At 37.6% G+C, this 259,902-nt stretch overlaps 1 long non-coding RNA gene and 2 pseudogenes across 4 annotated transcripts; 1 reads left to right on the top strand and 2 right to left on the bottom strand.

The window, feature by feature from the left end:
• Nucleotides 1-9,101: 9,101 nt before the first annotated feature.
• On the bottom strand, nucleotides 9,102-24,094 carry LOC144308217 (large ribosomal subunit protein eL33 pseudogene; annotated as a pseudogene).
• Nucleotides 24,095-50,684: 26,590 nt separating this feature from the next.
• LOC144308367 (uncharacterized) lies at nucleotides 50,685-191,730 on the bottom strand. Of its 4 annotated transcripts, none has more exons than XR_013374837.1 (4): nucleotides 191,564-191,730; nucleotides 143,251-143,366; nucleotides 103,410-103,527; nucleotides 50,685-50,859 (listed from the first exon to the last, which is right to left on the bottom strand). It is a non-coding gene; the product is annotated as an uncharacterized LOC144308367 (long non-coding RNA). The 4 variants fall into 4 exon arrangements; XR_013374836.1 differs by lacking the exon at nucleotides 191,564-191,730 and adding an exon at nucleotides 190,036-190,118; XR_013374839.1 differs by lacking the exon at nucleotides 103,410-103,527.
• LOC144308134 (small ribosomal subunit protein uS8 pseudogene) lies at nucleotides 111,119-111,511 on the top strand (annotated as a pseudogene).
• Nucleotides 191,731-259,902: the final 68,172 nt, after the last annotated feature.

Raw genomic sequence — 259,902 nt, 5'->3', positions numbered from 1 at the left:
CCAAATATTTTGCAAAATAAATCTAAGGAGTTTGGATGACATTGGGTGGGCCCCTAAGCAATTAAAAGCAGATTCAAAATATTGAATTGGACACTCATCCTTGAACACCATATTGCAATTGGAAACTGCATTGAAAACTAATTGATGAGAAAGAATAATCCAGACATATTGAAGACAACTGTTTAAATTTGCGTATGCAATTAGTTGTGTTGTGTATATTAGACATTTAATAATGGATATAAATATATGTATTTGCAGCATACTAGCTTTAAAAAAATACAGAAATGGAGCCACACTACTTTAAAATCTACTTTTTCTTTTAAAACACTTACTAGCTTGTGACCTTAGACAAAATATCCATGCCTCAGTTTCCTCATGTGTAAGGATAATATCAGTACTTCCCTCATAAAGTTGTAAAAATAAAATGAGCTAATAGAGATAAAAGTGCTTAGAAAAATTTTCAGCACACAATAAGCTTTCAGTATTTGTTGGTTATAATAGCTATTATTGTTGCCCTGAAGCAATACCATTTATTGAGCATATATCATGTATAAAATGCTCTACATAACATCACCTTGCTTAATCTTCATAACAACCATGATGAGGTAACTATTATATTAAACCTACATTATTAATAAGTTGTTTGTGGCCCCATAGTTAGTCGGAGAATAAATCAAGGATTTATACAAATGCCTCCCTAACACCAAAAACCCACACTCATCCTATTGAGTATTTCTCAAAATATAGTCTATACCATCTTCATTAGAATCACCTAGGTAAAAAAAAAAAAAAAAAAAAAATCACCTAGGTGCTTGTTAAAATGCAAATTTGCAGTCTTTATGAAATGCTTACTAGGGCAGCCCGGGTGGCTCAGTTGTTTAGCGCCACCTTCAGCCCAGGGCATGATCCTGGAGACCTGGGATCGAGTCCCACATCAGGCTCCCTGCATGGAGCCTGCTTCTCCCTCTGCCTATGTCTCTGCCTCTCTCTCTCTCTCTCGAATAAATAAAATCCTAAAAAAAAAGAAATGCTTACTGATTCAGAATCTCTGACCCTTTTTTTTAATTTAAAAGACTTATTGCTACTTTATTTTTACTTTTTATTTCCCAAGATATTAATTTTTTATTAAACTATAATTGACATGTTACATTAGCTTCAGGTATACAACATAGTAATTTGACAATTCTATGTTATGCTATGCTCACCACAAGTGTAGCTACTCTCTGTCACCACAACACTATTCCAATACTATTAAATCTATTCCCTATGCTATACCTTTCATCTTTGTAACTTATTCATTCCACAACTGGAAGCCCAAACCTCCCACTCCTCTTCATGCATTTTGCCCATACCTCCAACTCCCTTCTCCTTTGGCAACCATCAGTTTAGTTTCGGTATTTATGGGTCTATTTCCGCTTTTCTTTGTGTTTTTTTAGATTCCATATAAAGGGTAATCATATGGTATTTGTCTTTCCCTGTCTGGTTTATTTCACTTAGCATAATACTCTCTAGGTCCATCCATGTTGTTGCAACAAATGTCATCACATTTTTTTTATGGTTGAGTAATATTCCTGTGTGTGTGTGTGTGTGTGTGTGTGTGTGTGTGTGTTTACACCAGATCTTCTTTATCCATTCATTGATCAATGGACACTTGGGATGCTTCCATATCTTGGCGATTGTAAAAAATGCTGTAATGAACATAAGGGTGCATATACCCCTTTGAATTAGTGTTTTTTTTAATATTCTTTAGGCAATTACCTAGTAGTGCAACTGCCAGATCATATTGTACTTCTATTTGCAATTTTTTGAGGAACCTCCATACTATGTTCCAGGGGCTGCACCAGTTTGCATTCCCACCAACAATGCAGGAGAGGTCTGTTTTCTCTAAACTCTTGCCAACACTTCTTATATCTTTTTGATACTAGCCAGTCTGACAGGTATACAGTGATATTTCATTGTGGTTTTGATTCACATTTCCCTGATGAGAAAAATGTTACTTTTTGACCAGTTCTTTAGATGATGCTTGCACACATTAATGGTTGACTAACAATGCATTGCGTCATGTTGGCTACACTCTAACTTTCCCACTGGAACATTTTACCATTAACACCAATGCAAAAAGTCTACAAGATATGGTTCTGGCAGTATCAACCAAAGGACTACTGATTATTTTTTCTCTCCTCAGTTCTCAAGGCATTTATACTTACAATCATTTAGACAAATTATCAGGTAATAATTAAAACTCTATTTGCTCACTATAAGTTAAAAGTAATTTTATCTTTTTCAAAGACAGCAGATTGATACTCAGGTCCATCCAATAATATGATTCCCCTTCTGCTTTATGAAATAGTAGATGATGAATTACTACACTATAAATAAATAAATCTGATTAATAAAATGTGGGCTGCTTCTGTTAGTGTGGTTAGTATCAGGCTACCTAGCACTTTCAGAAACTACTACACTAAAATACAGAACCTGCTCTGTGTGTGTGTGTGCCCACACATGCAATATTTGGAAGAGAAAAATTTAGAAAACTAAATTGTTCTCAAAGTCACTTCCAAATACACTCATTATTATGTGTAGTGTTTAAATATATATACTCATTTCTTGGCTATTTCTAAACACTTTTGAACATAATCATTTTTAACATATTTATCATTGTATTTTACATACAATTTTATAGTCCTTTTTATTTACCTATATACATTTTTTGTTATGAAAGCCTTCATATACATTTTTCAGTGACTGATAATGTTGCACCTATAATAAGTTGAGCACTATAATATACCCAATTATTATAGAATTGCACATTTAGATCAATTATTTTATCAATTGTAAAGTCTAAAATACCAAATTGTTAATAATTATTATCTTTGAGTATAACAATTGTGTGTAGTTATTTTTGAGTTTTTCAAAATGCCTACCACTAACATATAAAAATTTAACAGAAAATGTTATTCAAAATAAAATTAATTGGGGATCCCTGGGTGGCACAGCGGTTTGGCGCCTGCCTTTGGCCCGGGGCGCGATCCTGGAGACCCGGGATCGAATCCCACGTCGGGCTCCCTGCATGGAGCCTGCTTCTCCCTCTGCCTGTGTCTCTGCCTCTCTGTCTCTCTCTGTGTGACTATCATGAATAAATAAATAAAATCTTCAAAATAAAATTAATTGTATAACAGGTTATTATACAATAATAATACAGATGTTACTATACAATAATACAGATTTAAAAAACTACAAATCTCAGACTGAATTTAAGGTGTCTCTAGGAAAAACCAAAGACAACAGGTAAGACAAAAGTAAGGATACTAGAGGAAATTTTAGACTCCAACGTATCAGCTACAACAACTAGTACACACAGTCTAGTTCCTACTCAGATAAAATAAAACCTAATACTAAGGCCTATTTATCATAGTTCCCTTTACCTTATACATCATGCATGGCATTCAACAACAAAAAAACATAAGACATGCTAAAAGGCAAAAAACACATTGTGATAAGTAAAAGCAAGCATCAGAATCAAACTTGGATATGACAGAGAGTTTGGAATTATCAAACCAGGAATTTAAAATAATTATAATTAATATGCTACAGGCTCTAACTTTTAAAATGGACAATATGTAAGAACAGATGTGTAATATAAGTTGATAGATTGAAACTCTAAAAATCTCAAGAGAAAATCTAGAATTCAAAAACTATGTAACAGATATTTTAAAATGTCTTTGATAGGCTCAATCAGTAGACTAGACATGGCCAAAGAATCAGAGAGCTTAAAGATATGTCAATTGAAACTTCCCAAATTGAAAAGAAAAGGGGAAAAGGAGTTTTAAAATATGGGATGGAATATCCCTACAAATATCCTTATGAAAGGATAACATATACATAATGGGAATATCAGAAGGATGAGATAGGAAAGGAACAGAATAAATGAATAAAGTAATAATAGCTGAGATTTTTCCAAAATTAATGATTGACACCAAAATAAAAATCCAGGAAACTCAGAGAACATCAAGGATGATACTCCAAAAGAATCTACAACTAGACATATTATACCCAAACTAAAGAAAACTAAAGACAAAGAAAATCTTAAATAAAATCGGAAGGGAGAAAACCCACATTACCTATAGGGGAATAAGGATAACAATTCTATCACACTTTTTTTCAAACACCATGCAAACAAGAAGAGAGTACAGTGAAATATATTAAGCACTGAAAGGAAAAGAAAAAACTCACTAACCTAGAATTCTGTATTCAGTGAAAATATCCTTCAAGAGTAAAGGAAAATAAAGACTGTCTCCAAAAAAATTAAACAGTGAGAATTTGTTAACAGTAGACCTGCCTTGGGATGCCTGAGTGGCTCAGTGGTTGAGCGTCTGCCTTAGGCTCAGGGCATGATCCCAGGGTCCTGGGATCGAATCCCACGTTGGGCTCCCTGCAGGGACCCTGCTTCTCCCTCTGCCTGTGTCTCTGCCTCTCTCTCTCTCTCTCTCTCTCATAAATAAATAAATAAATAAAATCTTTAAAAAAGAAAAGAAATGAAGGGTATTAGAGAAGAAATAAATGAAGGAAAAATATTTTTCTTATTCTTAATCTAACAAAAAATAATTTATTCAAAATAAAAATAGACACAACTTTTGGGATGATCATAGATCATGAATAAATGAAATGAATGGCATCAAAGTTATGGGAGACAGAGGGAGGAACTGGGAATACTCTACACTAAGGTACATACACTATATGTGAAGGGAAAGTGGACTCAGATTGGTTGTAAATGTATACTGCAATCAAGGGTAGCACTAAAAATATAAAAAGTATAACTGTTACTATGCTAAGAAAGACAATGGAATCATAAAATGGTCAATTAAAGCAAGGACAGGAAGAAAAATAAATTAATACACTAAAAATTGTTTAAATTATTTTTTTCTTATTGCTTGCAAACTTGAAATGATAACTGCATTTCGAAGACTTAGAGAAAAAATGTAAAAGCTGATAATAAAAATAGTAATAACCTGTTAAAGTTTCCTATTAAAAAAGTTTTCCTAAAGATTGCAAAAAAAAGAGTAATACAAAAAGAAACAAAGCATTGAGTCATGCATTGAAAATAATAACAAATATTAAAATATTGTAGACATAAATCAAACTATATAAATACTCACTATAAATACCAATGGTATTGATGCACTGATTAAAAGACAGATGTCAAAGTGAATCGAAAAACACAACCCAGCTATATGTTGCCTTCAAGAAACTCACTTTAATATAAAAATACAGATAGATCAAAGTAAAAGAATAGAGAAAAATATGCCATTGTATGGGCGCTAACCAAAAGAGGTTGGAATAGGGATCCCTGGGTGGCGCAGTGGTTTGGCGCCTGCCTTTGGCCCAGGGCGCGATCCTGGAAACCCCGGATCGAATCCCACGTCAGGCTCCCGGTGCATGGAGCCTGCTTCTCCCTCTGCCTATGTCTCTGCCTCTCTCTCTCTCTCTCTCTCTCTATGTGACTATCATAAATAAATAAAATTAAAAAAAAATTAAAAAAAAAGAGGTTGGAATAGTTATATTAATTTCAGACAAAGCAAACTTCAGAGCAAAGTAAATCATGAAAAATAAATAAAGGCATTACTAATAATAGGGTTAATTACCTAAGAAGACATAAGAATCCTTAATGTATATATACCAACTATCAAGTGTCAAGATACCAATATATATGCAGCAAAAACTGACAGAACTGCAAAAAGAAATACATGGATGCACTTTTAAAGTTTCAGAGTTCAATACCCCTCTATCGGTAATTCATAGATCTAGTAGGCAGAAAATAAGTAAAGATATAGTTGAACTGAACCACACCATCAATCATCTGGATCTAATTGACATTTATGGACTACTTCCTTCATCCAACAACAGAAGAATACACATTCATCTCAAACTTACACAGAACGTTTACCAAGACAGATGAAATTCTGGGCCATAAAACTCACCTTAACAAATTTTTAAAAAATAGACATCATATAAAGCATGCTCTCAAATAACAATGGAATTAAACTAGAAATCAATAAGAGTAAGACTTCCCCAAATATTTGGAGATTTAAAAACATACTTCTAAATGGCACAGGGATCAAAGAAGTCTCAGGAGAAAAATTAAAATATTCTGAATGAAATTAAATTGAAACTACAACTTAAATTTGTTACGGCAGTAAAAGCTGTGCTTAAAGCGAAGTGTAATGCATTAAGTGCATATACCAGAAAATAAGGAAGAAATGTGTAAAATCAATATAAGGTTCTACCTCAGTAAACTAGAAAAATAGGGATAAATTCAATCTAAATTAGCCAGAATAAATTAAATAATAAATATTAGGACAACAATCAATGAAGTTTTAAACAGGAAAACAATAGAGAAATTCAACAAAATCAAAAGCTGGGTTTTTAAGAGATCAGTAAAATTGATAAATCTCTATCCAGTCTAACCAAGAAAAAAGAGATAAAAATTATTTTTTAAACTTTTTTTATTGTAGTAAAATACACATAATAAAATTTACCATCTTAACCATTTTTAAGTGTACAGTTAAATACATTCACATTGTTGTGCAACCATCTATCTCCAGGAGTCTTTTCACCTTATAAAACTGAAACTCTGTACCCACAAAACAATGACTCCTCATTTCTCCCTCCATTGGCCCAAGGCAACCATCACCAATATAAGCACTGTACCCATTAAACAATCATTCCTTCTTCTCCTCTCCTCCCATATCCCTAGTAACCTCTAATATATTTTCTGTATCTATGAATTTGACAATTCTAGGTACCTCATAAAAGTAGAATCATACAATATTTCTTTTGTGACTGGCTTCTTTCACTTAGCATAATGTCCTCAAGGTTCATTCATGTTGTAGTATGTGTCAGAATTTCCTTTTTTAAGGCTGAATGATATCCCATTGTATGTATATACCACATTTTGCTTATCCTTTCATCCACAGAGGGACACCTGGGTTCTTTCTACCTTTTGATTATTGTGAATAATTCTGCTATGATCATGGGTGCACAAATATCTGTTTGAGTTGCTCCTTTCTTTTGGGGGGGAGGGGGAGATGCACTTCCCTGAGAGGCCTTTAAAAGGGAGGAGACAAATTATTAATATCAGAATGAAAAGGGCTAACACTGCTGATCCCTTAAATACTAAAAGAAAAATAAGGAAATAGTAGGGACAAATCTATGCCCACATATTTGACAACCAGGTGAAATAGACCAATTCTTTGAAAGATACAAACTATAGAGCCTCACAAAAGGAGAAACATATAACCTGAAAAGACTATGTATATTAAAGAAATTGAATCAATAATTAATAGCCATCCTACAAAGAAAGTAGCAGGCTTAGACAGTTTCACTAGTATATTCTAACAAATATTTGAGAAAGTAGCGATCAATTCTCTCCAATATGTTCTGAAAAATACAGAAGCAGAGGGCACACTTCCCAACTTATCCTGTAAAGCCAGCATTACCTTAATACCAAAAAAGACAAAGACATTACAAAAAAGAAAAACAATAGGCCAATGTCTCTCATAAACATAAATGCAAAAATCCTCAACAGAATATTAGTAAATAGAATCCAACAATGTATAAAAAGAGGTATACGCTATGACCAAGTGGGATTTATCCCAGGTATGTAAGGCTGGTTCAATACTCCAAAATCAATTAATGCAATTTTTCATATCAACTGGCTAAATAAAGTCATATATCCATACATGCATAAAAACATTTACAAAATCCAACACCCATTTGTGATAAAAATTCTCAGCCAACTTAAAGGAGAAATTCCTCAATCTCATAAAAAGCACATACAAAAAACCTACAGGTAACATTATACCTAATTATAAAAACTAGATGCTTTCCCTCTAATTTTAGGAACAATGTAAGCATTTTCTCTCTGTTCCTATTCAAAATTGTACTGGAAATCTTAACTAATGCAATAAGATAAAGAATGGAAATAAAATATATGTAAATTGAGAAGGAAGAAATAAACTGTTCAGACTTCATTATTGTCTTCATAAAAAATCTCAAAAAATTAGCAATAACAAAAAATGGGGACTCAAAAGCAATTAAAACAAGGTTGCAGGATACAGGTTAATATATATAAATCAACTGCTTTCCTACATACCAGCAGCGAACAATTGTAATTTGGAATTTAAAACATAACACCATTTACATTAGTATGAAAAAAGGAAATACTTAGGTATAAATCTAACAATATATGTACAAGATCTATATGAGCAAAAGTACAAAACTCTGATGAAAGAAATTAGAGATTTATATAAATGGGAAGATATTCCATGTTCACAGATAGGAATATTCAATATTATTAACATGTTGGTTCTTCCTAAATGATCTACAGATTTAATGCAATGCCAGTAATAATCTCACCAATCTACTTGTGGATACTTACTGATTCTAAAGTTTCTATAGAAAAGCAAAGGACCAGAATAGCCCATATAATATTGAAGAAGATCAAAGTTGGAGAACTAACAATCCAACTTCGAGGCTCATTTGGTTTATTTCTTTTATTGAAGTATAATTAACACACTGTGTTATATTAGTTTCAGGTGTACAATATAATGATTCAACAATTCTATACATTTCTTGGTGCTCATCTTGATGTGTGTACTTTATATATTTCACCATCCCTCTGCCGACCTCTCCTCTGGCAGCCACCAGTTTGTTCTCTACTTAAATGCCTGGGGTTTTTTTTTGTTGTTGTTGTTTTGTTTTGTTGGTTAGTTTCTTTTCTTTAACAAGAGAACAAATCTACACCTGTATTTATTTACCTTTTTTAAAAATTTTTCATAAGTTAGTAATTTTTTTATAAATTTAATTTTTATTGGTGTTCAATTTGCCAACATATAGAATAACACCCAGTGCTCATCCCATCAAGTGCCCCCTCAGTGCCCGTCACCCAGTCACCCCCACCCCCCACCCACCTCCCCTTCCACCACCCATAGTTCGTTTCCCAGAGTTAGGAGACTGTCATGTTCTGTCTCCCTTTCTGATATTTCCCACTCATTTTTTTCTCCTTTCCCCTTTATTCCCTTTCACTATTTTTTATATTAAGTTTAAATCCTTGACGGATACAGCATCACACAGATTCTGTGGCCAATGGCTGTAACAGGAAGGCTCCTTCAGAATTTGGCATGAACCATGTCACTGTTTCCAGGAGCAGGAGTTTCTTTTCCCCAGATCACTCTGGTTTTATTTGGTTTGCCACCAGGAGTCACTGTGTTGTTCTTTACTTTGTATGCATAAGCACATCTCTTGCCTAGATAGAATTCAATTTTATCTCGAGCATAAACATCTACAATTTTAAGAAGAGCTGTGTGCTCCCTCTGGTTCTGGAGACCTCGCTTAGAGCCAGCAAAAATGGCCTTTGAGACATGTTGTTTCAGGAGCCTATTCCCAGCAGGCTCCCACAGGTTGGCAGAAAGAGAAGTTTTGTTTCTTTAATTCCACATATGAGTCAAATCATATGGTATTTATCTTTCTATGACTGACTTATTTCACATAGCATAATACCACCTAGTTCCATCCATGTCATTACAAATGGAAAGATTTCATTCTTTTGGGTTGTTTCCATATCTTAGATATTATAAATAATGCTGCAATAAGCAAAGGGGTGCATATATGTTTTTTAATCAGTGTTTTTGTTTTATCTGGGTAAATACCCAGTAGTGGAACTACTGGATCATATGGTAATTCCATTTTTAATTTTTTGAGAACCTCCATACTGTTTTCCACAGTGGCTACACCAAATTGCATTCCTACCAATAGGGCTCAAGGGTTCCTATTTCTCTGCATCCTTGGCAACACTTGTTATTTCTTGTGTTTTCAATTTTCACCATTCTGATTGTTGTAAAGTGATATCTCATTGCTGTTTTGATTTGCATTTCCCTGGTGTTCAGTGATGTTGAGTATCTTTTCATGTGTCTGTTGGCCATCTGTATGTCTTCTTTGGAAAAATGTCTACTCAGGTCAGGACTTATTTTAAAACTACAATAATCAAGACAGTGTGATATTGGTGAAATAATAGAGACATAGATCAGTGGAATATACTAAAGAGTCCAGAAATACATCCAAACAAATATAGTCAATTGATCTTTGACAAAGAAGAAAAGGCAACACAATGGAGGAAAAATAAAGTCTTTTCAACACATGGTGCCAGAAAAATTAGATATCCACATGTAAAAAATAATGATTCTAGACACAGACCTTATACCTCTTACACTTTTCACAAGAATTAACACAAAATGGATCATAGGCCTAAATATAAAACACAAAACTATAAAATTCTAGAAGACAATATTGGAGAAAATCCAGGTGAACTTGAGTTTGGCAATAAATTTTTAGATGTAACTCCTTTTTTAAAAATATTGTATTTATTTATTCATGAGAGGCACAGAGAGAGAAAGAGAGAAGCAGAGACATAGGCAGAGGGAGAAGCAGGCTTCCTACAGGGAGCCTGATGTGGGACTTGATTCCAGGACCCCGGGATCTCGCCCTGAGCCAAAGGCAGACGCTAAACCACTCAGCCATGCAGGCGTCCCTAGATGTAATTCTAAAAGCAGAATCCATAAAAGAAAAAAAATCAATAAGTTGGACTTCATTAGAACTAAAACCTCCTGCTCTGGGAAAGACAATGTTAGCAGAATGGAAAAAAAAATCCACAAATTGGGATACAATATTTTCAAAACACATAACTGATAAAAGACATGTATCCAAAATATTTGAAGAACTCTTAAAACTCACCAGTATGGAAACAAACAACCCAATTAAGATGTGGGTGAAATATCTAAACAGACACCTCAACAAAGAGATACACATATGGCAAATAAGCTGTGTAAAGATGCTCAACACCATATGTTAGGGATTTGTAAGTTAAAACAATGAGATACTATTACACACCTATTATAATGGCTAAAATCCAAAACACTGACAACACAAATGCTGACAAGGATATAGAACAGTAGGAACTCTCTTTCACTGCTGGTGGGAATGCAAATGGAAGACAGCTTGGCAGTTTCTTACAAAACTAAGCATATTCTTACCATATAACATTTGTACTCTTTTTGTACCCAAAAGGGTACAATCATTTGTACCCAATTGATTTGAAATCTTAAATGCAGACAAAAACTGTACACAAGTATTTATAGCAGCCTTATCAACAAATGCTCCCAAATTTCCAGGAACCAAGTTGTTCTTCAATAGCTGAACGGCTAAACAAACTGAGGTACATCTATATAATAGAATATTATTCAGCAATAGAGTGAAATGAGCTATTAAGCCACAAAAAGAAATGGAGGAACATTAAATTCATATTGCTAAGTGAAAAAAAGCAAATCTTTAAAAGGTACTATATTATTCCCACTATATGGCATTCTGTAATGGCAAAACTATATAGACAGTAAAAAGATCAGTGATCACCAGGGATTGAGGGGTGAGAAGCAAAGGGATAAATAGGTGGAGCACAGGGATTTTTACAACAGTGAAACTATTTTGCATGATACTACAATGGCGGCTACATGACATTATGAGTTTGTCAAAACCCACAGACCTGCAGAATACCAAGTGTGAATCTTAATATAAAATAAAAGTACATTGAACATCACTGTAATAGCCCTGATTGCATTTCTTTTTTTTTTTTTTTTGCATTTCTATTTTCATAAGATAGAGTTCCATAAGTAAACCCAGTCAATATGTATGGTTATATTTAAGATGCTTGTTACAAATGAATCAATTTCCTAAAGTGTTTGCTCACACCAGTGACCAGTGTGACATCTTAGAGTCTCACAGTAGATTTTACATTTATCAGTCTGGCTCTTCCCTAATCCTGGCAAGTCAACTCACAAAAGAGTAAATGTTGGTCATAACAAAGAAAAATCTTGAGGATACAGACAGATTAGCTAAAGGCATCACTCTTGGGAAACAAGAGTAGTAGTTATTTGTCACTTTTTGGCTGCTCAGCATCCAAGCCCATTTGAACACTTAGCTGTACCAAGACAATGAATAATTTTCTTCCCCTATCTTTGTTAAGTTAAATTTATCAGTAAAAAACCCCAATAATTTAGTATATATATAAAATAGCAGACCCTTATTGTGTTTATCAGTTGTTTGTGTATTTCATTGCTGAGATGTATTCCACTGTATGAGTGTAACAGTTCTTTTATCTTTTAACTAATTGATGGGCATTTGGATTGTTTCCAGTTTGGGGCTATTTTGAATAATGCTGACATAAATAATTACATACAAGTCTTTGTTGATCAATCTTGAAAGGGTTATGCTAAGTGGAAAAAAACCTCAGATACTGTAAAATTTTATTTATATGATATTACGGAAGAGGCAAAATCACAGTGACAAAAATCTGATCCATAGGGAAGAGATAAATTGAAAAGAGCACAAGAAAACTTGGGAGGTTATGAAAATGTCCTGTATCTTGATTTTGGTACGAGTCACATAATTATATTCATTTATTGAAGCTCATCAAATTGTACACTTAAATTTGGTGAAACTTATTGTATGTAAGCTATACCTTAGTAAAACCAACTAAAAAATGAAAAAAAAAAAACCAGTAATTCTCAAGGACAGCACAGTCCAACCTATCAACTGCAGGATAGCCCCTGCCACACTGTTAGTTTATTATACTATGCAGAGAAGTGTTAGTTCCTTCTCTTTATCTCCTTAATACCTTCTTCCCTTTCAGATTTTTTTAGCTGATTTTGAGTGGAAAATAACGTGATTGCTGAGCCATACACTTCTTTCTGGCCTTTCCCTCAACTACAGAAAGATACAACTGAAGCCTTAAAAATAATGTTTATAATGACTAAATTCTAAGTCAAGGATGTTTCTAATTCACAGTCTCCATCTGGCAGGACTGAAGGGGATGGTTTTATACTTTCAATTGTGTAGTGTTTATGGTTGTATCCATGGTGCCCATCATAGTGCCTGGAGTAGTAAACATTCCATAAATATTTATTGTCTGAAAAAATATAGTTAAACGGTTCATTCTGTTTTAAGTGTTCTATTGAAAAACTATTTAAGCTTGAAAAGAAAACCTTCTTAACTGCAATACAATCCATAATCACAGGCTTTAGAAATCGTAGTACATGGTGCAGTCTCTAGCCAGATATCCCCATCAGGATCAAGCCACTCTCCCTCATTTGCAGGAGTGGGGTCTTCTAATGGCTCACAGCCACATCCCTCTCTGGGACTTGACCTTGACCTAAAAAAGCCACCTTGCCCAAAATTATGGCCCCTCCCTGGCGGCAGTCAGCAGCCAGAGGACTTCCAAGGCAGCATATAAAAAAAACTGCAGCTAGAGGGCAGACTTAATTATAAAAGGGGAGGAGCTAGAGAAGCTGGAATTCTTGATACTATATCAAAGGGCAATCACAAGGAAGAAAAGGGACTCTGATTCTGGAGATAAGGACATCTGCATCAATATACTTGAAATTCTTCAATCCTCAGATTCCCTTGAACCCACCAGGGGTCCACTGCTCTCTGTTAAAGTAGCATTCACCCTTATTCAGCCATAAAGAACGAAATCTTGCCATTTGCAACATGGATGGAGCTAGAGGGTATTATGTAAAGTGAAATAAGTCATACAGAGAAAGACAAACACCATGTGATTTCACTTACATGTGCAATCTAAAAAACAAAATGAACAAACAAACAGAAACAGATTCACAGATACAGAGAACAAACCGGTAGTTGCCAGAGCGGGGGTGGGGGAGGGGTTCAGGAACAGGTGAAATACATGAAGGGTGTTAAGAGATACAAACTTCTAGTTATAAAATAAGTCATAATGATTTAAATGAAGTACAGCATAGGGAATATAGTCAATAATACTATTATAACTTTGCACGGTGACAGATGATAACTATACCTATCATGGTTATAATTTCATAATATACAAAAATATTGAATCACTACCTTGCATATCTAAAACTAATATAATATTGTATGTCAATTATAATCCAATAAAAATAAAATAGTATTCACCCTTTGCTTAAAGACAATGCACAGGCCTCTGCCTTGCAAGGCAATTCAGGATCCTCTCTCAATTCCCACCTCCCTTTCTGGCCAACATGTGTCTTTAACTAAGGTAAAGTCACAACATAACCTGGCTGGGGAAAGTATTGATCTGGCCAAAAGAAGGAAAAGTAACTATACACTGAATGAACTAGAGGATCTAGCAGGGGGTATATATGGGGCTAGACCCTGAAGACACTGAATCAAGGAGAACAGAATATAGTTGGAAGTGGTGAGTTTATCAATATGGGAGAAATTCCCCATTATGAAGGGTTTAATAATCTAGCAAAAGCAGGGGAAAGTGATGACATGCTACTAGGATGGCTTCTGGAAACATGGAAAAAGTGACCACTCTAACTGAAAAATACATGCCAGGATTGCCATGGTAGATGGTAGGGGAAGGAATCAAAAAGCTCGAGAAGCAGGCATGCTAGAGTAGATTTACTATATAAGGCCAGAAAACTCAGTAACTCATTATATTTTGCAGAAAGGTCCAAAGGATAATCTATCTACCAAAACAATCTGCAGCAATGGAACTAGCAGTTTTGAGAAACCTACAGGGTGACTATATTCATTTCATAATTCTCTGTAACAAATAGCCATAAGCTTAGTGCTCAAAACAATACACATTTATTCAACCACAGTTTCCATGGGTTAGGAATCAAGACATGGTTCAAATGGGTCCTCTGCTTCAGGACCTCTCACAGGGTACAATCAAGGTGCCAACCAGGCAGCATTCCTTCCTGGGGCTCAAGATTTTCTCCAAGCTTGCGTATTTCTTTGGAGGATTTTATTCCAAGCTTGCATGGTTGTTGGAAGAATTCATCTCTTGTAAAAGCAAGATCTTCTTACTATCAACTAGAGACCATCCTGAGGTGATAGAGGCTGTCTCTCCATATAAAGTTTATAATCAGTTTGTTGGTATCCATAAAATAACTTGCTGGGATTTTGAGTGGGATTGCATTAAATCTACAGATCAAATTGGGAAGAAATGACATCTTGATAATATTCTGTATTCCTACCCATGAATATGGTATATCTATTTAATTCATCAGAGTTTTGCAGTTTTGCAGTTTTCCTCCTTTAAATCTTGTACATATTTGGTTAGATTTACATTTAAGTATTTCATTCATTTGGATGCTAATGTTTTCGGTGCTAGCATTGTTTTAATTTGAAGCTCCACTTGTACATTGTTGGCAAAGAGGAAAGTATATTAACCTTGTATCCTGCAGCCTTGCTGTAATTGCTTAATAATTTCATAAGCTTTTTGTCAATTCTTTCAGATTTTCTACATAGTTATATCATCTGAAAACAAAGAGTTTTACATATACACACACACATATTTCCTTTTCTTGCCTTATTGAATTAGCAAGGACTTCAGTATGATGTTGAAAAGGAGTGGTAAGTGGGTACACCCTTGCTTTGTACCTATCTTAGTGGGAAAACTTCCAGTTTCCCACTATTAATTATGATGTTAGCTGTAGGGTTTTTGTAGATATTCTTTATCAAGTTTAGAAAGTTCCCCTCTATTTCTAATTTTCTGAGAGTTTTTATCATGAATGAGTGTTGGATTTTGTCAAATGCTTTCTCTGCATCTAATTAATAAAAACCATGTGATTTTTCTTTCTTAGCCTGTTGATGTGATAGATTACATTAATTAATTTTTAAATACTGAACCAGCCTTGCATACCTGGGATAAACCTCATTTTGTCATGTATAATTCTTTTTATGTAATTTAAAAATTTTGATTTGCTAATGTTTTGTTGAGGACTTTTGCATCTATGCTCATGGGAGGTATTAGCCCCTAGTTTTCTTTTCTGGTAATGTCTTTGTCTGGCTTTGGTGTAAGAGTAACACTGCCCTCATAGAATTAGTTAAGAAGTATCCCCTCTGCTTCCATCCTCTGAAAGAGACTATAGATAAGTGGTATAATTTCTTCCTTAACTATCTGGTAAGACTCACCAGTAAGATTATCTGGGTGCAGTGATTTTACTTTTGGAAGGATATTAATTATTGATTCAATTTCTTTAACATACATAGGCCTATTCAGATTGCCTATTTCTTCCACTGTGAGAGTCTGAAGATTCCGTCATTCAAGGAATTGGTCCATTTCACCTGGTTGACAAATTTGTGAGCACTGAGTTGTTCACAGTATTCATTATTATCCTTTTAATTTCCATGGTTTCTATAATGATGTCTTTCTTCTCTTTCATTTCTGATATTAGTAATCTGTAATCTTTCTTTTTTTTATAAGTGGACTGGCTATTGGCTTATTGACTTTATTGATCTTTACGAAGATCCAGCATTTGGTTTCATTGATTTTTCTCTATTAATTGTCTGTTTCAAATGTTATTGGTCATTGCTATAATTTTTTAAACTGAGCACTCCACAGTCTCTCATTCTCCAGAAAGAGACAGAAGTAAAACTGAGATTCACAAATGATTAAACACAACAGTAAAATCTGCAGTGCCTTTTTCATAAGCCTAGCAGATGTTTTGCTGAAATATTCTTGTTTCTATGGCCTGCTGAGATAAAAGTTTCTAGATCCTATAATCGTACAATGAGGAAAATAGCCATAGCAACTCAATAAAGTTGTTGTTTAACACAGAATACATATAAAGCACAAGACATAGTGCCAGATATATATAGGAACTCAGTAAATAGTCGTCATTAACTTCAACTTGACATTTTGGTAGAGGAATGCTTCAGACCAGGCTCCTATTGAGTCTGGAGACAAGAAATCAGTTACATAAACAAAACTTTTCTGTTCTTCAATCTTCTTGTGCTTTTTAGAATAATAAAGGGGTTTTAAATTTTTCTTTATAGTAATATTTTCACTACCTTGTCTATCTATACTTAATCTTGTATTGCACTTACGATAGTTTCAAGAAATGTCTAATAAGAACATGAGACTTGGGCAGCCCGGGTGGCTCAGTGGTTTAGCACTGCCTTCAGCCCAGGGCCTGATCCTGGGGAGCCGGGATCAAGTCCCACATCGGGCTTCCTGCATGGAGCCTGCTTCTTCCTCTGCCTGTGTCTCTGCCTCTGTGTGTGTGTGTGTGTGTGTGTGTGTGTCTCATGAATAAATAAAATCTTTTAAAAAAAGAACATGAGACTTTAATTATAAAACATCTAGTTTTGGGCAGCCTTGGTGGTGCAGCGGTTTAGTGCTGCCTGCAGTCCAGGGTGTGATCCTGGAGACCCTGGATCGAGTCCCACGTCAGGCTCTCTGCACGGTGCCTGCTTCTCCTTCTGCCTGTATCTCTGCCTCTCTCTCTCATTCTGTGTCTCTATGAATAAAGAAATAAATAAAATAAAATAAAATAAAATAAAATAAAATAAAATAAAATAAAATAAAATAAAATAAAATAAAACATCTAGTTTTATGTGTACTTTATATAATTGTCATTTACTCTTGGATCTGCAGAACTTTTCTTTTCTTCTGCTTACTTTGGATTTAATTTGCTCTTTTTCTAGTTTCCTAAGGTGAAAATTTAGATTATTGATTTTAGACCTTTCTTCTTTTTAAAATATGAATTCAATGCTAGAAATCTCCCTCTAGGAACTGCTCTCACTGCATCCCACAAATTTTGATAAATTGTGTTTTCATTTTAGGGGCACCTGGGTGGCACAGTTGGTTGAGCGTCCAACTCTTGGTTTTGCCTCAGGTCATGATCCCAGGGATGTGGGACTGAGCCCCACATTGGGCACTGCAGTGAGTGGGGAGTCTGCTTGAGATTCTCTCTCTCCCTCTCCATCTGCCCCTCCCCCCACTCTCTCACATAAGTGGATAAATCTTTCAAAAATGCATCTTCATTTTAATTTAATTCAAGATATTTTTTATTTTTTCTTTAGATTTCTTTGACCTAGATGTTTTTAGATGTGTTTGATTTATCTCCACATATTTGGGGATTTTTCAGTTGTCCTCTTGCTATCAGTTCCATTGTGCCAGTTTAATTCCATTGTGCTCAGAGAGCAGACATTGTAAAATTTCTACTCTTTTAAATTTGTTAGGATGTATGTTATGGCCCTGGAATGACTTTCCAAGGGTAAAGCTGAAACTAGAGCTTGGAGTTGACACTCTAAATCGCTGACCATTAAATGGTGCTGTATTACCAAAAGGTAGAATTGATGAGTCTAGGAACCAATGGGTGATATTAGGAATGGCTCTGCTAATAATTACTTCCTGTGACCCACTAAGAAATTTGTGCTTCCCATCCCTGAAATTTCTTTATTCTAGTTCTAGGGGGTCTTGGCTTCTATATAAGGAATGCTTTCACCAAGGTAATAGTAACACTACTACTAAACTTAAAATTTATGATGCTGCAGTTTCTTTGAGTCTTTCATACTAAGAGAGCAACAGGTACAAAAAGAACTCAGCATCACAATAGGGGTAATTGAACCTGATAATCAGTATGAGATTGGGCTGCTGTTAAATAATGGGGGCAGAGAAGAATATGCTCAGCACCCAGTAATCCAATGATGTGTCTTTTGCTGCTACTTTACCCAATTATGATAAATAGACAAGCAGAACAGCCAAGAGGCTTAAAGATAAGTGTCTGCATCACACCTCCAAGAAAGACATCTAGTCCAGAATACATGCTTAGTCTAAGAAAATCTAGAATGGGTAGTGGAAGATGGAAAAAATGAATATCAGTTGTATTTCTGAGATAAATTACAGCAGCAGGGGCTATTTATTAGACCACTAACCTTCCTTTTGTAAGTTTTCCCAGGAAAATAGACCAATCAGAATCTAGGAGAGGCTATTCTAATATCATGTGAACATGCAGTAAGTGGATCTGGATGGGAAAAGGGGTGGATTGTAGTGGATGGAGTGATGTGCTGCTTATAGCCCCCCTTCAATGCACTCATTTTCATAGGTTCCAAGATGGCTAGCTGCTGCAGGCTCAATGTGAGACCCTATCTGGGACTAGCCCTTGGCAAAAGAGAACCACTTTGTTCACAGTTATGGCCCCTTCTTAAGGGCAAAGTATACACAATGAGTAGTCAGTGTGGGAATAAAAAGGTCCAATTCCTTTGTCTCAATTAAAGACTGTTCTGAAGAGTCATCCAAGTTCTATAGTTCCCTATGGGGTTGGCTCTGTTGCGACTGCACTGTGCTTCACCTTCTTGCTGTGCCCAATTCTGCTTTATTCAGTCTTCCATGTATGTTGAACCTGGGAGCATTCAATAAACATCCAACATAAAATATTTACTTCTGAGTCCGGTTTTCAGGAGAATCTGACCTAAAATAGACATCAAGTAAGAAAAATTATGTGTGTGTATAATATATGCATATATACACACATATACGAAGTCTATAACATATACATGTGTGATGGTTAATTTTATGTGTCAATTTGTGGACCACATGGTACCAAGATATTTGGTCAAACTTTCTGAGTATTTCTGTGAGGATCTTTTTAGATGAAGTTAACATTTGAATTGGGAGACTGAGTAAAGCATGTTGTCCTCCCTAATGTGATTGGCCCTCATCCAGTCAATTGAAGACCTAAATAGAACAAAAAGGCTAAGTAAGAAGGAATTTTGCTGCCTGAGTGGTTTGAGCTGGGACATTGGCTTTTTTTCCTGCCTTTGAAAGTGAACTGAAAAATTGATTCTTCCTGAGTCTCAGGCCTGCTGAGCTTTGGACAAGAACTATGCCATTGGTTCTCCTGATTCTCATTCCTTTGGTATAGACTCTAACTATAACACCAGTTCTCCTAGGTCTCCAGCCTGCCAACTGCATATCCTGAGGCTTTTCAACCACCATAATCATGTGATCCAATACCTTATAATAAAATATTATACACACGCAAAACACACAAGTACAAACATACATATACACATATCCTATTGGTTCTGTTTCTGTGGAGAATCATAACTAATATGTACATATATTTTAACACATATATGCAAGTGGGTATATGATCAATTGCTATTTGACTACTTATGATGAATAAATATGTAAATCAGAGAAAATATAATATAAATAAAATATCAAATATATATAAAAGCCCAATGAGTTATTAAAACATAATTCTCTTTCCACTGAAATATTGGTCTCATTAATTTCAAAAATGGATTGTAATTCTCATAATAGCAGCTACTGGGACACCTGAGTGGCTCAGCGGTTGAACATCTGCCTTCGGCCCAGGGCCTGATCCTGGGTCTGGGGATTGAGTCCCTCATCAGACTCCCTGTGAGCAGCCTGCTTCTCCCTCTGTCTATGTCTCTGCCTCTGTGTCTCTCATGAATAAATAAATAAAATATTTAAAAAGCAATAGCAGCTATTATTTAGCTGTTACAACTTCTCAACGTTTATAATACATTTTATTAAATCTTGCTCTTATGGAAATATATTGTTCAATTCGTAATTGACTATTCCATTCTGTATTTCCAGAAGATAAGGATTCTGTCATTAAAAATTACCATTGTGCCACTATATCCTAGAAAAAAAGTAATAATTCTTTATCATCATGAAATACCACTTCAAACTCCTTAGTTATCTTCTATTTTTTTAATGTATTTGTTTGAATCAGGATCAAGTTCCATATATTGAAATTGGTTTGTATATATCTGAAATCTTTTATAATCTATAGTTCACCTTTCTATCCTTTCCCTCTTTTTAAAAAGATTTTATTTATTTATTCATGAGAGAGAGAGAGAGAGGCAGAGACACAGGCAGAGGGAGAAGCAGGCTCCCTGCGGGGAGCGCAACATGGGACTTGATCCCCAGTCTCCAGGATCACGCCCTGGGCCAAAGGCAGGCGCTCAACCGCTGAGCCACCCAGGCTTCCCCTTTCCCTCTTTTTTTTTTTTTTAAAAAAGATCTTATTTATTTATTCATGACAGACACACACAGAGAGAGGCAGAGACACAGGCAGAGGGAGAAGCAGGCTCCATGCAGGGAGCCCAATGTGGGACTCAATCCCGGGACTCTGGGGTCATGCCCTGGGCCGAAGGCAGATGCTCAACGCTGAGCCATCTAGGCATCCCTCTTTCCCTTTTTTTAATAGAAAACTGGATTGTTTTCTGTGGTAGGCTGGAAAATACCTCCTCTCAAAGATATGCACATCCTAATCTGTGGAAACCTAGAATGTAAGCTTATATGGCAAAAGGAGGGGGTGTAGATATTGTTAAATTAAGGATTCTGCAAAAGGGAGATTATCCTCGATTATCTGGGCAACCCCTATGTGCAATCACAAAGATCTTTACAAGTGAGAGGCAGAGAGAGGTTTACACCTCTCATACATAAAAGAATCCAATATGATCAGGGGCACAGAGATGTAGTGCTCCTGAAGTGGGCCACAAAACAAGGAATGCTGGCAGCCACCAGAAGATGGAGGAGACAAGGAACAGAATCTTTTCTAGAAGCTTTGGGGAGACGGTGGCCCTGCTGACACTCTGATTTCAGCCTAGTGATTCTTATTTCAAACTTCTGGCCTTCAGAATTGCAAGAGAATAAATTTCTGCTTTTTAAAAAAGATTTTATTTATTCATGAGAGACACACACACACAGAGAGGCAGAGACAGGCAGAGGGAGAAGCAGGTTCCATGCAGGGAGCCCGATGTGGGACTCGATCCCAGGACCCCGGGGTTAACGACCTGAGCTGAAGGCAGACGCTCAACCACTGAACCAGCCAGACGCCCAATTTCTGCTTTTTTAATACTACAATTATCCAGACTTTTGTTACAGCAGCCACAGGAAACTAGCATAATTTCCCTGAACAACTTTCGAGTGTCTGGGTTTTGCTGATTTCATCTATTTGATTTTCATTAATATGTTCTTCTGTCTTCTGTATTTCCTGTTCATTGGTATTTCTTTCACAAGAGGATTTTATAGGAGCTTTGTGTACTGCTATGTGAGGGTATATTCTCTCAGGTTGTTTCTCTTTTGTAATTTTTTAGCACCTACTGTTAAATGTTGCCTAGATCCATTTATTCATTAAAGATGACCAAACAGTTAAAATCCCTGTGATAAGTACCTTATATATAATCCTCAATCTTAGCAACTACATTGTATTTTGGTATTATATGATCAGAAAACTAATAAACAAATTTTGAAAGCAGAGGATTAAAATCCAAAGTCTGAAGTATGTCTATAATGCTTCAGTTTTATCAGGAAGCTTGAGTGAAACAGAGGTGAGATTTAGACATGTTTAGATGACAGCACCCCCACCACTGTCCTCAGTATCTATATTATCCACTGATTTAGATGGAAACTAGGAGTCTCTATGGGAAAAAAAAAAAAAAACATTTCTCAAAAAAAAAAGGAAAAACATTTCTCATGTAGATGTTATAAATAAAATATGTGCTTTAGAGATCCTTAGATTTTAATATATTTTTTAAAGGCTGTCTTAACCCAGTTTTGAGGCTCTGGCTAGATGCCAGTTCATCTTCTTGAACAGCTAATTAAGTCCATATTCCAACTACTTTGCTTCTCAGGCTCACACACTCTGTATCTGCCCTAACTGCCCCAAGGGCCAGGTACCAGACAACTAGGAAAAGCCCCCAGGAATACAAGAATTTATTCAAATTAGCCAATCCACAGGGAGCCCACAAAACCTAGCTAGCCCTATCCCACTTGTGATACATAAGCTGCCCTCTATAGCTCCAAGCTTGCTGTTACCCTATCCCCAAATACAACCTGCTGTGTGGCCCTGCCTTGCAGCCTTTTCTCATTCAGAGCTATAATAACAGAAGTCTGCCTTTCATCTATCCCAGCATCAGTGCGTTGTGTCCCACTATCAAAAGAATTTTTAAATCTTGTAAAAAAGACTATTCTAGCTTTACATAGAAATGATAAAGTTAGGTCATTCTTTGACTTGCTTTTCTTTTTTAATCACCCATAACTTTGCAAAGACCATTAAAAGTATTTTTTAAATCTCACAGCTATTATTTTATTTTGATCTTTTTCTTTGCACTAATCCACTGAGGAAAGCAGAATAAGGATTATTGTTTCTACTTTATAATTGAGAAACTAAGACTTCAAACAGTGAAGTGACTTGCTCAAAATCAAGCAGTTAATAATAGATAGAACTGGGAATTACATCCAGATATTGTAATTCCAAGTCACTGTTCCATCACGTTATTTCCAATAATCATCTACCCTATCCAACCATTTATCCATCCATCCAACATTTATTGAGTATATACTCTAAACCATGTAGACACTAGGCTTTGGGGGGTACAGAGATGAATATGGCACAATCCCTGTACCAAAAGGATCATAAGAAACAGAGATAGAAAAGAAAATTATAATAAAATACATTAGGTTCTATTAGGAAGTATTTGGGGTCACAGATGGGGTCTTTACCCCAAGTCAAAGGAAACTTTTCTATTACCATTGAAGACTGAACATGTCACAGTTATGTGACAGAGAGAGCAACACTCAATTCATTTCCCAAAACATTTCATACTAACCATGCTAGGCACTCAGCTTCAAAGACTACCACCAAAGCTCCTTCCTTCAAAGAGTATATTAGTTACAAGGAGAGATGAGGATGTAAAGAAACATGTTACAAGAAAGCACGCTAAGTTCAATGACATAGGAATGTACATGTTATAGTTGGGCCACAAAAAAGGGATGACAAGCTCTACCTAGGAGAAAAGAATCACAGCCTCCCAGCATTAATGACTGGGGTGATAGCCTGAAGAATGAGTAAGGGCCCACTGCCAGGACTGTGGGAGAAAAGGCATACAGGAGGAAAAGGATATTCAAAAGCAAACGTAAGTATACATACATAAATACAAAGAACTGCTAGCCAGTGAGAGTACCATTCCACACCACACTAACTAACTGCATGTAGATCACACTCTATAAGTAGCAAAATGGTGTAACAAGTACTTTTAGCTCTTGGCACAGGTCTTTGACAACCTCCTCAGAGATTCCCCTGGTAAAAGTTTGATTAGATTCACTGTCGATGGCCTACCTCTTTAAGGCCACATGGGATTCCCTACCAAGGTTGGTACACTTGTCACTTGGTAAGGCATGATACCATTCAGCTATTCTCTTTCGTGACATGAACACAAGGGAAGAACTAAACAAGTCACAATACAATTTTGGAAACAGCAGTACAAATGATGATTTGAAAAGCAATGTACACGTTTCCAGATCACAACCCAGGTAATTCAAATTTCTAGAGAGGTAAAAAGCCAAACCCTCAGCTCAGGTTCATTTTACTACATTATCACTCCAATCTTTTTCTTGTCAGTGGCCCTGACCTTGACTCACTCTCTCATTGGTGCACACTGCCTGATAGGACTATGAATCATGCTAGGAATCAGATGGGTCCAAAGGGAACACTGCCATTTCTCATAAAAGTCATTTGGGAAGCGCATGTACAATGACCGTAACATTAATGCTAAGGGGTGTGGAACACTTTTTTTCATATTAAGACCAAGTTTCCTCAGGCACCAGAAAAATCCCTCCAGTTATGTAAATGATGTAGGACTTCAAAAAAAGGACAAGTTATAAAGGGACAAGGGGAGTTGGGAAGTGTATGATATGTGCAGACATATAATGAATAAGTATGATTGAAAGTGGACTTTGATGTTTTTGCCCTCTAACTACTTCAGCGTCCTGATTTTCATACAGCACACACATATTCCTGTCACTCATTCTAGAGATTTTCAAAAGCATTCTTTTTTTTCTTTCAAATATAAAAAGACACTTTAATTTTTTTAAGTTTTCATTTAAAGCTTTATGTCTGCAATTTTCCTCACCTGAAATTACCTCCACCACTCACACATCTGTCCAAAACCTAACCTATCCTCAACATCTTCCCATACTCAGAGCTATCCTTTCATAGAATTTCTAGAACATTTTTAACCAGCTCCATATAGTTGTATCTAAGATGATTTTGCTTCAAATCTTTCAGGACTCAGCTCCAGCTTCTGGTAAGCCTTTCCTGACCCTAGAGTTATTATTTAGTTATCCTTCTTGTCTTTTCATAGGATCCAACCTATGCTGTTCTCATACCATAACTAGAGGTTTGCAAATCTGTGTCCTGCAATTAGCTCAGAGATTCATTTTGGTAAGGGACTTGTTTGATCCACATGGCATAGTATTAATACTTGGTAAGAAACAGGAAGTGACTTTGTGAAATTAAAAAAAAAGAATGAGTAATATTCCATTGTATACATGAACTACATCTTCTTTATCCATTAGAAATGACAAATACCCACCATTTGCTTCAACGTGGATGGAACTGGAGGGTATTATGCTGAGTGAAATGAGTCAATCGGAGAAGGACAAACATTCTATGTTCTCATTCATTTGGGGAATATAAATAATAGTGAAAGGGAATAGAAGGGAAGGGAGAAGAAATGGGTAGGAAATATCAGAAAGGGAGACAGAACATAAAGACTCCTAACTCTGGGAAACGAACTAGGGATGGTAGAAGGGGAGGAGGACAGGGGGGTGGGGGTGAATGGGTGACGGGCACTGAGGGGGGCACTTGACGGGATGAGCACTGGGTGTTATTCTGTATGTTGGCAAATTGAACACCAATAAAAAATAAATTTATTATTAAAAAAAGAATGATATATAGACAAACCTCTGGCAAAGGTAAAACAAAAAATATTCAAAAACAAAAAATGGGAAGAGGAAAGATTATATTCATTAAATAAATGGGTTTGTGAGAATATCAAAGATATCAGAATTGGCACAAAAAGTAAAAAACTTTGGAAGACTAAAAATCATGAAAAAGATAAGAAATACTCTCAAAGCTCCTTAAAAAGGCTCCAGGCACAAACAGTGGTAGAGTTCCTTTATACCAAGGATTCTCAGCTGGTGAGTGTGTATGTGGAGGAGTTGCCACCCACCCCCCAGGACATTTGGCAAGGTCTGGAGACATTGTGGCTTGTCACAGTTGAGGGGCAGGGGACCTACTGATATTTCATGTGTAGAGACCAGGGATGCTGCTAAACATACTACAGAACACAGGACAGATCACCACAACAAAGAGGTATCCAATCCAAAATGTCAACTGTGCCAGAGTTGAGAAGCCACTTTTAAAGAAAATGTAATTCCATGCTACATAAAACATTCTAACACATACGAAGGAAAGCTCCTCAAAGCAGCTTCTAATGCAAGCATTACTCTGATACCCAGAGATGAGAAAGATGATACCAAAGATATAAACTGATACATATATATATATAATATATGTGTGTGTGTATCATACACAATAGGCTGATATATGCACCATCTACAAAAATACCAAGTAAAACAATGACAAAACAAATCTAGCAGTATATATAATATATTCAATAATGAATTTTATTAATTGTGGTAAGAACACTTAATATGAGATCTAACCTCTTCCATTTTTAAGTGCACAATACAGTATGGTTACCTACAGGCAAAATGTCCTACAGTAGATTTCTAGAACTTATTCATTTTGTCTAACTGAAACTTTATGCCTATTGAACAGCAACTCTTCATTTCCCCCTCGTCCCAGCCCCTGGAAACCACCATTCTCTTTAGTTTCTAAGAGTGTGACAACTTTAGACACCTCATGTAAGTAGAATCATGTAGTATTTGTCCTTCAGTATCTGGCTTATTTCACTTAACAAAATGTTCTCCAGGTTCATCCATATTATTGCAAATGGCAGGATTTCCTTTTTTAATGCTGAATAATATTCCATTGTGTGCAAATTCATTCATCAATGAACATTTAAGTTGCTTCCATATCTTAGGTATTGTGAATAATGCTGCAATGAACATAGGAGTACAGATAGCTCTTTGAAATCCTGATTTCAATTATTTTGGATACATACCCAGAAGTGAGATTACTGGATGATATGGTAGGTATAGGTTTACTTTCTATACTGGTCTATACTCTTATCCATAGTGGTTGTACCATTTTACATTCCCACTAGTAACATAAAATTGTTCCAATTTCTCACCAACACTTTTTTTTTTTAAATAATAACCACACTGGGGCACCTGAATGGCTCAGTCAGTTGAGTGTCCGTCTTCGGCTTGGGTCATGATCCCAGGTTCCTCGTTTCAAGCCCCATGTCAGGCTCCTTACTCAGCAGGTAGCCTGCTTCTCCCTCTGCCTGCTGCTCCTCCTGCTTGGGCTCTTTCACGCTTTCTCTCTCTCTCTCTGTCAAATAAATAAACAAAATCTTAAAAAGAAATAACCACACTAACAGGTGTGAGGTGATTGATCGCTGTGGTTTTGATTTGAATAAAAATGTTTTTTAAATCCCTGAAATGCAAACAAGGATCATATAATATTTGAAATTTATTAATATAATTAATTCACTAGGAAAATTTTTCAGGTTTATTATGGTAAAAATATAACAATATTAAATGTATTTATTATTAAGTGTACATTTTAAGTGTACAGTTCAGTGGTGTTAAGTATATTCATATTGTTGTGCAACAGATCTCTAAAACTTTTTTCATTTTATAAAACTGAGTCTCCATACCCATTAAACACAAATTCTCTTAGCAACTTTCAAATATATAATACAGTATTGTTAACTATAATCACCATGTTGCACATTAGATCTCCAGAACTTATTCATCTTGTAAATGGAAGTTTGTACCCTTTGACCAACCTTTCCCCATTTCCCCTACACCTTCAGTCCCTGGAAACCACCATTCTATGCTTTTAATGTGGGAGGGAGGGTTCTTGATGGATTCCAAGACACAGCAGATCCATATCCCTATAAGGCCCTTCAAGAGTGGTTGAGCATCTGCCTTCGGCTCATGGCGTGATTTCGGGGTTCCAGGATCAAGTCCCACATTGGGATCCCTGTGAGAAGCCTGCTTCTCCCTCTGCCTGTGTCTCTGCCTCTCTCTCTGTGTCTCTCATGAATAAATAAATAAAATATTTTTTAAAAAAAGAATTCCATTTGCTGTTCTTCCATCCTCTTCCCACCTGCCTGGTCTACTGCTATTATGTTCTTAAAGGGTCTTATTCCACCAGTCCAGACATCATACTGATGAGAGTTAGCCTCTTGAAATACAGAAGCATCCTTGTGTTTCAAAAACTTCAACGACTAATGCTTCATTATGAAATCCAAACTCTTTAACCTAACATATAAGACCTTCTTGACCCTTGCTTACCTTTATTGCCTCACTTCTCTTTTCATAGCAAAGATGTCAAACCCTTCATTGAACTAATGTCTATTATTTCAAACACTTCCTGTTGTGCCCTGCCTCTGGTTCTTTGCTTGTTTTGGTACCTTAACCTCTCTCTAGGACTGACTTTTGGATTGATGATTTCTTAATATGTTTTCCTATTTTTGTAAACATCAAGGAGTGTAGCATCTCTAAAATGTGCTAAGAAAGCCTGTTTCATGGTATATGACAAGAAAAATATACTCGGTTCTTAAATATTTTGGGAAACACTGAAATAAAGAAAGCAACTTTCTCTGTTGTAAAACCTTTCAAAGATTTTAACATATATTGATAATATGAAGAAGAGGGTACTGAACACACAATTTTCTACATAAACAATGGAATCATTAAAACTATGGAACCATGAAACCATTTTTTTAATGAAATAATATGTAGAACTAGTGTTTCATGGGTGAAATACAGAAAAGGTGATTTCTTATTCTCTAAAATGAATCAAAGTTCCTATGTATTTAAATCTACTCTGTGAAATGATAAGCTTCAACAAAACTACAGCCATCTTTAAGATTTTGAAGTCACCAGAATTCAGATTTCATTTGAGAGGATGCCATTTTATAGCTCTCAACAAATTCAGCAAAAAAGCAATGTCAGACAGTAGTCATCTATCAGATTTACCCAAAAACTCACCAGAAGATACTTATAATGAAATATGCAATGTGTTAATGTTGCTACGGAGAATAAGCTCAGAAGTATAATACCACAATGCATGATTTCCATTTCTTTCTTCAAATATATACAACAATCCACTTCAGGCTGGGTACCATGTTTCTTCAGACTGAACACAGGCTTCCCTTGACACTACTCACACAAATGAGGTTCTCAGAGCCATATGAAATTCATACAGAGAAGAACAATGGATCACATAATTATTTGGCCCCAACATATTCCTACACGTCAATAAGTATCTCCAAACAAGAACAAGACTAACTCCCCTCCAAAACTGTGTGTGTGTGTGTGTGTGTGTGAGGGAGAGAGAGACAGAGAGAGATGGAGAGAGACAGAGAGAGAGAGAGAGAGAGAGAGAATACATCTTGGCATCTTTCCCGCCCAACCAGACTTTAACTGGTATCCATTAAAATAAACCTGCCACTGGTATCCATTAAAATAAACCTGCCACCTGGCTGAACCATTTCCTGTGAATTCTCTGTATACGAGGACATGTCTTTTATCACTCTTTGTTCATAATACACATGCACTTGTGACGTTTAGTTAGCAGTTTTGCCAACTTATACAAAACTCAGTACCCGACACTCTGTAATAACTGGCTTGGCTCCTTGCCAATGCCACCTCAGTCATCTCTTGGACAAAGTAATCCAAATTCTGAGACCAAACTGTTCCCACGCAGCAAAAATATAGTTACATCCTTATCTTTTTAAGCTTAACCTGAAGTTAGTCAGGTTGGGCAAATCCCTCTGATATTCATCCCCTCTTCCTTTACCAAAGATATGCAATGGCGATGTACAGGTCCCAGGCAATGAAACATGATCTAAGACAATAACGTTGCTCCATACCTCTACCTCTCTGACAGTGATTAATGCAGAGGTTGGCATATAACTTAGTTCCAGCCAGTGAAACATAAGGAAAGTCTGCTGGGGCTGAGGGGGGCAGCTTCCAGAAAATATTTTTTTTACTGAGTTTTTCTGAGAATAGACCAGTTCAGATTCAATTTCTCCTTTCTTCCTCCTTTTGTATGCAACTGTGTGAAGACAGAATGCTGAGAGCTGTGGCAGGCATCTTGGGAGCATGAAGGGAAAGCAAAGAGAATCACAGACTAGAAGAGCCAATCTTCAGCCCTGATGTCATTCAGCTGGATTAACCTGAAACTGCCTACTCCAAAATTCTCGTTATGAAATTGATTAACATCCTCTTATTAAGCGACTTTTAGTTGGGTATTCTATCACCTGCATCCAAATCATCTTAAGTATTAAAATCTAATTTTACAACGTGGGCTTTTGCCTTGTTCTCATGCCAACTCCCCTCCATCTCATACCTCCTTTGGGACCGCGATGCAATATGATTTGTGTCAGAGCGCCCTCTTCTGTTCACTATCAAGTATTTCAGTTCCTCCAGGCATCAGATTCTACTGTCTCATTTATTTCACATTGATTGTCTTCTATGTATCAGGCATTTTTCAAAGTCCTTTACTCCAAGAATTTTCAGAGTCTTGAAGACTGACATAAATTGTATGCAAAACCTAAGTCACCACAACTTTCTGCTAGTCTACTCTGGTTTCAAGTGAAACCTGATTATACTTCCTGCTGCTTCAATTTATCAACGGCATACCTGTCGATTTATAGAACAAATGCCCATTATGACCTGGCCAGGTGTAGACCGTAGAACACAGAATTTCAATCTGAGGGAGTAGGTTTATATTGTGGATGAATATTAAGGTCACCCCGGGAACTTAAAAATTATCCAGTGCCTGGGCCACACCCAAGAACAATTACATTAGAAACCCTCCGGGTGGGACCCAGGCATCAGTTTTTGCTTTTTAAAAAATATTTTATTTATTCATGAGTGACATACAGAGAGAGAGGCATAGACATAGGCAGAGGGAGAAGCAGGCTCCCTGCACGGAGCCCAATGAGGGACTCCATTCCAGGACCCGGGATCACAACCTGAGCTGAAGGCAGAGGCTCAACAACTGAGCTGCCAGATGCACCCAGGCATCAGTTTTTAAACTACCCAGATAAGGGCAGCCCGGGTGGCTCAGCGGTTTAGCGCCACCCTCAGCCAAGGACGTGATCCTGGAGACCCAGGATCGAGTCCCACGTCAGGCTCCCTGCATGGAGCCTGCTTCTCCCTCTGCCTGTGTCTCTGCCTCTGTGTGTGTGTGTGTGTGTGTGTGTGTGTGTGTGTCTGTCTCATGAATAAAAAAATAAACTACTCAGACAATTCCATGTGCAACCAACAAATGAGAAGCACTGATTTAGAAGTACTAAAATGCACATTAAAAGCACCTGGAAATTCCTTTCAACTACAATACAACTGGTCCTCAGTCATGTTGAAAACCATTGCCTTGTAAGTCTCTATCCTCCTACCCCCACAAACAACCTGAGAAAGTTTGTTCTGTTACTTACTACACTTTGCCTACCATGTCCACTTCTGATTAAAGAGTTTTGGGCCTGCCACATCCCTCTCCTCCCTGCTCATGCTCTCTCTCTTGCTCTCTCAAATAAATAAAATCTTTTAAAAGGCGGGGGGGGGGGGGGGCGGGCACCTGGGTGGCTCAGTCAGTTAAGCATCTGCCTTCAGCTTAGGTCACGATCCCAGGGTCCTGGGATAGACCCCCGCCTCGGGCTCCCTGCTAGTGGTGAGCCTGCTTCTCCCTCTGTCTCTTCCCCCTACCTCATGCTCTCTCTTCAGCTCTCTCTCAAATAAATAAATAAAACCTTTAAAAAAAGTCTTGGGCCTGCCTTGTCAGAACTAGACAGCTGAAAATTGTTCTCTCTCTAAACTCAGGGAAATTTGAACATCAAACAGAAAGTCAAACCCAGGTTCCTTAGACTATATTGAGTGTACTCTTATAACTACTCTTAAAACTCTTATCCAAAATTGCCTGAAAATAAGAATCACCTAGTGTACCTATTCAGAGTCCTGGGCCCCAACCCAGAACTATTCAAGTAGAATGTCTTGGAGGAAAGGTCTGGTAATTTATGTAGTTACAAGTTGTCCCAAGTGATTCTTAGCAAGAACATTTTGAAAACACTGCATTACTGCAAATTTTCCCATTTTTATCTGTTCTAGATGACAGGATGCAGCTTATCTGGAGGATGACCAATCCCCAAAAGGTAGCACTGAATTCTGAGAATGGAAAGAGGCCCTGAAAGCAATCAGAAAATTAATCCCTCTGATTCAAAGCTATATTTTGTTATGTTCTTCCTGAATCCTCTCTGAAAAAAATCCTAGTCTTATTTGAAAAACTTGTCCATTAAAGTACATGTATCTATCCTCACCATCTGCCAGACCTGAAAGAGTCTAAACCACAGCTGCCTGAGCTGTTTCTGAGTACACACATACCCCTTGGTTGGAAAGATCCTGCGCCATCTGAGTCATAGTGCTGGTTGACCCAGACATAGCACTGAAAATCACTATGTTCTGGTCAATGGACTGCGAGCCAGTGGTGCATCAAAACTATGGAGGTGGAAGCAATCTACCAGGGTGCATATAATAAAGATGCATGGTCTGTAGAGAATTTAAAACCAACCTATTTTCACATCATTCTGGCAATCCTAAACAAGGTCAGTAATACATCATTACTCTCTGAAAAAAAATATTTCAGTATTCTTAAAGTTGGAAATAAACAGTGATTACTGTGTCTTAATAGCATGTATCTTAGTCTCAAATCAGCACTTTGTTATTATTCTTTAAGAAACATTATATTCCACATAGAAGTTAATTTGGAGAAATGGTAGGTATACAGTCAGCCCTGACACAGATTCAGCTATACAAGTTTAAGAGTTTGTCAGAATCTGGAGTCATTTGGGGGTTTTTTTGTATATTTTTTATCGGAGTTCGATTTGCCAACATATAGTATAACACCCAGTGTTTATCCCGTCAAGTGTCCCCCTCAGTGGCTGTCACCCAGTAGAATCTGGAGTTATTTGAGCCCCTTAGAACACACTTCCTGTCTCCAGCCCCTGTGGCACTACATATCCTTGTGTTTAAACAGTGAATACAAAATAAACCATGACAACACAGTGACTATGAAGACAAAGACTTAGAATTTAAGTTACCTCCAATCTCGTTCTATGTCAATATTTAGCATTTTGATTTGTGATTTTAAAAGTTTTTTGACTGCAGAAATACATAAAGGCCACTGGAATCAATCCCAAAGAGACAAATACATGGATAGTATTATAATTCCTAGAATTTATTGTGAAACTGGATTAAGTCTCTACCAAACTTTTCCTTATGTTTAAGATGTTTTCTAATTATGGGGATCCCTGGGTGGCTCAACGGTTTAGCGCCTGCCTTCAGCCCAGGGCATGATCTTGGAGTCCCAGGATCGAGTCCGGCATCAGGCTCCCTGCATGGAGCCTGCTTCTCCCTCTGCCTGTGTCTGCTTCTCTCTTTCTGTGTCTCTCATGAATAAATAAATAAAATCTTAAAAAATATGTTTTCTAATTATGTATAAATCTGTCATTGCATATTGTTAAAAGGTCTAAAATTGAACTTAATAAATGTATTCTTTGATCAATGACAAGTGAACATGAATATGAGACTGATTTTGATGAATCATTGACAAATGTGTAGCACTCTTAAAGTCAGCAATGTAATCTTACTTTTTAGTTATTATTTATTAGTGGGTCATGCCAATATGTGGTTGGTAATATGTGGTAATTTCTCCCTCTTTTCAAAAACCACCTTTATATAAATATGAAGTATTAATCCATTACTTTTTTCTTTTTTGCACTAACATTTATTTTACTTTTTGTTTTTTACTTTTATTGGCTTGATATGAAAATCACAAAGAAAATTTTCACTGACTTTGCGTGGCCATTTTTATTATTCACTTCATGCCATGATCATTACTGAAATAATTTTGTTACATAGAGAAGGAGTGCATTACAAAATTATCCAGTGCAGGCATCAAATACACTGGGTAAACCACTCTGAGCACAAGTAAAGTGCACTGTCTCCTTTGAGTTGTGGAAGTGAAAAGCCCTTGCTGAATTTTAACCTTCAGTGTGATCAAAGAGGCTTCCTGTTGTGATGACAGAGCCATCAGATGGAAACAACCTGGCTTGGGGCACCTGGGTGGCACAGTTGGTTAAGTGAGTGCACAACTCTTTGTTTCAGCTCAGGTCATGAACTCAGAGTCGTGAGACTGAGCCCCGCATTGGGCTCCATGATCTGTGTGGAGTCTGCTTAAGATACTGTCTCCCTCTACTCTTCTCCTTCTGCCTGTCAAGCTCATGTTCTCTCCTTCTCTCTCTCTCTCTCTCTCTCTCTCCCTCTCTCTCACAAATAAATAAATCTTAAAAAAACAACAACAAAAAAGAAACAACCTGGCTTTCTGAGGCACCCTTGGAAGGAAACCAGCCTGCAGAGTGAGCAGAGCAGTGGTGGTCTGTTTCATGTGCAAATGAGAATATTTCTATGTATTAAGCCACTGAGATTCCAAAATTTGTTTGTTACCACAGCAAAGCCCACACAATCCTGAATGCTACAGAGCTGAAGCATGGTTAATCACTTTCTTGTGTAGAAAGATACTGTCAAGTTCAATGCATCAAAACGAGGAGAGCAATCTTTTCTTTTTCTGGACATTTTGGTCTTCAAGCAAGTCTGGAGGAGAAAGTACTATGCAAAGAATATACTTACATTACGTTGGTATGTTCTATGCTCAGGAGCTGGTAAGTCCTTGCTTCATTTTAACTCTCGGTTTTGTGTTGGCCTGATACAGTGATGCCTCATTCATTCAGAATCATTATGGAATGGGGAGTTCCACCTTGGGAGCAAGGAATGGAGTATGCATCCAGCTAGAGACCAGATTGGTGATTAGGAGACTGTCACCTTGTCAAGTTTCTATCATTCACTGTGTGACATTGAGCAAATCACTTTCACTTTCTGAGACTATCACTTAAGCAGTTTTGTTGCAAACAAAAGAAACCAAGTCGGACTAACTTAAGCAATGATGATTTATTGAAAAGATACTGAGATAATTCACCAAATTAAAGGAAGAGCTAGCTAATCAAACCTTGGGAAGGATGAGAATCAGAGCAGTCCTGGAGATTAGTGCAAAAAGAACTCATGAATTTCCTCTCCAGGGTACTGCTTCCAAACATTTTCAGTTTCTGTTTATCTCTGTGCAGAATTTAAATTCCTGGGATAGGGGAATCTCCTTGGTCCATCTTGAGTCATACACCTAGTCTAGGGATCTTAAGAACTAGTCTAATGATCCTGTCTAGTAACCCCAGGGAAAGAGGGGCTGGGTGAAAGGCTTACAGGAAAACAGAAGGTAGTTGAATCATATTGCTGTTGAGATGGATGGATGGATGGATGGATGGATGGATGGATGGATAGACAGGTAGGTAGACAGGTGGATAGATATGTAGCATATATACCATATATAATATATATGACATATAGGCATACATACATTGCACGTTATATACACATATACGGAACTCTTTTGTCAAAAGAAACTTTTTATGGAAGCTGAAGCTGTAGTCAGTGGCCTCTCAGGCACTTTTGTAAAAAGAGCAGTTGAAAACAACTTTGCTACATGTTTTCTAATAATCTTTTCCACTGTCATGTCACTTTAACCACTTTAATGAAAATCTTTCTGACTTAGAGGGTTTTTTTTAATATGTTCTACTTTATTTTTAGGAGGTCATCATTGTGAACATGAGATACTGTCATGAACTATAATCATGTAGTGTTTCTGCTTCCTCCCTTAAGCCCTGAATGTCAACTGTCACTATTGCTGTCAGTACGCCCGACTCACGTACTGTCCAGGTACCTCCAATATGCTGTTTCTGTGGACTCATGAGCTAAATAACAAATTGTTAAGTTTCGGGGAAGAAGAGATGGAAGTAGTGTCATGAAAAGTGCCTGAACTTATTAGAAAACCTTTATCTTTGAGTCACTGTCATTATATATTAACCATATGACCATAAGCAAACCACTTCCCTTCCTTGCCTTCCGTCTCTTGTAGAGTAGATCATCTGTGCCTGGCACAGTGCCTGTCATGTTATAGGTCCTCAAAGCATGTTATTAAATTGAATGGGTAGGAAATATCAGAAAGGGAGACAGAACATAAAGACTCCTAACTCTGGGAAACGAACTAGGGGTGGTGGAAGGGGAGGAGGGCGGGGGATGGGGGTGAGTGGGTGACGGGCACTAAGGGGGGCACTTGATGGGATGAGCACTGGGTGTTATTCTGTATGTTGGCAAATTGAAGACCAATAAAAAATAAATTTATTATTAAAAAAATAAACTGAATCTCAGATCCCTCTAGTTTATGAGTCAATGTTTTCATATGGCAAAATGTTTACTTTAGCTATTATGACTCTCATGTCTAAAACTGACAATATAGTTTGCTAAATTCTTCACTTAAATATCTATTAATGAGGGTAACTAACATCTAGTGATCACACACAGTATGCAATACATTCTAAATATGCTATCTTATTTAAACCCAAAACTGATGTGGTGAGCACTGGGTGTTGAACACAACTGATAAATTATTGAGCACTCTCTGTGGCACATCTGAAACTAATGATGTACTATATGTTGCAAATTGAATTTAAACTAAAAAAACACAAAAAAACTTTTAAAAAATTTAAGACCCCAAAACTCTATGAGAAAAGTGGTAGCATTCACATTACACGATAAGAGGAAGGTACAGGGATATGTACTAATCACAGTGACCAAGGTCTCAAAGGAGAAAAGATGGATTACCATCTTTAACTTGCAGAAAGTTGATAGAAATGAAAATAATACAAGTGAAAGGAATTTTGAAAATAAAAATTAGAAGCAGAAGGTAAGATCATCCTCATTATTTTTATATGTGGGTATGTAAATTAAAAAAGGAAAAGTTCTTGAGTGACAGCCTGAGGGCTTCTACTATGTAATAAAAGAAAAAGGACTGACATCTGTCAGAGTTTCTTGGATTCTTTTTTTTTTTAATCTAGACTGCTCTAAAAGCCAGTTTATGAAAGACCTCAGTTTATGAAAGACCACATACAAATATACAATGTATGCCTACAACATAGTTATTCCAGTCATGCACCCTTTATCTAGGAGACACCTCAGCAATAAGAAGAAAATGACAAATCATGCTCTATCCTCTGCCAACAGCCTCTTACAGATATTGTGATACTGTGCTTAAATGATAACTAATCAAATTCACTGGAATGGAGTTCACTTGAAGTTTGCAATAAAATCACCTCTGACAAAAATTAATTTTGTAAAACTACTCCACATTGCAATTATCTGCAAGTAGGCCTAACTTAGCCACTTGTTGTCCCCCTTAAGAGATCTCCCTAACATCTGGATTTTGGAGAGCAGCAACTGGACTAAACATCTTCCTCCACCAGCTGGTCTGGGTTATTTATATGAATGAGTGCACTTCTCCACTAGTGACCTGTTTGCATGTCAAGGCTGGAAATACTTTTTACAAAATAATTTTTTAAAGCCTACCTTTTTTTTATAGCCTGCAGTATCCAATATGATAGCCACAGACTATTGAAATGAGGCTAATCCAAACCAAAATGTGCTCCAAGTATAAAATTTACACTAGACATGAACCCAGGGTCCTGGAATCAAGCCTGGCATCAGGCTCCCCACTTGGTGGGGAACCTGCTTCTCCCTCTCCCTCTGCTTCTGCCACTCACCCTGCTTGTACTCTCTCTCCACCTCTCAAATAAACTAAATCTTTAAAACAAAATTTATGCCAGACTTCAAAGACTAAGAAAAAAGAATGCAAACTATCTCACTATTTTTTGTAATATTAATTATATGTTATAATGGTAATGTTTTAGATATATTGTGTTAAAGAAAATAAAATTACTTTCATTCATGTCTTTTTAAATTTTAATGACTATTAGAAAATTTTAAATTGCATATGTAGTTCACATTATCTTTTTACTGGACAATGTTGCTCTAGAATAATGGGTACTTAATTGTCTTGCTTCTTTTGAAGACAATTTTATTACTTGTTTATTACTTTTGAAGGGCAAATATAGACTTCCTTTTAGAAGAACAAAACCCCAAAGTCAAACGAAAGTTTATCCCAGCTTTCTCAGTGTACACAAAACAGCTTGGAACAAGAAAGCAAATAGGCTGGTGGTTTTGGAAACTGAAACCCTGCACATGATATTTTGTACCATAAAGAATACTTAAAAATCATGAACCTGCTGTTAGTTTGACCCTCCTCTTAATTGTGTTCATCCTATCTAAATGTAGCCAAAAGAAAATGAAAAAAAATATTTGGCATACAGCAATTGTCCATAAAAAACACTGATTTAAAATGGCTTTTATGCCAAGATTCTGGAATCATTTTTACCTTATTTTATAAAAAATGAAGGGACCTTGTTAGTAGAGAATGGTTGATCCTCAGAGATGATCTGATGTCAACCCATTCCTTTTTATATTAGATGGAGATCTAGGATAGATTAAGCAACTAGCTCAACAACAGGTAGTTAAAAACTGATAGAGACACAATCTGAATTCAGTTCTATCACCTGATCTGAATTTCTTACTAACATAGCACATTTAAAACCTATTGTTAAGTCCATCCTTTTCTTACCATAGAAATATAAACTTTAATTGTTTTAAGAACATCAAACACTTGAAAATGGGCTAGTTAAGCTCCTCTTACAAAATTCATGTCTAAAAAAGGTCTCCTTACTGTATAATATATGGATAGGACATAAAATAGGAGAAATTTTCACACAATTAGACATAGACTTGGAAGTAGCCTGGATCGCACTCTTTCCTGCTGATTCGTAGCCTGAAATTCTAATGGGAACAGTGCAAATGTAGTACATCTGTTTTGCTGGCCTTTTAAAATTTAAATGCAGCTTTCTCCCCAAACTGCTGAGATTGTCAAGGTGTATGACCCTTTGTCTGCTTGACATTCAAATGAATTTAAAATGTTTGCACAGATAAAAGCATGCATTGTTTCAGCTTCCAAATCATTTGAGTGGATTTGGGTTGCTTTAATTAATTAATTTTTTTAAGATTTATTTATTTATTTATGATAGACAGAGAGAGAGAGGCAGAGACACAGGCAGAGGGAGAAGCAGGCTCCATGCCAGGAGCCCAATGCAGGACTCGATCTCAGGACTCCAGGATCGCGCCCTGGGCCAAAGGCAGGCGCCAAACTGCTGAGCCGCCCAGGGATCCCCTAATTCATTAATTTTAATATTTAATGCAATACACTGTGATATCATTGGCAAGTGAATTAATGAACTTCCTATATCCAGAAATCTTAAACCCTCCCAAGATATTTTTCTCTTTCTTTAATAGTATACGCTTTTCTTCTGAATAAATCCACCATGGAATTATTTCAAGAATTAAAAAAATACAAATAATACAGAACCATGTGTCTATCATTTAAATATTAAAATATTAATATTTAGGGATCCCTGGGTGGCGCAGCGGTTTGGCGCCTGCCTTTGGCCCAGGGCGCGATCCCGGAGACCCGGGATCGAATCCCACGTCGGGCTCCCGGTGCATGGAGCCTGCTTCTCCCTCTGCCTGTGTCTCTGCCTCTCTCTCTCTCTCTCTCTGTGACTATCATAAATTAAAAAAAAAATAAAAAAACAGAAAAAAAAATAAAAAAAATAAAATATTAATATTTAGCCATAGTTGTCTCAGAATTTAAAATACTGTGGTAAAATATATATAACATAAAATATGCAATTTAAACCTATTTTAAGTGTACAGTTCAGTGGCATTAATTACATTGTTGTGCAACCATTATTACCCTCTATTTCTAAAATGTTTTTTATCCCAAACAGAAACTCTGTACCCACTAAGTAATAACTTCCCATTCCCCTGCCCTTTGGTATCATCTTATCTACTTACTGTCCCTATGACCTAGTCTAGGTACCTCACGTAAGGGAAGTCATACAATATTTGATCTTTTGTTCTGGCTTCTTTCATTAGCATAATGTATTCAAGGTTCATCCCGGTTTTTGCATGCATCAGAATTTATTTTTTATGACTTAATATTCCACTGTATGTATATACCACATTTCATTTATCCACTCATTTTGTAATTTAAATTCAGTTAGCCAACATATAGTGCATCATTAGTTTTCAATGTAGAGTTCAATAATTCATCAGTAGTGTATAACACCTAGGACTCATCACATCACATGCCCTCCTTAATGCCCATCACCCATTCATTTGTTGATGGACATTTGTGTTATTTCCACTTTTTGGCTGTTGTAATGTAGCGATAAATATTGTCCTACAAGTAAAAAAAAAAATATTGTCCTACAAGTATCTGTTTGAGTCTCTGTTTTCCATTAGAAGTGGACTTCCTTCCTTCATATAATTATATGTTCAGTTTTTGAGGAACCACCAAACTGTTTTTCACAGTGGTCACACTATTTACCTTCTCATCAGCAATGTACAAAGGTTCTTATTTCCCTACATCCTTACCAACATCCTAGGATAGTCATTCTAGTTGGTAAAAAGAGGAATTGATTTGAACGTGGCTTTGATTTGCATTTCCCTAATGACCCATGATGTTGAACATCTTTTCATGTGCTTGTTGTCTACGTATAGATCTGCTATGGAGAAATGTCTATTCAAGTCCTTTGTCCCTTTTTAAAATTAGGGTTATTTTTTGTTGTTGGCTTTTAAGAATTTGCCTTTAATTTTTACAGAAATAAAATGTTACAAATTTAGTGGAAGTCCCCTTTATATTCCTCCCTAATCCTATAATTTCACTTCCTAAACTCATCCCGAAGTGACCACTATTTCAGAGTGAGTATATACCACTTCCGTCCATAAATTCATATTTTATTAAATATGCTTATGTTCATATCTACAAGTATTGTTTTGGAAATTACACAAAGAATGTATGAGTCCTTCTGCATTTTTTATCACACAATTTTATGTTTTAAGACCTGTAATACATATAGATCCACTTAATCATTTATTTTAACTGGCATGTGGAATTCTATCATATGAAGAGTAACAACTTCTTCAGCCATTTTACAATAAAGAACTCTTAGGTAATTTTATGAATAATAATTATTATTTTGTTATTACCAACAAAATTGAATCAAACTTTTATATATGAATGATATGATGGTGCTAGCTAAGAAAGCAGTCTCTGGAGCCGGACTGTGTTTCAATCTCAAGTCTTTTGCTTATTACCTACATATACCCAGGTAAGTTATTAAATCTCTTTCTGCCCTGGTTCATTGTCTATAAAATGAGAACAATAACAGTGTCTATCTCATACACTAGCACTGAAGGTTCAGTAAGACAATTCATTAAGCACTTGACACATAATCATTCCTCAATAAATTTTTACATGTAGGAGATATTCTCTATACCTAGAAGTAGAATTGCTGAGGCATATGATATGCACATCTTCATCTTTACATGAAACTGGCATGTTGCCCTTCAAAGTAGTTACAAACCAATTTATCTTCCTACCAGGAGTGAATGAGATGGCTCACTTCTACACAATTTCTCAAACTGCTGGAAGTATCAGATCTTCTAATTTTACCAATCTAATGAATATGAAGTGGTACTGCATTGATTTAATTTGCTTAGCATTGCTCATAAATACTGACAAATAGAAATCGAGGAAAATGGGCAGCTCGGGTGGCTCAGCTGTTTAGTGCCACCTTCGGCCCGGGGCCTGCTCCTGAGACCCGGGATCGAGTCCCATGTCAGGCTCCCTGCATGGGGTCTGCTTCTTCCTCTGCCTGTGTCTCTGCCTCTCTCTTTCTCTCCGTGTGTCTCTCATGAATAAATAAATAAGATCTAAAAAAAAAAAGAAATTGAGGAAGACACAAAGAGATGGAAAAATATTCCATGCTCATGGATTGGAAGAATATTGTGACAATGTCAATGCTACCCAGGGCAATTTACACATTTAATGCAATCCCTATCAAAATACCATGGACTTTCTTCAGAGTTGGAACAAATCATCTTAAGATTTGTGTGGAATCAGAAAAGACCCCAAATAGCCAGGGGAATATTAAAAAAGAAAACCATAGCTGGGGGCATCACAATGCCAGATTTCAGGTTGTACTACAAAGCTGTGGTCATCAAGACAGTGTGGTACTGGCACAAAACAGACACATAGATCAATGGAACAGAAAAGAGAATCCAGAAATTGGCCCTTAACTCTATGGTCAACTAATATTCAACAAAGCAGGACAGACTATCCATTGGTAAAAGGACAGTCTCTTCAATAAATGGTGCTGGGAAAATTGGACACCCATGTGCAGAAGAATGAAACTAGACCATTCTCTTACACTATACACAAAGAGAAACTCAAAATGGATAAAAGATCTAAATGTGAGACAAGAATCCATCAAAATCCTAGAGGAGAACACAGGCAACACCCTTTTTGACCTGGGCCACAGCAACTTCTTGCAAGATACACCTATGAAGGCAAGGGAAACAAAAGCAAAAAGGAACTATTGGGACTTCATCAAGATAAGAAGCTTCTGCACAGCAAAAGAAACAGTCAACACAACTAAAAGACAACCTACAGAATGGGAGAAGATATTTGCAAATGATGTATCAGATAAAGGGCTAGTAATCCAAGATCTATAAAGAACTTATTAAACTCAACAGCAAAGAAACAATCCAATCATGAAATGGGCAAAAGACATGAACAGAAATCTCACAGAGGAAGACACAGACATGGCCAACAAGCACATGAGAAAATGCTCCACATCACTGGCCATCAGGGAAATACAAATCAAAACCACAATGAGATACCACCTCACACTAGTGAGAATGGGGAAAATTAACAAGATAGGAAACAGCAAATGTTGGAGAGGATGTGGAGAAAGGGGAACCCTCTTGCACCCTTGGTGGGAATGTGAACTGGTGCAGCCACTCTGGAAAACTGTGTGGAGGTTCCTCAAAGAGTTACAAATAGACCTGCCCTACGACCCAGCAATTGCACTGCTGGGGATTTACCCCAAAGATACAGATGCAATGAAATGCCGGCGCACCTGCACCCCGATGTTTCTAGCAGCAATGTCCACAATAGCCAAACTGTGGAAGGAGCCTTGGTGTCCATCGAAAGATGAATGGATAAAGAAGCTGTGGTCTCTGTATACAATGGAATATTCCTCAGCCGTTAGAAACAACAAATACCCACCATTTGCTTCAACTTGGATGGAACTGGAGGGTATTATGCTGAGTGAAGTAAGTCACTTGGAGAAGGACGAACATTATATGGTCTCATTAATTTGGGGAATATAAAAATAGTTAAAGGGAATAAAGGGGAAAGGAGAGAAAATGAATGGGAAATATCAGTGAGGGTGACAGAACATGAGAGACTTCTAACTCTGGAAAATGAACAAGAGGTAGTGGAAGGGGAGGTAGGTGGGGTGGTGGGGTGACTGGGTGATGGGCACTGAGGGGACACTTGACAAGATGAGCACTGGGTGATATGCTATATGTTGGCAAATTGAACTCCAATAAAAATGAATAAAATAAAAAATACTGACAAATACTTTTTTTTTCTAGTACCTAGTTCTATCTTTTCTTCTCCCATCTTATTTTGAGTTGACTTTTTCTTATTTATTTGTAGGAGTTCTTTATGAATTGTGGTTACTAATTTTTATTGGTACTGTGCTTTGCACATTTCTTTTCCAAGTTTGTGGTTTAACTTTTTATTTTCTCACAGTGTTTTTATTTAATTGGTAGAAGGTTTCAAATTTTATGTGGTCAAATTACCATCTTTTCCTTGGTAGTCTGTGTTTATTCTGCTTAAGAAATTCTTTCATACCTGGAGGTAACAGATATTCTCTTAGATTTTTATGTATTGACTTTAAAGTTCACTTCTTTAAAAATTTTTTTCTATCTTTAATACATCTGAAATTTATCTTTGAGCGTGTTGTGATTTATCTTTGAATATACTGTGAAGCAGATAGGATTTTTTTTTCCAAATGGGAAACCAATTGTCCCAGCATCATTTCCTGACAATCTTGATTTTTCCCCTCTGAGTTTTACTGCAACCTCTGTCATATGCCTAGTTCTCTGGTGGGTTTCCATCAGGTGCTGGGTTATTTCTATCGCACTGGTCTGTCTATTCCTGCATCAATAATACATGGTCTTACTACCATTCTGTAATAATCTGTGGTATGTAGTAAGACTCCATATATTCATCTTAAAAATTATCTTGGATCTTATTGGTTCCTGTTAATATGTTAATATATCTTTAACAAACACAATGAACTTAATATATGATAGGTTCTATTCAATGTCCTTTAAAAACAACAACTCATTTATTCTTTACAATAAACACAATGAGGTACTACAATAGGTACTACTATTATCATCTGCAATTTACGGATGAAGAGACTAAAGTACAGAGTGGTTAATTAATTTCCCAAGGTCACACAGCTTGTAAGTGTCAGAGCCTGGATCTGAAGTCAATCAGTCTGGCTCCAGAGTTTGTAATCCTAATCACTATGCTGTGTTCCTTCTCATGTGAATTTTTCAATATCCATGAAAGTGATATTGCACTGAATCCATATACTAATTAGGGTAGAATCAATATCATTTTGATAGTGAATCTTCACATGTATAAACTAGGAATAGCTTGCCAATTACTGAGCATGGCAATAGACTGCTGGTTTCCTGTATAATAACCGAACTGCCTTCTTCTAAGTAACAAAACTCCAATTTTCTTCAGAGTAGCAATATCCTCATGAGGAAAGGTACATTTCACAGCCTCCTTACAGGTAGAGAGACCATGTGACATATTTCTGGCCAATAAAATATAAGTGCAAGTTGCTGGGCAGAACTTCCAGGACAGCTGTTTACAAAGAGTTGGAATCGACCAGCATCAACTTTTTTTGCCCTTCACCCTTCCCCTTCTTCAAGCTTGTAATGCTTCCTACTATGCTGGACAAGCCCTCCCTTTGATGAAGATGATAAAAGTCACACGCTAAGGATGGTAGAGTGAAAGTTCAAGAAAACCTAGGTCCCTGAGAGCATTATATAGTCACTGCACTAACTTTAACCTCCTCCATGGTTCATTTTACATGAGAGAAGTAAAACATGTTTTAATTAGTCCACTTTTAGTGTTTCCTGTTATAAGCACCTGAACACGATGTCTGATACAATAACGTCTTCTTTATGGCCTGTGATAAATTTTTCTGTCAACTTCACTGGGCTAAGCGATGCCCCAATAGTTGGTAAAACATATTCCAAAGTGTGTCTGTGAAGATGTTTCTGGAAAAAGATTAGCATTTGAATTAGTACACTGAGTAAAGAAGAATGTCCTCACTGATATGGACAGGAACCTTGAGATCCTGAATAGGACAAAAAGATGAATGAAAGGTAAATTTGCTCTCTGCTTGAGCTGGAACCTCCATCTTCTGCTTCCCTTAGACATCATTTCTCCTGGTTCTCAAGCTTTTGGACTCATACAAGGAATTACACTATTGCATACCCTGTTTCCCAGGCCCTAAGCTTTGGACTAGAACTATACCACCAGTTTTCCTAGACATCCAGCTTGTAAACTGCAGATAGTAGGAATTAGCCTCCATAATCATGTGAGCTAAGTGCGTATACTAGATCTCTTTCTATATGTACTATCATTTTTATCTCTCTGGAGAACCCTAATACATCACTTTCAATAATCTTTGCATTTTATCCACAAAATTTTCTACAACTTTAAATTTTTTTTACTAGGTGCTTAGAGTTTATTGCTGATAAGATCTTTCTGTTTATTATAATTTCAAGTTGGCTATTGCTACTTTGTTATACAGAAGGGTTATAGATTACTTCACAGCAATCGTTTACTCCAAAACATAGTCACTTTCTTAGTTCTATTAGTTGGTAGGGGTCATTGAAGTTTCTGTGTAGATAACCATCATGTGCAAATAAAGACAATTTTCTTTTTTTCTGTTCTCTTATATTTTAAAAACGTTTGCTTCTCTTATCACAAAGGTTGAGCCTTTTATTATAGTATTGAATCAAATATTTTGGTATCATTCTTTTATTAGGCTAAGAAAATCTGCAGTATACTAAGAGCTTTTTTAAAAATCATGAATGGGCATTATGCTTGATTACCTACATTTTCTATATATATTGAGTTTATAATGTGTTTTTTTCTCTCTTAATCCTTTGTTAGTGTAGCAAATTAAAACTATAGCTTTTGTTTTATATAGTCAGTTAATCTAAGACAAAGGGGTCAAGAATATATGATGGGGAAAATACAGTCTCTTCAACAAAAGGTGTCGGGAAACTGTACAGCTACATGCACAAGAATGAAACTGGACCAGTTTCTTACACCATACATAATAATAAACTCAAAATGGATTAAAGACCTAAATGTGAGACCTGAAACCATTAAACCCCTAGAAAAAAATATAAGCAGCAATTTCTTCAACATCATCCATAAAAACATTTTTCTAGATATGTCTCCTGAAGCAAGGAAAACAAAAGCAAAAATAAACTATTGGGACTACAACAAAATAAAAAGTTCCTTCAGAGCAAAGGAAATCATCAACAAAATAAAAAGGCACCTACTAAATGAGAGAAGATATTTGCAAATGACATATCTGATAAGATAATATCCAAAATATAGAAAGAATTTATACAACTCTGGGGTGCCTGGGTGGGTCAGTCAGTTAAGCCACTGACTCTTAATTTTGGCTCAGGTCATGATCTCAGGGTTGTGAGATTGAGCCCCATGATGAGCTCCATGCTGAGCATGGAGCCTGCTTAAGGTTCTCTTACTCCCTCTCCCTCTGTTCCTCTCCCCCCAGCACATGAGCTCTTGAGCTCTCTCTCTCTCTCAAAAAGAAAATTTATACAATGCCAAAAAAAAAAAAAAGAAACATCTGATCAAAAAACGTGTAGAGGAAGACCTGAGTAGACATTTTTCCAAAGATATATAGCTGGCACACAGACACATGAAAAGACTCTCAAAGTCACTCATCATCAGGGAAATACGAATCAAAACTACAATGAGATATCGCTCTATACCGATCAGAATGGCTAGAATCAAGAAGACAAGAAATAATAAGTGCTGGTAAGGATACAGGGAAAAAGGAACACTCATGCACTGTTGGTGGGAATGCACATTGCTGTAGCCACTATGGAAAACAGTATGAAGGTTCCCCCAAAAATTAAAAATAGAAATATCATAATATCCAGTAATTCCACTACTGGGTATTTACCTAAAGAAAACAAAAACATGAATTTGAAAAAATACATGCACCTCTATGTTTATTGTAGCATTATTTACAATAGCCAAGGTATGAAAGCAACCCCAAATGCTATTTATAGATGAATGGATAAAAAAGATGTGTGGAGTGGGTATGGGTGGTGGAATATCACTCTGTAATGAAAAATAATTAGATCTTGCCATTTGCAACAACGTGGATAGATCTAGAGGATATAATGCTAAGTTAAATGAGTTAGTCAGAGAAAGACAAATAACATAATTTCACTCATGTGGAATTTAAGAAACTAAACAATGAACAGAAAATAAAAGAAAAAAAGATACAAACCAAAAAAGACCTTAGGGGGCACCTGGGTGGTTCAGTCAGTTAAGCATCTGACTTCAGTTCAGGTCGTGATCCTGGGCTTGTGGCCCAAGTTGGGCTCTCTTCTCTGCAGGGAGTCTGCTTCTCCCTCTGCCACTTCCCCTGACTTGTGCTCTCTCTTGTGTGCTCTCTCTCAAAAATAAAATCTTAAAAAAAAGAAAAGACTCTTAAACACAGAGAGCAAACTGGTAGTTAGCAGAGGGGAGATAGGTAGGGGGATGGGTGAAATAGGTAATGAGAATTAAGAGTACACTTAATATGATGAGCACTGAATAATGTATAGAATTGCTGAATCATTATATTATACACCTGAAACTAATATAATACTGTATGTTAATTATATGTCAATTAAAAAAATAGATTGGAGGCTAAACCATACCAAAGGCCTTGGTCAGATTCATATGGCAAACTTCTTCACAATATCCTCAGGGCATTATTGAAAGATGTTGTAGTCTCTTTGTAGTCTCTCATGTCAGATGAGACAGCTCTTGAAGGAATTTTGCTTTATGTAAGAACTGTAGTTTCTCTTCCTCCTGTAGATTCTGGGTCACATGTCTTGTCCCTATTTGTGTTAGAAACTGATCTTTCTTCCTACTAAAGCATACCTGGAACATTGAAACTTTATGGGCCATTGCAATATGAGCTCTTATACAATGTCAAACTTTCAAATTCTCTCTTAATTTCTAGAGACTTCTTAAAAAGCTTATCTACATAACAAAACTTTTATTTTGATATATTTAATCCCATCTATGTATATGTTTCTACAAGAATCTGACTATGTTGCTGGACCCTAATTTACTCTATATTTAGTTAGATAGAAAATCAATACATGTCCTGTTAAAAATACTACTTAGAAATAGGGAGAAGTAGAAATTTTGTCTAATATTTCTGTATGTTATGGGTATTGAACTGGTGAGATGCAAACAAAATGCACAGGCTTTGTTTAGTCAGTATAGTGTTTCCTTTAAAAATGTATTGGGAAACCCTCAATTGGAAATCTTTTCCCAGGTCTCTACAGGCTCAACTCCCTCCTGTATTATACACTGCCAGTTCAAGCATTTATTTCGATCCACTTCACCACCAAAAACATTTCAGTACATGGGATTTTCAAATCTAGCCCATCTTTGTAATATTATTTTCTAGAAACTACTAAGTGCCTATTACACATTAGTAAGTCCATGTCAAATCTTTTAAGAGCATTATCTCTTAATTCTAATAAAAACCCATGTAAAGTAGATATTATCTCATGTGATAAGGAAGCTATCAAAAAGATCCAACTGAAAAAATCAAAAAGACCCAACTACCTACCTGACAAACCCAGATCTGTCTTCAAAACATGTGTTCTAATAAATAGATGTTGCAGTGTGAAATTTTTCTTGTTATATTTCATCTTATGCTTAAACCACCCAGGAACTGTTATAAGTCCCTTTAAGTGGAGTTGGAAGCCATTATTCCTCCATTATGTCTTTCACCAAGTTTCATGAAGTACTTTCATGATTATAATTTGCTAAGTGCATAAGTCCTGCTTGTGATGGTCTTTGATATCTTCTCCCATAAAGTAAGGGAATGGATGGGATGCAAATCATATTCCTGGATGTCCATGATGTGTAGTCAACAGTCAAGCTTCTAAGGAGGATTCATAGTTTAATTCCTAGCCAAGTCCGCCCAAATCACTACTGGGTTAATTAGTGTTTGAAGACTACAATAATGACTCTCTGGTACTAAGGCATGAAGGCTCTGGGGAGTGGTCCTCAGAGGGGAACTTTGCCCTTTCTTTGCTCAGAGCTAGATTCTGTCTGCAAAGTCAAATAGAAAGGCAAAGAATACAGAGCAGCGATAGGATGAAAATTATCTTTCAGATAGGATTTTGTCTTTTCAGAAACTTCAAATGAAATAACTTTTCATGATTTTTAGAAAGACATGACACCTAAGATGTATTTTTAATTAGGGAACAGAACTATACAAAGAAAAGAATGCCAATGTTAATTTAAGTTGTAGAGAGAAGGAGAAACTTGGAAAAAATGAAAGCGATGCCAATTTTTAAAATAAACATTAAGGAAAATAAATGTAATCAAGAATATGGCATGGAGATTTGATGGCAGAGTAAATAGGTTTATAGTGACTCAAGTATAAATCTAAATGTTGCCTCTTGTACATGTTAGCTGTGACTCTGAGCTAGCTTCAGGAACCTCAGCTAACTCCATTGTTCTGTGGTTTAGTAACACCAGCATCAACTCCAAAGGATCCTTATATGTGCATGGCACTTTTGTTTACTCCATTGTAAGCAACTGATAAATGCTTTTTAAGTTTCCTTTTCCTCTCCTTAGTAAAAAAAATCCATATAAATAGGACAGCATAATATAGTTGAGAGAACACCTGATTTGAATTTATAATTAGGACATGACCTTGGGCAAGTCAGTTCACCTCTTTGGCTTTTCGATCACTTATCTGCAAAAAATGAGTATTGGTTCATTTGGTCTTTGTTCAAAGCTACATAGCTAGCAAGTGTTCGATCCATATATAGGTCTGACACATAATCTGGGCTCTTTTTTTGCTCTAAACTTGCTGTTTTATGAGATTCTTTGTAATTCACAAAAAAGAAAACATACTCTCTAAATGCAAGCCCTATCCTCAACTCCTTCCTATCTACCACCAACAAAAAAGAGGATGAAATATTATAGGATAGACTACAGCAGAGCTTAACAGTGTTTTTCTAGAACTCTTGCTATTTATTATCAGTGAATAAAGTTAATGAAGATCCATCAGTATTTTCCTATGAGCATCTACCCATAGATACATACATGGTTTCTTTTCTCCAAAGAATAGATTACAGGTGCAAAACTTTGAAGGAGTACATTTATAAGATAACAAGCAGGGCAGCCCCAGTGGCTTAGTTGTTTAGTGCCACCTTCGGCCCAGGGCACGATCCTGGAGACCCAGGATGGAGTCCTACATCAGACTCCCTGCATGGAGCCTGCTTCTCCGTCTCTCTCTCTCTCTCTCAAATAAATAAAAAATCTTTAAAAAGGTAACAAGCAAACCTTGGGGTTTGACAATCCAACTTCCATGTGACCGTAACAAGTCACTTTACCAATTGGTTTGCTCTAGTTATCTATTGCTTCAAAACAAACCCCTTCAAACTTAGTGATATAACAAATGACAACTGTCATTTATTATTTCTCACAATGCTGGGGATTTACTGTGCTCAGCTGGAGGGTTCTCACCTGTGATCTCTCACACACCTGCCATCAGATGACAAGTGGGATTGGAATCGCCTTGCTGGCTTCTTCACTCACACATCTAGCAGTTAGTATGGGATGCTCGCTGGGACCACAGAGGAGTCTGTTAGCTGGAACACCCACAGGTGTTTCTTCACGTGGCCTAGAATTCCTCACAGTCTGGCAGCTGGATTCCAAGGGTGAGAAGAGAAAGAGAGGAGAGAATGAGAGTGAAGGAGAGAGAATATGAAGTGAGCCAGCACCAGGTGGAAGTTGTATCATCTTTTATGATAGTCTCAGAAGTCACAGAGTATTACTTATGCCATACCCAATTAAAATACAGCAGTCACAAGAGCCCACCCAGTTTCAAGGAGAAGGGACATAGTTTTCTGCCTTGCGATAGAGTGACAAGATTCTCTGAAGAGCACTCAAGCACACATCTAGCAGTAAATAGCATATTTACCACCCCTCACGGAATCATACATACAAAATATCAACATAAGAGGATGCATTTAAAAAGCATCCAATTGACTCTACCTGACTCTTGTCATAGAATAAACAAAGACATCTTGTACACCCATATACCTGGTGTCTTTGAAATGCCAACTAGGTAATGGCAAGTTTTCAATCCCTCTTGGCACATTAATTTAGAAGGCTATGCTTCATTTTCCTTCACTGAAGATACTGCTCAAAAGCAGTGTTTATGCAGACCTCTTAGACAAAACAAAAGAGAACATGTTCATTTGTAACTGTCAAATTAATTGCAAATTATTTTTCATTCAACGGAGAACAAAGGAATCTCACAATGACAGTGAAAATTTTCTACATAGAAAAGTCATGGTGAAAAAAGGCAAGAGTGGATTAGTTGAACCAGGTGCCATGTTCTGACAAATTTACCAAGGAAATGGACAGGATGGTTGGCTAAATATATTTTTTAAGGGGGAAAACTTTAAAAAGAAATTATCCACAAATAAATCAATAGGCCTGTTTTAAAAATCTCAGAAATGACTAATGATGCTTTAAGATCCAATCTTTTTCTATCAATCTGTCTTCCTTTTGTATATGGCAAAAACAAGTTTTTCAATCAGTAAGAAACAATATAGAAAATATTCATCTGGGGATCCCTGGGTGGCGCAGCGGTTTGGCACCTGCCTTTGGCCCAGGGCGTGATCCTGGAGACCCAGGATCGAATCCCACATGGGGCTTCCGGTGCATGGAGCCTGCTTCTCCCTCTGCCTATGTCTCTGCCTCTCTCTCTTTCTCTCTCTGTGACTATCATAAATAAATAAAAATTAAAAAAAAAAAGAAAATATTCATCTGGACTCGAGTTCATGTTTTTATGTTACACCATATAAGATAGTCAATATGTTTACTCAATCAGGTGGCCTATACTAAGGTTTTCGAGTTTTCAGCAAATATAAACTCATTAGCCATACCAACCAATATTCCAGTACAAACAATCCTAGGATCATAGGGATTATTTTCACCAATGATTTAACTATTGGAAATTTTATAGTCAAGATATATCAGGGTATACTTCAGCAATATAAACTCACCAAATCTCAGTAATTTAAGAAATATTTAAGTGCATATTATGTGTCCAATATAAACTAACTGGGCTCTGTGTACATTTTAGTTGCTCAGATATTAAGGCAAAAGGAGCAAGCATTAAAACTTGCGACTATTGTGTCAGATGGAAAAAGCAGCTTTAGAGGTCTTGCACTTCCAAAGAAGGGTCAGACACATTGGCCAGTTCAAGTCAGTCCCATTAAACCCAAAGGAAGCCAGAAAATGATTCTGTGTACCGAGAATGGCAAGAAGCAGAAATACTTGGTGAATAGCACTAATGACCAGCATAGAATTTAACGATTAAGATTTTTAAAATTAGAGCAAAAAGCCAGGGAAAGGAGAGCTGAAAAGCAGGAGTTCTTAGATAAATTCATCAGATGGAAGCTACTTCCCACCTGAAACTCTTTGCAATATAGGTAAGTAGATAGATTTGGAGTGCCAGCAGTGGAACAAGATAAACTCTTAAAAGACAGTTAGCCAGGTAGTGAATCACTCTTCTGCAGGCCCATACAGTTCCCTGCATTTGTAAAACAAATACCAGAATGATGTTATGGTCAAGAAAAGATAAGTCATTATATTTTTATTGTGGAGATAATTTTTTAATGTTTCATATTTTCATATTAAATTACTTTGGAACTCGGTATTAGAGAATACTTTTGATTTGGTTTTTGGAATTAAATGCAGAGAGTTGAGGTATTTGTAGTACCATATGGTACACAGCAAGGCCCCTATTCTATTTATTTTTCCATCTTATTTGCATTTGCGTTTCCCATTCCCTTTCCTCCATATGGAACCATTCTAATCTGTTTAATACGTATCCTTTGTATGATTTTGCCAAATGTGTACATGCATTTTGAATTTATGAAGATGGTATTTCACTATGTTTCATTTTGTTTCTTCCTTTACTCAGTGCTATATTTTCTGAACCATCCATGTATTATATTTATATCTAGTTGAATACTTGCATAGTACTACAGATGTGTAGGTACCACATTTTACCTAACCATTGGTCCAGCAAAAAATATTGAGATTGCCTCCAAGTCCCCACCCCTCAAAATAAGACTGCAAGGTATATCCATGCATGTTTCTTTATGGAATTTGTTTGGGTACACACACACGCACACACACCAGCATGTGTGAGAATGCTGGTATAAAGGGTGTGTATACCTAATTTGACAAATTGCAGATTTTAGAATGCCTATACTTTAGCATACCCAACCTCCTCTTCCCACCCTCCTCTCTGGATAGAGTATGTCTGTTATTCATGTACCCATATGTATATGAAAGCATCCAGCATATTAAAAGTAATATTTTAAAAGCAGTATAACCTTGTTGGGGGGGCTGGAGTCAGACTGCCTCCATTCAAATTTCCATTCTGCCAATCACTGCTTGTATGCCATTAGGACATTACTTACTTCTTCTTCTTCTTTTTTTTTAAGTTTCCTCATCTGTAAAATGTGACTGTATCAGCAGATAGGATGGCTACATGGGTTTAAAGGAATGCTTGATAGAGTTGTCCATACTAAACACTCCTTATCGACTCTTATTGTTGCTGTTTTTATTCCTACTTATTAATAAATCTCTGATTGTGATATCAATTATATTACTATCTTCCTGTTTCAACTCCAAAAAGTTTATGACATAGATATTCCTGCCCTGGCCAGCTATATATAAATTGGATGATGCAGAGAACACAGGATCTCCTTCACATATTCTGGACTCTCTGGGCTTGCCAGCAGCACAAAAGACTTTCTAGGTTTGCCTACTTTTAAACTAGGAAAATAATATGTATTCTATTATAGGCCTGATTGGAATTTGTTTCCCCAAACATTTTAAATGCCCTTTCCTGATCTTTCAACTACAAATACTCCAGACTGTGAAAACTGAAGTAAAGAAATGCTTTCTTGGGATCAACTGACACATGGCTCTGAAACTTTAAGACTCTGTTAAGGATATTCCACCATTGGGCTGAGGTTATACTTCCTTCAGGAACAACACATTAATTAGAATCTTAGTTCTTATTCCAGTGCCAGGAACAATAAAGATGGCCAATAAATGCCAGCCGATTGAAGACTGTTGAGGCAAAGACTGAGTTCACCTCTAAGAGCCACAATGTTAAAAATGGACTAGGTCACTGAGGAGAATTAAGATTCAAGTCCACATGTGGATCCTGTTTCTATTCTCTTGTATTTAAAGAGTTTACTCTGAAGACCATGGAGCATTGAGACTAGGGCAATAACTCTAGAGAAGTGATCTCCACTGGGAGCGATTTTGCTCACCAGGAAACATTTGAAAATGTCTGGAGACATTTGTAGTTGTCACAATTGGGAGATGCTATTGGCATGTAGTGCATGGAGGCCAGGGAAGCTGCTCAACATCCTGGGATGCACAGAACAACCTTCATGACAATGTATTTCCTAGCCTAGAATGTCAATATTGCCAAAGTTGAGGAAATCTGTTCTAGGGCCTGAGATGCCTGGGTTTAAATCCCAGCCACTACTAATGAGCTGTGTGACCTTGATGAGCTACTCAACTTTTTCATCTATACAATTTGGTTAATCATTGTAATGTTATGTCTGGCATATTGATGGTGTTCAGTGAATGATAACTTCTGTTGCTTATTATTATTGTTGTTATTATTAATTATAGTAATTCAAGCATATGAATAATCTCTTGAAGGCCATGGATTAAATATGCATTAAGGGAATGCATAACACATCAACTACTATGTAAGAATTACAAAAAAAAATATTCTTCTCTTTTATAATCCTGAATTATACATGGATGTTTTTGGCATTATGCTATTGGTCTAAGGATTTTATTTTTTTTAAAAGATTTTCTTTATATATTCCTGACAGACAAAGAGAGAGACAGAGAAAGAGAGACAGAGACACAGGCAAAGGGAGAAGCAGGCTCCATGCAGGAAGCCTGACCTGGGACTCGATCCCGGATCTCCAGGATCACACCCTGGGCTGAAGGTGGTGCTAAACCGCTGAGCCACCCAGGCTGCCCCGGTCTAAGGATTTTAATATTCTTATTCTGACATAGCAGAAACAAGCCTAACATATTGAACAAAAATAAGAAGTGATCATAACATAGCACAGATACACTAAGAAACTTGCAAGTGAGTCTAAGTTTCCCATTAGTTTTCTCTGCAAATAAGATCGTGTTCTTATTTTCCCATTCAACCTTTTATCATGAAAAGGAAATTTGGAAAATGAACCTAAAACCTTATTTTATTTGATCGGATATATTCTGGTGTTTCTTTGCAGAGTAACTCCTCAGAATTATGAGTTAGCTTCATCTGCCATGTCTCCTTACAGTTTATCACAATAGCATAGACCAATATGACAGAAGCAGCCCACTCAGTAACATTTACTGTGTGGACATTCCTCAAGCCATAAGATTAATCAATCATCTTTAATATGTGGCTCTTTGATTTTTTTAAGGCAGTGCTCTGTTTCATTTATAATTCTCAGGGCTGCTTCAGAATGCTGAATGATCAACCTAACACTTTTCAAAGGGTACAATTGTCTTGAATTGCAAAGAGGTATTTTGCCAAGGAATATGAAAAATATGAAAGATCAGTGCCTTTCATTCACTTTTTACTTCTTTCGATGCCTGTTTACTGTGAGCCTAACAAGTAGTTAAAGACGCTGAGCTAAAATAAACAGCCTAGTTTCAAGGAGCTCACTACCAAGGGAGAAAGGTACACAGCTATAACGTGTTCAGTTTAATATAAATACTTTGCATTGAAAATGGTAAGAACTAGGAGCTGTGGGGGCATAAGACATCTAGGTTTTAGGAGTAAGGTCAAGATTACTAGAGGATATTGGCCAGTTAACATTCTCAAATGTGTAGCTTTCACCCTCACCAGGCTTCCCAAAACTTCTTCCTGTAGTTTCCAGTGAACTCCAGTTACTATGTGCAGTGGACCGACCAGTAGCAATTGCCACATATGTCCCACTTCCTTCCTGCTTCCTTTCTTCACTTGCCTTTGAGAATACTATACCCTCTGGGTTTTTTCTCCCATTTCAATTTGACTGTCTTCCCTATCTCAGTCCCCCTGTTGACCCAATCAATGTTATGGCTTCAAATATCATCTACTATGTTGGTGATACCCAAACTCCTACATCTATCTAATCTGCACCTGTATAATTTTAAAGTTATTTGATCACCTTTAATTGTCATATATCTTAGAGAATTTTCCTGAACTTATTTCTCATTTTAAATTACAACTGCAACTCTAGTATTTCTATTCTCTTCTCTGATTTGTTTTACTCGACAACTTACTATACCTTATGTGCATGTGTATACTTACATATAACATGTATCTATATATACACACATATGTATGCAATGTATACAATACATACTTATATACACACATACTATATTATATATGTGTGTGTGCATATATGTAATTTTTTGTGATGATCCTTACCTTTTAGAATGTAATCTACTTAAAGGCAGGGATTTTAACTGCTTTTCTTTGCTGTTGTATTACTAGAACTTCTCAGGTACTTGGTACTTGATAAATATTTGTTGAATGGCTGAAACAGGTGTTTTCTAAGAGTGATTTTTTTTTTTTTTGGAGTTCAACTTGCCAACATATAGCATAACACCCAGTGCTCATCCCATCAAGTGCCCCCCTCAGTGCTTGTCACCCAGTCACTCCCATCCCCCGCCCACCTCCCTTTCTACCACCCCTTGTTCATTTCCCAGAGTTAGGAGTCTCTCATGTTCTGTCTCTAAGAGTGATTTTATTTACTTTGTTTTCTAGACAAAACAGGCTTTTTCTTTCTTTTTTTTTTTTTAAACAGGCTTTTTTGAGGAAATTTTACATGTAACATTGTTCAAGTTTAAGGTGTATAACAGGGGACCCCCTGAGTGGCTCGGTGGTTTAGCGCCTGCCTTTGGCCCAGGGCGCGATCCTAGAGTCCCGGGATTGAGTCCCGAGTCGGGCTCCCGGCGTGGAGCCTGCTTCTCCCTCCTACTGTGTCTCCGCCTCTCTCTCTCTCTATGTCTATCATAAATAAATAAATAAACAAACAAACAAATAAATAAATAAATAAATCTTTAAAAAGTGTATAACATATTACTTTGATAAATTTTTTATATGATTGATGTAGCAATATTGATGGGATTGTATAATTACAGTACAATAGTATTGTATTTATTATACTATATCTTACATCTCTATGGCTTATTCACTATTCATTACAAATTTGTTCCTTTATACAACATCACTCTTATTTATCCTGCCCCTATCCTCTGGTAGCTACCATTTTACTGTTTTTTAAAGGTTTACATTTTTTTATATTCCACATGTAAGTGATACCATATGGTACTTGACTTTCTCTGACTTCTCTTGCATACCATAATGCACTCAAGGTCCATCAATGTCACAAATGAGAGGATATTTTTCCTTTCTCAAGGCTGAATAATATTCCATTGTGTGTATATACTGCATCTTTTTTATTCATTCATCTCTTATGGGCTTTTGGGTTGCTTCCACATCTTGCCTATTGTAAAGAATGCTGTAATAAATATGGGAGTGAAGATGTCTTGTCAAAACCCTGTTTTCCTTTCTTTGGGCATATACCCAGAAGTGGAGTTGTTTTATTGGTATGGTAGATCAAGTTTTAATTTTTTGAGGAACCCCCATATTGTTTTCCATAGTGGCTGGATCAGTTTACATTCTCATCAAAAATGTGTAAGAAAAAAATGCATAAGGGTTCCCTTTTCATCACACCCTTGCTAGCACCTGTTGTCTTTTCTTGATGTCAGCCATTTTGACAGGTGTGAGGTGATACCTCCTTGTGGTTTTGATTTGCATTTCCTTGATGATTAGTGATGTTGAGCATCATTTTATGTGTCTGTTAGGCATTTTGATGGTCCTTCTAAGAATGATTTTAAAGTGGGTTTTTGTGTGACAAATGTTCTGAGGCTTGTGTGCCTGAGAAAAATCTTATTACATGCTTATATTGAAATGATAAATAGGCTGGATATACATTTCTACATCTAATATTATTTTCTCTCAATATTTTAAAAATATTGCATTCTTCTGAATTCAGTTGCAGTGAGAAATCTCACATCAATCCGATTTTTATTATATTTGTATTTCATCTGCTCTTTCTTTTTAGAAGTTTTTAGACTTTTTGCTTTTGATGATTCTAAGTTTTATTTTAATGCATACAGTGGGGTTTCCTTTATATTTGCTGTTTTGTACACTATTAACTCTATTAAATGGCCTTTAATTTTCATTTCTGAGAAGCTTATCTTTATAATTTCTTCGTATTTTTCTGTGACAAAGAATGTTAGTATTTATACTATAAATGTTTCTTTTCTCTTTGCACACTGCTAAACTACAACTTCTGGACTTCTGATGGTTTGCTGAGTTCTGGCTAATGGAATACAGGCAGAAGGGATATGCCATCTCCAGGCCTAGCCTCAAAAATATCTCACATGAATCTCCTTGTACTCTCTCTTCACTCACTGCTTGGCTAGAAAGGACCCAGTGGCAGCTTTGAATGTCTAGAAAGTAACAGAACCACTGAATGGTGGGAGCCTGAGTCCCTAAATGACTCTGACCTATAGTTTTGTGACCTTTACTGTGTTAGACCACTGAGGATTGGGATGGTTTGTTATAAGAGGATACCGTTACTTTCCCTACTTAATACAATCTCCATCTCTTTTTTTCTTCTTTTGGTACACCTATCAGCAATTCTGTATTCTTCGTATCTCTTTACCCTTCTTATGTGTTTTCTACTTCTTTATATTTTCCTGCTGTTTTCTGGGAAAACTTGTCAGGAATGATTTCCCACATTATCAAATTATTTTTCAGCTATAGTCATCCTTCTATTTATTCTACTCATTGTGCTTATGATTAAAATATTATATTCTCCTAACATTTCTACTTGGATCTTTTAAGAAGAATTTGCTAAGAATAGCAAATTCATTCATTCATCATCTAAGAATATTTTAATGTGCATATCTGTATATTAATATATATAAATAAATAAAATGTTTGGTATTTCTGTTATAATAATTCTATTTCAGCTGGTATATGTTCAGCTCCTACATGGTGAGTTTAAAAAGAAAGGCGAGGATATGCCCCAGGAGAATTCAAGGCACTCTAAAATTGTTGTTTTCTACTTCTTTGCTGCCACTCTGTCAGGAAGCTTTTCTGTTCACAAAAGCAGTGTTGGAAAGGGGCAGTTTCTACCTGCCCTGGGAGCTTAGAAGTGGAGGAGGATGGGAGGTGTGCAAGAAATCAACTCAGGAGAACTCTCTAAGATATATGACAATTAAAGATGATCAGATAACTTTAAAATTTTCTGCCTAACAAAGCTAGGACCAAAGAATATTTAGAAAATATATTTATAGCACACTAGGGCTAAATTGTAGTACAATATTAATAAGGTAAAGAATAGGGGAAGGATTAAAGATGTATGAGAGCATATTCATATCATTAAGGAGCATATAGATGTTGATAAGTTTATGAAATCAATAGAGGAAAATGAACATGAGTGTGGGCTTTATGCTACATGAGCCATATGAACAAAAGTAAAAAGTAAAACATTAAATCAGAATAAAAAGTGTTACATTTGGTGGAATTTATGAAGTAAAAAAAAGTATCTAAGATAGAAAATGTGAAATAAGATGGCAAATATAAGCCTTGTTAAAACTGTAAAAAAGTAAATATAAGTTGGTTAATTCTAGCAATTAAAAGATAGAAATGCTCAGTCTGGATAAAAAAATGTATTCCAAAAATAACCCCCAAAATCCTTAAAATTAAGACATATAAAGACTTTTTAAACTGGGAAAAGATGTGCTAGCCACATATGAACCAAAATAAAGCTAAGATAGAAATCTTAATATGCAATAAATATAAATTGAGCCAAAACATCATAAGAAATAAAGATATGATACATTGATACAAGAGGAAATTAAGAAGACCATTAATAACATGTAAGGATCTAACAATACTATCTCAAAACACAGTTATTGCCTTTTTATAAAGAACTGACAGAGGGAGTTTGTCAGTAGGGAGATTTTAAACATCCTTGTCAGACCCTGAGAGATCAAGCAGAAAAGAAAAAGGGAAAGCACAAAAAAAGGAAAGCACAAATACTGAAGTTATGAAAAACACAATTGCATTGGTTACAGATGGCAACATCAGCAGCAATTTCAACAGCATTAATAGGAGTGCGGGTCCTAAGTTCCTGCTAAGCAGCAGTGGTGTGACAGTGACAATCTCCATCAGGCTACTGGGGAGTGAGTTGTGGGATCCAGTCCAAAGGTAGCTGCATCTTCCTGAAATGTGGGAAACCCTCTCATTTCCTTTGCTCTTCCAGTCCTCCTAGACTTTTGTAACTAATTTCTCACTTACAATCTCCAGTAGATATATGTATAGTGGCTTTCCTGACTACAAACACTGACTAAGACAGCATTTGTGTCTACACCCTTGGCCAAACTCAGTCCCCATCATATCTGAAGGAAAGACTAGGAAATACAGCCTTTCTATGGTGGATGTAGAACTCTACTTCCTAGGAGGTGGAAGTGGTAGGGTGAACACATGGTATTAACTGTCACAGTCTGTCCTTCTGGTAATGAAACTTCAATTTTTCTTCCTACACATAGAAAATACTCATTCCCTTCCCAAGGGAGACAATCTGCAATCCAAAAAGTCATTGCATCTTGGTACAAGGTCTAGGATGTGGCTTCTCTTATTCTAGGGACCTATGTACTAAAAAGACAAATCATCTGCTTTGCACCCCTTATATACCCAATTTACAACAGCGGAGCAGGAGCAGATGACTACAATAATAATACTCATTCAAAGAAGGGGGAAATAGGAGACACACAAAAGTTAATGGCTGTCAAACAGCTTCTGAAAGACTGACGGCAAATATGGGGAAGATCTGTCTCCTAACTTTGGGGCTAAAGCAATTGCTTAGTTAGACCTGGATTCTGTTTTCTGGGAGAATTTCCCTGTCCACTCTTCTCAGTGGATTTACTTTCTGGGAGATTCTTTTACATTTTCTCTCTTTTTTGCCTGGCCACACCTAAAGTTGGTGTTGGAGAACATGCTGAAATTGAACCACACACCCTTCTCAGCAAGTTTGTCAATTCTGCTAGGTTAAAGGTTGAAGGATTCTTTTTAAAGTCTGGAACTATAGAAAACTTTGTCAATAATTGTGGTTGTTTTGGACAATAAAATTATCTTAATATTTCATTTCTAAACCTATTTCATAAATATGGTTTATTCCTCCTTTCTCATCTTCATGCTTACTCCCTTCAACTTAGCAAATAAAAATGCAGGTCACCCAGTTAAATTTGAATTTCAGATAAACAATGATTTTTTTTTGTATAAGTATGTATCACACAACATTTAGGCTAAGCTTATACTGAAAATACCTGATATTTACCTGAAATTCAAATTTAACTGATTATCCCATATTTGGCAATCCTACACAACTCAACAAAAAAAGGGGAAAAAAAACAAAAACAAAAACAAACAAAACAGGCAAAAGACTGTCACTTTAAAAAAAAAAAAAACTGATATCCAGGGCACCTGAGTGGTTCAGTCAGTTAAGTGTCAGACTCTTGATTTTGGCTCAGGTCATGATCTCAGGGTTGTGAGATCCAGTCCTGCAACGGGCTCCAGGCTCTGGGCTGAGTCTGCTTGAGACCCTCTCTCTCCTTTTCCCTCTGTCCCTCCCTCACATGTGCTCTCTTGCTTTCAAATAAATAAAATCTTTAAAAAATAGATATTCAGGGGCGCCTGGGTGGCTCAGTGGTTGATGTCTGCCTTTGGCTCAGGGCATGAGCCTGGGGTCCCAGGATCGAGTCCCACATCAGGCTTCCTGCATAGAGCCTGCTTCTCTCTCTGCCTATGTATGTCTCTGCCTCTCTCTCTGTCTCTCTCATGAATAAATAAACAAAAAATCTTTAAAAATAATTTAAAAATAACTATATACTAGATAATAGTATTGTATCAATGTTAAATTCTTTGGATGTGATAATGTTCTGTGGTTGTGTAGGAGAATGCTCTTGCTCTTAGGAGATATATGTTGAAGTATTTGGACGAAACAATTTTAATTGGTTTGTTTGCCTCTCTCAAAAGTTGCAAAATGCATGTCAATGACTGCTGAATCTTAAGGAAAGCCAAATATAGGTGATCATTGGGTTATTATTTAAGCTTTCCAATGTATCTGAAACTTTCAAAAATAAGTTGGGAAACAAAACTTCCCTGTTTGAGGAAAAAATGTATATGGTATACCCCATTATATCTACATTTATAATTATATGCAGATGGGACCATATATGGTCATATATATGATAGAAATACATCAAATCATAAATAATGTTTGCTTCTGGGCAGAGTTCATGGGTTAAATTTTTTTCTTATTGTCTTATAAATTTAAATCAAATTAATAATAAATTTAAATTTTTTTCTATATGGTCTTTAAATTAAATTAAATAATATATTTAAATTAAATTAAATTTCTTATTTTTTCTATATTGTCTTATAATAAGCATGTATTACTTTAAAATGGAATAAAACAAACAGGGGCACCTGGGTGGCTCAGTCAGATGAGCATCTGACTCTTGGTTTTGGCTCAGATCATTATCTCGTGGATCATGGGATGGAGGCCCTCCCTTCATGCTTAGAGCAGATCTGCTTGGGATTCTTTCCCTCTTCCTCTCTTTCCCTCTACCCCTCCCCCTACTCACACATGCTCTCTCCTCACTCACTCTCTTAAATAGGTAAATAAATCTTTAAAAAATAGAATAAAACAGACATTTTAAAAATTAAGCAATCAACCCTAGTAATTGGAAGAAATATCAACAGAGTAAACCCAAAAAAGAAAAAAATAAAATAATAAAAATAAGGACAGAAATTAGTGATGATAATAAACAAAAACTGATAGAGAAGACTAACAAAAGAGAAGGATGGTTCTCTGAAAAAATTAATTATGGACAGATTTCTAGCAAAGTTGATTCCTATAAAAATGATAAAATATAAATAACATAAAACTACATATGCAAGGATTTAAAAACAATGATAAAATATTAAAAAACCTAGAGTAAATATTTAAATTATAAATCACTGATATCAGTGTCCATGTAAGAGGGGAAAAAATTAAATAAATCAACAGTCATTAATAGAAATGGTGGTAGTCAAAGAACTCCCTTTGAAATTAATGGCAGACTAAGAGTAGGAGTAGGATAATTTTACAAGTGAATTATACCAAAGTATAGAAGAATAAGTTTTAACCATATACAATTTTCCCCCACAGAGAACAGAAAGAAAAAGCTGCCAAACAAATTTTACTAGACGTTGTTTTCTTGATTCTACAATCAGATGATGATTAAATAAAAGGAAAATTTAAGTCCTGTTCAGATACAAATGCAGATGCAAAGATCCTAAATAAAATAGGAGCTAAATAAGTTCAACAGTATAAGATGAATACAATACAAAATGATTAAGTAGGATTTTCCCCCCAGGAATAAAATAATGATTTTTTAAAAAGATTTTAATTATTCATTCATGAGAGACACACACACACACACAGAGGCAGAGACACAGGCAGAGGGAGAAGCAGGCTCCATGCAGGGAGCCCGATGTGGGACTCAATCCCAGGTCTCCAGGACCACACCCTGGGCTGAAGGCAGCGCTAAACCACTGAGCCACCCGGGCTGCCCAAAAACAATGATTTTAATATCAAAAATAAGTGCAATTAAGAGCATTAAAAGACTGAAGGAAAAAAATCATACATTCATCCCTACCCAAATAGTTTCAATATCAATCTATGATGAAAACAAAACTCTTAGTAATATGGGAAATCATAGAAACTTCCTACCTTGGTAAAATTTACATGCCAAATGCCTACAGCAAACATTATATATAACAGAGAAACATTATATGTAACCCCTTAAGATCTGGGACAATGCATATGTTTAGTCTAAAGTGTTACTTTTTAACATATCATCTGAAGTATTGGTCTATTCTAGAAGGAAAGAAAACAAGTGAAAGGTATAAGGGAATAAATATAACTTAAAAGTTTGAATCTGATATAAACTTCTACTCAGAAAAAAAGAAACCCAAGGGGTACAATATATACTAGATACAAAATCATAGTTAAAAAAAACCAAGATCTCAGCACCCATTTACTTTATTATATAAAGAAAGACAGTAATTATAGTATGTCCTGTGGTGTTAAGCGGTATAAAAAATACCAAGCAGAGTAAGGGGATATAAAACATGGTGAGTGGGTCCTATTTATAGCAGAGTAGCCAGAGAAGGTCATATTTGAAAAGAGACTTGAAGGAGGTATAGATTGGGGACAAGGAGGGGGCATTTCAGGCAGAGTGAACAGCTAATACAAAGGTCCTAAGCTGGAAGTTTTCCTGTTGTACTCCAGGAAAAGCCAAGAAGCAAGTAAATATGGGTTAGAATAACTGAAGATTAATAATGATAGGAAATGAAGTTGGAAATATATTTTAAATTAGAACTTATAGATTTAATTATATATTGGATGAAGAATATGAGAGAAATTATCAAGGAAAGTTCCAAATTTTGTGGTTGCTAAGAGGATAAATGTGGTGGTTTAGTTTACCAAGATGGGTAACAGTTGGGTAATTCCAAGTTTGGAGGCCAAAGAATTGTTCTGAACAGGTTAGATTTTATATATTTATTACAACTCCAAGAAAATAAGTCAACTAGTCAGGTGGATATCGTGATGTGGAGTTTAGGGGAAAGACTGGACCTATAAACAAACTGCAGAGGTCATTGGTGAGCTTGATAGCTTGATAAGAGCAGTTTCAGTAGAGTGGTAGAGAGTCAAAAGCCTGACAAGACTGTGCTCATGAAGAAATGAGGGGAGAAGGAACCAAGAAGTATTAGAAATAATGAAGGGTCAATGGAGGATTTTTTTGGTTCATGTTTGATGAGTGTTATACAGCATATATGTAATATGCTGGATACTGACCAGTAGTAAAGGGTTACTGATGATGACTGACCAATAATCAATAAGCCCTTTGCTTATAGTAGGACTATGACAAGCTTTTGTTCTCTGGTGGTAATTTGATTTTCAGCCATGGTTATTCTGTGTCTTAATATGATAGTAATGTATCTAGATACAGATATAAATATAGACATATTGTCCACCTACCTCTTCCCTTATCCGACTCATTGTGATGATTTACCATCTTTGGTATTTGCTTTGATGAATTCTTATTCCTATTTTATAGTGAGAGGCGCTTGCCGAGAATGTTCTTTAATTGGAAACTAGTGTTTTCCATCCTCAGGTGGTTTCCATTTGCATAGTTTTCATGAATATATATTTTACTCACATGTAGGCATCTCTGTCTAGACCTTCTATAATTTTTAATATTTTGCCCTTTCTTATTAACACATTTCACCATACATATTACCTGCCTAGATCCTGAAGACATTTGAGTCTCCTAATCCTAGCATAATGTAGCTATTTCAAATGGTTAGAGAATAACCTCAAGACCATTGAAATAATCCATCAAAACAATAAAAAATGCTACCTTCTTCTAGATGAAACCCTCATACATACTTGGTTCTTTATGTTACTCTTTTCAGGTCATTTCTCTGCCTTCCTTACCCTAGCACCAAACCTTCAGGATTGTTTTATTACTAAGTTATTTTTAAATATCTGCTAATATAAGTCATCATTTGTTACTGTTCAATTTTATGGTTTTATTGGCTAATTTCACATGAATATTTTTTAGAGGATTTCGAAATCATTTTGTCAAGTTTTAAAAATACTGTTGGAATTTTAATTGGAATTACATAAAATCTGTAGTTAATTTGGGGAGATCTGACACCTTATTAATTTCTATTCCTGGAGTTGTTCTCACTTTATTTTTTTGAATTAGAGTTACTAGAAATTTTAGTCAGTCATTTCCAAAAAACAGTTCTTGTATTCATTTAACCAATCTGCTGAAGAACTGTTATTTTATTCTCCACTTAATATCTTTTTTGTGCCTTCCCTAGATTTATATTTTTGCTACATTTTCAGTTTCTTGAGTTAAATAATTAGCTAATTTATTTCCATTCTTTGTGTTTGATATTAAAACATTTGAGGATATAAGATACCTTCTGAGTACCTCTTTATTTTTTTCCAATCCATAACTGTCTAAGAGAACCTAAAAAACTAACGTGGATGGTATGAGCACCTGTTTTGCTAGAAAAGGTCTATTTCCAAGGAAACGGTAACATGAGAGACTTAAAGCAAGAAGCCAAGAAATCTAGGTCAGGTTTAGTTCAAAATGATGTCTGGCAAACAAATCAAGAGGCAGCCTCTCCTAGTTATCTAGAAAAGTAACAAGGAAAAAATATGAACAAGTACAAATTAACAGCCCGAAAAACTACAACTGACACACCATTACCAGTATCTTTACAGAATTTCCAACTGAGTGACTGGAAAGAGATGGGGAGGGATCTCACTGGTCTTTCGTATTTTATCTTGGGAAACAAGGGAGAACATCACATCTCAAAGAAGACAGAAAGGAATTTTACATCTTCATGATGCTATGTACTCTTATTCCCAAACCTCAGATTCATACCTACCAGAAAACTAAACAGCTAACCTTGGTTTTTAAAGCAGATAATTTCAAAATAAAAATGGGTTCATTGTTCTAAAGACTTAGGAAGTACTTAAATTTGTAGAAAAAGGAACCAGAAGAATTATTTTTTAGATCAAATTAGATCTCACTTCATTTGGACCTCCCATATTGTCAGACTGCTAAGAAATTTAATTTCCTTCTTTCCTGGGAACATCTATCTTCTTAGAGCTTAACCAGAACACAGGATTCTTTTGTGATGCCTCTAAAATGGGCAAAACCACAGTTGCCATCATTTTTATGCCCACAATGGTCCTTTTTATGTCCAAATCCTTTTTATGTCCTTCCCATGCTGAGATAAAAGCATAGTCCTTGGGTCCAGTCTCCCTAATTGTTCCAACTATTTCCCCCAGGGCTCTGTAACTAAGTTGTGTGCAACCCCCAGCTCTAACAGGCTAGTCCCTCTCTCTTCCCAAATTTAGGGGAGGTTTTCATCTCAAATACACTCTCTCCACTTCCCCATCTGCCTCTCTTCATTGTTATTTTGAATATACTTTGGCTTTTATGAAAGATACTTACTTTAGGGTATTTGTCTTTAGTCCTATAAAAACATTTGAACTTGAGGGGTGCTTGGATGGCTCAGTCAGTTAAAGCATTAGACTCTTGATTTGGGTTCAGGTCATGAGATAGAGCCCACCTCGGCCTGCTTAAGATTCTCTCTCTCCCTCCTCCCCTTCCCCACCCCTGCACATGCACACTCACAGAAGCGCTCTCTCTCTCTCTCTCTGTCCCTCTAAAATAAAAACAAACAAACAAAAAACATTTGAACTTAAGAATTATGAAGGGAGGGGATCCCTGGGTGGCTCAGCGGTTTAGCACCTGCCTTTGGCTCAGGGTGCGATCCTGGAGTCCTGGGATCGAGTCCCACATCAGGCTCCCTGCATGGAGCCTGCTTCTCCCTCTGCCTGTGTCTCTGCCTCTCTCTCTCTCTCTCTATGTCTATCATAAATAAATAAATAAATAAATAAATAAATAAATAAATAAATCTTTAAAAAAAAGAATTATGAAGGGAGAGATTCTGGATTCCTGCATAGTACAGAGAGAAAGGTAAAATATGAAAAAGACAAACACAAATATAAGCAACACATGGTATAAATTCAAACAATGGAATGCTATAGAGAAATAAGGAAAGAGTGAAGCACAATTACACACCTCAGTCTGGATACCTCTCAGAGAGACATAATGTTGAGCAAAAGAAGTCAAACACAAAAGACTACATGCTATATGATTATAGCTATGTAAATAAAAAGACAGGCAAACTAATCCATACTGTTAGAAGTCAGGATAGTGTGCATAAGTGACTGAAAGGGGGTCCTAGGATACTGATGATCTGCTGAATCTTTAGCTGGGTGCTTGTTATGCAAATGTGTTCCACTTCTAAAACTTCTTTGAGATGTACAATTATGCACTGTATATTTTTCTGTATTTATATCATACTTCAAGAAAAAAATTTAAAAGACTAATGCATATTCATTACAAATTTAGAGAATGAAGAAAATATATAGAAATTTTAAATTTAAAAAGCCATAATCCTGCCACTAGGGATAACTACTAAGATATTTTTATTTGATTCCTTCCAGTATCCTTTAGATTCACACACATACACGCAAACTCACGTGCGAATGTGTATAGAGATTTATTTGTCTGTGTGCACATGTATTATAGACATATAAATTCATTCAAGAAGTATGTATTGAGTACCAACCAGCTAATGTTCTAGACCAGGTGTTGGCAAACTATGACCTGTATGTCAAATCCAACCTGCCACCTATTTTGTAAATAAAGTTTTATTTTGCCTTTTCTAAAGACTTTGATTATTTATTTGAGAGAGAGAGGGGAAAGAAAGAGAATGAGAGTGAGCACAAGCAGGGGGAGGGGCAGCAGGAGAGGGAGAAAGAGACTTCCCACTGAGCAGGGAGCTTAATTCAGGGCTCAAACCCAGGACCTTGGGATCATGATCTGAGCCAAAGGCCGATGCTTAACTGACTGAGCCACCCAGGAGCCCCCTATTTTTGTAAATAAAGTTTTACTGAAACACAACCTTCTCATTTTCATACTCATTGATTTATATATTGTCCATGACTGCTTTTGCTACTATGGAAAAGTAACTGTGGCAGAGACTATACGGCTTGCAAAGCTTAAATTATTTAATATCAGGCTCTATTAGAAAAAAAGGCTAACTTCTAATCTAGACTCCAAGGACACAATAGTGAACAAAGCAGTTGGCTTCCTCAGACTTACAGTCTGATGAGGAATATAGACAACAAACAAGTAAGTTAATAATGTAACATCTGGTTGTAATACATACTGTGAATAAAGACAAATAGGAGCAGAGAGTGTGCTGAAGGCCACAATTTTAGATATGGGAGTCTGAGAAAGAGTGGAGCCTGAAGGAAGTGGAGTTAGCCATGCAAATATCCGGGGCAAAAGCAATCAAGACAAAGGAAAAAGCACATGCATTGTCCTGAAGGTGATGTGCACCTGGTGTGCTTAGAATGGAGCAAGAGGTATGTATGGCTGGAGTGCAGCTAAGAGAAGAGTAGCAAGAGAGGAGGATGGAGAGGAAGGCAGGATCCAGGACATGAAGGGCTCTACAGGCCATAGAGGTAAGTTTGGGTTTAATTCCAAGTATGGTAAGAAGTAAAGGGTTGGATTAGAGAAGCAATGTGATCAGATTTACAAATATTTGTGTATATATATATGTCAATATTTTTGCACTAGCGTGACACAGCACTGAAAAGCATGAAGTCTTGGAGTATAACACAACCTTATTCAAATCCTGGCTTTGCCACTGGCTATATGAATGACCATGGACATGCTATATAAACTCTTTAGGCCTCGTTTTCCTCAAATGCATAATGGAATTAACAATGTCTACCTCATATGATTGTTATAAAATGCTTAGTCCAATGTTTGGTATATAATTGTTATATAAATGGTGGCAATGGATATAACTTGTTTGTATCTATGAGATATAGTGAAAACATATACACATTCTCAAAACTACAAACCTATAAGGCAGTACGCACAGTGGTTAAAAGGGAAGACATTACAGTCAGGCTTTTAGAGTTCAACTTTGGCTCCACCTTTTATTAGTTGTTTGATCTTTTACAAGTCACTTAACCTCTCTGCAGGCACAGGTTCTTCAAATATAAAATACAGAAAATTATGATGTTGGCCTCAAAGAGTTTGTTCTGAAGATTAAAGGAATGAACACATGTAAAGTTCCTAAGAACATTACCGGGCATAATGGAAGTGCTATACATATGGCAGCCACTAGCAAATATAGTACCTTGGCATACAGTAGTAAAAGGTGGTCCTTCTTCAAGATAATTTTCTGACAGTAGAAAGAAAAGTACTCTGAAACACTGATTTTGCTAGAACAAGACACTTTATTATTTTTTAAATTGTTATTTGAAATGAAGTGAAACATGCTATTTTAATTTGTATTTAACTATTCATGAAATTATTTTTCTTTATATCCTGGCTGCTTATCAATAATTTGTTGTCACATCTGTTAATTATCTTTCATGCTTTTTTTATCTATTTTTCTACTGTGGTTTCTCTTGTGTTCCCTACTAATTTGTAACACCTCTTTCTATATTAGGGTATTAACTCTTAGTCATGTTCCTGACAAATATTTCCCCCAGATTTCTTGTAACTTAATATGCTAATCTCTGCATAATAATTAAAGCATCAATCATTCCAAGCAGAGGTTTTTTTTAAAAAAAGTATTTTGGCAGAGCTAAAGCAAAGAGTTTTTTGTAGGTTGGGGGACTGGGAGGCAGGGATGGAGACACTGGATAGAGAATGGATAGAGAAAATTATGCAAAATATTGTAACATGTTAAACCCTGTATGCTTAGTGCAGAGGTTTGGATTTTATTCTGCAGGGGATGAGAGACCAAGGAAGAGTGCTAAACCAGGAAATGACATGCTTAGATTGAGATCATCCTGGCAGCAGTGTGGAAGATAGATTGGTAGGGGGGCTAAAACGTTCCCGGCATAGGTTAATCTGTCTCTCTGTACAGCAGCTGTTCACAGTAGCAAAAACAACCAATAAACAAGAGAGCATCCCCCAGGTGGCAGCTAATGAACGGAGTAGGGCCAGAGAAGAACTCTGCTTCCTGTCAGCCACCATATTCAGCAGTGCCAGTAATGCCTATAGTAGCAATTGCGCTAGCATCAGTGGCACCTACACCAAGAACAGCAATTACAGCAACAAGCAGTCAGGCAAGATGTGACACGGGGTCATCTCTGCACTAGCCGGTGCAAGAGCAGAAAGTGCCAAAGTAACAAGAAAATTCTTGTTAGGCTCTTGAAATATGATGATAGAGATTCTGAGGTCAAATGACTTTGGTGAACTCTCCTAACACAGCCTCTGATATAGCTTTGACCACATCCTATAATTCGTATATGTACGGATATCAACATTATTTTTTTACAAATGGTCTGTATTAGACTTTTGATTTTCTTGTCTCGATTTTCCTAGGAATGCCTTTAAAATTTGTCATTTTCATAGTTTATTGGTTTGCTGACAAGAATGCAGTCTACACTATTTGTATTTGTAACTTACCAGTTTTGTGGCTTAATAAATGATCAATTTTGCCAAGATTCTATGGTTGCTTGAGAAGAAAGGATGTTTTCTACTTGTCAGATGAGCCTGTTGTATCTGATATCAATATAGCAAATCCAGTAACTCATTTTGAATTAAATATCCAACTTTATACTTTCAATCTTCATTAATCACTTTATTTGGGAGTATGCTTTTGTAAATAGCATGTAGCTGGATTTTATATCCTGACCTAGCCTAATAAATTGTAATTTTAATTAGTGAATGTATCTAGTGTATATTGTATTATCAAGTATTTCCTGTTTTTTAGTGCTTTCCCACTCATTCTTTTGTCTTCAACCATTTGCTTGTATGGTATGTTTTCTTTTACAGTCCTCTATAACCCTCAATTAATTTAGAAGGTAGACAGCGACCTTTTAGTTCAACTAGCTCTTATTTTAGCTTTTGAAATGCATATTTAAGCCTCTATTTCTCTAATTATAAAAATTAATAAAAAGGTACTTCTAATGATTTCTCTAGGTAAGTTGAGGAAATTAGCACATTCATTTTTCACCAATCCCCTCCCCACCAAGATCTTATACTTCCCAGTTTTGGTTGCTCTAATCTGGAAATTCTGTCCCAGTTACAGATTATTATTATATTATTATATTATTTTCCCATTATATTTTTCTCTTTCAAGCATTATATTTGCATTGTTTTATAACCATATTTACATATTAATTTGGATCTAAACCCCTATATTTATCATTTCTCATTTAGCTAGTTTATTTCTTCAAACAAATTTTTCTCCAAGAAGCACATATCCTGACTTTTTTCCAACCTGCAAGTAACCTGATTTTTTGCTTAGATGCCTGTAGGAGTCTTTCTTCATTCTCAAATATCAGAATTTTCACCAAGTATATATTAGATGTGGGGTGTATTTCATTAATTATATCCCATCTATGGTTAGCCCTTTAGAACCCCAATGCATTCTTCTGTTCAATAAAAAGGTCTTTAATTACATCCTTACAATGTAACTCAAGTGTCCAAATTTTATCCTCCTTAAATATGAATAAAGTCAAATTTATTTTAGCTCTAACTCTTTTTGTTTTAAAGATTTTATTTATTTATTTATTTATTTATTTATTTATTTATTTATTTATTTATTTATGGGGGGGGAGAGAGAGAGAGAGAGAGAGAGAGAGCGCACAGCCTGGGGAGGTAGAGGGGCAGAGAAAGAGGGAGAAGCATCAATGTTTACCAACACAGAGCTACCAGTTTATACAGCCTCTCTCTCCTGTTTCACAATGGCAAGCACAACACTAGGTCACCAGTAGTCTTCCTTACAGCTCACCACCTGGATTCTGAGTCTTTTAGAAATGACTGTATGTATCTAACCTATCCTATTCCATGTGCCAAAGACTACAAATATATATCTCTAGCCTAGACCTCTTCACTGAACTTCGGATATCTAGATCTAGCTGTATACTTGATATCACAACCAAATCCAAGAATATAGAAGCTAGAGATGTACTTGGAGATCAAACTTAATTTTATAGAAAAAGAAGCTTAAATAGGTAAGGGGAAATTCTGCTAAACCGTATTGCCTGGCATATGACTTTCATGTCTGAGAAGATCTTAGAGAAATATCAAGTAGAAGAACCACTTAAGAAAGAGATAAGAGGGCAGCCCAGGTGCCTCCTTCGGCCCAGGGTGTGATCCTGGAGACCCAGGATCGAGTCCCATGTCGGGCTCCCTGCATGGAGCCTGCTTCTCCCTCTGCCTGTGTCTCTGCCTCTCTCTCTCTGTGTTTCTCATGAATAAATAAATAAATGATTTAAAAAAAAGAGATAAGAAAAATGAATACAGGTATCTGCTGTAGTAGTCTGGAAAATGATCCCAAAAGATATCAGTTCCTTATCCATGGTTCTATATGTGTTATCTTATTCAGAAAAAGGTCTTTTCAGATGTGATTAAGTTAAAGATCTATCCTGGGAGAGACCAGTTAGATTTATTTAGTTCTATGATACATTTTACTATGGTAAGAAATTACCAAGAGTATGGAAAGGGACTCTACCATAAATACCTTGGTATGGGCTGAAAGTGTCCTATGATGACTGTGCTATGACTCTAATTGACTGCCAAGTACAACTGCTACAGACTGAATGTCTATGCCCTCACAAAATTCATGTATGGAAGCCTAATTCCTAATGTCATGGTAGTTGGAAGTGGGGCCTTTGGGTAGAGCCTTCAAAATGAATGCCCTTAAACAAGAGGAAGAAATGCAATATTTCTCTCATTGCTCTCTAAGATATGAGGATACAAATAGAAGACAGCCACCTGTAAACCAGGGTGCGTCCTTAACTGGATCTGCCAGCACCCTGATCTTGGGACTTCTCAGCATTCATAACTGTTAAGAAATAGACGCTTGTTGTTTAAGTCACCAGTCTATGGTAATTTGTTATAGCAGCCTGAATTAAGACAACTAATGACCACATGCTATAGTACAAATGAAACAACAAGGCAGCAGGGAATTAGGTTGCTGGACATGAAATTTTGGAAAACATGGAAATAGTTATGGGAAATTGGAATCCATTAAATCTTCTGGTTTCACCCCAGTATGCACCAATTTACACTTCAGAAGTCAAAGTACTTTTCTGAAATGTAACCTAAAATCCAATTAATACAGAATTATAGAATGTTGGCTCTTGAAAGCACTACTGGAGATGGTTTAGCCTACCATGTCACTTTAAAATTGGGAAGCTGAGGTTTGTCAGAGCAAAATAATTTGTCTAATATCACCTATTTAGCTAATTGCATATCTGGAGAGAATAATTTAGGTCTTGTGACTTATAGCTCAGTGTTTTGATGACCTCATTCTAAAATATGGAAAGACAAGGAATTTGAGAAATGGTCTCATAAATGTTCTATGTCACTGGATCTCATTATGTCATCTTATTTTGAATTCAGTTTCCTCATTTTGTTTCAGATATGTACAGCTCTATGAGCTCCCATTCCAATATGGTAGAAGAAGGATAAGATTCACAAGAGAGTCAACTTACTGGATACTGAAAAGCCTTCTCTCCACTAGACACAATTACAGCCTGCTAATTCAGCTATCTATTCAATTCAAATTTTGGCAACTAGGTTGCTATACAGTATTTTACATCATTTATAAGTTTTGGTATAGTATTTATTTGCCAAAAACAAGGTATTATGGAAAATATGATTTTTTCCCTTGGTGGTACACCAGGTGTCAAATTTCCAGCCTTTAGAGAAGAATGCTATAATTTTATAGCAATTAATCCACAGACAAAAATAGACAAGCAGAAATTTTGCCATAAAATTATAAATCCTGTGGACTATTCATATAGTAAGTTTACTATAGAATCCCAAGATGAAGCACAGATAAATCGAATCCACAGAAAGGTAGCACAGCAAAAATAATTGTTTTACTCAACAGCTGAACACATTTGGTTGTCAAGAAAAAAAAACCTATGCTTCCCCTAAGTTCTGACTACCATGTGACTAAATTCTATACAGCCTTACATATATTAACTATCCAGGGGTATTCAGCCTTTAGGCAAAATTCTCTATGTCTTCATATACTTGGATATTTCCTAGAAAAACTCTTTATCTCCTCTACTTTTCACTTTCTTCTTTACCTTGCCCAGAGCTGAAGTAGGACAGGACTGAGAATAAAGGACTGATCATGAAGTAGGGAAAACCATGAACTACCACAGATGCCACTTTCTAGTCAAAATCAGAAGCAAGTCCATCCCAGGTCCAACTCTTCACTCCACTCTCCTTTCCCTCACTTCCAGACCAGTCAATTCCAATCATGATATTTACCTTAAAACCCAAATTCCTTTCTTAAAAAAAGTCCCTAAGTCATCAGGGCCAGTTTTAATAATAGCAGTTATTATAAAGATATTTACCATTATAAAGACAGTTACCATATATGAGATATCTAGTATATTCCTGGCTCTGTTAAAAACTTATAAATATATTACCTGATTTAATATTCACTATGATACTCTGAGGTATATATCATCTTTATTTGGTATTATTAAACAATGTAAATTAGTTTCCTGTGCCTCTTATAACAAATTACCACAAAAGTGGTGGCTTAAAATAACAAAACTTTAATCTCTCACAATTCTGGGGACCAAAAGTCTGAAGTCAGTATCACTAGAATGGAATCAAGGTGTTGGCAGGGCCATGTTCTCTTTGAAGTATGTACTGGAGAATTTACTTATCGTTTCCAGTTTCTCTTGGCTACCAGTACTCTTTGGCTTTGTGCCCACATCACTCAATCTCTATTTCCATGTTACATTTCCTTTTCTTCTTCTGTCTGTCATCAAATATTCCTCTGCCTATGTTTTATAAGGATACATGTGGTTGTATTAAGGGCCTACCTGGGTAATCCAGGATAATCTTCCTGTCTCTAGAGCCTTTATTTAAACACATCTGCAAAGTTAGTAGTTATGGGGAGGGAAGTAGGTAGTAAAGTTCCTGGACTTAGCAGCATATACCAAAAAGACTTATACTTGGAAGTAGAAGAGTAAAAAAGTAGAGGGTTTCATCCTTCTAGAATCAATCCTTCTTGTACCTGATCCTAGCCTCCACCCTGCTGCAAACCTATGCTTTACAACCTAGGAAACACATCCAGTATTTTATAGCCAGAAGTGTACATACCTTCGCAAGCTGTTTTTCAAGAAGCTTTTGGTTAGTAAGTGTTATAGGTTGAATTGTGCTCCAGAAAAGTCTATGTTGAAGTCCTAAACCCCAGAATCTCAGAATCTAACCCTATTTTGAAATAGGGTTATTGCAGATATAACGATAAATTAAGATGAGGTATTATTGAAGTACATTGGCCCTAATCCAAAATGACTGGTGTCCTTACAAAAAGAACATAAATGTAAAGAGAAAGAGATACAAATAGAGAAAAGATAATGTGAAGACACAGAGGGAATACCATCTACAAACCAATGAATACCAAAGATTGCCAGATAACTATCAGAAGCTAGGAGAGAAGAAGAGCTTTTGACTCACAACCCTCAGAAGAAACCAACCCTGCTGATACCCTTATCTCAGATCGTTAGTCTTCAGAACTGTGAGACGATAAATTTCTATGGTTAAGCCACCCAATTTACAGTACTTTGTCATAGCAGCCAGAGCAAACTAACATAGTGTAGTTTGATTCATTCTATTCATAAAGAATTTCTGAGCATCTACCATTGGTTAGGCAATGAAGACACAGCCAAGAACAAGATAAAGTTCTTGACTCCATGGACTTTACATTCTAATGACTGGAGAGAAAATAAACCAATAAAAATAGATTGTCAGATGGTGATAAATACTGTGTAGGAAAAAAACAAGTAAAAAAGATGGGGGAATGATAGAATGCTATTTTTTAAATGCTTTTATTTTATTTTTTTAAAGATTTATTTATTTATTTATGATAGACAGAGAGAGAGAGAGAGAGAGGGAGAGGCAGAGACACAGGAGGAGGGAGAAGCAGGCTCCATGCCGGGAACCTGATGTGGGACTCGACCCCGGGACTCCAGGATCGCGCCCTGGGCCAAAGCCAGGCGCCAAACCACTGAGCCACCCAGGGATCCCCCGATAGAATGCTATTTTATATATGTTGGTCATTAAAGTTGTCCCTGGCAGAATGTCTGATGAAAACAAAGTGAACCAAGTAGATACTGTGAAGAACATTTCAGCTAAAAGAAAACTACATACAGAAACATGATAAGTGAGTGTGCTTAGGATGCTTGAGGAACAGTAAAGAACTAGAGTAGAATAAATAAGAGAAAGAGATATAGGGGATGAGGTCAGAGAAATAAATAGAAGCCAGACCAACAAAGATCAAGATGTAGTAGGAAGCTATTGATGATCTCTGGGTTGAAAGATGGCATGTACTTACATATTTTAGAAAGGTATTTCAAAATATTGTGGGGAGAAAAAATAGCAAAGGTACAAGGATGTAAGCTGAAAGACCACTTAAGAAGGCTATGGCAATAAGCCAGGTGAGATATGATGATGGATTAAGACAGGACAGTAATAGGGGACCTGGTGCGAAGTGGTTGCATTTGGGTCATGTTTTCAAAGTACAGCGTAATGGATACTAAAGTGTTCTACCCAAATCCCCTCTTCAGAGCCAATGCACTCATTTCCCAGTTACTAGGAATATAAACTGCTAAAGGCTAATAATTGCTTCCCCTACAGAAAATTTCCCTCAGTTTCATGGAATTACTTTGCCCAGGGTTACACCCTTCCAGGGGCCAATCTGCAGACAATACCTGGGAGATACAGAGATACAAGGCCCTATTCATTCTTCTACTGATAAATATCCAAATTGCTTCAAATTCCCCACTGATATAAAAAGTATAGTGGTGAGTTGCCTTGAATACCCTGTGTGAGAAATACTTTGGGATACATAACCAGAAGCTGAATTTCTATATTAGATTAGACTTAATTCAAATTAGCCAGATTGGGGAGAAAGATGGCAGAGGAATGGGGGACCCTAGTAAATTATGCCAGATTGCTTTACAGAATGACAATAAATGACCTTCACATCAGCAATGCTTGAGGGATCCCATATTTATGTATTTCTGTCAATAATTAGTATTATGCTGCTTTCTATTTTTTGCAAGGGTAACAGGTATAAAATGACATATCATTATTGTATTCTAATTACCACAAGTTTTTTTTTCAAAAGATTCAAGATGAATTTTAAGTAGGACTAAAATTTATAGATTGAGATTTGATTGGTCAACATTGTTCCATGCCACAGAGTCTCTAAAAGTAGGCAAAAACTGGGACACCTGGGAGGCTCGGTTGCTTAAGTGTCCGAGTCTTGATTTCAGTTCAAGTCATGATCTCAGGGTCAGGGGACTGAGCTGCACATGCAGCTCTGTGCTCAGTGTGGAGTGTGCTTGGGATTCACTCTCTCCTCTTCTCTCTCTGTCCCCACCCCCTGCTCACATGCATGTACTCTCTCACTCTCTCAAATAAATAAATCAATCTTTAATAAAGAGTAGGTAAAACTGAGGAATTAGTCCAGTAAAAGTAAAAAAAAAAAAGAATACAAGTATTAAAAGGATCTAAATTTATAAATGGTTCATTAATAATAAAAGAGAAAAAATGGATAGTTGATATCATCGTATGAAAGGTAGAAAACAATGAAGAGAATATCTGAGGAAAACTAAAAGTGCTAATTGGTTAGAAACACTTTGTCATTTGGATAGGTCAAGTGAAGACAAAACCTAACAGCTGAGAACCATTTGAAATGAAAGAAAGTGCATGGCTTATCAGGATAAATACCAAGAACTGGATGGACTTCATTCATTTTTAGATGGATTTAAAGCTTTACTAATGCTAAATTTATTACTTCAAAATAATATTTCAATAAAATCATAGCATTGTTGTGGTAATGTGTCTAATATTCTTGCTATTGGATTCATGACTACAACTCTTCAATAAGTACTCTGACCTCTTCTGATCACAGGCATGCAGAAGGTGGGGGAAAAAACAACCAAATAAGCTCTTGCCATTTCTGTGTCACATAGTTCTTCTGTAGGATAAATCCCTATGAAGACCTGAGAGTCTCACAGGTTATTTACAGGAAAGTGTGTGGCACTATCCACTAAAATAAACCTTCCCAACTTTAAATACCCTTGGGGCTAGTTATATTTTTAGTAAGTGTTTTGTGATTATTTTCTAGAAAACAAAAACGTTACCACTTACTAGGTATAAAAATTATAAGTCATTTTCTTTACTGTTCTAAACATACTTCAGTAAAAATGCCATGAGAATGAAAATTAATATTCTGGAGAAAAAACTGGGGACTCCCCATTGTATTCCTTTTCTAAAACTTGCTTTTAAGCTACATTTATTTTTACTAATGGAAAGAAATACTGATAGACCAATTAAAGTTATAAAGAAGTCTATTTCCTAGTTCCAAAATCCACATTGATTAACGATAGGAGACCTAAAATTATTCATGGGAGCCTGATTACTTCAGGTAGCAGAATTAATTTCCTAGGATTTTAAAAAATCATTATCAAAAGTCTATGCACAGGACTAAAAAGAAAAAGCCAAATATATTTTCCAAACCAATTATATAGTATGTCCTAATTCTAGTTAGCCCACTTCCAGCTTCTCTATGCCAAGAAACTCTAATCAAAACATACCTGAAGTCTTCCCTTTTTTCTACTATAAAGCTTTCCCACTGCCTTGACTGCCTTTGGATTTCTGCCAAATGCAAGTGATGATGGCTGACTTTCCAGCTATAGCAAGCTCTGGAACAAAAATGCCCTCTGCTTATTCTCATTTGTGTGGTTTCTGTTATTTCCACAAAGCAACAAGTCTTGACTTGGTCCCCCACATCAAGTAAGACACTTGTAATTTAATGCCTTTTACCCCAAGAGAAAAGAAATCTGTACACCCCAGTCCACTTCAAAACCAGATACTTGGTTCAGCTTCACTTACAGAGAAATACTTATTACTGAGCACATCTATATAGTTTTAATTTTTCTCTTTTATCTCTTATTTATTCTGTATATGTGTCAGGAATAGAGCACTTCAATGCATAAACACGTGATACCATCGTAAATAAAGGTTCCATTCTTTATCTATAATATCTTTTAACATCTGACAGTAACAGATAATAAGCAAAGTTCATGGTTGCCCTGTTTATATAAGAGAACACATGATAATCCTCAGACTAATGAAGGTACAAAATGCTGACATTTTGTTAATAACTATTACATCAGTGATAATCGCCATGAAATAACAGCTTATAGTATGTGTTCAATGAGCACTTTAATACGGGAGAGGAGGATTTTTGCCAATTGACCAAATGAGGAAAAAAGGTGAAATATAGAGCTGTGAATAAATAACCTACACAAGATAATTATTGTATAAAAGTCAATGTAAAACTTACTTGCAATCAGTTTCGGTCATAAAAGGCTGACAGTTTCAACACAAAGATTTATATAAAGACCTTAAAGATGGCTCAACTACAGGAAAGGAGCAAACAATACCCTGACATTGAAAGATATCAGTGGGAATATTAGTCCTTATATGCTTTATATTTTACAGGGCATTTAGCAAATTCCCTGCAAAAATTAAAAGAAAATCTCTCAAAATATTCTAGCCACAGTCTTGTAGACTAATATAGTTACACATGTAAGAAAAATGTGTCTGTGTATGTGTGTATATATATGCATGTGTATGTATAATGTATATGGAGGATTGTGTAAGGAGAGAGAGAACAACAGATAAAACTATTAAAAGAGATTCAGTACACATGGATGATTTTTCTTGCAAACTCCTTATTGGTATCTCCTACCACTAAAGAAACCAGCTGTTTAATTTGACAATCACTTTTCCCACAAGTTCACTGAAGCCTGAAAAAATCACAATGAGAAATGAATTCCTATGTCCTAAGGTTTTGTTCACTGCTCAAATGCAAGCCCCAGAAAATCTCACTGTGAAGGCAGGAAGAAAACCTTGGGCAAGTTACTTAACCCCTCTGAGCCTCAGTTTCCTAAATTATAAAACAGAAATTGTGCTACCTGCCTGGCAAGAAGTTGTGAATACTAAATGAGACACTGTATGTGTTCATGTTGTGTGTGCGTGTGTGCATGTGTCTAAAACATACGTGCTGTAGACTCCCCAAATTCACATGTTGAAATCTAATCCCCAATGTGCTGGTATTTGGAGGTGCCTTTGGGGGTGATCAGATCATATAAGTTATTATTTGGTTATAGAACTACCCTTATAGAAATGACCCCAGAGAGCTCCCTTGTTCCTTCTGTTGTGTGAAGACAGAGGGAAAAGACAGCCATTTATGAACAAGGAAGTGGGCCATCACCAAATATGTTGGTGCCTTGCTCTTGAACTTCCAGCTTCCAGAACGGTGAGATATAAATTTCTGTTGTTTAGCAGCCTAAAAAGACTAAGAGGATATCCTTCCCAGACATCTTCAAATATGTAAATACTCTTGGTGCTTAGCACACAAGTTCTGATCTTGCTCCCACCTTCTCTGCTCTATTATTAACCCATTATTTTGTAGTTCATCAAATCCTTTTTTTAAATACCTGTTTTGATGAGAGAGGAAGATCGAGAGAACACTGATAGTCTTCAGGGATGAAGGAGGGCTATCAAGTGGTAGAAGAGTTACTGGATGAAAGGCTAGGCAATATAAAGGTTATGTGCTCATGACAAGTTTGCCTTGTAATGCAGGAAAAAACTCAGGTGTTTTTGTTTTCTTTCCATATGACTACTATCTAATTACATGGCTTGCTTTATATTTTCTGTAACAGAAATTTTAATGTATCCAGTATAACTGTCATCTACACAATAAAGGTAGTTAGTTAGCTTATGATGTACCCTAATCAGGAATTCACACTCTAGAGGAGGTTTATTCAGCACTACCAATATGGATATAAATATCCATACCCTGAGGGCATGCTAATCAGCATAAGGGATGTTAGAGATAATTTTTTCATTGGTGAAATAAATGATGTTCAAGATATGTAGGTGGTTAGGACATTGCTTAGGTCCCACTGTCCTTGCATGAACAAGGTCTAAGAATCTGGCAAGCCCAGCAGCCTAATACTTTTGATGCAGTTCTTAAGGTCTAAAGTCCCATTGGTTCTGTGTCACTTTATTTCATGTAAGACTCTTCCCTGAACTATCCAAAAGCTGGCTGATCCAGCCATCAAGTAATAGTGGAGCGGCTAAGGGCAGAGAACTAGACTCTTTCTAAACTACAAAAACAGGTAGTATAATTGTTTCTGCCTACTTTTGTGGACAAGTGTATCTTTGGCAAATTGGATCTAAGATTTGCTTTCATATTATCTGACAAAAAGATTATGGGGAAGCAAACATGAAGCAGCAGCTATTTCTAATTTCCAAAAGCTAGTGAAAAATGCCAGAAGAACTAACAATTGCTGAATAGCTAAATTAACTTAGGTCAGTTTGTAATACCTGGTGCAACCCACTGGGTAGTTTTTACCTAGGTATAAAGCAAAAGGAGGAAACAAATCACTTCCTAAAAGAGAAAAAATTTGGAAGTTACTAAGGTAGCATGAGTTTCTTGCCATTTCTTTTTTTAAGATCTTATTTATTTATTCATGAGACAGAGTGAGTGAGAGAGAGAGAGAGGCAGAGACAGAAGCAGGCTCCATGCAGGGAGCCTGACATGGGACTCGATCCCAGGCCTCCAGGATCATGCCCTGGGCTGAAGACAGGTGCTAAACCGCTGAGCCACCTGGGCTGCCTGCCATTCCTTTTCTAAGTTTTCATGTTATATAAAGGGGGAAAGAATCATGAAAGATATTTCTAAATAAGTCCACATTACCACATTCCAAAAAAGTTGGAAGAAAAATGGAAAGCAGAAAGCCAGCTTAACATAGAGGACAATTGGGATCCCTGGGTGGCGCAGTGGTTTAGCGCCTGCCTTTGGCCCAGGGCGCGATCCTGGAGATCCGGGATCGAATCCCACGTCGGGCTCCCGGTGCATGGAGCCTGCTTCTCCCTCTGCCTGTGTCTCTGCCTCTCTCTCACTGTGTGCTTATCATAAATAAATAAAAAAATTAAAAAAAAAACATAGAGGACAATTATCATCCTTCTGCTGGAGGTTTTTGACTTGACTTTAAGATTTTGAGGGGTAGGAAGTAAAGGCTTACACCCTGATCAAGTTACTAATCATTAGAAAGAATTTGTCAAAGAGAGGAAAAGGAGTTCTGGCTTGGTTACTATAAACTAAAGAAGTAAGCACAATATATTAGTAAAATAAAATTAGAAGCTTGGGAAGTCTCCCTAGTCAGGAAGACTTGGAACATACTTAAAAGAGCCTAGAGTCCCCTTCAAGGATGAAGAAGCCGTGTCCTGCTCCCCATGAAATAAATAGTTATAGCCTGGTAAAGCAGAGGGATCCCAGGTAAAACAACACATTTAGTGGAAAATGAAAGAAGTTATTATTGAAGCCAAAGATGAAGCTGGCCATGAACAGATGTGTTTATCAAGATGCACCCAGCCCCACTGGAACTAGAGAGTCAGTATATGCTAACAATTGTTTATAATGAAGGAAATGGAACTCAAAGCACCTCTCACCCAGAGGACTGCTCTCTCTCTAAAAGACTGATTTGATTGTTTGTTTGTTTATTTATTTATTTATTTATTTATTTATTTATTTATGAGAGAGAGCGCGCACACACACGCATGCATGAGCAGGGGAGGAGAGGCAGAGAGAGGGAGAAGCAGACTTGCCAGTGCAGGGAACCCAATGTGGAAATCGATCCCAGGACCCTGATATCATGACCTGAGATGAGGACCTGAGCCAAAGGCAAATGCTTAACCAACTGAGCCACCCAGGTGTCCCAACAGTTCTCTGACATATTAGAGAGCTTAGAAAGGACAGTAGATGCTCTACAATTAGTAGGTGAATGTTCATGTGAGAGTAGGTTTACTTTAGTCACTCAACTATAGGAATTAGTAAGTTAGCTAGAAAAGAACAGGGATATTTTTTTGTGAAAACAATGGGTCCTGAAGGATAAAATTTATAGGTAGCCAGATCAGGTAGTTAGAGAAGTACCAAGAAAACAACCTTAGGTTCCAGGGGCAATTCATGATTAAACCGTCCTAAAGGGCAGTGAGTCTTGGAGATAAGGTCCCTCAAGGCCAAATAAACCAAGCTGAGCTTGACCCTAAATATCTCAGGCTGAAAGAGTAGCAGCCCTCTATAACTACAGAGTTAATAAGGCATCCACAAAACTAGTCTGAGGGTGAAGTAGGCCCTGATCATTCTGTAAGATTCAAAAGGTCAGTGGGAGGAGAATTGGTATGAACTAACAGTTCTAAAGTGAAGACTGCTATGAGAAAGACAGTGTTGTTTAAAAGTGTGGGTAATACAGACACACTGATAATGAAAGCTCAGATTAAAACTGGAAACAGGCAACCAAAGAAATTGAACTGGTAGTAGCCAGAACTTCAAAGGAATATTTGGAATAGATAGATTATCAGAATCAAATACCTTTCACTACCCTAAACAAATTCAGTATTTTATGATTATGGTCAGAAAACTAAATGGCAATGTGTAAAACTGCCAATTTCAAAGTATATATTTAATGCAGTTGCTGTGGAAAACAGTATGGCATTTTCTTAACAAAATTAAACAGAATTATTATATGATCCAGAAATCCCACTTCTGGGTATTTCCTCCAAATAATTTAAAGCAGAGCCCAGAGAGATATTTGCACATCCATGCTCACAGAAGCATTATTCACAACAGCCAAATGGTAGAAGCAATCCAATTGACTATCAAAGAATGAATGGATAAACAAAATGTGGTCTATCCACCCAATGGAATATTATTAAACCTTAGAAAGGAAGGAAATTTTGACATATTCATTCATATTCATGTATGAACCTTGAGGATACACTAAGTGAAATTAGCCACTCACAAAAGGACAAATACCATGATTCCCCTTATGAGCTACCTAGAGTCAAATTCATAGAAGCAAAATGGGGAATGTAGTTGCCAGGGCTTGGGGGGTAGGGGAAAATGGGGAGTTGTTTAACAAGTACAGAGTTTCAGTTATATAAGATAGAATATTTCTGGAGATCTGTTGCACAACAATATGAATATACTTAACACTGTTGAACTGTTGCACTTATAAATGGTTAAGATGGTAAGATTTTTTAAAAATATTTACTTGAGAGAGTGCATGTGAGTGTGCAAGGGTGGGGGGCAGAGAGAGAGGAATAGAATCCTCAAGCAGACTCCCTGCTGAGCATGGTTCTCCTCCACCCCAAGCCCCAACTCAAGGGGCCCTAGGACCCTCAGATCATGACTGGAGTGGAAATCAAGAGTCACCACTTAAACGACTGAGCCACCCAGGTACCTCAAATGTTAAGTTTTATACTATGTATATTTTATTACAATTAAAATGAAACTCAAGGGATAATGACAAACTGAACATTTGTATACTTACCATACAAATCTAGAAATAAAATGTCACCAATGGAAAAAAAAAAAGAAAACAGTAGTTAATAATCCACAAAAATGATTTAGAGGAGAAACAAGCCAAAACCTCCCCAAATATAAAACATTTGAAAAAGACGGAGGTGATTTGCAAAACCATATCTCCATTTAATTCTATAGGATAAGTGTTAAAGCCTTATATCAAACATTAAGGCAGTGGGAATACTGACCATCCTGTCCAAATCACTAATAAATTAAAGTCCTTGAAAAATATTTAGATGTAATTGACTCACCTATTTTGTTTATCAATATACCAAGTGAAAAAGAATATAAGTTAACCTGCCACCAATTTTCAAGGAGTGCAATATACTTTTGTCTTCCTCAGTAGAATTGTATCAGCTTTAAAAAGCAAGTACTTTGAGGCACCTAGGTGGCTCAGTTGGTTAACGTCTGACTCTTGATTTTGGTTCATTTCAGGGTGGTGAGATCAAGCCCCACACTGGGCTCCATGCTGGCCATGGAGCCTGCTTATGATTCTCTCTCTTCCTCTCTCACTGCTCCTCCCCATCCCTCCAAAAATTCAAGTATTTTGTCAGGGAGAGAAGGTAAAGGAAGGAGGAAACAACTGTGTAGACTTATTTAAGATAGCTGTCAAGTATACTATTAGTGACAACCCAGTAGACAAGCATTTACTTCAGACATATCAATCACCAGGCATCAGGAAGTCTGGAAGTGGTCCCTGCAGAGTCAAGAAAGGACCAGCTGTGTATCAGTCAGAATTAAGTGGCAGATAACAGAAATCTATCTAGCTATGAAAAAACAAAATGGTATTTACTACAGAAAATTAAGTGTTTATGGAACTGTGGGAGGGCCACAAAAGCAGACTCTAGACTGAGTCTTGAATGAATTCCCAGTATACCACCACAAAACTAACCTGTCAAGGAAACTGCTTATCTCTGGGTCAGTCAGGAAGGTGGTGAATCAAGAAGCTGACATAGGAGGCCACCGTATAAGCTGCAAGATCCAGGCACACACCACCTTTGCCATATCCAGGAATAAGCAAGCTGCTGAAGCAATCGTGGTCTTCAGTTGTGCCTTTACTGTGCACTGGAGGATAATGAAGGTCATTATGACCCATGCCACATCTGCTGGATCTGCATGAGCAAAATGGAAACATAATTGGCTGCACCCTCTCTCCCATTTAACAAAATTCCTAATTAAGATCTAATCTGAAAAACCTAAATCTCATCAAAAACAAGAGGGTCTAGGAAGTATACTTTTTGACTTTCTAGTCCCTATGGGATAAGGAGGTTAGGATCAATGTTGAACGAACCCATCTGTGGTATCATCCAAAAGCCAGCAAGACTTCGGTGAAAGAAATCCCAAGGGGCAAAGGCAACTTATAACCACACTAGAAAATCAAATACTTGTCACTTCCTTGAGTTTATTTGAAGCTAAGAACTTAATTCTTAATTCTTGTTTTGGGGACAGGTCCTCAAAACCTCAAAACCTTTTTATTACCATAGAAAGGGCTTCCAGTTATGCCATGGGTCCAAACAAATCAGGGAGAGTTCAGACCATCCAATTGAAATTGCAAGAACAGAGGCCCCTGGGTGACTCAGTTGGTTAAGTGTCCAGCTGTGTCAGCCTACTGAAAAGGTGAAGGAGCAGTCTTAGAGTAGAGATGCCAAAGGTATATCGCCTTTAAAATTTTAAACAGCACAGTTGGGACAATAGAATTTCCAGTATCTGATCCTTTCATAGATATGCTTAAAAGGTAGGCTCACAAGATATTTGCATCTGTGGTCATTGCTCTTTTAAGTGAGTGGAGCGCATCAAAGAGAATTAGGATCACCTGTCCTGCAGGTAAACTCACTCAGATTTAAGAATAACTCTCAAGGAAGAGTACCCTGAGGACTGGTGTGGTGTCTGGGCAACACTGGCAGGTTGACAACAGTACTTCTAAAAAAGCACCAAGGGATCCCTGGGTGGCGCAGCAGTTTGGCGCCTGCCTTTGGCCCAGGGTGCCATCCTGGAGACCCAGGATCTAATCCCACGTCGGGCTCCCGGTGCATGGAGCCTGCTTCTCCCTCTGCCTATGTCTCTGCCTCTCTCTCTCTCTCTTTCTCTCTCTGTGTGTGATTATCATAAATAAATGAAAAAAAATTTTTTAAAAAATAAAAAAAGCACCAATATACAGTTTGGGTTTACTACTGTTTACTTGCATTTGGAGTTTGGAATTGCATTTGTTCCTTTATGACGATTAGTTGAACCAAAATTAAAGTGTTGGAGAAACTGCACAAAAAATATGAGCCTGTGAAACTTTTTATTCAGATCAGAAAATATGACAAAAATACTGTGGGAACATGCAAATAACATGGATAAACAATGGCGTTTTCAAATTCCATTCTATTTGACTTCATCTGGAATAGGAGAAAGATGACATGATCTCTTTAAAAAGATAATTATAAAAGCAACTATCTCAGCACTAACAGAAAATGGGCAAAAAATATTAGTGCACCATGTTAGGGAATCAAATGAGAGATACATGAAAGTGGGGAGCACTACAGCTCCAGAGAGACTCAGAAACAATTTAATGCTGCTACAGTAATGATTCCCAGAGCAAGGTCAAGAGAGATAGATCCCTATCAGAAGTAAAGAATAGAAAAAATTAGCTTAATCTCCACAAAGTCAAATGACAGTCATCATCTGGAAAATGCAAAATGAAGGCTCTTAGTAATATTAAAGATATCTTGTACTCAGCCAATATGACAGGATGTGACTTTTCTTCAGGATGCTGGGTTACCAAGAGTGGTCCTATGATGTTACAATTAACCCATTCATAGGGATGCAGACTACATACGGTATGATATATCTCTCTTTAAAGTGGTTCTCAATTCTCACTGCACATTACAAACCCCTGTAAAAAATTAACCCCCATTCTATATCCTTGCAACAATCAAATCAGAATCTTTGGATGTGGAGCTTGGACATCATTGGTTTAAAAAGCTTCCCAAGTGTTTCTAATGTGTGGTGGTGGCTGAGGTCCACTGCATGAGTGCCTCACCTAAGTAAACTGATGGTTATATGATCTCATGTTCATCAATATTTAGTTTTGTATATTTTCAAAGCAATATTGTTTGCCAAGTCCTCAAAACAGCAGTCACAGGCATTAAAAACAGATTGTTAGAGGACGCTTCCTTATTCTCTAAATTATGCCATTTTTCAAAAATCCTGATTCATTTATATGAGCTAACTAAGTGAGGTATTGGGAAATAATATTTGATCCCTGTCTCAGGGGTTCCCCCAAGATTGCCTTCAGGATCAATGATTTGCAAGGACTCACAGAATTCAAAAAAGCTGTCATACTCATGGCTACAGCTATGGTCCTTGAAAACAGGAGCCCAGATGATTATTTATATAAATAAAGTAATATTCAATAGTCTTATTAATTGGGAGTGAGTCTCAAATGTTCTAAGCCAGTGATTCCCAAGATATGTACATAATACAGATGGCCAAACATGTGGCTTTCCAACATTTGAGAATACTTAATAAAAACATATCAAAAAATTCACAAAAACATATGTCAACATAAGAACTTCTAAAAGAATGTTCATAGGATTATTTATAATAGCCAAAAAGTAGAGATATCCCAATGTCTATCACCTGGTCAATGAATAAACAAAATGCAGTATAGTATGTCCATACAATAAAGTATTATTCATCAACAAAAAGTAATAACTCCTGATACATGTTACATTATGGAAGAACCTTGAAAACATTATGCTAAGTAAAGAAGCCAATCACAAAAGTCCATGTGTTATATTGTTCCATTTGTACAAAACATCCAGAACAGACAAATCCATAGGGACAGAAAATAATTAGTGGTTGCCTAGGGCTGTGGGGAAGAAGAGGGTATGTGGGGCACGGAGTGACTACAAATGGGCACAAGGAGTCTTTTAGAGTAATATAAATATTCTAAAACTGGCTTATGGTGACGGTTGTACAGGTCTGTAAATTTACTGAAAGCCAATGAACTGTATACTTAAAACAGATAAATTTTATGGAGTGTAAATTATATCTCAATAAAGCTATTGAAGAATAAAATAAATAAAGTGTTCATATATTGCTAATAAACATGAGTCACTCGAAGATTCCAGGGACTAGGGCACTAAATGTATCAAGTGGTGATATTTCATAACTCATACTAGCAAATTAACATAAGGGAAATAGGACCATCTCCATTACCTTGATTTGATGGTATTTTACTAAAAAGTCTTCGTAGAAAATACAATTATCTGTACCAGTCCATACAAAACCTTGAGTAGACAAGGGCCAGAAAACTGAGGCTTTCCATCCTTAATACATTAAAAAAAAAGATGATATGGGACACTTGAGTCCCCAAATTAAACAGTTTTGGTCTCATTCCAATTGTACAGGTCCATTTTATCCCTCATTTTAAGACATGATCACTGCAAAACACTTAGGATAATTTGAACCAGGCACATATAATGGAAAAGCTGATCAGTTCCTCTTGAGTTATGGTAAAGATTATGCCCATGAATGGAATAAAAACCAGAGGCCTGCCCATTTATTCATAAGCTGGTATGTCAAATTATTTCTGTTTTCAGTACACCACCAATCAATAAGCTGGTAGTGACTAATACATAGTAACATTTAATTCTTAGCTGCAGACCTCTTTCAAAGAAGAATTCCTCTCAATTTATATAATGCCATTTGTAGTAAGGATATTTTAAGATCAGAGTGAGCTGCCACCATTTTGTAGCACCCAATGTGGATATGGAAACCAGTTCCCAATGTAGCAAGAAGTATCAAACCTGAAGCCTAACTCTTTATTCACCTGGCAAGAAAAGTTACTAGGTTAGCTCATGGAAAACACTCTTTCTGGGAGGGGGAGACAAGAAGGTCACTTCCTAGTTAGTTAAACTACTTATTAATAAACACACATATATTGTTTCCGTAGTTAAGGTACCCAGTTATACAACTATACAACTTTACTATAAACAAGTATCCTTTCAAGACATGATACTTCTTCTTTACCCAACTCCAACTGATACAATGACCAAGTTGATCTTGACACTAATATCTTATGGATATTTATTGTGATTTTAATAACAAAAATAACAGGGCAATGATGTGTTCAAGACCAATGCCTGGGTGGCTCAGCGGTTGAGCCTTTGGCTCAGGGCATGATACTGGAGTCCCGGGATCGAGTCCCACAACAGGCTTTCTGCATGGAGCTTGTTTCTCCCTCTGCCTATGTCTCTGCCCCTCTCTCTCTGTGTCTCTCATGAATAAATAAACTAAAATCTTTTTTAAAAAGACCCAGTACACATCCAAGTCTCCTGTGAAGTACTATATAATTAATCCAAGACTCCCTCTTTCTTTTTTTTTATAAATTTATTTTTTATTGGTGTTCAATTTGCCAACATATAGAATAACACCCAGGGCTCATCCCGTCAAGTGCCCACCTCAGTGCCCGTCACCCACTCACCCCCACCCCCAGCCCTCCTCCCCTTCCACCACCCCTAGTTCGTTTCCCAGAGTTAGGAGTCTTTCATGTTCTGTCTCCCTTTCTGATATTTCCCACTCATTTTTTCTCCTTAAGACACCCTCTTTCATACACTGTCTATCCACTTATGCTGACTTTATTAAACAGACTCTGCCTGTCAAAATATGGTATATTTCAAGCTGGTATGTTAAATTAGTTCTGTTTCCAGCACAATATAAAACTATAAACTGATGGGAACCTAAACTGACAAATTATTATTATCTGATTTAGGGCAGTTTTACTCAGAGTCCCATAAAGTTCTATAATAAGGATTTCACAGAAGGTGTAGTAAACACTAGGTATTAACTCTGAAAGGAACATCAGTCACTGAAATTATTTCTAAGGTCAACACAACTCTCTGGACGGACACAGTCCCAGTGTTAACGGGTGGACATAGCAAAGGTGATTCAGGATTAGGCTATGGCTAACTGACCACTTAATAAATGATACAACTGAAGTATTCAAAACACAACCTAAGGTATGGAATGTCACAGAAATATCCTGGCAGAAACAGGGATATATGAGAGACAATAACAGGAGTAATTAAGACATCTTCAGATATTAAAGAGAGCTAATACCAAAGACAACAGGCAAAAAAAGGAAGAAACAAAATAGAACTATTATTCCCAGAAAGCAATGATTTCCTGGCATAGTGGGACTATTTCTTGGGTGTTATAGACTGTAAAATTTTGAAATCAACCCAAGCCCTATAATTACTAAGGCCTCCCTTATTTACCTAAGACAAAGCCACACACAGATACTGCAAGTTCCCTTCTTTGCCTCATAAGCAATTCATCAAACTCTTCTGTCCAATGATCAAGGGGAACAAAATGCGTATTAACCAAACTTTGGTTAAGATTCTCTCCTTTCCCCAGGACCCTAAATCCTGGCCCACCCACAGTCTGAGCCAACATACAACCTTAACAGCCCCTTCTGAGAACAGGCTCCCCTAAGTGTAAAACATTCTCTAATCTACGGTCTGATCATACTATTCACATTCATCTGCTTCCTTATACCTGGTTCTTTCTAGATTTATTTATTCCTTCCTATAAGAGAAGAAAAGTCCTTCTCTGCCTGCCCACTTAGACATTTGCAGATCTCATGATCAAAACCTTCTCCTCTTCACCCTCTTGTAATAATCCTTTCAAATATAGTCTCCCCTTATTGAAGTCCAGATTTGTTTTTTATTTGAGAGCTGTTAAAAAAAAAATTCCCTGCCTCCAGAGCAAGAGGAATTGGTACCAATTGATCAGCTAGATTTCAGAACTGCTATGAGCCAGTAAATGCTCAGTATTTATTGCCTCCCATCTTATCCCTTTTTGGGAAGACAGTGTCTATTGTGATTATCATGATCTGGTCTTGACACTGTGTGTTGGGTCTGTGGAAGGAAGGTTATTTACAGAGTTCACAGTTCTCTCGATTTGAGGAGATGCAACCAAGGAACCTCATTTTCACTGGGATGAGATCTAGATAAAAAAGATTCCAGGCTCAAACCTAAGCCCAGATTGCATAAGATGCCTTGCAGGAAGTACATGAATCACAAGGAAAAAGATAGCAATCTGGTAGACTGTTACACTGTTGGTCTCCTATCAACCACACCTCTCGGTACTCCTACCATTTTCTAGCCTTTTCTCACATTGACTCTGGAACTTGGTCATGCAACTTGCTTTGATTAGTTTCCTAGGGTTTCTGTAACAAACTACCACAACTGGTTGGCCTAAAACTGAAATTTAGTCTCTCACGGAAACAAGGTATCAACAGGGCCATGCTCCCTCTGAAAGCTCTAGGGAAAAATCCTTTCTTGCCTATTTCTTTTTTTAAAGAATCTATTTATTTGAGAGAGAGAGAGTGAATGAGTGCATGACAGCAGTGGGAGTGGGGTGGGGAGGAGCAGAGGGAGAGGGAGACAGAGAATTTCAAGTAGGCTCCATGATGAGCATGGAGCCCTATGGAGGACTAGATCTCAAGATCCTGAGAACATGACCTGAGTGAAAATCAAGAGTTGGACACTTAACTGACTGAGCCACCCACATGACCCTTTTTTCGTCTCTTTCTAGCTTCTTGTAGCTCCCTGCAATCATTGGCATTCCTTGTCTTACAGCTGCACTAGTCCAATTTCTGTCTCTGTCTTCACAAGGCATGTTCCTCTGGGTATCTCTGTATCTTTTTCTCTTTATAAGGACACCAGTATTTTGATTTAGGGGCCACCCTAATCAAGTATGAGCTCATCTTAACTTAACTGATTACATCTGCAAAGATCCTATCTCCAAAAAAGGCCATATTCACAGGTTCCAGATGGACATAAATTTTAGGAAAACACTGTTTAATCTTGCTATCAGGAGAGGCATGGGAAAAGCCTGGAAGATGAAATGCCTTACAGAGAGAGAAGCCACATGAGAAAAATGAAGGAACTCCAGCTAATTATCAACACCATGATTCCAGATATATGAAAGAAATCTTCTCAGACCTTCTAAGCTCAGCCCAGGCACCAGCTAAAAACAGTTGAATGAGAGACCAAGAGACCCCAGTTGACACTATGTGGAACAGAAGAACTGCCCAGTCAACCTACAGAATCATGAGAAATAATAAATAGCTCTTGCTTTATACATTAATAGATAACTGAAATGATAGGTAGCTTAACTGAATTAGCATGCTAGGTATAGTAAAATGACCCAAAGGTATCAAAATTGATTGGAGGTCTAGAACAGAGAGTTGGCTCCCAGCTGGCCACCAGCGAGACTTCAGACTTCAAATGGGACTTCAGACTATAACTGCAAGGAATTAGATTCTGTGAACATGAGTGACCCTGGAAGCCAATTCTTCTCTAGAGCTCCCATATAAGAGTCCACGTCATTCAACACTGTGACTTCAGCCTTATAAGTGGAGAACTCAGTTGAGGCCACTTGGACTTCGGGCTATAAAAATGTGAGCTAATAAACACATGTTGTTTTAAACCACTCAGTGTGGTAATTTGTCACCCAGCAATAGAAAACTAACATACCAAACAACCCGAACTGAGGGAGCAAAGTTTCCCTTTACAGAAGACAACCAGCTAATACTGGAATATCACCATATACAATCCCTAATGAGGTTATGGGCAAGAGTTTTCAACTATGAGGCAAGGGTTTTCAGCTGATACTAAGGGAATAGATATTAGCAAACTGGACATTTGTGTAGTGCCAGGTAACACCACATGAAGTGCTTTCTAGCCATAACTAAGAAGCAATGAAGAAATTAGGCTTTTATCATGTAGCTAATCTCAGCTTAAATAATAGCAGCCAGTCAGGTATCATGTTTCCCTATATAACATAATACATAAATACACAACATCACCTGTGTTCTCATGCTGGTAAGGATATTCAACTTGAGTTTAATTATAAATGATAGGACAATGATCTAAATCACAAGAAAACAGCAAAACAAATTTAAAATATGGGACATCAACAGAACAAATTACATGGAATTTTCAGCAAGTCAAAACATTCTCACAAAAACATTGTTGAAATTCTTTTTTTTTTGTTTGAATGAGGCAAAGCTATGCAACTTGTAATTTGGAATAAGTATTAGTTCACACTGAACCTGTTACAAAGAGCATGTTTGTGAGAACTGAGGTTGGATGTTATTTTTATCCTTGCTTTGTAAATACCTAGTTCTAAGAACCCAACTGCCTAATAACTTCAGAGCATTGTCTCAAGTCTAGACATTGATAGTCCTTTGACTCTCCATGTGATAGAGGATGGAGGTCACGGTGACCTCCAAAATCCTCCAGTCCAAAATCCTATATACGATCCTCATGCCCAACCACAGCAATTCAAAAAGGTTTACCTAAAATAAACAAAAAAACGAACAAAACAACAACAAAAAAACCTTTACCTAGCAGTCCTCATGGGAAAAAGCTGCCTTCCCCATGCCAGACTTGCTGTACAGTCTGGAGGAAGTCACTGTCAAGGATTCAGGCCTCCTGGCAGATCATTCTTTTAGGCATATCTGCATTCCCAGCCTAAATGCCTTTGAGGGCCTCCTTATCAATGGCCCCTAATCGAAGCCTCTCTCAGACACCTTTGCTGAGACCACATTTTTCTTCAGTCTCAGTACTCAGTACTTTTCCACTGCCAGACTTTTCCTTCTGCCTCTTCTAAGCCTTTAAAAAAAAAGATTTATTTGATAGAGCACGCATGCAGGTGTGCACATGAGGGGGGGGGCAGGGGCTGGGGGGGGGCCCCCCACCGCACTGAGCAGGGAGCCGGATGATGTGGGGCTCAATCCCAGGACCCTGAGATCATGACCTGAGCTCAGGCAGATGCCTGAGCCACCCAGGCGCCCCTCTCCTAAGTCCTGAGTTGATGGAATGGCAGGAGCTTTTTGTTCAGTGCTCCCCCAGTAGTGAGATGATTCCTCCTGTCTGTGCTAATACACCTGATCTTCATTCAGTGCTGTTTCATGGAGAAAACTGAAACACTGGAGGAGCTGGCATGTTACGGATTGAATTGTGTTCCCCAAAACCCCATATATTTAAGTCTTATCCCTCGGGACCTGAGAATAGGACCTTATTTGGAGATAGGGTCTTTAAACAGGTAATCGAGTTAAAATGAGGTCAATAGAGTGGTGATGTCTTTGTAAATAGTGGAAATTTGGACACAGACACAGAGAAAGAATGCCACGTAAAGATGAATGCAGAGATTAGATTGATGGGTGTACAAGCCAAATAATACCAAAGATTCCCGTGAAACCACAAGAAGAAGAGGCATAAACAAATCTTCCCTCACGGCCCTCAGAAGGAACCAACCGTGCTGACAGCTTGTTCTTGGACTTCTGGCCTCTGGACCTGGGAGACAATAAATTTCTGTTGTCTAGTATGTGGTACTTCATTACAGCAGCCCTAGAAAATGAACACATGGCACTGTCTCTCTGGCCTCTTGCTTACACTATCACAGTAAGTGAATAAAGGCTAATTGTTACTTTCATTCTAGCGTGTTGTTTTAATCGACCACCTCGATACCTGGCAACTAAGCTTTCTCTAGCTGAGCTATTGATTCTGTATTTCCTGCCTGACTATAAAGATGGCTACTCTTGCCATGTGAGCACCACTGCATCCACCACTCAGTGATATCCACTAGGCAAGGAGAAAGCAGAGTGCCTAAAGGCAGAAATGGGCTTCCTCTGAGCTACATACACAGGTTATGTGGCTGTCTCTGGGCCTGCTTGTTTGCAGATGTTTGTATACTTGTCAGAATTTTGTCAAAGATTTCCTTGTAAAATATCACTCGCTAAGGAGGGGGGTACAGTAAGGAGAAATGTATAACCCTCATCCTCCCAAATGACTAGAGGCTACCTAAATCTTTAAAGAACCTGCAAACTGGGGCACCTGAGTGGCTCAGTTGGTTGAGCATCTGATTCTTGGTTTCTGCCCAGGTCATGATCTCAGGGTCATGAGATTGAGCCCCACGTCAGGCTCAGCACTCAGTGCAAAGTCTGCTTGAGATTCTCTATCCCTCTCCCCCTCCACCCCAACCCCTCTCTCAAATAAATAAATAAATCTTTTTAAAAAATTACCTGTGAACTGCTGAATAGTCAAATTGGCCTAGGTCATACAAACTTGCATTTAAACATTTTTATTTGAATGATTTACTTATCCTCAAATATCTTACATTCAAAATTAATGACTTTTAGTTGTAATTGGCATAATCTATTCTTTCTTCAGACTTCTATCTCTGAAACTTCTTCCCACCTTCTGTGTGATCCCCCAGAGAGTCACACTTCCACCTCTGATAAGGACCATATATGTAAGGTTCCCACAACAGTTTTAAAAAGACATCACCTATGAGATCTAGCTCTTTTCTGGGATTTACTTTAAAAAAGAAACACCAACAATGTGTTACTAACACTGCCACAGTGGGAATCAAGAAACTTGGATTTTAGTTCTCACTCTGTTGCAGGACTACAGTGTGACCTTATGCAAACTAATTAAACATTCCTTACCTTTAAAGTAAATTACACTTAGTTTTCAGCTTTATTGAGGTATATTTGACAAAAATTATACAATAAAGTGTACAATGTGATGATCTGATATACATTGAAATCACACCTAATTATTATTAGTGGTTTTCCTTTTCAAACTGTTTTTATTATGTAGAAACCTACTTACAATGCTGGCGAGTAAACAGAGGTAGTATGATGCTTTGATTTTGTAGATAAGGACACTGAGTTACAGGTCAGGTAACCAGCCCCAAACCATACAAGTGTGTTAGATATAGAGTTCAATCACAGGCCTGAGTATGTTAAAACATGCTCTTGGGTTTCATCCGGCTCTCTAATTCTAGGATTCAAAAAATGAAGACTTAGTAAACCAAAAAAAAAAAAAAAAATAGATGGCACTATACTACCAAAACTTGGATCTCTCCTGGAAATAGAATAAGAGACGTGTAGTGATAAGTCATGTGTAATAGTACCAAGAGTAGAATATTTACACAGCATATTATTTTATTGGACATAGTAATATTTTGTATTTTTACTCACTATATATGAAAAGTGAGAAAAAATTCTAAAAAGCAAATAGAAATAGCTTATCCTCTATAAGTTTCCCCTTTTAAAAGTGATTCCAGGGGCACCTGGTTGGCTCAGTCAGTGGAGCATGTGACTCTTGGTCTCTAAATGTAATTTGAGCCCCAGGTTAAGTGAGTATAGAGATTACTTAAAAATAGAGTCTTTTTTTAAAAAGTGACTCGGGCACCTGGGTGGCTCAGTGGTTGAGCATCTCCCTTTGGCTCAGGTCATGATGCCAGGGTTCTGGGATTGAGTCCCACATCGGGCTCCCCACAGGTAGCCTGCTTCTCCCTCAGCCTAGGTCTCTACCTCTGTGTGTGTGTGTGTGTGTGTGTGTGTGTGTCATGAATAAATTTTTAAATTTTTTTAAAAAGTCACTCTACACACAATCCTAATATAACAAACAGTATTATAATATCACCCTATAACAAAACAAATGCCAAAGCTCCCACTGACATAACACTAATATCAAGCAATTTTGAATATAACAAGCTCCTAGTACACAACAGGAGAAGAACTGACAATCTCTTGGAGTTATTTCCAACAAAACTTGACCAGTGGATAGATATATTCCCCAGCACACCACAAATCAAAGCAATAAGGATGATAATTAAATTTCAGTCACCTAGGAGAACCTAAGATTAATGGTAAAACAACTCCTATTAAATCATGTAGCTATCTGCCACGCAAGATAACCTGTGAATTTCAGAGAGTCATCTGTAGCCTATTCTAAATGGCAAATCAAATTATAATGCCCAATCCCTATCAATATCACCTGAAAGTTGCAGAGGGAATATACTGAATAAGAGTAAATTGTTTCTGTTCATTACTGTTGAGGAGTCCATATCCAGACCGAAATCCCATGCGTGATATTTCAGGTCTGACCACAGGCAATCACAAAGCTTTACCTGGTAGGCCACAAGGGAGAAACCTGCACTTCCTACACCACACTGGGTACACAGCCAGTGCTGTTAAAAAGAAAATCACAGGTCTCAAATGGCATCACTTAGGTTAAAGGCCCAAGTAGTAAACCAAGCTTAATACCTAAACTAACTACAGTTTCAACTCCCCCAGAAATGTGACCTTTAACCAGTCAACATGGGAATTTCCTGGTAGGCACTAGGAAATTTACTGATAGCCCTCTTCTGTTCCCCTTAGGAGGGTGACCTTGCCCAAAACAATAGATTCTTTGCTAATAATTTCCTCTTTTCCACTCCCTCTATCTTTAAAAACTTCTCCTTTTCTGTAGCCCTTTGGACCTCCACTCCGTTTGCTAGATGGGATGCTGGCTGATTCATGAGTCAATTAATAATGCAAATTAGATCTTTCTAATTAACTCCATTGAGTTTATGTTATTTAACAGTACTCGGCAACTTACTGGAGGGAATTGCAGTCAAGGACTCAGGCCCTCCTTGCCCAGCCATGCTCATATACATATCTGCATTCCCAGGTGCCTCCAGCGAGAAGTCCTTATTGATGGCCTTGAGTGAGGCACTTTGCCCTACTCTGACTTAGCTCTCTTCCATTCCTGCCCTCCCCCCTCTCCTTGCCGCCAGCACCCTACCTCTATCTTTTTAAAGATTTTATTTTTTTAAAAGATTTTATTTATTTATTCATGAGAGAGAGAGAGAGAGGCAGAGACACAGGCAGAGGGAGAAACAGGCTCCAATGCAGGAAGCCTGATGCAGGACTCGATCCCGGGTCTCCAGGATCACACCCTGGGCTGAAGGCAGCGCTAAACTGCTGAGCCACCAGGCCGCCCTAAAGATTTTATTTTTAAGTAATTGCTACACTCAATTTGGGGCTTGAACCCACAGCCCCAAGATCAAGAGTTGCATGCTCCACCAACTGAGCCAGCCAGGTGCCCCAACAACCTGCATCTATTGAAAGGAAGGAACCTTTTGTTCAGGGCTCCTAAGCAATGAGATTATCACTCCTCTTTGCACCTAATTCTTGTTCTGAGCCACTCTGTGGGGAAAAATTAAACACTTAGGAGCTGGCACCTTTTTCTTTTCTTTCCTGTTGTTTTCAGTTTGGCGTGTTATCCTGATTGACCAATGACAACCTCAACACTGGGCAGGCTGACAAATTGTTCTAGTAAGCAGGATGGTCAATTGAGCACAATGCTATTCCGAAAAAGAAAAATGCCTTAGGGTCCCATGGGATACTCTTAAGGAGTGCTAAGAATTGTTTGCAAGAGAGTAAAGCTCTGGGTCTTGGGAAGAGCTAGTGGATTGTTTGCAGAAGCTTTTTTGCTTCTGAGGAGGTCCTTCTCCTTAGTCCTTGATGGACCAGTCAAATTAGCAATTCAACCAGTGGATGGTTCAAATTAGCAATTCAACAAAGGGACTCTAAACAAACTAGGGAATTAGTTCCCTAGCTACTGCTCAAGATCCTCTGGCCATGGGACAAGAGACCATCAGATGCCCCAGAAGCTGAGTTGTGCCCAATAACTACTGTTAACTTGAAGTAGGTCTCTGGTGCCAATAAATGCTGTGTGTCACAGTGAGAAAAAAATTATAGCTTCCTTAACAATCACTTCACCCAGCAGCCTAAAGAGCCCTCAGAGACTTACTTAGTTCACTTCCATGATAAAGAACATAATCTTAGGGGCATTTGGGTTGTCAGTGGTTGAGCACCTGCCTTTGGCTCAGGTCTTGATCCTGGGGTCCTGGGATCGAGGCCCAAGACCCACATCGGGCTCCCCGCAGGGAGCCTGCTTCTCCCTCTACCTATGTCCTTGCCTCTCTCTCTTTGTCCCTCATGAATAAATACATAAAATCTTTGGGAAACATAACCTTACTAAAGTCAGTGAGAAAGAGTGGTGCCCTCTCTTTCAGACCCTCCTCCAAGAGTGCCTGGACTGCAGTCACCACCAAGATAGCAGAGCATAAGTATCAGGGACAGTGGTGCTACCTTCGTGTTGTCTGGCTGCCAGAGAAACCCACACTGCACTCACAGTGTTGTGCAACCATCACCACCATCTATTTCCAAAACTTTTTCACTCCAATTCACTTTTATTATTGTGTGTCTTTCCAGTTTTATTTAGACATAATTAATATGCAACACTGCATTAGTTTAAGATGTACAACATGATGATTTGATACACAGACACACATATATATATAGACACACACACCATAAAGGGTTAGTAAACACCTACATCACCTCATAATTGCTATTACTTTTTTGTAATAACATTAAAGATCTATTCTCTGAGCAACTTTCAAGTATATAATATTAACTATAGTTACCATGTGGTACATCAGAGCCTCAGAACTTATGCCTCTTATAACTGGAAGTTTGTATCTCTTGCCTACACCCATCCATTTCCCCTAACACCTCCACCCCCCAGTTCCTAGGAACCACCATTCTACTCTCCATTTAGTAGTTTGACATTTTCGGATTTCACATATAAATGAGATCATACATTATCTGTCTTTCTCTGACTTATTTCACTTAGCATAATACCCACAATGTTCATCCATGTTATAGCAAACAGCAAGATTTTCTTCCTTCTCATGGCTGAATAATATTCCACTGTATGTAGGCGTGTGTGTGCGTGCATATGTGTGTGTGTGTGTGTGTGTGTGTGTGTATACACCATATTTTCTTTATCCACTGACAGACACTTAGGTGGTTTCTATGTCTTGGCTATTATGAATACTACTGCAATGAACATGGGGACACAGATAACTCTAGCAGATTCTTATTTCATTTTCTTCAAGATATATACCCAGAAGTGGGATTGCTGGATAATATGGCAGTTATATTTTTAATTTTTGAGGAATTTCAACACTTTTCCATAGTGGTTATACCAACTGACATTCCCACTAAGAGTGCATAGGGATTCCCTTTTTTCCACATCCTTGCCAAAACGTATTGTCTTCTTCGTTTTTTAAATTAATAAAAGCCATCTTAACAGTATGAGGTGATACCTCACTGTAGTTTTGAATTACATTTTCCTGATGATTAATGATGTTGAGCATCTTTTTGTGTACATGTTGGCTATTTGTATGTCTTCTTTGGGGAAATGTCATTCAGGTCCTCTGATCATTTTTTAATTGGATTACTTGTTTTTTGCTATTGAGTTGTATGAGTTTTTTATATAATTTGGATATTTACCCATTATCAAATAGATGGATGTCTTTTCATTTTATTGACTGTTTCTTTTGCTGTGCAGAAGCTTTATGAATGTAGTCTCAGTTGTTGATTTTGCTTTTATTCTTTGTGCTTTGGGTGTCATATCCAAAAAATCACTGCATGACCAACATAAAAGAGCTTTTCTCCTAATATTTCTTTTAGAAGTTTTATGGTTTCAGGTATTACATTTAAGTTTTTATCCACTTTAAGTTAATATAAGTAGTGTCAGGAGTCTCATTTCATTGTTTTGCATACGATTATCCAGTCTTCCCAGAACCATCTATTGAAGAAACTGTCCTTTCTCCATTGAGTATTCTTGGCTCCTTGTGAAATATTAGTTAGCCATCTATTTGTGGGTTTATTTATGGGCACTGAATCCTGTTCCATTCAGCCATATGTCTATTTTTATGCCAGTACCATACTGTTTTGATTACTAAAGCTTTGTACTATAGTTTGAAATCAGCAAATATAATGCCTCCAGGTTTGTTCTTTTTCAAGCTGGCTTTGTCTATTTGGGGTGTTTGTGGTTCCATAAAAATTTTACAATTTTTCTTTTCTATTTTAATGAAAAATGCCACTTGAAATTTGATAGGGATTGCACTGAATCTATAGATGGCTAAAATTAAACCTTGCAATACATGAACATGGGATATCTTTCCATTTATTTATATCTCCTTCAATTACTTTCATCAAAGTCTTACAGTTTTCAGTGTACAGATCTTCCAACTCATTGGTTAAATTTAAATTCCTATTTTAGGGACGCCTGGGTTGCTCAGTGGTTAAGCACCTGCCTTTGGCCCAGGGCATAGTCCTGGAGACCCAGGATTGAGTCCCACACATCAGGTTCCCTGCATGGAGTCTGCCTCTCTCTCTCTCTCTCTGCTTGTGTTTCTGACTCTCTCTCTCTTTCTCTCTCTCTCTCTGTCTCTCATGAATAAATAAACTCTTTTAAAAAATAAAAAATAGGGCAGCCCGGGTGACTCAGCGGTTTAGCACTGCCTTCAGCCCAGGGTGTGATCCTGAAGACCCAGGACTGAGTCCCACATCAGGCTCCCTGCATGGAGCTTGCTTCTCCCTCTGCCTGTGTCTCTGCCTCTCTCTGTGTGTGTCTCTCATGAATAAATAAATAAAATCTTTTAAAAAATAAAAAATAAATTCTTATTTTATTGTTTTGATGTTAATGTAAATGGGATTGTTTTTTAAATCTATTTTCAGATATTTCATTGTTACTATATTGAAACAACTGATTTCTGTATGCTCTGGGAAGTACTTCCTATACTATACTGAATAGGAGTGGTGAGTGAGCACACTTTCTTGATCTTGATCTTACAGGAAAAGCCTTCAACCTTTCACCATTGAATATGATGTTAGTTGTGGGTTTGTCATATATAGCATGTTGAGGTATTTTCCTTCTTTACCCAATTTGTGGAGAGCTTTTACATAAAAGATTGTTGAATTTTGTCAAATGCTTTTTCCACATCTATTGAAATAATTATGTTGCTTTCATCTTTCTATTTATTAATGTGATACATCACATTTATTGACGCCCATATATTGAACCAACCTTGAATCCCCATACACTTGATCATAGTGTATGATTCTTTTAATGTGTTGCTGAATTTGGTTTGTTAGTATTGTGTTGAAAGTTTCTGCATCTAGGGAACCCTGGGTGGCGCAGCGGTTTAGCACCTACCTTTGGCCCAGGGCGCGATCCTGGAGACCTGGGATCGAATCCCACGTCGGGCTCCCGGTGCATGGAGCCTGCTTCTCCCTCTGCCTATGTCTCTGCCTCTCTCTTTCTCTGTGTATGACTATAATAAATAAATAAATAAAAATTTTTAAAAAGAAAGTTTCTGCATCTAAAATCTTCAAGGATATTGGCCTCTGTTTTCTTTTCTTGTAGTATTTTCATCTGGCTTTGGTATCAAAGTAATACTGGATTTATAAAATGAGTTTGGGTATTTTCCTCACCTCAATTTTTTCAAAGAATTTGAGAGAAGGATCAGCATTAATTTTTGTTTAAATGTTTGATAGAATTTGTCAGTAAAACCATTTGGTTCTGGGCTTATATTTTTGGGGAATTTTTTGATCACTGCTTCAATGTCCTTATTGGCCTGTTCACATTTTCCACATCTTTACAATTCAGTCTTGGTAGGTTGACTGTTTCTAGGAATTTATCTATTTATTCCAGGTTATCCAATTTGTTGCCCTATAATTGTTCTGGTAAGTAGTCTCTTATGATCCTTTGTATTTCTATGTTATCAAATGTAATGCCTTCTCTTTTGTTTCTGATTTTATTTGAATATCTAAATATTTAAGGGCTCCTTGAAAAAGAACCTATCCTCCTATACCCCCTGTACAAAAGCCTAACAGGAAAAGATAAATTAATTCAAGAACTCTTGGCCATAAATAAAATAGTAAAACCTAGGTTCCCTTTAGTACCAAATCCTAATACTCCTCTCACTTCTATATTATCTGACACTACTTACTTCTCTGTTGCTGACTTGGGTTCTGTCTTCTTCAGTAGACCCCTCTACCTTGATTCCTAGCACCTACTTGCCTTCACCTGGGAAAATCAACAATACACTTGGATATTATGCCTCGGGAATTTACAGGAGACCCTACCTATTTTTTCCAGACTTTAAATGTAAATTTAAAATATTTGGCTTTCCCTTGTAATTCAATCCTCATTTAATATGTAGATGATTTATTTCTTTGCTCCAGAACATCCTATAGATTACTGACAGATAACCAATACATAAGATTCAAAAGAGACAAATTTTCCAGACTAAATATAACAATGCTGTCTGTAGGTGCATTATCTAAGACATGACATCTGCCTTAAGAAAAAAACTTTGTCCCCAGAACACATCAAGACTTTCCTTAGTTACTCTTTGCCTAAAGGAAAGACACAATTTCAGGGTTCTCCACAATTAGTGGCTATTGTAAGAGGTGCTTTACACCTCTGCTATAGTATGCACTATACTACATATAGTATGACTACAGAAACAGTGTCTGAATCCCTACCACAGGACTTATCCTCTGCAATACCATCTGATCCCTTAAAATCTCCTTTTCCTCTGCCCTCTACTTGGGGCTCCCAAATTATTCTTGCCATTCTTGCTATTCAAAGTGGCTACTTATTTCTTATATTCCACATATGAGTGAAACCATATGATAATTGTCTTTCTCCAATTGACTTATTTCACTTGCAAAATACCCTCCAGTTCCATACATGTCAATATAAATGGTAGGTATTCAAACCTTCTGATGCCTGAGTAATATTCCGTGTGTGCGTGTACCGTGTGTGTATATATATGTATAAATGCATATATATACATATATATGCATATACACACATATGTGTGTGTGTGTGTGTGTGTGTGTGTGTGTGTATCACCAAGAAATAGGGCAAGGGACCATAAGGGAAAGTGGGGAAACTGAATGGGAAAAAAGCAGAGAGGAAGACAAACTATGAGACTCTTAACTCCGAGAAACAAACTGAGGGATGCTGGAGGGGAGGTGAGTAGGAGGGATGGGGTAACTGGGTGATGGGCATTAAGGAGGGCATGTAATGTGATGAGTACTGGGTGTTCTATCCAACTGATGAATTACTGAGAGCTACACCTGAAACTAATGATGTACTATATGTTGGCAAATAGAATTTAAATTTTAAAAAAAGTGTAGCTGGTTAGTGCCAAGGTGGATAGTAAGAAGACTGTCCTACAAAAATTTGTGATTGTGTGTTTTGGTAGGTCTGGTCCCTGAGGGACTGGTTTCTATGCTTGCCTTTGTATAAGGCACTTGGACTACAGTGGCTACCCATGGACATTTAAAATGTGAACATTCCAGGAATATTACTCAGCCATTAAAAAAAGAATGAGGGAAACCTGGGTGGTTCAGTGGTTTAGCGCCTCCCTTCAGCGCAGGCCGTGATTCTGGAGTCCGGGGATCGAGTCCCACATCAGGCTCCCTGCATGGAGCCTGCTTCTTCCTCTGCCTATGTCACTGCCTCTCTCTGTGTGTCTCTCATGAGTAAATAAATAAAATCTTTAAAAAAAATAAAATAAATAAAAAATAAAAAAAGAATGAGATCTTGCCATTGGGCAACAGCATGGATGAGCCTAGAAGGTATAATGCTAAGTGAAATACGTCAATCAGAGAAAGACAAATACCATATGATTTTACTCAGATGTGGAATTAAAAAAAACAAAATAAATGAACAAATAAAAAAGAGACCAAAAAACCAGACTCTTAACTATAGAGAGCAAACTGGTGGTTGCCAGAAGGGAGGTGGATGGGGGGATGGGTGAAATAGGTGAAGGGAATTATGAGAACACTTAACTTTAAAAAAAAAAGATTTATTTATTCATGAGAGACACAGAGAGAGGCAGAAACATAGGCAGAGGGAGAAGCGGGCTCCATGCAGGGAGCCTGATGCAGGACCTGATCCCAGGACCCTGGAATCATGACCTGAGCCAAAGGCAGATGCTCAACCACTGAGCCAACCAGGCGCCCTGAGAACACTTATCTTAATGAGTACTGAGTAATATATAAAATTACTTAATCATTATACTATACACCTAAAACTAATATAACACTGTATGTTAGTTGTACTTCAATTATAAAAGAAATGTGAGGGATCCCCGGGTGGGATTTAGAGCCTGCATTTGGCCCAGGGCGTGATCCTGGAGTCCTGGGATCAAGTCTCACATCATGCTTTCTGCATGGAGCCTGCTTCTCCCTCTGCCTGTGTGTGTGTGTGTGTGTGTGTGTGTGTGTTTCTCATGAATAAATAAATAATCTTAAAAAAAAAGAATGTGAATGTTCTAAAAGCCACCGAAGCATGCATATACTTGAAAAATATTTAAAGTGGTTAATCTTACACTTATTTTACCACAAAAATTATGCTGTTTTTCAGTGCTCTTAAAGCCATGTCGTGATGTGCTTTTTTTATTCAACAAGCTCTCTTATTTTTTAGTACACAATACGTTTTTAAAATTGTTTTAAAGACTTTATTTTTAAGTAGTCTCTACACTCAATGTGGGTGGGGCTTGAACTTACAACCCCAAGATCAAGAGTTGCATGCTCTACTTACTGAGCCAGCCAGGCGCCCTCTCAACAAGTTTTTAAGAAGGATATATAGCAAAACAATATGGACAGATTACACATTTCATCTGAAAATTTTACTTTTCTTTAATTTCCCAACATACCTTTTCCTAAATTTCCTAAATTTCCTGAAAAATTTACTTTTCCTAATTTCCCAACATACCATTCCTTTTCCTGAACCATCCAAATTAAATCAAATTCAGTAAGCAATTTCCAAATGCCGACTTCATCTACTATTGCATAGCTCTGATCCATGGTACCACATAAAACAGGTAGCATACATAACACATGTACATACTTCATAAGTAATGAAATAGTCAGAAATCAAGATCACTCAAGCTCTATTTGCACAAATAACCATGATAGGTCCATCTACTTGGCAGTCCTTCAAAGAAACCAAATAATATATGCAAATAATATAGCAAATTGTTAATGTTAAAACATTACACATAAGAACATTTGACACTATATCCATGAGGAAAATTCCGGCAGGACTGACCTTTGAAAAATATATGTGGGAATCAGACATCCAGGAAGCAATAAGAATCAGCAGGACTATAGTACTTTTGAGTACCACAAGAAATTTCTGATTTTAAATTGACATTGAGGGGATCCCTGGGTGGCTCAGTGGTTTAGCGCCTGCCTTTGGCCCAGGGCGCGATCCTGGAGTCCCGGGATTGAGTCCCACGTCGGGCTCCCGGCATGGAGCCTGCTTCTCCCTCCTCCTGTGTCTCTGCCTCTCTCTCTCTCTCTCTCTCTATATATATATATATGTCTATCACAAATAAGAAAATAAATAAATCTTAAAAACAAAAAAGAATAAAAAGAATAAATAAAATCTTTAAAAAAATAAATTGACATTGAACTTTCACATTGCTTTTTGTTGAGAATGCATCAATTACTCTTCAAATTCTACCATCTTTCCATAGAATCATAAACTACAATAATGATTCAGAAGAAGAGGAACTAATTAATTTCTACCACTACATATAAACCTTCAGATGAGTCTTAAATGAAATCTAGAGTTTGTAAGAAAAGCAAGAGAAACAGAAGGGAAGTTGGGGACTGCAAATGAACCAATTTCTTGGTGTCTAATCCTCAAACTACCTTTTAGGTTTGTTTCCTCCCTGGGCCCTACATTGAAACTATTTTTCCTACTAAACTGCATTTAGTAAGCCATAATTAATTCATGCCATCTGTATTATTACTATTTTCCAGGTTCACTGTTGATTCAGAAATTAATCAACAATCCATAATTATGAAGGTTTTATAATAATATTATGAAATCACATAAATCACTGTCATGTTTGTGATAAGCTATAAAGTCAAGCAAGCCTGCAGAAACTTATGTACTGCTCACTGATACCAATCGTTTGATGTGGCCATCAATCTGTGCTCAAGTCCAAGATTAGTTACCCACTGGACATATTTAAGTATCATGATTCTCACATAGGGCTCTGCTCTCCATAACTGTTGCACCAACTACCTGCCCAGAAATTCCTATGCTGTCACCAAGAGACAATCAGATGTTCTTTCTCTGCATACTGGTTTTATGTAAACCAAACAAAAAGCAAAGATATTTGAAATTTTGGTTAGCTTGTTCAGCCTCATGATGGGAACATGTACAACCTTCATTAAAATTTTGAAATACTGGAAACAGATGCTTATTCTTTTATTTCTACACACATATAAATATAAGGACGTTAGGGGCGCCTGGGTGGCTCAGTCACTTAGGCATCTGTCTTCAGCACAGGTCATGATTCTGGGATCCTGGGATTGAGCCAAGAGTCTGGCTCCCTGCTCAGCAGGGAGTCTGCTTCTCCCCCTCCCTCTGCAGCTCCCCCTGCTTGTGTCAAATAAATAAAATAAAATCTTTAAAAAAATAAGGATTTTAAATAAGTAAGTTTTTTAGTTAAATGGAAAGCACCAGGATTATATGGCAATATTGGTTTTTAAAGACAGGAAAGAAATTTTATTAGACTTAAATTTAAATAAGATACATTCAAAGTAATCACTCAGTTGACTATGATCTTACTGCACTTAGTACATATTATTGTTATTATAGGAATGTCATTATATTCCAATGATCTTCTTATCTTTGTGATCCCAATACATATTGCAGCACCTGGTAGGTATAGGTAGTTAATGTATATCTGTTGAACAGAGGGCTTCATTTTGCCCAGCCTGAAGAATATCAGTCTTTTTTTCAAAGATTTTATTTATTTATTCATGAGACACACAGAGAGACACAGACACAGGCAGAGGGAGAAGCAGGCTCCCGCCAGGAAGCTCAATGCAAGACTTGATCCCGGGATTCCGGGATCACGCCCTGAGCCAAAGGCAGACGCTCAACCACTGAGCCACCCAGGCATCGCCCCCGCCCCCCGAATATCAGTCTTTAAACCTGATTTCGTTCCACAAAAGAAGGGAGGTATATTGTTTCCCAAGGCAAAATGGGTATGTGAAAGACATGAGAATGTCAAGGGAGCAAAAGTAAACCTCAGTTCTACATCTAAATGCTTCGACAAACAATTACACGATAAGCTTATTCCTTCACCTTGGGCCCACCGCTACTCAATAATGGCAGAAAGTCCTGCAGTTTAAACTAGTGATTAGAAATGAGGCTTTGAAATCACACAGACCTGGGTCCATAGTCTGGCAATGCTATCTAGTATGTGTTTGGGGGCAAGTCACTTATTCTCATCAAACTTGATTTTTCTTGTCCATGAAATGACATGATAATATCAACTTCAAAGGGCATCTAAAGGCCAGACCTACCCTAGAACCATTAAAGTCTTAGTGAAGATATTTATGACCAAATAAAATGCAGGACACTTTTCCCCCTTTCTTAAATGTAAGTATAGTTGACACACAATATTATATTAGTTTCAAATGTACAATAGTGATTCAACAATTTCTCCCTGTGTGTGTGGCATATATATAGTTTAAAAAAGGCAGAACAAGGGCAGCCCAGGTGGCTCAGCGGTTTAGGGCTGCCTTCAGCCCAGGGTGTGATCCTTGGAGACCCAGAATTGAGTCCTACGTTGGGCTTCCTGCTTGGAGCCTGCTTCTCCTTCTTCTTGGGTCTCTGCCTCTCACTCTTTCTCTGTGTGTCTCTCATGAATAAATAAATAAAATCTTTTTAAAAAGAGGCAGAACAAGTATTACTGTTTCTGTCTTTTGGATGAAAAAGGAGAAGGCAAAATATTGTGGTATAATAAAGCTTAGACCTCAGAGTCAGACCTGGGTTTAAATTCTGGCTCTTAGCAACCTAGAGCACCTAAACTGTCTGAACCTCAGTATTCCTAATATGTAAAATGGGTATAATAATGCCTACCCTCAAACAGCTGTTTGGGGTATAAAATGATATGACAGGAGGAATTCACCACATGGTCACACTTATTATTATTATCAAGCCTCAGCAAAGTAAAGGGACTTGTCTCAGTTTACATTCTTAATAGCAGGACCCAGTCTAGAATCTAGGAGGCCTGACTCTACTATCAGATCTTTCAGAAATAGCTATTGCTGGGCTTTCATATTTTCAAAATGTGTCTCAGGACGCCTGGGTAGCTGCAGCTGAGCTCCTACCTTCGGCCTAGGGCGTGATCCTGGAGTCCTGGGATAGAGTCCCACATTGGGCTCTCTGTGGGGAGCCTGCTTCTCTCTCTGCTTGTGTCCCTGCCTCTCTCTGTGTGTGTGCCTCTCTTGAATGAATTTTAAAAAATTAACAAATAAATGAAAAATAAAAATGTGTCTCTGCTGGTTTCCTATGGCAACTAAACATTTATTAAATTTTCTTCATTTCTTGACATTCTTAGAAATATGCCATGTTAACACAATACCAAACCAATCAGTATAACAGTGATTGATACATTCAACCAATCTATGGCATTGTTCTCATGGCATCATTCTGAATTTTTTGTTATGGAGTTACTGCTACAATATCAAATATGATGTCAACAAAACAGAACTGCCCACGTGAAAGATCTGCCCACAAAGAAATTCTGTGTCATTAAAGGAACTATATTAACAGTGTCTCAGGTAGTACAATATCACGAACTAATGGTGGCACTGAGAATCTGAATATATTGATAAATGCCAAAGTGTTATTAACTGTCCAAATATTCTCTATAAAAGAGAAATAAAATATCAGAAAATCTAAGGAAATGGTTTTCACTACTATTTGAAGAGTAAATTGGTATATTACACACTTGAAAAGAGGAAGTGCAGTGTGCAAAAGTCTGCTTAAAAATGAAATGAATGCTCTTTCCACCATCTTTCAAGGCCACCATCATGGTGTGCACAAATGTCCTGGCAGATGCTCTCAAGAGCATTAACAATGCTGAAAAGAGTGGCAAATGCCAACTTCCTATTAGGCCATGCTCCAAAGCTATCATCCGGTTTCTAACTGTGATGATGACGAATGGTTACATTGGTGAATTTGAAATCATTGAAGATCATAGAGCTGGGAAAATCGTTGTGAACCTCAAAGGCAGGTCAAACGAGTGTGGAGTCATCAGCCCCAGATTTGATGTACAACTCAAAGATTTAGAAAAAGGGTGGAATAATCTGCTCCTGTCCCACCAGTTTGGTTCCATTGTACTGACAACTTCATCTGGCATTGTGGACCATGAAGAAGCAAGATTTAAAGACACAGGAGGGAAAATCCTGGGATTCTTTTTCTAGGGATGTGATAAAGGCATGCAAATAAAATGCCTCAATGGAAAAAAAAAAGAAATGAATGATGAATGGATGAATAATGTTACCTACCCTAAAAAGAAGTCATGGCTTTTACCAATGAATTTAGGATTACTCCTTTTTAGATACATATTAAGCTTCACCAAATTTTTAAAAATTGAAGCTTAAATAATTTATTCGTAAGATTTAATTAAATCATCCGCAAATTTCATTAGATAAAATGTTTTAAATTTCCTAAAATGTTCTCAATAATCTTAGGAAATCAACAGTCATGGGGCACCTGGGTCAGTGGTTGAGCATCTGCCTTTGGCTCAGGTTGTGATTCTGGGGTCCTGGGATTGAGTCCTGCATTGGGCTCCCTGCTGGGAGCCCGCTTCTCCCTCTGCCTATGTCTGCCTCTCTCTGTGTGTCTCTCATGAATAAATAAATAAAATCTTTTAAAAAAAAGAAATCAACAGTTGTAATTACTATTTCCCCATCACAAATTTCCCAAATTTATCTATGTGGCTGACTAGCCAAAGTAAAAGTCTTCAGAAGAAAATTGAAAATTTGCTGAGATAACATAGAAATTTGGGAAAATACTATTCATAATCTTATGGCACCCAAGCCTTCTACTTTACTTACACTGATTTAGAATTAGCTAGAACAATTTTGCTTAAAAATCCTTCAGTTGGAGTAAACAGAAAAAATCCTGTACACAAATGATGCTACCATTCATACTAACTCCAATTAAACATCCTATTCACTTAAATGCTTTTCTTCTCTGGACTGAAATTCAACATCCCAGGGCAGAACCATTTGGTGGTGTCATGGGAGCACATTTTTCATTTGATAAACATTCCGCCAGGTGCTGATGACACATCAAAGAAGCAGATGCTCCCTCCTCTGTAAAGGGCATAGAGTCTAAATGAGAGAAGACCTACACAGAATTGTGCAAATGTTATGTACAGTGGGGTTCTAAATAGAAAGAAAGAATGGAAGAGGCACCTAACATGTGTTGGGGTCCCTGGGAAGCAGATTTAGAGATGGAAATAAGCATGCAACAAATTTGTTGGGAATGCTCTCAGAAGTTGCACCTAGAGAGGAGTAAATGAAGCAGGATTAGGAAGAGGAAGGAGTTGGTATATGATAATACAGTCACAGCAAAAGCCTCAGCTCATCTCATGGGGAGCACTGGGGATGGAATGGCCCTCAAAAGTTTTTTTTCAAATTGTGGTAAGTCTGAGTCTATGCATCCCTGAATCAGCTACTCATTGGATACAGGCTCCCTCTCCCCTCAGCCACTCAGAGAAAAATAAATCCTGAACCCCTGGAGAGGAATTCAGCTGAGAACTGCCAGCCACTTATACTCTCAAGAGCTGAGGTGATGAGCATTTCAGTTTTGTAGGCTTCAGGGAGAAAGGGAATTGGGCAATACAACACGGTATCCATTACTACCCACCCTTTGTTTCACTCCGATCCATGTGCCTCATGTTACTTCTGAAGGCAGAACCTTTAGGAATTTCGTGGGCTTTTCCTAAGGGAAGCATCTAAGAGAAAAGTTACCAGAATGAGCCACTGCCCTGTGCTGAAGCTGGTCTCCATCTAATTCTAATTCATTTCCCTCTTACACTCTCCATTCTAGATAAACCTTGCCCTCAACTATCAGCTCTCCAGGTTGGTGGATTACCTCGTGGGGTGACTCAGACCATCATCCTTGATCAGCTTGAGACCCCAGTTATAAGGCTCTTCTTGGGCAATGGGTACTTCAACTGTTCATCTATTGTCAAAACTGGCAGGTAAGTAGCAAGAGAAATGGAAGTGAATCACCTAGGTGCCAAACATGTCCTCTCAGCCCCATTGTGTCCTGATGATCAGGGTCAGTAATTCCTGCCATTTAGGGGCTCCTTTCTGTGCTTGCTCACCATTAATGTTTGATGAGAGCCTTGCTATGTGCCCTGGTGGAAGCATTTCCCTCTGGGAACCAAAACTCCTCAACTCCCAGATCCAGAGCTCTGGGAACAGGAAAGATAAACTCTGAAAGTGGGTCACTAGGAGTGATGATAATGAGTAGGCCACTCCTACTTACACCCCTTGTTTCCTGGACTCATGCATTCTAACTGCTGAGAACATAGCAGAAGGTACTGGCTGCTGTGATCCAAATGTTTATGCTCCCCCAAAATTGATATGTTGAAATTCTAATGCCCAAAGATGATGGTATTAGGTGAGGCCTTTGGGAGATGCTTAGTTCATAAGCATGAAGCCTCCATGAATGGGATTAGTGCTCTTGTAAAAGAGACTGCAGAGATATCTGAAACCCATTCCATTGTGACACATCTAGAAGGCAATGGCTATGAACCAGGACAGAGCTCTCACCAGAATGTGATCATGCTGGTGCCTTGACCTTGGACTTTCTAACATCCAGAGCTATGAGAAATAAAATTCTGTTGTTTATAAGCTACCCAGTCTGTGGAACAGACCAAGACACTGGTGCTTAATTTAGAGTGCATTCTATATCCTTGAAGATGATGCCCTATCCCAGCAGAAGATCACCTCTGAGCCGATACCTCAGCTCTATTTCCTTACTTTCAGGCTGGCAGCATGTCAGTCAAGTGTTATGTGACAGGACTAGTAGATCTCATGATTATGTATTCACTACTGTACCTCCTTTAGTGTAAAATAAGGCCCTTGGTCTGATGTTCCTACATCACAGAGTGAGGAACAAATATGAAGGTTCTGCCAATGAGCAGGTAAGTATTCCAATTACACATTCAGGGTACTTGGAAAATAATCGTGCTGGGGGCAGGCAGGAGGATATTTCAGGAAGAAGGGAAAGTATGAAAAATGTATAATGTCCTGAAACACCTGGTGGTTTAAGGTAATTGCAAGCATGGCAGGAGGGCTGGAGCACAAGATTTTTGGGGTAGGGGAAAAGTGAAATCAGAGGTAGGAAGGGGGCAGGTCATGTAGATCACTGAATGGAATGCTAAAGATTTCTGACATAATTTTAAACAACAAAATACTGTGCTGAAATTTATATTTTCTAGTATTTTAAACCACAAAATAATGTGCTAAAATTAACATTTTCTAAAACTTTACTCTGCAACAATGTGAATGTTAGATTGGAGAGGGTAAGACTTGTCAGGAAGACTTATAAAAGATAGTATGTGGGGTGTGAGAAAAAAAGAGCATATTCAAAAGTCACTATAGGGTTTTTGGCCTGAGAAACTAGAGATTAACTGAGATGGAGAAAACTGCAGGAGGAGCTTGCTTGGGGGAGATCAGCAGTTCAGTTGGACATATTAGATATCTAAGTGAAGATGTCAAGGAGGCAGCTGGATATATTAATACGGAGTTCAGGTAAGAGCTCCAGGCTGGCAATATAAATTTGGGAGACACTAGCAAATAGATAAAATCTAAAATTAAGGTATTGAAAGAGATCTGCAGCAAAATGAGTACAAATAACAATAGAGGATCCAAAACAGCCTGGCACTTTCCAAAATTTAGAAGACAGAAGTTTGAGGAGGAATCAGGAGAATGAGAAGGAGCAACCAGTAAGGGATTAGGAAAACATGGCCCTGGAAGCCGAGTGAAGCAAATATTTCTGAGACGAAGGAGGAATCAGCTATGTCAAATGCTGCTAAGTCCAGTGAGCTGAGAAATGAGGAATGGCTATTGGACTTAGCAATGCAGAGGTCCTTGGTGACCTTCATCTAGAGCATTGTTCCTGGAGAGGCAGAAGCAAAGGCCTGGATTTTAAGAAGAGGAATTTAAGACAAGCTATATAGGCAACTATCCTCAAGAGCACTGCTGGGGAAAGGAGAGAAAAAATGAGTGGGAAATACCAGAAAGGGAGACAGAACATGAGAGACACCTAACTCTGGGAAACGAACAAGGGGTGGTAGAAAGGGGGGTGGGTGGGGGGAGGGGGTGACTGGGTGACGGGCACTGAGGGGGGCACTTGATGGGATGAGCACTGGGTGTTATGCCATATGTTGGCAAATTGAACTCCAATAAAAAATAAATAAAATAAATAAATAAAACAGTAAAAAAAAAAAGAGCACTGCTGTGAAGCAGGGCAGAGAAATGTGGTAGCAAATGGCTAAGGGAGAAGAGTGATCAAGAGGTCAAGACAGTTAATATCCAGTTTGGGGGATTTTGTTTTGTTTAGTTAGACTTTTTTTTGGGGGGGGGAGTAACAGCATAGTTGTCTTCTGAAGTGAAATATCTGGTATGAAAAGGCATGTTGTGGGAGGGAGTGTGTAGGATTCCGGGAGTAACATCGTCATGTTAGAAAGCAAGGGAGTTCAGGGTCTGATCCAAGAAGTGGGTGGATTGGTCATTAGGCGGGAGCACAGTTCATGGCCAGTCACAGCAGGAGAGACTGATACAGGTAGGTGGGGAGATGCAGTACTGGAAGTCTGACCGGGTCTCTTCTAATTGCTTCCACTTCCTCAGTGAAATAGGAAGCACAGTTGTTTGTTTCTTTAAGTGTTTGCTTGCCTATTTTCTGAACTTTTGAGCACACTGCCTTAATCTATTCATCCTGCCAGCCTCTAATTGCCTTTTTACTCTATCTGAAAATTCCCTGGTAACCAGAGGTCTCTGCAGTCAATAATATCTATGGAGAGAGAAGACAAGAAGTGGCCAAATATTCCAATTGATATTGTGGAGCCGAGTTCAGTCTGTAATACAGAACCAAGAATCTTCAAGGGGAAATTACCTTCTTGAGTTGGACCTTAACATGGAGTCTATTTGACCCAGTTCTATGATATTTCTCCTTCTACTCTGCTCTGCTAGCTTCACTGTAGCATTCAAGGCTTTGGCCTTGGGCTGTAAGAGTCTTTCTAGTTCTCATGGTCCACATTAAACAAGATCCTACACTGCCAGCTTTCATCTTCAAGATAAGAGAAATAGTCTCTTAAAAAGGCAGTGGATATAAAAGCCTTAGAGAGGTGGTTTTCAAACTTGGCTGATCATTGGACTCATCTGAATCACTCATTAAAAAATATATACCTCAGGGTCTCTCTCTTAAGTATAGATTAAAGCAGGTCCCAGATATGATGTTACCTAAACTCACTCAACCTTGGTAGACTCATCAGGAACAGTGGAGACTGAAATACCTTTTTATTTCTAGTACAGTGCCTGGAATGCTCTACAAATGAAAAGAATGTTTAAAAAGTGATACCTCCTCTCCCTTTTTATCCCATCCCCTAGCATACCTAGTCCTTTCCCTATTTTTTATTGTGTCAAAATATACATAACGTAAAATTTACCATATTAACCATTTTAAGTGTACAGTTCAGTTGCATTAAATATATTTATATTGCTGTGCAACCCCTCCCTATTTTTTAAATGTTTCTTTTATTGGAATACTTTTAGATTCACAGAAAAATGCAAAGATAATACAGAGTTCCCACATATTCCTTATCCAGTTTCCCCTATTGTTATCATCTTACAATATGATGTAAAATTTGTCAAAACTAAGACACCAACACTGACTCTAGACTTAATTCACATTTCGATAGTTTTTTTTTTTCTTTTTCATTTAAAGTTCTTCTTCTATTCCTGGATCCAATCCATGACACACATCTATTTTTAAAAAATTATGTGTCAACTTTTTAGCGAGAGCTTTCTAAAATCATTACACTTTAAATACCCAAGATCGTGCTTTATTTTGCTATTAGCAAGTAGAATTTTTCTCCTTTTATCTATCAGGGTAGAAACAACCCATACCAGGGCATGTGGGTGGCTCAGTCAGTTAACCATCTGACTTCAGCTTGGATCATGATCTCCAGGTCCTGGGATAGAGGCCTGCATCAGGCTTCGCACTCAGCAGGGAGTCTGCTTCTCATCCTTTCCCTCTCCCTCTCCCTCTGCCCCTCCCCCTGCTCATGCACTCTGTCTCAAATAAATAAAATCTTTTTTTCTTTTTAAAATAAACAACCCATACCTTCTAGGAACCAAGAAAAAACATTTTTTCTTTATGGACTAGTAGTATATCCCCTAGATGCCACAGATGTTGATACAGCTTTAGAAGTGACTTCCAAACCCTGACTTCAGCTTATAGAGAAGGAGTAAGGAACAGTATATATGAAGCTACACTATATAAAAGACACTAAGCATTATGAGCAAGGTGCATTCCCTTCTTGGCAGGGAGATATCAAAATCAGGCTCATAAAGTGATCATTCATTCATCCAACATTTATTGTGATCCTACTATATGTTCACATAATGGTAGACACTTGAAATACAAAGACAAGGAGGCAAAATCTGTGTTCTCAATTTGTTCAGTTTAATGGAAGAGACAGACATGTAAGGGATCAATTATAATACACCATAACAAAGGCTGGCATTGAGGCAAACGTAGGTTACAATGACTGTGATGAGGCCAAGTAAGCCTTTTCCTTGAAAAGAAGTTGAGAGAAGTCTCATCAAGGATCAGGAGAGAAGAGTGTGTTGCAAGTAGAGTGAACTTGAATAAAAGAACAGGGGAGAAAAAAAAAGAACAGGGGAGATTGTGGCAAATTTAGTAGTTTGATATGGCTCAAGTGTTGGTGTGCATACATGGGAATAGATGGTATATGACTGAAAAAAGATGAGACCGGTTATGTGGGAAAGACTGAACATAATATGAGATGTTCATGATTTTAGGCTTAATTCGGAATGGGATGTAGGTTCATTAAAGAAGCTATCAACTTCTTATTTCTACCAAATTATACTTGCATGGATGCAATACTAAACTAATGCCAAGAACTGCCTGTCTCCAGGCTTCTTGTTTTATGAGAAAAGCTAACCGCTATTTGTTTAAACTGCTGTGAGTAGTTTCTACTAATTGTAGCCTTATGAATTCTTTGCTTATAACCCACATCTTCCACTATTTCCTTACATTTCAGTCTCATTGAGGTTATGGCTTCATGACACCTGGGAGAACTATCCCATCCCCATACTTATTCCCAATGAAGCCAATGTTGCCTGATAAAGACAAAGTAGGCACACATAGAGAATATACTTGAGTGCTACAAGAAAGTACACAGCATTAACATCCTGGAAGAAGAAAAATAAATGAAAATAAGGGATGCAAAATAATCAACTGACATTTCCACAGTTGCCTTACATTGTAAGCCATACTCAGTGACTTTCTGGTAGGTCTGCCTCTGAAACAATACTTGCTTACAGAAGTTAGAATCAGAGGTGCCAATGGCTCTCTGCATTGGGTAAACTGATCACAGTTTTCAGCCAATGAGTCCGATGTGACTCACTGAGATGAGAGGAAGTGCATGAGAGCTATGAGCAGGGGTCTAACCTTCTGTGTTATTTAGGTGGGACGGTGGGTCAGTGTGAACACTTTAAGCATACTCATTTAACAATTCAGTTCTATTAACTCTATAGCATAAGAGGGAAAGGAGTTAAACCACAAAACTCATCTCACTGTAATGAAGTGCTGTGTTTTCAATTATCTGAACTGCTATATTTCACCAAAATGTTTAAAAGTGGAATAACAAGTACGTCTTGTGTTTTTTACTGCTCAACTAAAATTTTTTAAAAAAGATAATCAAGGTTATATTCAATGCCACCATTTTAAATGAAATAGTATCAATAAATTTCGAATTATTGAGTGCATTTTCTTCATTCCATTAATTACACTCTTCAGTGCAATTCTGGGCTATTAGAAAGGAAGTGTGCTTCGTAATACCAAAGAGACAAATAAAAATCTTTTTAGAGGATTATCAGTTTAGGGGTTTAGACCACAAAAATTAATGAATTTTAGTGAATACTTGTTCCAAAACATAGTATTAATAATCAATTACTGAAGAGTTGAAAGAGCATACTTTTTATCTTTTTAAGATTTATTTGAGAAAGACAGAGAGAGAAAAGAAGATCAGAGGGAGAGAGAGAGAGAATCCCAAGCATACTTCACACTCAGCACAGAGCCCAACACGGGGCTCGATCCCAGGACCCTGAGCTTATGCATGACCTGAGCCAAAACCGAGAATTGGACACTCAATCAACTTAGCCACCCAGGCACCCCAAGAGCATACTTTTAAAAGGTGGTTTATCTGCTTCTTTTGCTTATTACAATGACTTCTCTTGCTAACATGACAATAATAGTATCACATCTGAGTCTTACTTTTTCTAGCTGTTAAATGGTTAGAATTCTTGCTAGGTTAGGTGTTATGAGGACTAATGGGAAATTTCTCATAAAGTGGTTATAGCTCTGGGAATACTAATTTTCTCTATATAAATTGTTTTACTGTCTTTAGGGAGCCATCTCACTGCAGTAGAAAGCCATGGGTTTTGAGAGTAAAAAGACTTTGGTACAAAATATTAACTCTCTTTGGACAAGTCATTAAATCTGAGACTATTTTCTCACTTTCAAAATGGAGACAAATACTCATTCTGTTGGAATGATTTTTATATAAAATAAGCTTATTTTGAGATGATTTAAGTGTTAGCCATCCTGTTGCAAAATAGGTGTGCACAGAATTTGGTGATTTATATCTGCAAAAGGAAAAATCAGAAATCTCTCAAAATGAGCATGAGAGAAGCTGAGTAAGACATTCAGGGAAATACAGGACCAAGATCAGCTTAGGACCACAGCAGGCCAAGGAGCTTTAGAGTATAGAAGCAGCAAATAGTATGAACCCAATACAATCTACTATCTAGAAGCAGGGAGGTGAAATGAAGAGGTTCATATGTGGTCTTAAAAACTATGTACCCCACATTAAGCATCATTATTCTACCTTTAGCAGCTTTGGTAACTTCTTTGTAATGGGGATTAAAAATTTACAAAGTGGGGCAGCCCTGGTGGCTCAGCAGTTTAGTGCCGCCTTCAGCCCAGGGCCTGAGCCTAGAGACCCGGGATCAAGTCCCACGTCGGGCTCCCTGCATGGAGCCTGCTTCTCCCTCTACCTGTGTCTCTGCCTCTCTCTCTTCTATCTCAGGAATAAATAAATAAAATATTTTTTTAAAAATTTACAAAGTAAAAAAAAAATTTACAAGTGGTCTGTAGTAGCTTTTTCCTATTACTGTTATTAAAAAAAATACCCTCAGATTTTCTTTAGTTTCAAAAATGTTCCCATACTGCAGATGTATATTTTTGTTTAATTAAAGTCATTTTGGGGGCACCCAGGTAGCTCAGTGGGTTAACTGTCCAACTCTTGATTTCAGCTCAGGTCGTGATCTCAGAGTTGTGAGTTCAAGCCTTCATTGGATTCTGTGCTGGGCTGGGGGTGGAGCCTGCTTGAGCTTCTCCGTCTCCCAGGGTGCCTGGGTGGCTCAGTCAGTGAAGCATCTGACTCTTGATTTCCGTTCAGGTCATGATCTCAGGATTGTGAGATCCAGCCCCATGTCCAGCTCTGTGCTCAGCACATTGTCTGCTTGTCTGTCTCTCTCTCTACTTTCTCTCTCAAATAAATAAAATCTTAAAAATATAAATAAAGTCATTTTCATTTTCCAATCCAAGGTGACTGAGGAGCCTGGAAGCAATCATTTTAACTGTTAATAGTGACTATAGTAAAGAAATCACCATATATTTTCTAAAGAAAAAAAACAACTTGAAAATACTGGAAAACAGATTTCTGGCTCTATACAACCTTATCTAGCCCATATGACTCTCCCAAAGGAAAATTATTCCCTAAGTCCTCCTAGTAGTAATGTTTGAGATCTCCAAAAATAAATCTTGAGAAAAATTGGGCTTTAAATTATGAGAATTTAAAAGGCTGTACTCAACATATTTTCTAAGATTTTTATTTATTCATGAGAGAGACAGAGACATAGGCAGAAGGAGAAACAGGCTTCCTGCAGGGAGCCTGATGTAGGACTTGATTCCAGGACCCCAGGATCACAACCTAAGCCAAAGGCAGACGCTCAACCACTGAGCCACCCAGATGTCCCTCAATATATTTTCTAGTCTACCTTTCTTATCTTAATAACACAAAACTGGTTTATGAAAGATGTTCACTGCAGCATTATTTATAGTAGCCAAGATATGGAAATAACCTAAGTGTCCATCAAAAGATGAATGGATAGGGCAGCCCTGGTGGCGCAGCGGTTTGGCGCCGCCTGCAGCCTGGGGGTGATCCTGGAGACCCTGGATCGAGTCCCATGTAGGGCTCTCTGCATGGAGCCTACTTCTCCCTCTGCCTGTGTCTCTGCCTCTCATTCTCTCTCTGTGTCTCTATAAATAAATAAATAAAATCTTAAAAAAAAAGATGAATGGATAAAGAAGATGTGGTGTGTGTACACACACATACACACACACACTGGAATACTACTCAGCCATTAAAAAGAATGAGATCTTGCCATATGTGACAACACAGATAGACCTACAGGATATTATGCTAAGTGAAATAAGTCAGAAAGACAAAGAAAAATACCATATGATTGCACTTATGTGTGGATTCTAAAAAACAAAATGAACAAACAAAACAAAACAGAAGTACACTTATATAACAAACTGATGACTGCCAGCAGGAAGGAGGTTTGGCAGATGGATGAAATAGGTGAAGGGGATTAAGAGGTACAATTTTCCAGTAATAAACAATTCATGGGGATATAATGTACAGCATAGTCAATAATATTGTAATAACTTTGTATAGCAACAGATGGTAACTAGGCTTATTGTGGTGAGCATTTCATAATGTATCAAAATATCAAATCACTATGTTGTACATCTGAAACTAATATGATACTGAATGTCAATTATTCTTTAATTTTTTTAAAAAAGTGTTCACTCATTTCCATTTCTGAACATGGTACTATTTTAAATGTTTATTTTTTAATATTACTAATGTGATTTACAAATATAAAATTAAGTAAATATTTAATGCTGCAATAAAGCTTAAAGCTAATGCAATAAAAATAAAATAGAATTAAATTCATCTTGAATCAAATCATCTTTCAAACACACAAATTCTGATTTATAAAGACTAGAAATGTGTTCTAATTAATCTCTCCTTACCCTTTATTTCACTCAACCTTCCCACTCTCAAATATTTGGTCATTACCAGAGCTCCTGGAATATCATTAAAAAATATTCGTAGGATATCTGAAAACCAGGTCTTCTTCATTCCCTTCTACATTAAGTACCATTTGACAAAACGTGAGAGACTCCTAATTTTGGAAAATGAAGAAGGGGTAGTGGAAGGGGAAGTGGGTGGGGGATGGGGTGACTGGATGACGGGCACTGAGGGCGGCACTTGATGGGATGAGCACTGGGTGTTAGACTATGTGTTGGCAAACAGAACTCCAATAAAAATATACATATAAAAATAAAAATAAATATTGATAGGATATCTGAAAACTAGGTCTTCTTCATTCCCTTCTACATTAAGTACCATTTGTATTAAAATATTCTCTAATACATATTTAATTCAGAAAATCACACACACACACACACACAAATCCTAGTAAGAACCTGAAGAATGTTAAATCCAAACAAATACTACAATAATATGTCAGGCTGGATACTCAAATTTAAGGCCCTAGTCATAGGTAAAGAATTTTAATACTGAGAGTAATGATACAGATATAATGCAACTTTTTAAGTATATGATTTCAGAGAATGTGTATGAGTGTATAAACTAGCCATTGCAAGAATAAGATCTTGTTTGGGTTTATTAGATGGACTTTCGAAGGTCCATGTGGTGAGTTTTAGTTCTTCAAAAGATTACAGCAATCTGTGCATAGGATAATTGCACTTCTCCAACCATTAGAAGTTAGATGTAGCCGGGACGCCTGAGTAGTGCAACTGGTTAAGCCTATGACTCTTGGTTTCGGCTCAGGTGCTGATCTGAGGGTAGTGAGACTGATCCCCACGTCAGGCCGGAGCTTAGCATAGAATCTGCTTAAGATTCTCTCTCTCTCTCTGCCCCTCCCTGTGTTCTCTCTCTCTCTTTTTCTCTCTCTCTCTCAAATAAATAAATAAATCTTAAAAAAAATAAGTTAGGCATGGCCATGTTATATGCTTTGGCCTGTGCTGTGGAGCAAAAGTGACACACTTCACTGCTGGGCAAAATGGAAGTTTCAAGAGCTTTATTACTGTCACTTTTCCCCTTTGCTACAGCATTTGGCAACATTCCACATGGTGGCTGTTTCAACAGCCTGGGATCTAGAGGGAGGACAATGTAGGAGCAGAATCCTGAGCCAACTCATAGAGGGTTTGTAGTGTGAGTGAGGCATTTGCTGCTTTAAGTCTATGAGATCTGGGGCAATTTGTTACTGCATCATACTCTAGCTCGTCCTGTTTCTCATTTCTTGAGATTCTATGATTCCACATTACTTGCAGCTTTGCAGAGTCTGAAATACTGTAAAAATGAAATCATTGCTCACAAGAATTGTCACTACTAGCTAGCTTGTAAAACTATGTCAATCAATGCCTATTAAGTGTACAATCTCTCAATCCTATCTTCTGAGTCCTTGAAAACATCTAAGTCAGTTATCAAAATACTTGTGCACCTTTCCTAACCTGACAGTATTCAGCAAAAGACTGGAAATACTTATAGTTCAACATTTCCCTTTTCAATTCCGTCTTTTGACTGAGATGATAGAAAACATGTATTTCTTTCTTCCAACAGTGTCCAAGCTTTGAATTCAAAGGATTACACAGTATCTGGATTAAACTGTCAGTTTGTACAAGCTCGAGTTGAGAAAAGGAAAAGAATCATTCAGTGTCTGAAAAAGTATAGTCCGTTTAATGTAGAGTCATGGTGACCCTTGAAAATTGAAGGAGGTGGTGGCATGAAGGAAGGAAAAGATAAACCTACACCTCAAAAACCTACTAGCACCAAGAATGTATAAGGAATATTTGACAGAAATGTTATCAAAAACGGCAATATCCAGCATTCACCAAATCAATAGAATACACATGAGAAGAAAGTGAAATGCCTAAATAATCACTTCCAAACAATCTGGGGGTGCTAAATAATGGTAAGTAATATGCCATGGTACTTTAATTATGTATTTAATAAACACATAGAACCAGAAAGTTATAATAATATATCTACCAGAGGGCAATATCAATATATTCACATTAAAAATGGCTAAAGCAGTCATTTCCCAAAATGTTCTGCAATATACTTTTTTAGGGTGTGTCACAAGAATGTATCACATAATGTATCCATCTCTTAAAAATCTACAGTGTATATTTAACATATGGGGGGGGGGTTCTGCAAAGACCTGCAATAAAGAGGCCTATTTAACTGAGTACAATCTAGCATTTCCCATACTTTCTTGTGAATGGAATACCATTTTAAGAGAAAGGGAGCATCCCTGTCATTTCTTTTTTTTACTTGACTCTAACGTTTCCCTCTCTTCCTCCCTTCCAATATCCAAAACACCTCAGTTGGCCTGTGTTAACAATTTTATATGTATGTATCACTCCATATTCTGAGGGCTCATATAACTCCACACATGTAACAAACATATATAGGGGAGGTTTAGCCCCTTGATTACTTGTTTTATAACAGTGAGATAATTTCTTATATACCTTACTGCATTGGCCTTTTTCCAGACACGTACTCATAGATATCCCCTCCAAGTCAACTGGTATAAATCTAATTGGTTCTTTTTAAATAACTGCATATTTTATCATGTGAATGTACTCATGGTTGTTGAAACCACTGCCATATTTCCCATACCAAACAGCACTATATCCTCTGCCAAGATGCTCTACATCCTCCCCAATTCTTCCTTTTCAACACCTGAGGTCTTTAGAATATTTGTAATTTCTTTTTTTCTAGCTATTGCTACAGCAGTAACACCACTACAACTGCAAAAAGACATTTGTCTTTCCTCATTTCCAGGTTAAAATAGTTTAGCAGTTAAATGGGTGGCAGGCATTAAGGAGTGCACTTGTGATGAGCAATGAGTGTTACACGTAAGTGATGAATCACTAAATTCTCCATCAGAAACCAATACTACACTATACATTAACCAACTTGAATTTAAAGAAAAATTTGGAAAAAATAGTTCAACAGTTATTCAAATTTTCCTTGCATTATATCCTATTTCTAGAGCCCTTATTCTGCCCTATAAGGCACATAATCCAACTTTTCTAACTTATTCCCTTTGTTTTTCTAAAACCTTGCTCACCATGGTTTTTACTCTTCTTCTTTTCTATCTTGAGGTTTCTATCTTGGTTCCTTTAGTGTTTGGTTATTACTAATTTTTTCAAGTGTTTTACTCATATGAGGTTCATGGATGATATAATCTCTAAATTCTCACATATTTCCACATATCTTTGTGTTAGTAATATCTTTGACATATCACTGAGTATGATTCTTGGGTTATGGTCAAGCCTTCTTCTAACACTTATGGGGCTCAGAGCAAGAACAGAAACAAAAGTCCATGTACCATATAATTAAATATTTAAAAGCTATAAACCAAGCTAATACACCATTATACATGTTTTACTCTCCTACCCTGATAAGCATACCTTTATAATGGCCTGAAAGGATAAGTTCCCAAGAAATCCCTTGATTCCAGTTCTGTACCAGGAAGTGGTGGCACAGAGAAGGCCAGTTGCTGACTCCTAGAATACTGGCTCCAGGTGGGCATGACCCCTTTACTCACTGTACTCATTGGCCTATGAGGTGAGTCATACCCAGAGGAAGGTCATCATGTTCCCTTTAAAGATCAAGGTTTGTGGCAAAAGGTCCTTTTGCTTTAATCTAAGGATGTTACTTGCTGTGGTACTTTCTGATCAGTAGTCTGTAGATGGATTTTAAGAGCTTTCTAGTTTGGGTATTGCAAATGAGAAATCCAATTCCAATCTGATTATTTTTTCCTTTCTAGGTAATTTATTCTTTCTGCATTAATGTTTCTAAGAGTTTCTCCTTATTCTTGCAGAGTTCAGCAAACTACAGCCCACACATCCTATTTTTGTAGTCTGTATCTATGAGTGGATTTCAGTATTTTAAAGGTTATCAAAAATAAAGAATAGATGACTAACAACTTTTGCGGACTACCAAGCCTTTACAGAAAATGTAAATGTTTACTTTATATGCAACTGAAGAATCACTGAACTCTACCTCTAAAACTAATTATGCCATATGTTAATTAGTTTAACTTAATTAAAAGAGAATATAAAATAAAACCACTACTTTACACTACCCAAAAAAGGAAAACAAAATGTTTACTGACCCTGGAGTAGAGGAATATTAGCAGAAAATGCTAAGGTATATTTTTCATCAATCCAATCTTAAACTTGGTGAACTGTCAACCAACAGATTGAGCTCATTCCCTAGCTCAAATACATTTCCTTGTATTATTTAATTCTCCAGAACCAAACATTTTAACTACCATGCTATGGCACCCAGAAGCAAATTCTTTTTTTTTTAAGATTTACTTATTTATTTGAGACAGAGCATGAGAGAGAGAGAGTGGAGGGAGGGGCAGACTGAGAGGGAGAGAGAGAATCCTCAAGTAGACTATCTACTGTCTATCTTGTCTATTGAGTGCAAGCTCGATGCAGGGCTCGATCCCAGAACTCTGGGATCATGACCTGAGCCAAAAACCAAGAGTTGGATGTTCAACCTACTGGACCACCAGGCACTCCTTTCATAGGCAAATTTTTATAGAAGATACCCATAATAAAGAAAACCACTGGTCTTGAATGGGTGTTTCTGATAAAACATCAGTATTCTGATGTTTTACTTCTTTGTGATTTTCTAGAGAGTTATCATCAGGATTATCACTTATTGTCACACAGGCTGTGCATTGCACAACTCCAGTAGGTGCCATCACATAGACCAAGCTGTGAATTATGGTCCTCAGAGCTGTGCAACATGGTAACCTTATCATAGAGACTCTCTCTGTCGCAAAGAACACAATATTACAAATGGGTTCATCTAATCTAATGGGCTTATAAATTTGGCTGCACACTGGAAACAAAGCATAGGTCAAATCTCTAGATATTCTGACTTCATTGTTTTGGAGTGAGCCCCTGGCATGAGCATGTTTTTTAAAAGAGAGAGCATGTGTACACATGAGAGGAGAAGGGCACAGGGAGAGGGAGAGAGAGAATCTTCAGCACACTGAGCATGGAGCCTGAAATCATGACCTGAGCCAAAATCAAGAACTGGATGCTTAACCTACTCAGCTACCCAGGAGCCCCATGAGAATTTTTTTAACTTCCTAAATGACTTTAATGTGCTGCCATGGTTGAGAACCACTGATGTTATATGTTAACATATTAGTGATTACATTCTGTATTAGTCTATTTCGGCTGCTATCACAGAAAACCAGAGATTGGGAAGTTTATAAACAGTACAAATTTATTTCTCACAGATCTGAAGGCTGAAAAGTCAAGATCACAGTGCCAACAGATTCAGTATCTGATGAGAGTTCTTGCTGTGTCCTCAAATACCAGAAGGGGCAAGGGAGCTATCTAGGGCCTCTTTTATAAAGGCACTAATCTCATTCATGAGGGTCCAATCCTCATGAACCTAATCCTTTCTCAAAGGCTCCACCTTCAAATATCATCATATTGGGGATTAGGGTTCAGCATATGAATTCTGGGAGAACACATGGAGTCTATAGCACATTCTATGGCCTCTGTTGCTAACTGAAATGCTTATGAGGAAACGGGCCTTAAAAAAATCTGCCAAAATTTATTCTAAATGTAAACTCAGCGCTAATATTCCCAGGTTGACACATGCATCTAAGTCTTTCGAACCCTAGAACCCAAACTCTGACCCATTACACTATGGCATCCATATGTACAGATGCATAAATAATGATACTTCATTCATTTTTCAGTTATTTAATCACACTAGATCTATCATTGTTTCTCCAAATCCTAGAAATCCTAGATCTATTCCACTTATCGGACACGCTAGTTAGGTTTCCCTTATCAAAAAGTGGATATGAATTCTTTCTACTAGTCCAAATAATCCTTTAACAGAATGTTAGTGACTAAAACCCAAAGCTGAGGAAACCTTCAATGATAGAAGGGGCCAGGATGAAGTTGAACAGTACCTCAAGAAAGCCACACACTTCACATATGAGAAGACCACACAGCAGCAGAAGCTACCAAACTGGACAAACTAGGATCCCCAGCCACAGAAAGTGAACAATAAATTACGTAAGAAGAGCTCTGTGTCCACTATCCCCCCATCCCTTTCCCCAACACCAAAAGAATTGGTTTGGGAAAAGGAATGAGTTAAATGCATCTCAGAACCAGTTGACACTGAGCTCCCACACCACTCCCTACCACCTAGCCAGGGTCATGACTTCTGTCTGCACTTGCCGCAGAAGGTGGGAACAGCTTTTGGACTTTAAACACTAAATTGGGGCAGCCCTGGTGGCGCGGCGGTTTAGCGCCGCCTGCAGCTCAGGGCGTGATCTGGAGACCCTGGATCGAGTCCCACGTCGGGCTCTCTGCATGGAGCCTGCTTCTCCTTCTGCCTGTGTCTCTGCCTCTTTCTCTCTCTCTCTGCATCTCTATGAATAAATAAAATCTTTAAAAATAAATAAATAAACACTAAATTGAACAAAATTTGAAATATAAATGGCTGCTAATTAATAGAATCTATTAAAGATGCTAAGGGACAGAATTAGGGGACTGAGAGAGCATGGATAAAAGCAGCACTTGGAAAAAAAAAAGCTGTTTCGTGTTTATATTTCTTAGAATCTTCACACCATTGGCAAAAAAGATAGTAATGGTTCTATCTTAAAACCTTTGTCATGGCAAATAAAATGTTTTGTCTTGAATTATCATTATTTGAGTACTTATCATTTATGAATTTGTAAGCCCTTGTCAATATCTATATTTGATCATATTTCTATTTTTTAAAGTGATTAACAGAACTTTGTGATAATAGCTGTTCTCATATAAGGGTATGGTATACGGGTTTTGGATTCATGACTATCTAGGTTCAAACCCTATTTTTGCCGTTTACTAGACATGCCCAACTTATATAACACAGCCCATATATATTATCAGTCTCATAGTTGTGTGAGGGTTAAATAAGACACTATGTGTAAAGTGCCTAGCATAATGCCAGGCACACAGTAGGTACTTAGACAATATTAGCTTCCTTTAATCTCTTCCCTTCCCTGTGCAATGAAAAACATTGATTCACCCAGCTAATATATTAGTTCTGGCATTCACAGGTGGGTTACAGTAAAGCTAATGAAGCTTAAGCTTCAGGGCCTCTCGCTTATATTGGCCCTATAAAATATTCTTTCTCACCCTTCATTTTGTATTTTGATGCCCGAATTGCATTAACTTCAGTCCCATAAAACCTGGATCTGCCTCTGATGGTACTTGAAGCTTTTTTCTTTGGTCAAGCCTTGATAACACAGGAACATCGAAAAAAGCTTCAAACCAAAAGAATATTCAAACTAATATTTAGTCAAACTAAATAGACACTCAACGTCTATTAAATTAGTAAAGTCTATTACTAATTGAACCCTAAGTACTCATGTCATCTAAAATACTATAAATGCAATTTAAAAAATATAGAACAGACAGGTTGCAATTGAAGTCCAATCAGACAATGAACAAAATGTCAAAACTAAAAGAACCAGGGGTACCTGGGTGGCTCAGTGGTTGAGCATCTGCCTTTGCTCAGGTCATAATCCTGGGGTCCTGGAATCAAGTCCCACATCAGGTTCTCCACAGGGAGCCTGCTTCTTCCTCTGCCTATATCTCTCTGCCTCTCTCTGTGTGTCTCTCATGAATAAATAAATAAAATCTTTAAAAAAAGAACTAGAAGAACCCAAGTGATCACATAGGCCAGGATAATGAAATCTTTATGGCCTTCTTCAGAGAATGAAGGCAGCTTCTAGACATATTGGCTTCATGTTTCACTTATGCATGACTCAGGAAAATGTGACCTTAAAAAAGCTGCTTTATCTTCACAAGGTTTCAGTTTTCCCATCAGTAAAATGATATTGTACTAAGTGATCTGTAAGGAACCTTTTGGTTCCAACATTCCATATATGAGTCTATTAATCAGTATCCTATGATCCTATGAATTTCTTCATTAGCATTGAAATTTTTCATAGCCTCATCACATGGCTTGAATCAATTTGGATACTCTCATTTATTCCCCTGCCTCCTTGCTAACCACTAACACAAGTGTAAATGAGCAGTGAAATAGACTAAATAAAGGAAAGAGACAATGGGCATTAGAGTCCACCAAGAAACAAATGAAGTTAACTGTGGTTATTTTCCTAACAGCTTTTATTAATTTAAATGTTTAGTTTTCCCATTGCTTCTAGTTGAAACTAAACATCCTCTGTTACATGTTAGAATTCATTTTAACCCAGTTCCTTCCTCACTCATCATGACATTATCTGTCACCATATATGAGTACCAGCTTCAAAGCACAATTTAGATTGTTGGCTTCTGTAAATTTTGAGTCAACTATACAGTGGTTTAACATACCAGAGTGTTCATTCTAATCATTTGGAAGACAAAGTAAATAGCAACCTGCTTCATTTTTTTTAAGATTTTATTTATTTATTTTGGAAAGAAAGAGAGCGTGAGCAGGGGGAGAAGCAGAGGGAGAGAGAATCTGAAGCAGATTCTGCATTGAGTGTGAGGTCCAATGTGGGGCTCAATCCCACAACCCTGAGGTCATGGCCTGAGCCAAACCCAAGAATCAGACACTCAATCACATGAGTCACTCAGGTACCTCTGCTTCATTTCTCATTGAAATTAAAGACCCTAGGAAACATTTACTATCTTAAATAAATTAAAATAGTCTTTTAAAATACTATCTCTCTGGAAAGAAGGATGGGTACATGATAGGTTTATGACAAAAATCAAGCCTAGTAAAATGTTACAATCTAGGTGGTGGGTATATAGATATTGACTGTAAAATATTTTCAACTTTCCTATATATTTGAAGATTTCAATAATGAAAGGGCAGAACTTTTAAAAATCTGAATTAACAAATATAGCTAGTTCTTAATAGCATGTGTGTGCACACATGTGTGTGCATAGTCATAGAGCAACCTGTGTTCTTCAAACAAAATATAAAACAATCAAATAAACAATTTCTATATCAGTTTGAAATTAGTTCAAAAAATATAAACCATCTGCAAAGCACTAAAAATAGTACTTTTGAGAAGATAAAATGAACACATGTACATCAAATTTTGGAATATATTTCAATATGTAGCATCAAATTTACATCAAATTGTTAAATATCTGGAATCCAGTAATACCTTTTCATTAAAAAATGAAAAATTCAAATAGCTTGAAAATCATGTAAAATGAAATCATCTAACAGTTACTGTGTACCTACTTTAAGCTAGACACTGTTCGAGATCAAGGGATCTAGTAATGTGGTCTTCTCATGGAGCTTAGTTGGTTCTAAGAGAATTTTCAAAAATATACAAATAGCTGAGATAACTTCAGCGATATATGCTAGGAGGATTGTTGTTGAAGTAATAGCATAATATGATACAGAGTAACAGGTAAGGGAGATGCAACCTCACAAAGTGCTGAGGCTAATTTGATAAGAGGGAAGGAGCAACCCTACTAATATCTTAAGAAAAATATTTTGCAAAACAGAATACAGGAAGTACAAAAATGTGAGATAGAAAGTAGTTTGGTATGGTGAACAAAAAGAAGGAAGGCCAGTGTAGCAAAGAAAGTAATAGGGAATATTTAAGAGAGACAGACAAAACCTAGATTATATGGGGTTTTACAGGCCATGATAAGGAGATTGGATTTTTATCCTAAGAGTTATGTCCTGATCTGCTTTATATTCTAAGATCACTTTGGCTATGAAAAGAAACAAGAGGACTAGTTAAGCTCAGGATATAAATGATGGTGGTTTGGACTAAAGTAACAACAGTAGAAATGAAGTGAAAGAGACAAGTTTGAATGATTGTATACACACACACACAGAGAGAGAGAGAGAGAGAGAGAGAGAGAGAGAAACCGAGAACCTATAAGACTTGCTATGGCTTGGGTATAAGGAATAAGGGAAAGAGAGGAATGAAGGATGACACCTAATACTTTGGTTTGAACAAGTGCATGAGTGGTGGCGCTCATCACTGAGATGGGTAAGAGGAGGAGAGGAGGAGTTGTGGGGTGAAAGTGGAAGGGCAGAGATCCAAACTTCTCTTTTGGCCATGGTAAATTTAAGAAGGCTCTCCAAGTGAAGACGGCATGTAGGCAGCTGAAAATATAAATCTGGAATTTAGGAAGTATTTAAGTTAAATATATGAACCAGCAAATCATAGCAATATACATAGAATGCAGTCATAAGACTGAAAAGTGAGTGCAGTGAAGGGGAGAAAAGGGTCAAGGATAAAGCCTAAGACCCTGCACACTGTAAAACTTGGAAAGAGGAAGAAGAGCACATAAAGGAGGCCAATAAACAGTGGTCAGTGAGGAGAATGTGATGTCACAGAAGGCAAGAGGAGATGAGTCTTACAGTGGGCTTGGCCACGTCTGTGGAATAACTGAGCATTAGTCACTGCACATGGCACCTTAGAAGTTGCTGATGATCTGGACCAGAGCACTTTTAGTGGAGTGGAAGGGACACAAACCTAAACATGTGGAAGCTAAGAGATCATGGTGAATATGGAGGTGAATATAAACATGCAAAGTTTGATGTGATGGAAAGACAGAATTTAGAAGCAAGAGATGAAGAGTTTTATTTTAAAATGGGAGATTTGAGAGCATATTTATTTGCTGCTGAGAACAATCCAGCAGAGAATGAGAAACTGATACGGCAGGACAGAGAGGAGTCCACTGAGGGTCTACCATTCTTGAATATGCAAAAAGGGGTGGGATACAGAGTGTAGTGGAAAAGACGACCTTTAATAGGAATGATGCTGTTTCTATTGTCCTTAAAAGGTGGAGACGATGTGTATACGAACAAGTTGTCTGGGTGACTAAGTGGTGAGAAGACAAAGGAGTTCCCTTCTAAATGCTTTAATTTATTCAGCTGATACTAAAAATAAACTTCATAGTTATGAATGGCCAAAATCCTAATGTTTATTAGGCAAACTAGAAATGAAATGGTTACGAGTAAATTTCAGGCCTGCTATAGCTAGAGGACATGGAATTGTATTTGTATAAAATACTATAGCATATATGCCTCTTTCCACTGGAGGATACTTTTGTAAATCAGATACCAATCTAGATGTTAGGCTACCCACAAAAATGAAAGGAATATAACCATCCCCCCACCCGCGCATCAACTGTCTCAGCAGGGAAATCACTAGCAGTAGAAGGAGAGGTTCAGAGAAGCAGAAATCTGCAGACCCATACAAATAGAGAAATAAGCCATTTCCTGGGTAATGAGAAGTCATCTTGCAGATCCAATTTAGAGGAAAACAGCCTTCTTTAGAATCAATTGAGGAAGAGTTGTTATTTAAAAATCTGAACTTTAAACAATTCCAGATGCAAAGAGATCTAGTCTCCTCTGCAATTAGTAATTAAGATCCTGCTACAAGAAAGAGATCATTCCAGGATAGCCAGTGAGACCCCAAAGCAGGGATCTAAAAGAACACTAAGCAGTACATGGAGGAAGAATCTGAGAAAAATTTCAAGAGGAAAGAAGGGAGCCATATCTTCTTCAGGGTTTCAGTACTTCTTGTTGAATGGGAATGATAAACTAATAGCTGAACACTGCTTTATTGTCAATCATTTTATTTTATTATCATTATAAACTGTAAATGAAAGAGCCCCTTCAAAAAATCTGGACTAGTTATATGTAACTAGCAACAATCCAGATTTGGGGACTGGACTGTCACAGTCATGTAAGAAGTGACTCTTATGGAATGATAGCATAATGATGTTTGCTCTTTTATGGGTTTGCTACACATTGCACACATATCAGAAATTAAAAGTTTGTTCCTGGGACAATTTCCACATCTGGAAAAGGAGAGAGTTGGAGTAAGTGAACTTTATGGTCTGTATCACATGTAATGATCTATATCATTCTAGGCACTAACAAGTATTTTAGAATATTTATCAACACTGGTTACCTTACAGCTTAACCCACATGTTCTTCAGGAATTTACAATCACCATTTATGAATGTTCACTCCTAATTTAATCCATTCTGCTCATATTATCATTATATGTGATCTTTGGTAATGTGAAGATTAAAATGAAGGTAGACCTCAGTTTGTTTGCTATTTTTTTTAATAAAAAGAACTTTAAGCACTTAACCTCGTAGATGTCCTTAGCACTGCTTGATGAAGTAGACAGGGCAGGATGTAGAATGAACTAATCACAGTATAGTAATAGCCAAACATCAATTCCTTGGTCTTGAGCCAAAAATGCTCTTTACATATTTTTCTAATATGATGACTCAACCAAGTCTAGCCTGTGCAACCAGAACCAATGTACTACTGAACACAAGATCCTCTGCTACGGAGCTATAATTGCTTTAGGAGTTGGGCAAGGTGGCCCTTTAAAATTCACTAGTCTGAAGATGTGATTTTTAGCAAGTGCAGACTAAATATTGAAGTGGTAAAATTGTTCTTCCCAAACAAAAATTGAGAGTCTTTTAAAATAACTGCTGTGGCACTAAAACAGACACACAGAATGGGATCATAAAATCTGTTTCCAAATGGTACTTACTTCTTCTTGCAAAAAAATACATGCTAGGGTATAGGCATATAGGTTACCATAATAAAAAGAACATATGTTTTTGAATCCTCATTAGCCATTTGCTAGCTGGCAGTATTTGGGTAAATTACGAAGATTCAATTTCCTTATCTGTAAAAATGAGATTTTGTTATAAGGTTAAATGAGAGTTAATATATAAAGGTCCTAGAACAGAGCCTGCCGTTAAATAATGAATTGCTTTTGTCACCACCATTTTAGTATGTCACATGCTTAAGTGTATCGCCATAATGGTATGCTAACAGCTTCCTATCTCTGGCTATGTGATATGCATATGTGGGGACCTGTCTATTCACGTGTGCACGTGTACACATAAGGAAAGGTCCATCTGAAATATAGGGAATTTTTAACAAGTCCTTTACAGGAACCATATTGTCTGTGTTAAAATCATAGAAGGACTGCAGATGAGAACACTAAAACACGGCAAGAAAGCAGTTATTAGCCTTCCCATGAGAATTCAAATGGACACTCTGGCTCCCACATTTAAAGAGCCATCTCAGAAGGATATAACTTACACAGTGAAATTCTGGTTGGCTTCATAAAATCCATCATTTCCCTCTGGCTTTGATAATTACATTAAGTACAAACTATGAGTAGGTAAGGCCTTATTATTTCTTATTTTATACTGCCCCCTGGAGTCAAACTGACAACAGTAGTAATTTGGCCTTTTTCTCTGAAATAATCTTATGGAGATTATTTGGGGGTTAAAATGCACACTGAATATTCTGTTTTTTACCCTTTGGTCAGAGATACATACAGACCACATGCATAACTTATGTGTTGGCTACGATAAATACAGGCCAGCCTCAACAGAAATGACAAAATAAGGAGAAATCCTAAACTCCAGAATGGTAACAATTTAAAACTCTTTGGTAAAATGGTCTCCTAAAACTTTGCACCCTCCTACTTGTAATCACATTGATGTAAAATAATGGTGCAGATATAACTTAAAATATATAGTAAGAGATAAAGGGAAATAAAGAGTGATATATCTTTAAAGAGAAATTATGCTGTGAAAATCACTTAATAGGCAAGGTATGCTATATAATGTTGGCATTAAGAAAGAATAAAAAGCAAACTGACAATAAACTGCATATAAGCAAGGCTTCAATGATTTTTTTATGTCAGAAAACAAAATTAACTACTATATAATAACACATTGATTTGAAAGACATTTCTAGGGAGGTGGGCGAGGGGTTGGGGTGACTGGGTGGTGGGCACTGAGCGGGCACTTGACCGGATGAGCACTGGGTGATATGCTTTATGTTGGCAAATTGAACTCAGATATAAAAAAAAAAAAGAAAAAAAAAGAAAGACATTTCTTTGAAATAATACCTTCAACAGCCTCTCAATTATGTCCTCAGTGTTAATCACTTCATTTGAAACTCTTCTGAGACTTCTAACTTTTCATTCACCTTAATGTTTTTTTTCCTGTGTACAAGAGTTCTCAAGTAAATGGAATCAAATTACGTTCAAATAAAATGGATGTATAATTAACTACAATCATTGTTATACCAAAGGAGGATTCTTGTCTGTATTAACCTTCTTTAAATCAGTTGTCGGAATACTCACTATAGTAAGAACTCATTCCAGGTCAATTCCTATTAATCGGGTAGTAAGAAAGTAAGAGTCTATAAATGTCTTTGCAGCTTCTCTACTTCACAGTTAGCAGTGTATTATATTGGAAGATAAGAAACTTTTTCAAATCAAATCCTTTAATTCAATTTGATTGTTTTCTTTAAATCTATATTTCTCTAAAACTCTAATGAAAATGTTCCAAGAAATTCAGCAAATACTTTTCTAGTTACTAGGCATCAGAAACAATACATAGACCCTGTTCCCAAGAATGAAAATCATAGTAGAGAAAATGTGTTTACCTCCTTCCCCGACCTTCCTCCCCTGCCAGAAACACAGTACGACATATTCAAAGGCACAATTAATACAAATAAATACTCTATAGGAAAGAAGTATCACCTTTTTTGTCAGAGTGAGATTTCACAGAAATTACATGACTTTGGACTGAAATGGAGGACTGTGACTGGGTGGAGGCAATTGTTTAAAAAAAAAAAAAGCTCCCCTTAAAGAAAACCCAAAATCTAAAATGCACACAGATCTATATTACTAAGAACAATCAACAAAATCAATCATGAACTGGAATTGACTCCAGATGAAATTAGTTGTAGACCACAGTCAGTTCCATGGTCCTCATGCTAAATGAAGCTCAATGCCTGTTTTTGTAAATCAAGTTTTATTGGAACATAGTGATGTCCATTTGTATATGTATGATCTCAAGCTGCCTTCATACTACTTAGGCAGAGTTCAGCAGTTGTCACAGAGTCTGGCCCACAAATCCTACAATATTTAATGTCTGGCCTTTTACAGAAAAGGTCTACTGATCCTTGAATTAGAGAAAGATTTTAAAATAAGTACTTTAGGGTGTTCAAAGAGATAAATAAAGCAATTATCTGCTTTAAAAAAGAAATTACTGAAATGGAGCAAGAGCAGATAGATATGAAAAAATGAAACATTAAAAGTCTTATAAAATGAATAGAAAATGGGCAAAGGATAGGAACAGAAAACACATACATAATGAAACCCACATACACAATAAATATGAAAAATATGTTAAACCTCATTAGTAATCATAGAAATGTAAAATAAAATGAGATATTATTCAATACCTGTCAGAATGGCAAACAGATGAAATTATGAAAATAGGAATTGTTAGGAGGTGAAGAAACAAACAAAACATGGTTCATGGGATGCCCGGGTGGCTCTGCGGTTGAGTGTCTGCCTTTGGCTCAAGGCGTGATCCCAGTCCGGGGAGCAAGTCCCACATCAGGCTCCCTGCATGGAGCCTGCCTTCTCCCTCTGCCTGTGTCTCTGCCTCTCTCTCTGTGTCTCTCATGGATAAATAAATATAATCTTTTAAAAAAACACCGTTCATTAGTTATAATTACACTTTGCAGGGAAAACTAGCACTGTGCCTCAGAAAGCTGAAAATGTGCATACTCTATAATGCAGCAATTCAACGTTTAGATGTGTACCTAAGAGAAACCCATACACATTCAAGGAAACTGCACATTACTTACAGCAGAATTGTTTTTAGTAGTAAAATATTGGAAACAAACATAAAATCTGTCTCAGCTGTATCTACCCCCAAATTCAGGGGCTCAAAACAATTCTCATTTATTCTTGCTCACTTGTATTCAGGCTGCATAAGGAGGATCTAATGATCTCAGCTGGGCTGACCTGGTTTTGGTTCCAAGCCACGAATTCGGTACAGATTTGTTCTATGTGCTGTTTTTTTTCTTGGACAAGTGGGCTAGCTGGGGCTTTTTTTCTGCCATGATGTTAGCAGAAGTGCAAGAGGGCAGGCTCAAATGTAGAAACACATTTCAAGCCCCTTCTTGTGTCATGCCTGCTAGCATTCCTTGGGTTAATGCAAGTCATATGGCCAAGAGTAACATTAATTGGGCAGGAAAATACATTCTGCTTCTAACGGACAAAATTTAAAAAGCACATTGAAAATGTGTGGATATAGGGAGGGATAAAGAACTGGGAAAAGAATGCTATCTACCACAGGGTCATAAATAAGAGAATAGGTACAATATATGCTCACTGGAATACTAACATCATAAAAATGAACAAATTCCAGCTGTATATATCAACAAGACTACATCTCAAAAACTGTTAAGTGAAAAAAAAACAAATTATAAAAGGTTAGCAAAAAACTTCTATGTATTATCTATGTATAAATATACAGAGAGAAAAATTATAGAAACATACATGTAATTGATAAACGTTGAATTCAGGATAGCTGTTACCTTTGGGAAGACAGAAGAGGAGAAATTAGGAGTATCTGATGAGGAGATTTAACTCTATTCTGTAATTTTTCTTTTTTAAAAAAATATTTTATTTATTTATTCATGAGAGACAGAGAGAGAGAGAGAGGCAGAGACAGGCAGAGGGAGAAGCAGGCTCCATGCAGGGAGCCCTATGTGGGACTCGATCCCGGGTCTCCAGGATCACACCCTGGGCTGCAGGCGGCGCTAAACCGCTGTGCCACCAGGGCTACCCCTATTCTGTAATTTTTCTTATAAAAATATCTGAAGCAAATATGCAGGTGTTAACAATGACAAATGAAAAGCAGTATAGTATAAGTGATTAAGAGAAAGACTGCCTACTAGTTGGGTGATTCTGAATAAATTACATACATTCTTAGATACTGTTTTTATCTGCAAAATAAGAATAATAATAATAGCCTATCTCATAGCATTGTATATGGATTAAATGAGTTGATACACGTAAAGTGCACAGAACAGCACCTGGTACAAAGTAAACATGTAGAGGAATATAGAGTATTAGCTATATTATCCTCCACACCTTTCTGTATCTTTGACAGATTTCATAATTTTTAAACTATGTATAAGACAGAGGAGGGAGATGGTAAATAAGGCTGAGAATTTAGGAGTTTAAGTCACACAGTTCAAACCTTACATTGGAGAGAGATTTTTCTATCCTATTTGATCTAATTCTAAGCTGAGAGGATCTTTTAAAATTAGTAGATTTGATGCTTCCTATTCTCCATTGGACACTGTAGCTCAATCATAAGATTTCTGCAAGAACCCAGGGTTTTTGGGGAAGGATACAAAAGTAAGATATACTTCCTGATAACCCTAGGATCTAGCAGGGCTACCAAATACACAGAGATTATTCAACAAATATTCTTGGAATTGAAGACTCCACTTCCCAAGACTGATGGACCTAGATGCTTGCACTACTTCACTGAAATGGAAGCAACACATGATAGCTCTCAGAAGTTCTTCCCTTGTGGGGCTTAGACCCACAGTGACTTCTTGAGAGGAAAACAACTCTACATAAGCACAGAATAACAGAATACATTTTAAGTGGTAATTAATTGTGGTTTTGATTTGTATTTCCCTGATGGCAAGTGATGTGGAGCATTTTCTCATGTGCTTGTTGGCCATGTCTAAGTCTTCTTTGGAGAAATTTCTGTTCATGTCTTTTGCACATTTCATGATTGGATTGTTTGTTTCTTTGCTGTGGAGTTTAATAAGTTCTTTATAGATCTTGGATACTAGCCCTTTATCTGATAGGTCATTTGCAAATATCTTCTCCCATTTTGTAGGTTGTCTTTGAGTTTTGTGGACTGTTTCTTTTGCTGTGCAGGAGCTTTTTATCTTGATGAAGTCCCAATAGTTCATTTTTGCTTTTGTTTCTCTTGCCTTCATAGGTGTATCTTGCAAGAAGTTGCTATGGCCAAGGTCGAAAAGGGTGTTGCCTGTGTTCTTCTCTAGGATTTGGATGGATTCTTGCCTCACATTTAGATCTTTCATCCATTTTGAGTTTATCTTTGTGTATAGTGTAAGAGAATGGTCCAGGTTCATTCTTCTGCACGTGGCTTTCCAATTTTCCCAGCACCATTTATTGAAGAGACTGTCCTTTTTCCAGTGGATAGTTTTTCCTGCATGGTCAAATATTAGTTGACCATACAGTTGAGGGCCCATTTCTGGATTCTCTATTCTGTTCCATTGATCTATGTGTCTGTTTTTGTGCCAGTACCACACTGTCTTGATGACCACAGCTTTGTAGTACAACCTGAAATCTGGCATTGTGATGCCCCCAGCTCTGGTTTTCTTTTTTTAATATTCCCCTGGCTATTCGGGGTCTTTTCTGATTCCACACAAATCTTAAGATGATTTGTTCCAACTTTCTGAAGAAAGTCCATGTTATTTTTGATAGAGATTGTACTGAATGTGTAAATTGCCCTGGATAGCACTGACATTTTCACAATATTAATTCTTCCAATCCATGAGCATGGAATGTTTTTCCATCTCTTTGTGTCTTCCTCAATTTCTTTCAGAAGTGTTCTGTAGTTTTTAGGATATAGATCCTTTACCTCTTTGGTTAGGTTTATTCCTAGGTTATCTTATGCTTTTGGGTACAATTGTAAATGGAACTGACTCCTTAATTTCTCTTTCTTCAGTCTCATTGTTAGTGTATAGAAATGTCACTGACTTCTGGGCATTGATTTTGTATCCTGCCACATTGCCACCTCACACCAGTGACAATGGTGAAAACTAACAAGACAGGAAACAACAAATGTTGGAGAGGACGTGGAGAAAGGGGAACCCTCTTGCACTGTTGGTGGGAATGTGAACTGGTGCAGCCACTCTGGAAAACTGTGTGGAGGTTCCTCAAAGAGTTAAAAAAATAGAGCTACCCTACGACCCAGCAATTGCACTGCTGGGGATTTACCTCAAAGATACAGATGCAGTTAAACTGCAGGACACCTGCACCCCAATGTTTCTAGCAGCAATGTCCACAATAGCCAAACTGTGGAAGGAGCCACGATGTCCATCGAAAGATGAATGGAAAAAGAAGATGTGGTCTATGTATACAATGGAATATTCCTCAGCCATTAGAAATGACGAATACCCACCATTTGCTTCAATGTGGATAGAACTGGAGGGTATTATGCTGAGTGAAGTAAGTCAGTAGGAGAAGGACAAACATCATATGGTTTCATTCATATGGGGAATGTAAGAAATAGTGAAAGGGGTTGTACGGGAAAGGAGAGAAAATGAGTGGGAAAAATCAGAGAGGGTGACAAGACATGAGAGACTCCTAACTCTGGGAAATGAACAAGGGGTAGTGGAAGGGGAGGTGGGCAGGGGATGGGGTGACTGGGTGACGGGCACTGAGGGGGGGCACTTGACCGGATGAGCACTGGGTGATATGCTATATGTTAGCAAATCAAACTCAAATAAAAAAATAAACAAAAAAATGAAGATGGAACCAGTAAGATGTTCAAAGTTTGGGGAAAGAGTCTCCTTTTGATAAGGGTATGGTTCCTATGACAAGACAGACCTTTTTGTTAATAATTCTCAGATTCTGCCAAAAAAAAAAGTGGTAATTAATTCATCTTCCTTCATAGTCTCCCACTCTTCATCTCAACAGGACTTTTCTCTCTGTAGCAAAATTGAAGGGAGTGGGTAGAAGAACCACCCTAATTTTGCCCATTACCTTCCCAATACCAGGAGAAAAGCCAATAAACCAGACGGACAGCTCTGGCATGCTCACTGATGCCCTATTTCCATGTTCCAACATGTTGGTCTCAAAATTCCATACTATACCACAGATGAGAACACCCCCAGGTTTCTACAATTTAAAGTCAGTTAATGCCACTAGGCCTCATGTCTCTCTTATCTTTGCTCATCTCCTCACCATAATTGATCATCATCATCATAATAACATTTATTTAACACTTACTATGTGCTAAGCACAAATATGCATCAATTCACTACTCTTCAAAATAATCCATGACCTGCATATAACTCCATTTTATAAGCAAGAAACTCAAGTTAATAACTTGTTCACAATTACAGGGCTTTTAACTTATGGAATTAGAATTTAAGCCAAGTCAATATGATATCAGAGCCCACACGTGTCCCTATTACTCTTTTCTCCATACTACTGTGTACTCTTGATAATACAAGAACACTCCTCACTCCCCGTCAAAAAAGAAAAAAACAACAACAACAACAATCTTTTCACTGGGCCCTTCATGAACCTCATTCAATGATATGCTCCTATATCCCCTTCAAGACAAATTTGTCACCAAAGCCAAATGAAACCTGACTTCCTTCAGAAGACACTAGTTCTCTGAAGCTTTCTGAAACAGAGCCTGTTTATTATCCAACACTTCACATCGCCACATATTTTAAAACTCATGTTAAAAAAAGTAAAGTTTGGGGATCCCTGGGTGGCTCAGCTGTTTAGCACCTGCCTTTGGCCCAGGGTGTGATCCTGGAGTCCCAGGATCCAGTCCCACATCAGGCTCCCTGCAGGGAGCCTGCTTCTCCCTCTGCCTGTGTCTCTGCCTCTCTCTGTGTGTGTCTCTCATGACCACATAAATAAAATCTTTAAAAAAAAAGTAAAGTTTTGCTCCTTTCAAACTCATGCCGCCTCACTAAACCATGCTCTAACCCCCCTGACTACCATTTTCTATAGGCCTGCTCCTGAGGCACTTATTAATAAGCAGTGGGCATTTGGGAATATTTGTAATCCAATTGCACCCACCATCCTGGGGCAATTCACTGTTTGTGTGGACTTACCATACTGCCACGGAGCCTCTTAGTTCCTTCATCTTTTAAATTTCACCGACACTGCTACACGTCCACAGCCATCTGCTTCTAGGGCCTCGCTCAGAAACACTCTAGAACAGATTCATCTGCCAAAAGAATGGGAATAAATCACTGGTATTCTTCCCAGTTCTCACATACCAACCTGACTCTGACCATCTGTCTTCTTTAACCTCACCGAGACCATTACTGTCTCCCTTAATTTTACCATTATCACCCTACATGTGTACCGTGCATCTCTATACAGTGCCTGGTTCCCACGGTTTATCGCCTGGACTCTGCCCTCACTTGCACTGCTTATTCCTACCCACTGTCATACTGAGCTTAGCAAACCCCTCCTCTGGGCTGGTGCTATGTCATGCCTCTGCCACTCATGAACCCAGGCAGCTGCACACAAGTGGGAAGGTCCGTCTTCACAAGGTCCTCAGTACTGCTTGTGAGGACCCCTCCTCCTTTGTCAGCACACTCTCAAGATTCACGACTCTCAAACTCCATGCGCATTTTAAGCTGTTAACTTTGTTTCTAGTTCATCATCAAGAAGCATGACACCATCCAATAGGTTCTCCCTTGCCTTCCTGTACACTATTCCATTTTTTGCATACATCTCCATTCCCCCAACATTCCTCCAGTCTCCTTGCTCTTCCTCATGGCCAGTTCCTCCCCTGTGCTTTCAATTCCATGCCCTTCAGCAGGACCAGGAGTAGGGTAAAGCAGGATAGGTACCCAGGACACAATATTTAAGGAGTGCTTACTTTCATGAGGCCAACCTTGTACTTGCACAATCCTGAGGAGTGCCTCCTTAAACTCTGGGCCCTGGACTCATCACATGTCTACTGAAGTCTAGTCTCTGCCTGCCTACCTCTTCCAGAACCTTCATTCATCATTCATCCCCACTTTGATCTTCAACCTCTCCCTTCTACATAGTCTTTCTACTCACTGTACACAATATTCAAATCATGTTCTGTTTCTTCATGTGGTAAATCTCACAAAAGGCTTCTTCCCTCTGTGGAGAATATAAGTAGTCTGCAATATTTTGTAACTAGGCAGGTAAATATGACTAATTCTGGTATTCAATAATAGAAAGTGAATTCGGCTTTCATACCCAAGCAACATTTTCCAATAGCAACTTTGTCACTAATAAAGATGATAGATGAATCATCTTTATGATCTTCATGTATCATCTTTATGTCCTACTCCTCTTTTTTTTTCCTCTGAATTTACTCAAAACCTAAACAGTTAAAAGGGCTGCTATTCACTGGGTGCTTCTCAAAGCCTCCAAGGGCTACATTCCCTCTTAAACATGCTGTTCATTCTGCCTAGAACTAGTCTATGGCCCAACCCAAATGCATTAATTCCTATTCATCTTTCAGCTCTCAGTTACAGTCTGAGGGAAGCCTGCTCCTAACCTAACCAGAAACTAAAACAAATATGCCTATTATGAGCTCTCCTACTACTAGGTACTTCTCTTCTACATCAATTACCATGGTTGTAATTTTGTATTTACTGGAGCAACTGTCTCTTTTAATACAATATAAGTACTAAGGGAAGAATTAGCCCCAATTTTGCTCACCATATACTGCAAGTACCTAGAACAAAGCTTGGCACATTTATAGTAGGTTATCAATGCACACTTGCTAAATGAGTGAATAATGAACTTCAGATCTTATCTTACCTAGGAAGCCTTCCCTAACAGGCCTAGGGTGAGTCTTAGGCCTTCACTTCCCCATAGCAGTTGTGGGTTTCACTCTCCTCTCCTTAAACACAATGCACTATGATTGTTTATGACTTCAACTCCATGACTATATCCTGACCTTTCTTTTTTTTTAATTTTTTTAATTTTTATTTATTTATGATAGTCACAGAGAGAGAGAGAGAGAGGCAGAGACACAGGCAGAGGGAGAAGCAGGCTCCATGCACCGGGAGCCCGACGTGGGACTCGATCCCGGGTCTCCAGGATCACGCCCTGGGCCAAAGGCAGGCGCCAAACCACTGCGCCACCCAGGGATCCCCTATCCTGACCTTTCTGAAGTCAATTATGTCAATATATTCACCTTGGAATCTATCACAGCCCCTTCCCAGCATAGGGGAGCAAGAAATGTTTACTGAATGAATGAAATGATGTAGGCTTTACTCCATAACAAAAGTGGTAATCTTCAAAAGTTATATAGTAGTGAAAGTTGGTGAATATAGGTCAGGAGGTCTGGGTGCATAGCTGTGGAAAGTTAACAAAGCTAATCCTAGGAAAAGTCTCTAATGTTCAGAGTTGATGACATGGCAGATGAAAGTACATTATGGGAAAACAAGTCTTCTCTCTTGCTTAAATAACCAGTTTATGGTGTCTTCTTTCACCAAAGTAGATACAGAGCTTTAAGACACTTTCCAAGTGTCTAAGTCAACCTCAGGTACCCAAAGAATGAAACCACTGCCAAAAAATAGTGCAAATAAAATTTAAGCTATTAAAAAAACAGAACCAAGTTAAAAAATGGAACATATCAATGTGACCATCATTTCTCCTAAAAAAAAATATGATTTCCAAATGCCTTCATCAGAAGAATGGGAACAAATAACTTCTTTCCCAAATCTGCAAGTGTTATAACCATATCCAGAGAAAGGCTCAATATTAATAATACAACACTGAAAACCTATAGATGTATAAAGCACTTTATAAAATGTTGCATATATATCCTATCATTTATGTTACAAAAACCCCAGAGAAGAATCATTATTGTTCCCATTTTATAGCCAAGAAAACTAAGGTATATGATGCTGAAGTGATTTAAGATAACATGGTTACTAAGTTTGAGATTCAAGGATTTGTTATACTCTATAGTGCTGCCTCCCTAGCAAGGAGAGTAACTCGATGTATCTCTCTATCTGTCCTGAAACTCGAAGGTCACCATGTAAACTCCAATACCTAAAACATGTTACTACTAAATTTCTATTAATATGATTAAATATTTCAGAGAAAATGGCTAGAAATGGCCTTCATATGTTTGGGGACACTCTTGAAAAGTTGGTACTATGATAAACAGCAGGGATTTTGTTGTTTTTTTATGGCCAAATAACTTTCTTTCAGTCTTGGATATCTTGATCCTTGTTATTAGAGTTGCCTAAGAAAATCTATTCTGCAATGACACTTTCTCTCTTCAATTCCAAATACAGATTTTGCTTATTTTTAAGACCTTAAAGAATCTGATATCTGAATTCTCCTTGGGAAACAATCCTTCAAAATACCTGTTGGGATACTGTTTCATAGCTTATCATTTTGACTTTCAGATAAAATAAGATGGTGCTAACTGATCTCTTCTTTATATGAATGCCTATTTAGGGGGCACCTGGGTGGCTCAGTTAGTTGAGCATCTGACTCTTGGTTTGTGCTCAGGTCATGATCTCAGGGTGCTGAGATCGGCCCTACATCTGGCTCTGCCCTCAGCCAGGAGTCGGCTAGAAACCCTCTCCCTCTACCTCTCCCCTCTTCACACTTGCATCCTCTTTCTCTCTAAAAATAAAGAAATCTTTTTAAAGATGAATGCCAATTTGTTAATGCTTTAAAATGGCTTACCTCAAAGTCTTCACCAAAACAAAAGGCTTACCTCAAAACATAAAATGTTCTATCAACTCTAGTCATTTATGAATTAAGATAGATGGTAGAACAAGTAATGAAAGAGAAACCCTGCTCTAATCAGTAAATGAAATAGTCACATGCCATGCCATCCAGCTTATTTGAAAGGAAAAAAACATGTCCATCCCAAATATCTCCAGGTTGGTTTGTTATGCTACTTTTTCATAGGTATATGTCTTTGTATATATTATATATAATATGTACACATATTCTAAAACTGTAGCTAGCACACCGAAACTGTGATTTCGTGGTATTACTGCCTAGAACAAAACAAAGGTAAGAGGAGATGCTAGTCATGAGTTGATTCAAAGGAAAATATTAAATAAATGATATTATAGGAGATAAGACAGGTATGGGTAAAACCATGAAGATGGTAAGCAAATGCTTGGCATTAGGGGAAATTCTGGTTTAGAAACTAGGTAGTGTGGTAGTCCCTTTTGTAAATCTAAGTTTTAAAGCAATGAGGATGATGACTAGCAGAAAGCTTTTAGAATCTGCTGTCACTTCTTTGTGACCAAAGCCCTAGAGGAAGCTGGCCTAGGGCAGGAACTGCTGGGCTGACAGAAAGGAAGGGGCAGGGGTGGGAAGAGAAAGAGACCTGAAGCATAGAGCTCTGCTCAAGGTTTAGAATGAAGGATGAGCACAGCTGGGAGAAAGAAGTGAGCTGTTAGAGGTGGTAGAGGCTCTATATGACAGGATTTTCCAGCCCCAGTTGGAAAGGATGAATGCTGTGTACAGTGTATTTTTTTTATCACTCAGATTGTCCGCTGACCCAAGGTCCTGAAATGATTTGTGTATCTGAAATCCATCTTGCCTTAGGATGAATTCCTTCCAAGAAGACTCCACAATCCCTTATGAAAAATGGATCCCCAGAGGTGGTTTTGCCTGATAGGGCCTCCAAATGTGCTCGGATTTGCCTAAGTCCTAGGCTAAACACAATGTACTCTGCCAAACAGAAGTGCTACACAGAATGCACAAATAATACAACTTAATGTAGCAACAACCATGCATACCTGTTCTAAGTAATGGAATTAATGGAGCGGGGAGGGCTTAAAAGAGATAGAAATGAAATAAAAACCAGAGTGCTTATTTATGTGTAAACCTTCTCTTAGCAGTGTATTTTTGGAACACTTGTGGGGGCCAAAAAGTTAAAGGTGAAAAAAGTTAAAATGACACTATAACAGTATGAACAGATGGATATTGCAAAAATACGCATATACAATTGCAGGGTTATTCTAATGAGCAATGATTTTCACTGACATTGTGACTGAAACAAAAACAAATATGTTAAATCTCATTTCTAATAAAGGTGCCATATATATGATGTTTTGATAAATTTCTTGAGTGTTTTCAGTATTATACAATGCTATATGCTTTGACAGATGATGGGAAAAACATCACTGACCTAGCCTCCACTTGCAAATTATTTGCATACAAAGCTACCTTTCCTCTTTTTCTTCTAAGCACAAAGATTATTCCTCCTGTGGTCTAAATCCTACCCCCATGACCTCTTCACAGACTTTTTGTCATTAATTGCTCAACCTTCTAATTTCACTTGAACATCTCTATTTTTACTGATGTCTTCTTATCAACATTTAAGCAGGTTCAATTAAAAATAAACAGCAATGGGGCGTCTAGGTGGCACAGTAAGGTAAGTGTCCAACTCCTGATTTTAGCTCAGATCACGATCTCAGCATTGTGATATGGAGCCCCACATGGGGCTCTGAGCTCAGCAAGGAGTCTGCTTCTCTCTCCCTCTCCCCCTCTGCCTCCACCCACTGCTGTATGCTTGTGCACTCTCTAAAACAAATAAGTAAAATATTTTTTAAATAAAATAAATAGCATTATTTGATTCTATGTTGCCCTACATCTACCATTCTCTTATTCCTCCCTTAACAGAAGGTTATTTTGAAAATTGTCTGCACTTGAATTCTCCAATGTAGAAGGCTTTCCAGTTTCCTAGTTAATAGATGGCCTCATTTCCCTAGGAGAGTCCATTTATGCCTGATGCTCAGTATGATAATCAATAGTGCCCTCTCTCACTCACAGAAATGAAATGGTTTGGGACACCTGGGTGGCTCAGTAGGTTAAGCATCTGACTTGTGATTTTGGCTCAGGTCGTGATCTCAGGGTCCTGGGATCCAGCCCCATGTCAGGATCTGCACTCAGCGGGGAGTCTGCTTATGATTCTCTCCCTCTGCCCCTCCCTCCACTCATGCTCTCTCTCAAATAAATAAATAAATAAATCTTTAAAAAATAAGCGAAATGGTTTGGATGGTAAAATTATACAGTTACCCTATAAATTCAATAACATATTAAAATAACTTGGAAAAAAAATAAAATATCAATTACCATAATAGCAAATGCATATAGTCCCTAGAAGTAACATAAACCATTTTTCTAGTCATTTTCAAAATTCTACCAAGAGACAAAGATGACAAAAATTACACAATGAGAATTAGAAGACTACCTAAAGATGGCAAAAGAAAAAGATGTAAGTTGAATGAAACTACAATTATAGTCTAAATGGGATTTTTTGGGAAACTTTACAAAATGATACATATATTCATATAGAAAGAAATATTAAATAAATGTTTGGAAAAAAGAATAATCCTGAAGGGGAAAAGGAGATATAAGGGAAATTAAAGCATGTTACTAAGTAAAAATAGAAATCATGTGATAAGCAGTGTATAATGTGCAAAAAAACTTATCAGGGGTGGGATAAAATATTTTAAAAAGTATATTTTGACTCGATGTCAAGATATTAACATATGAATCAAAAGTAGTATAAGTATGTAATAAAATGAATCTACATATACCACTGGAACATGCTAAATACTTTGTATTGGAAGGCATGTGATAAAAAAGTTTGGAGATCTTTCTACTACATAATTCAGAAAAAGATCTTACCATATATAAAATGTAATACATGATGAACAACATCATAAAGCACTGGGGAAAGGACAAATGATGCTGCTATTATTTTTTAGTTTGGGGAAATGAATTTATATATTAATCTTATTTCATGGATCAAAATAAATTCCAGCTGGATTAGAAAAATAAAAGTAAAATCAATTGGCAACATTCTAGAAGAACACAGAGATTAAATTTTTTTTCAAGTATGGGCAAGGGGACTTCCTCAGTTTCATAATAGAAAGAAGTCACAAAGCAATGTTGATACAAATGACTGAAATAAACCTCAGAGTCTCCAAATTTCAAAGTATAACTAGAAAAGCTAAAAGGACTACAATAAATTAGAAATATAATAAATATGGAAACATATTCTAAAAGCTCAATATAAATGTTTAATAAAGATGTTAAAACCCTTTATATACAATTGAGCAATTTATGTAACACAGAGAATTCACAAATGATGAAAAACATTGTTAATAAGTTTGGAGGAAAAAAGGTTCAACATTAGTAGAAATCAAAGAAATAAAAATTTAAAAGATAAAGTCATATTTTTGTCATCAAAGTAATAATATATGGTTCTACTTTATACTTACAAAGATAGTCAATTTTTAAAATGAAATATTGAATAATATACTTTTCAGCCAGTATGCATATAACTCTGGTTCAAGAAAATAATCCTAAATTTAGGAAAATCTTGATATGGGTAGACATTTTATTATATCATAATTTACACAGTGGAAAACAGACACACAATATTTCATTATTGTACACAGTGGAAAACAGACACACAATATTTCATTATTGGGTGATAATTATGTGTCAATGTGGGGTCATCAGCTGTAGCAAATGTACCACTCAGATGAATGATGTTAATAATGGGGGAGGCTATGCATGTGTAGGGGCAGGGTATTATGTGACATCTCTCTACCTTTCCTCTCAATTTTGCTGTGAACATAAAACTGCTATAAAGGATTTAATGATTGGGACAGTTGGGCATCTGCCTTCAGCTCAGGGCATGATCCCAGGATCTAGGATTGAGTCCTGCATCAGGCTCCTTGCACAGAGCCTGCTTCTCCCTCTGCCTGTGTCTCTGCCTATCTCTCTGTCTCTCATGAATAAATAAATAAAATCTTTAAAAAATGATTTAATGATTAAAAAGATGATTCAAAATTATTTTATAATCCAATGGGGGAAGTAATTTTATATTGTTAAAATAAAAACAATCAGGGGTGCCTGGGTGGCTCAGTTGGTTAAGTGGCCTACTCTTGTGATCTCAGGCAATTCCCGCAGCAGGGAATCTGCTTGAGATTCTCTCTCCCTCTCTTCTCCCTCCCTGTCAGCCCCTTCCCCCACTCCCACAAGCTCCCACCATGAGCATGTGCACATACTCTTTCTCTCTCTAAATAGACAAATAAATAAAATCTTTAAAGTAAAAACAATCAAGAATATAAAATTATGTATTCCCTGTGATTTCAACCAAATAAATAATTCTCCACACAGCCACAATCCCAGGTTAAGGAAACATAAGGCTTTGAATGTGTCATGCTATACTAAAAAAGTTCATATTTCTTTTTTTTAAAGATTTTATTTATTTTTTTCATGAGAGACACGTACACACAGAGAGAGGCAGAGACACAGGCGGAGGGAGAAGCAAGCTCCATGCAGGAAGCCTGATGTGGGACTTGATCCAGAGACTCCAGGATCACACCCTGAGCCAAAGGCAGACACACTCAACCACTGAGCCACCCAGGCGCCCCAAAAGTTCATATTTCTTTTTTTTTAAGATTTTATTTACGTATTCATGAGAGACACAGAAACAGAGAGAGAGGCAGAGACACAGGCAGGGGGAGAAGCAGGCTCCACACAGGGAGCTCGACGTGGGAATCAATCCCGGGTCTCCAGGATCAGGCCCTGGGCTAAAGGCAGCGCTAAACCGCTGAGCCACCCGGGCACCCCAAAAGTTTATATTTCTATCTTCACTACCCAAATAACTAGTTTGGATGATGTTTTTCTCAGAATACACCAGTATATTTGGTAATAAGAACATTAAATCTAAATCTCCATTAGCAAAGCAAAGCAGAAAACAGACTGTGGTATGCAGATAATCGTGGACAGTATCTTATGTTGAATTGATTTTCTTGGTAGCTGAAAAAGTACCTCTGGTATTTGTCTCAAATTTCTATCTACTTGTTTCAGTTGAACAACAGATATTAGTTTACTACACTGTTTAATATAATAAATGTTCAAAATATACCTATTAATGGAGGTTAATTGAGGCACTAGAGCTATCAGTGGTAAAAGCTATAAAACCAACCCAAATTTTTCGGATGTCACTTGCAAAGTATTATGCTTTTGAAACAACTTTTAAATTATTAAAAACATTTTTGAAAATGAGAACACTGTTTTATAAAAGTAAAGAACAAGGTAAATGGTAGTCAAATTTATTAGCCATTTAACGGGGAAAGGATTAAGTAGTGGGGAAAGGACCCTCCTGAAATATGTCTTATTATTTATGGACTGCAGCAGAAAGGAAACTGTAGGCAAAAAGAAGCAATAAACATGCAAAAAGCATTAGTTTATGTCTCTAAGTTTAATGTGGCAATGGTCATGTGCCCAAATTCCATTAGCACTTGGCACAAAAGCCAGATAAGTAAGTGAAAAGTCATCTGGCAGAGACAAAGATGACAGACTCCTTAGTGAAGAAAGATTCCCTTGTATACCATGTACTTTAACGGGAATAGAAATACACAGACCGGAAGAAGGGTGACAGCTGCAGATAAAATTATTATGAGGATGAGCTATAGGAGACAAGGACTTGCTGTTCTGCATTCGGATCATAGAGCATTACACTAGTAAACAGAGTCCTGCAAAGAGCAGTGAGTGTGGCCTCTAATTTATAAATCACAGGCTTCACTTCTAATTTCTTTTCAAATCTATTTTATTTTATTTTATTTTTTTGCTTGATCTCAACCCACTAAAGATTAAGAATAGGAAAAGGAGACATCACAGATGCTTTACATTCCATCCTCATTCATTGTTTTCTAACCTGCGTGTTTCTGTAAATAAAGATTTATTGGAACACAGCTACACCTATTCATTTGCTTATTGTCTATGGCTGCAATAGACAGACTGTATAGCCCACTAATCCTAAAATATCTGCTATGTGCCCTCTTATAGAAAAAGTTTGTGAAACCTTTAATTAGATAAATATATATATGATTCTAATAATTACATAGCAACCAGGGAAAATATGAAAATATTCTCAGGCAAAATTAAACACAGAAGCCAGGAATCTCGCAAACCAAGCATTTACCTCCTCTGATGGTATATAGGACATGGTGCCAGGTGGGATTCCCAGGACCTTTCAAAAGGCAGGGGGCAAAGGGGTCTTTCCCACAAAAGGGAAGGACTTCCTTCCATTGGCTGGAATTTTTCACAGTTACTTTGTAGGCAACATGAGGACAGAAACACCAGCAGCCTCAGTATCAAACATGTCATAAATACATGGTTGGGATCCCAGAATAATAAAGTATATGCTTTAGGATATCAAACCCTAAAGTTTACACGACAATTCACAGAAGTCTGTGGTTTACATTGGTGTTTACTGAATTTGCATAAGTGTATTGCATCTAATGATGTCAGAGTGAACATATGGAGAACCCACTGTATTATTTCTTAGCATCTATTCCTTTTTGCAAAATAGAACAGTAAAAAATAAAGGAGTCCATGGACTTGTCAAGTTGCATTCTTAAAAACTTCCTTCAAAGGATTATGATGCTGTAACTGCCTGAACTCATCATAACTTTGGAAAACTTTCTCCTTTTCTTTGTAATTAAATCCTTTCTATTTTTAGTAAAAAAAATTTAACTGGACTACTTAAAATATTTCATTTTCTCCACAGACCTAAGGAAATTCAATATATATAAAGACATCTTTTTAAACTTCGCTCAAAAAATTACATTCAAATGTTTGTTGCTTTAATGTCTAAGCAATAAAAATAATACCTCAATGTTATGGAGAAGAGAATGTACACATTTGCCTTTGGCTAAACTAGTAAATTCTGTATGCATAAGGGTTAAGGAGTCACTTGTCCTAAGATTCCCTTACATAATCACTTATTAGTACTGTGATGTCCCTAAGCACATTGTTTTTATAATTCCTCACTTCTTTTCTTAAAAAGATTAATTTATTTTTTATTTTAAAGACAAAGAGAGAGAGAACTCTTGTGCCTGAGTGGGGAAAGTGTCAGAGGAAGAGGGAGAGAATCCCAAGCAGACTCCCCCCACCCCCCATCGAGCACAGAGCCTCACACAGGGCTAGAGCTTACAACCCTAAGATCATGACCTGAGCCAAAAACCAAGAGTTGGATGATCAACTGAATGAGCCATCCAGGTGCCCCAATTCCTCACTTCTCTATCCTAAAAACTGGAAGTGTTAATCTTGCTTTGCTTGTACTTCTCACTGGGCATATAATGGTTAAAACACAGCAAATTTTATCATGCTGTTTCCTAGAGAAAATCAGAGGATTAGAACCCAGCCTAATTAATGTCTACTGCAAAATGCTTTGAGACCTTTGATTTTGTCATGAAAAATTATTGTTGGATTTTTCTATAACCTAGTCACTGAAAATAATAAAGCTTCTTTCAAATAGGCTATGTATAACCATGTGTATTCTCATTACAAAATTTTTAACTTTCATAGTATGTTATAATTATTTTAAAATGTCATACAAAAGAGATAACATATTTCTTGACTTCCTTATCCCCAATTTACCAGTAGGGTGTAGATTCTTATGAATTTTTTTAATAATTAATTTTCCTACTTATGAGCTCTTTAGAAATTGTAAATTATTCTGATTTTACATTTGGAAAATATTTGAGGTGATAATTTTTGCCATTTTATATATGTAAAATAATTTTTCACATATTTAAAATCTATTACCTCCAATAAATTAAGTACTATTGCATTGATTTGGATTTCATAAAAAAAAAAGTTAAGACAATTTCTGAAAAAGATCTATTGCTTTAGGTTTCCATAGACTTAAATCTTCTAAGTTTTGTTGCTCTCAGCTTATCTTAAAAATTATTGTTGTTTGGGCAGTCTCTCCATTGCAGTCCTGCCCACTGCTCCCTTGCAGGGTATTCAGTAAAATAAACTACCTTTTTTGTTCTGTCTTGGGTGAATTCTTTCACCACCAGTGCCGTGGGCCTCCACCCAATCAGGTCACCCCACATTTGGTGGCTCGCAGGGGCAAACTCTGCCAGGACAGGACCTTCCCCAGATTCTCCAGAATTTTCTCAGGACTTTCCCTCTGTGGACCAACTCTAGTACCCCTTGGAGAACTCACAGAGGTTACTCCTTGGTGAGGATCCAAAGCCCCATGGGAACCAGCCAGACCATCCTTGCCTGAAAGGGTGAAGGGTTTCTCCTCTTGCCCTTTGGAGGGATCCTTCTCTCCCTCTCCTTTCTCTTTCCAGCCCTTCAGCAGTCTAACCCTAGTATTTCTCAGACAACTGAAGATCTCTGGCCTGGTGTAGTCTGAGGGTGAACAGGTTAGACTCCCCACTTCCTTTCCTACTCCATCCTCGGTCAGGTCTCCGTTCCCAGTGTGTGGCACAATTGGCCGTGGAAGCTAGTCCAGGGCGAATCTGCACTCTTAAGAGACTAAGTTGGGACCCTTCCCTGACTCTGGCTGACTCTCTGCTGCCTTGCTTCTTTCACCTCTAGCCCCTTTTCCTTTGTTCCCGTTGATCCAGTCATCATCTTGATCTACAGGCAAAAAACATTCCGACACATATGAGTGACTTCCTCCCTCTGGGACAGCGCAACACAAGGACAGTTTTTCTATTTTATTTTATTTTATTTATTTTATTTATTTTATTTATTTTATTTATTTTATTTTTTTTATTGGAGTTCAATTTGCCAACATATAGCATAACACCCAGTGCTCATTCCTCCCATCAAGTGCCTCCCTCAGTGCCCGTCACCCAGTCATCCCCACCCCCCACCCACCTCCCTTTCTACCACCCCTACCACCCCTTGTAAGTCAATCGGAGAAGGACAAACATTATATGGTCTCATTCATTTGGGGAATATAAAAAATAGTGAAAGGGAATAAAGGGGAGAGGAGAAAAAATGAGTGGGAAATATCAGAAAGGGAGACAGAACATGAGAGACTCCTAACTCTGGGAAACAAACAAGGACAGTTTTTCTGGTAACAAACCTGGTCGTGGTTATCCTGGCTCCTTCCTTTCTTAGGACCCCCGGCTTCAATACTCATACTCCTAATTATTGGTCCCCCTCTCTTTAATCTCTTTGTTAAATTTGTCTCTTCCAGAGTCCAACAATTCCATATACAAATGATTCAACAAGAATTCTAGTGCATACCATCAGAGGATCCCCTCTCCCTAAATCTCATGGGCCAGGCCACTAAGAATTTCACTCAAATCACCTATCAACATGTTAATCTAATACATGCTCTGGTCTATAACTGCACAGAACCCCTGGTGGACCAATAAGTTTAGGTAGGGACAGAGCACCCCCACCCTGCCTAGCATGAAGCAGCTATTGAAGATGAAATTTCCACCTGAATGCCAAGGATTTGTCATTGTCAGTCTATCAGTGGAGAAGGTAGAGGCTTCTTTTAGGCAACAGGCTTGAGCAAGGAAACCTGAGTAAGGTAAAAGGGCCCCCAGTGACCACCAGGCTGAATGCAAGCAGGCTCCATAGGCCCTAGTTGGCTACTTACAACCAGGCATAGGTACCAAAAAAAGGAAAATTCTACATGTTCCCATAACTCCTCACTCCTCCCCTTAACTACAGAGCCCCACCACTGCTTCCTGGCAGACAGGCTCTCCTTTGCTGTCCTACCTATTGTTCCCTTGCAGTATATTCAATAAACTATCTTCTTTAAAACAAATTATTCTTGTTTAATTTTATGATGATCTTTACTGGATTATTGGTTATTTATTAGTGAAAGAAGACGACCTTGCAGAAAAGAGAAAGAGAAAACAATTAGGAAAATAAAAGGATTCAGAATAGAAAAGAAATAGTAAGAAACATTAAAATTAGCAAGCTTAAAACAAGAAAACAGAAGCAAGGGATGCCTGGTGGCTCAGCAGTTGGGCATCTGCCTTCGGCCCAGGGCATGATCCTGGAGTCCCAGGATCGAGTCCCACATCGGGTTCTCTTCACAGGGCCTGCTTCTCCCTCTGCCTGTGTCTCTGCCTCTCTCTCTCTCTCTCTCTCTCTCTCTGTGTGTGTGTGTGTCTCTCATGAATAAATAAAATCTTAAAAAAAGTCAAATCACTATGTTGTACACCTAAAACTAATACTGTATGTCAACTATGCTTCAATACAAAAAGAAATGAAAAAAATTGCCAATCACCTCACCTTTCTCTATATATACATATTATGTATATACATGTTACATCCACATGTGTGTATGTATATATAAAGACATACGGATGAATACAAGTATGGGAACTAAAGTGAGATACATTTTAATCCTTCAATTTAATAAAAACATAAACAATAATATTCAATTTTGGTGAGGGTCCAGTGAGATGGACAACTTTATATCCTAGTGGTAGGGATATAAAATAGTACAAACCTTCTGGAAAAATATCTTCTGAAGATGTATCATGTATCATAAAAATATAATGAGATGTGATTACACATAAACTTGAGTGAATATTTTAAGTAGTTAAAACGATGTTTACAAAGGACATTGTATTTAAAAAAATATATTCAGCAACTGTTTACTAACTCTTTACAATGTAAAACAATGATAAATGTATTTAGGAAAATAACCTGGAATACAATAATGCAAAGAATCAGTAGTGGTTACTGAAAATACTACTGGCTTTTCTTCTTTGTCCTTTTCTATATTTTTCTCTAATGAACATGTATATTAGAATCAAAATGTACTGACTTCCTCAAAAACATGACAGTCAACAAATTTTTCGACTAGTGATTTTTAAGCTATACACAGTCTAAATAAGTCTATGTAGGGTGGAGGAGTATAAACATTTTGGATATGTAGTAGCCAATCTATCAGACTGGATTTCTCTTAGAAAAAGATTTTTTAAATCTCTAAAGAATTCTCAAAGTTGTGAAGAAAAACATTTGCTTCAAACAGAGTAATAAAATAAAAAATTATAAAATATTCTACAAACATACAGAAAGGACTTTGCAGGCCCTGGGAGGCATGAGGATGAGCTTTGGGCTCTTACAGAAAAAAATCAAACCTCTTCAGAACCTGTTTCACAAGGGATGCATGACCTGGATTCCTGTAGTACACCAAACTTTCCACAAGGGAGCAGAAGAACAAAAGTTTGTTTTTTGTTTTTCCTTTTTTAATCTCATCCTAGAATTCTTTCTCTGAAGCTTAATTTTAACAGTCACAGCATTATTATTATTATCAGTACTCGTAAGCTGTAATGTCACAACGTGTTAATCCAACTTTTTTTTAATATTTCATTCTAAAATGTTTATCCTATTGCTAAGAAAGGAGAAACAATAGATGACAGTAGAGGGTTAGGATCAGCTATACATCTTAGACTTTTGAAAGCCACAGCTTTGATATACCTGTGAGGTTTTTTTTTATCCATTTATTTAGTAGGCTTCGGGATGGGCTCTTCATGAACGTATGTCAGAAAGGTACCATGAGGGTAGATGAAATCAGCTGGAATCACACAAACCTAGCATGTTTGACCTCCACGGAGCCTTCAGAGATCACCTGATCGAAATCTTCCACGCAACTGATGGAGAAACTGAGGTTCTAAAATAACATGCCCAAAGGCACATGTTATAAGTCAGAAACAAGACTAGAAGGCATATCACCTAACAACCAGATCACTGTGGTGATCAGAAAATTCTTAAGGTTTGACAGTTTGAAGACATCCTCTAGAAGGGGTAACAATTAGGACCTCTCTCTGGGCCAGATCTCAGAGGCCCAACTCTGGCTGCAGTGCCAGTGTCATGTCAGCTATGGTCTAGGATGACATACATGTCTTTTTGTCACATCAGAGCCCAGAATCTCTAGGTGACCTACAGAAATCAAATGTATCCTTCCTGAACCAATCTCAGAAGCAGCACCTCTCCCAAGCAGAGTGGGGTCAAAGTGACCATTTCCTACTAAGTACTGTTAAGTAGAGAGCTATAGAGGCTCAGAATGATAAAGGACCTTAGGAATATTCCAGATCAAGATTTCATTAACTCACCTATAAAATGGTGAAGAGGCTGTTAACCAGTCTCTTCTTATCGGATTTGGGGCAGCAAGCTTAGCGTGAATGCTAGCAGTCAGTAACAATAACCATTTAGTCAAAGTTGTTTTACTCCTCAGCTAAAAATAAATATGCGCTGAGAAAGTTGGTCATGAACACATAATGTGATTTACAGCATCACAAAAGCATTGCAAAGTATAACAATGAAATAGTCACTTAATATTCCACCTTTGTCCGGGTTCCCCATCACCACCCCAATTTGCCCTTCGCTAATGCAGAAATACACTCCTTTGACATTTGTGTGAGGGACAGATTTTATGCTGAAAAGTGATCTCATAATTAAAATATTGCTTTCGTAAGTCTTAAGCTCTCTTAGCATTAGCTTGCAGAGCTCCATCCTTATTTTCCCTTCCCCCTGTCAGCCCGTCTGCACAACCAACCCCCTGGATTTTCTCAGATATGCAGGCCACCAATTCCCCTTACTCTCTGAGGAATCTAAGAAAAATCATCCCATTCTGGCATCCCCTAGTGCTGATGTTGATGCACACCTTTGAGTGCGGTTGTTTTGGTTTGGTGGCGTTGTTGTTAGTTCTTGGTCTGTTTGGTTGAGACTCGTTTGTTTGTTTGTTGCTTATTTTTCCTAAATCATGAGTAGATACAAAGGAATATGTGTAGAATATGAGATATAATAATCTAATAAATATTAATGTATGCTTCTTGTGATTTCCTAGCTCATCTCGTTCCCACCTCTCAGCCATCCAAATAATAGGAATCTTGCATTTCTCAGCCACTTACTTTTCTTCATATAGTTTTATTATTTATATTTGTATCCCTAAACATTATATTGTTTACTTTTGCCTGTTTTTGAATGTTTTATGAATGGAAACACGTTGAATGTATTTTCCCCCCTTAACTCAGTGTTATTTTCCTACAGTTTCTTGTAGTAGAAACTGTATAGTTTCATGGCTGCAATCTACTAATTTTTCATTATCATTTAACATTTAATTTTGTGACTATATAAGAATATATTTATTCTACTACTGGCAGATACTTGGGTTGTTCCAGGTTTCTGCAATCAAAAGCAATGAAATTAAGAAAATCTTTACATACAGGGATGCCTGGATGGCTCAGCAGTTAAGCCTCTGCCTTCAGCTCAGGTTGTGATCCTGGAGTCCTAGGATCAAGTCCTGCATCCGGCTCCCTGCATGGAGCCTGCTTCTCCCTCTGCCTGTGTCTCTGCCTCTCTCTGTGTCTCTCATGAATAAATAAATAGAATCTTTAAAAAAAAGAAAATTCTTACATACATCTCCTTGGTGATTGGCACAAGAAACTAGGAAGAGAATCTGAAAGACTTGCTAGGTCATGGGGGATAAGCACCTTCAATTTTTTGAGATAATGCCAAGTTGTCTTTCAGACTTCTTGAACCTAATTAACTGTCCTTTGTGTAGTAATGACAAGTTTGGGTTGCTCCACATCCTAAAATTTGGTATTATTAGATTTTTATATTGTTAGGTTCAAGGGTACAAAATGATGTTCAATTATTGTAATGGGCATTTTCCTAATTAGTAATAAGTATCTTTTCAGATACTTATTTGCCATTTGGGCCTCTTATGTAAAGCTCCTGTGAATTATTTGGCATTATTTGGTTGTTTGTGCATTTTGGGGTGCATTTTTTTAAGATTTTATTTATTCATGAGAGACCGACAGAAAGAGAGAAAGAGAGACAGACAGAGAGAGAGAGGCAAGAGCAGAGACACAGGCAGAGGGAGAAGCAGGCTCCATGCCAGGAGCCCGACGTGGGACTCGATCCCGGGTCTCCATGATCACGCCCTGGCCTGAAGGCGGCGCTAAACCGCTGTGCCACCGGGGCTGCCCTAAATGTGTTCTCCACATAACTGTGGCTACTAATTTGTTGTCAGGTACATGTGTTACAGTGCTTTTCTCCTAGCTTGTGTCTTGTCTTTTAGTTGTATTTATGAGGCTTTCTAAGAATAGGGTTCTTAATCTTAATATGGTTGAATCTATAACGTTTTCTTTGTAGTCTGTGCTTTCTATGTACTACGAGTTTCCTATCCCATTCTAATAATCTGTTTTTCTAGTCACATTTAAAACTTTAATCTACCAGGAACTGATTTTTTTTAAGATTTTATTTATTTATTCATGAAAGAGAGGGAGAGAGAGAGGCAGAGACACAGGCAGAGGGAAAAGCAGGCTCCATGCAGGGAGTCGGATGCGAGACTCGATCCCAGAACCCCGGTATCAAGACCTGAGCCAAAGGCAGATGCTCAACAGCTGAGCCACCCAGGTGCCTCCCTACCATTTTATTAATGATGATTACAGCTATGTTCATGAGACTGTCCTATCATTTTCCTTTTTATACTCTCCTTTTGGTTTTAAAGTTTTGCTAGTTTCATTAAATGAGCTTTCTCCCATAACAGAGGAGTCTGTGCGAGATCGGAACTTATCCCTTGTGTCTCTGGAGAAATGTTGATAAAACAAAGGCTGACACACATCTGAAAAGTTTCTCCTTGATATTTTCCCAGGAGACCAACCGAGATTTAATTGTAATAATTATATTTTTCATTTCTAAAAATTCTATTGATCCATTTTTTATAATATCTCATTCTTTTTTTAAGTTTATATTTATTTAATGTAATCTGTGTACCCTATGTGGGGCTCAAACTCACAACACCAAGATCAATAGTTGAACTGACAGAGCCAGCCAGGTGCTCTCATTCTTCCATATTTTAAATACCTTTATTTTTAAGCATTCCCAGTTTATGGACTTTTAAGTATTTTATCGTATGAAGCTCTTGGAAGTATAATCCTGCTGCTTTTCATGTCATTTGAATCTCATGTTGGATTATATCTCTGTGGTTTTGGAAATTTGGATTGCAAATTCATCCTCGACTTTATGCTTGACAGTTGTGATGTTCAGGAGTTCATAGCAGGTCTCTCCAAAGAGATCTTGTGATTGCTTCTGCACATACTAGCTGGTAACAGTTTTTACATTAATATCTCATCCTGAGAGTTTCTATGCTTTGCATATAGTGTCAGTTTAACCTGAAAAGCCACTGAGGGTAAGCCCCTCATTACATATATTCAGGGAAAGCTCCCTCCTCCCACAAAACTCAGGAGACTGACACATTTCTTTGTCATCTCCCGGTACTTTTACCAGTGGATTTTTGCTGTTCCTCTATTTAACTTTTGCAGAGGCCAAAATTCCAGGTCAAAGACTCATGCGGGCCGATATGAGACCATTAAAGCCCAATCTTTTTGTTTAAGGATACCAGCCATCATCTCTTATTGCCTTTAGCCTCTTGGGATGTCCCTTACTTTTTTCCAAGATCATTGTACCTTTAAAAGGATGTTTTCTCTGTTTCTGTGTGTTTTTCAGCATAAGAGTTAGCAGATTCCCTAATGCATATCTTTAGGAGTCAATCAGTGGAACTTCCTCAAAGTTATCCCTCAGAAATGACAAATTCAATAAGATCAGTTTGTGCTATACATCAGGCAAAACAAACACAAAAAAGAAAAAAGGGCACTCCAAACTGCTTTTTACCTTTTACTCTCCTTCCCCACAAAATGATATAGGGTCTGTTATAATCACTAAAATTCAAGAAAGTGAGTCTGCACAATGTCTAAAGTTTCCAGAAGTTAATTGTGACATATAGATGTAGATACAGAAGCAAAGAAAGTAGAGTGAGTCTATTTTATTTTTACTCCTGTTGGGATAAGTTCATAGGTTCCTCAAAGTCCTCTGTGTCAATCATTTATCTTTTATATATGCCAAGTGGGGAATGGTTGTGGGAAATCACAATGAGAGAAGGGAATAACCTAAGGTAGGCACATTTCTAAAAATGGGATTTAAACTTCTATAATGAAAAGTACACCAAATATTTCTAAGAAATCTTCTGTGTTATATTTAAAAGATCAGTGGACTACAGTGCTTACATTGCCTTATAATGTTCTTTAATTACTTCTTTCAGTTATCTACTCAATAGAGATTCATGGCTCATTTTCTGATTTTGAAACCAATCCATTTTTGCCTCAAGTCATACATAGTATTTTTCAGATATCTAGTAAACATGTTAGATAGTGTAAATTAATATTATTAGAATCCATTCTGGGAGCACATTTCCTAAAATATGGTGGCTGGGGGTGGGGAGCAGCTGTCTCTTTTATTAAATCTCACTGGCATATACTTGAAATTAAAAATATTTCACAAATGATGGCCCTTTGGATGCTATACTTATTTTACTGCTTTTTAACAAAACTTAGATCCCCATAATTGTCACTGAGTGAATTAATACTGCATCTTTTAAAAATTCTGTGTTCAGGGGGCACCTGGCTAGCTCAGCTGGTATAACATGAAGTTGTGAGTTCAAGCCCCACGTTGGGCACAAAGTTTACTTTAAAAAAATTCTGTGTAGCATTCCCATTGTGAAAGACTGGGGGGGCGTAAAGGAAGACAGAAGAGGAGGAAAGGAGAGGCCTACTGAGAGTAAGGGGAAGATTTACTAACTGTGCACAGGGCCAGGAATTGTGCTCTGTGCTTTCACATTTTATCCATAGACATCTTATAAATCGAAAATTACTCTTGTTTTATAGATGATGAAAACATGGCCAAAATAATACATGACATAGCTCAGTTCATATTTCTAACAGGCATCATGTTCTGTTTCTGACATATAATACAGTGCTGTTTTTTTTTTCTATGACACTATAGTTGCCCCCAGTTCTACCATAAGGGCCCAGGGCAGGCCACCTAAAAATATGCCACAATAGCATATTTGTTATTTTGAATTAAAGTTACTGAAAAAAATAGCGGGTGCCAAAAGGACATTCTGACCCTCTTTTGTTCCACTGAAAGCAGGAATAAAATCTCCCATGTAAAAAGTACCTTCCTTGGGCCAGGAGATAAAAAGATACCCTTATCACCAGAGATAGGGAACTCAGGGCCAAGAAGGCTGTGTAAGCCAACTTTGTTACTTTTACCGATTTACATTCCCAAATCGTGTTGAGAATTCCTTACTAATTGAAACTTCCAAAGAAGTTTTCTCTGCTGTGTCAGTTCCTCACAGATTTATGTTTCTTTGTCTAAAATGTATAAAAGCTGTCTGCCTTGGTCATTTCTCCAGGTCCCAGGTTTATTAATGGGCCTTTGTGCATACATAATTAACCTTTGCTTTTTCCCCCCATTAACCTCTCACATCAAAATTAATTCTTAGACCAGCTAGAAGTATCTTAAAGGGTAGAGGACATTTTTCCTCCCCAGCACTACCTAATGCTGGACTCAGTGCAGGCATGCAGTGTTGTTTACCGAGTATATATGGTTTAGCAGCCAACCCTATTAGGTGGGAAGGGATTGGGGATGACTGGCAATACTAATAGCACAGTCTTCTCAATTGAAACAGAGCTCAGGCCTGGTCCTCAGATAATTCAACAAGATCCATTAAGTTAGGTATTCCAAGACATTCTTTATCCGCTGAACAATGTATATTTGCCGAAAATAAATAAACCTATGATACCAGTTTTCCAGGATTGTGCTATCAAATTATCACAACTAGATGGTTTATAGCAACAAAAATCTATGGTCTCACAATTCTGGAGGCTAGAAGAGCAAAATTAAGATGCAAGAAAGGCTATACTTTCCCTGAAGACTCGAATGATTGCCTAAGACCAGGGCACCTGGCTGGCTCAGTTAGTAGAGCATGTGACTCTTGATCTCAGGGTCATGAGTTCAAGCCCCAGGTTGTACATGTTTCTTTTCTTAAACAAAAGAAACAAATAAACACTTAAAGATTGCCTTAGACCAACCTACCCCTCTCTGGGCTAACCATTAGGGTAGCTAGTCATTTGTATAAGCACTAACAAATACATTCTTTTTCTCAAAACTCTTGTAGTACTACTCATTTGTCACTGAACATTCAAAGAGAAGGGAAAAGTAATAAATCCCATTCCAGAACTATTTTTTCTATATCTTATCTTTCCTCTTAGATGATAAGCTGATTGAGGACAGGGGCATATTCTTAAAATTTGTATCTCCCACAATATTTAATCTACTTGTCATTTATTCATTAAGCATACATTTACTTTGTGACCATTAATAAACAGCTTATACACTTATTTCTTAATTCTATAAGCACATGTAAACTTTATATATATCAGAATATATACATATATCAGAACAGAATTTGTAATATTCATTAATTCAATTTATTCATTTATATTGGTGAGAAGGAATGGGATTTAATACCTTTCCCTTCTTGTTGTAGGTTTCCTCCACACTTCATGGTCATTAAAATGGATTCCTATAGGAAATGCCTCTGAAAATGAAAAATGATTCTACAAATGATGGATGGAAGCCACAATATGGAACTAAAATGATAATATGGATATGCAAACTAAAACATCTCATAGCCTGCAGTAGATTTTGACTGCTTATTTATGAAACCCTGAAATGTGGGGTCTATAATGAAATTGCTGCTAGACCCTTAGTTGTAACATCTATCATGGAGGGTGATGGTACGAGACTAAATGATAAATTGTTAAGGTCAAGCTACAATCAATATGCAAACACTAGATATAGAAATGTGTGACTTATGCACACCAACAGCAATAGATTAAAATATTATGGATTCAATCTTTTTCCTCCCAATGGAGACCATCTTTAAGATAAATGATGTAAATAACTTTATGATAAGGTCACACTTGATTTTATTTATTTAGCCTCAAAGGTAGCACAAGCAAATAACTTTTTTAAAAAAGGAAAAACCCTTAATTTTTTTTTGTTTCAGTCATTATCCACACCTCAATTTAGCATATGGAGAAATCTGATAACTCAGAATTATACATACTTACATTATAATGCTTTTCACATAGTTTTTATGTTTCTCCTGTGAATTCTTTCCCTTCCAAACTGTACCAATTTAGATTGTCATCAGTTCTTTTTACAGTAGCATTCTCAATTGTCCTCTCTACATTAACCCCTTTTGACCCATATTGTACTCACAAATGCAAACATTGTATGCATCATCCCTTCAGGTCCAATGTGAAAACTAGCCAGTCTGATGGTATAGCTTGGTTGATGTGTTTTCCCAGGTAATAGTTACATTACTCAGGGTTCCCCAGAGAAACAGAACATATAGATTGGAGATTATGTGAATGTTTATATATGTATACACATATATATGTATATAAACATGTACACGTGTATACAGATGGTCCCTATTACCTAGGAAAACGCATCAGCCAAGCTATACCATCAGACTGGCTAGTTTTCACATTGGACCTAAAGGGATGATACATACAATGATACATACATATATACATATATACATATATACATATATAAACACACACATAATGTATATATGTATAAAAACTCACATAATCTCCAATCTATATAATTTATGTATCATATATATAATTATATATTATATAATGTAATTTATTATATGAATTGGCTCCTATATTTATGAGGGTCAAGAGGCCAATCTGCCACTTGCAAACTGGAAAACCAGGAAGCCAGTTGTATAATTCAGAATTCAGTCTAAGTCCAAAGGCCTGAAAACCAGAAGTTCTGATATCTGATGGCAGCAGAAGATGGACATCCCAGCTCAGGATGAAAGAACAATTCATACTTCCTCTGCCTTTTTGTTCTACTTGGGCCCTGAATGGACAGGATAATGTCCATCTGCATTGCTGAGGGTGATTATCTTTATTTAGTCTACTGATTCAAATGCTAATCTCTTCCGGAAACACCTTTATAGACATACCTAGAAATGCTGTTTTACCTACCACCTATCTGGGCATACTTGAGCCCAGTCAAGTTGACACATAAAATTAACCGTTAGATACTCAAGCATTAACCTGGAGCATTCTATGGATAATGCACCTTCATTCATTTTATAATCAGCTAGAAATTCTGGGAATTTCAGTGAAGGTAGAAGAGATGCCCACTGCTATGGAGACTATTGAAAGAGAACTTGGGGGAAAGATTATGGGCATGTAGGCAATAGCTTAGTTTACTAAATCATCCTGCAGTTTAAGCATAATCTTTAGCCTCAGAAACATCTGGTTTATATCTCAGATCTCCCACTTGTTATCTGAGTGACTAAGCAAGTTTCTTAATCTCTCTGAGCCTAGTTCCCTCCTATATAAAAAGGAGATAATAATCTCAACCTAATGGAGCTGTAAAGTTTAAGACAGATCATTTTTTTACAAGCTACTTGGCCTTGGGCAAGTGCCTTCATCTCTGAAAATCAGTGGGCTAATCTGGAGAATGCTGATAGCAATATTTTTATCAATATATTGTTATAACTATCAGATATATGCTCCTTCAGGTGGTAAAAATGCTGAAATAGGATACTTACAAATTCAACAAATATTTCGTCAACACCTATCATCAGTTCATATAAAGCATTTAACAAAAGACTTCTTGCCCATGGTCAATGCTCAGTGAATGTCAGCTGTGTGACCATGATTATTCCTGGGATACACTGCAGCTCTGCTCCCTTCCACACTGGCATACGGTACCAGCAGGCCCCCTTTTACTATCAGGCATCTGGGAGCTTACCTGTTATAACAACATCCTTTGGGGAGTATTATGCTTCTGGGAAGTTGTTTGCAAAAAGAATGGGCTTATTTTTAGAAACTATTTCCTGGTAGGTAGTTAATAGGACATTGAGGAAATGTTATTTTCCCTTTCTTTAATCTAGTATGGATTTACACAAGTTGTTGAGTCTCCAGAAATGTATTCTTTGCACCAAATCCATGCCAGAGAGAAGTTGATATTTTCCTAGTGATGTGAACATTAATACACATGTCCAGTGCTAGTATCTCTTACCTTTCCAATATTTGCTCCTATTATTATTAAGTCCTTAGCTTAAAAGACAGCAAGCTCTTAAAATAAGACTAGGGGTCCCTGGGTAGCTCAGTCAGTTAAGCGTCCAATTCTTGATTTTGGCTCAGGTCATAATCTCAGGGTCATGAGATAGAGCTGAACGTGAAGCCTGCGTAAGATTCTCTCCCTCCTTCTGCCCCTCTCCCCCTACTCCTGCTCACTTTCAATCATTCAATAAATAAATAAATACTTATATGAATACATAGATAAATAAGGCCTGCCTTTAAACTGTAAATAAATTTAGACAGAAAGGTAGACAGAATTTTTTTTAAATTATATGTTTAAAACACCAAACTGAATAAAAAGAATTGGACCCTTCATCAAACCATGACTGTCATAGGATGCATTTTGTTACATCCTATGGAAATACTGCTCCACTCTGGGTTTGGTATCTTAGGTGTGCTGTTTTGCCATTACTCCCATTTTAAAGAAGCACTATGATACTTTGATTTTTTAGAATTCCAGCAATGCAATTCCACTTCTATTCATTAGGGTCTGTGAGTATTTGTTTTCATTGAGTGAATTTTATGGACTGGAGAGTCAACTAGTTTCCTCTGCTACTGAGTGGCTATCCATGCTGCTTCTCTCTTGTGCTAGAGAATGCAAAAATGTAAATATGAGCTGAAGAAAAACAAGATTAGATAAAGGAAATCATTTAACTGGAAAAATCATTTAATGACTCATATATAAGTAATTTCTGGATGAATCGCTCTTTAGGATTATTCATAACACAAATTTTTAGGACAATCTGCTTGTGCGTCTACTGGTTGGCCTATCTATCTATCTATCTATCTGTCTATCAATCATCATCATATACCTGTCTATTCATTTTCACTTAAGTGGTCTAAACAAGACATAGGCAGAGGAGAGCACAAGATCGTTGAAACTCAAACCAGGTTAATTATTAGGACACCATTTTCCTTTAGCAACTTTAGTCTTTAAATGACCTCTTTCGAAAAAAAATTAAAAAAATAAATGACCTCTTTTGGATGAGCAATAAGATTTTGTGAAGATGAGAGTTTCAGAATAAGAAGGAAAACTTAGGGGTGCCTGGGTGGCTCAGTCCATTAAGTGTCTTCCTTCGGCTTAGGTCATGATCCCGGAGTCCTGAGCTAGAGCCTCCCACGTCTGGCTCTCTGCTCAGCAGGGAGTCAGCTCCTCCCTCTCCGTCTCCCTCTGCTCCTCCCCCACTACTCATGCTCAGTCTCTGTCTCTCAAATAAAAAAATAAAATCTTTAAAAAAAGAAGGAAAACTTAGTAAAAATGCTTATAAGGAAATGAATTTGGAGACAGAAAACTCCTCCCAAGTAAATGTGACTTCTAAGGATTTATGACCTCATGTGTCCCCTCCTTTCTCCACAGCCATTTTATGTTTTGGATGGCAATCTTTTTGCATAAACAAAGGAACTTTTATCTCAGATCAATATGCAATAAACATGCAGAGAACACCTACTATGTGTTAGGTATTGGTCATTTGAAGGTAGAAAAGGTAGTTTCTCATTCTCATGGTCTGAGTATACACATAACATATATTAAGAAAAGAGGTGACATGGTCATAGGTTTAGAAAGATTACTAAAATGACAGTATGGAGAAAGGATTTGAGGGGGGAATACTGGAGGTGGGTTATCTATTAGGCCTCTGTGTTTCCTCCCTTAGAACAGAATTTCCTAAAAAATAAAAATAAAAAATAAAAAATTTAAAATAAATTAAAAAAAGAACAGAATTTCCTGAACTATTTTATCTTATGATCACTTTGATAATAATATACAGAACTCTCAACACAAATTATTTTGTTCGTGTCCCACACACACAGTAAAAGACTTGAACAAATATTAACACAGAATCTAATAGCCTAAGGCCACATCCCTAGGATGATACAGCCCTCTTAAAAGTGCCTGCTTGAGAAAAAGTCAAGACTACCAAAAGAATGTACTGTTTGTGCCAGCCAACACCTGAAGATAGAGCCCCTGTTTCCCAGCCTCGGTGGGAGGGGAGGAGCCTAACCTTGATAAGCACCAGTTAACAAACCCAGATATGTTTAACAAAGACCAACCCCAGTTTCTGGCTTCTTGTAATTTCCCACTCCCTTAGCTCAAACCTCCACCATCTACCCTCACTCTTCTTTCCTTCTCCCTTTAAAACACCCTATCATCTCTATAACAAACTGAGAGTTCTGTTCACGCTGGACTTTCTTACCTACCACAAAAGTAGGTTTCTGGTTAAAATCTGTCATTAACTTTAACTAGTGTCCAGTTTTCTTTTTTATCTTTGACATTAGTTTGAAATACATTTCCAGTAAAAGCCAATCTTGCTAGCACATACATTATTTATCCTCTTTCAGCTACCTTTACATAGATGCGACACAAATTAAAACTTAATACACCAAAAAAAAAAAAAACCTTAATACACCAACAGAAACATGAGACAAGGGCCATGGTTGAAGATTTTGTAAGATATGGTGGCAAGAAAGAGTGTGATAACAGTATCAGGAAAGTTCATCTTTATAGTGGAAAATTTAAATCAATATTATTCCTTGACCTTATAACAAAAGAGACATGATACGTAACTAAAGTCCCACCTTGCCAATTCACGTTTGGATTGCTGGGAACAGCTCTCCTTATACAGAATCAGAACAGACCATAGAGATAAGCAATGCAACTTGTGTCTGTGAAAGCAGATGTGAGAATTCCAACAAAGGGAAACTAACCTCTCTTGCTCTGCAACTGTGGCATTGTGGCAATGTGCTATATGGTAACATCAAGCCCAACCCTTGAAATAAGATACCAATTCCTTATCTACAGAAGTTCATTATACATACACACACACACACACACACACACACACGCACGTATGTATCTCCCCAAGTTTTGCTTTTGCTGTTATCCACACACTTTTACATGTAGTGTATTTATTACCACTCCCACTTAAGATCATATCCTCTATGATGCTGATACTTTAGAATTTATTTACATTTCTTTTGTGCCATGCTCAAACTTTGTAAATGTTTCATTTGTGTTAAAATTAACCTATATTCTTGTACACCTAAATTTAATGCAATGTTACATGACAATTATATCTCAACATAAAAATAATGTTTAACCTCTTTTGGGCATAAAACAATGCATATTTATTGATAATAATAATTAATGTGTATCTGATACTATCTAAACACTTTATTTTTAAAAGATTTATTTATTTATTTACTTGAGAGAGGGAGAGAGAGAGAGAGCACAAGCAGGGGGACCAGCAGAGAGAGAGAGAGAGAGAAGCAGGCTCCCTGCCAAGCAGGGATCATGACCCCAGCCGAAGGCAGATGCCTAACCAACTGAGCCACCCAGGCACCCCTAAACATTTTAAATAGAACTCATTCACTCTTCACCAAAATCATGTGAGGACTGTATTATCATTTCTATTTTAGAAAGAAAAAAAAAAACTGAGGCAAAGAAATGTTAAATAATTTTCCCAAAGTCACACAGCTACCAGAGAGTAGAGATGGTATTTGAACCCAGGCTGTCTGTCTTCAGAATCCATGCTTTTACCTACTATTTTATATCACCTCTCTTAGTGATTTTTTTTTAATCTTCCAATTAACTAGGGGTTTTTGTATCCTTGTCCATCAATTCCCAATAGAAGTTCGTTACTATTACCAATTAAAATTTTGAAATGTCTTTTATCTGTGGTTCTATCATTTACAGCTTTATAGTTCTATTCTCATGATCTTTACATCTTCTTGATCCATTTTTCCTGTTATCTTTACATAATAACTCATTTTTGTTTTATGATGTTTTTACTTCAAACTCTATTTTACCTGACATAGAATTGCTATATCTTTCCTTTAGCTTATATGTGTCTCATATGTAATTTGCTATCCCTTTATTTTTATTGTATGTTACACTTTTATTTTATGTGTTTCATATATAGGGTGACCATATAATTTACTGTTCAAATGCCTAACCTGTGAAATAGGATAGAGGCAGGATGAAGAGAGAAAGTTCAGGAGAGGACCAGTTTGCCTGCACATGTTATTGGTTCTGCATTTTAGCCAGGTTGCAAAAGCACTCTGGTGGTATCCCACTGCTTCTAGCTGGCACTTCGCTGGTGCTAGGCTAGGTGCAGCTTTCTCTCCTTGCAAGAGCAATGGGGCACAGATGATAATATTTCCATAATGATGTGATAGTGTGGGATTGGGGTATGGGGTTAAGCACTAAGTTAAGAAGCTCTTCCCCAACGCTGCATTCATCTATGAACTATAGACACATTTACTTTCTAAGTGATTCCATCTTTTCTCACTATATTAAATCCATCTATAGTCTCATGAATCCCAACTACGTGGTTCCAGGCCAGATCCAACAACTCCCTTGAGCTCCAGAATGAAATATCCAACTACATACTTAACACTGCCACTTGGACATCTAATAAGCATCTTGAATTGCCATTCCATAACATGTCCTTGAATACCCATCATCACCATCACCCTTAATGGTATCTCCATTCTACCAACTGCTCAGGCAAAAGCTTTGGAGTTAACTATGACTCCTCAATTTCATTCACGCCACCAATCTAGTCCATTAGTACTTCAAAAGATTTCTAGAAATAAGTGGACTTTCACCACATCCCAAAAATAACACTATGGTCTAAATATTATCTCTTGACTAGATTATTGCAATAGCCTTCAAACTGGTCTCCCTGTTTTTGTACTCTGACTCAGGTGACAATCTGATCATAAAACATTAGCCAGAGATATGATTAAAACAAAAGTCAGACTGTAAGAGATCTCCATCCAAAATTGAGATGGCTTATTTTTTTCTGAATAAAATTCAAATTCCACACTCTACCACACAAGCCCCTCCACAATCAACCCTCTGGTTACTTCTCTAAAGTCATCTTCTAATACTCATCCCTGCACTGATTGCACTCTGGATGAAAGGGCTTCCTGGTTGGTATTCCCAATCCTTCCTAATCCTAACATGTCATGCATGGTATTTTGGTGCACTTGGGTTTTTCCCTGCCTAGAACACTGTTCTGTTTCCAAATATTTGCATGGCTTGTTCCTTCACTTCCTTCAGGTCTCTGGTCAAATATCACCTTGTAAGAAAAAGATCACTGCATACAAAATAGCAACCACTCTCCTCCTAATACTCCCTATGTCCCTTATCATGCATTATATTTCTAGATCATTTATCAACAGTTGATATAGATTTCCTTATTTTCTGTATCTTACTACTACAATGCAAAGTCTACTAAACTAGAGATTTTGTTTGTTCACTGCTAATTTTCTAGCTCCTACAGCAATGTCTGACATGTGGTAGACATTTAATTAAAACTTATAGGCTGAATGAATGAGATTTATCCCTGCTCCCATAACCAGCTGATTATAAATTCATATTTAGATATAGGATACAACTATGTCTTACCAGGATACCTTTATGATCAAGAACATGGGACTGTTGGCTATGATAGGAATACCATTAATGGTTACTGATTTTTGTAAGATGAATGAAAATTTTAGGCCGTTTTAACTAACCAAAGTATGAGACTAGCATAGCTGAGAAAAGGAGTTGTTTTATTACCTACAGGCTACATAGGGGTTTTCTAGAGTCAAGATGACTTTCAAAGCACTTTTCCACTAGGCAGTTTTATTACCTACAGGCTCCATAGGGGTTTTCTAGAGGCAAGATGACTTTCAAAGCACTTTTCCACTAGGCAGTTCTGGCATTGTGGAATATTATACCCATGTGCTGAGTCAAAACTACCTTTAGTTTCAAATCTTCGAGATGAGGCGATGGAGTATTTCACAGCTTAAGTTACATTGTCACTTCTTCTAAAACATTGCAAAATTTTCTCATTTCATTCAGAGATAAAGCCAAAGTCTTTACAATCTCCTAAAGGCCCCCCATATGGCATGGCTTTACATTACCTGACTTTATCCCCTTTGATTTTTCCACTTTGCTCATTCTGCTCCAGCTACCTTGCCTTATCTCTGAAATGACATAAAAGTTTCCACCCCAGGGCCTTTATAATTGCTTTTCTTTTCCTAGGATGTTCTTTCCCATATCTTCTGGGCTCTACTGCTCGTTTCCTTTAGATCTTCATTCAAAAATCACCTATCAGTGCAGATGTACTTGATCTCTTCTTTCAAAAATCACCTTACCAGTGAAGATACACTTGATCACACTAATAAATTTCCAAAATCACATTCCCCAGCACTCCTTAACCCCTTTCCTTGATTTATTTTTTCTCCATAGTGCTTATGATCACCATATGAGGTATAAGACATCTAGGTATCTAAATAGATATACACAACCACACAGATCTACATAGGATATCTATCTAGATACACATACACACTGTTTTTTTTTTTCATGGTCTGTCTCAATCCCATTGGAAATATCTATGAGAGCAGAAAATTTTGTGTTTTATTCACATTCAAATCTCTGATATTCAGAATGATGTCAGACAGATATTCAAGAAATATTTGTTGAATGGATAAAAACATAAATGATTAAGCATTTTTTTGGCTTCCTCCTCATTTCAAAACTCACTTTAAAAGGTACTTTCCTGGGGCACCTGAGTGGCTCAGTTGATTAACTGTCTGACTTCAACTCAAGTCATGATCTGAGGGTCCTGAGACAGACTTGCTTCAAACCCACACTGGGCTCTGTGTTCTGCAGGCAGTCTGCTTGTCCCTCTCCCTCTCCCCCTGCTTGTGCTCTCTCTTTAAAATTAGTAAATAAAATATTTTTAAATATAAAAAGAACTTTCCTATACAACAAAGGAAATGAAGTTAATGCTAGTATAACACTGCCACAGGGTGACAGATGGTAACTACACTTGTGGTGAATAGAGCATAATGTACAGAGTTGTACAATCACTATGCTGTATACCTGAAAATGATGTAATTTTATGTGTCAATTATATTAAAAATAAAAAAGGAATTTTCTTAGTGAGTTCTTGTAATTATCTAAAAACACTCCTTTATTAATTAAGCATATTGGAAAAACTATTCTAATCCATCTTGTTTGATAGGTGACCTAATAATATCAAAAGCTGGTATTTGGGGTGTTTTCTATTAGCAGGTACAATGCTAAGCCCCTTACATGCATATTATTTTACTAAAGACCATGTAAGAGAAGTATCAGTATTCTCATTTTAATAGATGGAAGAAGTGAGACTTAGAAAATTAATTTAATCAAAGTGATAAGGCTACTATTGTAATATTGTGTGTCAACTATATTCAAATTAAAAAAGTGATAAGGCTACCACTGGTTGCATGGGGACTCAAACTAAGGTGTATATTCCCCAAAACTCCTTTAGGCTCCTTATAAGGTCCACTATAAAAGATGAGAATCATATCAGCTTACCCCTGCAGATAATGAAACTAAAAAAGCCATCATCTAGAATCCATTCCTCTACCATTACTGGCTTTCAGTAACTCACATAATATAATAGATTGTTTTTTATGAGCAGGAACCTTTATAGTCAGAATATTAAAAATAGAATCTGAGAAGAATACATTGTAAATAATCACTTAAGTTGCCTTGGTTTATGTATTTAGTGATAAAGCTACATTATTACAGTTCTCTCTTTATTCATAAAGCTTTGTATATGTGAGGTAATGACATCTTTTCTTCCCTTTGGTCTCTATTAAAATGTACATTGCTCATGAACTCAAAGGGCTTTTAATCTCATGTGATATGGAAAATTTCCAGTCAGGGTTAATTAAGCAAGAACCATAATACTTATGGTAATGACTAATGGACTTTAATATCCTGAGTTATTTTTTCCACTAGTTTTGCATATTTGGGACTGAGTGGACTGCAAACACACAATGCCACTATCCGATCCAGAAATTGATTTGAAATGGATATTTATTTTATTTTATAAACTCCTATTTTTAATGGGTCGTTGCACAGTTGCAGCCACAAAAATTAGAATTTTGCATTGAGACCTTGCTAGGTTCTGAATGTCTGTGTCCTCTCAAAATTCAAATGGTGGAATCCTAACCCCCAAATGTGTTTATATTAGTAGGTGGGGACTTTGGAAGTGATTAGGATGAAGGAGAAGAATATACCACTTCAAAATATGTCTTTTTGGCATATGGATTATCTTGAGCTAGTTATTTTTAAGAAAAAGCAGACAGAGGAGAGGCTCTGAAAACCACGCTGAAGTATCCTTTTGTAAGGAACATTGATATTTATAAAGAAAATCTCCATTTATTAAGGGTATCTCTCTTTCTATACTAGGAAGAGATGGATGACTCTAATCTCCAGAAACTCTTAGTAATGGAAGAGGCAAAGACTTAAATCTAAAGAACAACCTTACCCTTATTTACTGTGCTTTTCCTGGTTACCTCACATTAACCGGCTCCCTCCACCTCCCAGATCTGTCTTGTGCCTTTTGCTGGAGATGCTATTTAAGGAGGTGGCTTGGGCCATTTTGGGAAGATACTCAATTTTCCCGGGTCTTTCTCATGTATACAGGGAGTATACATGTTATTAAACTTCTGTTTTGGAGATCCCTGGGTGGCTCAGTGGTTTAGCCCCTGCCTTCGGCCCAGGGTGTGATCCTGGAGTCCCAGGATCCAGTCCCAGGTCTGGCTCCCTGCATGGAGCCTGCTTCTCCCTCTGCCTGCCTGTCTGTCTGTCTGTCTCTCTCAAATTCTCTGTGTCTCTCATGAATAAATAAATAAAATCTTTAAAAAAAAATAAACTTCTGTTTCTCTCCTGTTAATCTTGTATTATGGGGAGGGGGGTTCTCAGCCAATAAGAATGGTAGAAGGAAAATCCTTTTTCTTCCTCTATGTGGACACATGAAAGTAAAGCCTTCATGAATGTAATTAGTGCCTTATGAAACCCCAGAAAAATCTCTAGCCCCTTCTGCCATGTGAGGACACAGCAAGAAGTCTGCAACCCAGAAGAGAGCCTTCACCTGACCATGCTAGCACCCTGATCTCGAACTTCCAGTTTCCAGAACTATAAGAAATAAATCTGTCTTGTTTATAAGGCACACAGTCTGGGATATTTTGTTATAGGAGCCCAAACAGACTAAGACTGATCTGATACTCTATATTATGAAAGAATAATCAGTTGGCACAATGTAGCCATTTGAACTAATTAAAATGATGAAAAGATAATGCAATATAGAAAATATGAAAATCGTGCAACCCGGGTGGCTCAGCGGTTTGGCACTGCCTTCGGTCCAGGGTATGATCCTGGAGACCCGGGATCAAGTCCCACGTCAGGCTTCCTGCATGGAGCCTGCTTCTCCCTCTGCCTGTGTCTCTGCCTCTCTCTCGATTTCTCAAATAAATAAAATCTTAAAAAAAAGAAAGAAAATATGAAAATCATTTAAACATGCTAAAAAAGGAAAAGCAAAAGATTGAGGAATACCAAATACATGGAATTATACTTTCCACATGCTTACAAATATGGAGCCTGCTTCTCCCTCTGCCTGTGTCTCTGCCTCTCTCTCGATTTCTCAAATAAATAAAATCTTAAAAAAAAGAAAGAAAATATGAAAATCATTTAAACATGCTAAAAAAGGAAAAGCAAAAGATTGAGGAATACCAAATACATGGAATTATACTTTCCACATGCTTACAAATATGCTATATCCTTTAACTCTCACATTGGTGTCTATCATTATCATAATCATTCGAAAAAATAAGGAACCAGAAACCCAAGAATATTAAGTGATTTCACCAAGTTCATGGTGCTAGTAAGTACTAGAACCAGACTACAATTCCACAATTCATTGGTCAATTAATCTTCAACAAAGCAGGAGAGCATCTGCAATGGGAAAAACACAGTCTCTTCAACAAATAGTGTTGGAAAAACTAGACAACAACATGAGAAAGAAACTGGACCACTTCATTATATCATAAACAAAAATAAATTCAAAATGGATTAAAGTCCAAAAGATTAAAGACCTGAAGCCATAAAAATCCTAGAAGGGAACATAAGCAGTAACTTCTTTAACATCAGCCACAATCACTTCCTTCTAGATATGTCTCCTAAGTTAAGGGAAACAAAAGCAAAAATAAACTATTTGGACTACATTAAAATAAAAAGCTTCTGCACAGAAAAGGAAACCATCAACAAAATTAAAAGGCAACCTATGAAATGGGAGAAGATATTTGTAAATGACATATCTCATAAAGGGTTAGCATCCAAAATATATAAAGAACTTATACAACTCAACACCCAAAGAAATAAGTAATCCAATTAAAAAAGAGGCAGAAGACATGAGTATTTTTCTAAGAAAGCCATCCAGATGGCTGACAGACACAAAAAAAGATGCTCATCATCACTTATCATCACAGAAATGCAAATCAAAATAATATCACCTCACATCTGTCAGACGGCTAAAATCAACAACACAAGAAACAACGGGTATTGATGAGGATGTGGAGAAAGGGGAACCCTCTTACACTTTTGGTGGGAATATAAACTGGTGCAGCCACTGTGGAAAACAGTACGAAGTCCCTCAAAAATAGAACTACCATATGGCCCAATAATTCCACTACTGGTTATTTACCCAAAAAATACAAAAAAAAAAAAAAACTAATTCAAAAAAATAAATGCACCCCTATGTTTATTGTAGCATTTACAACAGCCAAATTATGGAAGTAGCAAAAGTGTCCATTGGTAGATGAATATATAAAGAAGACATTACAAGATTATATATATTATATAATATTATATATATATGATTAACAGGAGAGAAACAGAAGTTTAATAACATGTATACTTCCTATATACATGAGAAAGACCCAGGAAAATTGAGTATCTTCCCAAATGGCCCAAGCCACCACCTTAAACATATATATATTATATATATACATATATTTACATAACAAAACATATATTTACATAACAGATGATTATTGAGCCATAAAAAAGAATAGGGATACCTGGGTGGCTCAGTGGTTGAGCATCTGCATTTGGCTCAGGTCATGATCCTGGAGTCTTGGGATCAAGTCCCACATCAAGTTCCAGTGGGGAGCCTGCTTCTCCCTCAACCTATGTCTATGCCTCTGTCTCTGTGTCTCTCATGAATAAATAAATAAAATCTTTATTAAAAAAAGAATGAGGGACGCCTGGGTGGCTCAGTGGTTGAGCGTGTGCCTTTGGCTCAGGGCATGATCCTGGGGTCCCGGGATCAAGTCCCACATCGGGCTCCCTGCATGGAGCCTGCTTCTCCCTCTGCCTATGGCTCAGCCCCTCCCTCTCTCTCTCTCTCTCTCTCTCTCTCTCTCTCTCCTCTGCCTATGGCTTAGCCTCATTCTCTCTCTCTCTCTCTCTCTCTCTGTCTCTCATGAATATATAAAATCTTTTTTAAAAAAAGAATGAGATCTTGCCATTTGCAATGACGCGGATGGAGCTAGAGAGTATAAAGCTGTGTGAAATAAGTCAATAAGAGAAAGATAAATACCATGACTTCACTCATATGTGGAATATAAGCAAAAAAAGCATGGTGGGGGAGAGAGACAGAGAAAGGGAAACTAAGACACAGACTTAACTATAGACAATAAACTGATGGTCAGCAGAGGAGAGGTGGGTGGTGGGATGGGTGAAATAGGTGATGGGAATTAAGGAGTGCACTTATCGTGATGAGCACCAGGTGATTAAAATAAAAACTTAAAAAGTCAGACTGAGTGGTGCCTGGCTAGCTCAGTCTGTAGAGCATGCGACTCTTGATCTCAGGGTTGTGAGTTCAAGCCCCATGTGTGTAGAGATTATTTAAAAATAAAAACAAAAAAAATAAAAAAAATAAAAATAAAAATAAAAACATCTTGGGGATCCCTGGGTGGCTCAGCAGTTTAGCACCTGCCTTCAACCCAGGACGTGATCCTGGAGTCCCAGGATCAAGTCCCATGTCAGGCTCCCTGCACAGAGCCTGCTTCTCCCTCTGCCTGTGTCTCTGTCTCTCTCTGTGTCTCTCATGAATAGGTAAATAAAATCTTTAAAAAAATAAAAACATCTTTTTAAAAAATCAGACTGAATCTTTTGGTTGCAAAGTAACACTTTTCACACTTTATCACTGTCTTCTGCTGTTTCCCCAGCATTTGTTTCATTAATATGGTTCCACTGACCTGATAGTCAATGTGTGAGCCCACATAACACTGGGCCAATTTTCCAACTTTAAAATGCCAGTGAGTGCCTGGTGTGGTAAATATCTTTCATTAGTCTTGCCGTTTTCAGATTTTATCAGAATATGTATGTACCCAAGTGTATTTCTGGATGACTTTAACACCACTTTGTCAAATTCAGGGAAGATTGTGTGATTTTTTTTGTACAATTATCATAAAGCATACATTGAATTTAGGGGAAGAAACCTCATTACAAATATCAAATGTTCCCTTACAGTAAAATGAAGATCTGTTCATTCCAGCTTCCTTTCATATGACTTAGGAGATACTGTGATTTCTCTTTATAGCTTTAGAACAATTCTTGATAGATTTATTCATATAAAGGCATTAGATATTTTTCCTTTTATTGTGACTTTACACACACATACACACACATGCACACACACATAATAGAGAGGTTCAGAAGGAGATTCTCCAAAATGTGCCACTTTGGTACATGGATTATTTCAGCTGAAGATAATCAAGACTTAAAAGATTCAGGAAAAGCTTTTACCTCTCCCTTAAATGCCTTTAAGAATTTTGATAGAGGGCCTGGTCCAGGAAAAGAGCTATCACCAGAGAGAAGTACAGAGAGTCTGAGCTAGGTGTGGTAAGCTGGAAGGAGCGCCACAGAGCCTAGCGATCAGATTCCTCCCTGTGTCCCACTGTCTGCATGGCAGGACAAACATTTGTTTACCAAACATTTGCTCTTCACGTCTTCCTGTGAACTGTCTTCCTTCCCTTTGAAGCCCTAGATCCGCTACCCCTGTCTGCTTAGCTCAGGATAGCATCCAAGCCTCAATGCCTCTGAGCCCCCTCAAGCCTTTGTAGGGCTCCAAAACATTTTTTTTTCTCCTGTTAATCTGTCTTACGTCAATTTAATTAATAGACCAGGCAAAAGAATCCAGAAGGGTAGAGAAAAAATGTTCTTCCCCTGCAATAATTATATTATTACATTATATATTGTTACATTAATATATATTATATATAATTAGTTTTTACTTACCTGATTTGACTGTCTTAATAGTTTTCATAGTTTTTACCTTATTATCTTGGGATTTCTAACTAGATAATATATTCTATGAGTTTGCATTGCATCATGAAAATCAAGTGAAAATTGTACCTCTAATAATAGTAAAGGTTTTTGTTTTTGTTTTTGTTTTTGTTTTTAAACAGCCACCACATTCTCATTTGTACTAAATGCTACATGTCTCCATACAGGAGAATCAAGCAGCATCCCTGATTTGGGTGCTCCCTCCACAAACAAAACCCCAAATGCTCTGGCAGACATATGGTCATAGTCAATGCCAATACTGCCCTCAGTGGGCCTTAAATCACATGTATTAGAGACAGGTTGTTCTCTGGACTCATATACCAAAAGATGACAGGATTTTGGATAGCAAAGCAATATGTTATTCATAAATATGGGCTACAGAATTAGAACCATATTTTGGTTAAAAAAAAAAAAAACCTTAGCGTGTTGGCTGATTTGCAGTTTAGCAAAGTATTTTTAAGTAGCTTCATTCTTGACCTGTGTGACTACTCCACCAGAAATGCAGTATAATGATTACATCTGATTTTTAGGAAAGACAAATGGGTCCTTAGAAGAATAGGTAGGAGGTATGATGGTTTGTGACATTTGTCTGAGTGTACCGTTGACTTCTAGTCTCCTTTCCTATGACAAAAGTCAATCTTCCCTTGATGAAACTCTTGGAAGGGATTTATGACACCTGAGTTCTTTTTGAAGGCTCTGCCTTTAGGTAGATAAGGGGAGTTCAGAGAAAGTCAACTTCGTTATTTTTCAAAAGACTACTGTTCAAAGTAATCAAAATACCAAAATGGCATATTTTACAGTGGCATATTCTGCTACCCTTCAAAGATTTCCTTGATCACTTTATTTAATTATACAACCTGTCCCCATACTGGAACTCTAGAACCTTTTTTAACCTGGATGTATATTTTAACCGTTGAACTTTATTTTATTTTTACTTAAATCCACTATAGTCAACATACAAAGCGATAATAGTTTCAGGTGTACAATATAGCAACTTATTTCTATACATTGCTCAGTGCTTATCAAGAGAAGTGTACTCTTAATCCTCTTCATCTATTTCACCCATTTTCCCCCGGTCTGGTAACCATAAGTTTGTTCTCTATAGTTAAGAGTCTGGAATTTCTCACATCTTTTTTTGTTCATTTGTTTTGTTTCTTAAACTCCATATGAGTGAAATCATATGGTATTTGTCTTTCTCTGCCTTATTTTGCTTAGCATTATTGTCTCTAGATCCATTCACATCATCACAAATGGCAAGATTTCATTATTTTTTATGGCTGAGTAACACTTCATTGTATATATACATCTTCTTTATCCATTCATCTATCAATGGGCGCTTGGGGTGCTTCCATATTTTGGCTATTGTAAATAATGCTGCAATAAACATAGGGGTGCATTTATCTTTTCAAATTAGTGTTTTTGTATTCTTTGAGTAAATACCCAGTAGTGGAATTATTGGACCATATGGTGATTCTATTTTTAATGTTTTGCGGAATCTCCATACTGTTTTCCATAGTGACTGCACCAGTTTGCATTCACACCAACAGTGCAAGAGGGTCCTCTGACCTTTATTTTCACCACCCTCTAATGGTATATAACTTAAGTCTGTGCCCTTTCCTCCCACCTAGAATGCAAGTTCCATGAGGACAAGTATTCTTGAATCTTTTGTTTAAAAATAGCATGTAACTGTCACTGATAAATATTTGTTGAGCAAATACCAGACAGCAGTGTCTAACTATTATAATTAAAACAACTATCTGGTTCAAGAAGTAACTGAAGGATCAATATAACAAACTGAAAGCTCAAATGTTATGAGACCCAATTTCATACTGGCAGGAAAAAAAAAAAAGAAACCTGAAAGACCAACTTCCCAGTATTTACCCAAATAAATTCCACATGGGTTAAAGAGGTAGAGTATAAAATATGAAGCATAAAATCACAATCCAGAAAGGAACATACACTATCTTTTGTTAAGCAAAGAAGTCAGAAAAGGAAAGAAGATGCAGAAAAACAGAATGAGGTCATACTTGCACAAACAAAACGAGGTGGAAGAAAAAGCTTTATTTGTACACATTTATGAGTTAGTAGATGATTGTGTCAGCAAAGAAAAAAATGTGGACAGATTAGTACAGGGTATTTGGTAATGGTTGAGGCTGGATATGTGGGTCGAATACTAATTTTTTCTTTCTATAGTTGTGTCTAAAATATTAGAATCAGAAAGTAGTATCTTTAAATTATAATTACACACAGATTTTTTTTATTAATTTAGCTCCTACCACATTAAACAAATTAAAGTCTCAAGCTTCCCAATCTGTAAAAAGGAATATTCCTGGCCTTACAACTAGTAACAACAATTATAACAAGGGCAGCCCCGGTGACGCAGCGGTTTAGCGCCGCCTGCAGCCCAGGGCATGATCCTGGAGTCCTGGGATCGAGTCCCACGTCAGGCTCCCTGCATGGAGCCTGCTTCTCCCTCTGCCTGTGTCTCTGCCTCTCTCTACATCTCTATGAATAAATAAAGACTTAAAAAATATATTAAAAAAAACAATTATAACAATGACAATTATTAACATTTACCCAGTTCTCACTAACATTTAGGCACTATGCTAAGAGCTATTTTGTGATTCTACTCATTTAATCTGCATAATAAAACTCATGACAGAAAATATTATTACTTCTGCCTCAATGATCTGTCAAGAGGGTTAAATGAGCCAATGCACATAAAAATACTGCTATAAACTAAACACAATCTAGAAACGGAAGTAATCACGTCATTTTTATATGCAGTCATACACCTAATGAAACAAATTTATTGATAATTTAGTTTGTTTATCCTTGAGAACTTATATCCTTGGATCTCAGCATACAAGCACTCTGAACAATCCAATCCATTAGCTAAGCTTAATCACCACTCCAATATCACCATGTTGGAGTAGTAATTCTAGTAGTAATTAGCCACATTTATAGACTTCACCAAAAACAAAATATTTAGGGGCACCTGAGTGGCACAGTTGGTTAAGCATCCGACTTCAGGTTTCAGCTCGGGCTATGACCCCATGATCATGTGATCAAGCCCCACACTGGGCCCTGTGCTCAGTGCAGAGTCTGCTTTTTGTTCTCTTTCCCTCTCCCTCTACCCCTCCCTCTAGTGCACTCACGCTCTCTCCCTATCTGTCAAATAAATAAAAATCTTTAAATAAAATAAATTAAAATAAAACATTTGGGAGGATCAAGAGATACAAACTTCCAGTTATAAAATAAATAAGTAATGGAGATATATGTATAGCACAGTGAATACAGTCAATAATATTAGTATTAACTTTGTATGATGACAGTAGGTAACTAGACATACTATGATCAGTTTGCAATGTATACAAATGTCAAATTACTGTGTTGTATAAATGAAACTAATATAATATTGTATGTCAATTATACTTCAATAAAAAACATAAAAACGTTGTGCTTCAAAGGACACTATTAAAAAGTGAAAAGGTGGGTGCCTGGGTGGCTAAGTGGTTAAGTGTCTGCCTTTGGGTCAGGTTGTTATCCTGGAATCTGGGATCAAGTCCTCCATCAGGTTCCCTGTAGGGAGCCTGCCTCTCCCTCTGCAAATGTCTCTGCCTCTCTCTCTCTCTCTCTCTCTCAGTCTCATCAACAAATAAAATCTTTAAAAAAAAAGTGAAAAGGCAACCCACAGAATGGGAAAAAATACTTGCAAATTTTATATTTGATAAGAACTTATTATCCAGGTTATATCACTAACTCTTACAACTTAATAAGAAGACAATCCAATTTTTAAAAATGATAAAAGGATCTGGTTGCCTGTGTGGCTCAGTCAGTTAAGTGGCTGACTCTTGGTTTCAGCTCAGGTCATGATCTCAGGGTCCTGGGATTGAGCCCAATGAGCCCAATTCTGGGCTCCCTGCTCAGCAAGGAGTCTGCTTCCCCTCTCCCTCTTCCTCTGCCTGCCCCCCTCTGCTTGTGCACTCTCTCACTCTGAAATACATCTTTTTTAAAAATGGGAAAAGGATCTAGAGACTTTTTCAAAAAAGATAAATGGGCCAATAAGTACATTAAAAGATGCTCAATGTCATTAGTTATTAGGGGGATGCAAATCAAAATCACAATGAGATACGACTTCACATCCTGTAAGATTAAGAAAAAAAGACAATAGCAATGATTTTTTTAAGATTTTATTTATTTATTTATTTGAGAGAGAGCGTGAGCCAGAGGGAGAGGGAGAGAGAAACTAAAGCAGAGTCCACTCTGAGTGCAGAGCCCAACATGGGGCTCAATCTTGTGACCATGAGATCATGACCTGAGCCAAAACCAAGAGTCAGATGCTCAATCGAGCCACTCAGGCACCCCAACAATAGCAATTCTTTGCGAGGTTGAGAAATCATTGCTGGTGAGAATGTAAATATGGCAGCTACTTTGGAACAAAGTCTGGCAGTCCCTCAAAATGTTCAAATATAGAGTTACTGTATGACCCAGCAATTTTACCTAGGTCAATTCCACCCAAAAGAAGTCAACACACATGTCTACACAAAAATGTGCACACAAATATTCATTTAACTGTTATTCATAAGAGCTAAAAAATGTAAGTAACACACATGACCATGTACAGATGAATGGACAAACACAGTTTCCATATCCATACAATGGAATAGTGTTGAGTGATAAAATAAAGAATGAAGTAATGATATATTAGTAAGCCTTGAAAATATGCCAGGTATAAGAAAATGGATACAAAGGGCCATATATCAAATGATTTCATTTATATGCAATGTCCATTATAAGCAAATTCACAAAGGATATAAAGTAGAATAGTGGTTGCCAGGTGCTGGAGAAGGGGGATCCTCAGTGACTGCTAGTGGATATAGAGTTCCTTTCGAAGTGATGAAAACATCCTGGCATAAGACGTGGTAATGATTGCACAACCCCCTGAATAAACTAAAATATACTGAGTTGTAAACTTTAAAGGGTAGATGTTATGGTAGTTATATCTTAATTTTTAAAAAGTCAGTGTTGGAAGAGGCCATATGTATTCAGTGCATCACAATCTTCATATCACAGATGGACAAGGGACTTGCCCAAGGAAATAGGATGATGTAGGATGGATTAATACTAACAACATAAATGGCAGAAACAAGTCAACACAAAATGCTTACAATGTGCCAAGGATTTTTCGAAGTTTTTCACACACATGCATTTATTGAGTTCTTACTAGAACCTATGATATATATATATATATATATATATATACATATATATATTTACTGATGACAAAAAAAATAAGGAAAAAAATTTAATAACTGTCTTTACATCTCACAGCCATCAAGTTCATCCCTGACCAGTGTCTGTGTCTGATCGCCTCACTGCAGCACCTCACGTCCTCTCATGACTAATCCTGCACTAGCACATACAAAATATTTGAGGAAATCACTGAATAAGTTCAGTTCCTCTTACGGAGTTTGGCCAATCCCAGATGCCCAAGGGAAGGGTCCTTGGAGAATGGCAAAGCTGGGCACTGTCCTTCCATCCTTGGCTGCTTTACTGGTTCAGCTGGCCTGGGTTAGGGGATAGAGGAGGAAATAAGATTTCTACCCTTTCTATACTCACACCCTTGACCCATCTCCACTTTCATTACCAGGGTTCCAGCCAGGGCTGTGGTCATTGCTTTTCTGTAACGTGAATTGTAGGGGCTTTTGGGGCACAGAGAAGTATGGTGGGAGACTGTTCTTGTCTTTTTGGAAAAGCAAACCATTTTCAAAGTTCCATTCCTGACAATGTGAACACCAGAGGTTAGAGAAGGTAAAGATACTTCCTAATAGAAGAAAACACAGGAACAAGACTCTTCTGAGTCCTAATAATCATCCAGGTAAATGTAGAGCAGGTGATGAGATCCCAACTGAGGGAGGTTTGCAAGTTGGAGGGCAGTGGGTCAGCATTCTCTAGGGTTATGGGAAAATGTTGGGTATGCTCATGATGATGTGGTGGAGAGAGAAATGAAAGCTATACTGAGAGTGTAGGGGGGAGTGGGCATTCCTCCATTACAGCCCTGCAGTGTGCAGTGCCCTAACCAGAGAACTTGTCTGCGTAGAGTGATGCTCAACAAGAATAAAGTTTGTAGTGGCTTTTGGACCAGTGGTGGGGGTGGAGCTATAGGTGCCCCTCAGCTGCTTTCCCTGAACTCAAGAGGGCCCTGGCAGCCATTGGATGTCAGGCATTCTCAAGGTGTTTCTCAGGCTTTCTATGTATGTTAAGACTCTAAAACCAGTAGGCCAATGGTAGTTAATCACAATTTATAGGACGGGGTTCTCAGAAGAGATGGAGCTTAACCCCTGATGTAAGTACAAAAGTAGGCAAGAAATCCAGCTTTGGTTCTCCTGGAAAGATATGCAGCCTTCTTTATATATGTCTAGAAAGAGTAAGATAAATTTATGTCTAACAGTTTTGCATATTTGGAGTTTTGATATGTATGTTTTCTCATTTCTCACATTCATTGTCTTCACTAGTTATTAATTGTGACAAGAAACATTCTAATTTTTGTATATTTCATTTTTTGCCCTTCCCACCTTATCTCTGACACAACCTAGCCATGTGGTTTTCTTGAAGCATTAATCTTTAGAGGAATTTGGAAAGGAGGAAAGGAAAATTTCAGCTTGCATCAAGAATTCCTGAATTAACTTATTATGGTAGAAAATATTTGTAGTTCTTGTATCTGATAGGAGTCAAATGCATATTATATAAATAATCCCTACAACCTAATAATAAAACAAGTTAATTATTTTTGTTGTTTTCTTTTTTCTTCAAGTTTTAAGAATTTATTTATTTATTAATTTATTTATTTATTCATGAGAGACAGAGAGAGAGAGGCAGAGACACAGGCAGAGGGAAAAGCAGGCTCCATGCAGGAAGCCTGATGTGGGACTCGATCCCAGGACTCCGGGATCACGCCCTGAGCCAATGGCAGATGCTCAACCACTGAGCCACCCAGGCATCCCTTCAAGTTTTTGTTTAAATTACAGTTAGTTAACACAGTGACTGTAGTTAGTGTAATATTAGTTTCAGATGCAGAAGTCAATAATTCATCACTTAATACAACACCCAGTGCTCATCACAAGCGCCCTCCTTAATCCCTGTCACCCATTCAACCCATCCCTCTGCCCACCTCCCCTCTAGTAACCCTGAATTTGTTCTCAATAATGAAGAGTCCCTTTTCTGGTTGACCTCTCTCTTCCCCCTCCCCCATGTTCATCTGTTTTGTTTCTTAAATTCCACATATGAGTAAAATCATATAGTATTTGTTTTTCTCTGAATTATTTTGCTTAGCCTTATAGTCTCTAGATCCATCCATGTCATTGCAAATGGCAAGATTTTGTTCTTTTTTTTATGAATGAGATGGTTGAGTAGTATTCCATTGTGTATGTAGATATCACATCTTCTTTATCCATTCATCAGTCAGTGGACATTTGGGCTCTTTCCATAGTTTGGCTATTATTGATATTGCTGCAATAAACATCAGGATGCTTGTATTCTTTCAAATCAGTATTTTTGTATCTTTTGGAAAAACACATAGTAGTGCAATTCCTGGATCACAGAGTAGTTTCTATGTCTAACTTTTTGAGGAACATCCATACTGTTTTCCACCGTGGCTGCAGCAGTTTGCATTCCCACCAACAGTGTAAGAGGATTCCTGTTTCTCCACATCCCCTCCTGTGTTGTTACTTTTAGCTATTCTGTTGTTGTTTCCTGTGTGGTTAATTTTAGCCATTCTGACCTGTGTGAGATGATATCTCATTGTAGTTTTGATTTGTATTTTTCTGATGATCAGTGATATTAAGCATCTTTTCATGTGTCTGTTGCCATCTATGTGTCTTCTTTGATGAAATGGAAGGCAAGCTAATTAAAAAGTAGGAGAGGGCTGCCTGGCTGGCTCAGTCGGTAGAGTATACAACTCCTGACCTTGGGGTTGTAAGTTCATGTCCACGTTGGGTTAGACATTATTTAAAAATAAAATTATTTTTTTATAGAAGGCTCCAAACTCAGCATGGGTCTTGAACTCATGACCCTAAGATCAAGAGTCAGATGCTCTAACACCTGAGCTACCCAGGTGCCCTAAAAGTAAAATATTTTTAAAAAGTAGGGGAAATAGTGGACACCTGGGTGGCTCAGTGGTTGGGCATCTGCCTTTGGCTCAGGGTGTGATCCTGGTCCAGGAATCAGGTCCTGCATCAGGGTCCCTACAAGGAGCCTGTTTTTCCCTTCTCCCTCTGTCTATCTCTCTGCCTCTCTTGGTGTGTCTATCATGAATGAATGAATGAATGAATGAATGGTAGGGGAAATGGATTTGAATAGATACTTAACCAAAGAATATATGCTAATGGTCAATAAGCACCTAATATGATTACTATGATTAGTCATTAGAGAAATATAAATTTAAAATACAGTGAGATACCACTTTATAGTCACTAGGTCACAGTAAAAAAAAAAGACTGTAACAAGTATTGGTGATGATGGGGAGAAACTAGAAAAATCATACAGTGCTATGAAGATTGGAAAGTAATTAAGCCACTTTGGAAAACACCTTAGCTATTCCTCAAAACACAGAGTTCACCTATAATCTAGCACTTGCACACCTAGTTATATACTCAAGGTAAATATAGATCCAGACCAGAAGGTGCCCATGAATGCTCCTAGTAGCATTATTCACAATAGCTGAAAACTGGAAACAACCCAAATGTCCATCAACTGATGAAGAGATACCCAAAATGTGGTCTATCTATACCACAGAATAGTATTCATCCATAAAAAGGGAATGAGGTACTGGGACATGCTACAACATCTATGTGTCTTGAAAACAATATGATAATCGGAAAAATATAACAGGCATAAAATACCTGATATTTTATGACTCCATTTACATGGTATGTCCAGAAATTCAAATCCAAAGCGAAGAACATAGAACAGTGGTTGCCTGGAGCCAGGGGAACAGGAAGCCAAACACAAATGAGCAATAAATGTCTTTTAGAGTTGAAGGTACTGCTGTAAATTTAATTATAGTAATGGGTGCACACCTGCAGATTCCCTAAAATTCTTTGAATCGAATAACATGAAACCAATGTATGTTGTGGGATGTAAATTACATCTCAATTTTTTTTTTTTAAAGAAGCGAAAACAGGGATGTCATATTCATTGTTCTACTCAGGAAGGTGGCCTTGCCTACGTTATAATAAAATCTGCAGGTGGCAGCCCAGGTGGGGGCGTTCAGGGCTTTAGCGCCACCTTCGGCCTGGGGCGTGATCCTGGGGTCCTGGGTCGAGTCCCATGTCGGGCTCCCTGCGGCGAGCCTGCTTCTCCCTCTGCCTGTGTCTCTGCCTCTCTCTCTCTCTCTCTCTGTGTCTCTCATGAATAAATAAATAAAATTTTAAAAAACGGATCCCTGGTTGGCTCAGCGGTTTAGCGCCTGCCTTAGGCCCAGGGCATGATCCTGGAGACCCGGGATCGAGTCCCACGTCGGGCTCCCGGTGCATGGAGCCTGCTTCTCCGTCTGCCTGTGTCTCTGTCTCTCTCTCTCTCTCTCTGTGTCTCTCATGAATAAATAAATAAAATTTTAAAAAACGGATCCCTGGGTGGCTCAGCGGTTTAGCGCCTGCCTTAGGCCCAGGGCATGATCCTGGAGACCCGGGATCGAGTCCCACGACGGGCTCCCTGCATGGAGCCTGCTTCTCCGTCTGCCTGTGTCTCTGCCTCTCTGTCTGTGTGTCTCTCATGAATAAATAAAATATTAAATAAATAAATAATCTTTTAAAAGGGGGATCCCTGCGGTTTAGCGCCTGCATTAAGCCCAGGGCATGTCCCTGGAGCCCCGGATCGAGTCCCACGTCGGGCTCCCTGCATGGAGCCTGCCACTCTCTCTGCGTCTCTCTCATGAGAAAATAATTAAAATCTTTTTAAAAATAAAAAAAATAAAAATAAAAATAAATAAATAAAATAAATAAAACCTGCCCCTTTCGGAGTAATGTCTACCAAGGCAAAGCTTGGGAACAGAGTAAGGATAAGGCACAGAAGTGTCCTTCTTCGAGTCCCGGATTTTTTTTAAAAAAGTGGCAATGCAAAGCGGGGTGCGACTCTTTTTTCTTTGCCTCAGGCTGCGATATAACTCCACGAACGACCGTCTGGCCCTGATTTTTTTCTTTAATTTCACTCCTATGTATGTGTTTCCCTCTGTCTGAGGCTGTACCGCGATTTCTCCGCAGAAACGGTCTTGAGTCCGTAAAACTGACGCAGGAGGCTCTGAATTCGACCCTCAAGAACACTCAGCGAATAGGCCGCTTTTGCTAGTTAATTCTCGTTAAAATTTCGTAGGAGAACGTAAAGAATAAAGCAGGTGGGAACATTCTAGAAAATGAAAGGATCTCTACTCACTCTTCAGAAACATGTCCTGGAGAAGTGCAGCCAAGGCCGCTCGTCAGCCGGCCAGGGCCTGGGCAGGAAACTGCGCCCCCCCTGACGACGCGGCGCAAGTTGTCCCGAAGCGCAGGAGCGCCTCACTGGGCCCGAGGAAACTTCTGTCCGGTCCCCGAAAAAGGCGCCGACCTCCGCCGGCCGACGACGCATGCGCATCACACGAGCCAGCCGCGGTGGGTTCGCGCGCCCCCTGCTGGCCGTCAGGACGCAGCGCAGGAGGCTCGAGCCCGCTTGCTTCAGGGTCGGTGTGCCCCTTGGCGGTGCTCCCGCTGAATGGCCGAAATTCAATATTCCGATCAGTCGCTGCCACGACGTGGGAAGTTCGAACAGAGCTGGAGCCCACTGCTCTGTGCCCAGATGGAAATTCATGGGCAGAACCCGGATAGAGGTTCAAGGTCAATATACAACATTCAGTTGATTTTCTGTATCCCAGTGAGAAATACTTCTTGGAATATGAATGGCACAAGGCCATTTTCAGGACCCTGGATAACAACAGAAACGGACATTCTCAAGTATGGATCTAGCAAAACATTAGCAGACTCTTGTGAAAAATATATGAAACACGCTTGAAAGCAAATGCAAGAAAAGTAAGTCTGTTGGGATAGTCTTTATATATATAATATATATAAATATATATAAATATATAAATATATGAATATAAATTATATAAATTGATAATTTATATAATTATATAAATATATGAATTTATTATAAATATTAAATATATAAATATATATAAATATATAATATAGTATATATGAATTATATATAAAATATAAATATATTTAAAATATAAAATATATAAATATAAATAAATATATAAATTTATATATAGAAATATATAAATATTTATAGAAATATAAATATATATTTATGTATGATTCATATAAATATATATCATATATATTTATATATGTATTTATATATAAACTTATAATTTATATAATTATATAAATATTAAATTCATATAAATATAAATATATATTTATATATAGGCAATATATATAATAAATATATATTTATATATAAGTACATAATATATATTATATATTATATATGATAATAATATATAATATAAATATATAATAAAATAAAATATATTTTTATATAAATAAGTATACATATTTCTATTTATGTTTTTATATATGTTATATTTATATTTTTATATATAATATTTATATATTTTAATATATTTATATATTTATATATATTTATATGTTTAAAATATTTTTATATATTTATATATATTTTATAAATATTTATATATATTTTTTATTGGTGTTCAATTTGCCAACATACAGAATAACACCCAGTGCTCATCCCGTCAAGTGCCCCCCTCAGTGCCCGTCACCCATTCACCCCCACCCCCCGCCTTCCTCCCCTTCCACCACCCCTAGTTCGTTTCCCAGAGTTAGGAGTCTCTCATGTTCTGTCTCCCTTTCTGATATTTCCCACTCATTTTTTCTCCTTTCCCCTTTATTCCCTTTCACTATTTTTGCATATTCCCCAAATGAATGAGACCGTATAATGTTTGTCCTTCTCCGATTTATTCATGATTTTTTTTTCCTTTGGTGAGAACATCTAAGTTCTTCTCTCTTAGTGAATTTCCATTATACAATGTGGTGTTATCAGCTACAGTCACTATGTTTTATACTAGATCTTCAGTCCTTACTTATCTAATAGATGGAAATTTATACCCTTTTACCAGCATTTCTCTATTTCCTCCATCCTCTAACCCCTGGGGTTTCCCTATAAGTTCTTAGCACAAGAAAAAAATTGTAAACATGCTAACGGATGTTAAATAAGCTTATTTCGATACTTATTTTGCAAAATATACATATGTAAAATCATATTGTACATTTAAAACTATTACAACGTTGTATGTCAATTTTATCTCAAGTAAAAAAATAACATCTTCATCTTATTTGCATAAGTAACTACAGCCAAACAGATAACTTTAAAAGACAGTTGATTAAGGGTTGGACTCTTGATTTCAGCCTAGGTCATGGTATCAGGGTTGTGAGTTTGAGCCCCAAGCCAGGCTCCATGCTCAGCATGGAGATTCTCTCTCTCTCCCTCCCCCTCTGCTCCAGGTGTTTGCTCTCACTCTCTCTCTTTCTCTCTTTCTCCCTCTTTCTCAAAAAATAAGTAAAAGACATTTTCTCTATTAATGGTAGACCAAAATTAATTATGTAAACTTAAGTATAAAGACCTCCACCTAAGTTCGTAAACTAATATAGACATATAAAATAGGAATAACTGTTTTAAGACTAGTATAAAAAGGTAGGGATATAAAACAGCTACACACAGAATAAAGAGTTGAAAATGTAAAATTCATGCTTCCTTTCAAGTCTTTTTATACTTTTATCAATTACTAATTAAATTAACTTTATTTAGTTTATTTTACTTTTATTAACTGTTAATTTACTCTTCCCATTAGTTCTTTTCCTTTTCATATATTTTACCCTTTCATCCCTTAATAGATGTTGGAGAATCATTTAAAGGGGATTTTCTAGAATTATATAATACAAGAATTATTTCTGGAAATGTTATGAATATAATCACTTTTTCATATTTCAAAGCAAATGAAATTTATTAAGGATAAGTAAATATTTTCACTTCCTAGATATAACCTATTTCTGTGACAGTTATTTATTTAGAAAATTTTAGGGATGCCTGGGTGGCTCACTGGTTGAGCATCTGACTTTGGCTCAGGTTGTGATCCCTGGGACTGAGTCCCTCATCATGCTCCCCACAGGGAGCCTGCTTCTCCCTTTGCCTATGTCTCTGCCTCTCTCTTTGCATCTCTCATGAATAAATAAACAAAATCATTAAAAAAATTCTGAGGATTCAGGTTGTTTTGGAAACTGAGAAGAAATAAAAACAAGCTATTAAATTATCATGTTTGTTTCAAAGCCAAATTACACAATTATTTTTTTAAGATTTTATTTATTTCAGAATGTGCACATGCAGAGAGGGACAGAAGGGCAGAGGGGGTGGAAGAGGGAAAGGGAGAGAATCTTCAAGCAGACTCCCTGCTGAGCATGACCTTGAGATCATGATCTGAGCCAAAATCAAGAGTAAGATGCTTAACTGACAGAGCCACCCAGTCATCCCTAATTCTGTGTTCTGGATATTTTCTTTAGAAGCCAATCATCTATATATCAGGATGTGATTATTTGAAATAATCCTTCATATTAGCTATGATTAGTCACTACTATTCCATTAATTGTCATTTTATGCCTCAAAGTCTCAGATGGAACTGAAGTTCAAGAGACTGCCGCAGGCAAACTCTATGAACTGGTTGCCATGTGACTCTGAAATGACCACATGAAGACCAGAATTTTAGCATAGAAGTGAGGATCCCAAGTCTTGCCCCAACATGGGGTAAGGAGTGGTTAGGAACCCCAATGAACACTGCCTTAGTTGATCTGTACTATTGTACATGTAATTTGCTGATTATGATACATATAGTGTAGATGGTATTAATCATCTAGTAAATCAAAGAAAATACGACGCAGAATGATGATCTTTGATAAGATAATTTGGTAGAAGCATTTTTATTTTTTTATTTATGTATGATATAATTTTTTAGTAAGTAAACTCTACATCCAGTGTGGAGATCAAACTCATGACCCTGAGATCAGGAGTCACCTGCTGAGCCAGCCAGGTGCCCCAAAAGCAATTTTATTTAGATACAATTTTCATACTATAAAATTCATCTATTTTAATAGTGTATAATTTAAAGATTTTAAAGAAATTTATCTAGTTGGACAAGTATCAGCACAATCCAATTTTAGAACATTTCTATCACCCCCCCCCCAAAATGCCTCATGTCTGTTTGCAATCAACTTCTTTTTTTTTAGATTTTATTCATTTATTCATGAAAGACACAGAGAGAAAGCGAGAGAGACAGAGACACAGGCAGAGGAAGCAGCAGGCTCCATGCAGGCAACCCCATGTGGGACTAGATCCTGGACCCTAAGATCATGCCCTGAGCCAAAGGGAGACACTCAACCGCTGAGCCACTCAGGCGTTCCTGCAATCAACTTCTATTCCTACTCCCTACTCCCAGCCCAAGGCAACTAGTAAGTTACTTTTTTTCCTTTATAGATTTGTCATTTCTGGACATAATATAATGTAATCAAATGTATCAATCCTATTCCATTGATCCATATATGTCAATCCTTCTGCCAGTACTAATCTGTCTTGATTACTGCAGGTTTGTAGTTAAGTTTTAAAATTGGCTAGTGTTAAGTCTTTGGACCTTGTTGCATCTTTCTTTCTTTCTTTCTTTCTTTCTTTCTTTCTTTCTTTCTTTCTTTCTTAGATTTATTTATTTGAGAGCAAGAAAGAGAGCATGTGCTGGGGGAAGGGGCAGAGGAGAGAGAGAGAGTCTCAAGCAGACTCCATCCTGAGCACAGAGCCCTGTGTATGGCTGGATCTCATGACCCTGAGATCATGACCTGTGCCAAAACAAAGAGTAGGTTGCTTAACAAACCACCCAGGTGCCCCGTGTTCTTCTTTTTAAATATTGTTCTGGCTCTTACAGGTCATTTATTTTGCCATGTTAATTTTATTTTCTTTTTAAAGTGTTTTTTTTTTTTTTTTTGTAATCTCTACACCCAGCATGAGGCTGCCACTCATGACCCTGAGATCAAGAATCACATGCTCTTCTGACTGAACCAGCCTTGTACCCCAATGTCGTATGAATTTTATTTTATTTTTTAGATTTTTAAAATAGATTTTATTTACTTATTTAAGACAGAGATCGAGAGAGTGAGCAGAGGGAGGGGCAGAGGCAGAGGGGAAGCAGACTCCCCGCTGAGCAGGGAGCCCGATACAGAGCTCGATCCCAGGACCCCAGGATCATGACCTGAGCTGAAAGTAGACACTTAAGCTACTGAGCTACCCAGGTGCCCCACTATATGAATTTTAGAATGACCTTGTAAATATCTGTGAAAAAAGACAGCTGACATTTTGATGAGGATTATGTTGCATTTTCAGGTCAACTGAGGAGTATTGCCATCTTAACATTATTGATTCTTCTGATTAATGAGATGTTCCTCCACTTATTTAGATCTCTGTCAATTTCTTTCAGCAATTTTAGTTTTCAGTGTACAAGACATGGATTGGATGTTTTTGTTAAACATATTTCTCAATATTTTAATCTTTTTGATGATACTGTGAATGGAATTGATTTCTCCATTTCCTTCCTGGATTGTTCATTGCTAGTATTTATACCATACTATTAATGTTTGCATGTTGTTCTTGGTGCTGAGACCTTGCTGAACTTGCTTATTAGTTGTAGTATTTATGTGTGTGTGGATTCTTTAGGATTTTCTACATATAGGATCATGTTCTCTGAAAATAAAAAGTTTTATTTCCTTCTTTCCAATCTGGGTGTCTTTGATTTTAACTACCTAACTGCACTGGTTAGAACTACTAACATAAAGTTAAATAAAAGTGGTAAGAGTAGATAGTCTTGATTTGTTCCTAATCTTAGATGGAAGGCATTTACTCTTTCACCATTATCTATACAACATTGTTGCTGTGTGTTTTTTTGTGAATGTCAATCCTTGCTATACATGATCTTGCCCATCCTCTATCAGTAGACTTCTGTAGCTTGTTACTTACTGCATTCTAGCCTGATGATGGGGGAGTTTTCTCTATTTTCCTGGTACAAACTGTCTTAAATAGGCCCAATATTAGGTTCTAATGGGTGAGACTTTCTCAACAATGTTGCCTTTCCCCCATCCATAGGAAACTCCTAATGATCTGAGCCCAGATCATTGTTCTGTCACCCAGAAGTAGAGAAGATTTTACTTTTTCTTTCCCTCAGCTTTAATGAGTCTTATTCTGTGTCCTAGGTACAAGAAGATTTCCTGCACTTCCTCCAGAAGCTTAAGACATTTGTTCCATAGTGGAGAAGATTTGGGGCAAAGCTTCATGACTTTCTGCAGCCAAGGCTGCTCACCTCCTCCAGCCCTTACCTCAGTCTTTTTCATGCCTTTTGTGGAGATCACGTTGTACATGTTCAAGAGCTGTATCCTAGGGTTTCTATACTCTCAAGTAGTCTACACTCATTCTTTGCATTTAATTTAAAGACTTGCTAAACAGATCTAGCTGAATATTTCTCACCTGCTTATCAACATAGTACTGGAAATTCTATCCAGCACAATAAAATAAGAAAAAAACAAATATCATACAAATCAGAAAGGAAGCAATATAATTGCCTTTATTTGCAGAAAGTATGGTTTTCTACATAGATTATCCAAAGAGAATATCCCAAAATAATCTTCTGAAAGTAATAAAAGAATTTAATTAGGTCACAGGATACAAGATCAACATACAATAATCTATTGTATTTTGATATTCTAGCAGTGAACATGTAGAAATTAGCATTTGAAATACAATACCATCATAATCACTTAATATTAAATACTTAGGTAAAAATCTAACAAAACATGTAAGGGACTTGTATGCAGAAAACTACAAAATGCTGATTAAAAAAACTCAAAGAGGATCTGAATAAATGGAGAGACATTTTATATCCTTGAATTGGAAGTCACCATGATAAAAGTGCTAATTCCTCCCAGCTTGCTATACGAGTGTTAGGTAATTCCTTTTTTTTTTTTTTTTTTTTTTTTTTTTTTGAGTAGGCTCCACACTCAGCATGGAATCCAAAGTGGGGCTTGAACTTACAACCTTGAAATCAAGACCTGAGCACCCAGATCAAGAGTCAGGCACTTAACTGACTGAGCCTGCCTGTTTTAGGTAATTCTTATTAAAATACCAGCAAGATATTTTGTAGATACAGAGAGGATTATTCTAAAATATGCATGAAAAGACAAAGGAACTAGGATAGCTAAAAAAAAATTCTGGAAATGAAAAAAATGGGAGGAAACACTCTATCTAATTTCAAGGCATATTGTATAGTCATATTAATCAAGAGAATGTGGTATTGGTGGAGGGACAGACACAACAATAAATAGAACAAAATAGAAAACCTAGAAGGACCCCCACACAAGTATGGACAACTGATTTTTGACATAGGCAAAAAGTCAATTCAGTGGAAAAAGCATAGTCTTTCAGTGAATCATGCTAGACAAATTGGATATCCATAGGCAGGAAAAAAAGACCTGAGCCCAAATTTATATAAAAATTAACTCATTTCAACTAAAATAATATAATTCATAACTCCCATTGGCTTTAACTAGCTTACTTGTTTGTGGTGATTAAGTTGTGCAAAATAAATACAAAAGATAAGATTTTTTTAAATCAATCTATTGAGGAAGAAATAAGAATTTTTAGGAGTTTCAGTTAGAATTATAGTCACAATAATATGAAGTAATTTATGAGAATAATGAGTTTAAGGAAAAATATGAACTCAGAATTACTAGATTCAGTTTCATTTAGAAAATGGAAATTATCAATAGTGTTCTCCAAGAAAATTTATATATTTATAGAGGATTTCATAGGAACTAATAGTCTCAAATGTTTTTGAGTTTACAGATTCATTGACGTAACAGTAGTAAATAGAATACTAATGTTAACAGGTTTTTTCTAATGTTCTTAGAGATCTTCCTCATATTACCAAAAGAATATATTATATCTATTAATGGGATTATTAGGAAATATCTCCATGTGAACATACTCATATAACACTGGACAATACTCAGTCCTCTTGAATTCTTTCAGCATCTGATTTCACTGGTATAAAATTAGAAGAAAAGTTAAGTGTGCCACTATATATGAAAAATTTAGGTAAGTTGTTTAAGGCAGATATTGGTGTTTAAAATTATATATGCCTATAAATATGTTTATTTGCTTAACTTGAGGTCATTTTAAGACTGCAAACAAGGTTTCAACTGGATTAGTAAAGTTGTAATTAAGTTCCATATTCCCAATGTTTTCATATATATTAAAAGCCTGCACTGAATTAGTAAAGACATTGCATCTATTTAGTTAAGCAAAGCATGCTTACTTTTGAAAAAAATATATGTGGAAATGGCAAGAAAAATTACCATTGAATAGCACAGTCACATATTTCATAGGATAGTTATGCCAAAATAGTTTCTGTTGTTTATCAAAATTTCAAATGTAACTGGGTATCTGTTATTATTTTTTGCTGTCTATGGCAAAACTACCATGGAATAATACAGATTTAGGAAAACATACATTTATTGTGAAATGTCAGCTACACAAATATTACAATGAACCTGATATTCCCAAATCTCCCTTGCAGTTAGATGGGAGAAACTGTTTCCTACTTGTGTCTCTTTGCTCAGAACATACTAGTTAACATTTAGAGCTATTAACTACTAGGTATTTAGAATGGAAAAAATAGAAATAACATAAATATCTAGTCAACTTAGGTAGAATGTAGACCAGCACAAGTTTTGGGGGCATTGTATGAAGCAGAAAAAATATAGTTTGATTCCTCAGGAAATATTTTTAAATTAGTCAAATGTCTCAAGAACTACACTGAGATAAGAGAACAAATAAAAGACCATAACTAGTGCAAATAGAAAGAGTCATTTCTCATAGGGACTTATATGCAGAAAAACAATTTGTCTTAGGGAATTAGAGAAGAAGTAGGCAATCCGTACTTTCCCCTTGTGTCTTGCTCAGAGTTAAGAGGATTATAAATTTGCTTTCATCATTTTGGGACTTGAAATGAAATTCTGTAATAGAGGATTTCGAGTATGAGCACATTAGTTTAAAGTCACTTATCTTCCTTCTTCTCTTGGAATTCACAAGAAGAATAAAGCAATGGAAATGCATACCTCATATGAAGCCAGGAGCAGCCAAAACCCCAAATAATGAGAAGATGTTAGGGCTGCCAAATGCAGTGCAGATAGGACACTAGTATGACCTGTAGTAAATAGAGAATACACTGCAAAAACAGATCCCAGAGGTAATTGACAATGAACAATTCTTGAATTTAAAGACAGGAGCCTGAATTGAAACGAGTAAATCCCTATGTGCAATAATGGGAATTGTATGCAAATACTGGAGATGTGGTTTTGTTCTGAGAACCATAAAGCAATCACATGGCTAAGAAATTATGGCTGGAGGAAAATCTTTTAGAAAGAGAAAGAAGAAATGGAAGAAGAAAGCAGAAGCAAAGATATATGCATTGATATGTTACTCTGGACAAGAAGAGCCCCAGGAAGATAGAGACATGACAACACAGAGAAGGTAGTATTTGTAAAGCCAATAGAGGGATGCCTGGGTGGCTCAGTGTTTGAGTGTCTGCCTTTGGCTCAGGATGTGATCCTGGGGTCGTGGGATTGAGTCCTGCTTTAGGCTCCTTATGGGAGGCCTGCTTCTTCCTCTGTCTATGTCTCTGCCTTTATCTCTGTGTCTCTCATGAATAAATAAATAAAATCTTTTTTAAAAAAGCCAATGAAGGTAAATTTCTCAAATTAATGAAAAATAACTGTAAAGAAAATATAAGAGATTCAAAGTATATTTAAAAAGGAGAAATAAATTAACACCCCCCCACACACACATTGGGCTATATTTTTTTAAATGTCCAAGAAAAGGAGGAAATTCTAGAAAGTTACAGAGAGGCATAAAGCAAAACCAAGTCATCCTAATATCGTATCTTTGAATAGCAGCACATGAGGCAAGAAGTTGAAGAAAAAAAATATAAAATTAAGCATACATTTATCCAAACTGTCATTGAAATACAAGTACAAAATGAAATTATTCTCAGGCAAGCCCTAAAAGTTTTGTTACAAGATATTTATAGCCAAAAAAGTTAATAGATGAACACTTAAATAAGAGAAGAAAACTTCCCACAAGCACCTGGGCATCTCAGTTGGTTAAGCTCCAACTCTTGATTTTGGCTCAGGTCATGATCTCAGGTTCCTGAGATTGAGCCATGTCGGGTCTGCGCTGGTCATGGAATCTGCTTAAGATTCTCTCTCCCTCGCTCTCTGATGCTCCCCTGTGCGTGTTCTCTCTCTCTAAATAAAACAATACTCCAGCAACTGCATAAGGAAAGATGATACATTCTCAGGGTAAAGTTTGTTGTGGTAAAATAGATGAGACAGAGCAGGGGAGAGAATGAGAGAGAGAGTAAAAATAATCACAATTACACTAAAATAAAAGAGTATGAAACATCAATATGATGGAATGGGGAAAAGAGGGGAATATGAATGATATGATAGTGCAACAGGTTGAAATACCTGTATATCCTAGAATTGAGATATATGCAGTTTACAAGAAACAGATCTTAAACACAAGAACACATAATAGTTGAAAGTAAAAGCATGGAAAAAGACATATTAGGCAAAAGTCAGCCAAAAGAAAGCTTATATAGCTATGTAAACAAGACATAAAATAGTTAATTAAAAAAGATGACAAGGATAGATTGAATCTTGGAAAATAAAAAAAAGACTAGTGGAATAAATGTTGAAATCCAAATAAAACTGGAGCTTTATTAATAGTAATGCACTAATGTTAATTTCTTAGTTTGGAAATATGTACTATGGTGATGTAAGATGTTCACGGTAGTAGAAACTAGGTGAAAATGTACCACATTTGAAACTTTTCTGTAAATCTAAAATCATTCCCAAATAAAAACTGTGTTAAAAAACACAAAATATATTCAAAATAGATCCTTTTGTTTCTAAAGGTGTAATACAAAAAAAAATAAATAACATAGGCAGGGGTGCCTGGTTGGCTCAGTCAGTAGAGTTTGCATCTTTTGAGCTCAGGGTCATGAGTCAAGCCACACATTGGGTGTAGAGACTACTTTAAAAAATAACATAGGAGAAAAACTTCAGGACCTAGGGCTTGATGAAGAATTCTTAAACATGACACCAAAAGTACAATCCATAAAAGAAAAAAAAAGACAAATTAGACTTTGTCTAAATTACAAACTTTTGTTGTACGACTTTTTTAAGAGGATAAAATAACAGCCTACAGACTTAGAGATTTGAAAACCATGTATGTGAAATAGGATTCATCTCTAGAATATATAAAGAATTCTCAAAACTCAACAGTAAAAAGAAAATCCATTGAGAAAATAAGAAAAGACATGAGACATGTCACTGAAGAGGAGATACAGGCAGCAAAGAAGCTCATGAAAATACAGCCAACATGGATAGACATTAGGGAAATATAAATTAAGGCCACAATTAGATATTACCATATACCTATTAGAAAAGCTAAAATATAAAATAGTGGGGCACCTGAGTGGCTCAGTGGTTGAGCGTCTGCCTTTGACTCAGGTCATGATCCTGGGATCCTGGGATTGAGTCCTTCACTGGGCTCCCCGCAGGGAGCCTGCTTCTCCCTCTGCCTATGTCTCTGCCTCTCTCTCTGGTTGGAGTATTGTTCTCTTCTTTGCTGCCTGTATCTCCTCTTCAGTGACATGTCTCATGTCTTTTCTTATTTTCTCTGTGACTCATGATTAAACAAACAAAATCTTTAAAAAATAAAATCTAAAATAGTGACAACATCAAATGCTGACAAGGATGGAGAGAAATCATCTTTTATACATTGCTGATGGAAGCATAAAATGGTGCAGCTGCTCTGGACAAGTTTGGTGATTTCTTAAAAATTAAACATACTTCACTTTGTACTTGCACTCCTGGGTACTTATCCCAGAGAGATGAAAACATGCTTACACAAAATTCTGTACATGATTTCCTATAGCAGTTCTAATTGTAATAGCCCAAACTGGGAAACAAGCAATACATCCTTCAATAGGTAAAAAGCTAAATAAGCTGTGAATTATACTCAGCAATTGCACACCAACTTGGTTGGCTCTCAGGAACACTACGGGGAGTGAAACAAAGTCAATCTCAAAAGGTAATATTGCGTAATTCCATTTGTATGCCATTTTTAAAAATTTAAGTATAATTGATGTACAATATCCTATCTGTTTCAGGTATACATCACAGTGATTCAATATTTTTTTAAGATTTATTTATTTATTTGGGAGAGAGAAAGTGAGAGAGAGAGAGTGAGTGTAGGAAAAGAGGCAGAGAGAGAAGGAGATCTCTCTCTTAATCCTTAAGGAATCCTTAAGCAGATTCCTCCCTGAGCTTGGGGCTGGATCCCAGGACCCTGAGACCATGACCTGAGCCGAAATCAAGAGTTGGCTGCTCAACCCACTGAGCCACCCAGGAGCCCTTCAATATTTTTATATATTACAAAATGATCCCCACAATAAGTCAACTTACCACCTGTCAACATACAAAGTTATTATAATATTATTTGTTATACTCCCTATGCTGCACATTATCATATACCATTCCTGAAAAGATAAAACTATAGGGATTGGAAACATATTAGTGATTTCTATGGGTTAAGTATGATGGGGAATATGAGATAGTTATAACTATAAAGCAATAATCTGAGGGAGATTTTTTGGGTTATGAAACTGTTCTTGTATTGATTGTGATAGTAGGTATGCAAATTAACACATGATAAAATGCCATAACACAATATACAAACATTATGCCAATGTTGGATCCTTTTCTTCCCCCTGGGGAAGGAAGGGAGGAAAAAGTGGCCAATGTTGAATTCTTAATTTTTATATTGTCCTATAACTATGTAAGATGTAGCCACTGAGGGAAATTGGGAGATGAGTACATGACACCTTTCTGTACTATATTTTCTACTTCCTGTGAATCCATAATTGCTTCAAATAAAAAGTTAAAAGACTGTTAGGAAAAAACTTATATATTAAGTTCAAAATTATTGAACTTCTTGTACTAGTCATGATAGAAATTTGTCCATTATTTTTTTTTTACTGCAAGGAACCAGAAAGTTAAAGTGATTGATAAATTGGTTTAGAACAAATAACATTTCCATATATTTGTCCAGGCATCCTAATTATGTTGATATAACGGTACATTTATTGTTAAAAATAGAACTACCATATGATTTAAAGATTCTACTTCTGGGTATTTATCTGAAGAAAACAAAAAACACTAATTAAAAAAGATATATGCACCTCCGTGTTTATTGTAGCATAATTTACAATAGCCAACATATGAAATCAACCTTGTGTCCATCAATGAATGGATAAAGAAAAAGTGGTAAATATACAATGGATTTTTTTTATGATAGTCACAAAGAGAGAGAGAGAGAGAGGCAGAGGCATAGGCAGAGGGAGAAGCAGGCTCCATGCACCGGGAGCCCGACGTGGGATTCGATTCCGGGTCTCTAGGATCACGCCCTGGGTCAAAGGCAGGCGCCAAACCGCTGCGCCACCCAGGGATCCCTACAATGGAATTTTAAGCCATAAAAAAAGAATACAATCTTGCCATTTGCAACAACTTGGATGGACCCTGAGGGCATTATGGGAAGTGAAATAAGTCAAGCAGAGAAAAACAAATATTGTAAGATCTCACTTACATATAGAATCTAAAAATAAAAGCTGATGGATACTAAAAACAGATTGATGGTTGCCAGAGACAGGGGCCGAGGGATAGGCAAGTAAGTAAAGGTGGTCAAAAGATACAAACTTCCAGTTATAAAATAAGTAAGTCATAAGGATGTAAACGTACAGCATGGTGAATCTAGTTAATAATACTGCATTGTATATTTGAAAGTTGCTTAGAGAGTAAATCTTTCTAAATTAATAATTTTTAAATTGATATAATTGACACATAGCATTATTTTACCTTCAAGTATACAACATAGTTTGATATTTCTATACATAGCAAACTAATCACCACAATAAGTCTACTTCACATGTCACCATACATAGTTACAGAAATTGTTTTATATTTTTTTTTATTTTTTAAAGATATATCTATTTATTCATGAGAGACACACACAGAGAGAGAGAGAGAGAGAGAGGCAGAGATATAGGCAGAAGGAGAACCAGGCTCCTTGCAGGGAGCCCGATGTGGGACTCGATCCCGGATCCCGAGATCATGCTCTACGCCGAGGACAGCTGCTCAACCGCTGAGCCACCCAGGCGTCCCTGTTTGTTTGTTTTTTTAAAGCAGGCTCCACGGCCCAACTTGGGACTTGAATTCACAATCCTGAGATCAAGACCTGAGTGGAGGTCAAGATTCAGACGCTTAGCCCACTGAGCCACCCAGAAGCCCCAAGAACTTTTCTTTTAATTAAGTATAATTAATATAAAGTGTTATATTAATTTCAAGTGTACAATATAATGATTCAGCAATTATTTTTTTAAGATTAATTTATTTGTTAGAGAGAGAGAGAGTGAGCATGCAAGGGGAGGGGCAGAGGGAGAGGGAGACTCCCAAAGCAAACTCCCTGCTGAGTGTGGAGCCTACACCTGCCCAATCCCAGGACCCTGAGATCATGACCTGAGCCAAAATCAAGAGTCAGTTGCTCAACTGCATGAACCACCCAGGCACCCCGGATTAAACAATTCTATACATTACTCAGTGCTCATCACAGTAAGAGTACTCTTAATCCCCTTCACCTATTTCACCCATTCCTCTACCCACCTCCCCTCTGGGAACTACCAATTTGTTTTCTGTATTTAATGATCTGTTTAGAAAAAAATAATATTTTTGGGTTTGTCTCTTTTTCTTTTGTTTGGTTTCTTAAATTCTACATATAAGTGAACTCATGTTATTTGTCTTTCTCTGACTTATTTCACATAGCATTATACTTTATGCTTCATGTTACTGAAAATGGCAGAATTTCATTCTTTTTAATGGCTGAGTAATATTCTATAGTGTATACATATGCATAAATATGATACATAACATATATATATATTATATCTTCTTTATCCACTCATCTATGGATAGACACTTGGGCTGCTTCCATTTCTTGGCTAATGTAAATAATGCTGCAGTAAACATTGGGTGCATCTATCTTTTTGAATTAATTTTTTCATTTTGGGAAGCCAACAGACACATGAAAAGATGATCAACATCACTAATCATCACTGATGAGGGCTTTTAAGATCTGCAAGAGAATAAATCTTAAAAGTCCTCATCACAAGAAAAAAAATTTGTTTTAACTCTTTGAGGAACCTCCACACAGTTTTCCAGAGTGGCTGCACCAGTTCACACTCACACCAACAGTGTAAGAGGGTTCCCTTTTCTCCGCATCCTCTCCAACATTTGTGGTTTCCTGCCTTGTTAATTTGCCCCATTCTCACTGGTGTGAGGTGGTATCTCCTTGTGGTTTTGATTTGTATTTCCCTGATGGTAAGTGATGCGGAGCATTTTCTCATATGCATGTTGGCCATGTCTATGTCTTCCTCTGTGAGATTTCTCTTCATGTCTTTTCCCACTTCATGATTGGATTGTTTCTTTGGTGTTGAGTTTAATAAGTTCTTTATAGATCTTGGAAACTAGCCCTTTGTCTGATATGTCATTTGCAAATATCTTCTCCCATTCTGTACGTTGTCTTTTAGTTTTGTTGACTGTATCCTTTGCTGTGCAAAAGCTTCTTATCTTGATGAAGTCCCAATAATTCATTTTTGCTTTTGTTTCTTTTGCCTTCGTGGATGTATCTTGCAAGAAGTTACTGTGGCCGAGTTCAAAAAGGGTGTTGCCTGTGTTCTCCTCTAGGATTTTGAGGGAATCTTGTCTCACATTTAGATCTTTCATCCATTTTGAGTTTATCTTTGTGTATGGTGAAAGAGAGTGGTCTAGTTTCATTCTTCTGCACGTGGATGTCCAATTTTCCCAGCACCATTTATTGAAGAGACTGTCTTTCTTCCAATGGATAGTCTTTCCTCCTTTATCGAATATTAATAGACCTGCCCTACGACCCAGCAATTGCACTGTTGGGGATTTACCCCAAAGATTCAGATGCAATGAAACCCCGGGACACCTGCACCCCGATGTTTCTAGCACAATGTCCACAATAGCCAAACTGTGGAAGGAGCCTCGGTGTCCATCGAAAGATGAATGGATAAAGAAGCTGTGGTCTATGTATACAATGGAATATTCCTCAGCCATTAGAAACGACAAATACCCACCATTTGCTTTAATGTGGATGGAACTGGAGGGTATTATGCTGAGTAAAATAAGTCAATCGGAGAAGGACAAACAGTGTATGTTCTCATTCATTTGGGGAATATAAATAACAGTGAAAGGGAATATAAGGGAAGGGAGAAGAAAAAGACTCCTAACTCAGGGAAACGAACTAGGGGTGGTGGAAGGGGAGGAGGGCGGGGGGTGGGGGTGAATGTGTGACGGGCACTGAGGGGGGCACTTGACGGGATGAGCACTGGGTGTTATTCTGTATGTTGGTAAATTGAACACCAATAAAAAATTAATTCATTAAAAAAATTTGTAACTATATGGTAATGGATGTTAACTAGACTTCTTGTGGTGATCATTTTGAAACCCAAAGGTTTGTTTTAATACAAATTTATGACTGACTCTAATATTTATATGGAAATGCAAAGGACCTGGAATAGCAAAAGAACTTTTAAAAACAACAAAGTTGGAGGGGTCATACTACTTGATTTCAATAAGTTTTACAAAATAACAATGACCAAGAGAGTGTGGTAATGTTATAATGATAGAAATATATAAATGAAATGTGACAGAAAGTCCAGAAATGGAACCACACATATATGCATATATAGAAAATTGATCATCAACAAAGATTCAAAGGACAATTAGAAGAGAACGGATAGTCTTTTTTCACATTGCTTTAGTTATGTTTATTTACTTTTTTTAATTTATTTTTTATTGGTGTTCAATTTGCCAACATATAGAATAACACCCAGTGCTCATCCCATCAAGTGCCCCCCTCAGTGCCCGTCACCCAGTCACCCCCACCCCCGCCCACCTCCCTTTCTACCACCCCTTGTTCATTTCCCAGAGTTAGGAGTCTCTCATGTTCTGTCTCCCTTTCTGATATTTCCCACTCATTTTTTCTCCTTTCCCCTTTATTCCCTTTCACTATTTTTTATATTCCCCAAATGAATGAGATCATATAATGTTTGTCCTTCTCCGATTGACTTATTTCACTCAGCATAATACCCTCCAGTTCCATCCACGTCAAAGCAAATGGTGGGTATTTGTCGTTTCTAACAGCTGAGGAATATTCCATTGTATACAGAGACCACAGCTTCTTTATCCATCATCTTTCGATGGACACTGAGGCTCCTTCCACAGTTCGCCTATTGTGGACATTGCTGCCATAAACATCGGGGTGCAGGTGTCCCGGCGTTTCACTGCATCTGTATCTTTGGGGTAAATCCCCAGCAGTGCAGTTACTGGGTCGTAGGGCAGGTCTATTTTTAACTCTTTGAGGAACCTGCACACAGTTTTCCAGAGTGGCTGCACCAGTTCACATTCCCACTGTAAGAGGGTTTCCCTTTCTCCGCATCCTCTCCAACATTTGTGGTTTCCTGCATTGTTAATTTTCCCCATTCTCACTGGTGTGAGGTGGTATCTCATTGTGGTTTTGATTTGTATTTCCCTGATGGCCAGTGATGCGGAGCATTTTCTCCTGTGCTTGTTGGCCATGTCTATGTCTTCCTCTGTGAGATTTCTGAGAACGGATAGTCTTTTCAAAATTTGCGTATGCAGCAATTGCATATTCACATGCAAAAAAATAATTTGATCTACACATCTCACTGTATAAAAACTAACTGGAAATGGATTATAGACCTAAATTAAAAACCTAAAACAATAATGCTTTGATAAGAAAACATAAGGCGAAATATTTGCTACTTCGAAACCATTTCTAAGATTCAAACCACCCCCACCAACCTGTTGATGAAAAAGAAAAGACAAATTTGACCTCATGCAAATTCTGATCATTGAAAGACACCATAAAGAGAATGAAAACCTCAGATTGTGAGAAAATGTTTGCTAACCACATATGTGAGAAAGAATTTCCATAGAGAATACACAGAGAATCCTCAAAACTCAATAATAAGGAATTAAACAGCCCAATAAACACGGACAAAAGATTTGAATAGACACTTTATTAAAGAAGATAAAGGAATGGAAAATAAGCACATGAAAGATGGTTATTCATTAGTCATTAGGGAAATGCAATATCACAATAAGATCCTACTGTGTACCTATTAGAAGGTACTCTAAAATTGAAAATAGTGATGACTCCAAGTGTTTGTGAGGCTGTGGGCACTGCAAGTCTACTATACTGATGGTCGGAATGTAAATGACACAATCACTTTGATAATTTCTGGCAGATTCATAAAAAGTTAAACATGTACCTACCATATGATCTATCCATTCCAATCCTAGGTATTTATTCAAGAAATATGAAAACATGTGATGCAAATAATTACATACAAATGCTCATAATGGCAAAGTAAGTATAAACAACCCGAGTGTATACCAGCAAGTGTATGGATAGCAAATTTTGGTATGTTCATATAATGGAATACTATTCGGCCATAGAGATTAATAAACCTTGGATACCTGCAGCAACATGGATTAATTAATTGCGAAATAATTATGTTGAGTGAAAGAACACAATAAAGAGTGCATATTCTATGATTCCATCTATGTAAATTTGCAGAAAATTCAAACTGACCTATTGTCACAGAAAGCATATCAGTATTTGTCTTGGTTTGAGGTTGGAGAAAGGCAGCAGGAATTAACAGGAGAGAGATGTTACAAAACTGCTTCAAGAAACTTTTGGGGATGATGGACACGTTTCATGTGTGTATATATGTCAGAAATTATCATAGTGCGCTTTTAATATGTGCAGTTTCTTGTATATCCATTATGCTTCCCAAATTCTGTGAATATCTTTAAAAGCTCGTTAGCAAAAGCAAAACGAAAAGGCCAAAGTTAAAAATTCTGCTTTGTTCCATATATAAATGGATGATAGAAAATATCTATCTATGATTTCTATCAAAACTAAAAATGTATACCACAGGGTCAGGTTTTCCTATTATATTCTATGGTCATAATTATTATTATTATTATTATATTAAAAGCACATATTGGCTACTGCTTAATTCACATATAATTATATTTCTATCATGATGATGAAAGGATTTCTGCCCACTAATTTCTCCTTATTTCAAATTTTAATAGTTTCGAATGTGCACAACGGTATTTGCCATCTACACACAATGCGACAAAAGGAAACTCAAAAGCTCATATGACCCATTTCTCTACATCGACTGAGGATAACTGATTTTATTTTTTATTTTTTTATTTTTTTAGGATAACTGATTTTAAAAACATAACCAAACTTTAGAAATTCAACAAACCTATGAAAATCACTGCATTTTAAAATAATAAGATGTCCCAGAACAATCACAGTGAACATCCTTATGTTATTCCCTGGGGTTTATCTTCTTGCTCTAATTAAAACCTGACTCTCCTCTGAGGATACGGTTTCTTTCGAATCCTTCTCAAGGGGTGACTGTTCGCTCTTCCTCACTCCTGGATCTCACTCCTCATTGCCACTTCCAGACCATTCTTTCTCATGCTTTATAACCCCCGTTATAAATCCATTCCTTTAAGACTACCAACTGTGAGACCCAATTCCAATCTTTGTTTTAACTGTTTACAGACTCTCCACATATTCCTAGTTCCATTATAAAACTACACTAACACAATTCTTCTTGCACACCCTCTTCTTACCTGTTGTATTTTTCGCCATAGCATGTATCACCACCTAAAATACATGTGGTGTACTTACTTCTTTAATCATTAATTTTCTAGTGTGTTTCTCTACAGTGTAGACTCTATAAGGACAGGAATTTGGTCTGTCATCCAAGCAACCAAAATAGTGCCTGGTACATAGAAGTACTTAATTAAAATTTTCTTTTCTTTTCTTTTTTTTAATTTTAGAGAGAGAACGGGGTGGGGGGTGGAGTGGGGAGGGAACAGAGAGAATTTTAAGCAGGCTCGAAGCCCAGCACAGAGCCTAATGAAATGATGACTTGAGCAGAATGACAGAATGATGACAGAAATCAAGAGTGGGAGTCTTAACCAATCGAGCCACTTAGGTACCTCATTAATTAAAATTAATCCTCAGAATTAATACCATCTGTATTATATAACTTTTATAAGGTTCAAGCGAGATTATCCACAAATACCAGTCAGCCTACCATGTAAGTAGTCTTTCAATCTTAATCATTGTAACTACTGCTGTTACTTTTGTCCAATTTTAATATTAAGTATAGTTAATATCTTTGGTTTATAGGAAAATTATGGTTTCTAGAAGTGAAATGACTTAAAATTTCTACATTAAAGGGTTTGCCTATAGATTCTTTCCTTTTTATCTCTTTAAATTTTTTAAAGATTTTGTTTTTAAGTAATCTCTACACACAATGTGGGGCTCAACCCACAACCCCAATATCAAGAGTAGCATGCTCCCCCAATTGAGCCAGACAGATGCCCCCTTTTTATCTCTTTATATCTCTATTGATTATTTTAAGTAACAAAATAGCCCCTTTTCACCATCTCGAATGGAACTAGCTAAGGATATGTAATTAAAAACTAGTAATTGCCCTCTTACCTACACCAACCTTTGGTATCTCACACCTTTTTTTTTCCACACATTTTTAAATAAGAAATATTGACAATTGTGATAGATTTTTATTGTCTTTTTTTGTAAACTGAGGATGATAGTATATACATGACTTTGCAAATTTGGAGGTTCATAATGTGATTCATAGAAACAATTCATAAATCAAAAGCCAGCAGTGAAAATGGTTTTTTTAAAGATTTTATTTATTTATTCATGAGAGACACAGAGAAAGAGAGGCAGAGACATAGGCAGAGGGAGAAGCAGGCTCCATGCAGGGAGTCCGACATGGGACTCGATCCCAGGACCCCAGGATCACACCCTGAGCAGAAGGCAGGTGCTCAACCACTGAGCCATCAAGGCATCCCAAAAATGTTTTTTTTAAAATATTTATTTATTTATTCTGAGGGGGAGGGGACAGAGGGAGAAGAGGACTCTCAAGTAGACTCTGTGTCCAGTGGGGAACTCAATGTGGGGCTCAATCTCACGGCCCTGAGACCATGCCTGAGCTGAAACCAAGAGTTGGACTGTGCCACCTGGGTGCCCCATGTAAAATGTTTTTATTTTTATTTGATAGTCATTTTATTTTTAAGGATGGACCTGAGCATTATAAACCCTTTCAGTCATAATTTTCTCATATATTAATTTCTTTAAGTCACCCTGGCAAATCTGTGATGTATACTTAACAACTACACTATGTTTTTTGTGTGGGAAGATTAAACAAGGTAATCCACATAAAAACCCTAAGTATATTGCTTGTTAGTTACGGAACAATTAAGCAAAGTTTCCTCTCATTTTTAACAGCATGTATTTTCTTTTTAAATTGTGTCTTATTGAAAGAGGAATGTTTGCTAATTTTAGTCAACAGTATAAAGACACAAATGAGTTGCTGATGATCTCCCATCAGTCCTATATATTTCTCCAGTCCTTTTTTTTTTGTAATGGGGATTATTGTATAAATGTTTTTTTTTTCATTTTTCATCACACTACAAAAATGAAGTACATCACACGCGCCTAAGTCAAATTGCTTTATGGATTAATGTTTGAAATGTTTAAATATTAGTTTTAACTCATGTGGGCTGAATTGAGGTATATGCTTTAAATTGAGAATTTATGTGTGTTTTCTCCCAAATATCAACTTTGTGCTACGGCTACTTCTCAAATAAGTTGCATTTACCAATGATTGAGCCAGCAGCAGTTTGTCTAAATTATTACAGCATTATAGTAATAAGGATCCTGCTATTCAATTGCTTTTCCTATTCTACTTTTCCATTGTTTTTATGTCATATGTCACCAATTTATTTTGCGACATTACCATTATCTCATTTTATCAAACTCACCAAAATTACATTAGCTTATATTAGAACTTTTAACTCTAAAATGACTATAAGTTAATTAATGAAATATTAACAACTTTACAATAGTAAGCCTTTTCTCTCCGTATGTGTTTAAAATTACTGTTTCCCAGATTTCTTTTTTTTTTTGTTTCACCATAAATGCCCTTGAAAATACGTGATAAATTCAACTCCAACAATTTTAGATTCTATCTCTTCATTTTGTTTTTTGTGGGTTTTTTCACACTTTCATTTCTGACATATGAATTTTGGTAATTGGGAAAGCTATTGGTTATTATATAATTTCTGTCGTCGTGTTTCCTTCCTGAACAAATTCAAAGTTCTCAATCCTTTCAGCACGGATTGCTAGATTCCCCAAGGTGATAATAATAGCTCCCTTTCATGGATTACAATTTTAAAAAATCTTTCATACACATCATCACAAAAAATATGTGCCTTCTGGTTTTTCAACCAATTCAGGTAGTATTTATTTAGGGATTATGCTTGAAATGTGCCTCTTAGACTGTTGATACACTTCTGTATTTTGGCATCCAGGCTCTCACAAAATATGTTTGTAATGACTTTGATGCTAACTCATCTAGTGTTGCCTGGCAGTCACCTGAACGCCAAACAATTGCAATAAATGAGTTTAATATTGGAACTTAATATTAGCTATCGAATAGACTTAATCAAGTTATGTACATGCTAGTAAGTTTTAGGTATAAACTCAGCATTTCTTAAAAGTACTTTGTTAGTGAATTGAATAAGACAATACAGTTGCTTACGTATGTGTGTTGTTTTAAAGCTCACAAAACTATTTTTGTATGTTTCCTTACTCATCCTCATGACAAACTTGTAGCATAAAATTCATTCCATGTCTCTGATTGATTGTGAGAGGTTAATAAATAATTTATTTGAAAGCAACAGGAACTCTAACAGGTAAGTAAACACTAAGTAACATTTAATGAAAAATGTATATGTAGTTATTAATGATAGGAATTGGTGTTATTATATTCTTTCAACATTAGAAGGACATGGGATTGTTGGAGATTAGGTAGTCTAATTTATTCTTCTTGGAGTTTTTTTTTAAGATTTTATTTATTTATTCACGAGAGACAGAGAGAGGCAGAAACATAGGCAGAGGGATAAACCAGCTCCTTGAGAGGAACCCAATGTGGGTCTTGATCCCAGGACTCTGGGACCATGCCCTAAGCCAAAGGCAGACCCTCAACCACTGAATTGCCCAGGCATCCCATTTATTCTTCTTTTTAAATGTGTTATCTCTATTTATTTTGAGTAACTAAAGTGATGCTTTCTTACTCTCATTAGTGAAATCAGGCAAATTTATATAATAAAAAATTAATTAATAATCTCTTTCCAGAAATCCATTTTGCAATTTTAACTGCATTTTAGCAACAAAACTATATATTAACAAATGTTCAAATGTATTGCTGTCATGTTATTGCTGTTTTGATGTTAAAAGTACAGGATTACTGAGGCACCTGGGTGACTCAGTCAGTTAAGCACCTGACTTTGGCTCAGGTCATGATCTTGGGGTCCTGGAATCGAGCCCCACATCAGGTTCTGTGCTCAGTGGAGAGTCTGCCTGTCCCTTTCCCCCAGTCCCTACTCACACTCATGCTCTCTCTCTCTCTCTCAAATAAAGTCTTTAAAAAATGTACAGGATTACTCTTACACATTTCCACCATTTTTAAATCTTAATATCCATAATTGTTCTATTTCAATGTCCCACTTAGTGGATCAAGTAACCAATTAACAATTAACTTGGTTGCTAATAGATTTTTTTAATAGAAAATTTTTTTAAATATCACATGTGACATAGGTAATTGACATTTCATATAACTTTTAAAAATAACTCTGGAATTTAGAAATAATGTATATTTTTAAAAATAAAGAGCCAAAGTGTTGGAGTTAACTTCTCTAAGTCATTACATTATTTATTGTTTTCACATTACACAACTGACACATGATGAAAGGGTTGAGTTGCACTGGTGAATATATAGTGATATTTTCACCTAATTATGAAACTTACTCATTGGAAGCCTAGCTTACATGACAGCATGTAAGAATTTCTCCTCATAATTTTTCTCCCATAAAATTATATATACTCACCCATAATACATAAACATAGGGACACTCTTTTGCATTTACTTTTTGCTTATTTCCCAAAAGGGGAGTCATATTTTATAAACTCATCTGCTCCTTGTTTTCTTGAATGAAGAAAATTATTATGAATGTACTTGTTGGTTAGTAGATTTTCAGGTTTTGGATATTTTCAAATGTAACCTTCAAAAATGTGTATAATGCATCCATTTAATGGTGAAAAGTGAGTTGCAATTGTTGAATTTTCTCATATCCATTTTATTTATTTATTTATTTATTTACTTACTTACTTATTTACTTATTTATTTATTTATTTATTTATTTATTTATTTATTTATTTATTTATTTTGTAACCTCTATACCAGTGTGGGGCTTGAACTCACAACCCCCAGATCAAGAGTCACATGCTCCACTGACTGAGCCAGCCGGGCGCCCCTAATTTTCCTATATCCACTTTAACTATTGATTGTCTTTATTGTTTGTTTTAATTATTATAACTTTATAGTATAGTTTAATGTATCAAATATTGTCCATTGGCATTCTTTATTAGGTTTCTTATATGTCTTATATGTATTTCCACTTGTTTTTTCTTGCATATGCACTATAACAACATTATGTCCTATCCCTAGAAAACAAAATCACTTTCAAATTATAATTTGATTAACTACTTTGCAGTTTATTCTCTTTCCATCCCAAATCTATTGCATGTGTAAACACACACAAAGAGGATAGTATTTGTATATAATCAGGACATCTGTACATTTAAACTTACTCATTGGCATTTTTCACTTTTTTCGTCCTGTTGTGGATAGTTTCTTTTATGGATTATTGTTTTCAAAAGGTTTTTACCAGTACTTAGGGAAGCCATTAATTGTATTTACTTCCTTAAATACTACTTCTCTTAACAAATTATATTCCTGACTTTTTTCCAGCAGAAGTTCTTGGGACTTTTAGTGATTAATAATAATGTTTTGGGGGTCATTGGGATATTAAAACCATTAAAACATATTTAAAAACGTTACATCATCATAATCAGAATATTTCATGAATAATCATATAAACAAGTTAAGCAGTGCTTTTATTGTAGGGACAATAACTGGCAACTTCGTCCAGCTAGGAAAGTGGGAAAATGAATTCTAAACAAGAAATCTAATATGATTATTAAATGTGTATTTTTTAAAGATTTTTATTTATTTATTTGAGAGTGAGAGAGATCACGGAGGGAGAGGGAGAAGCAGACTTGCTGCTATGCAGGGAACCAAATGCGGGCTCGATCCCAGGACCCCAAGACCACGACCTGAGTCGAAGGCAGATGCTTAACTGAATTAGCCATCCTAGGTGTCTCCAAATGTGCATTTATTATGAAATTGAATTTTGTGATGATAAAACCATCTATGTTTCTGTTGTTACTTCTCAGTTCCCAAAAGGCTGCTTACATACGTCGTGTCATTGAATTTTCTTGACAATTCATTGTTATACAATTCATATTTTTATAGCATAAGATTGTTGTGAGGATCAAGCCTGATAATCTACATAAGAACACTAAGCTCTTTGCCAGATACATAAGCATTCAGTGTAAGTGATTATCATTTTCATCATTATTTTTCCATGTTTGTAATATTATATCAAGTAAATGGTCTGTGGTACCAATTTTTTCGTCATTTCCTATAATACTTTTCCTTTTTTAAAAAAGATTTTATTTATTTATTCATGAGAGACAGAGAGAGAGAGAGAGAGAGAGAGAGAGGCAGAGGGAGAAGCAGGCTCCACGCAGGGAGCCTGACCTGGGACTCGATCCTGGGTCTCCAGAATCATGCCCTGGGCCAAAGGCGGCGCTAAACCGCTGAGCCACCCGGGCTGCCCTATAATACTTTTCTTAATAATATTGTAAATTCTTTTACACCATTACTAGTGACACCAGGCAACGTGATATACTAAAGAGAAAAGTAATACCTTTGCCATTTACCCTTCATTTCATATTTCTTCTTTAATCAATATTGTTTAATTCATTTTATTCAAAATTTGCTACAGTTAGAACAACATGTAATACTCCAAAATTGCATGTATTTAGGCATGTCTTTGTATAGGATCGAATATTGTGGTGGTGACATTTATGTTTCTCTTTCTCTTTAAAGTCAATTCATGGAGTTTGGCCTTGGCAGCTCCTGGAAACAAGGGATCATACTGTATACATTCTGCTGTGTGTTTTCTTCACTGCCTTCAACACTTGTACTTTAGCTGGGCTGTTCAGCACTGAGCTTTCAGGTAATCAATTCGGAGTGATTTTCCAAGGGAGTTTATGGAGTTTGACTATGTCTACATCCTGATTCTGTGACTCATGGGAAACTTTGGAACAAAATAGCATTTTATTAAGTGGAATTAATCTCACATAATACATCTTTTTCATTAAATAACTCACCATGAACTCCATCTAAGTGAGAGTAATTGATGTCTTTTTTTTTAATTCAAATTTTAACATAGGCTGACTGAGTTTGAGTATGTTATAAATTGACAATATATCTGTGGATGTTTATTTCTGTTAACTACCTACCTTATGTGATAGCAATTGAACTCTCCAGTCTATTGAATTTTCTCAATAATTAGGCCAATAGCACAAGGTTTCATTACTGTAGCATTGTACTTTACTTATTTATTTTTTTAAATAATCTCCACACCCAGCATGAGCAATGAACTCACATTCCCAAAGATCAAGAGTCGCATGATCTACCAACAGACCCAGCTAGGTGCCCCAAGGTTTCATTACTATAGCATTATAAATACCATTGAGTATCTGGTGTTTGATATGTCTCCTATATACCCTCTTTCTTTAAGGATTTCATTAAATATTCTATTCATTTACTTTTAGATGTTAACATAAACATCTGCTTCCCATACTTATGAAATTGTCACTTTTGGTTTTTGTTTAATTGAGCTTGGCATCATGGCCTTGGCGTCCATTTTGTTTGGCCAAGTGGCTTGCAGTGATCTTAAACTAACATACGTCTAAGACATAAATAGCACATACTTGCTAGCCGCTCACAGACGCACATGCCCTACATAGCAGAGGCAGAGTCATAAGTAAATGTCAGCTCCTAATGTGACTCCCTAACAGTCTTGTGATCAACAGTCTCCCCTGTCTCCTAGAGCTTTCCCCTTGTGTGCACCTTAGATAAGACAACCATGGGATTATTAAAATTCCATTTTTTAAGTTTGAATTGACCAATCCAGTCTTAGCACAGAAATCCTGCCCATGGACCCTAATAAAGACATATGCCCTAAGTCCTGTCTCTCCCTCTGGCTACACTCTACCTTGACCTCCCTGTGTGGTCCCTTGACGTGTGCTGGGTACTTCCTCTAGGACCTGTGAATAATAAACTTCTCTATTTCAGTTTTTCTTGAGATCTGGCACCATGTGCTCCATTTTACGAGTGTTAAGTTGATAAATTCATAACAGTGTTTTATTCTCAGATGACTAAATTAAAGAAATTAAAGAATTAATTAAAGAAAATGCAAGATCTTTCCAACACAGAGTTGTCTCCTTTTTTGATATGTACAATTGGACATTTTTATGAAATTTACTTCTTTTCTACTTCTCTTCTTTTAATTAAAGAATTAATTAAAGAAAATGCAAGATCTTTCCAACACAGAGTTGTCTCCTTTTTTGATACGTACAATTGGACATTTTTATGAAATTTACTTCTTTTCTACTCTTCAGCGAGATACTCTTCCTCTTAAATATTTTAGCAATATCTAAGTTTAATCCTAGGAATTTTTGGCATTTTTGTGACTCTATTTTTTATTTATTGCCTTTTCCGAGGTGTTCCGTCTGTTCAGAAATGGAGACACTCATTTTAATACAATTACATTCACCAGTTTAGCAGTTTGCATCATTCCTGATGTGTGCTTTTTAGATACTGGATATCAACCTCTATTTCATTTGGAGTGATTTGATAGCCAACACATCCAAGTTTGCTCTGGAAATCACCTTGAAAACAAGTCACAGTCATTTATACTAAAATAATAATATAATGATGGGTTTTAATGATAGCTAATTAATTGAATTACTTAAATTAATTATCAAAATATATCCTCCAGGTAGATAATTCAGTTCTGAATAGAAAATAAATTTGTATTAGGAAAACTTTTTTGTTAGGGAATCAAATGTTGGAATAATATAATTGCTTCAATTTTAATATTGCTTGGTAGTTTACAAAAATACTTTCTCATATTATCTCATTCAATGTTCACAACACATTTGTGGGGTAGAATTAACAATAATTTCAATGCCTGGATGCTTCAGTGACTCAGTCAGTTAAGTCTGACTCTTGATTCCTGCTCAGGTCTTGATCTCAGGGTTGTGAGTTAGAGCCTCACATTGGGCTCCATGTCCAGCTTAGAGCCCACTTAAAAAAAAAAAAGATGAATAATAATTTCAATGACAAATTTTTTAAAGGTTCCATGAGATAATCTATATGAAGTTTTGAAACATTCTACCAGTCAAGGATGTAAAAACTAAATAAAAATTGTTTTTGGATAGGCCCGGTGGCTTGGCGGTTTAGCGCCGCCTTCAGCCCAGAGCGTGGTCCTGGAGACTCAGGATCGAGTACCACTTCGGGCTCCCGGCATGGAGCCTGCTTCTCCCTCTGCCTGTGTCTCTGCCTCTCTCTCTCCTCTCTCTCTCTCTCTCTCTCTCTCTCTGTAAGTTCCATGAAGTAGTATCATATGTATGGATTTGTTTATTCACTGCCACAATAAAAGATACATAACCATTCCTTCTCCACAAAGGAACTCCATCCTACACCCCTTTATAGACACACTCTTTTTACTCAGTCCAACCCCCAAACTTGGGAATCTGTTTTCTATCTCAACTCTTTTCTCATGTAGATAATGTTATACAAATGGTGTCATAAATATATAGTCTTTGAGGCTCTATTTTTTCACTGTGTAATAAACTTAAGCTCTATCAAACATGCATGTATCAGTAGTTCAATTAAAAAATTTTTTAAGATTTTATTTATTCATGAGAGACACAGAGAGACAGAGACACAGGCAGAGGGAGAAGCAGGCCCCATGCAGGGAGCCCGACATGGGACCCAATCCCGGGATTCCAGGATCACACCCTGGGCTGAAGGCAGGCACTAAACTGCTGAGCCATCCAGGGACCCCCCCTAAAATTTTTTAAATGATTTTATTTATTTGTGAGAGAGCAAGAGAGAGAGAGAGAGAGAGAGAGAACAAGTACAAATAGGACGATGGTCAGAAGGAGAGAGTGAGAAGCGGACTCCCCACTGAGCGCGGAGCCTGACCTGGGGCTTGATCCCAGGACCCTGAGATCATGACCTGAGCCTAAGTCAGACACTTAACCAACTGAGCCACCAAAGCACCCAGTTCATTCATTTTTAATGCTGAGTAGCACTCCATAGTATGGATGTACCAGTTTGTTTAACCATTCACTCACTATGGACATCTGTGTCATTTCCACCTTTTAATTATTACAAATACAGCTGTTATGAACATCCATGTATCACCCTTTTGCAGACAAATTTTTATTACTCTGGGATAAACACTGAGGAGTACAATTGAAGAGTCATGTGGTAGGTATATATTTAGTTTCCAAATTATCTACCAAACTAATTTCCAGAGCAGTTGTACCATTTTACATCCACTTTAGCAATATATGAGAGATTCAGGTTCTCTGCATCCTCATCAGCATTTGATATCATCACTGTTTTTTTTTTTTAAGTTTCATTCATTTACTTATTTATTTATCTTTATGTAATCTCTGCACCCAACGTGGGGCTTAAACTTATGACCTTGAGATCAAGAGTCACAAGCTCTTCTGAATGAGCCAGCCAGGTGCCCTTCATCATTGTTTAAGTTAGCTGTTCTAATAATGCATAGTCATATCTCAGTGTAGTCTCAGTTTGCGTTTTCCTCATGGCTAATGATGTTGAACATCTTTTTTATCTGTTTATTTGCCATACATTAATTCTCTTTAATGAAGTGTCTGCATGCTTCTGTCTGGATATTTTCCTCCAGCTTATTAATTTCCTTTTCTTCTGTTTCTGATCTGTTGTTAAAACCATCTATTAAGTTTGTGTTTTTAGTTCTGAAATTTCCATTTCACACTTTTTACATTTTAATTTTCTTGAATTGTTTTTCTTGTAATAATTGGACATAGTAATAAAAATTGTTTTATAATCCATGTCTGCTAGCTCCAGTATTTGAAATCTTGATTGTGATATATATGATATTTATGATTATATATCATATATGTATATATGTGTATATATGTATATATGTATCATATGTATGTGTATATATATGATATATATTATTCAGAAGAAGCAAGAAAATCCTGCCATTTGTTTTTTTTGTTGCTTTTTAAAATCCTGCCATTTGTGACAACATGAATCAATCTCTAGAATAAGTCGAACTCATAAAAGCAAGAATAGAATGGTGATTGCCAGGAACTAAGGAGTTGAGGAAATGGGGAGGGATTCATCGAAAAGCAGAAAGTTTCAGTCATAAGATGATTAAATTCTGGAGCTCTAATGTACAGCACAGTGACTATAGATTAATAATACTATAAGTTTGAATTTTGCTGAGCATAAAACTTTATTGTTCTCACAGATGAAAAACGGTAACTATGAGGTAATGGATATGTTAATTAGCTTGATGATGCTAATCATTTCACAATGCAAAACATTACATTGTATACCTTAAATATATACAATTTTTATTTTTCAATTTGGAAAAAAGGTAATGGTCCTAAGATATTTATTGAACATGCTTTTTCCCCTACACTTACTGACTTAAAAATATCTGGTTATTGTTGCTAGAGACATTAGACAAAATTAGGTTCAGAGAAATTATTAATGTCCCTATTACGTTTCTGATTGCAATTAACACCCCAATGTACTTATGGAAAGTGTCCTGATATATACTCTTCTACACACTACTCCATGCTTTATTTTTAAAATTTTTTAAAAGATTTTATTTATTTATTTATTTATTTATTTATTTATTTATTCATGAGAGACACACAGAAAGAGAGGCAGACACAGGCAGAGGGAGAGGCAGGCTCCCCATGGGGAGCCCAGTGCGGGACTCGATCCTGGGTCTCCAGGATCACACCCTGGGCCAAAGGCAGGTACTAAACTACTGAGCCACCCAGGGATCCCCCTACCCCAAGCTTTAAAAAAACCCACTTATGTTTATTATTTTTTTATTTTTTTATTTTATTTATGATAGTCACAGAGAGAGAGAGAGGCAGAGACACAGGCAGAGGGAGAAGCAGGCTCCATGCACCGGGAGCCTGATGTGGGATTCGATCCCAGGTCTCCAGGATCGCGCCCTGGGCCAAAGGCAGGCGCCAAACTGCTGCGCCACCCAGGAATCCCCACTTATGTTTATTTATATATACACATTATACTTATCTGTACAGTCAAAAGAACTTTTTTATTTGCTGATTGGATCTACAATGAAAGCATCAAAATACTTTGTTCATTTTGTGCTGTACTTAGTCATAATAAAATATTTAATAGGGAATTATAGAGAAAAATATCTAGATTATACATTTGTTGTGAAAATGAAGTGAACATAATCCATCTGAAACACTAAATAAAGACTTTCCATTGGGGTAATCACAGACTAGGTAATTTAGGCCAACTTTTTTAATGAAAACAACTAATGTTGCCAAACAAAACCAAAATTAAACTTGGAGTAGGTCAGCATGAAGATATGACCTCTGATTGACCTAGGAGCTGCCCCAGGCCAATGGGAGGCTCCCCCACTCCTTTGTCCTGAAATGCACACTCTGCCTACAGTTCCCATAGTGGATCTAGCATTGAGAGAGCAATGCGTTGTTGAGATCACTTGGATGGTGGACATGACTGAGCGCAGTTAAGGCTTTTATATAAACTTTTAGGATTCTGGCCAGTGCTCCAGAGATCGCAGAGATCTGTCTTGCTGCTTCCAAGACAAACCTTACAGATAAGTTCCCTTACTGATTAAACCTGCCACCTACCAATCTGGAGTGGCCTTGCTCTTTCTTCATCTTTTCTTACCCTTCGTGTGTATGGCCCAGTTTGTAAACCAACAGAAACCCAGAGGTAAGCCTGACATTTGGGGCTGAATTTTTACTAAAAACATCATCATTTTCTGTCTCTCCTTAGCTCCCCCTCTTCTTCTCAGAAATGCATACTGGTGCCTTTGGGGTGCCATTAATGTTTTCTGCTCTCTGCCTTTCTTACTGAAGTGTTTTACTCGTAGACCTCAATTTTTAGTGATTTGCTTGGATTTTTTTTGAGTGATGTATATAATACCTATATCTAGTTGCTAAGCACCTTGCTTGCTATGATTTGATTTAGTAAAACTTAATGATAATTTTCCCTTTTTCACTGTTTAATTTCAAGAGCAATTTTTGTATTTTTACAGAATGCACAAGCGATTGTTCTAAAGTTCTATATTCAGAGTCTACTCTAAGGTTAACACACACAAACAGGCACTCATGCACAAATACATTGCATATACTTATATGTGTGTGTTTTTCAACTCTGTATTATAAAAAGCAAGGGCAATCTTTTCTCACATTACTTAATGGAAAATGCAAACTTTTATAATAAAAAAAATAATCCTCAACCCTCAGGAACACATACATTTCATGCTACATACTTCTTCCTTAATCAGTGCTAACCTTCCTCTTAATATCATTCAGTAATATTTTACATGTTGGTCTTCTCCCAGTGAGCTCTCTCTCTCTCTCTCTCTTTTTCTTTTTTTCTGAATTTTGGACCAGATCCACCCCCTTTGTACTTCTTACAATTTTGCCACGTGATTTCCTACCTAATATATCAGAGATTTTTATTTTTGTCTTTTTAATGGTTTATCTTGATTAACCCTAACCATATTCATATAGGTAATCTTTCATCAAATAACTTTTCTCAAATAAGCAATACAGGCAAATTAGAATTTTGATTTCAGTATCAAAAGATCAATTAGTTATTTAGAAATCAACCCACTTTCAGCAAGATTCATCCTTTCCAGGAAAATGATGATTTCCATCGAAATTTACATAGTTTTTAACAATTCATGATTCACCTATTTCTGAGTATTTTGCCTTTTCTTTCTGTTAAGTGGCATTTTTATTATCTTTTACAGAAAATTATTATTATCAAATATTTTATACCTCTTCTCTTTCTATATACTTTTTTGAATTACCTTGTAATTTATCAATTTTTTCAGATGATTCTCTAGCTTTTTCTAGGTAGATGGTTATAATATCTCCTAGTGTCTGAAGCTTTGTATTATTGGAAATAATTCATATTTCAATAAATCATATTCAGTGAATCCTATTCTTTGTCACACAAAACAAATTATACAGCAGACATACTTCTAGCACTGATGCCCTCTTCTTCACCTAGCCAATCCCTTTCTTATATAAGGGGTTATATATCTCAACTATGAATAGTTTCTCACGTAACCTGCTTAGTGTACATCATAACGCCTATTCATAAAACCTAAACTTACTAATGATCCTTCATTGTGGAAGAATAAAAGGAAGCAAGAGTTAAAGGCAAAAAGTTAGTAGGATGATTTCTTATCTTATTAAGTGGCAAATATGTAGGCCCCCCCCATAAGCATACTGCATATTATCATGTATTGTCATACAGTAAAACATTTTCATGACACTATTCTCCCTTAATTTATATGCCGAATATCAATTTACATAATTAAGTCATGTATGTGAGGATAGATCTTTTCAACAACTTTATGATATAGTAATAGTAGTTTCTATTACATAATATTGTGGGGGCAAATAAAATTTGACAATCCATGTAACTACACAAAATAGTACTTGAGCCCTTGGAAGTGATGAATAAATGGAGGCTGCTGTTCTTGTCATTATTAGTGGATTTTTTTTTTTTTTGGTTGTATAAAAGGACACTTGAAGTGGAAGAGATTTCTCTTTGTAAGATCACAAAAAGTGATACTCTAATATTTTACTCACTTTAAAATGTATTTTTTTCATCTGATATCGTTCTTTCAACAGGAAGACATGACCATTGTTGCTAGAGAAACTGCAAAAATAAATGCAGGGGCACCTAGGTGGCTCAGTTAACTGAGCAACTCTTTGATTTAAGTGCAGATCATGATCTCAGGGTCCTGGGATTGAGCCTCAAGTCAGGTTCCCTGTTCAAGCAGAGAGGCTGCTTTTCTCCCTCTCCCTCAGTCCCTCCCCCTGCTCTGCTCTGGCTCTCTCTCTAAAAAAAATAATAAATCTTTAAAAAAGCCCAAGCAAGTAAATAAATAAATGCAGATAAGTAATGATGCTTCCCTATTCTGCTTCTGGTCAAAACTTTCCCATTATTACAACTCACTATACTCACCCCAGTGTACCCAAAGTTAATGGCCAGGTACATATCCTTGAACAACCTTCTCCATGCTCGCACAAATAAATTACTGCACAGTTATGCAAACATACACACAAGAATATAATTGATTTTCATGTAAATACATAGAAATTTTATTGTTGATTCTGTGCTTATAACAGGATCATTATGTGTATAAGTTATTCTACAAATTACCTTTTCAAAGTAATCTCTACACCTAAGGTCGGGCTCAAATCTATAACCCCGAGATCGAGAGTCGAATATTAAACTGACTGAGCCAGCCAGTCCCCCATATTCTAAAAATTATTTTAATCTTAAAAATCTTACGTTTATTTCCCTACATGAATTTTTTATGTGTTTGTGGTGTAAGTTGCATTTCTGTATTAATTTTCCCCTCAAATGTCTAATTCTCTCCGAAGACTCCAAACCACATGTTTTTTCTTTTGATATACCTGGTAAGTGTTTTATCTTATGCTAAATAAAAGTTTGATCTTTTAGTGATTGTTCTTGAAAATGCCTTCATTATTCGTTTTTTTTTTTTTTTGGAATTTATCTCAGTTTAAAGTGGTGACACTTTATTTTTTGTGTGACTCTAACAATGCATTTTCATATGCTCATTATATTCTACTGACTTCAAAAAGAATAATTATGGTAATAGATTATAACATATGAATTAAAAGAAAACATGAGTCCATCATGATACCTTAAAAAAATGTGAGAGAAATGGGACAAGAAGGAAATCTTTGTACCTATGCCAACTAATAAATGTATAAGAAATTACAGTAGAATTTTAAAATCTCCATTGTGCAATTTCCAATGTAATAATTCAGTCAAGTATATTTGAAAGATTCCAAATGGGTGAAAGGTTACTGAGCAACAAAATACTCATGTGGTCTTGAATATCACCCCAAAGATTACTTATTAATTACAAAGAAACAAAAGTACCACTAAAATGAAGAGTATTGGCAGTCGCTATTTTAATCCAAGATTCAAAATTATTATCACTAATATGGGACATTTGACCCTCCGATGTGATATAGGAAATACAGAAAATCACTCATCTTTGTCAGAATGTTTATTTTTTTTAAAGATTTTATTTATTTATTTATTTATTTATGATAGACACAGAGAGAGAGACAGAGAGGCAGAGACACAGGCAGAGGGAGAAGCAGGCTCCATGCTAGGAGCCCGATGTGGGACTCGATCCCGGTTCTCCAGGATCCCGCTCTGGGCCAAAGGCAGGCGCTAAACCGCTAAGCCACCCAGGGATCCCTGTCAGAATGTGGTTTTTGTTTTTTTGTTTTTTTGTTTGTTTGTCAGAATGTTTAAACTGAATCTTAGTATATGTGCTGCTGAAGCGAGCACTGTTTAAACTGAATCTAACAATGTGGAAACAGACAAATCCAGAATATGGAACTTTCAAAGGACAATAGACATGGGTTCTTCAAAATTATCAGAATCATAGGAAAAATAAAGTCAGGGATCCTAGTCTAGATTAAGATACTAAAGAGATATAAGAATCAAATGCAAAATATGACCCCTTGATTCAATCCTGGGTTGAAAAATTAAATTGCTGTGAATGAAAATTCTAGAGATAATTGAGAATATATTAATATAAATTGCATATTAGATGATATTGAATTTATGGTAACTTTAATAGGGAAATGTCTTTATCATTAGGAAGTACAGGCTGAAGTATTTAAGGGTGAAGTATCAAGACATATGTAATTTATTTTCAAACACATCAGAAAAAGAAACAAAATGAGGCATGTCATTAACAATTGGTGAGTCTAAGTGAAGTAATACAGGTATTCGGAGCAGTATGTTTTGAAATTTTTCAAAATAAAAAGTTTGGGGAAAAATACATTGGAATTTGTAAACTCTCCCCAGTTTCTTGCCTTAAATCTGTGATGTACTTGGGAAAAAATGAACATTTTTGCAACCCTGGGTCTTCCCAAAGAGTGTTAGATGTGCTCATGGATTCAATCCTTGGGCAAACCATTCTACTCCCTTGGTTTTCCTCCTACTGTATTGGTTTTTCCCTCGAAGTCTCTCCTGTCAGTTTGCCCTCTTCTCTCTGACTTCTAAATTTTGAATATACTAAGGCCTTGGTCTTCTCTCTCTTCTTTGATTATCTTATCCAGATGAAAGGCTTTAAAATACCTTCTATAGGCTGAAAACTCCCCAATGTATATATCCTGGCTGGACCACTTTCTCCATCTCTAAATTAGTATAACAACTTCTTACTTTATATCTCTACTTGGATGTCTAATAGGCTTCTTAAATTCAGCGTGTTAAATTGAACTCTTGAACTCTTGATATATCCCTTATGAGTCTGCTCCGCCTAAAGTTTACTCCATCTCAACTGTTAACAACTCCATCTTCTTATTTTATTTTTTTAAGATTTTTTTAAAGCAATCTCTACCCCCAACGTGGGGCTCGAATTCACAGCCTTGAGATCAAGAGTTGCATGCTCTATTAACTGAGCCAGCCAGGCACTCCAGCAACTATATCCTTTTAGTTGCTCAGGCCAAAAGCTTGGAAAGTGCCTCCTAATGGGACTCCCCCTATATCTTACCCTTGGCCCTATATAGTCTCTAATCAACACAAAAGCCAGGATAATCCCTTTAAAACTATATTGCATTAATGTTCTTCTCTAAGATTCTTTGATGACTTTTCCTTCAAAGTAAAGTCAAAGCCCACAAGGTCCAACAAGACATATTTGATCTGATCCTCTGTTACCAGTTTGACCTACTCTCTATTTTAATTTACTCTTTTTTTTCTTTTTTTAAATTGGAGTTCAATTTGCCAACATACAGCATAATGCCCAGTGCTCATACCAAGTGTTCCCCTCAGTGCCCATCACCCAGTCACCCCAACCCCCCAACCTCCCTTTCCACTACCCCTTGTTCTTTTCCCACAGTTAGGTGTCTCTCATGTTCTGTCTCCCTTTCTGATATTTCTCACTCATTTTCTCTCCTTTCCCCTTTATTCCCTTTCACTATTTTTTATATTTCCCAAATGAATAAGACCATATAATGTTTGTCCTTCTCCGATTGACTTATTTCACTCAGTATAACACCCTCCAGCTCCATCCATGTCGAAGCAAATGGTGGGTATTTGTTGTTTTGGAGTTGCATTGATCTTGATTGTTCCAGAAGGCTCTTATAGTAAGGGCCTATGCCATATTTCCTCTGCTGCGAAAGATCATCCCCCAGATACCTGTATTACATTATCCCTAAGACTTAGTTTTTGCTGAAATCTCAACCTCACAATGAGGCCAACCAGAACCACCTTATATACTATGACAACCTGTAGTCATATCTCTATTCTTTTAGCTCCCTCAGTATTTTCGTGTTTCACAACAGTCATGAAATTCTCATATATTATGCAATTTTCTTACTCTTTATGTTTGTAGTTTATTACCTCTCTTCTTCAATATAATATGAAGTCCGTGGGGATAGAGATGTTTGAATGTTTTATTCTCTGCAATAACTCAAGCGATTCTGATGGTGTTAGACATAGTAAGTACTAAACACATGTTTGTTAAACGAGTTAACTAATTTCAGTGTAAATTTTTGCATTTTACTTAATACTTTACCTGAACTTTTCCTTATAAATATTCTTTGTTGCTTGTTTCTATTTCCAATGGATTCTTTTACCCATTTCTCCAGTTGGTTAGTACCAATATAAAAGGTAAGTGTTACCTTCATCTTTCTTTGTTCTCTTCCATCTTTTTATGTGTTCAAAGCATTGAAAAGTTAAAACTCAAGGCAGATTTCCCCACCATCATAATTGAAAGTTCTACGTATGTTAATTGGGATCAATAGTGATGACCCTCTTTAATTTCTGGTTTTGGTATTTTGCATCCTGTCTCTTTCTTCTTGGTTAACATGGAAGATATTTATCAATTTTATTGAGTTTTTCAAAGAGCCAGCTCTTGATTGCTTTGATTTTTCTCTATTATCTGGCTGTCTTTGATTTATTGATTTTTATTCTATTTTTCATTATTTCCTTTCTTATGCTTGTTTTAGGTCTTACTTGCTCTTCTTTCTCTAGCTTCCTACAGTGCAAGCCTAGTTATGGATTTTAGATCTTTCTGGGGCACCTGGGTGGCTGAGTCTATTAAGCATCTGACTTTGGCTCAGGTCATGATATCAGGGTCCTAGGACCTAGCTCCATCTGCCCTTCCCCCCACCCCCAATGGTACATACAAGCCCTCTCTCTCTTTCAAATAAATAGATAAAATATTTTTTAAAAGAATATAGATCTTTCATCTTTTTTAATATGTGCATTCAATGCTGTAAACATCCTTCTGAGCACTGCTTTCAGTGTATCTCACAAATTGTGAAAGGTTGCACTTTCATATTCATTTGGTGCAAAATATTTTAAAATTTCTCTTGAGGCTTTTTCTTTGGCCTATATTTTAATTAGTAGTTGTGTTATTCAACTTCAAAATATTTGGAACTTTTCCAAGTGCCGTTCTGTTACTGATTTCTAGTTTAATTCTATTATCTGAGAATGTAATTTGTATAATTTCTATTAAATTTGTTAAAGTATGTTTTATGGTCCAGGATGTGCTCTGTCTTGGTGAATGTTCTGTGTGAGCTTGGAAAGAATGTGTATTTTGCAGTTGCTGGGTAGAGCATTGTATAAATGTCAATTAGGTCAGTTTGATTGATAGTGCTGTTCAAGTCAACTATATTCTCACTGAAAGATGAGTGCTGAAGTATAATAGCTAATTTGTCTATTTTTCATTTCAGTTTGATTCCTATATTTCGATGCTCTGTTGTTAAGATACACACACATGAAGTATTTTTATGTCTCTCTGGGAAATTGACCTTTTTATGATTATGTATTGACTCTCTTTGTCCCTGATAATTTTTCGTGTTTTGAAGTCAGCATTGCCAAGTCTAAAATTAATATAGCTACTCTAGCTTCATTTTGCTTAGTGCTAACATGCTATATCTTTCTCCATATACTTGCTTTTTTATTTGCATTTATTTTATACAGAATTTATTCCTGGGTCATAAGTTTTTGTTTCTTCATTTTCTTCCACAGTATCTTTTCCTTCTGTGCAACAACTTCCTCTTCTGGTTTAGGAACAACCTGCTCTTTTTCAGTAAAGATCATCTCAATGTGGCAGGGGGAGCTCATGTATGGGTTAATTCAACTATGAACCCTGTAAATTCTGTGCAGCATCTTGGGCGCTTTGTCCACCTGGATATGCTCAATGATCAGAGAATTTACATCTAAACCTTTAAGTTCAGCATTACTCTCTGCATTTTTAAGCATGTGCAGTAAAATTCAGCTCTCTTTTGGGGCCGCCAACCCTATGTCCAGCCCCACTGTTTGGCCTGAGCACATCTACCAACTCCACCATTGTAGTGACATCCTTCACGGCTTCTGCAAAGTGACATCCTTCAGATACTTGGTGGCCTTTCAAATATTTATACCCTAGATGGCCTGAACAGTTTCACATGTGCCCTCAAAGTAAACACAAAGATTTGAACCTCTTGATTTGTATGATTTTGTAGGGTTTTCTGGGCCAAGCGAATAGCAAATCATTTTCAGAGATCACCTCAGGCCACTTACAGGAAGAACTCCGTATTTTTGCTTTTAACCTGTGTCTTTAGAGTAGATACCTTAAAGACAACATAGAGTAGGATCTTGGTTACTTCCCCCCCTTGCCAGAGACATGAAGGAATTTTTTTCACTCTTTAACATGAGAACCTGATGGGATTCCTAGAGGTAAAATTCACAAAAGGGTGGAGGCCCCCCTAAGACTGCAGCCATGCAAGAGCTTCTTGCTCTCACATTCATTTGCACACTGCCTCCAATAATTTCTCAAAGTTACTGTTTAAGTGTTCTTACCAGGTTATGTCTCTACTGGCTTCTAATCCTTGTAAAATCATCTTTTTTGTTCTCAGTATTCACCTTTCTGTCCAGATTTTGGGGTACAGTTTAACGCTCAATTTCTATTCTCTAATGGTTCCAAGAAAAGTCATTGACTTTTAGTTTCCTCAGCTTTTTTTTCCCTTGAATGTAGAGGAGTGATGATTTCCAAGCTCTTTACATGCTGGAGCTGAAATAGGGAGTTGCTTTGTTTTTCAGCACTTTAAATATTATATGCTGATGTTTGGGGTTTTTGTGTGTGTTTGTTCTCTGAGTGTCTTGCATCTCTTGTTTGCTATAACTAATTTTGGAACATTCTCGACCATTGTTTCTTCAAATATTTTTTTTCTGTCCTTTTCTGACTTTCCAGTGGACTCCAGTGGAGTCCAATTGTACATATGTAAGACTTTTTAAATATTGTACCACATGTATTGATACTCTCTAGATATCTTAGCCTCTAAATAATGAATGATTAAGACCAAATGTGACTGTTGTAAGAGGGCAGAATTTTGCAAAGTAATTTGACAGATTCAAGCTGGAAAAAGAAATGATATGATAACTGGTGGAAAACTGGAGGGAGAAGACTCTTCAATAGAGGATACTGACTTGAGGAAAGGTATCAGCTTATAATTGTAAGGTATTTTTAACAAACAGGGAATAGAGAAATCTGTATATGCTGTTGATTTTAGAAACTAATAAGGCATATGTCTCCTTTTTGCTGAGTTGATACCAACTTACCCTTCAGAACTCGGTTAAAATATCAGGTCTTTTAGCAAGCATTTTCTGACCTCTCTGAAATAGATTTAGTCCTCCAGCTTTATGCTTGCATAGAACTTTGTATTTATTTTTTTTAGTTTATCTATGCATTTATTTATTTTTGTATCAATGCATTTATTTATTTTTGCATCATTAACAGTAGTAGTAGCTGACATTTGTTGAATGATTACTACATTCCAGGTATATGTTAAGCACTTAAGAATGATCTTATTTAAGTATACATTTAAAACTGGTCTTTTAGGGGTGCCTGGGTAGTTTAGTCGGTTAAGCATCTGCCTTTGGCTTAGGTCAAGATCTCAGGGTCCTGGGATAGATCACAGAATCTGCTTCTTGCTCTCCCTCTGCCCTCCTCTCTGCTCATGCTCTCTCTGTCGCTCTCTCAAATAAATCAATCAATAAATAAAATCTTTAAAAGTTGTCTTTTACAGAGTGCCTGTGTGGCTCAGCCTGTTGAGTAGCCAACTATTGATTTTGGCTAAAGTCATGATCTCAGGGTCCTGGGATCAATTGCCACATCAGACTCTGTGCTCAGTGGAGAGTCTGCTTGGGGATTCTCTCTCTGCCTCTGCCTCTCCCCCTCCTCACAATCTCTCTCTCTTTAAAAATAAATAAATCTTTAAAATAAATACATAAAAGTTGTCTTTTACTTTTGACTGTATGTACCATAAAAAGACTTGGCAAATATCTTTTTTTTAAAGGATTTTATTTATTTATTCATGAGAGACACAGAGAGAGGGGCAGAGGCATAGGCAGAGGGAGAAGCAGTCTCCATTCAGGGAGCCTGATGTGGGACTCCATCCCAGGACCCTGGGATCATGCCCTGAATCAAAGGCAGATGCTCAACCACTGAGCCACCCAGGGGCCCCAATATCATATCTTTTTGTTCACCATTGTATCCCCAGTCCTAGCATAGAGCCTGGCACATAATAAGTGCTTAATATAGCTTTATTGACTGATCAAGTAGTCAAAGATGTTATTGCTACCTTTATTGTTTAATCTTAGCTAATTAAGATATTTTCCTTTCTAGTCTATTGGATTCATATGTTGAGATTGCTAAATTATGTCTTTGGTAAAAAACTAAGGCTAGCAACTTTGATAGATAGCTCCTAGAATGCCCCTCTGGTACAGTGAATGATCTTAGAGTTCAAAGAGAGAAATAACCACTGAATAAATCACTAAGCCCTGTTGGGGCCACATAATCATTTTTGAAGTAGCTTCCACTTTTAACTGATTTGAATTTTTGATAAGCAATTTTATTTGGAATTTTAAAGTTAATTTATCTATGAGTTTCTTGTAGAAAACTGATCTAAATGCATAGTGTTGTCAAATTTATTTTTCTGCATTCTGTTCATATATGTATGCATTTTCTACTTGGTTGAAATAATCTTGGTATAAAATAAAAAGATCTAAATCCATTTAATAACCATGTGTAAGAAATAACTATATTTCTCCTATCTGTCAGCAAAATGTTACCATCTTTTTTTTTCCTGGTGACCTAGATACACCCAAAGCCTGTGAGAGTTACTCTGAATTTATTTTGCAAAAATCAATACCAGTTTTCCCTTGCCTATTTCTATAGGGAATATTTTCTTTTTGCCTTCCATCTATCCACAGTAGAAACTTTAGTCAGAGATAAATAATATGACAAGCTTTCCAGATTCATCTCCTAGAAAAGAAAGGGATTTTTCACATTGGTTCATTAAGTTGAGATATTCTATCCTGAGCAAAGTCCCAAGCTAGCAGTTGCTAGCTGATGTTCAAAATAGATAAAAATAGATAGATTTACATCATCTAGTATAATATTTGCATAGAAGACCCGTTTCTCAGTGATTGAATCATAATTTGAGTTCAGTTAGTTCCAAGAGAAGAGCATAATAATCTCTGATATTTGTTTAGCATTTTGTAAGTTTTAAAGATTTTCAAATCTAGCCTCATGGTTGATCCTTATATGAAAATAAAGGAAACCTCATTTAAAAATGGAGTCTGGAAGCCCTGAAAGGGGAGCTCTCAGGCAGGTACCACTCCCTGCAACCTGCATAACCCACAGGAGGAAAGGAGATAAGAATTATCTTGACAAGGAAGGACATTTTTCACATGGGAATTTTATCTTCTGCTTTTAAGAAGAAGGAAGATTACTCCCTGCCCCGGCAATGATGCACTAACCATGGCTTGCAGCCAATGAGAAGTTGCCACAACTTCAAACTCTTGTTCTCCAATGAACTTTTGTTCAAAATAAATTTCCCCAATTTCCACCTAAATTCTAATAAAAACCGACCTTCCCTTTGTCTTTTGGACTTCCCTATATTTTGTCATAATTTGCATGTCTCGAGTTGCATTTCCTCTGCTACTCCTGAATAAATTCATGTTGCTGGTAAAATAACAGGCCGTTTAATTTTTAAGGTTGACACTCACAACAACCCTGTGGGGTAGGTAAGGTGAGTGTACCCTGCGGCTTTAGATTGGCTTATACAATGGTCATGACTTAACCCTTTCGCTGTTGCATCCTTCTGCTCCAGAGCTTGGAATGATAAATTCTTGGTTTTTCTAGTCTCCCCTCCAAGTGAGGCTGACCTTGTAACATACTTCGAGCCAGAAAGATGAAAGGGGAAAGGTAAGTAGTGTTCTGAGAAAAAAAAAATTGATTGCTGATGAAAAATACAGGGACGCCTGGGTGGCTCAGCTGTCGAGCCAGGGGGTGATCCTGGAGACCCGGGATCGAGTCCCGCATTGGGCTCTCTGCATGGAGCCTGCCTCTCTGTGTGTCTCTAATGAATCAATAAATAAAATCCTTAAAAATAATTTTAAAAAGATCCTTTGGTTTAAAAAAGAAGAAAAGAAAAATACAACTTCTTTCCTTATCCTCTTCTTTTTTCTAAGGATTATTTATTTTAGGGAGCGAGAAGGCACAAGTGGGTGTGAGTGAGGGGAGGGGCAAAGGGAGAGAACCTCAAGCCGACTTGGCCCTGAGTGGGGAGCCCAATGCAGGGCCGGATCTCATGATCCATAAGGTCGTGGCCTGAGCTGGGAGCTGGAATCACAAGTTGAGCACTTAACCTGCTGCCACCAGGGTGCCCCTCCTTATCCTCTTCCATCTGTAATACGCAGGTGCGATGCCTGGAAGTACAGAAGCCATCTTACAACCGCAAGGATGCTGGTAATGTGGAAAGTTAGAAAGAGCCTGAATCTCTTTATTCATTGTTGAGCAACTGACACAATGTCTGCAACTGCTCATTTTTGGATTTTATTGTCATGAGAGAGGATAACTTCTGTTTGGTCAGGGATTCTTCTACGTGCTAATGAATGCCTAGTTAATGGAGTGAATTCATCACCACTGTATAGGTGACAGAAATGATACCTAAATGGCATGCTCATTAACATAACGACAGTAGGGGAATCTTGCTTTAGTTTTGTGGGGATTTTAATATGCTGATACACTTAAAATATTTTAAATGGAATCTTAAGCTAAGAAAATGAAAATTTTTATGCTTTTAAAAACGTAGCAGGAGTGGGACCCCTGGGTGGCTCAGTTGGTTGAGCCTCTGACTCTTGACTTCAGCTCAGGTTATGATCTCAGGGTCATAGGATCAGGCCCTGCATTCAGCTCCATGCTCTGCGTGGAGCCTGCTTGGGATTCTCTCTCTCCCTCTCCCTCTGCAACTCCCAACCCCCTGCACCCTCTGGCTCTTTCTCTTAAAAAAAATAAAGGGGATTCCTGGGTGGTTCAGCGGTTTGGCGCCTCCCTTCAGCTAAGGGCGTGATCCTGGAGTCCCGGGGTCAAGTGCCACGTCGGGCTCCTTGTGTGGAGCCTGCTTCTCCCTCTGCCTCTCTCTCTCTCTCTCTCTCTCTGTGTCTCATGAATAAATAAAATAAAATCTTTTTAAAAAAGAGAGCATGGGCGGGATGCCTGGGTGGCTCAGTCAGTGGAGCATCGGACTCTTGTTTTCAGCTTAGGCCTTGATCTCAGCGTTGTGGGTGGAGCCTACTTATAAAAGAATAATAAGGGATGCCTGGGTGGCTCAGGACGTGATCCTGGAGTTCTGGCATCGAGTCCAGCATCGGGCTCCTTCATGGAGCCTGCTTTTCCTCCCTCTGCTTATGTCTCTGCCTCTCTCTGTGTCTCTCATGAATAAGTAAATAAAATCTTTAAAAAAATAAAAACTAAAATTAAAAAGAATAATAAAATATAGAGCAGGGGCATATGACTGGCTCAGTCAGAGGAGCACGTGACTTTTGATTTCAGGGTTGTAGATTCCAGCCCCACATGGGGTGTAGAGATTACTTAAATAAAGTAAATCTTAAAAAAAAGTAGAGCAAATCTGGGAAAAGATCTGAGTTACTCCTAGACTAGATCACAGTATCATTCTCATAGAACCTTCTCTGGGCTCCAATATTTTATATATAAACATATATAAAATTAAATATTTTACATGTATATATAAAAATATAAATATAAAATATATTTTAAATATATACAATTAAATATTATATATATGTACATATATATATATAAGCCTTAAGGATGGTAATTGTTTCAGAAAACATGGGTACAGTCCCCCATATTTAACAGTTCTTATACTCACCGGGAGAAAAACTACTCCATATATTCTTAGCTTCACCAATAATGTGCCTAAGGATTATGGTTTCTAGGCCATTGGAAATTCTTTCCGATGTCTTCTGGTGCATATATACATACACTTTTCTATGGTATTTACTTAAGAATGAAATTGCTGGGCTATAGATTATCTATGTCTTCAGTTTTACCGCACAATTCTCAACTGTTTTCCGAAGTGGCTATATTAATTGTGCACTCCCACCAACAGAGTATTAGAATCATAGCCTCTTCACTGCTGGGTATTATCAGATTGTAAAAATTTGCCAATCTGGAACGTGGATAACGATCTCATGTTATGGTTTTGATTTATATTTTCCTGATTACTAATAAGGTTGAGCTCCATTTCCTATGATGGTCGGATATGTGGAATTCCTGTTTTGAAGGAACTGCGTGCAAATCTTTCCATTTTTTCTGTAGAGGTGTTGTCTTTTACTGATTTGTTTTCATTATTTTGATTCTCATTATTCATGGTATTTTTGTCCTATAAGTACCTTCATGAACAGTGAATTAGCCTATGTTGAACTATGCTCTTAGGAAAAATGCAGGGTTAAGTTCTTGTGCGTGGCTGGTCACATGTTCGTCAACTGAAACACCATTTGCGTTGTATAGGTTCATTCGCCAATGTCCTTATAAAGCAGCAAGACCCATCAGCGTTGGAAATCTGCTCTCCCCATTACCCTTTTCCTGTATAACTCTTTAACAGATATTTTTAAAATTCTTCAGTAACCTCCCCATCTGTCTCACCTACAAGTTGAGTGTTTTTTAGACCATGTTGCCTTCTGAAACATGCTAGCCAGCCAGCCAGCATTAGTCAAGAAGAGTTTAATATTTTACTGACCCTGGGCAATGGGTGTGTAAATTTCTTTGGTGTTCAGTCTCACAACTGTCCTCTATGCTTTCATTAACTTGTTATCATCTCATAAATCCACAAATGTAGCCACTTTTCCATCTCTACCATAGCGTCTTCACACTGTAGCTGTTACTTTAGCACTTTCTAGAGCTGCCTCATGGAAAGATTAATGGATTTCCTCTCCCTTTTTCTGAATATACCTATGGAACTATAAAAAACTTCTGGACATGAGAGATTCCTTTTTGAGAAAAGCTCCATTTTCCTTTCTAAAACAAATGGCTCATGAACTTTTGAAGTGGGCAAAAGGACTCTTGGCTGGGCCAGAGGCAGCAATTATTTCTCAAGTCTGCTTATGGACTTTCTGAAGACCGAAAAGTAGATCAGAGTGTCACCATCAACAAGCAAAAAATTCAAAAATGAGGCCCTCAATAGACCTTGAGAAGAACACTGGTTTATGGTAGGAGAGGTGAGACAATAAGGCAGAGCCAGCATGTCCTTGTTCAACCTCACCTGACAATGTATATACTGAGTGACTCAAATCCACTGCTCTTCTCATGATCATGAATGTCCACAAAGTACTGCAAGTATTGATTTTGGGATTATAAATACATTTTAGTGAGCAGATGAATTCGCAAATACAGAATCTGTGAACGATGAGGAGGGGGTGTGTGTGTTGGTGTACAAGGATACCTTGTTTTATTGTGCTTCGCTTTGTTGCACTTCAAAGGTAATTGCATTTTTTTCATGAACTGAAGGTGTGTGGCAACCCCGCATCGAGCAAGTCTGTGGGGGCTATTTTTCCAACAGCATTTGCTCACGTTGTGTCTGTGTGCCACATTTTGGTAATTCTCACAGTATTTCAAACTTTTTCATTATTATTATATTTGCTATGGTGATCTGTGATCAATGATTATGACTCTGAAAGCTCAGATGATGATTACCATATTTAATTATTTTTATTTTTTAAAAACGATTTTATGTCTTTATTTAAAAGATTTATTCATCTATTTTAGAGAGACAGAGAAAGAGAGAGATGGGGGAGGGGCAAAGGGAGAGGGAGACTCATGGAGCAGACTCCCCCCTGAGCATTGAGCCCAACGCACCAAGTGCCCCAGCATTTTTTAGTAATAAAGCATTTCTAAATTAAGGTATGTACTTTTTTTTGACACAATGCTATTGCACGCTGAATAGACTACAGTCTAGCGTAAACATAACTTTGTTTAAAGTTAATTTATTTATATTTACATAATCTCTACATCCAATGTGGGGCTTGAACTCAGGAACCTGAGATCAAGGGTAGAATGCTCTTCAGACTGAGCCAGCCCGGCGCCCCCAAACATAACTTTTACATGCACTGGGAAACCAAAAAATTTGCTTGACCCACTTGATGGTGATATTTGCTTTATTGTGGTAGTCTGGAACCGAGTCCACAGCATCTCCAAGGCATGACTAGATGTGTGTGTGAAGTTAAGGTTAAATTTATTTTTTCACATTTTTCTTCCGTGGATCTCGATTATTTCAGCACCACCAGAAAAAAAAAAATTGACCTTTCTCCCACTCTGCAATGCTACTTTTGTCATAAATCAAATATCAATTTTTGCAAGGCTCTATGTGATCTTGTGATTTATAAGAAATATATTTGATCTCCCTCCCATCTCTGGCTAGCAGCTCCTAAAACCCTGGGAATTTCCTAGGTGGTGAGTATCATAAAGGTGTCTTGTTATGTTAATGAGGTCACTTTTGGACAGCCCAGGGGTAACCTAAAGACGGGGCCTGGTTGCCAGGGGAACCAACTGAGATTAGAGGGAAAGAACTTTCTGCCCACCCCCTGACCTCAGGGGAGGGGAGAGGAGCTGGAGGTTGAATGAGCCAGTGGCCAATGGTCCAATCAATCAGGCCTGTTTGGAAGCCTCCCTAGAAACCCCCAAGGAGGGGTTTGGGAGAGCTTCCGGGTTGGTGAGCACGTGGAGACTTGGGGAGAGCGGTGGCCTGCAGAGGGCAGGGAGGCTGGGGGCCCCGGCTCCAGGCCTGCCCTACCTAACTCTGCCGGGCCGTTCGTGGGTCACGTCCTTGATCAACCACCGACCTGGTAAGGGGGATGTTGCTCTAAGTGCTGTGACTGCCCCAGAAAAGTCATTGAACCTGAGGAGGGGCTTGTGGGAACCTCTGATTTATGGCCTCTTAGGCCCCAGCACCTGGGCTTGCGGATGGCGCCTGAAGTGGGGGTGGGGGTGGGGGTGAGGGTGGGGGTGAGGGTGGGGGTGGGGGTGGGGGTGAGGGTGGGGGTGAGAGTGAGAGTGAGGGTGGGGGTGAGGGTGAGGGTGGGGCCGTCTTGGAGGCCTGAGCCCTTAACCCGGGAGGGTCTGATGCTCTCTCTCGGGGATAGTGTCAGAACTGGGTTGGTCTGTAGGACTCCCAGCTGGAGTCCCCAGAATTGCTTGCTGGTGTGGGAACTCCCCCCTCCACACACATTGGAAATTGGTGACCTGACCCTCATACTCTATTCCTACTTTCTCTTTTCTGTTCTGTCCATTTTACTATCCCTACACCAATATCGCACTGTCTTAATTACTATATTTTTATAATTACTTTTGGTATCTGGTACTTCAAGTCCTTGCACTTTAGTCCTCTTTTTCGAAATTGCCTCGATCGTTCTTGCTACTTTGTGTTTCTGTATACATTTCAGAATCATTTTGTCAATTGCCACAAATATCTGTAGATCTATTGATTAGGTTTTCACTAATTCATAGATCAATTTAGGGGTAATTGACATTTTAGGAATATTAAGTTTTCTAAACCATGAATATCATATATTGAATGTGGATTTAGGTCTTTAATTTCTCTCAATGATGTATTCTGCACAGAGGTCTTCACGTGTTTATGTTTAATTTTAGATAATTGATTTTTGGTATATATATTTATATATATAGTTTTTGTTTTATATATATAAATACATATATATGTATTTTTTGTATTTTTTGTATATATATAAATACATATAGATACACACATATGTATTTTTTTTCTTGTAACCTCTATGCCCATCTTGGGGCTTGAATTCATGACCCTGCGAACAAGAGTTGCGAGCTCCATCAACTAAGCCAGCCAGGCACCCTGATAATTGATATACTTACGGTCCTGTAGATGTTGTCTTTTTAAATATCATCTTTTATTTGCTGATGGTACATATAAAGTCCATTCTCTTTTATACTTTTATTATGGAGAACTTGCTAAACTTATTCTAATAATTTATTCCTATGTTATTTTGTATTTTGTGGGCATAATCATATAATATATGCATAATTTCATCTTTTCCCTTCTTTCTAATGAATAAAACTTTGGCATCCTGGCTAAGACCTCAGTACAAGTGGTAAATTGAAGTGGTGGTACTGGACATCTTCGTTTTCTTCCAGATTTCGATGAAAATTGTTCCGTGTGTCACTGTAAAGTATTTTTTGTGAAGTTCTCTTCACAAAGAAGTTCTCTTATAGGTATTTAGCTAAATGTTTTTATCATGAATGTGTTAATTTTATCAAGTGGTTTTATTCCACCTATTTTAATAGTCATGATTTTCGTTTTTTATTTTTATTTATTTTTTTATTTTCCTTTTTTAATGTGGTTATGAGGTACCTTACATTAACTAAAATATTTAAATGAAACAGAACCAGCATATGTGAAATACCTCCACAGTCTAATGACGCATCATCTTTTTTTGTGTCACTGATACTTTGTTAGGATTTTTACCTGTATACTTTGGAATGAGATGCACATGCAATTTTCCTTTCTTATCTGATTCTTGTTAAGAGTCTGTTAATAATAACAAAAAAGAGTCTTAACAAGGTGTTAGACTCAAGGAATGAGAGGCAAATTGTACCTTCTTATTCCATTATTGGGAATAATAGTTTGCATAATGCTGGAATTATTGTTTTCTTGAATATTTGGTAGGACTACCAGTGAAGTTCTTTGCACCTGCTGCTTTCATTGTAGGAAGATTGTTATTATTACCAATGTAAGTTATTTAATAATTATAGAACTATTCAGTTTTAAATTGCTTCTGAGTCATTTTTGATAAATCATATTTTTCTAGGAATGTATAAGTGTATCTAAATATTTAATGTATTGGCGTAAAGTTGTTCATAATATTTTCTTATTTTATTTAAATCTGAAGGATTTGTGACAATATTCTCGCTGTTCTGTCATGGAGATTTATTGAACTTTTTAGAATAAACCTGAATTTTAGAGTAGTTGTAGTTACAGAAAAATTGCAAAGATTGTACAGAGTTCTTGCGGACCCTGCACGTGGTTTCCCTTATTATTTACATATTATCTAAGTGTCATACATTTGGTAAAAGTAAGACACCAATATTGATGTATTATTATTTTTTAATCTTTTTTTAGAGTAGGCTCCATGCCCAATGTGGGGGTCTTAACTCATGACCCTGAAATTAAGAGTCACATGCTCTACAGACTGAGCCAGCCCAGTGCCCCATTGATATGCTGTTATTAACTAAAGTCCATATGTTACTTAGTTTTTCTTACTTTTCTCATAATGTCCTTTTTCTGTTCCAGGATCTCATCCAGAATCCCGTATTACACTTAGTTGCCATGTCTCCTGAGAATCTTCTAGGCAGTGATAATTTTTCAGACTTTTCTTTGCAGTTTTGGTATTGACATCTTTAGGAGTACAGGTCAGGATTTTTTTTTTTTTGGTCAAATATTTTATAGAATATCCTTAAATTGGGATTTGTCTGAGTTTCCCTTTTAACTAGACTGGGTTGGTGAATGTACTATCAATGATTTATGACTTTTGATGACCTTGATTCCATGGCCAAGGTAGGGTTCGTCAAGTTTCTCCATGCAAAGTTGCTCTACATCTTTCTGTCATTGTACTCTTTGGAAGGAAGTCACCATGTGCAGACCACACTTGGGAATAGGAAGACTAGGCTCCCATTCCTTGAGGGGGTAAATCTACATAAGTTATTTGGAATTCTTCTGTAGAGATATGTCTCTTCTACATTTAAGCATTTATTCAGTCTTTTTTTTATAGGAGGACTCACGGATATTTATTTTATAATTTGGGTTATAATCCAGTACTACTTTATTTTATTGCTCAGATCTTCCCAGCTTTGACCATTGGAAGCTTTTTCAGTAGACTCCTGTCCCTTTGACATTCCTCATCATCATGTGTGTAAGTGTGAGTATGTGTGAATGTGCTTTGGTGATGGGTACTTTCTTTCCTGTGTTTTTTTTTTTTTAAAACAAAAACAAAAACAAAAACTAAGCTTTATGCCTGAGGTGGGGCTTGAACTCAGGACTCAGGTCATTAGGTGCATGCTCTATCGACTGACCCAGCCCAGCACCCCTATTTTTATCTTTTTAAAGAAACTGCTTTAGATTTCTTTTTATCTTTATTTTCTCTATTTTCAATTTCATTGATTTCTGCTCTAATACTTGCTATTTCTATTTTCATGCTAGTTTTAGAATTAAATGTTCTTTTTTTCCTTTAGTTTCTTAAGATGGAAATTTAAATTATAGATAATAGATCTTTGTTCATCTCTGATACATGTATTTTATGTTTCCTTCTACACTTTACTTTCTTTGCATCTCACCAAACTTGATCAGTTGTATATTTATATTCATTAGGTTCAAAATATTAAAAAAAAATCTATTGAGACTTTTTCTTCCTTCATTGTATTATTTCAAAATGGGTGTTTTTTTTATTTGGAAATATTTGGAAACTTTAGAACTATCTTCCTATTATTGATTTCTAATTTGATTGCTTTTTGGTATGAAAACGTGTGTTATAGCATTTCTTTTATTAGAATTGATTTCTGGAGATTCACCTTGTCCTTTGTTTAGAATATCTTTGATTGTTCAATTTCCTTGACTGTCTGTGTTGGTTCTGTGCATTAGACAAAGTAGGCACATCTCTCAGTCTTCAGACTGGCCACGTTAGGCACAAGATTCCCATCAGTCAACCTGTCACAGGTTCCAGGGGCCCTCTAATAACTCTTTCCTTCCCCAAGGGGCAGCCAAAGGTTGGGATTTTCCAGCTGCTCACTCTGCTGAGCAGGCAAAGGCTCAATGGCATTGACCAGCCCAAGCCACCGCCTCTTTCCCCTGGATGGGTAGAAAATGCAGGACCTGTTTGAACTCCAGGACTGGTAAGAGAGATGCTAGTTTTTAGGGCATCCCTGGAGGAGGTAGGAAGCTGGATGCCTGAATCAACTCTCTATCCCCAGAGGGAAGCTGAAAGCTGGGATTTTTTTTTTAAATCCCTTCACTCTGCTGAGTGGAGGGAAGGATCTATGGTTTCTACCAGCCTAACCCATTGCCTCAGTTCTCCACCTGGTAGCTAGACTATGTTGGTTGTTTTAGAACTGTAGGATGTGGGGCGCCTGGGTGGCCCAGTTGGTTTCAGGGCTCAGGTCATGATCTCGAGGTCCTGGGATCAAGTCCCACCTCTGGCTCCTGTGTTCAGCATAGAGTCTGCTTGTCTCTTTCCCTCCTGCTCTGCCCTTTTTCCCTACCACACTCATGTTCTCTACCTAAAATAAATAAATAAAATTAAAAAAAAAAAAAAAAGAATGGCAGGATGTGTTAGAACCGCAGGACTGGCAAGACAAACCAGTCCTCTCCAGGGAGCCCCTTTGAAAAGGGTGGGCTGCTGGACTGCTGGATGTGTGAACTGATTCCTTCCTTCCTCCTCTGGGTGAAGCTGGGAACTGGGGGAGCTCTTTGTGCCGTACGGGGCTGGGACTGAGCCAGGGACTCCAATGAGTGTTCCAAATCTTCTCACTGGGTTCAGTGAGCCTCATTCTGCCTTTTAACACTTTTTTTTAATGAGAGAGAGAGAGAGAGAGAGAGAGAGAGACATAGGCAGAGGGAGAAGCAGGCTCCCTGCAGGGATCCTGATGCAGGACTCCATCCCAGTACCCTGGGGTCACGACCTGGGCCAAAGGCAGGCTCAACCACTGAGCCACCCAAGTGCCCCCTCTCATTCTGCTTTGTTCCGGGTGCAGGAGACTTTCGGTTAATATCTAGGTTTCTCGCAAAGGGAATTCAACCGTGAATTACTGCTGAATGAGTGTTTGTGGGCTTCCTCCTTTCACATCTTGGTGAGGTCACGCCATATGATCTGTTAGAAAGGGGATAGGGAGGGTTTTTTGACCCAGAATGTGGTTTGTCTTGGTGAATTGTCCAGGTAACTTGAGAAGAAGGTGGGTTCTGTCATTGCTGAATGGATTATTTTACAAATCTCAGTTAGATCAAGGTGGCTGATGGTGCTGTTCAGGTGGTTTACCCCCTGCAGATTTTCCTTCTGGTTGATCTATCAGTTGCTAACATAGGGGTTTGGAAGTAGCCAAGGATTCAGAGTTGCTTATTTCTTACTCACTGCTTTGTCCTGACCAAAATTTAGTCGGGCTTCTCTCCTCCCTCAGGCCTCTGAACTTTGGCTCCAAGCTTGAGTAGGCACGAAGATGCAGCACGTCTCCTCTTAGAAGCTGTTTATTTTGAGGATTGGCTGACCACAGGGAGACGCTTTTCTTGTCAGCCTTGCTAGACATCCCTTCTCGTTTGCCCAACTTCCCTTTAGATGCCACTTACTTTTTTTTATAAATTTATTTTTTATTGGTGTTCAATTTGCCAACATATAGTATAACACCCAGTGCTCATCCCATCAAGTGCCCCCCTCAGTGCCCGCCACCTGATCACTCCCACCCCCCGCCCTCCTCCCCTTCCACCACCCCTAGTTCGTTTCCCAGAGTTAGGAGTCTTCATGTTCTGTCTCCCTTTCTGATATTTCCCACACATTTCTTCTCCCTTCCCTTATATTCCCTTTCACTATTATTTATATTCCCCAAATGAATGAGACCATATAATGTTTGTCCTTCTCCGATTGACTTATTTCACTCAGCATAATACCCTCCAGTTCCACTTACATTTTTGTTTGATTTTGAGATGCTTGCAGCTTTCTGAAATAGGAGTACATCTCCCTATTGCAATAGTCTTTCTTCTGAATGAAGTCTCTCCTTATCTCTCCTTGCTTTCATTTGGCAGGAGTATCCAACTCCAGTACATGATTTGTCTATTCTTATATTTTTACCAGTTTTGTCCATGTGCTTTGACAATCTTGTTAGCAATATACACCTTTAGGATCATTACATCTTTTTTAGAGAATTTAACTCTTTAACCACTATGTAATGGCCCTTGTGATGATTAATCTTAGGTGTTAACTTGGCTAGGCCATAGTACCCAGGTATTTGGCCAAACACCAGTCTAAATGTCCCAGTGAAGGTGTTTTAAAGGTAAGTAAGATCAGCATTTAAAACAGTAGACTTGGGGCACCTGGGTGGCTCAGTGGTTGAGTGTCTGCCTTTGGCTCAGGTTGTGATCCTGGGGTCCTGGGATTGAGTCTCACATTGGGCTTCCTGCAGGGAGCCTGCTTCTCCCTCTGCCTACATCTCTGCCTCTCTCTGTGTGTCTCTCATGAATAAATAAATAAAAAGTCTTTAAAAAATAAAAGCGAAACAGCAGGTTTTGAGTAAAGCATATTATCTTCCATAACGTGGGTGTGCCCTATTCAACCAGTTGAAGACCTTAGGCAAAAATAAGCGAGGACTCCTGTGATGGTTAATTTTGCATGTCAACTTGACTGGGCTGAGCTATACCCAGATAGCTGGTAAAACATTTCTCGATGTGTCTGTGAGGGTGTTTCTGGAAAAGCTTAAGCATTTAAATTGGTAGATTGAGCTAAGAAGATCTCCCTCCTTACTGCAGATGGACATCATCCAATCTGTTGAGGGCTTGAATAGAACAAAAAGGCAGAGAAATGGCAAATTTGTTCTCTTTGTTTAATCCGAGATAACCATCTCTTCCTGCTCTGAACATTGGTGCTTTCAGTTCTCAGGATTTTGGACACGAACTTACACCATTGGCTACTCTGGTTCTCAGGCATTTGGACTTGGATTGAATTATACTACTAGCTTTCCTGGTTGTCCAGCTTGCAGATGGCAGATGAAGGGGCTGCGGGGCCTCCATAATCATATGAACAGATTCATATAATGAATTTCTTCTATCTATCCTGCTCTGTTGGTTCTAGATTTACTAAGGTGGTTCTTAGAGGAACAGAATTATAAGGATGATCTTTCTGAATTGGTTCCATTATTTCCGGATTGATTCTCTAATCTTGCTTGATATAAAGACAGTAATAATTCTATTTCCAGTAGTAAAGAGAGCCCTGGTAGTTCACGGCATGAGTTGTTTACAGAGATAAGCAACATGTCTGCATTGAATACTCCTAATTAACCACTTAGAAAATACCATTCAGGTAGCCTCACCAGTTTATGGCTCCAGTGGCTTCTGTTACAGGTTAGTGGCTCTTTGTTATGATTAACTGTATTTGCCAGTCTTCACAGATTTGGGGATGGAGGCTTGTCCAGATACCCCACAATGGGGGTAGAGATTACTTAAAAATAAAATCTTAAAAACAATGGAAATGGCAACTTTTAAAATCTATCGATTTAATTGTTTATCTCAAAGGATCAGCTTTTTTTTTTTTTTGGCCCTTGTTATTGTGTATTTGTTAGCTGTTTTTTAGAAAGATTTTATTTTTAAATAATCTCTGCACCCAGAGTGGGGTTCGAACCTACAACACCGAGATCACATACTCCACCAATGGATCAGACACTCCACCAGTGTCTGAGCCAGACAGACACTCCTGTTTGCTATTTATTAATTTGGCTTTCATCTTTAATATTGTCTTCCATTTATATCTTTGGGGTTTATTTTTCTATTTCTTTTCTAAACTTATTGAAATAGATGATTAGTGCATTAATTTTCATCCTTTATTCTTTTCTAATATATGCATTTAAGGAATAAGTTTCCGGCTAAGCATGACTGTATCTTCAAGCCACATATCTAGATATAATATTTGTATTAATTTATACTTCAAAAGAGTTCTAATTTCTATTAAGACTTGTTTACCCAAAGATTTTTATTTATTTATTTTTGTTACCCAAAGATTTTTAAAGTGTATTTTTTATTTTGCAAAGACATGAGAATTTTTATTTGACTTCTTTGAAATTGATTTCTGACATTACTTTGTGATAACAGGGAATATTCCATAATTGAAATCATTTGATTTTTACTGAGGCTAGTTTTGTAGCCAAAGATACAGTCTGTGTTTACAAATGTTCAGTGTGTGGTTATTAGAAATTGTATCCTTCAATAATTATGCAGCAATTGTGATGTTTAAATTGTTAATGGTTTAATTCCAATTTTCAGTATCTTTACAATATTTTTATCTGCTTCAATAACCCATTACCAAGAACAGCATGCTATGTTTGCAGATTCTGAAATTTCTCATTATAACTCTACTAATTATAATTAACCTTTTATATATCGTGGCCATATTCTTAGCACAAACAAAATGACAGACGCCTGTCTAAGCCTTTTATCATCATGAAGTTGAAGTCTGTATCTCTAGTAATTCATACTGCTATAAATTTTATTTGATCTCATGTCAATATAGTTATGCCAGTTGCAATTGCAAAGGTACTTAGGTGCTTTCACACCTTGGAATCAAGGTTGCATAGGAAGGGACAGTGCAGTAAGAAGATGATGACAGTGATGACAGTGATAAAGTTGGTGAACGCGGGCCTGGAAGTGAGAGCTGATCACATTTCTCTCATTGCTGTACCTTTGCTTCATCCTGTGATCAGGGCACAAATGTTTGATGGAATTAATCAGTTCAGTTGAGAAGCTTTCATTAAGAATATACTAATTTTCATGAACTGGTGCAGCGACTCTGGAAAACAGTGTTGAGGCTCCTCAGAGAGTTCAAAATAGACCTGCCCTACGACCCAGCAATTGCTCTGCTGGGGATTTACCCCAAAGATACAGATGCAGTGAAACGCCGGGACACCTGCACCCCGATGTTTCTAGCAGCAATGGCCACGATAGCCAAACTGTGGAAGGAGCCTCGGTGTCCGTCGAAAGATGAATGGATAAAGAAGCTGTGGTCTATGTATACAATGGAATATTCCTCAGCCGTTAGAAACGACGAATACCCACCATTTGCTTCAACGTGGATGGAACTGGAGGGTATTATGCTGAGTGAAGTAAGCCAGTCGGAGAAGGACAAACAGTGTATGTTCTCATTCATTTGGGGAATATAAATAATAGTGAAAGGGAATAGAGGGGAAGGGAGAAGAAATGGGTAGGAAATATCAGAAAGGGAGACAGAACATGAAGACTCTTAACTCTGGGAAACGAACTAGGGGTGGTGGAAGGGGAGGTGGGCGGGGGGTGGGGGTGACTGGGTGACGGGCACTGAGGGGGGCACTTGATGGGATGAGCACTGGGTGTTATGCTATATGTTGGCAAATTGAACTCTAACAAAAAATATATATAAAAATACATAAAAAATAAAATTATAACATAAAAATAGAATACACTAACTGTGCGTCCTCGGCAGGCGCAGCCGGCGGCGTGTCGCGCGTGTGGCGGGGGCGGGCAGGCAGGCAGGCCGGCGGCCGAGGCGGGGGCGCGAGGGACGCCCCGGCAGCGTCTGCGCGTGGCCCCGGCCCCTCGTGGGGCGTCCACGGCGTGGCGGGCTCGCGCGACGGCCCGACTGGGGCTCCCGGGCAGCAGCGCCCCCGCCCCGAGGCCCGGCGGCCTGGCCCCGAGTGCGCCTCCAGCGCGGCAGCCGCGACGTCGGGGGGGGGGGGGGAGCCCCAGGGCGCCCCGGGGTGCGGAGCGCGGGCTGCGGGGTCGGGCCGGGTCGCCGGCGGGGAGGCGGGGGGCGGCTGTGGTCCGCGGGGTGAGCGGGTGCGCCAGGGGCAGGGGCTGTCGGGGCGGGGGCGACGGGGGCGGGCGCCCCTGTGCCGGGAGCCCAGGCCGGGGGGGGGGGGTGGTGGCTGCCGAGGACCGGGGGGCGCCCGGGGTCCACACGAGCCCCCCGGGAGGCGGCGGCGTGGCGGGATGGGCGCCTGATGGGGCCGCGGGGCCCGGGGCTTGGGGGGCGGCCCCTGGGCTGGGAGCGGGCGCCCCGCAGGCGGGTGGGCTTTGGGGGCTTCCAACCTTATCGTAAGATTTTACGTTTTCATGAGAGACAGAGAGAGGCCGAGATACGGGCAGGGGGAGGGGCGGGCCCCACGGAGGAAGCCGGATGCGGGCCTCGATCCCGGGTCCCCAGAACGAAGGCAGGCGCCCATCGGCTGCGCCCCCCGGGCGTCCCCGTAGCCCGTGTCTGTCGTCTGTGCCGGGTTCGGGGTCTGTCTCCGTAGGGAGAGGGAGAGGAGCGGGAGCGGGAGCGAGGCTCCCCCGCACACCCCACCTGAGTGCGGAGCCCGACGCGGGGCGCGACCTGCCGGCCCTGGGATCACGCGCTGAGCCCAACCCGCCCGGCCTGGTGCAACCGGCTGAGCCTCCCGGGGGCCTCGCGGGTGCCTCCCATCCAGCCCTCGGAGGCCCGACGCCCGTGCGGAGGCTGGAGGAAGACCAGCGCCGGCTCGCGGAGGGACACGGACGCCCGCGGAGGGACACGGTCGCCCGCGGAGGGACTCGGACGCCCGCAGGTCCTCATTAGTGAAAACCCCGTTCTCGTCCGTCGTCGTCGGTGCACGCGTGTCACTCGGCCCAGAGCGAGGCTTAGCCAGGCGAGAGCCCCGCCGGTTCGGAGCCCGTGTCGGGATTCTGGAACTCTCTCGGCCCGGCCTGGCCTCCTCGGCCCGGATGCCCCGGCGGAGCATGCGGGCCCCACGGTCCGCCCCAGGCCCCCGGCCGCCGTCGCGCACGGCGCCTCTTGCTTCTGAGCGGACTGGAAGGGCTTCGAGGGAGTGTGTGCGGCCCACGTGAAGGAAGATCGTGCCCCCGGGCAGGGGCGAAGCGGCTGCGTGGGCCCCGCAGGTCTGTCCGTGCGTCCAGCTGCGCGCTGCGGCCCGTGCACGGTCCTGCTGAATGTCCGCGTGAAAGGCGCCCCCCCCCACCCCCCGGGCTTCGGGTGCGGGTGCGGGTGCGGGTGCGGGAAACGTGCGCTTCCCCTCGTGCAAGCGGCCTCCGGGCACAGAGCGCTGCACCACAGAAAACACTGCATTTCCGCGTCGGCAAAGAGCAGGAAACGTTGCGTATCGCGTGACCACCGGAAAGGCGGTGCTAAAGCAGCATTTTCTTTTTTTTTTTTTTAATTTATTTATGATAGTCACAGAGAGAGAGAGAGAGGCAGAGACACAGGCAGAGGGAGAAGCAGGCTCCATGCACCGGGAGCCCGATGTGGGATTCGATCCCGGGTCCCCAGGATCGCGCCCTGGGCCAAAGGCAGGCGCCAAACCGCTGCGCCACCCAGGGATCCCCTAAAGCAGCATTTTCGACGCCTCTTGAAATGCGAACGTGGCCGAGGTCGAGAACTGCACAGTCTTCGGCCGAAGCGCGCCTGGCGCGGGGCTGATGCCTGCCCGGGGCACACGCCCGCCAAGGCCGTGAGCGGGAACGAGGGAAGCAGGCCCCGGCCGCCCCCCGTGAGGAGCTCTTCCCCACGCTGGAGGGGGACCGTGCACGAGCGGCGGCGCGTGTGCGTGGGGCGAGGGGAAGCCGCCTCCGTGCCGGCCTGGCCGTTGTTGGCTTTATGGCATTTTTGCTTCGTATTATAATTCCCTGAAACTTACAAGTTGATTAAGGCTATGGAAATTGATTAAATGACTTTTTAAAGGTCAATCTTTATTGCTGCTAAAAAAAGGAGAAAAAGCTATCTGGTTGGATACACGTCAGTTCAAGGGACAGAGCACCGCAGCAGCTCCCTGGATACAAAGTACGGACAACGTGTCTCAGTTTCTCTGTTTGAACTGACCTTCAGACAGTGCTTTTCCACGGAGAATTCAGAAGACCTGGGAAGAATATTTGAATCTACAACGTGGATAAAAAAAAAATAAAATAAAATAAAACGTGGATAAAACAGGGAACTCTTCCCATCGGGATAGGTGTGGGGGCAGAGAAAAATGTATAAAAAATCAAAAAATAATAAAAAGGAAAAATGTAGAGGCAAAATTACAATTCTAATTATTTATAATTGTGCTATGTGAGGTTCTACGTTGTCGCTGGTAACATGACAAGATTAAAATAGACATAAAACATGCTAACTATATATAGGCAAAAAACTTTTGTGCTTGGAGTGATCTTTATTGGAATATAATTGACATACAACAAACCTTTATTAGCGCACTTTTCTTTTCTCACTCAAAATACCTCAACACCTAGCATTGTTTCCCGGAAGAGGCCCCCCAAATAGCCTTTGTAGAAGAAAAGGATATTCTTTCAACTTGTCGGGCCGTGGGGTAAAAAAAAAATAAATAAATAAAAATGCTTTTTTTCTCTTTCCTTGATACGTACAATTGAAGGTATTTCTTATTGCAAACTAATATTTCCACTGATCATGTGGCATTAAAGCATTTTTCACATTTGGCAGAGTAATAAAGGATCACACTCCTTAGCCTGGGGCATCTAAGAGGAAAAAAACCTTTAAACTGTTGAGCCTTGTAGAAAATGTCTGAAAGTTCAGAATGCTTTGATTTTAAGGGTTGAGGTTTACTTTCTAATAGGATGGAAATTACTTTTCACTGTGCCAGATATGGAGGTCTCCATTGGGAAGGCATGGGGCAGAGAGATTTTTAAAAAGTGCATGACAAGGACCATGTCTTAGCAGTCTATATGACCCTGTACTTAGTGCAGCCCTCAGCATAGAACATGTGCTTCTTCAAGGGTAATCGAGTGAGTTAATGCTCTTTGTTTTATGGTTTCCTTCTGTCTAGACCACCTTGTTGTTGAACTAATCCTCCAGATTGAACCATGGGCTTTGTTCTCAGGTGCCAGCTAGGTCTGGTGCCCTCCCAGTGATGCCTGGCTCAGAAAGAGCAGGAGGGTAGTTCAAGCCAGGGTAGCCCCACACAGAGTTTTAGACGTGGGGGTCGTAAGCTGGTCGGCTGGAATCATAATGGGATTAAAAGCTTAAAGGAATTATAATATCATTAAAAGTGAGAATTATGGAATGATAGCATATTTTTAAGAATTAGTATCAGTTATTCCAACTTCCTCATTTTATCGAAGGGGAATTGGAATTGAGGGAGGATATACAATTTACTGAGTGTCCCGGGAAGAATGTGTCATTTGGGGCCTGAAGAACGGGAGTTAGAAATCCTGATTCACAAGGTCATACAAATTATTCTCAGGATCTCAATTCCCTAACCTGCCTTTTGAACGATAATTGGTACCCACCTCCTGGCGTTGCTGTGCATCTTGGCTCTCTGTTGGACATGTTCCCTCTGCCCTTCCAGATCCACTCTCCACTCTTCTTGACCCTCCTCCCTGTCCAGGGAAGCTCTTTCCTATGGATTATAACATTCTGGACTCTCAGGAGTCCACTGGGTCTGATTATTGGGGAGCCCCAAGGAGAAGTGAAGGCGGGAAACAAATTTATTCACTGAAGCCTTGACGGCCTGAAGTCAGTGAATTCAGACTTGCAAACAGCAAATTGAAGAGACATCTACATGGGTATTAAGGGAAAGGAGATGGGACAGAAGTGTTGTCTCATAGAATCTAAGAAGTAAATGGTCTGCAGTGTTCATAAGAGGGATTTGAAGGAGGGAAATAGAATAATTGAGATCTCAATCAGAACTGAACTAAGGCCACATTAGCTTGGAGGTGTTTTAGGTGAGCTATGCAAAATACTGGGTGATGGTGAGGACTGGTAGACAAGAGAATGAACCACTGAAGAGGGGTGGCCATAGGAAATGGCCTGGGGGAATCACTTCCCCACAACGTGCACCACAATAATTGACCATGGGGAGATGGGGGTGGTAGGTCAGTTGAGGATGCATCTTTAGAAGGTGATGAGGAAATACTCCCTTTCTCTCACCACAGTATCTTGGCCTCCCCAGTATGCGACCACCATGGAAGTGTCTGGAGTGGTACTTCTGAAGGCTAAGGCTTACACTTGGCTTCTATTGGTGGGAGTAGTCCTTGCTGACCTAGCAAAGCGAAGTGGATCCTTATTCTCCAGGAGAGTGGCATGTATAAGAGCAGACTCCCCGTGGTAGACCAATGTGAGGCTTTGCTATGACTAAGGAGACCTCACAGCAGAAGAGACTCACTTCTACAGAACAGGTAATGCCAAGCTTCAAGGAACGAAGGAAAAGAAGATGCCCTGCCAACCCAAGATAAGACCGTATCAACTGGTCTGACTCATGCTCCTTATTTTTTCCCTAGATTCTCCCTGAAAATATTCCTACCTGGTCCTTACCTGGCACAAATCCCCTTCTCAACCCACACCCCTTCTTAGAAAGCCTCCATTCCCACTCATTCATCATCCTCTTTCCCAAAGCAATGCCATTCTGGGCTCACCCTGTTGCTCATCCAAGTGCAGAAGAAAACCATGAAGATAAAAAGACCCCCTTCAAGGGGACTTGAGGAAACCAAAGAGCAAAACACCAACAATATTAATCTTTTACTATAAGCTGAAGAAGACAATTGGAATCAGCTCGAGCAGGACCAAGAGACCCTGGAGAAATCTACCATTCCACGTAATGACTGGGACAGACATTAACCGTAGAGCAAAGCTGGAGGCCTCAGAAACATTCGCCATGTCTCCAGTAGCCCACCTAGTGAGGTAGGTAGAGGCCAAATCTTACATAAACTGGATAGTTAAAATCAACAGTTTGTGCAAAGCTCCATCCAGGGAATGAATGTGAGTCTCTGCAAGTTCTCTGATGGTGGGGAGGGAGGAAGGGAAGAGGCAGGTGTGAGAGAAGCAATGGAGGTGGGCCAGGGGCAGGTCCACAGTTAGCCAGACATTGGGAATAAGGACTGGGTGAGCAATGAGCCCTGAAGATAAATTTCCCTCCCTAAGACTTAATCCTACAGACAAGGAGGAAGAAAGGGCTTGAGATAAATGCTTGTGTTGGGGAGTGGGGGGTCAGATGAGAGGCATGACGTGTATGGAGTAGCAGAGCACCCCAAAAAAGGGACGCAAAGTAATTGCTTCCAGTCTTTCATCTCTCAGCAGTACATGTTGTAAGCAACTAAAGAACTTCAGAAAGGTCAGAAAAACTCACCCTGGGGAAAATCACCCATACCAGTCTGAGTAATAGTGTTTGGTGGCCAAAAACCCATCCCTGACAAGGACACTTCCTTGCTAAGTCACTTGGGATAGTGCTGTGGCCTCTCTAGGGCTAGACAGTGGAAGCACTTCATTCCCTGTGTGGGAAATAAAGGAAAGTAAATAATTTTATTTTTTAAAGTTTTTTTTTAAATAAGATTTTATTTATTTATTCATGAGAGACACAGACAGAGACACAGGCTGAGGGAGAAGCAGCTCCATGTAGGGAGCCCGATGTGGGACTTGATCCCAGATCCAGGGATCACACCCTGGGCCAAAGGCCGACGCTCAACCACTGAGCCACCCAGGCCTCCCGACAGCAAGTATTTTTAAGACAATAAACCAAGTAAAGCCAGGGTTGTTTTTTTTTATTATTATTATTATCACTCTTACCCCAGCATTTCTCAGTAATGTCAGTGATCAATTAACTCTCCCCCTTCTAAATTTTTTTTCCTTTCCAAAGTTATTTTCCTCTAGAGAATAGAATTTTTAAGCAGCTCTCTTGAGCAGTAATTGGATTACAATAATTCGTATATATTTAAGGTATACATTTGGCTAGTTTTGAACCTATATATACATCAGCACAATCAAGATAGTGATTATATCCACCACCCACAGAAATTCCCTTGTGCATCTTCCTCTTCCACTTTCTCAAGATGTCAAGAGTGATGCTTTGTGTTGTCTAAGCCACCCTGGGGACCACTGGCTGGGACAGTGCCTTGATGATCAAACAGAAGGTGAGGGTGGGTATATAGAGAGAGCTCAGGAGCTCTGCGGCTGACCACCAGGAGAGTTGGGCATGGCTGCGATGACCAGCATACCGTAGGCGTCCAGCAAAGATTTGGAACGATCAACCACAAGCAGAGAACAACCAGCCGTTAGCATAGAACAAACAACCAGAAGTGGGGATCAACCATCCTCAAGCATGGAGCAGCCCACCACAAGTAGGGAGCAGCCAACCACAAGTGGGGAACAACCAAACACAAATGTGGAACAGCCGTTGACAGGTGCTCAAGAAAGAAAGAGGGTGACCCTCTGTCAACGCAAGTGCAGAGATAGTGCCAAGGTCAGGTAACCCTACCCATGCTCCTCCTCCTCTTCTTCATCAGTGTCCCACCCAAGACCTCTACCCTGTCCTTGCATGCCACAAACCCCCGCCCTGAACCTGGACCCCCTCCTAGGAAGCCCCCTTCCCAGCCAGTCTCCATCCTCTTCCCCCAAACTAATGCTTAATGTGTTTACCCAGTTGCCCTTCCAGGTGCAAAAGACAGCCAAGCACGTAGAAACGTCCCTGCAAGCATGTGCAGCCAGAAGATCCTTTGAAAACTCTATCAACTGTTCAAGAAAGCACACAAGAGGAACAAGACCAGCACTATTTGTTACCAGCAGCTGATGAAGAGAGCGAATTAAATTAAGAGACCACAACTTCAGCGGAAGCAGAATGAAGGGACCCGGAATTCTGCTGATCCAAGCCATGCACTGTGTGTGCAGAGGCCTGGAGCCCGGTAACTGTTGTTTCCAGAGGGGCCTGTGGGGAAATGGCCAACCATGTAGAGGCCGACTGGTATGCCAACAGGGTACACAGTTTGCAATGATTAAAATCCACAAGATAGGGGCACCTGGGTGGCTCAGCGGTGAAGTGTCTGTCTTTGGCTCAGGGCGTGATCCCGGGTCCCGGGATCGAGTTCCGCATTGGGCTCCCCATGGGGAGCCTGCTTCTCCCTCTGCCTATGTCTCTGCCTCTCTGTATCTCTCATGAATAAAAGAATAAAAGTATTAAAAAAATAAAAACAACAAAATATAAAAAGATGTTATGTGGGCCAGACCAACAGGTGCCCAGTTAGAGAGACATTGGAAGATAAGTTACTGGGTCAGCAACTGGAAACTGGACAAATTTACCTCTAACATCTTATTCCACTGGCAAAGAGGAAAAGAGTTTGGGGTTTGCATGAGTGTGTGTGTGGGGGGGTGCAGATAGGGAATGGGGTGGGATGGAGGGTTGGAGAGGCATCAGAGTTTAGATTACCAGAACCCAAATGCGGAGGGTGTGATGTGTGTGGGATGGCATTCCCACCCACTGGAGGCAAATGGCCTCCAGGCCACCTGCCTCAGTGGTGTTCAGTGCTCCTCACCCTATGCTGTAAGCAAGAACCAAAACACTCATCCGGCTAAATGCAGCCACTATTCCACTTTCGATCACCATATAATAGTTTGCATCTAATATAATTTTATTTAAATGAAATCCTACATTGTCCACTATTTTTTTTTTTTTAGTGTGTGTCCACTATTTTTGTCTGGCTTTTCCCACTCTAAATAATTATTTTAAAATTCATCCACATTGTGTGTATCAATAGTTTATGACTTTTTTTGTTGTAGTTGACACTGTTACATTAGTTTGTGTGTGCACGTAGTGATTCGACTTCTCTATAGGTTGTGCTATGCTCACTACAAGTGTAGCTACCATTTGTAGCCATATAATACTATTACAATATCACTATTTTCCCCACGCTATACCTTTCACCCTTGTGACTTAATTCTTTTTAACAGCTGAGAAGAATTCCACTGTAGGGGTATTGACAATCTGTTAATGAATGTTTGCCCTGTTTCCATTTTTTGATCCCCAAATAAAAAGATAAAAATATGGAATATTTGGCTATCATAAAAAAATGAGTGCTAATGGGCATGGGATTTGTTTTTGCGGTGTTGAAAATGTGGAATTAAATAGTGATGATGATGGCACCACCTTGTGAACTTACTAAAACCCACACAATTGTACCTTGTAAAAGGACAAATTCTATGGTGTGTGAATTATATGTCACTGGAAAAATGTGTATTCTTTGAATTATTTTACTTTGAGATTTTGTTTAAGGAGATAATTGCACACATGTCCAAAAATTATGTGCAGGAAAAAAAATTATGTGCAGGGATGGTCAGTGCAGTATTTTCTTCAAGACTGAAAAAATTTGAAGTAAAGAATTGGAACTGGTTAAATATAATCCCTACCTATCTATACAATGTGGTTCTATATGGGGCTAAAAAAGAAATGTAAATGCTAAATTTAGTTGCCATGGGTTGATCATTTGTTATGTGTCAGGCATTGTGATTTGTGCTTTGGGATTTGCAGATATTATTTCAGTTAATCTCTACGCCCAACATGGGGCTCAAACTCATGATCCTGAGGTCAAGAGTTACCTGCCCTATGACTGAGCCAGCCAGATACGCCTCTCATAACTCTTAAGGGCACTGGTCTCGTTCATGAGGGCTCTACCCTCATACTAATTACCTCCCAAAGGCCTCACCTCCTAATATCATGACATCAGAATATAACGTTTCAACATAAGAATTTGGGGGAAACACATGTAGTCTGTTACATTCTGACTGTAGCTCCCCAAATTCGTGTCCTGGCATGCAAAATATGTTTATTACATTCCCTGACCCCAAAAGTCTTAACTCATTCCAGTACCAATTCTAAAGCCTAAAGTTCAAAGTCTCGTCTAAATGTCACCTACGTCAGATAGGGCGAGATCCAAGTTAGGATTCAACCTTGAGACAAAATCCCTCTCCAGCTGTGAATATGTGACGCCAAACAATTTATATTCTTTCAAAATACAATAGTGGGACAGGCATAGGATAGACGGCCCATGGCCAGAAGACTGGGGGAGCCACGAGACAGGGTCACAGCCAATGAAGAAACAGCCCGAGAAAGAGGGAGCAGTTAGGTGGCAACTGAGACCAGGGCGGTGAAGACGGACAAAAGTCCAGTTCCAAGAAGGAGAAATAGGAAAGCTGGAAGGAGTGGTGGGTCCCAAGCAAGTCCAAAACCTAGCAAGGCAACCTCCATGAGACTGTAAGGTTCTAGAATAATCCTCTGGCTCCATGCTCTGTCCCTCAGGCTCACTAGAGCAGCATTTCAGCCTTCTGGATCCACTGGGCTAGTGGCCTGCTGTTCCAGATCCCTGGAGTGATGGTCTCACCTTCTGAACCCACTGGGATGGGAGTACTGCCTCTGAACTACTCTACTGGGCACGGATTGCACTTCCGGGGCTCTGCCCTGTGGCCCTTACCCCACAGCTCTGAGCAGCCCTGCCCCATGGCTTGGGGAGCCTGGCTGGCTTCCAGAAAACAAAATGGCGGCCCCACCCTTTTGAAATTGAGGAAGCAGCCCTGATAATCTCTGAATCATCTGAACCACCTTCACGGCCTTTTGTTTTGTTTTTAGGACCAGTGCATGTTCTCAGCTGTACAGTTCTGTGGCCCCATCTGTACAACCCAAGAAGCTCCACAGTCTTCATTCCCTCTCATCTCCTTCCCCCTGGGTTCAGAATGGCAGTTTTCCTCTTGGGGTGCCTGAGAAGTAAGTGGTTCACATTCATAGTAATGTCCCTGTGCAGCGGTCACTTGGCCACATGCTTAGTGTTCTCCTTTCTTGCAAGACGGATAGGCTGAGAGTGTTCCCCAAATCTTGACATTGTGCTTCCTTTTTTGTTTACCGATTCCATCTTTATGTCATTTCTATCTTCACCTTTGCTATAGGCAGTCAGGAGGAGCCAAAGCAAATGACTGTATTTCTTTTTTTTTAATATTTTATTTATTAATTCATGAGAGACAGAGAGAGACAGAGACAAGCAGAGGGAGAAGCAGGCTCCATGTAAGGAGCTCGATGTGGGACCGATCCTGGAACTTCAGGATCATGCCCTGAGCGGAAGGCAGATGCCCA

This window comes from Canis aureus, chromosome X (assembly GCF_053574225.1).
Source record: "Canis aureus isolate CA01 chromosome X, VMU_Caureus_v.1.0, whole genome shotgun sequence".
Classification (NCBI taxonomy): domain Eukaryota; kingdom Metazoa; phylum Chordata; class Mammalia; order Carnivora; family Canidae; genus Canis; species Canis aureus.
This window is presented reverse-complemented; position numbering and strand designations above follow the sequence as displayed.